The following is a 267,586-nucleotide window of genomic DNA, read 5'->3' on the forward strand; positions in this document are numbered from 1 at the left end:
ATTCTAAGAACTAGTGAAATTACGCTATTTTGATTTTCAAAGCTAAATGTTATGGGATTCATCTTCCCTGTATGGGCTCCTGTGCCTGGGGTGCCTGGTGCGAGGGTCTGTTTCTTGTCCCTCTCCATATCTGGGGCATCCCTCCCTCGCATGAATGGTCTTGTGGTCCATTTAGCTTCCAACCAGGTCTCTACCTTTCCTGTCCTCTTCGGTGTGGACTCTAATCTACATTTAGCTGTGGAGAGTCTCTTCTGCCCTGTTCTATTTTTAAAGCATTTATAAACAGTGTTTTTAATTTATCTTCTTGCTAGGTCATTATTAGTTTATAGAAAGGCAGCAGATTTCTGTATATTGATTTTGTATCCTTCAGCTTTTACTGAATTCATTTATTAGAATGGTATTTTTGCTCTTTAGAATTTTCTATATAGAATAGTATGTCGTCTACAAATACTGACGGTTCTACCTCTTGCTTACCAATTTGGATGTCTTTTATTTACTATATGATCATTATGGCTCAGATTTCTGTACTGTGTTGAGTAAACACGGTGAGAGCAGATGTCCTTGTCCTGTTCCTGATCTTAGAGGAAAAGCCTTCAGCTTTTCATTATTGGGTATGAGGTTAGCTGTGGGTTTGGGCTTTTATTATGTTGAAGCATATATACCCACTTTGTTGAGAGTTGTTACCATGAACATGTGTTGAGTTTTGTCATATGTTTTTTCCTGTATTTATTGAGACCATGATTTTGAATCCTTCATTTTGTTAATGTGTATCATCACATTGATTTGCAGATACTGAACTATCCTTGTATCCCTGGAATAAATCTTTTGATCTTGGTGAGTAATCCTATTAGTGTTTTGTTCAATTTGGTTTGCTAATATTTTGTTGAGGATTTTTGCATTCGTGTTAATTAGGGATAATTTTGGCCTATAATTATCTTTTTTTTTTTTTTTCCTGTAGTGTCTTCATCTGGTTTTGGTATCAGTAATGCTGGCCTCATAAAAAGAATTTGGCAGTTCCTCTTTAATTTTTTACAGTAATTGAAAAGGATAGGTATTAACTCTTTATATGTTTAGCTTCACCTGTGAGGCCATTAGATCCTGGACTTTTATTTGTTGGGAGGTTTGGTTTTGTTTTTGTTTTTTTGAGAGAGTGAGAGAGCACAAGTGAGGGAGGGGCAGAGAGGGGGAGAGAGAGAATCCCAGACAGGCTCTGTGCTGTCAGTATGCTTAACCAGCTGAGCCACCCAGGAGCTTTTTGATTACTCAATTTTATAACTAGTAATTATTTTGTTCAGATTGTCTATTCTTGATTTAGTTTTAGAAGACTGTACATTCCTAATATTTTGTCCATTTCTTCTAGCTTGTCCAGTTGGCATATAATTTTTTGTAGTAGTCTCATATATAATAATCCTTTGTATTTCTGTGGTGTCAATTGTAACTTCTCTTTCATGTCTGATTTTATGTTTGAGTCCTCTTTTTCTCTTGATGTGACTATAAAGGTTTATCAATTTTTTCAAGAACCAGCACTTGATTTCATTGTTTGTTTCTTTGTTTTGTGGTCTCTATTTCATTTGTTTCCACTCTGATCTTCATTATTTCATTCCTTCTAGTTAACTTTGGGATTGTTTGTTCTTTTTCTGGTTCCTTTAGGTCTAAGATTAGATTGTGTCAGATTTTTCTTGTTTCTTGAGGTAGACCCTCGATCACTATAAATTTCCCTGTTAGAACTCCTTTTTCTGTGTCTCAAAGATTTTGGAACATTGTATTGTTATTTTTATTTGTCTCAAGGTATTTTTCAATTTCCTCTTTGGTATCTTCATTGACCCATTTGTTGTTTAGTACCATGTTGTTTAGCGTCTGTGTATTTGTGGTTTTCTAATTTTTTCTTTTGATTGCTACCTGTTGTGATCTGAAGGGAGTGTTGTGGCCTGAAGTGAGTCTCTTGGCATCATATGGAGGGATTTTTTTTTTTTAAATCATTATTTCAGTTACCCTATGTCTTTTGATTGGAGCATTTAGTCCATTGACATTTTTTTATTTTTTAGGGAGAGAGAGAGAGCTAGAGAGAGTGAGAATCTTAGGCTCCACGCTCAATGCAGAGCCTGACATAGGGCTCAATCCCACAACCCTGGGGTCATGACTGAACTGAAATCAAGAGTCAGACACTCAGCCAACTGAGCCACCCAGGCACCCCTAGTCCACTTACATTTAAAGTAATTACAGGGGCGCCTGGGTGGCTCAGTCGGTTAAGCGTCCGACCTTCAGCTCAGGTCAGGATCTTGTGGTCTGTGAGTTCAAGCCCCGCGTCGGGCTCTGGGCTGATGGCTCAGAGCCTGGAGCCTGCTTCCGATTCTGTGTCTCCCTCTCTCTCTGCCCCTCCCCTGTTCATGCTCTCTTTCTGTCTCAAAAATAAATAAACGTTAAAAAAAAAATAATAATAATTACAGTGGGGTGCCTGGGTGGCTCAGTGGGTCGAGCTACTAGCAGACTTCGACTCACGTCATGATCTCACGGTTCATGGGTTTGAGCCCCACATCAGGCTCTGCCAACAGCTCGGAGCCTGGAGCCTGCTTCAGATTTTGTGTCTTCCTCTCTCTTTCTGCCCCTCCCCAACTCACTCTCAAAAAGAAACATTAAAAAAAAATTAATTACTGGTAAGTACCTACATTTGCCCTTGAACAAGGTCCTGTTCTGACATGCAGTTGCTGACCCCCATGCAGTTGAAAATCCACATACAACTGCCCCCAAAATTAATAGCTGACTGTTGACCAGAAGCCTTGCTAGGGAACATAAACAGTTGATTAACACGTATTTTGTATATGTATTACATACTGTATTGTTTAAGTTCGGGAAAAGAAAATACTAAGATCATAAGGAACAGAAAATATTTACAGTATTGTGTTTATTGAAAACCATGAACAGTTCAAACCCATGTTGTTTAAGGTCAGATGTACTTACTGCCTTTTTAATTGTTTTCTGGTTGTTCCTTTTCTCTTGCTCTCTTGTGTTTGATAATTTTTAGTATTATGCTTAGATTCCTTTGTATTTTTTGTGTGTCTGTTACAGATTTATGGTGAGTATCATGAGGTTCTTACATAACAATGTATTATAGTACTCTAAGTTGATGGTCACTTAAGTTTGAACACATTCTAAAACATTACATTTTTACTGCCCTCCCCTTCCACATTTGATATATTTGGTTTCATATTTTACATTTTTTTATTTTGTGTATCCCTTAACTAATAATTATAGATATAATAGATTTTACTACTTTTGTCTTTTAACCCTATAAGTGATTGGTTTACTATATTTACTGTGTGTTTACTTTGACCAGGGAAATATTTTCTTTACTAGTTTTCTTCTAGTTATGTCCTTTTATTTAAAAAAAAATTTTTTGGGGGGGCGCCTGGGTGGCGCAGTCGGTTAAGCGTCCGACTTCAGCCAGGTCACGATCTCGCGGTCCTTGAGTTCGAGCCCCGCGTCAGGCTCTGGGCTAATGGCTCAGAGCCTGGAGCCTGTTTCCGATTCTGTGTCTCCCTCTCTCTGTGCCCCTTCCCCGTTCATGCTCTGTCTCTCTCTGTCCCAAAAATAAATAAACTTTGAAAAAAAAAAATTAAAAAAAAAATTAAAAAAAAATTTTTTTTAACGTTTGTTATTGAGAGGGAAACAGAGCATAAGCAGGGGAGGGGCAGAGAGAGGGAGACATAGAATCCGAAGGAGGCTCCAGGCTCAGCTGTCAGCACAGAGCCTGACTTGGGGCTGGAACTCACAGACTGAGAGATCGTGACCTGAGCCGAAGTCAGTTGCCTAACTGACACAGAGCCACTCAGGCGCCCCTAGTTATGTCCTTTTAAACAAGTCCCTTTAACATAATCTTTTAAGGCTGATTTAGTGGTGATCAGCTCTAAGTTTTGTTTAGGAAACTCTTTATGTCTCTATGATAGTCTTGATAGGTATTCTCAGCTGTAGGTTTTTTACTTTCAGTACTGTAAATAGATCATGCCATTCTTTTCTAGCCCACAGTTTCTGCTGAAAACTCAGTTGATAGCATTGTGCGGGTTTCCTTTGTATGTTATTAGTTGCTTTTCTCTTGCAGCTTTTAAGGTTTTTTTTTTTTGTTTTGTTTTTTTAATATTTCTTCATTTTTGAGATAGGGAGGGCAAGTGGGGGAGGGGCAGAGAGAGTAAATAATCCCAAGCAGTCTCCACACTGTCAGCATGGAGCCTGACATGGGGCTCGAATCCACAAACTGTGAGATCATGGCCTGAACTGAAATCAAGAGTTGGATGCCTAATCAACTCTATGCCCTGGTTTTCTTTAATTTTTGACATTGTAATTACAGTTGACCCTTGAACAATGCAGGGGTTAAGGGCACCAATTCCCTGTGCAGTTGAAAATCTGCATATAACTTTTGACTCCCCCAAAACTGAACTACTAATAGCCTACTGTTGACCAGATGCCTTACAACAAGGAGCTGAACACATTTTCTAGGTTACATATATTACACACTGTATTCTTACAGTAAAGCTAGAGAAAAAATTAATAAAATCAGAAAATACAGTACTGTATTATAAAGAATAAAAATACACATATAAGTAGATTTGTGTTGTACAGGAGCCATCTGTATGTGTCTTAGTGTGGATCTCTTTGGATTCATCTTGTTTAGGCCTCTCTGTGCTTCCTGGTCCTGGATGTCTTTTTCCTTCCCTAGTTTGTCAAAGTTATCACCTATTCTTCAGATAAGTTTTCTGTCCCTTTTTCTCTTCTCTTCTGTCCTAGGATGCTTGTAATGCAAATATTGTATGCTTGATGTTGTCCCAGAGGTCCTTTAATCTGTCATTTAAAGAAGATTTTTTGGGGGGCACCTGGGTGGCTCAGTTGGTTAAGCATCTGACTCTTCGGCTCAGGTCAGGATCTCACAGTTTGTGAGTTTGAGCCCCACATGGGGCTCTGTGCTGACAGTGTGGAGCCTGCTTAGGATTCTGTCTCCCTCTCCTTCTGCCCCTCTGCTGCTCATACTCTCTCAAATTGAAATTTTTTTTTTTTTTTTTTTTTTTTTTTGCCGTTCAGCTTGATTTCTAATACCCTGTGCTCCAGATTCATTTTTCTGTATCTTCTAATTCTGTATTTCTAATTCTGTAATTCTAATTCTAATTTCATTTGTTATTGTATTCTTCAGGTCTGATTGGTTTTTTTTTTTTTATCTTCTCTTTGTTGAAGTACTCCCTGAACTCAAGTCCAGTAGGGGCACCTGGGTGGCTCAGTCAGTTCAGCGTCCAACTTTGGCTCAGGTGATGATCTCATGGTTTGTGGGTTTGAGCCCCATATCGGGCTCTGTGCTTACAGCTCACAGCCTGGAGCCTGCTTCAGATTTCTGTCTCTCCGTCTCTGCCCTTCCCCTGCTCACATTCTGTCTCTCAAAAATAAATAAATGTAGGGGCGCCTGGGTGGCGCAGTCGGTTAAGCGTCTGACTTCAGCCAGGTCACGATCTCGCGGTCCGTGAGTTTGAGCCCCGCGTTGGGCTCTGGGCTGATGGCTCAGAGCCTGGAGCCTGTTTCCGATTCTGTGTCTCCCTCTCTCTCTGCCCCTCCCCTGTTCATGCTCTGTCTCTCTCTGTCCCAAAAATAAATAAACGTTGAAAAAAAAATCTTTTAAAAATAAATAAATAAATGTAAAAATGAATTCAAGTCCAGTGAACATCTTTATGACTATTACTCTGAACCCTTTTATTAGGTAGATGGCTTATCTCTGGTTCTTTTGTTTGGAACATACTCCTCTCATTTTGTCTGACTCTGTATGAGGTCAGCTGCGGCAGGTCTGGAAGGTAGCGGCCTTATGTAGGAGGCGTCCTATGGGGGCAGCAGTGCTGTCTCCCCTGGTCACCAGAATCAGGTGCCCTAGCTGTGTCCCCTGTGTGGGCTGTGTGTGCTGGGGAGTGGGGCTAGCCTCTGGTGAGACTGGCTGTGAGGTTTGGCCACAGCTGCAGTGAATACTGTGGTGGGCATGGCTCCACCCTGTGCCGTGGTACAGGGGTTGTTGTGCCCGTTGGGAAGGTGGGTCCGAAGGGTAATGTCTAGGCCATGCTGGTGGTGCCAGCAAAGTAGATGAAAAGTGTCACATCTGCCACCCACCAGCCTCGGTCCAAGTAGGCTAAAAGATGGGAGTCTTCCATTCCCAGAAAAAATTCTTACAGATTGTTGCCCCTCCAGCACATGCCCTAAACTGAGTAAATAACCCAGGCACTTTCAATCTGCTGCCTCTTGAGTGGGCTCTTTTGAGAGTAGAGCCTCGGTTTCCTATAACCTTCTGGAGTGAAGCTCCATAGATTTTCACAGCTAGATATCATGGGAGCGCATCTTCCTCGTGCATATGCCAAGGTAGGGGGTACTCAGGGAGGGGACTGACCCTCCACACTTATGGGTGATATCCCCTCCCTCTTCTGGGTCACTGCACCAGGGATTTGCCTCCTGGCCACATCTCTGCCTCCTGTCCTTCTCAGCGCAGTTTTTTCTTTGTACCTTTGGCTGTGTAAGAGCTGTTCGGCTAGTCTTTGGGTCGTTCTCAGAGGGAGTTGCACTTGGTATAGCTGCACCATTGGTGTGTTTTTGCGAGCAGCTGAGCTCAGAACCTCCTTACTCTGCCATCTTCCTGGGAGTCCCAGTGGATGCACTGAGGGTCCCTGCGCACACCATGTGCCTCCTCCTCACCTGTGCCGTCCTGCTGTGCGCCTGTGCCACCACACCTGCATCTGTGGTGTTGGCTACAGCTAGGTGTATACCTATATATCCTGAGTCCAGTTGAGCTGCTTGTGATAGATAAAGGTTGAGCCATCTACCTTTCATAAATTATGACAGGGTAGGCAACATTCAATTCCAGACTTGAGGGAAAGTGGCTCTTTAAAAGTAGACTCCTTTTCAAGGTTTCTTCTATTTGAAAAAAACAAAAGCAAAAACAAAAAAAAACCCAGACACACAGAGATGTTACTTGGATTCTTCTGTTTCTCCATAAATGCCAATCTGAAGGCCACTTCTGCAAAGAAACACTAGAACAGTGCTCTACTCTGAACAAGATTGGATTTTGCTCTGACACTTCCCAGTTCTTCAATGTCACAATCATCTGGGTAGAGGCCAAAGCTTAAACCAATTTGTGTGCGTAAAAATAAAAAAAGCAAAGCAGGTCTTTCTGAACTTGGCTTCACAGTCCCAGAGTTAGGTCCTTGTTTGCAGAGGGAGCCTGAGGGCCAGCTCAGTCAGATGACCCATATCTGGGTGTTTGCTTCGTTTCTTGATGTATTCCAGAGTTTTCACCTAGGAGGAAAAAGATCAGTATCCTTTTGGTTCAGCTAGGCACCAACAAATCAACCATATTGTGAGCTGATGCTGTCTTACAGCTAAAGTCTTTTGAAGCATAAAGGAGGGGAAGAAACCAAAAAAGTGTTAAAGTAAAACTTCTTAGTTTACAATTTGCTTATAAAATCAGATTTTGGGGGGCGCCTGGGTGGCGCAGTCGGTTAAGCGTCCGACTTCAGCCAGGTCACGATCTCGCGGTCCGTGAGTTCGAGCCCCGCGTCAGGGTCTGGGCTGATGGCTCGGAGCCTGGAGCCTGTTTCCGATTCTGTGTCTCCCTCTCTCTCTGCCCCTCCCCTGTTCATGCTCTGTCTCTCTCTGTCCCAAAAATAAATAAAAAACGTTGAAAAAAAAAAATTAAAAAAAAAAAATAAATAAAATCAGATTTTGGTATGACCAGGAATAGCTGCTATTTCTATATAGGTCTTTTTGTTTTCATTTTGAGAGGGCACAAACAGGGGAGAGGTGGAGAGAGAGAGAGGGGGACAGAGGATCCAAAGGGGCTCTGCGCTGAGAGCAGAGAGCGTGACGCGAGGCTCAAAGTCACAAACCATGAGATTATGACCTGAGCTGAAACTTAACGCTTAACTGAGCCACCAGGCACCCTGTTATTCAGAGGGAATAAAAGGAAGATGAGCACTGATGTGGTATTGAAGCCAGCTGTGCTTTGGCCAGTGGGTTTGTGTCGCTCACCAGGACCCCCATGCTCCCAGAGCCTCACCATGGTCCTGGTGTCTGCACAGCCGTGCCTCTGTGCCAGGTGCCACAGGTTGACAGAGAGTTGGTTGAGTCTGTTGTTGCGCAGGTCCCCGTGGGCCAAGATGCTATTAAAGAAGGAAAGGCCCAACGAGCTCTGGCGCTTCAGGGCCTGAAATAGAAGAGAGAGATCAGGATCAGGCAGTGGGGCACAGGCGGGGGCCCCGCGTGGACATCAGCTCTACCTTGGATCTTCTGGAGGGGCTGCTTAATCTCTGAGTCCCGCCTTCATCTGTAGGACAGGAAGGTAATGCCAGCTCACAGGGTGAGGACCGAATGAGATGATGCATATAAAGCCCTTTGCCCTGTGCCTCCATGGGCATTTATTACTCAAGTACAGATGAAAATGAAAAGTCTAAAATAAGTCTTTCAGTTGTGTCCTCAAGCCACCCAAAGTGCAGTCACTACCCAGTAACCAAAGGGCAGAAACAAAGGCCAAATGACAACAGCTCCCCAAGAGCAACAGCCAGGCCCAGCTTTTATAAGAACCATTCTATACTTTGATTCCAAATCTAGCCTCTCTTAATCTGATTACAAGTACCTAAATAAGAAAAAGTCTAACCCAAATGTTAAAGGAGACCAGACCTGAATCCCAGCTTTGCATGGTACAAGACAAAAAGAGAAAGTCAATCTCCAAAATGCAACAACAGTCCTAGGAGAAAAGATACAAGTTCTGAAAGGTAAACAGAGGCATATGGAAAGCCAAATAAATAGGGGGTGCTGACAGGAGCCAAGTTCACTCATGTATCCATGTGGACCCTGGACGGTTGATGACCTGGGCCCTTGCTGAATGCCCTTGGCTCACACTGCAGAACATCACTGGGCCCAGAGCCTCATTCATCTGCTTTGCTCCCTGGCGGCTAATGGGAATGGAGCCCTTACAGGGGACCAGGTATTCTGCTCTGTGCTTTACAGAGCTCATCAGAGTTACCTACACAGCGGATCTTTGTGGGAGGCATACTTCTAACCAGCTGCATGAAGCACATGTTTAGCACTGTCTCTCAGGAATCCCAACCCCTGGTTATTTAAGCATCATGCTAGGTGCTGGGGTGAAGGGACTTAGCAGGTGTAAAGTTATGGACTGACTTTACAGAGTCCTGGATTACCTGGGTGGGCCCAATTGAATCACTTGAGCCCTAAAGAGAGAAATTTCTGAGAGACAAGTCGGCAGAAGGAGGGAGACTGGAGATCAGAAGCATTTGACCACCATTAATGGGTCTCAAGAGGGAAGAAGAGGGGCCAAAAGCCAAAAAAACAGCTTCTAGAAGCTAAGAACCTCTAGCCAAGAGCCAGCAAAGAAACAGGACTTCAGTCCTACAACTGCATGGAACTCAAGTCTGCCAACACCCTAAAATAAGCTGGTCAGTCAACATCTTGATTTTGACCTTGTAAAATCCAGCCAGCGCCAACTCAAACTATGAAATAATGAGTGTTTTAAGCTGTTGAGTTTGTGCCAATTTTCTTAAGGCTGCAGTAGGAACCCAGTCCACTCCCATTGTTGTAGAGGCCTCCAAGTTCAGAAAGCTTTGGGGAATTTGCTCACAGATGACAGTGCAGAGGTCCAGTTGTCCCACTCCAGCTGATAAGATATTCCCATAGACTCAGTGCTGGCATCACATTAGGAATCCAGACTCTGAAGAGGCTAAGAGTTGCCTCTGTCGACTACTCTAGGTGGACAAAACCAACCTACTAATCATGCATCTGTCCATCATTTCACAAATATTCATGGGGCCTGGACTCTGCTAACTGCTGAACCAACTTAACCCCTCCTGCCATCCTCTCCCAAGTGAGAATTTAAAATATCTTGGTGGAGGAAAAAAATAATGACCAAGGAGCAGCACAGCTGGGTGACAGTGGCTGAATGGCAAGGAAGAGACACCCCCCACCCCCCATTGAGTCTGCTTTGGCAACAGCCTGGACCAGGTGACAGTCCTAGAAGCTGAGCTGACTCAACATCACAGTCAAAGAGTGGGGTCATCCTGTGCAGGGCCCAAGCCTGCAGGCACAGGGAACTCCTGACTGCCTGCTTTGGGGTCTTTAATCTAATGAGACAATACAGTTCTACCCCAACCGGGAACCTGGGCAGAGATAACCATTCATTGAGTTCCAGCCCAACCTTCTTGCCTTTTAAAACTGGCCCTGGTCTGATGCTGGGACTACAAGAGTACACCCTTTCTGCTTACAAGAGGAAGCTAAAAGAAAATTCTATTTCAAATACAACTAAAAGAGTCATCCCTGAGAGAGGCCCTTGAACCACATTTCATTGAAGTGGGAGAGGTTTTTTTTAAACAAGAGAGACCATATCTAACAAGTGGCTATTTTTCCATTCTGGATCTTCCCAGTAAACATTTTACCCTAAAAAGCTCAATCGACATGTGGTTTAAGTGCATAGCCCCTTAAAAGTGAAATTATTAGAGACAGATCTGAGGGACGAGAAGTCATGCCAGCCAACAAGCAAAGACCCAGAAAACCACAAACACATTATGAGAGGACCAAATCAGGCCTTGAGCCCCCCTCCTCTTCTCCACGGTTTTAAATAGAAAAGAGCTTTTCATTCTTTGCCTATGAGAAATGTCATTTCCAGGAAGCTCCATGGGTCTGGCATGATTCCCAGCTTCACCACACCCAAATAAACAACTTCATACTCAGGAGTAAAATGGCCAACTCCATGTGGATTAAGGGGACAATTTTGGAAGTAGGTCTGCTACCAGCAACGAGAGATGGGATACTCAGGACTGGCATCAATCAGCATTGGGGTTTTTCAACAGCATGAAGCTTCACTCTCCACTAGGTAGAAGAATCTGACCCCTTTTTCCCAGAGACCAGACTCAAGAGGATCCCATCTCCAGGGATCCTGCCATGACACGGTTGTCTGTGCTGAATTTTACACTGCACTGTTAAAAGGATGATCTGTTCCATTTTAGCTCGATCCACCCATACTTTTCTAATAAACGTGCATATATAGAAGGACATTTTCATTTAATGTCCCTGGTATTTATGGGGAGTTAAAACGTTCTTTTGAAAAATTCCAACTTTGCTGTTTTCTCAGAACCCTGATTCAGAGTCATTATCACCATCAATGCTCCCTCCTTCAAGAGAAAAAGAGACATAAACATTAAATTACAGCACTGTCCCCTCCCACTCCCTTAGCTGCGAGTATACATTCTAAGACACCCTAGTAAATGTCTGGAACCACAGACAGTACCGAGCTTTATATATACTGCTTTTTCCTATACATACATACCTATGGCAGTTTATAAATTAGGCACAGTAAGAAATTAACAAAGTAGAATTCTATAATAAAAGTTATGTTAATGTGGTCTTCAAAATATTGTACCGTACTCGCTCTTCTTAGGATGTAAGGTGATAAAATGCCTACATGAGATGAGGTGAATGATGTAGTGTTAGGCTACTACCAGCATTCTAATGAGATGCCAGGAGGAGGATAATTTGCTTGTGGATCGTAGTTGAAACCAGGTACCAGCAACTGCATGATGGGGCAGGGAGGTGGGAGGACGATGACCAGACATAACTACATATTTATATATATATAGTTCTCAGGTTTATTTTTATTGTGAGCTTGGGGTTTTTCTAGGCTATAGTCGTTTATGCTGTTGGTGGCCACCTGTGATTAAACCCAGCCTGTTGCATCAAGTTGAAGAAATGTATTTATTTTCAAGCCATGTGGCAAATTTTTCTTGAGTGTAAGCTGTTAAACACATACCATTGCTGTGAGGGCCCTGGGTTTTAAAAATCAGGAAAAGGTACTAAGAAGAATTTTTCACGGCAGAGGAGCAGAGGGGGACCTGACTAGTGAAGCAAGTGGAAGCTGAAGGTGAAGGACTCCACTCTGTGGGGTAGAAAGAGCTCTCGCCTGAAAACCACCTATTTGTGCAAAGGAAAGCTGGGTCTTTAACCCTAAGAGTGTTTGAAAAAGGCCTCTTCTAATACTCACTGGTTTGATAAACCAGTTTCTCTGAAGAAACTGGGGTTCTGATTCTGCCCCTTGCCCAGACAGCCAGGCGCCCTCAATGTGTTAACTTCTCCAGAGTTCCGTAGCCCTGTGTCCAGAAGGGTCCCCAGGTTGGCGGGACACCCCCAAAGTACACTCCCTCCCTAGAGAAGGCACTGTGACCAACTCTGGACCCAGGGCAGCAGTTCTGTATTTTCCTTCTGCCTCTTGGACTGCTAACCCTAAGGCTGGCCCTGAACTTGGCAGGGGCTGCTGGAGAATGGAGTCCAGAAAAAATACCTCTCTCTCTAGCACCTGCTTGAACACCCTGGGGATGATGGGAACCCAGAACACAGATGTATGTCACACATGCGTACACCCACAGCTGTGTAATATTCTGGTGGTCTTCTGGTGGGGCAGGGGGTAAGGGCAATGGTGGTGTTTTATATAGCCCTGGAAATGAGTAATAATTTAACTTGAAATCCAGTTTGATCTTACCCTGTATTCAAAGGATTTGATGGGGTGGGGATGCAGCAGCAAAAACTAGGAACCAGAGAATCTGATGAAGGGAAGGAAGGGGAAGGCTTGGAAAGCTACTGGGAAGCAGGCAGTCCAAAATCTGCCTTAGGTTTGGGAAAGGGAATTGAGCAGGACACAGGCAAGAACAGGGCCTGCCATGATGAAATCCGGAACGAGCCGTCAGGTTGTCTCTTGACAGTTGGGAATAAAAAAACCCAAAATGCTCAGAGCTTCAAGCTGACAGCTTGGAGTAGTAAAGAGCAAGACCCCGGGGAGCATGTGGAGGCAGAAACAAATTCAAGTGCCAGCTGACCCACAGAATGCAGAGAAAGGTCAGGCGTCAGCTCTGACTCCTCAAGTACTGCCGGCCTCCACCCCCTAACGCAGTAACAGAGATGAGCCTCGGTCTGAACAACTAACTGCCTCGGCCAAACCTGAGACGGGCTTCTGGGATCCATCTGTCACCCACATGTTTGGGTTGAAGCTGCAAAAAAGGAAGTCATGATTGGTCTAACAGGGGAAGGGAACCAGGTAGTTCTGTAGATTGGACTAAGTGAAAATTAACATTAAAATCAGTTAAGCATCTAACTTTATGGAGAACATGGAAAAACTCTAAAAATGTAAAAGATCTAGCATCTGATACATTGGTGTATTCTGTGGGTAAGAACATGGGTTCCAGAAGACTGCCTTGACCACATATCGTGTGGCTGCCACTCCAGGATTTTGTCCTTGCCTGTAAAGTTTAAAGGCACACCTGTTCCCACCTCACCCGACTGTCCTGAGGTTTAGGTGAGACAATGCATGCAGAGTCGTCAACACCACACTTAAGTAGAACAAAGGCTGGAAAAACAGAACCTACCATCATAGGAGGACAATAACCACATGCCACTTCTTACAGGATAAGCAGAAAGGCCTTGGTTGAGGAGGGCAATGCAGTCGTTAAAAAACTACTACTGTAAGCTGGGAGGTCTGTAGGTGGGGACCCTGGTGTTCATTCACCAGAGGAAACCCAGGGCTGTGGAGAAACCTCTCTGAGCCTCCATCTCCTTTTCTGTACAGTAAGAACAAACACAGCACTTGTACCTTGGCATGAAAAAAACACAGGCAAAGCACAGGCTGTTTATTCAGTATGTAGTGGTCAAGGATTTGCTGTATGCCAGCCTCAGGGTGTGGGGATGCTGTGGTGAGTGACAGACCCTAGAGACTTAACCTCAGGCACAAGGAGGTCTCCAAAACTCATGGCGCAAGGTCCCTGTCCCCATGGAGCTTAAATTCTGGTGGGAGAGGCAAACAACTGAAATAAGCAGAACATTTCAGAGAGTGACCAAGTAAAGTAGGAGCAAAAGCCCTGGATGGAGCACTCATCATGTCTGCACATAAGCACACTATTCACGTGAATGAGTTTCCTTTCCAGAATGAACCAACGTTTGCCCTAGAAACTTGTGCACTCAGAGCAAGCAACAGCAGGGGGACAGGCAGAGGGCACCTACCTCATCCTTGGCCAAGGTTTTCAGATGCTCCAGGATCTGAGCCATCACCGTTTCACACAGCTTGTTGTTTTCAGCCAGAAATTTGGTGTCTCCCCCATAGAGGCTGTCGTTGGAGTCAACTGATGGAACAGACCAGAGCAGTGAGCAAAATGTGGTATGCCCATTCAAAGGAGTATCATTTAATCATAAAAAGGAATGAAATTCTGACACGTTAAAACATGGATGAATCCTAAAATCTTTGTAAGTGAAATGTGCCAGACACAAAAGGGCAAATACTGCATGATTCCTCTTTTATGAGCTACTAGAATAGGTAAATCCATAGAAGGAAGTAGAATGGAGGTCAGCACAGGCTGGGGAGACAGGGAGGGAACAGGAAGTCACTGTGTATTGGGTACAGAGTGCTGGGATGATGAAAAAATTCTGGAAATGGACGGTGGTAATGGCTTCACAACATTGAATATACTTGATAAAACTGAATTGTACACTTAATGATAGTTAAAATGGTAACCTTTATTACTATGTGTATTTTAACAATTTTTTTTAATGTAAAGTCTTAGTACAAAAAAGTCGAGATCTCTGATTACAGAGACCACTCCAAAGGATTTATTTATTTTAAGAAAATAATCAAGGGGTGCCTGGGTGGCTCAGTCAGTTAAGCATCCAACTTCGGCTCAGGTGATAATATCATAGTTCGTGAGTTCGAGCCCCACGTCGGGCTCTGTGCTGACAGCTCAGAGCCTGGAGCCTGCTTCGGATTCTGTGTCTCCCTCTCTTTCTGCCCGTCCCCTGCTCATGCTCATGCTCTGTCTCTCTCTCTCTCTCTCAAGAATAAATATTGAAAAAAAAAATTTTTTTTAAAGAAAATAATCCAGCAGGTGCCCAAAGATGCACATATGTGATGTTTGTTGTTTTTCTGTAAACAGCAGCATTCGTTATATGTTCATTGTACGTTCACTGTAAACTTGTTTAAAAAGGTGAAATGAGAAGTAATGTAAATGTCGATCAACAGAGTTTTAACTAAATGCTCTGTTACAATATTAAATACTAGGAGGATAATAAACAATGTGATCTATAGTTGCTAATTACCATATACTATGTTATACTATTAGTAACAGTTACAAGATACTATCAATTTTAATTTTTTTTTTTAAGTTTATTTATTTTGAAAAGAGAGTGCATGAGTGGAGGAGGGGCAGAGAGAGGGAGAGAGAGAATACCAAGGAAGCTCTGTACTGTCAGTGCAGAGCTGGACGTGGAGCTTGAACCTGTGAACCATGAGATCACAACCTAGCCGAAGCAAGAGCTGGACATTCAATGGAATGAGCCAATCAGATGCCCCAAGCTACTATTAATTTTTAAAAAGTGACAGAACAGTATCCATAGTAGAGCCTTTATATAAATATAGCACACAGATATACATATATCCATGTATATTTCCTAATTTATAGTTGCTTAAGAACCAATTTTTAATTATTTCCTTTCAATTTGTCTGAATCTTTTAGAGAATGGGACAGAGGCGCCTGGGTGGCTCAGTTGGTTGGGTGTCTGACTTCGGCTCAGGTCATGATCTCCAGGTCCATGGGTTCGAGCCCTGCATTGGGCTCTGTGCTGACAGCTCGGAGCCTGGAACCTGCATTGGATTCTGTGTCTCCCTTTCTCCCTGCCCCTCCTCTGCTCGTGCTCTATCTCTCTCTCTCTCAAAAATAAATAAAAAAAGAGAACGGGACAGATAATAAGCATGTAGTAATTAATTGATAAAATAATTTCAGACATGTCTTATGTACATTTCTAGTTGCTGTTTCAAAGCAGTACATTGAATACCTGCCTGTCTCCCCTCGAAACACCAGCTGACACCATTTTGCTCCTTGTGTGCAAGCTCTCTCACTTGCTCTCTCCACACACACACACACACACACACACACACACACACACACTCACACATAATGGGTTTTTCTAGCCAAACCATTTGTGAGCAGATTGCAGACCTGTTGTCTAAGAATAATGAACAACTGCTCCCCAGCAGTCTGCTTGTGCCCCGGCTTCTCTGTCCAAATGCAATCTCTCATCCAATTCTGCCTGTTTATGGGTCTATGTCTCAACTACTATCCACCATTCAGAGGATGACAGCTATTCTCTTAAAAGAATGTAACAGACTGTGATTCTTGTAAAAGAATTTGATTCAGCCAGTCACCACCACCTGATTTTGCAGGGCAGCAAAACTGCAGCTGGTGAAGGAATTTCTCACATCCACTGCTGAGGACCAGAATAGTTCTTGGCATAAATTCTCAGTCTTACTCCGGGTTGGAACCTACTCTTTCTGATTAGCTCAGCACTGGAAAAGAGAGAAGGTCTAAGACTGCCCATGGCCAACACTCCCCAGGCGGGCCAGGCATGCGTTCAGAGCAGGCTGCTCGCATGCACACACACACACTGCATCTCCTGGGTAAAGGTCTGCTCTGCACCAGATTCCACGCTAGGAGCTGGGGACCCAGTGGGGGCCAAGGCTGATTTGGTTCTTGCCTCAGAGAGCTCACAGACCATTAGCAGATGCAGACCAGCAAACTGAAAAGCCTGTACTGAATGTCAGAAGGGGGCAGTACAAGGGGTTATGGGATCCTGAAATCTAGGCTTGGGATGGAACTCTGGAATTAACAAGAACAGGCTAAGCTCCACAACTTGAATTCACTGGACAAATGGAAAAAGGGGCTAGGGGGCAGGATGAGTTTTCCATACTTGATAATGATGGAGGGAGCAAAGGGCCAAGTTGAGAATTAAAAGGAAGTTGGTCAGACAAGTGTGTATAGTGGCCCCCGAGAGTCCCCTGAGGGAGACATGATATCCCTGGCAGGTGGCCACTAAGAATAGCCCACAATCCCTGCATCTGTCTTGCCCTGCGATCACGACCCTGAACGCTTCAAGGGCCTGGCAGGTGACATGGAGGAGCAAAGGGGCTACACTGGCTTCACAGGGGCATCCTGGATTGTGGTCTTCCAACTAGCTGGATACACACTATCTGCATATTAAATAAACATGCAGGGGCACCTGGGTGGTTCAGCTGGTTGAGTGTCTGACTCTTGATTTCAGCTCAGGTCATGATTCCAGGGTCGTGGGATTGAGCCCCGTGTCAGGCACCGCGGTGAGCGTAGAGCCTGCTTGAGATTCTCCCTCTGTCCTTCTACCTGACTTGCATGCGCTCTCTCAAATAAAAGAATATAATAAAAAGTAAATAAAAAAGGAACACTCCATACACAGGAAACTTTCCCTCACACATCAAACACATCTACTCTCTCACATTTGTAGGAGAGCACTGGAGTTCTTGCTCCAGGAAATCTCAGAATGTCATCGGATTAATCTAGAAAGAAAGTAGCAAAGGAATTCTTTGTAAATGCAAAAAAATTTGACCATAGTTCTTGAGAAGTTCTAACCTGTTTCAACACTGTAAAAGGCTGCCTAGAGTAAGAAAGGGGTGGGGAAACGAAGCGCCTCCCTTGGCCCCCTGGGCCTCTCTCCTCCTAAGACAATTGTCAGGTCACAATTGCACATCCAGAGTAAACACAGCTGGGCCAAGAAAGAAGGAGAACAACCCACCCAGCCTTCCATTTTCTTCTCTAAAAGCCAGAAATCCAGACTCCTGTCTATTGCACATAGCCACACTCCCTTTGCTTGCACTCTGGCTCCCAGTCTGCCAGCTGTATAGTTTAGACAGAGGGTTAAACGAATCTGCTCAAATAGGAGGATGAGGAGAGGACAGGAGCCAGGAAAGGGCTTACCCCTCTAACGGCCCCAAAGTTTGCAGACCCAATTCCAGGTCAGTGCTTGGTCCTCAGAAGTGTCTCTACTGTTACACGTGCACTTGGCAAAAAAGGAAATAAAAATGCCAACCAATAGGAGAGCCGGAGTGGCTCAGTCAGTGAAGTGTCCGACTTCAGCTCAGGTCATGATCTTGCGGTTTGTGGGTTTGAGGCCTGCATCAGGCTCTGTGCTGACAGCTCAGAGCCTGGAGCCTGCTTTGGATTCTGTGTCTCCCTCTCTCTGCCCCTCCCCCACTCATTCTCTCTCTCTCTCTCTCTCTCTCTCTCTCAAAAATAAAAAAAGGCAACAAATATAGGAAAAGGTGCTCAATCTCATTGCTGAGAAATGCAAATTACATTCACTAAAACAGCCAAAATGAAAAAGACTGACCACACGGAGGGAACAAAGGGAACACTCATTCATGCCTAGTGGGAGTGTCAATTGGTACAACCATTTTGGAAAACTGTGAGACAGTATCTACCAAAGCCGAACATAAGCAAATCCAATGAGCCATCAATTCCACCCATAGACATATCGCCAGTGGAAATGTACACCAAGAGCACGTATAAATGTGTTCACAGCAGCACTACCCTCAACAGCCAGAACCAGGACCGTTGGAAACATGCAAATGTTCATCCCGGAGGGAATGAATAAATTCTGGTATGGTCACCGGGTGGAATACTACACGGCAATGCAAAAGGATGCACTCCAGCTATGCACGGCACAGGTGAATCTCACACACACAGAGTATCGAGTGGAAGAGGCCCGACACCAAAGAATGCTTGCTAAACGATTTCACTGACATCAAAAGTCGAAAACGTACAAACTAATCTGTGATGCTGGAAGCAGAGTGGTGTGCCCTGGAGAGGAAAGTGGGGGCATGATCTGGGTGGGGGTTACCTGGGTGTGTTCACTTTGTGATGATTCATTGAGCTTTCCAGCTGGCTGTATGTCTGACATATGTTATGATTTAATTAAAACACTGTTATTTTATAAAAGGAGGCAGCATGAGGCATGCTCCACGGTTCAGGGTGTGACTTGCACTTCCACCAATAACCAGCCACAGGCCGTGGAGTAAACCATGGCGTCTCTCGGAGTCTCCCCTTGCTCGCACATAAAATGGGGATGTAAATGCCTGTCTTACACGCTTCAGGGCCGTAAGGAGTACAGAAGAAAGATCCGTGGAGTCTGGGGTGGGCCTTGGCACGCAGTAGGAGCTCAAGTCTCAGGTGCTGTCATCATCCACATCAACCTGCCTCCCTAAGTTACATCTTAACTATTAGCCCCCAAATGCCAGCTAGAGGAAGCCTGAGAGTTGTAGTAGAAGGCCCTCCCTTAGCACTGCAAATGTGTTTCCAGAAATTTCCAAGTGGAGAGACCGTTGCTTAAACCCTAAAGTATGCAATTACTGGCCAACGCGCTTTTCACAACAATAGGGCCATCTTGGGAAAACCGATAATTAGAACGGAGGGTCTGACAAGCAGATGGGTGCTTGGGCTCAGTGGGCAGATGTCGGGAATTGGGACTGTCCTGTGTTACATCCAGGATGTGAGAAGTCTGCTTTCAAATTCCTGGCAGCAGATGCAGAATGGCTGGTAGCACGTGGGGGAGGCAAGGCCACCTCCTTCCTCCTGAGCATCTGAAATAGGGGGTCCCTGAGCCTCAGCATCACCTGAAGAACTAGGTAAAAACACCCAGGGTCCCACCTGAGTCTGTGGTTAGGGGCAGGCCTGGGAGAAGCTCATGCCTGTGGACATCAAACCACCTTTCTAGGTTATTCTGTAGCACACCAGAGAGAGCACGGAGTGAGTGACTGGAGTGCTCCCCTAAACTTGTCAGGTCGTCAAAATGATTTTGGATATTTGTTATAGACAAAATTCTCCGGCCTCTTCTTGGGGTTCCCAATTGAGAAGGGGCAGGATGGGGCTCAGGGATCTGCTCAGGTTCTTACTTGGGCACATGTAGTGAGACCCTGGACTAGAAGTTTCTGGTGTGTAAAACCCTAAGGGATTTAAAAACAAAAACATTTTACTGGACTTTCATGAAATTCCAGCTCGGTGTAGTCCAGTGGGAGGGGCCCCCGCTACCTTTGTCTATGTGGTAGAGATAGGTCTCCTGGCTCATGGCGGACAGGAGGTGCAGGACACAGGTGTAGATGCGGATTTTGTCGTCACTGTTGTCCTCCCAGGTGTAGTCCTGGATCACGTTGAGAAGCTCTCGGACAAGGAACAGGACCCCATGTTCTGGATGATCCTAGCGGAAAGCCAAAAAAGGATAAATAATGCTAGATAGGAAGCAGGAGGAGAAACCAAAAAACAAAAAATCCACCAGGACAGAAGCCCGGGTCCCTCCCTTTAGCAGCTCTCGGGGAATGGAAGTGCCAGCTACTTTGCAGGCGAGCCCACTCACAAGCCTGCTCAAACCCCACTGAGAAAACGGACAGGATAACGTTCACCCCGCCGACGAGCATGCCCCAGTCTGGGGAGATGAGCTTGGAGAGCCTCTCTGGGTCCAAGGAATGAGGGAGCTAAGTTACCTGTCAGCTTAATGGCCTGTTTCCAAAATTACACACTGGTCCTATGTGTAGAGCAGTAAAAAGTCCTGCTCCTCCGACTCCAAAAGCAAGATTGTGGGTGTTGTAGCAGATCCAACATCGGAAGCCACCTGCTTTGCGTAAGCCCCCAGTGATCACTGTCACCAGCAAGGGCACCAGCGTTAAATATAGCCTTGCTCTTCAGGGCGTTCAGTGACATTAACAGCTAAAGTGAGGACGCTCCCTTGGGAGAGGAAAAAACCCAAGAGGCAGAGCGCAGAATGGTGTTCCTCAGATGCTGAAATGAATCGGAAGAGAGTGCCGGATGCCACGAAGCCAGCAGCTTAGTTCACTTCCAACAAGCTGCCTGCATTTCTGTGGCTCCCCTTCTGAACATGCTCCATGGAGGCCTACCGCCAAGAGTCAGTGCCCAGCTCTGCCGCCATCGTCTTGCTCACCCAGTGGCCACACCTTGCCCCTCATTCACTCCAGCCAGCACCTTTATGTCTCCTGGGCCCAGCTGGACCACTCAGAATCCTGCCAGGACACAGTGGGCATGCTCAAAATGGTTCCGTGAGGACGAGTTCAAGAAGGATTATTTATCGAGACAGGGGCAGCGTGAAGGGAGCTGGAGAGGAAGGACAGGCGAGGCACCCGGGGCCTCACGACAGCAGGAAGCCCTTACCGACCCTGGACTGAAAGCACAAGGGGGGGGAGGGGCGTGACCGGAAGTGCAAATCCGCAGCTGGAGACAGCACCTAGCAGGAGCCGCAGCCTCGGGTAGAAGAACAAGGCCGCTGCCAACCCACGGCCGCATCAGGGGACGGATGCCCCAAACTCGCTCTCCTCTCGGCTTCCAGTCTGCTGTTGGTCCTGCCGCTGGCTGAGCGACTCGGAGACCAGAAGGGAGCCCAGGTGAGGCGGTCCCCAGGGGCCGGTCTCCCACACACATCTCCACGGAAGCGCAGAGGATGCTGCGGCCGGCAGCTCGCGTGACAAGGATGCCTGGCTTCCCGGCCCTACCGCACCCCCCGACTGGAATCTTCATCTGCAAGACTTGGCCACACTGGCTCCTCGACAGCCTCCAGATCCCATCGTATACACCAGCTCCTCAGTGAGGCCTTCTCCGATCAGCCAGCCAGAGCCTTGCTCACCGCCGGCCCCCAGTCTCCATCACAGACCATCCTTTCTGTAATTCTGCAGTGCAGTTCTCAAGTGACTTCCTCACTCCCGCAGTGAACTGCCCCACAATATCTCTTGTTTACGCTTATCTTTCATCGTCGTCTGTAACCCAGCACAACAGACACTTCATCTGCCGTATTTGCCGATACACAGCCAGGACTGCTCTGGGAACACAGTGTGAACGGTGTCCCGCCCTGTCCCTGGTTCTAGGACAGTGCTGGGCACAGGCAAGCACCCAGTAAGTCATGGTGGTTGGATTACAGTTTGAGCACCTTCTGTGTGCCAGGCGCTGAGGTGGCTACAAAGACGAATAACAGTAGCTAAGTTTTATGGTGGCTATCGTAGCTTTTCTGTGTTCCAGTTAGATATGATCATGACCACCCCCCCCCACCCCCAATTTCACAGATGGCAGATGAGCCACAGAATGGTTAAGTGGCACTGCTGGTAGGTGGAGGAACCAGGGCTTGAGCTCTGACAGTCTGGCTCCAGAGCAGAGATTCCTAACTGTTAATACTGTATTTTTCTTGCCCCTCTCTGACTTTATGGAGCTGGCTAACTAGGGGAAGCCTTACATGTAAGCCAGCTATTTTGTGACTATTGTTTTTTTAACCTTTGCTTTTTTTGAGCAAGAAAGAGCATGAGCAGGGGAGGGGCACAGAGAGAGGGAGACACAGAATCCAAAGCAGGCTCCAGGCCCTGAGCTGTCAGCACAGAGCCTGAAGGGGGCTCCAACTCAAAAACCACGAGATCATGACCTGAGCTGAAGTCGGGTACTTAACTGACTGAGCCACCCAGGAGCTCCTCCATTGCCTACAATTTTTAACTGAATCAAAATTAGGCCTCTGAAGTGGTAACACTGAACCTGTTCAATCAAGTCTGTATGTCCTACCAAATGTTATAGAGAAGTCTGTCCTCCAAGAGGCTGACCGCTGCTAACACCATAGCAGATTACTTCAAAATGCTCCGAAAGTGACACCGTTTGCCGAAGAGAGGCTGGCCTGGGGAAATGTTTATTTCTGCATTTAAAATGACTTTAAATTTTTTTTCTAAACAAATAAAATGAAGTCTTTTAAAAGCCTTGTACACGTTTGGTAGGAACGCAAAATGGTACAGCCACTATGGAAAACAGCATGGAGGTTCCTTGAAAAATTAAGAGGAGGACTACCAGGGGTGCCAGGATGGCTCAGTCAATTAAGCGTCTGACTCTTGATTTTGGCTCAAGTCATGATCTCACAATTGGGAGATCAAGCCCTACAGTGGGCTCCAGGCTGGATGTGAAGCCTGTTTTAAGATTCTTTCTCTCATGGGGCACCTGGGTGGCGCAGTCGGTTAAGCATCTGACTTCAGCCAGGTCACGATCTCGCGGTCCGTGAGTTTGAGCCCCGCGTCGGGCTCTGGGCTGATGGCTCAGAGCCTGGAGCCTGTTTCCGATTCTGTGTCTCCCTCTCTCTGCCCCTCCCCCGTTCATGCTCTGTCTCTCTCTGTCCCAAAAATAAATAAACGTTGGAAAAAAAAAATTTTTAAGATTCTTTCTCTCCCTCTCACTCTGCCCCTCTTTCCTACTCACGCCGTCTCTCTCAAAAGAAAAAAAAAAAGAACAGAACTATCATATGATTTAGCAGTCCAGCAATCCCACCTCCGGGTATTTGTCCAAAGAGTTGAAATCAGGATCTGAAAGAGGTATCAGTATTCTCATGTTCGCTGTGGCACTATTCACAGTAGCCAAGATGTGGAAACAACCTAAACACCCACTAGTGGATGCATGGATAATGAAAATGTGATATACATACACAATGGATTAATATTCAGCCTTAAAAAAAACGGAAATTCTGTCAAATATGACAAGCATGGATGAACCCTGGAAGCCAATAAGTGAAGGAAGCCAATCACAGAGAAATACTCATGATTCCACTTACATAAGGCATCTAAAACAGTTATGTTCACAGAATTAAGAATAGATGGTGGCTGCCAGGGGCTAGGAGGAGGAGGAAATGGAGAGTTACTCATCGATGGGCTTATGAGGCACCTGGGTGGCTCAGTCGGTTAAGTGTCCAACTCTTGATTTTGACTCGGGTCATGATCTTACGGTTCATGGGATCGAGCCCTGCATCAGGCTCTGTGCTGAGAGCAAAGAGCCTGCTTGGGATTCTGTCTCTGCACGCTCTGTCTCTGTCTCTGCATGCTCTCGCTCTCTCTCTCTCTCTCTCAAAATAAACAGTTTTTAAAAATGGGCTTAGAGTTTCAATTAAGCAAGACGAAGACACTCTAGAGAGCTGCTGTACAACACGGTGCCTGTAGTTAACAATACCGTATCACACACTTAAAAATGTGTTAAGATGGTAGATCTCTTGTTAAATGCTCTTACAATAATAAAATTAAATTTAAAAAATTAAATAAAAGCTGTGACATGAAAGGATATGATCTGAACCAGGTAAAAGTGGGATGCGGGAGTTGCCTTCATACTAAACCTACTCACAAGAGACGTGCCTCACGTGAGGCCCATCCTGGGGCCCCGGAGCCCCCAGCCTCGGCTATTCAGGCTGAACATCTTCCATATTTATTACTAATGCTGTATCCCACAGGACGGATGGAGGGTTGCTAAGGCTCAGCCTTGAGCTGATAAAGTGCCCTGTCAACGTTTCAGGCTCAGATGGTGCTGAACAGACCCTGGAGCAGCACAGACCTGCTGCTCTGCTGCTCACTAGCTGTGCAACCTCAAGCTGCACGGGCTCCCCAGCATGGGCGCCTCACGTGGAAAAGGCACAGTGATTCCTACTTTGCAGGGCTTGGAGGAGGAGTCCCAGAGACTGAAGGCTGCTGAAGGTCTGCAGTACAGCACAGGACATGGGGCAGGCAGTCACACAGGCTACTCATCTCCTGATCTTTACTAAACCCCCACAGCAGCGTGTACACTGATACCAGGAACGAGACAATCCGCTGAGGCCAGGGGGACGTTCTGGTGAATGCCAATGGACCAGGCAGGTGACAGAAATGGGTCCAGAGGCACCCATGGGAGTTGGAGAGAGTGCACATGCCTCTTCCTCCCTCCACAGCATGGGCCAGCTGCCGCGGGTAGGAGAATGTGGGCCCCACATGGCAGGATCTGATTCCTCAAGAGGAACTAAAAAGCTGGGTTTTTCTGTGATCTACCAATTTTCAAACGTGGGTAATTCATACCAAATGTTTTCCATCATTGTGTGGCCAAAAACTGTGTCTCTGGGCTGGATGCCACCCACTGGTCATCAGCATGCAACCCCAGGGACAGAGCTTCTGGGTCAAAAGTACTTTCAGATCAACTGTTTCATTCAACCTCATAGCAGCCCCGCCAGGCAGGCATTTGGGTGACATTTTAGAAAGGTGACAATTATCTGAGGCTCTGAAGAGTTACAAAACGTTCCCAATGCCATAAGGCTGCTGAGTCACTGGATCAGACGGCACTCAAGTTTCTGACTCCAAGCACAAGGCTTTCGTCCAGTCTCTGATTTTTAACATGAAGAAAATCTCATGTCTAGAAGGAAAATGCATCCCAATTAACCAACAAACAATGACACTGATCAGCTTAGATTACTCCTTAGAAATGCTGCGGGTTTTTTCTTCTTTTTTTTTTTTGGTCCCCTCACTTGACAACTAGACTCTCCAAAATACAGAGAAACTGTTTATACAAAGGACTAAGAAGGAGATTTGAAAACACTGAGGTCAGGCGTTGAGCACTGCCTCCTGACCAAGCCATCTTGTCTCCCCAGAACCTGGGATTTCAACCTGGACACTTGGAAGCTAAGTCACTCTTTGTCTCCTCGGCTCCACTGAGAATTCACACGCCATTCCAAATGCACACTTCAGTGGTTAGGATGCTCCCAGAGCTGTGCAACTGTCACCACAATCAATTTGAGAACATTTCTGTCCCCCAAAAAGGAACTGTGTACTCATGAGAGAGAGTTGCTTCCTGGCCTGAGTGCAGAGGGATGTTTTTTCAAGTGCGGTGCTGGACCATCCACACCTGAACTACTCAGGAGGCTTTCAAAAGTGCCGATTCAGGGCCCCATCCTAACCTACTGAGTCAACCTCTCTGGGAGGGGGCCCCAAGAATCTGTATTTTAGCACGGATCCCGGATTCCTGTACACATTTGGCTCAACCATGTTTTGTGCCTGGACCCTGTCACAGCCCGGTGAAGGCTATGGGCTCCTCAGGATATGACTTGTAATACAGAAAATACAATAAATAAAAACAAAAAAATAAAATAAATGCAGAAAATAAAATATGCAAGACCACAAAAGAAATATAAAACATACTCATCAAAATATTTTTTTCAATATATTTGTTATATAATGTATTCTATTAGTTCTTGATGAGTATGTTTGATTAGCAATTATGCTAAAATATACTTGTCAAAATATTTTTTCAATGTATTTGTTATACCGTATTCTATTACTTCTTGGTGAGTATGTTTAATTAAGTTTTCTGAAGTATCTGTCACCTTAAATGTGATATGAACAAACGGTTGATTTGTTTGGTGACAAATTCCTAGCCCTGTGACTACCTGCTACTGTGGCTCGTTGCCTATATAACTCACGATGGAAAAAAACCAAAAAACTCACAAGGGAGCAAAGGGCCAATTTCAGTTTCACAGAGATTTGTAAAAATTGAGATTTTTTTTTCTCACCTAAATTCATGGTTGCCCTGCCAGACTCTCAGGAAGCAAGCAGGGAGACCGTGGGTTAAGAACCTCTGCTAGGGTGAGGGTCCTGGTGCTGGGTCTGGAGAGACAGAAGCCTGATTCCTGCCAGCCCAAGCCTGACTGCACATCAGAATGTTCCAGAAAAAACCCAGCATCCTTCCAACAATGTCTTCTTTGATCTCCACTATCTCATTTTGGTTTCTAGTACTTGCCATCAAAAGAACATCACCATCACCTTTTACAGGGTTGGACTATTCTAACCACATGTGTATACTCACTCACTTAATCCTCACAATGACCTGGAGATGAAGACACTATTATTACTCCCATTTTATAGATTAGGAAACTGCAGCCCAGACATGTTATATAATTGCCTGAGCCTACAGGGCTAGGAAGAGGGGGAGGGGAGATTCCACCCTAAGCATCTTGGTCTGAGGCCTCAGTCCTTAACCCCTAAGTGGCACCCACTTGACTATGTACAGAACCACAACTAATACACCCAGGATACAAAATGAATGGAAAAGACATTGAGTAACTTAGGGATGCCTGGCTGGCTCAGTTGGTAGAGCATGTGACTCTCGATCTCAGGGTCTTAAGATTGAGCCCCGTGTTGAGGGAGGAGATTATTTACTAAATAAAAGTAAACAAAACACTGAGCAATGTAAACCTCTGACTAGAAAAGCAGCACATAGACACAGATAGAATGTCCCTGCACTTTTAGGGCTAAAGATGTACATGAGGCAGATCAAAGAAGGACATCACCTATGGCTCTTCTGGCGAAACGTACCGGAACTATTAATAAAGTAGAAAAGAAATTGCAGAGGAATTCCAGAAGGAATGATTCTGACGGCCGCATCTTTCCATCGATATTAATCGTCTTTGGAACTTCCGGAATGAGGCTTATAGCGGCTTTGAAGAAGGCATCGGCTGCAAGACAGAAGAAAAGTCTGTGTATGAGAACTCTGAAAAATTCAGGGTCTGCTTTCTTCTTCACCTGGCTGCCAGGCCTGTCCTGCGAGTTACATGGAAGGCAGGCCATGCTGAGGGCCAGATACAGTGGGCAGGTCCGACTGGAGGGCTTCTGCAATCTTAACCGACTGGTAGAACATTCCGTGGAGAGGGTACTGCTGTTGCCTCACATCTCCACCTCTCTCCCTCCTTCCTTCACTGAGCAATTCAGCTCAAAGAACCTCCATCAGGGTGGCTTTGATAATTAAGTGAAATAAACAAGTGGCCAATTTTTACAGAAAGCCAAGAAATTGTAGCTGCCGGGGCAGACAGCTCAACCCAGACTGGTTCACCAAACCCTCCCGTTCACCTTGGGAGGACGGCCACATGCCTGCTCCTTCAGCAGTGTCCTGGGTATGCTCGAGGTGCCAGCACGGGACGTGGAGTGGGGTGCAAACTCTGGTCTGCCTGGGTCTTCTCCAGCACCATATTTGTTACACCATATTTGTTATAGTAACTGAACCCTCTGAAGGAATCCACACATGCACGCTCATGCACATGCACACACAAGCTTCTAAGGCTTCTGACTAGGTAAATAGTTCTGAGAATCACTTGGGAGATAAAGATATATATATATATATTTTAAGTTTATTTATTTACTTTGAGAGCCAGAGTGCGCAGGGGAAGGGCAGAAAAGAGAGCAAATCCCAGTCAGCACCGAGCACAACTCAGGGCTTGAAATCACGACCTGAGCCTAAACCAAGAATCCGGCACTTGACCGACTGAGCCACCCTGGAGCCCCAAATATTTTTTAAATCACAAAATTGTCTATAAAACAAGAAGACCTCAAAGGGTGAGAGAAAGCAAGGGAAGGGGCGAGCAGAGGAAGAGAGGGATGGAAGAGGAGACGGGAGGGAGGCAGCAATAGGAGGACAGAGACAGGGAGGAACGGACGGGGAGACAAGCAAGGACTGGAGGTGGGGGTGGAGAGGGAGAGAGTTCTTAAGAGAACTGCCAAAGTATTCCACATGAGAAAAAGCCTCAAGGTCGAAACAGACAAAACACTGACCTGACAAGTGAAATTTTAAACTACCCAACAAGATCAAACGTTTACATGGTCCACATAAATATACTTCCACTCCGAAACGACTTCCAGCGATGCGGAGAGAACAGTGCGCTGGCACACAGCATCCTGAACCCAAGCGGGAGCCCCACCCAGCAGCCCAGAGGGGCAAACCCAACAACAAACGCCTGCCCTCTGGGAACAAAGCCCTGCACTTAATGAGAAGAGTATGTGTCTGCAGCTCGATGTGGGCTTTTTTTTTTTTTTTTTTTTGGGTCTTCCCTCCCTTCCTTCTTCAAAGAAAAAAAAACAAAAAAACAAAAAACAAACATGTTAAGGAAAGACCATTCTCTCAGAGTTTTCTCTATAAAGTTACCTCTGGTCCTGAATACTCCCTTCCCAGGCTCTCTCCCACACTGAACTCACACCCTTACGTTCACCTCAGCAAATTTATTAAGCACCAACGGTGACCGGGCACTGTGGACACACAAGGAGAAAAGGGGGTGAAAGCTGACAACATCAGTAGGGTGATGAGACTGACCTGATCACACTATTTCACACCTACCTATGGGGAACCTGTTGTGTCCTTTGGTCTGGGGGTGGAGGGGCGACGGGGAGGACACAAAGCAGCTGATGTCGATCTTGTTATATAGAAAGAGATTAAATACAGGGGCGCTGGGAAAAGACACTTGATATCTCCGCCTACAGATAGTAGTAAATGACACTACTAAAGGGACCACAGACACTCCTAAGCCCTGTTTTAGGTAGTTTGTATTCTTAGTCCCCAGCAGTCTTATGGGAAAGGCACAATGATTTCAATGCCCACATGAGGAAATAAGCTCAAAAAGGGGGTGGCCAAATCAGAGTAGCCCAGGGATGGTCAAAGACTGAGCTGAGCAGAGTTTAAAGGCCATTACCCGCACTGAGCAATACAATAAAATTTGCATTTTTAAAAAAAAAATGTTTTATTTATGGGGCGCCTGGGTGGCTCAGTCGGTTAAGCGTCCGACTTCAGCTCAGGTCACGATCTCGCGGTCCGTGAGTTCGAGCCCCGCGTCGGGCTCTGGGCTGATGGCTCAGAGCCTGGAGCCTGCTTCCGATTCTGTGTCTCCCTCTCTCTCTGCCCCTCCCCCATTCATGCTCTGTCTCTCTCTGTCTCAAAAATAAACATTAAAAATGTTTTATTTATTTTGAGTGAGATAGAGAGCACACATGCGCGTGTGTAAGTGGAAGAGGTGCAGAGAGAGCGGAGAGAGAATCCCCAGCAGGTTCTGTACTGTCAGCCTGGAGCCCGATTCAGGGGCTCGATCTCAAGATTTGTGAGATCATGACCTGAGCCAAAATCAAGAGTGGGATGCTTAACTGACCAAAACATCCAGGTGCCCCAAATTCATGTTTTTTAAAAAACACAAGCCTATGAATCATAGATCTGATAAGGAGTTTATAGAATATATAAAGAAATTCTCCAATAACACCAAAACAAGTAACCTGATTAACAATGGGCAAAGGACCTGAACAGTTTTCCAAATACACAAATGGTCAACAAGCACATGAAAAGATGCTCAACATCAATAACCATTGAGAAAATGCAAATCAGTGCAATCCCCCAGAGATCTCATCACTGGGAGAAAACTTCAGGATGGGCACCATAAAAAAACAAAGAACAAAAACAAAAACCAGTAAGTAACAAGTGCTGGCAAAGATGTAGAGAAGCTGCTGGTGGGAAAGTAGAACAGTGCAGCTGCCGTGGGAAACTCTTTGGTGGTCCCTCAAAAAGTGAAACATAGAATTATGCTCTCAGCCTGCAATCCTACTTCTAGGTTCACATTCAAAAGAAATGAAAGCAGGGACTCAAACAGATACTTGTACATGAATGTTCACGGCAGCATTATTCACATTAGCCAAAAGGTGGAAACAACCCTAGCGTCCATCAACAGGTGAACGGATAGGAAAACGTAGAACATATATACAACAGGATTATTATGCAGCCTTAAAGAGGAAGCAGATTCTGATACATGCTACAACATGGATGCACCCTGAAAACATTACCCCAAGTGAAACAGGTCCGACACAAGGACATATGCTGTAGGATTTCGCTTTTATGAGGCAGAGGTATTGACTGCATGGAGACAGAAAGTAGAATATTCCCCTCTCCCCAGTTACTGTGTAAAGGGTACAGGTTGCATTGGGTTTGGAGGGATGAAAAGGTCTGGAAATGGATGGTGGTGAGGGTCGCATGACATTGTGAATGTACCTAAAACCAATGAATTGTACGCTGAAAAATGCTTACAATGATACATTTTATGTTCCTCATTCGTAACCACACCACACAAGAAACAGAGCTGAATCGAGCGCTGAGGTTCAGCTCTCTGGGAACAGGCAGGCCTGGACGCCGGCTCTGGCTGTCTTCCTTCTGCGGGAAAAGCTCTCTGTCCCCATGGCTCTACAGGAACTGCTTTCTGGTGAAAACATTAAGTCCGTAATGAACAAGGTGAAGAGCTTCTCTCAGCGGAAATGAAAATTCTGCTCAGAACAACGCCAAAGACCATTTATTTATTCTATTTATGTGCTTGTTACCAAGTGGCCACGAGAAAAGTGCCCATTATTATGCCTCATTAAAGAGGGCGCAGCTTTGTGCAGGGCACCCTGTTCCTCACAAACGCCCCCCACTCAGTTCCCATTCCAAAGGAGAGGGCTAAAATAAACAGTTATTTAGGGGTTGGGGCAATGTTCCAGAGTGTTCCAAAGCAGATTTTTATTTCTATCCTTAGAAGACTTACTCCATATATAAAATCTTATCTAGGAGACTTCTCAATTTTGATCTCATAATTAGAGCTCAAATCCTATTTTATATGAAAAGTTTTTCCTCCTAGAGTTCAGAATAATGACGTCAATACCATAGAACACTTTTGTGGCTATTAAAAGCCCTGGAAGACAATCCAAGATAAAATGGGCTACATGTGTTTTGTTTTGTTTTGTAAAAGACCTACAGAGAAAGGAGAAATCCGATTCCAATCCATAAACACTATTATTCCTGTTTCACCGGTGGGGGGGGGGGGGCGGGTGCGGAGTAAGGGGCGGTGGGGAGGGAAAAGCAAGCATATGTACCAGCCTCCCTATGCTTTATCTTTTTCCACTGGATCTTCTGAGGTTTCACTGGACAACCGGGCTTCTTTTCCACATCTTACTTTAAAAAAGGAATTAAAAATGAAAACCAAAACTACCACTCAGGGTTGCCTGGCCGGACCCACATCCATTCTGTTGCGAGATCCTTCTTCGTGGGGTGTCCACTCCTCTGCAGAGCAGCATTCTGTTGTTTTCAGTGCCAGAGCCAACATGTCCCTCAGCACTGCCGGGTTCTGGGTGAAGGACAAGCAGAGCCACCGTCCTTGCTCTCAATACGAGGGGCTGAGCTGCTCGTGAAGCCAGTTTTCCAAAATTGCTTTAGCAGAAGCATCAGAAGCTTTGCTAAAAATACAGGTTCCCAGGCCTAATATGGCCGATGGGAACGTACTCTGCAGGACCCGGCAGTTCCTCCAACTTTAAGTGTACATGGATGCTGTGTACACATGTTACATACAGGCTACAATGCAGCCGAACCTTAAAATCATATCCTAAATGAAAGGAATCAATCTTAAGAGACCTGTATTGTAAGCCTGCACTTATATAAAGTAATAAGAACAGGCAAATCCATAGAAACAAAAAGTAGACAGGCAGCTGCCTGGAGCTTGAAGGAGGAGCAAAAAGGAATGACTACTCAGTGGGTCCAGGGTTCCTTTTGGGGTGATAAAAATGTGCTGGAATTAGTGATGATAGTTGCACAACTCTGTGAGTGTCCTAAAAACCAGTGAATTGTACACTTAGTAGAAGGATGGATTTTATGATACATGAACCTATCAGGTCTCACTCAGCTGTTACTTAAAAAATATATACGAATTCCAAGGTCCTGCCTTAAATGTACTGAACCACATTACCCAAGATGAAGAATGGGGTCAGGGGAGGCACCTGGGTGGCTCAGTCAGTTAAGCATCTGACTTCAGCTCAGATCATGATCTTGTGGTTCACGAGCTCGAGCCCCGTGTCAGACTCTGTGCTGGCAGCTCAGAGCCTGAAGCCTGCTTCAGATTCTTTGTCTCCCTCTCTCTGTGTCCCTCCCCTACTCATGCTGTCTCTCTCAAAAATAAAAATAAAATGTTAAAAAAATAAAAAACAAACTGTTGCATTTTCATATCCTGGAAATGATGTGGCTAACAGAACATGGTACATCTATGTAAAGATGCCTATGATATATTAAGCACAAACCGTTATATACCTGTGTACAGCAGGATCCTATCTTTGTAAGAAAAACGGGTATATCCTTATGTAGATGCATAAAAATAAGTGAGGCACTAGATGCCAAAGTATTAACTGTGATATAGGAATTGTGGCTGAGGGTGAAAGAAACCGGGATCTTTCACTCACCGCTAAGTTACTGCTTGGAATTTTAATTTACATTTCTAAAAATAATTTTTCTTTAGCATACATACAAAGGCAATGTAATGTTTTAAACTTTTCAATCACAGAAATGTGCAAAAGAACAAGTGAGGCTGTAAGGTAGACAAGGCAGATGATCAAAGGGGGTATCTGAATAGTAACCACTTCCTTCTCAACCAGGGGTGGGCGCCCACCCACAGCCCAGGGACTCCAGACTCCTGCTGCTCCAAGGGACATCCACCCTCCTCGTGTGCATCAAGCAAGGCACTAAGGGTGGCACACACCTTCCAGAGGCCCAGGTACTGGCCTGCTCCCCACAGCCAATGCGCCAGGAAGATTCCTCTCTGATTAGTTGCTTGATGAAGTGAGGCATAATTCAGGGTTCAAGCTCTCTAGACAGCTCCACTTGAATGGATTCTTCTGGAGGCTTTAGAAGGTCTCAGCCTGTGCTCTGAAGCCTTTGCCAGATCCCTGAAGGCAACTCAAGAGCTAGTGGCCTCCCACAGGCATACTCGCCTGAATAGACCATTCCTATCTGTTTTGTGCACCAAGGCTCTACATAGGACTCTATCTGAACGACAGATAGGGTTCCACATTCTCAGAGACTAAAATATCCACCAATTCGACAACTACTGAAAACCTTCAAATGTTCAAAATTAAGACGCCAGTTGCTCATTGTTGGCAAGAGCAAAAAAACTGGAAAGGGTCCAAATATTTTTCAATAGGAGTTTAGGAGAAAAATGGAGGGGGGCTGGGGAAATAATTTATAGCACTTCCAAAAAGAAAAGGAAATGACATAGAACACTGGACAGCCATTATAAAGAATGGGGTGGATCTTTATGTACTGACATGGGTTAAGTGGGAAGGGGCAGGGGGAGAAAAGACCAATATTTACTGCTAAGTGAAAAAAGCAAATTGAAGGGGCACCTGGGTGGCTCAGTCGGTTAAGCGGCCGACTTCGGCTCAGGTCATGATCTCACAGTCCGTGAGTTCGAGCCCCATGTCGGGCTCTGTGCTGACAGCTCAAAGCCTGGAGCAGGCTTTGGATTCTGTGTCTCCCTCTCTCTCTGCCCCTGCCCCTGCCCCGCTCTCTACCCATCCCCCTCTCAAAAATAACATTAAAAATTTTTTAATTTTTTTTTTCAACGTTTATTTATTTTTGGGACAGAGAGAGACAGAGCATGAACGGGGGAGGGGCAGAGAGAGAGGGAGACACAGAATCGGAAACAGGCTCCAGGCTCTGAGCCATCAGCCCAGAGCCCGACGCGGGGCTCGAACTCACGGACCGCGAGATCGTGACCTGGCTGAAGTCGGACGCTTAACCGACTGCGCCACCCAGGCGCCCCTAAAAATTTTTTAAAGAAAAAATAAAAACATTGCAGAAGACACAATCCCATTCCTAAGGGTGGTGGGGACTGCATGTATATATAAGAATATAGATAGAAGTGGAGGGAAGGAGAGCAGAAAAGAGGTAAAGCATGAGAATGAAGGAGTATTTCTTTTTTTTTAATTTTTTTTTTTCAACGTTTTTTTATTTATTTTTGGGACAGAGAGAGACAGAGCATGAACGGGGGAGGGGCAGAGAGAGAGGGAGACACAGAATCGGAAACAGGCTCCAGGCTCTGAGCCATCAGCCCAGAGCCCGATGCGGGGCTCGAACTCACAGACCGCGAGATCGTGACCTGGCTGAAGTCGGACGCTTAACCGACTGCGCCACCCAGGCGCCCCTGAAGGAGTATTTCTAAATGAACCTATAGAAAAAAAAAAATTAAGAAAACTATCCCAGATGTTAACAATGGCTGTTTTTTCGAAGGGAGGAAACAGAGCAGATTACTGATGACTTTTATTTTGAGGCCTTTTATGTTTGTTAAGTTCTACACTTCTTTATTTGTGGGAATTTTTTCAAATAGCGTGAAATAAATTTTTTTAGTAAAAATCATTAAGATTTAAAGTAACGTACAAGCTGTCTATTATTCAGTGGGAAACAAGTCGGTACCCCCAAACACCCTCCATACATGGTAACATAAACTCAAGACTTGTGACCTCTGAGAGTCAGGTGATCCTTTTGTGTCCCCAGCATTGTCAACACAGACTAGGATTCAGCACATGAATCTAAATACACAGTCAAGAAGCCATGACCCACCTTCAGAGGTGGCGTTTGGTTTTTTAAATAACAGATTAGGTCACTGCTAATGGAAGTCTATACTACTTGTCAGAGCCCTAATATCCCAGGGCTAAACAAGAGCTCAGAAGCCACTCCACTCCCAAACACACCTTCAAAATCACATGCCCTCCTGGACACGTGAAACAGACAGCCTTGGGTCCAGCTCTCTAAGAAAGGGGGCATCGTGATTTCTTGGGACAAAACATCACAAGAAGGTGAAAGACTCCTTCCTGTCCCTTGAATATACTTGATCAAAGCGGGATTCTGGCTACACTCCACACGTTCTAACAACCCTGTTGCTAAACATCTTTACCAGTCTTCAACATTTTCCGTCTCTTGATGAGTGTAGGTTTGGAAAGACAACATCAATATAATGGAAACTACTGTACAGATGTAATGTCAGGACGCAGCTTACCGCCTCAAACTTTATATTTTGGACTGTTAATGTCCTTCCACCCTACCCCCAAATCCGTATGCTGGAATCCTACCCCCAAAGATGGTACTGGTGGGAACACTGAGGTGTGAAATCATGAGGTGGAGCCCTCACAAATGGGATCAGTGCCCTTATACGAGAGGCCCCAGAGAAAACTCTCACTCTTTCCACATGTGAGCACACAGTGAGAAGATGGCGGTCTATGAGCCACGAAGTCTTCGCCAGACACTGATCTGCTGGTAGCTTGGTCTTGGGCTTCCCTGAGCGACAAATGTTTGTTACTGAAGTCACTCAGTCCATGGGATTTTTGTTTCAGCAGGCTGAACTTTGGTCTGCACTGAAGATGCACTGTCACCAAGTGACAGGGCTGCCTTTGGGTAAAGCCTCAGAGTCCAAATGGCCAACTGATCGTCCACAGGTGAGTTATCCATAGAGATTTAACACTATTTATGACTACACTGTGTTTTTGTAATAGAATTTGTTATTACAGCAGTTAAGTTTGAGGACTGAAGGAGCCACTAATTTGATAATATGTAATGTATACAGAGTAAGATTTAAAGAAATATGAATGCCCAGAAACAATTAAATACTTTATTCATTAATGCTTAATTGTTATCAATAACAGCTTAATCTAACCTTGATTTTGCCATGTGGTTTATGCAGAATGCCTTTTCAATTCACCGATTATCAACACACTGTGAAAGTCCACTGGGGTCATAGAAATGACTTCTCAGTCCAATGTGCTACCCATGTCACCGGACTCCTGTCTTTGGGGCTAATGCACAATCAACACACCTTCCTACCATCTCTGCAATGGCTCACAGGAGGCTGTGAAGATGTCTCTGCGGATATTAGGTTTGGATTTCCCGAAGCAGAAAAGATTAACTCTCATCTTAATTCTGGTTGTTTTCTACATAAACTTATCTAATGTTCAATCTGTAACAACTGGTCTCCAGCAACCACATACACCTAGGGTTAGAAATAATATTTTGTATTAGGGTTTAGAGGAACTAACCCACTTCAGGGAAGCTCAGGGGTGGAAAGAGCACTTGAAGTCAGATCAGGCCACTTATTAGCTGGACGGTCCTGGGCAAGTCATGTCACACTTCTGAGCCACAGTATCCTCATCTGTAAAATGAACATAAACCACCGAGCAAATACTACATACTGAATACGACTAGATTGCTTTGCAGGAATTTTCAGTTCTCATCAGGCCCCAAACTATCTTCCTAACTTGATCTCTTACCCATTCCTTCCAGATGCATTGTTTCCAGCCTGTAGGCCTTTGTACCTGGCTGCTGTCTCAGCCTAGAATGCCCTCTGCCTCATTTAAGCATATAAAGATCCTGCTTTCCCTCCAGGCTCCTCAATGCCACCTGTTTTAAAAAGCTTTCTTTTTTTTTTTTTTTCCTCTTCTAAGCCAAAGGGTCAGCTTTCTCTCCCTTAAAATTCTGTTGCACGTTTTATGAAATCTTGCACAACATTTATCACAAGCTGTCTTGTTTAACTGTAAACAGATTCACTCTCCCCTATTAGCACACAGTCTCAAAGTGCATTCCTTTTCTGGCACAATGCTTGGCACAGTGGCTTGTGTGTAAAAAATGGCCAAGAAATGCTGGCAGGAGCAAGAAAATCGTTGATATTTACTAATATAAACAGCTAAGTGAACTTACGGGGAGACTCTTGCCCTGCTCCTTTCCTGTGGGTTGCCCTCCATCCCAGGCCCTTGTATTCTGTAAGGTGGATGGACCATGTGAACGTGGATGACGAGTTTCATGCCACGTGCCCACGTAAATTGTTCTGGCAAAAATAACCTGCTTTGTCCATGATCACCAGAGGGTTTGTGAGAACAGTCACATCAAACACATTCTTCAGAGGATGGCCTGTCAACAGAGCTAGTAAATGTGACCTTAAGCATAAACCCCAGTGACTTGGTAAGTGGATAGAGGATACTTTTCTCCATCACAAGCCACCCATCATTCTCCAGGAGGATAAAAAACGCTTTCTCTCCTCCACCCTGCCATCCAGGCCACCTCCATTAGCCGTGATGGTTCACAGTGGTCAGTGGGCCTCCTAGTAGCAGGCCACAGCCTCTCCTCTGCTTTTTTGGGTTCCTCACGGATCAAACCAGCAAAATAGCTTCATTCAACAGGTCTATACAGCTTGGCATATGTTTGAGCCTAACTTGTTTTCTTTCACCTAAAACTATGAAAAGAAGTTATGTAAAACCTACTAGAAGGCTCTGATGGGACTCTCTTCTCAACAGCAGGGTTACTTAGTAGTTATTTCCGTACCATGAAAAGCTTGGGTACCATTTTACATGTATTGATATTATTAAGAATTATCAACCATTATTATCATAGGATTGCCACTCATTCATTCAGCACCTCTTGAGCACCCGTGTGGTAGGCAACGTGCCAGGAGCCAGGGACGCAACGTCCAGCAAGACACGTCAGATTTCATGGAGCGGATACTCTTGCAAGGGAGAAAAGTGGACATTTACTTATTAACTTGCTAAATAAAACAGCAGTAAGTCCAGTGAGGGAAAAGTGCCAAGATAACACATCTAGAATAACCTGATCTCACTCTTAGTTTGTTTAGGGGTGGAGAGGCCAAGGCTGGTTTTCCCTAAGAACTGGCTTGTGAGTAAGCTCTGAAGGATAAAGATGCAAAAAATAAATAAAAATGTACAATTTAAAAGGAGGGGGAGACAATTCTATAGGAGTGGAAAGCATTATTATTAATAAAAGAACAAAACCATTTTGCTTGTTTTCTCTACTGTTTTGTCTTTGGAGGAACTGCATACCCGTTTTGATTTTTTCCCCCAGGGTAATTCAGCAGGTTAATCTTCAAAGAATGATCATCTTTCCTGTGGATTTCTCAAGGTTTTGCCTCGGACAAGTTTGCTTTCAGAAGCCTGAAACCACAGAGGTGGCAGTGTATGGAGAACTCCACAGCATACTTTTGTCTTTTGAGAGACAATTCTATGAGGTTAATATTTACTGAGCAGCTACTGTGTGCCAGTGAGTCAAGTTCTCTGAGTACGTTTTCTCATTTAATCTGTGACAGGTACCATAGCCATCACCTCCACCTGACAGATGAGGAAACTGAGGCACAAAAAGGCCAATTTGGCTAAGGGCACCCTGCTGGTGAGTGGCAGAGTCCAGATTGGGAGACCAGCAGTGAGGGACTCATCTTGACATCCTGCTGCTGGCCAAATACACCACGGGCTTCCCCACCTCCCATGCCTTTGCTCAAGCCCTTTGCCCCACGTGGAACGCCAACTGTTCCTTCTCTCCTCCCCATCTCCACCTGATAAGTTCTCCTTCTAAGCCCCATCTGAAACATGACTTCCATTGTAAAACCACCCTCCTTTCTCAGATTAGAAACTGTAAAGATAAAGGTACCAAGACAAAAATAAAGGGCAAAAGAATTTGTTCCTGCTGTGGCCTGGTAATAATCTTCTGGGAAGAACCACTCACGAACAAGAGCAAGCACTTATCTAATGAAGTGGCTGAAAGCAAAGATAAACAGGCATCTCCAGGTGAGGGGCACAGGCCCCATTTCTCCTCACTACTGGGACAATGGGTGGCTTTGAAACAAATCCCCCCCACATCCCACTCTATGTACTACCTCAGTACGTCCAAGGGACCAGAACTGGGCCTCCCCTGTAAAAAGCCTCCATCAGCATCCCACACAGCGCTGGCTGAGAGTTCAATGGGAGTTTAAAGTCAGGCTGGACCCAGTGCTGGCAAAGCCACCGTCCGATAAACAAGATACATACCACTGAAGCTGGATCAAGGGAGGCCAGAAAGTGGACTGGGGGGAGAGAATTGTTTTCTAACCAGCTGAGAGGGAGGGTGTTTAAGGTGGGGGTGGGGGTGGGGGGTGAACAACAGTGGCCCAATTCCACAAGCTTCATTTAATTTATATTTAGCCTTCCCATGCTCAGTAATTGAATGTATTATTTATTTTGGCCACAACCGCTGCATGTGGCTTTCGGAACAACAATCATAGGCTTTTAAGGTTTAGTGCCATAGCATTTAGAGACTAGAGTAAAAATCATCAGATAAATTATTAAACATGAAGTGGACGCCACATTCCTGCTCCTCCTGCAGTGGCTTGAAGTGTGGGATGAGGCAGATGAGGAGGTCCAGAACTCTAACACCGAGGGCACTAATCACCCACACAGCGGGTACCAGGCTGTTCCGATGCTGCTTATCTCCTGGTGTGGACCGAGGTCATTACAGGGCAGCACAGGAGAGCAAAAGCCACCCAGGGCTCTTGAAGAACAGTTCTTAGAGCAGCAAATCTTTGATGATAGGGGAGACTTTATTTGGCTTAAGAATTTTTGCCTTAAAAAAAAAAATTGCATGAAGCCCCATATGGAGTCCAATCATAATAAGCTTGCCTGGAATCTACAATATTTTAGATCATGGTCTTAGTCTGTAAGTTGGGAGGAGAAAGATCGAGGCTTCTAGAGCCCCCACTTACAGTTCTCTGCTCTGGTACCTGCAGTTCACAATCTGTTCCCAATGTTTCAAGTTAGGCCAAACTCGAGCGTTCCTACATGAACTGTACTGTTCCTGAACTTTTTAAGAGGGAGCCAGTTTATAGTAAGATGTTAAGTTTCATACATCAACCTAAGCACCTAAGCTAATTAATCCACTCTACTCTTCATTTTGCATGGCATCAGGTTTTTGGTGGTGCCTGTTCATTTTTGTTTTAACTTGTTTCTTGCTAATCCATCATCCTTACCAAAGCAGGCACTAGGAGAAGTGTTTACACACACACGACAAGGGCAGGTGGGTATACTGGATGTCCAGACAATAAGCAACATATGCAATAAGAAAACACAGATCAACAGCATAATGACGATCACGGGGATGTACAGAGCATGAGACTAGGAAGCTGCATTCAGCCAGACCGGTGTTTTGTTTTGTTTTGTTTTTTAATTTACGTCCAACTTAGTTAGCATATAGTGCAATGATTTCAGGAGCAGAATCCAGTGATTCAGCCCCTACATATAACACCCAGTGCTCATCCCAACAAGTGTTCTCCCTGATGCCCCTTGCCCATTTAGCCCATCCCCTCAACCACAACCCCTCCAGCAACCCTCAGTTTGTTCTCTATATTTAAGAGTCTCTTGGGGCGCCTGGGTGTCTCAGTCGGTTAAGTGTCCGACCTCGGCTCAGGTCATGATCTCGCGGTCCGTGAGTTCGAGCCCCGCGCTGGGCTCTGTGCTGACAGCTCGGAGCCTGGAGCCTGTTTCAGATTCTGTGTCTCCCTCTCTCTGACCCTCCCCCGTTCATGCTCTGTCTCTCTCTGTCTCAAAAATAAACGTTAAAAAAAAAAAAAAAGAGTCTCTTATGTTTTGCCTCCCTCCCTGTTTTTATATTATTTTTGCTTCCCTTCCCTTATGTTTATCTGTTTTGTAGAGAGAACCTTAAGCAGACTCCACACCCAGCACGAGGGGCTTGGTCCCACCACTGAGATCATGACCTGAGCCAAAACCAAGAGTCAGACATTCAACCAACTGAGCCACCCAGGAGCCCCCGGGGGAAGATCATTTTAGAAAGAGGGAACAGCAAGCACAAAGACTCTGAACTGGAATACAGCTTAGCATGTTCAAAGAACAGAAGAAGGCCAGTGTGGCTTAAGTGTGGTGGAAGATGAGGACAAAAGGCAGGCAGGCACCAGAACACACGAGGACTCACAGGCAGGGTGTTGGATGCAATTCCAAATGTGGTGGGAGGCTACTGGAGTCCTGAGGAGTCAGAAGCAAAACTAAGCGGAGTTTGAAAAGGCTCATGGGTAGCGATCATGTTTGGAGACCTCAGTGCCCAGAACTGCCCCAGGTGAATGAAGATACAGATCAACATACCAGAACTGCCATGCCGAGGACGACTCTCCAACCCACCCAGGGAGCCCATCCAAACCAAAGGCACCACGTGGTGGATCACGAAACGTGGCTTTATCCTGTGAGGTCAGGTGGGAGATGGGAGTGGAGGGCAGACCATGACTGAAAACATCAACCCACCGGTGTCAAAGAAGCCCTCAAGTTAGTCACTGAAGCTTCCCAATTGTGGGCACTGCAAATGCTCTGTCAGCAGTGAGAGGCACGGCCTTGAGTCAGACAGATGAGGGGCTGAGTGCTGGCCACGGAGCCCTGGGGGCTCACTTGGGAAAGCAGGCACCAGCCCCAGGCCTGCCTCATGTGGCCGTCAGGAGGTTGAAATGAGAGTGTGTGCCAAGAGCTCGCCACATAAAAATGCTCCATAAATGGAGCTCTTATACTCTTTGTGTTTCGGCCTGATGGATGGATACCTCCTGTCCCGGACGGTGACAAGCGCATCCTGTAGCAAATATGTGCGACCTCCAACACTCCGCCTGAGGGCTTTCTTTTGGGTCAAGTGGAGAACAGGGCAGGGTGCAGCTGATGACCCAGAAGCAGCCCTCAGTCAATGGCCGAATAAAGAGTAAATAACCCAATTCTCCTGGCAAGGCAGTGCCGAGGCCGTTCGACACCCATCCCACAGGTCCCCAGGGGGAACGTACCTCAGCCGCCCAGAGCAGCAACCTGCCCAGAAGCACACCTTTTGTTGGCTTCCTTCCCTTCCTTGTCTCAGTGCCCCCATCACTCTACGGACACTCTCGGGGAACGCCTCCCAAATAAACCAGTTGGCTCCTATACCTAGTACAGGAATGGGTCTTGAGCACAATTTTTATCACTAAAAGTAACCTGTGGAGAGTATTCTTTCCATACTTATTAGATTCTATGTGTAGGTCTCTGGGGTTTCAAAAAAACAAACATCAACAAAAAATAAACAGGAATCTACTGTGAGGAAGTAGTTCTAACTTGTAACATTCTCTACGTGCACTTATCCTGAGCTGCCTGACCTGGTCTGTGTGAGACAGATTTCAGAAGGTCCTTACAGGCAAATAGCTTCCCTCTGTAATCTGTCTGATTCTATAAAGGTGTGTATGTCCCATGTGCTTCCTGCTAAAGAAACAGATTTAAAACTCATCAGGTATTGATCAGTTATTTTTTTCTTTCCTTAAAAGAATCTCTCTCTTTACACACACACATACACACACACACACATGCACGCACGCACACACACGCACGCACGCATACACAGAGCTGAGCCAGCTTTCCTAAGCAGCCAGGAAATGCTCAGAGGTGAGAATGACAGGCTTACCTTGGGAAAGGCACTGGTTGGCCAAGGCAACCTGACCAGAATGCAGGTAGAGGTTGAGGCGCGTGAAGATGCCCACCAGGGAGGGAATGGTAATGAAGCAGTAGGCAACACAGGCCTAGAAGGAGGGGAAGAAACACCACAGGTTACATCAGCAGTACCATCACGGCAGACTGGTCCTCCTGTTCTCATCCGTCACATATTTTCAAGCAAAAACACTTAATTAGTCTCCTCATCCTGAACCCCAACTTTCCCCTCTTGAGTCTGCGACATACACTCCAGATGTGTCTGTGGGAGGAGGGGGAGGGGCAAGTGAGGAGAGTAAGGGTGTAAGAAAAATAAATCCTCATCCATCATCGAAGGAAATAGATAACACCCGATGTTGAATAAGAAGCAGAATCTGAAACCAATTACTTAAAAATATGGAGGTAATTACAAGAAGAAATTGCTCAAAGAGGGTTTGAGGTGGTTGTCTCTGAGGAAAGAGGTATGAGGTCAGGGTGGGATGGTATACTTTTTTTCTTGCTGCCTTCTTTTTGGTCCAACTCCATTTTTTTTAAAAACACAGATATGTATTACTTTGATAAAAATTTTGAGCAGCACACTCAAGAAGGTGGATTTTTTTTTTCACAGTTGAGAACTTTTCAAGGGGGATGAAGGTAGTAGACCTTCCAGTTACAGGCATAAGCAGGAGATAATTCGGCTGGCACAAAACTGCAATCCGTCGTTCAACCACTCCTCCATAACACATATCCAAGGTGAGACATCTTTGATCATTTCTTTTGAAAATAGTAAGAAAATTGGTGAGTCAGTAGATACTCAAGGAAAAGTTCATCTGGAAAATCAATACTGAACCACCCTTAGGACACACTTGTCTTCTGAGAAGAGCAATTTAGAAACTTACAAATCAAACAACTCATTAGGGTTCAAAGTCTGAGTCTTCTCTCTAGAACATACCCGCACAAATGCAGCCGTCTTTCTGGAATGATTTCCTTTCATTACTTTTCTTGTTTCCATTGCCAACCGGTTTACACTCTGGGTTTATTAATTAAAAAACAAAACAGAAATGGTTATGAAATGATAGCTGGCTCAGATTCATGTCTCCCATAGAGATCTGGATATTAACTGCATACAAGTCAGTAAGAACATGCTATCTGGGGCCCAGACTGGCTAATGCTGAACCCTGAAATGCCAGAGGGGCCATCAGGCCTGATTCCCCCTCAGCTTGAGCAAACATCTCCAAGACGGTAAGAACAAAAGGCACTCCTGCCTATCAGTCGGCACTGGGAATGGCCATTTTCTGGTTTAATGAATAGCCAGGGTTCACTTCATTTCCAGAAATCCCACACACGAAGCTTGAGATCTTAGAGATCCTAAAAGAAATCTCCAAATCTGCGAGCAAACACACAAGTCAGCGATGCAACAGTAACATGAACTGTAAGAACAGAAGTAATAGCTCCCACATTGAACTTAGAGGACACAGGTGCTGGGTGCTGTTCTAAGAGCCGTACCCTCATTAGGTCACTTAACCCCCCAACCCTACAAGGTGAGCACTATTACCTCCCACTAAATTCCAGATGAGGTCTCTACCTTTAGAACTTAAGTTCACATACCCTGATAACCAGCAACCAAATAAAAAGGTTGCTCTCCTTGAGTTTATGTGAAGCAATTAAAGAGCCTTGAGGAATCTTTCCACAAATTGAGAAGTTCGGTCCTATGGTTCCCAAACTGTGTGGTGTGACATCCTCGAGGGCTGTAGCAAACTCACGGGGGTAGTGCGATTATTTTAGGGCAACAGAGCAATGTTCAATTTTTGAACACTGTGTCAAGAACGGGTTATGAGGTGGCCCACAGATTCAACACTGGACCGCACTGTTGCATACAGTGACATTCTATCTTTGTGAAATGGGTTTTCAGCAGCTGCTCTGATCAAAAGCAAGTAGTGTGCAAAAATCAATGTGGAAAAAAAAATCAATGTGGAACAAGAAACAAGGGTAGTGATGCCAACCCAATTCTAAGGTCTGAGAAGCTGTGCAGTGCCCAGTAGACACACACACTTAAGTAATTGTGATTATTTAAGAATAAAGATATGTTTTTTCTCTTTCAATTTACATATGGTGTTATTTCAAAGAGCTATCCAGTTGTTAGGGTATAAATACTCAAACTGTTTGAGTCTAACTGTCTAATAAACAGAACCATTATTTCTCTCTTTTGGCCTGGGGGCCCCATGAAAAGCTACCATGATCTAACAATGTTGGGACTCTGGTTAAGCTACAAGGACCACAGGTTAGTTATTTCTATAAGTAACTAATCATGTAACTCACTTTGCCACTGGCATATGGGAATGAGAATATGCTAATTTCAGAGCAAAAGAGGTCAGTAAAAACCATCCAAAGACTTAAGCAAAATTGCAGACTGGATTAATCTTTGAAAAACCACCTTTTATGCCCTAAAGAACAGGAGTGTTATGGGGCCACAAGAATCCCAGGTTAAACTCCAGGCCTGGCATATAAACAATAAATATTGATTGAGAAAACAAACGAATACATGAAAACCCTTACGTGAATCAACTGCACAAGAACAGGTTCCAGGTTGCAAAACATTGACCTAGCCTCAACGTAAAAACTTAGTTGCTGTTCAAAATCACGGCCAAAGGACACCTAGAAGCAAGGAAAACGATGCTGAGAGTGTTATCTGTAGGCAACTGTAAGCACATAGCATGGAAAAGAGTTTACCTGAGGGGCGCCTGGGTGGCTCAGTCTGTTAAGCATTTGACTGCAGCTCAGGTCACGATCCTGCCGTTCTTGAGTTCAAGCCCAGCATTAAGCTCAGAGCCTGGAGCCTGCTTCAGATTCTGTGTCTACCTCTTTCCTCCCCTCCCCTGCTCACGCTCTGTCTCTCTCAAAAATAAATCAATGTTAAAAAAAATTTTTTTAATAATAATAATAAAAAAAGAGTTTTCCCTGAGCGTTGTGTGGGAGGCAAAGTGCTGAGATGAGAAGTCATCAAAATTCCCGCCAACAGCAATGAATAGGTGGAAACGTCAGGGGTACACAAACACACACGAGCACGCTGGAATCTACTCCAATTAGACTTTACATTACTTTGCCCAGTGTGTAACTGAAATATTACCATTACCACCTCATCTTTATGACATGAGCACTGGACTAGAAAATAAAAAGACCAAAGGGTTCAGAGCAGAATCTCAGAATGTAAATAGAGTTTCCCAGGCTAGATGGAAACCACTGGAAAGGAAATAATGGAATTGTGTTTGTTGGCTATGGCCTTTTCACGGAACATCAATTTGGTTACTGAGCACCATTTGTCAGAGGGTTTTCCCTAATAAGAGCCACACCTTTCTGCCTCCTGATAGGGAATCCAACCTCAGCAACTTACTGGTGGCTGCTGGAGCCATAGATGGAAGTTTCTCCATCAATAAAAATCCCCTTTCCCCCCATTTCTTCCAATTTATGAACAGCTGGTTAGTAGGATAAACTTTACTGTTACAGCAATCATTTTTGTCCAGAGGGGGTTTAACATTGCTATTTCCATTATAGCTATCAGGTTTCACATCTTATTTCCTCATATTCTCCACTATAACTTGGTGGCTTTCAGACAAAGCCATAAAAGGCTAAAATGCCACCTGATCAGTGTATAAGTCAAGGGCAAGGAGAGTCACCTGGTAAAAGGTGCATTTCCTAACATGGGAATTGAAAGGCTGATTCTGATTTTGCATCGAAATGGATTTTATCTACAGAGTCAGTTGAACAATTAGCACTGACCCTCTTGTTGAACCAGTCACATGTTCAAGGTTATTTTCACAGGGATCTGGTGATTTTCATCTTGGTCAGCTTTTGTCTTGACATTCGTATGAGAAGAGGATACTGGCAGCAGTTGGTATTTTAGCTTTGCACACCCAGGATTAAAGCAAAGGTGGTTCTGGCTAGGGTGGTGTGGTGGGTCATTCCCAAAGAAGGCTGAACAATCGCTCCCACACGGCTTGTGGTTTTGCAGGGTCCCCGTGGTCTCTTCCCTCCCCTCCAAGGCGATAACCCTATGACCCCTCTGACCAAGAGAACAAAGCAGGAGGCAGCACTGGTCACAGTGCAATTTCTTAACTTTGGTCTTAAAAGGCCTGAGGCTTCCCTCTGTGCCTGCACCACGTAAGAGAGCTCAGCGGAGACAGCTGGACAATAGCAGAAGAGCAGAGAGTAAGAGGCCACACGGATGAGAAATGAGTCCCCAACGGCAAGACCCTATACAAGTGAGCAAGGCCGTGTGGATCCTCCGTGGCCCCAATCCTGCTACACAGAGCAGCCTGGCCACACATTCAACCCACAGGATCGTTACGAATGAACAAAACACCAATATTTAAAGCTGCTAAGTTTTGGGGTGAGTTGTTATGCACCAACAGGTAACTAAAACAATGGGAGAGCAGGTGCTTGGCATTGTGTCCACACCCATCCCCCGCCCAAACCGTTTTTTACCATCACCTGATGAGCAGCACATCGGGGGCTTCAGGGAGCCCCTTGTCCCCACTCCCGGTCCACGTGATTTGGGCTGCCCAGGCGTATGCATGTCTCCCGGGCCTGACCAGTCCGTGTGCTCATTCCCCCTCACCGCAGCAATTCGTGCAGGGATGAGCCAGTGACCCAAATCAATCTAGAGACTCAGTCCCAGGACTTCTGCTGGAACCCTTCCTGCTGGGCTGCAGCGCTGGAAGGAATGGAAACCTAGAGCCCCTGAGGGGAGTGAGGCTGCCTGGGAGGACATCCCGAGAGCAGAACCATGGGCCAAAGACACACAGACGGCAGGTTCTGACGACACCACAGAGACACCCGTGTCCAGCTGCTCCATTCCTGGACTTTGTGTCACATGAGCCAATAAGTCCCCCACCCCACCCTCCCCTTTATTTTTTCCTTAAGCCAGTTTGTCTTGGCTCTCTTTGCCCCCAGGGGAGTGCTGGCTAATGTAAGATGTTTTCTAATTTCATCTTATCTTAATAAAAATGAAAAGCACCAGGGAACATAATGTTAACTGCTTTCCCCGGAGTAAGAGTAAACAATTACATCACATTCCAAGCACACTGCAACTTTTTCCCCAAGACTTACCATTTTTATAAATCCATTAATCAAATATGCCAGCATTCTTTTCTCATCCTCAAGAGTGAGTGCACTAAAATCAATAATTGTACATAATTAACATCGAGGTAATAAATGCAAGTTTCTAAAGGATACAGAAGAAGCAAACAATTTAACAGGTAAGAACATTGTGCATTTTTTAGATTTAAAAAACTCCCAACAGGCTGTGTTTCTTTTGGTGAAAATATATAATCTAAATGAAGATAATTTAAATGTGTGTTTCTCATCTGTCTCAAAGACGGTGTTTCCAAGAAAGGTTCACTTTCTTTCCCTTGGAATTTGGATAGCAAGGTCCAACTTCAAACTTTATATTTCAGAGGAGTTTAGTTCAACAGTTTGTCGTAAAAAATTTCAAACATGCAGCAAAGTCAAAAGACATTTACAGCAAACATCCATACATCCAGCACCCAGATCCCACAATTATCCTTTTACAGTATCTGCTCTATCACATAACTATCCCCTTCCCTCTCCATCCATCAATCTAGCTCACTCTGGGGAGGAATCTTAAAGTACATTACAGATGGCAACTACCTCTATTTAATAGCAATATTAATACTAATATAAATAAGAAAATGCTATGTCCTTAGTTTTCATTACACATGTGAAGGCCTCTTAACAGTTCCCCAAGTTTATTTTTAAAGAAAACTTAAGAGCCTACAGCAAACAGGAGCCAAGTTTCTTGTGTATTGGTTCGTTCTAGGGGAAAGTACTGGCAAAGACTGCTTACCACCCGCTAACAAAGCAATGTCCCTTTCATTCTTTGAGATTCCCATTTCCCAGCCTCCTTTGTAGCTGGGTGTGACCATATGACAGTTCTGGCCAATGGGATGGAAGCACAAGTGGTGGTGAGCCTTCCAAGTTTCCTCCCAGAAAGAAAACTACTGTCCATCAATGCCCATGGGCTATACATGCCCATGGTGGAGGTAAGCCAGCTGCCCCCGGGAAGACAAGGACAACATCCCCGAGGGATAGCAGAGCAACGAGACAGCAGGGACCTGGCTGGTGCTCTAAAGCAGACCTACCTACCCCAACCTTCTGGTCTCACACCTTTAGCAAGAGAGAAATAAACCTGCCATGTTACTGAAGCTAAAACCCAGGATCCTACCAATAAGAGTGCCTTTCTGGATGTGTTTTGTGCCTTTATTTCTATTTTTGCTCAACTAAAAAGTTCATTGGTTCTATTTATTATGAAAAGTCTTGATATTTTTACTTTTATAACTCTTCCTGAGGTTGCAAACACAAAGCCATGAAAACAAAGATTCCAAAATTCAGAAGAAAAAAAAAGAAATACAATTCATCTTGTTGATGGTTAAGTTCCAAAACCATTTTCTCAATTCTTAGAACATTTTCCACTGAATCAAGCTGCTGTGCTTTAAAAATTCTTTGGGGACTAAAATTTAAGCCACAAATAAGCAGGAACTGCTTCAAACACAACCAAGTGGAAACACGTAAGGAAAAAAACAACTAGAAAGCAAAGGAGTCATAATTTGGCCTTTGACCCAAAAGGTAAGGCCAATGGATGGACAGGACTGGGCCTCAAGTCTGCCAAACAACTAGAGCCCTTCATGTAAGGAATACATGCCATTTCATTTGAATTTCAAATAGCTGGCTAATAATGAGAGAAATCTGAAGCTTAGGTTACTGGATGAGTGAACTCATTACTCCCCTATCTGCTGCTCTCAAGTCTCCAGGAGACATGGAGTTTGAGTTCACTTGGATGAAACCAGTCTTTTTCTCTCAACAGAAATCCCTTTGTAAAAACATCTGCCATCTCATGTTTGCAGGAAGGTTACCCTCACTCTCTCTTCTCCTTGGCTGGAATGTCCTCATTAGCAAGAATTTTAATAGACACCACAAAATGATATTATTCACAGTGGCAGCTTAAAGCAGTAATTCCCCAATGTACTATTTACATGGTATTAAGACCCAATCCATGTTATGTTTCAGCCTTTAGCGTGGCTTACTTCACAGAGTCATGCATGGTCTTGCAAACGTGCAAAAGGGCGTTCAGAATGACGGGGTCCTTTGTGGGCTCCTGCTGATGCCTACAAGACATTTAAAGACAATGGTAAAAGCGATGTCCACCCACAGCAATGAAAATATGGATGAGTTTCTCATCTGCACATATCTGAGAAACAGCAAATTACCCAGCTGGCACTGAACATGTAATGGGCAATATTCTGTTTTTCTCTTAACTCTTCTTTCAATAACAAGTTTGCTTTTCTACACATATTCTAACTTCTCCTAAAATTATGGTAAATCCTACAAAACTGCTGCAATTCCTAAGCCAGGCAAAGGGCAAACCTGTTTGTTTTTTTACTACATTTCTTGAACCCTCTAAAGCAGTCTACAACCTGTCTATAACTGTGTTGAGTGCCAGGCAAAATTATTAATTTGGCTTTTCAAATAATATAGAAGGACAAGGTCTTATAACAAGTCCTTATGTGGGGAAAGTAGGTATATTTGTTCCAAGCATATGGAATTAATCTTTTAGGAAGACAACGTAAGGAAAGCTTAAAACATACATTATTCAAGCAACATCTAACTCTGTTTTCCAAACTGAGGTTCTTTAGGTACCATCTTAATACATTTTATTTTGCCATATCTATATATTAATCTTTAGAGCAACTTTAACTTTTTAAATTTAACCTTGTCCTAACAGAATACATGAAAACACCAATTAAACTAATTATATTATCTAATATACCTTAAATTAAATATACAATCTTTATGTATTTTTTTAAGTTTATTTATTTTGAGAGAGAAAGGGAGAGAGGGAGAGGGAGAGGGAGAGGGACAGAATGAGCAGGGGACAGGGCAAAGAGAGGGAGAGAGCGAGAAAATCCCAAGCAGTCAGTGTGGCACCTGATGAGGGGCTCAAACTCACAAACTCCGAGATTATGACCTGAGTTCAAGTCAAGAGTCGGATGCTTAACCAAAACTGAGACACCCAGGGACCCCTAAATTTACAACTTTTAAAATCAAAACCAAACTCTCTCCTCCATGTGCCACCTAAAATAATTTTATGTTCCACCAGCAATATGACAGTTTGGGGAAACACAGATTTAGTCAACAAAAGGAAAGCAACTAAATAGGAAAACTGATCACAAATCTAAACATTGAAGATGGAAAGCTCTCTAGTCCTGAGACCTTGACGAGTATGACTTTATTTTTATCTTTTAAAATGTTACTCCGTAAGGAGTTCATTAACAGAATGCTCCATCCAATTGCATATCAGAGTACAACGTAGGTGATGGCCGGGCTCCAGCTAATACTTACTACTCTGTCTTCTTAAGCACTAATTACAAACTTCTATCATGACTGTTCCTTTTATGTGGTTGTCCCTTCAATGTTATTTTGGATGTTAAATACATCCATATCATTAGGCTTCAAAAGTACACAAACCAATTTCTTATCAACAGGTTTCACAAGGTCATCGGGAATCCCAGCTCCTGGTTATGCCGTGTTACACTTACTTGATAAAAACTTCCATGATGCATTTGCAAACCTCCACCCGCACACTCTCTTTTTGGAACATGTCCAGAAATGGCAAAAATTTTTCCTAAAAATAAAAAAAAAGCACTCTACATGCAATTTACGCAAGTTACTGGAAGGAATTTGCGGGTCATATTTTCCTCGAAGGTCAAAGCCGAGAAAGAGTTGTTCATCTCTCTAAGGCAGCTCAGAAGAGGACTCCCCTGAAAGCAGGGAGAGGGCCTACTACTATTAAAACCACTTACATGCTCCCAGGGGTCAGGGCTGGGACAGTTAACATTTTGGGAACCATCTGGCAATCCTTAGAGGACCATGAACTTTTCCAGAAAACACAAGGTGGGCTTCAGTCTTTTTTACAATTGTACTGACCAGAGAAAGAAGAGTCAGTTGTTCAGAGTGACCTCCACATCCCGACTGTGCATTCACTAACTGTGCAACCTCACTCACATTACCCCACCTCCTCCAGCATCCGTTTTCCCATCTGTAAAGTGGGAATCCTAAGCGCTCCTACTTCCAGCAGTGCTGTGAAAACGGTACGAGACAATGCATGCCAAGGTCCGGCACGGTGCTTGAAGAATATGGCAAATGTCCAAAAAATAACAAGTTCTATTTTTAATTAAAAAACACACACACTCCTGTGAGTGCACATGAATGGAGCCAGAAGAGGGGGGAGTGGAAGGGAAGCGGATCCCCTAGGTTTGTACTCGCCCAGGGCACCAGAGCCAACTTGAAGGGGCATCATAGGATATTTGAAAGTTTGAAGGAAACAGAAAAATCTCAATTCTGTCAGACACTGAGACAACTATTATTTCAACACCATTTCATAGTTTCGATGTTAGACTGCACGTGTGACATAAGGTCACCTATGAAAATCAATGTGGAAGAGGAGAGGAGGAAGAGAATGTCCAGTCTGACTCCAATGTTTGAGAGGCTGTGTGGTGCTCAAGACAGGCACACATCCCATTAGTGAGTCATGAAAGAAATACAGATGATATTTTTCTTTCAGTCTGTGTACTAATTTTTCAGACGCTGATTAGGTTGTTATGCCATAAATAATACTGAGGTTGTTTAGACCTAACTACTTTATAAAAGGAACCATTAAGTATTTCTTTTGGCCCGGGACACCAAGCGAACCTCTGACTCAGAAACAGATTTCCAAAGGTAATTAAGGCACGTTACTTACCACTGAGAAGAGAACGGAGAAATCATGGAAGTGGGCGATCACTTTCTTAATTATCGACTGAAGCTGCAAAATCACACAGAAAACACATTGTATTTAATAGAACTTGGGTATTTTTAGTTTTCTTTTTAATTTTTAAGTGTTTATTTATTTGTGAGAGAGAGAGAGATAGAGTGTGAGCAGGGGAGGGGCAGAGAGAGAGGGAGACACAGAATCCGAAGCAGATTCCAGGCTCTGAGCTGTCAGCACACAGCCCGACGTGGGGGCTCGAACTCACGAACCGTGAGATCATGACCTGACCCAAAGTCAGACGCTTAACCGACTGAGCCACCCAGGCACCCCAGAACTTAGATATTTTTAAAAGGCAACCTTCTTTCATTATTTGAAATTACAAGCACAGTAAGGGAAACCTGGATCACTCAGGAAAGGGGAATTATTAGGGTGGGTTAGGCCCTGTATTAGTCTGCAGTCTTGCGGAAGCCACTGCTCAGACTCATCATCGTCTTCTGTAAGATGGAGAGCAAAGCAGTGTCTTGCTCACCGTCAGGATTAATGGGACAGTTCATGTAAGAGCCTTAGAGCAGTGTCATGTGTATCCTCGGGAAGCTCTCCATTCAACGCAGCTATGAATATGCAAGGGGTGGGCAAACTTCTTCAAAGGGCCACAGAGTCATCACAACTGCTCAGCTCAGCTATGGAAGCTCAAATGCAGCCCCAGAGAACATGTGAACGAGTGGGTGTGGCTGGTTCCAATAAAACTTTATTCACAAAAACAACTGATGGGCTACATGTGGCCGATGGGTCAGTTTACAGACCCCTGTTCTAGCCCATCATGACCTTGTATTTACTGACTACTTCTGTGGAGAGGCAATGAACTGAGTTTGCCGGTGGAGTCAAAGGCCATGTCACTCACTACCCCGGGATGGTGCACAGTCCATAAGGTCGGATCCAAATACCCAGGTACCGATGTCCACCAGCCCTCACCCTGAGATGTACCCAGTCCTGCTGACAGGGAGAACCACAGAGGTGCTTTTTCTAAGGAAAATGTAAATCCTTGCCCCTGGCTACTGACAAGTACTTGTGTTTATACTCAAAATACCGCTGTTTAAATCATTTCTTTAAATCACTTAAGACAAGGGGCTCACAACTCATATGGGCGGCTGTCCCGAATGCAGGCTGATCCTTGGGGTACCTTTTACACGTTGCTTCTAGATATGACAGAGTTGTACGGTGTAATTATTCCTCTCTCTTAGGAATGGACTATAGTAAAATTACTGTGTTAAAGTCTTCAATTAAATGGGTCCCTAGGATCAAAGTCTTACCAAATGCTCCTCAACAAAAATTCTAATGCAACTCAGTCTTCATCTGCGCCCAAGATCCTGATGACCCACAAGGGATACGAACTTTGCCCTCACATGCTTTATTCACTCAACAATGCTTACCAAGAGCCTGTTGTGCACAACTATATATTTTCATCACACCTAGAAAAATGTCAGGTAGTCAGTGCCTACTCAGTAAATTCTAATGATGAACTATTTTAATCTGCAAATGGTGAAAACATTCTTACCAAAATGTTAGAGAGAATTCTAAACTTCTCACAAGAACATGTAATTAATTTTCTTGTATTAAGTTAAGCTAGAAATTGATCACAGGCAATAAATGCCAGAACATCACATTATTAAATACAAAATCAATTATTAATTAGGTCAAAAGTTACTTTAAATGAAGCTTCACTGGACTCTGTATTGGAGGGGGGAAAATACCTGATATCAAGGACTTTATTGAGTCCACTGACAAAACTACAGTATGGACTGTGGAGTAGCCAATAGGAAAATGTAAGTGTCAAATTCCCTGAAGTCGATTCCCAAACTGTGGTTACACAGAGAATGTCCTTCTTCTTAGGAAATACTCACTGAATTCTTCAGAGGCAAAGTCACATGATGTATGCAACATAACCTCAAAGGAGTCGGAAAAAATGTAAACACATATTGATGTGCGTGCGTGTGTACACAAGATAATGATAAAGCAAACACGGAAAATGTTCACAGCTGGTGAATCTTAGTAAAGAGTAATGGGAGTTCTCGAGCTATTCTTCCAATTTTCCAAGAAGCTGGACCTTATTTCCAAATAAAAAGTTAGTTTAACTGGAAAACACAGGCCCTTTATTTACTGGCGCCAAGCAAATGTGCTAGAGGATCCCATATGACATCTCACCTAATCCTCACAACCATTCTGAGTGTAGGACTATTATTCCCATTTTATAGGTGAGGAAACTGAGCACAAGGTTAAGTAACTGAGTAAAGTGAGCATGGCGAGGATGCGGCGGAGCTAGGATTCGAACGAAAGATTATCTGACTTTATAGCCTGACCCATGCAACATGCCTATTTGATTCAACAGAATAAAATTTCTAACAGTGTGGAAATGAGAGAAGCAAATCCGTTACCTGAGGGTAGGAGTCTTCAAATGCACGATCTGGAGTCATGTGCTTGATGACATCAGCCAAAACGGTATTCACCTCTCGTTTCTAAGAGGGGAAAATAAACCTGTGTTAGACACTGAAAGGCAGTCGCTGTTTTTCTGGTGGCAAGGACAAATAACTTCAGAATATATCACATACCTTCCAGGAAATAGTTTCAAATATTCTGCAGGAAATAGTATAAGGGGAGAAATTCCACCTATATCACAGCCCTGAAGGGAACTACTTCTGCACCAGGTCAGGACTAAAACGTTGTTCTCAAAGGTTCTGGGGTGTTACAGCTTTCCCTGGATGCTGGTAAAAATCAGCCGTGCCACTTTCTGCCTGCCTGTCCAGGCTGTTCCCCAGGCACTGGCAGGAGCACCGAGGCATTGTGGGAAGTGCACAGAGTCAGCCCCTCCGAGCTGAGCGACCTTGATGCTCACTTCACTCTTGTCGTCTCTATCAGGGGTCGGCCAACCACAGCCCAAATTCAGCCCTGTGCCTATTTTTGTACAGCCCACGAACTGAAAGTGATTTTTACATTCAAACAAAAGAATATTTCATGACCCAAATTATGAGACTCAAATTTCAGTGTGCACAAAGTTTATTGGAACACGGCTGTGCTCACTCTTATTGTCTGTGGCTGCTTTCACATACAATGACAGAGTTGGATACTTGTGACAGAGATTGTATGAGCTACAAAGCAACAAATATTTACTATCTGCTTCTCCACAGAAAAGGTACACTGACCCGTGGAAGAGTGAAGCCTCCTGGCAAGGTCTCTATGAGGCTGCACAGCTCACAGGTAAAGTGCTTGGTATTTGTTACTTAAGGTATTTGTATCACACATATCTGTCATCTAAAGAGCTGCCATTGTATTTACTCTCTCACTTAATGCTCATTCATCTCCTTGGCATGAACGGGATTATCCCCATTTCACAGATGAGGAAGTGGAGGCTCAGACAAGTTAAGTGATTTAGCTTAGTGGTGATTCTGAAACTGGGATTAGAAATATGCCAGGGCAGCTGGAACATCTTATAACAGAAAGCGAGGAGGGCATCAAAGACTATGGAGAGCATGTCAGAAGGACTCGGGAGCCACTTGATGACACACCAACTGGACAAAGGGGACAAATGAGCATCAGCAAGAATAATGTAACTCAAGTATATTTAAATCCATGAAAGATACCAACAACTACTCACTGATCGCCTTTGGGGATGCCGAGGAATCAAATCCTTATCCTACAACTAGCAGAGGAGAAAAAGCAGCATCAATCCTGCCTTTTTCTGTACAAACTTGCACTTCAGGGTAACCAAATACCTGACATGAGGAGGTCGTCTTTCTACAAGTATCCCAGCTAATAAACAAAGAAAAGCTGCTAATAATTCCAAGGATCACCAATTTGCAGCCCCTAAGAAACTATGAGATGCAACAAGCTTCAGCAGCTGCCCACGATACAGGGAGGCAACCAGCCACCATGAGCCTCCCAGGAGAAGTAGCAAACCATCACCCGCAGGGCCAAAAAAAAATCGAATCTGAGGCTGATTAAGTTTCTAGAACTAACTGCCCACTGACAGGAAATAGACAGCAGAAGAACACAGTGGACACCACCACAAGACACAACTAGCCAGACCAGATGGGGAAACTCTACGGGACAAAAGACCCAAATTCTTCCACAAATAAATCACAGACGGAGGATAAAAGGGGAAGGGAAGGAGGAGGGGAAAAGAGAGAGAATTTGTAATTTAAAAGAACTCTTAGGAGTCTATTGCCATGTATGGGCCTTATTTTAATCCTGACTGAACAATTTTAAAAAAATACAAGACAACTGGGGAAATCTGAACATTGAATGATTTTAATTTTTTATTAATTACTAATTTTTTTTTGTTGGGATAAGATTAAGGGAATCCTATATTTAACACACATGTGCTGAAAACACAATGTTTGAGATTTTCTTCAGAATAATCCAGGGGTAAGGATATAAATGAAACAAGATTTGTCACGAGTTGGTCATTTCTGGGTGAGGATTATAAGGGAAATCATATGTTTGAAATTTCCAAAATAAGAATAAAACAAAAATTGGACAAAATAAACAAAATCAACAGACCAGCCTTATATAATGTTTAAAACGAGGCCAAAACCAATTTATCAAGTTAGAGGGCACGATGGTGGCCCCCAAAGGCTGGGGGCTGTGACTAGGAGCAGAGTCCAGGGAGCTTGGGGGCTTATTCCTTACTTCGTGATATGGACCATGATCACGCGGATATACTTTCCTTAGGTAGCAAATTCATAATACATGCATTTTTCGGCATGAATGCCTGAATTCAGTTTTTAACAGCGGATAAAAATAAGCATTTTGGCAATAGGATGTGAACCCAGTCCTGCCTGCTTCTAAGGTCTGCTCTCTGACACACACAGTATTTCCCAGACTGAGGTTCTGGTCTGGGCACAGGGAAAGAAGTCTCTCTGCTTAGAAAAAAATTACCCGTAAGTCAAATATGTTTGAGAAATGCTACTTCCTGGAACTCCAGGAAGAGTCCCAATGCACTTTAGAATGTACGCATCTAAGGGATCCTATGGGGGAAAAACTGCTTCCCTTGGTAATGGAGCATTTCCCCAATTTGCACGTGAGCATGACACTTTTGTGACCGTACGCATATCAACCCTCCACCACACTATAGTATAAAAGGATGCCATTTTTATAAATTAAGGACGATTACCACTGTAAAATGCCTAAATGCCTATTCTAGCCTTATTCATTATTATAAACACGAATAAAAACATAATTCTTCCAAGGGCGCTTGGGTGGCTCCGCTGGTTAAGCATCAGACCTCAGCTCAGGTTATGATCTCACAGTTGGTGAGTTTGAGCCCCACATCGGGCTCTGTGCTGACAGCTCAGAGCCTGGAGCCTGCTTCGGATTCTGCGTCTCCCTCTCTCTCTGCCCCTCCCCCTGCTCACACTCTGTCTCTCTCAAAAACAAACCAACATTAAAAGATATCAAAAAAACAAAAAAACCCATAATTCTTCCCAAAACGATCCCACAGCCGCACATACCGTGAAATGCTTGCAGGTGTACTCCACCCATACCTCGGCACAGTTAACGTAGTCCTACAGAGAAAAAGTAAAGATGTGTCTACAACAGGAACACCATGGCTAACCCTAGAGTGAAAGCTCATCACATGCAGATCCCTTCAAGGGTTCTGATCATCACTAGAGATGACAAGTGATAGGAATTCCAAGACTTGTTGGCTCATCTACAGAAAAGTCTAGTCCACTGATCTACCTTACCCTAAGAAGCAAAAGTTATATAGAAACACAGGAGTTGCTGGAAACTAACTAGACTTCCAATTCTGAATAACTACTTGGGCCATAATAGAAATCTGGGAAAAACTGAAGGGCAGCGGAGATCAAAGTCAGGAGTCCTGGCCACACCTCAACAGAGACACTGACTGTGGATCTGGTTGAAGAGCTTTGCTTAAATGTGATTTTTGCAGGTTCTGAGAAAAAAAACCCCAGACATCCTGCCTTTAAAACATAAATTCTGGGGCGCCTGGGTGGCTCAGTCAGTTAAGCGTCCGACTTCAGCTCAGGTCACGATCTCGCGGTCCATGAGTTCGAGCCCCGCGTCGCGCTCTGGGCTGATGGCTCAGAGCCTGGAGCCTGCTTCACATTCTGTGTCTCCCTCTCTCTCTGCCCCTCCCCCGTTCATGCTGTGTTTCTCTCTGTCTCAAAAATAAATAAATGTTTAAAAAAAATAAAAAAAAAAAAAACATAAACTCTTTTTCTGATAGAGAGGTGATGTACAGGTCGTAAAAAGGTTAAGAAAGCACTGAAGATTTTAGGTAGGAAATTCTGTTAGATTCAAGTGGGGGTGGGGGACCCACGGAGAGACACCGGGATGGTCATGGAAATGGCAGTTAACAGTTAAATAGAGCTGCCTTCCCTGGAAAACACTCATGTGAAAAAAAAAAATGCTCGAGGAAAAATACAGTCTGCAAGTGTATCTCTTCTGCTCTGACACTTTAAGGAGAAGAAAAAAAAAGAGAAAATGGAAGGGAAGAAAACACTTATGTCATTCACACAAGAAAAGCCAGCTGAGAAGGTGAACTTAATGAGGCCATGTGAAGTTATAGACTGAAGGAAACCATTAACATGGGCTTTTGATGCAAGGGTGCTTTGAAGCACTCAGGGACAGACCCCACAGGCCCAGAGACTTTGGACTTCCGCATCCTAAAGAAGCTTTTTAGTTAGCCACTCGGGTTAAACAGAATTTCAACAGCTGAAGTTTAGTGAGGGTTTTGTTCAACTTAACATAGGTATGTGATTTTGTAAACAAGCTTCTAATTTTTCTAAGTTAGATCAGTATTCTCAACACACTACTGTCAATGCGGTGACTGGCAAGGAGGTTATAACTGAACTCTAATATTTCCTTCTTGGTAAATGACTGTCAAATGCTACACACCCACATTCAATTATTTGCTGTGTTTCAGTCTACATGTTTGTGTCCAAAACGCATATGTTGAGAATCGTAGCCCCGCAATGTGACAGCATTAGGAGTGGGGCCTTTGGGAGGTGATGAGGTCATGAGGGTTGAACCCTGATGAATAGGATTAATGTCCTGATAAAAGGGACCCCAGAACACCCTTTCCCCTTCACTCCCTCTCCACCTAGGGAGGAGGAGAAGCTGGCAGTCGGCAATCCGGAAGAGGGCCTTCACCGGAATCCGACCATGGTGTCCCCCCGATTCCAGACTTGTAGACTCCAGAAGGGCAAGAAATCAATTTCTGTTGTTTGCAAGCCACCTGGTCTGTGGTGCCATTAAAGCAGCCAAGCTGAGATATGCTGCTGGCAGGAGAGGAATGGTTTGAAGGGTGGTGAAGTCTGCCCAGCTGGTCCTTCAGCAGAAGACAGGCAGGGCCATTCACCCAGTGGCGGCCACATAACTTGCTGATGTGTCGCCCACGAGGACGGTGAGACGTGAAACCCAAACTCTACAAGACTGTGGCCATCGCTGCATACTGTTCCAGCACCTAACAGCAGTGGATCCATCTTTCCACACCTCCGTCCAAGGGGCAACAATTAGAATTCCCTTTTGCTAATTATACGTTTGACTGCTGAGCTTCCATTTAAGAATATCCTACTCAGTTGATATTTTCAAATCCAAATACTATAGACAGCTGCATTTGGATGCTGTTTGCTAAGTCAGAGCAGAGGTCTTTCAAAGTTTCAAATATTTTTTCTCACTTTACACTTTTACTACATCTTGAAGCCTAAAGAATTAGACATAATTAGGATAGAAAAATCAAAGAAATGTATCTTTAGAGTTATCAATTCTCCACTATAGGTTAACGAAAATAATTTAAAATAGTGTCATTTCTTGGGGCACCTGTGTGGTTCAGTCGGTCAAGGGTCTGACTCTGGCTCAGGTCATGATCTCATGGTTCGTCGGTTCAAGCCCCATGTCAGGCTCTGTGATGACAGCTCAGAGCCTGGAACCTGCTTCAGATTCTGTGTCTCCCTCTCTCTCTGCCCCCTCCCCTCTACCCCCTCAGCTCACGGTCTGTCTCTCTCCAAGTAAATAAACATTAAAAAAATTTTTTTTTAAATAGTATTATTTCTTAAAACAAAATAAAAACCCAGATGTAGGATTAGGGAAAATATCTTTTTTTTTTTTTTTTTAAACCAAGAATTTACTGCCAGACTTGGACAAAAGGCAGTCTATCTGAGGTCTGAATGGTCACCCACCTGTGGATTCTTCAACTTAGTGATAACTTTCCAAGCTTCATTGAGAATCTGGAGTCGATCACCCTCAGGAGGGTCAGCCAAGGCTAAGTTTAACCCCAGTGAGCGAAAAAGAAGATGCTTAAAAAAAAAAAAAAAAAAAAAAAAGAATAGCAAACCATTGCAATACTGGAGATTTTAAATCAGAGCACCTTGAGGCTTAGAGGAAAAGGCTGTAACCCTTAGCTCGTCTCATGGCTAATCTTCCAACATCTTCCTGAAGTTCTACCACAGCCCTACATGCAAGTTAGAGACACTCAAAACAAAGAGCTGGCTCTGTGCACTGCTCTGATTCATGAGACACAACATTCTTGTGGACAGAGCTTTTTATAAATCATGAGTGAAAATACATTTTTAAAAGATGGAAGCCCAAGCCTTTCCTAAATACTTCACAGCGAGCTAATTCAATAGACTTAGTTCAATAGACACTGGCAGCAACTTACATGTGTCTAACAATCCCAATCACTAACTCACCTTCCAGCATGTTCTTCAGAAACAATGCCTGTTTTCTCTGTTGGCCCAAGAACCCCCACACAGGACCCTCTCCCTCGAGAGCTGTTGGGTAAACAGTGCCTATCTGTTCTCCCACTGAGCATCTGGTCAAGAGCCTACCTTGGGGAAACCCGACTCATCACACTCTTTAATCATGCCAATGAAATCCATGGACCTCGTGGCGATGAACTCGGCCCGGAAAGCGGACATCACGGAATTCAACAGCAAGGCGCTGCAAGACCCAAGTGCCCCATGTCAAAAGAACTTCCTCTTAATGAAAGGTGCTTTAATTTTAAGCACATATGTTGCTGGGAAGGATGAATGAAAGCTCTTTAAAGGTAAGGCTGGAAAAGAATTTTAAAAGGCTGGAGTAAAAAGGCAACCTCTAGAGACTAACACAGTGTTCTGTACTTATTTGGAACTCAATAAATGTTGAATTGGCTAGCTGGATTGACGGACAGCAAGCAATCACATCCATTTAAACAGATGCAAAATGAGCATGGGGCACTAATAAAACTAAACATCAAGTAATAATATTAATCCACGCTGCAAATATATACCCCCATCTCTTACAAAAAGCACTGTTCTGGGACCTAGGGATATGTGACTTAGGGACATCTACCACAGAAGGGAAAAGAGAGGAGAAACCTCTTGTGCCTGGAAGACAGGAAGATGGAATTTATCTCAACCCTTCCACTTACCACAGCCCCATGGGGAAAGGACTATTATGAAACCCATTTTACAGATGAGGAGACTGAGGCAGAGAACTCAAGTAAGTGACCCAAGTTCACAAAGCTGAGAAAGAGTAGAGCCAGGCACAGGAAGACGATCAGACTCCAGTTTCCTGACCTCTGTGCCATCCTGGCGCTCTGCTGACCCTCTTGCCCACGCGAGCATGCCAAGCTCAAAAACCAAACCAAAACAAAACACAACAAAAACAAATGACTTCCATTTCCAAACCATGCTTTATGAATTTAAAAATACTTACTTGTTTCCTAGTTTCTTGCATCTCTCCATCATCTCAGTTAGCAGGACCTAAAAATAATAATGAAAGTCATGAACTTGGAGAATCTGAAATGACATTTCTCACAAAGATATCTCCAAAGTAATACTCTAAAACAGATGTAGCCACATGCCCATTTCCAGAACTCTGAGTCTGGCGAAGATAGGGAGTCAGGGGCAGGGAGGAGTTCAACTGTATGGCACTAAACATCATGGGTAAGACCTCAGGCCCTGATGCCCTAGGGCATCAGGCACACTTGGGCTCAAATCCAGTCTCACCAACTACCAATAATGGGGCCTTGGACCAGTCACCTGACTTGGTGAAGCCTGGGTCTCCTCCCCCTTTGCCAGAGGACCCAAGTGCTACCATCACACGTGCAAGATTACCCCAGGATGGTGAGGGGTCTCCTGAACCCTAGACACCAATGAGAATGGAAGTTTCTTGACTCCCCACCTCTCCTGTGATGCACCGTCCCCCTCCAGGTCCTCCCCATTTCACTGAGAATTTGCTAGCGCCCACTGTCCATGGTGAGATGCACTCCGCATTCATGATCCCCCCTCTCACAACCAGCCAGGAGGCAGGCTCTCTATTCTGCCACTGCACAGGTGAGAGACCGAGCTATGTAACAGTGAGTGGCCTGCTTGGACCAAGGTGACACACGGAGCTACCGCGGGCCAGACGTGACCCAGGCAGCCTGGCACCAAAGGCTAACCTCATCACTTTTCCTCCCAACGAATTTTGAGGCATATATTTCCTCCAAAAGGAAGTAAATGTTTTACTCACTGGAATACTGTTAATGGCTTTAGAGCTATCTTAAGACAATTACGTACTTCTAATCAAAGAGCTCTTGTTCTTTAAAAAAAAAAAAAAATCAATGGAAGAGGTATCCTTTAGGTCAGTGGTTTGGGTAAGGTTTTGAATGGCACAGACAAGGTCAACAGTAGAACTAAGGAGAAAGAGTGCTCACCAGGCTCCCAGCTAAGCACCACTGCTGCCTTTTCTTGTTTATGCTTCACAGTATCCTTGGGAGACCCACCTAAGTCATTCCCACTTCACAGAAGAGAAAGTCCAAGCTCAGATACTTTGACTTTAAGTCACTTTCTAGTAAGTGGTGGAAATGAGATTTGTAGGATTCTGGCCCCCAGTTTTCTTTAGTGCAACTGCACCCCTTCCAGATGTGTCCCTTTGTGTCCTAGTGTTGCCTGAATAATTAAGGTAAAAGCTGATGATGGAGATACTGGCTGTACCCCAGAACCCTGATTTCATTCAGGTTTCTGTCTCTGCACCACAAATATCAGGCTGGGTGCTGTTATGGACTGAATTAGGTCCCCTGCAAATTCTTATGTTGAAGCCTTAAAGCCCAACGTGGTTGCATTTAGAGGTAGGGCTTTTAAAGATGTAATAATGAGAAATAAGGTCCAAAGTGTGGGGCCCTAATCCAATAGGACTGGTGTCTCTTTAAGAGGAAGAGACACCAGGAACACACATGCACAGAAAAACAACCATGTGAGGACACAGTGAGAAGGCAGTGCAAGCCTCATGAAAAACCAACACTGCCAGAACTTTGATCTTGGACTTCTAGCCTCCAGAACTGTGAGAAAATAAATTTTCCACACATTAACAAAATTTTTTTTTAATGTTTATTTATTTGAGAGAGAGAGAGAGAGAGAGAGAGAGCAACAGAGAGGCAGAGAGAGAGGGAGACACAGAATCTGAAGCAGGCTCCGGGTTCTGAGCTGTCAGCACGGAGCCCAAAGTGGGGCTCGAACCCACCAACCAGAGATCATGACCTGAGCCAAAGCTGTATGCTCAACCAACAGAGCCACCCAGGTGCCCCGAGAAAATATTTTTTTTTGTTTAAGCCATCCAGTCTGTTAGGGCAACGTACTATGGTCTGAATGACCACCCAACTCCCAAGGCGAGGATATTAAGAGGTGATCAGGTCATGAGGGTGGAGCTCTTACAAATGGGATTAATTCCCTTATAAAAGTGGCTCAAGAAAGCTCCCTTGTGCCACATGAAGGCATAGCAAAGGCAGCCATCTACGAACCAGGAAGCAGACCTTCACCAGACACCAAATCTGTTGGTATCTTGATCTTGCACTTCCCAGCTTTAGAACCGTGGGAAATACCTGTTACTTATCAGTCACTCAGTTGTGGTATTTTGTTATAACAGTCAGAAGGGATTAAAACGTAGCCTGAGCAAATTAACACAGATCCAAACCTATCACAGTGGTCTCATTCCCTTTGCTAATGGGGGATTTATACAATTGACGCATGAGAAAAGGTTTCCTTGTTCTTAAACAGGAACCCAAGGAACTGAAGGCCCCTCATCTTTCTGCCTCTGGATGCTGCCATGTCTGGATGTGATGACTGTAACAGCTGCAGCCACTTTGCTATCTGAGGATGATGGACGGAACCTGCCTCGCCCACGGCCTTTACCTGTTGTGTCAGAGAACACACTGAATTATTTTTGTAGGGCCAGTTAGGTGTTTGTTTCTTATAGTCAGAAGCATCTTAGCTGATGATAAAGTTGCCAATGTCACAAGTGGCTTCCCTAACCCTCTCATGGGATATTTATACTTGAAAAGTCATTCCTGGAGACCAATATCAAAGTGGTTTCTGGAAAAGATTGAGAAAGAGAGATTCTACAGGTTTATCAGACTGATACTGCCCAACACACACAAATAATCACACATTCAATACCTACTTATGGAGAAACTTTAAGACACTAAGTAGTATTCTAGGCACTGGGGACAAGGCAGTGAGGAAATCAGAAAACCATGCCCTCATGTGGCTTATTCTCTTACACACCCATGTGCACGCACGCGAGCTCTTGGCCCACTACCTTTGACAAGATGAATTAGGGCAAATGCCAACATATGGACAAAACATCCTGGCCATTAAGACAAGTGCGTCAAAAGTTCTCTTTTTCACAGGATACAAATGCATTAAAAATGTATCCAAAAATGTAACTTAAAAATTTTTAAAAGCTCTGTGATAATATAGGAATATAGAAAATGCCCACAAGTGCCCACGGAGCCAAATGATATAGATCTCAGGCAGGTCTGTTAGAGGTTATACATTTCTTCTGAGAAGTGACAGGATTGATTATCTTTGGCAAGAACAAGAGGAACAATAGCTCAAACCAGACTGAGATCGAAACAAGCCTATTGGCTGGGATAAACCATGAAAATGTGCAGGTCAGCATATTAGCTCGCACACACACATCAGAACTTAGAGGACACAGGAGACTCAGAAGGCCCCTACATTTATTTGTATATTTGTTTTTTCATAAAAACTATAAAAATTGGGGCCACCTGGGTGGCTCAGTCGGTTAAGCGTCCAACTATGGATTTCGGCTCAGGTCATGATCTCACAGTCGTGAGATTCAGCCCCGGGTCGGGCTCCACACTGAGAGTATGGAGTCTGCTTGGGATTCTCTCTCCCTGTCTCTTTCTGCTCCTTCCCTGCTCCCACTCTCTCTCTCCAAATAAACTTAAAAAAACACAAAAAACACTATAATAAGAAATGATTATGGAAAAAAAAGTTTAAACCATACCACCTTATAGTAAGTAAAATGTGAATGCTTTCCTTCCCAACTCCTGCTTCCTAGGAAATCACCAGTGTCAACAGTGTGGTGTTTATCTTTCTAGACCCTTGTCTATACCCTGTGAATATATAGCTTTTTTTGTAAAAGCCCAGCTTGGGATTTTTTGTTTTATAAAAACGAATAATCTTGTACACATGGGGGTCACAAGTTGCTTTTTTTACTCAAGAATCTAGCATGGGCCTCCCTCTTCCCATGTCAGTACACACACATCTACCTTATTCTTAATGGCTGAGGAATCCCTACCACACATAGAACATTATTGTTCTGATTGTTGCTGATACACTTTAAAAGTTTTTTTATTTTGAACCAATTACAGACTCATAAGAAATTGTAAGAATAACAGAGGTCCTGGGTAACTGTCCCCCAGCTCTCCGCAATGGTGACATCTTACTTAACTACAATTGCATTATCAAAGCCAGGAAATTGACGTTGGTAGAATACCATTAACTAGACTATTCTACCAGGTTTTCTGTTCACGCTTTATTGTGGGGAAAGGGGAGATCTTTGTGACAATTCATTAATATATATGAGTTTATATAACCACCATCTTATTTAACTATTGGATTTTTAATGTCATCTCCAGATGAGGGTTATTTACCTACTTCAAAAGTACAAGAAACGCAAAAGAAGTTGGACCAATACCGTGTTTCTAAAAGCTTTCTAAATTGAGAGCAACTCTTATGCAGCTAAGAGTGCTCCCAGATTTGTATTTCTGCTTTTGCTACATAACCTTCCAATCAGTGTTTACAAGTACTGCTTCATTAAAAAATATATATAGATTGGATATATACGTACCCTATTTTCCTTATTTCTCTGAATGAAGCAAACGTAATGGGCGGGCAAAATCATAAACTGATCTTATGTGCCTTCCCCCGCCAGTCCAAGTCTCAAAGAAAGTATTTCAAAGTGAATAAAAAGAAATCCTATACCCCACACATTACAAGGAGAAAATTTTAATTTCTCATATTATTTCTCTTTCACTGGCAATTTTTTCCTAATTCAAAAGAATGAAAGTGATACGCCTATACGCTTCGGCAGAAGTCAGCAATGGCCAAGGCTAGTGCTACATGTGCACCGCCAGCCGCATCACATGTTAGAGAATTTACAGGGCAACTCGTAGTATGCCCATTAGGTAACAGTCCCATGAGTCAGTTTGTTAGGGCCTTTAAATCCCTCCTCAGGTATAGCCATTAACAGCAGTTTCTAGAAAGAGTTTAGGAGTTGAGAGATCTCCTGGCTTCAGAGTTACCGATAAAATGGCTACATGGCTTTGACTCTTTCTAGTGGTGTGACCTTAGCAAGTCGTAAGCCTCGGGGGCCTCATCTGTATCACAGGGATAACAACAAAACCTAGCCTCGGGAAGCCGAGCGTGAGGAAGGCAGACCAGGCAATGGAACTAACGCAGGGCCTGGCACCCAGAGAGCCTCAGGAAGAGGTGATTATGTGAAGGGCTCCAGGGCTTAGCATCTCTGACTCACTTCCCACCTCCACTCCTCACATCCAACAAATTCGACTCTGAACACCTCCTGACATGACTGAGGGTCACAGAACTTAACAACAGGTATTTGTTCTGATATGAAGTGAAGGAAAAGCACCACAAAATTATGCACACAAAATCCTTACCTCTAAAACAAAAATACAGAGCAACAACCAGAGTGGACAGAGAAATACGAATACGGAAACATATCAAAATGTTAACACGGCAGGATTTTAGGTGGCTCTTTTTCTCCTTTTCACCTGTCTTTCCCAAATTCTTTCCAGTATATGTATTTTTATTAAGGTTTTCTGATTACAGAAATCTCCTTCCTGTTCCGCGGATTACCAACCCTTCTTCTTTCTCTCATCCACCTGGTCTGCACCTGCCAGTCTGAGGTTCGAGTGTTGCTTGTTTCCCATCGTCCTCCTGATGGAAGTTCTTCAAGCTCTGCCTGATCTCCACCACACCATGTTCGCCGACTCTGTAACCCGGTCCACATCCAGCCAGCCCAGTTTCTCCCTGTTCTCCAGTAATGCTGGTCTCCTTAATATGCCTCTTACCTGCCTCTACGTGTACAGTTCCTTCCCTGGGCCCTTCCTTTACTCCCTGAACCCGCCCCCTACTTGTTTCCTGACTTGCAGGTCAGCCCAGACCCCCATCTGCCTCAGTGAGTCCCGCAGAGACCAAACATAAGGATGGCAGCCGCTTGGTTTGCCTGGTGTCCCTATCTCTTGGCCACGCACTGATGTGTATTATCACGGTCACTTCATGACAGCCCTTCAGGGAAGGTTCTAGCCCCATTTTACAGCTCGTAAAACTGAGGCACAAAGAGATCAAGGAGCCCAAGGCAACACAGCCATAATCTGAACCCAGGTCTGCCCAACAGCCTGTCCAGCCTCTAAAGATGCACTTTCCTCTTCATTCATCCAACATTTACAAACCGCACTGCACAGCTTAGCAAGGGACCACATGGATTCCCCGTCAGACAAGACCCACCACTCATGTCAGGGACCAGAACTTTCTCCTTCTACACCTCCCATACCACCTCTGGCAAACGAAAAGCTACTGAAAATGATGAAAAGCTTACCAAGAGATTTGTTTTCACTGTCCAAAAACAGATCTTAAGAGATGGTTACTTTTTTCCATGCAGAATGTGCCTGAAATTGAGGGCATAAGTCCATTTTTTTACTTACTATATTATTATTTCAGTTGTATGGGGGGCAGGGATCCTGTCTTCAAACAACAAAAAAGTCTAAATAATGACTGATTTTTTTTTTTTTTTTTTTTGGATTTCAATGTCAATCTGAAATTTCATATGGTAGATATTCATGGCTGAAGCCATTTCTCCTGTCCCCTATCTTACTGCCTGCCCTGTATATTTTCGGCCAAACTGACAACCCCCTGTTTGGGAGGCATGGCCTAATGTCCCAAATGACACATCCCAGCCACTCAGAGTTTTTAGGCATGAGACACAGCCATTTTCGACACCACCTTCCACAATGACATGGATTCTTCTGCATTTTGAAAATGATTAACATTTTTTTTTTAATTTTTTTTTTTCAACGTTTATTTATTTTTGGGACAGAGAGAGACAGAGCATGAACGGGGGAGGGGCAGAGAGAGAGGGAGACACAGACTCCCAAGCAGGCTCCAGGCTCCGAGCCATCAGCCCAGAGCGCGACGCGGGGCTCGAACTCACAGACCGCGAGATTGTGACCTGGCTGAAATCGGACGCTCAACCGACTGCGCCACCCAGGCGCCCCAATGATTAACATTTTTTTAACGTGATGCTGCAAGTCCCGTATTTAAGTGCCCAAAGAATCAGAGTTTATTATTATTCGGGTGACCTAATTTTTTTAATCACTTCTTCTGGCACAGTAATGATTTCCTAGAGTTTTACTCCCTGGGAAAGCTGTGTTCCCAGCTTCCGCCATCCTTTGAGATTACTGGTGCTTAAAATAAAAGGAAGAATGCCTTATGACATGTACCTTTTGTTTTAATCCGATTTGTCCTTTTCGTTAAAATAAGGAGGAAAAAAAAAAAAACAACAGTGTTCCCATTTTCAAATTTTCAAACCCATCAAGCCTGCTCACAGGCTTTAGTCATTCAACTGAACAGGTGGGGGCGCCTCTCTTTCTAGTCAGGCTTGCGGTACCTCTTCCCAGGAGCCTGGGCCACCATGTGGCTGCTGAGACTCCCGAAGATCACAGAGATCGACCAGCAAATTTTCAATCTTCCATACATATTGACTTGATTTAAAGATCAACTTTTTTTTTTTTTTTTAATTTTTTTTTCAACGTTTATTTACTTTTGGGACAGAGAGAGACAGAGCATGAACGGGGGAGGGGCAGAGAGAGAGAGGGAGACACAGAATCGGAAACAGGCTCCAGGCTCCGAGCCATCAGCCCAGAGCCCGACACGGGGCTCGAACTCACGGACCGCGAGATCGTGACCTGGCTGAAGTCGGTCGCTTAACCGACTGCGCCACCCAGGCGCCCCGATTTAAAGATCAACTTAATGGGAAAAAAGTCACCTGAAATTTAAGATGCCCCTTTTTTTCTCCTCATACTTCAGGATTCAGGAAAATTGAAATGGAAGTAATGCATTATATTTGGTTGAAAAAGTTAGAAAACACAGATAGGCCAAGAAAAGGAAGTTAAGACGATACAAAATCTCACCTTCCGGTGCTATTTTGACATCCCCCCTCCCCAGTTCTCTCATACAGATATAAAAATCATGTCCACAGTCCTGAAAACACAACAAACACTCCAGTGCTACGAGTGGGGGACTCCACCAAGCAACGCAAATCGATTGTCCTATTCGATTTGTGCAAAAAACCCCCAAAAACAGGAATTAACGCTTCCGTTTCAAAGATGAAAAAAAAAAGACTCAGCGGTTAGGTAGGGACGAGTGACTTGACTGTTCTGTCCCGACAGCTGGAAGCAATGGAGCTGAGATTCGGACCCAGGCACCCCGACTCCAGGGCCCAACGTGAACACCGGGCCATGCTACCACTTAGAATACACACAGCAAGGCATGTAGCCTCCTTGCTGGACACACCGGTTATTGCGAACACCCTTACATCATTATGTACAGATCTTCATCATGGTCTTCCATCGTTTTAAATGGGCCCTGCAACATCCCACTGAACCTACATGGATCCCCAAATCTAACCAATCCCTTGTGATGACAGCTTCCAATGCTGTGCCAGCACGAACCCATACACCTGGACGTACGTGTGCATGCCTGTGCCTTTACACACTTGTCCAATTATTTCTACATGCTATTCTTTTTTTTAAGTTTACTGTTTGAGAGAGACAGAGACAGTATGAGTGGGGGAGGGGCAAAGAGGGGGGGTGGAGAGAGAGAGAGAGAGAGAGAGAGAGAGAGAGAGAATCCCAAGCAGATTCCAAGTTCAGCACGGAGCCTAATGCAGGGCTTGAACCCACAAAACCATGAGATCGTGACCTGAGCCGAAATCAAGAGTCAGAAACTTAACCGACTGAGCCACCCAAGCACCCCTTACATTTAATTTTACCGTTGTAAGACCATTAACGTGAGATCTACCTCTTAACACATTTTTTAAGTGTGTGATACAGTATCGTTAACTACAGGTACAGTGTTGTACAGATCTCTAGAGCTTATTCATCTTGCTTAATTGAAACTTTAAGCCCATTTTTAAAAAACTGATTATTTTGAGAGAGAGAGAGAAAGAGATAGAGTGCCAGCAGGGGAGGGGCAGAGAGAGAGGGAGAGAGAGAATCCCAAGCAGGCTCCATGCTCGGATCCACGAAACCGTGAAATCATGACCTCAGCCGAAACCAAGAGACCAAGCCACCACCCAGGCTCCCCTACATGATAACCTCCCCCTTTTTGTAATGTTTTTATTTATTTTTTAGAGAGAAAAACAGAGCATGAGCAGGGGACGGGCAGAGAGAGAGGGAGACCTAGAATCTGAAGTAGGCTCCAGCTGAGCTGTCAGCACAGAGCCTGATGTGGGCTTGAACCCACAAACTGTGAGATCATGACCTGAGCCGAAGTGGGACGCTTATTAACTGAATGTGCCACCCAGGCACCCCCACTCTGCAATATTCTTTAAGAGGGATTATTTAGTCAAAGTCATGTCCTTTTATCTCTTTCTTTATGGTTGTCAAGGTATTTGCAGTTTCCAGGAAAAGGGAGGTATACTTGAATTTTGCTCTCCACTATGTATCAAGTGCTCTCCACTACGTAGCAAGATCCCTTCTTCCTTCTCCCCACAGACTAAATTCTGAACCATCTGCTGAAGTAGCTTCATCTACCACAGTTACCAGGCCAAGTAGAACTGGTGTTCTACTTCTCAGTCTCGGATAAGAAAAAGAATATTTCTGCTAGTATTCTGATTGTACTTGAATTCCTAACGCTACTTCGATTAGACCAAAAAAAAGAAGGAACAGGAAAAAAATCTTATAAATGCAATTACCTGAGTTTCACTTTCCCTCTGTAAAACGGGGCAACTGTTACCTGTTCTACCAACTTCTTAGATTACTGTAAACATGAAAGGGGGGCATGAAGTTTGGTGAAGAAGCAATGAAACCCACTGGCCCCGTAGCCACATTCTACGGGTTGGTGTCCAGTCACCGTGACCTGAGGTATGTGACCTTTCAGAGGTATTTGGCCTCTCTGAGCCTCCCTCCCAGAGTTGTTAGATGAGACAACCAAGGAAAAGTGCTGAGCACAGAACCAGCCACCATGGTGAGCCCTACCCTTTGAGACGGCTGGCTAGCACTGGGGTTGCTATGGCCACTTTCAACGGGCCCTGTTTACATCCCCGAGCACCATGGTGTAGAGGGTGTGACAACACAATGGAAGGGAGGGGAGCCCCAGCATTCCTCCTGTGTGAACTTCACACCAAAGCCACCTGGCAGTTACCTCGGGGGCATGGTAGGAGATGCACTGGAAGATCCAATCCATGGCAGGTGAGTACAAGGGCAGGTAGGATGGGAGCTCCACTCCCTGGACCACCAGCTGGTTCTGGACTGTATCGCCATGAATCTATAGGAGACCAAATAAACACTCAGAAAACGAGGGGAATAATAATCAACGAAGAGCAAGTAACTCACAGACTGTGCATACTTGTAAACATTTGGGTGGCCTCAAGAGAAATAGCCTGGTTTCTCAGGTTTTTTTTTTTTGTTTTTTTTTAAACTAGAAAAAACACAGAAAGTTTCCCATGTCGCCAAGCTGAGCTGTTTTGGGAACACGCGCCGCGCAGAGAAGTAACCTGACAAAAATGGACCCAGCAGATGTGAGGAAGAAAGGCTGATCAACTAGAGACATTTCCTGTTAACACATGCATATTAATTCTCCCCACTTCCTCAGTACAATCAACACATTTTAATTATCTGTAACAAACGCGAGTACAATTTTGTGGGGTTTACACATTTAAAGAGCTTTAAGGCAATCTCAACTTGGAAATCCAACTGGGTTTTGTGAATTCGTGATCATATAACTGTTATATCAATTAGCTGTTCCGACAGTGTTCTCTTACCTGTTTGAATGTGAGGAGGAAGTCAAAGAAGTTCTTATTCAGGCTTTCTTTCAGATGTGGAGCCACCTCCATCCCCACCTGTGGCCAACCAAAAGAAAACTACCTTGACTCTGGACGAACAGGTTGCAAATAATATATACGGTGGGATCCCATTTTTGTAAATTAAAAATAGACACAGGAATAAATGTAGGCATTGAGTCCAGAAAGTTAATTTTTCTTCTTTTTGCTTATCTGTTTTCTTATTCAATAAGCATGCATGCTTTTATAAGAAAAACCACAGAAGCTATTTTTAATGAAAAAGAGGCAACATTTGCAGTAATCATCTTTGCTATTTCCCAGAGGTAATGAATGTATTTCTGAACAGATGACCAAGAGAACAAATCAATACAGTGCAAAGGAAGAAAGTACCCTCAGGATTGTGTATACAATATTCTCTTCCTCTCAAAAGAAAAAAAAAAAAAAAAAAAGAAACACACATGTGGCTGCACTTACTAGATGAAGCAAAAAAGACTTTGGTATAAGAGAGTCAGCTGGGATTTCACCGGTGCATTGTGAAAACCTACAGATTCATTCTTTGCTGGGCAGTCATGGAAGCAGACAAGCTTTTTTCAACGTATTTTAAGCAATTTTATACAAGACCAGCATGTGGTGGAACAATGCTATAACCCATTGGCTCCTGCATTCGTTGTTTAAAAAAGAGTGGAACATTCCAGCTGAAAAATTTTGCTAATCATAGAGAAGGCAGCCAGAGCCCTGGGATTGGATGGAAAAGTGAAGGTATGAGCTACGGAGGGGAGTTCATGGGTTTAAAACAAAAGCATAGTGGGGCCCCTGGGTGGCTCAGTTAGTTCGTCGTCCGACTTCAGCACAGGTCATGATCTCACAGTTGGTGGGTTCGAGCCCCGCATCGGACTCTGTGCTGACAGCTCAGAGCCTGGAGCCTGCTTCTGATTCTGTGTCTCCCTCTCTCTCTGCCCCACCCCCACTCACACTCTGTCTCTCTCTGTCTCTTAAAAATAAATAAATTTTTAAAAAATAAAAAAAATAAAACAAAAGCATCGTAATGTTTCTTGAACTGAGCTTCTCGGATACATCTCAATTCCAATTGCTACTTAAGTACAAAACAACTTTGTACGAGAAGGTGCTTTTCTGGGACCCGGTTTCCTCAAACGGGGACAGATTTCCGCCCGCTCACCTCCCCCTACTCAAGGTCATGAAGATGAACAATAATGCTATTTTTTAGAGACCATGAAGAGTCCCTTTGAGAAGAATCATGCGCGATCTATGGGGCGCTGACTTCCAAGGGCAGCTCCGTGGCTGTTGAGGTTTTCAAGGACAAGCAGCAGATAAAAAAAAATACTAACAAACATCAGATCCAGTTCTACTGTGTTCTACTGTCTTCCCTTCCACTTAATCATACCGTAGAAAAGGCAGTAATTATCTGTTAGGCAACAGTTACGGAAGGCCCAGTGAACAAGCAACAGCAATGAGCTGAAGGGGCCGTGACTTAGCAGAGGAGTTAATCATACTTTCCTTTAATAAACAGCTTTGAGCTCCGCCCACGCCCTACCCACTCACTGCTTTTCTGTGTTTTGTTTCTCTTTCCATCGAGACAAATGAGCAGCTTGGAAATCTGCTTGGGTCTAAAAGATTTCTACCCAGAGTAGCAAGGGTAGTAGCTCATGATTTCCACCTGCTGTTTCCGCCTGCCTGGTGTGCATTCCCTATTTCTGGCATCAGCAAATTGGATTTATCTTTGGGGAAGCAAACCTCCCTCTTACAGCATTAGGTTTGAGGAGAAGTTGGACCCATCCTACCCTGAGTTCCAGGGGTAGGCACAAGATCCGGGCTTACTCAGGTGGCAGATCTCATCCCATGGCCACAATGACTGGTCTACTGAGGGACAAGTGACCCAAGATGGTCCACTGAGAGTCAGCCATGAGGCTCTGGCCCACACTTCTGAGGAAAAGGCATTCTCTTTCCACTGGGAGGATGGAAGCCTGGAGCTGCTGAGTAAGGCACAGAATGAAGTCAACCCAGATGAAGGCAGAGCTGAGTGATGAAGGAGAGGACAGTTCTCGATGACACTCTGAAGGCCCTTGGAACTAGCCATGCCTGCACTGCCCCGAGATCCTTCAGACACATGAGCCAACAAACCCTCCTTTTTGCTTAAAATAGAATGAACTGGGTTTTTGCCGCTTGCGACTGCAAGAATCCTTAGGGATGCACAGGCTGTCCCTTTTATGTCAAAAGACTTAGTAACTACCCAACGTGGGCAACTGATGCAAAACCTGGGTTAACAAACATCATTTCAACAGATCAACTGCATTCTGTCACCGGTCTTCCCGGGTTAGGTCTGCAGTCTCTCTTCACTGTCACTAAGTTTTAAAGTTGCATCTGCCGTTGTAAATGCCAGAAACAGGTATCTCTTCCCTAACCTTGCCAACTTTAAACCTCAAGCTTTACAACTGAATGGATTTGCAAAGAACGCGTAGTTCCACCTTTTTGATTTCTCTTTAACGACCAGAATCATCTTCATTAATAAGCACAGTGACTAGATCTTTATTACTCTATTATTCAACAGATGTCAAGGGAAGTCTGAATAATGTGCTGTGTTCAAAAAGGGAAAGGCAGTGGAGTGCAGATATGCAAATGACGATAAGCCAGCATTTCCCCCATAGGACCCAACACTGTTCTGCACACGATAGGCCCTCAACAAACCCTGACTCAGAAGGAGTATTCAAGCTTCAATACATTCCAAAGCTGAAGCTCTAGGAAACATACCTGATATTCCTGTAAGAAAAATTCCAACCCAAGTTTCAAGCAGATGGCAATGCATCAATGCTTTAGCCTCTGTTACCAACGGGGAGTATGCTGCCCTTAAATGAAAAGTGTTTTCTTTCCTTCTTAGGTATTAGGGAGCAGACCTATAAAAAGTGTCCTTCATAATGATGTTTGCTATTTATTCCAAGGGCATCGACTGTTTGATTTCTTTGTGACACTTGAGACCACAGGGCTTCTGTCATTTGCTAGATGTCCTGGAAAGGAAGTCGGTCCAAGACTACCGGTTCTCACCATTCTGATTTAAAAATATGAATGATTGGGGCGCCTGGGTGGCTCAGTTGGTTGAGCATCTGACTTTGGCTCAGGTCATGATCTTGCAGTTCGTGAGTTCGAGCCTCACATCGGGCTCTGTGCTGACAGCTCAGAGCCTGGAGCCTGCTGCAGATTCTGTGTCCCCCTATCTCTCTGCCCCACCCCTGCTTGTGCTCTCTTTCAAAAATGAATAAACATAAAAAAATTTTTTTTTAAATATGAACGATCACCAGCAAGAGCTGGGGGAGGCCCCGTAGCTTTGTCCTCCAGGAAGTCTGCAGTTCATGAGGGCCCTAGAAAACAGGGGCAATAAGCCCTCCTTCAAGGCAAATAATGCTGATGGGACTAACAAGGACTCCCTGGGCAAGCTGACAGCAGCTCAGCCTCCCTAGGAGCTGACGAAATATAACTGTAAACTCTCCACGGGTTGCACTTTTCTAAAGGAAAAGAGTTTCAAGTAGAAGCTTCATGGTGCTTTAAGAGAGAAAAAGGCTGGCGTGCCTGGATGGCTCAGTTGGTAAAGCGTCCGACTTTAGCCCAGGTCATGATCTCCTGGTTTGTGAGTTCGAGCCCTGCATCGGGTTCTGTGCTGACAGCACAGAGCCTGGAGCCTGCTTTGGATTCTGTGTCTTCCTCTCTCTCTGCCCTTGCCCTACGTGTGTCCTGTCTCTCAAAAATAAATAAACATTAAAAAAAATTTTTTTTTTAATTTAAGAGAGGAAAAAGTTAAGTGATTTACAATCGGGACCACCTCCTCCATCAGAGCAGCTCCAAGAAGAGGCTCTCGTAGCCTGTAGCCTTCCGTAGCTGACGACACTTATCAGCACCTCGCCCTGCCGGGCTGCCCCCACCACTCTCACCCTGCACCAACTCTTTAATGTAGGAAGGGAGAAACCAATAACACAATCCAATCCAAGACAAAAGGAAAGCAGACTTCAATTCAATGAAAAGCAACCTACCTACAGCCGAAATGCCTTGGGAGCCTCCTTCCCAGCAAAAACGGGAGAAATAATTAATTCTGAAAACCAGTTCATTTGTAAGAAGATAACCTTAAACGCCCCCTAATTAGAGTTATTAAGTGGATCTACTTTAAAATCAATTTTTGAGAGAAATCCTACAGCTGTGCTTTCTGTGGAAGAGCCGTGTTCTAAATTTAGCAGCTAACGAAGTCCTTCTTGTGGTGGCTCGTGAGATGCCGGGGAAGGAGAAGCCTACGTGAGTGTGTGAGCAGCCCGTGTGAGCGCCCAGTGACCCAGCGCGGCCTACCCGGCACAGATAGGCCCTCGCGTACACAGACACCAGCGGGTCTCCAATCCCTCGAATCATACACGTCAGTCGGGGCAGACATTCTGAAATCCCCCTGTTAGAAACAAAAAGAGGGCAGCATTATACCCCTTGGGAAAACTCTGTATCTTTTAAAATATAGATAAAGGTACATATGCTTCCTAAACGTAGTGGGGGGGGGGGGGGAACAATCCAATTTCAGAGACAAACCAAGGCCAAACTTTGCATTTTCCAAGGCAACCTAACAATAGTCTTTCTCTCTTGACACAATTCACTCACTGCTAAAGTCTTTACCATTTGCTCAGTGCTGGAGTCTAACCTTTACTTTTTTGCCTGTTTGAGGTCACATTTATTTTATTAACTTAACAGGTTTTGTCCCCCAGTTATTTTCCATCCACTGGCTACTCCTTGACCTTCTTGACATTCTCGCCATAGCTATTATTCCTCTGGCACTGACTTCCTATTCTGTGCCCCACTCCGTCCTGGCACCCAGTTCCTGGCACCTCAGGCTGCCATCAATGATCCCCATCACTGTGAACTGTGATTTACTTCTTTCTCCTGCAACATGGCACTTCCCTCTGCCTTGGGCATCATCCTCCCTGAACGGTGAGGCAAAACAACTATTTCTTTAGCACCAAGGTTATCCCCAACAACTATACCCAGGTGCCCTTAGATCCAAAAGAAACACCTTTGGTACATATTCCAAACTCAAACGACATCACTACCGAGCACCAACAGTCAGCCTCTGGCTTCAGGGAGTTTATTATCTGCATCAAACAACGCCTTAGGTAACCCAGAGCAACATGCAGCTCAGGGGCAAAGACTTTTGCTTCTGACATCAGCTTCATCACTGTCATCTGCAGCGCCAGCAAATACTGAGCTGAGCATGAGCCCGCTGTGGGCCAGTCATGCTCTCAACAAACCCTCCTAGACCTCTTCTTACAGACTTGTTCGCAGAGATGGAGGGCCAGAGATGCTAAATAACTTGCCAAGACCACACAGAGTCAGGATTCTCCCATGAGGTACTCAGCCAACTTCTCCTAGCTGGAGTCTTCTCTTCCATAAAACAGCAACAAAAATGCTCTCTTTGGGGCACCCGTGTGGCTCAGTCCATTTAGCATCCGACTTCGGCTCAGGTCATGGTCTCACGTTCATGAGTTCCAGCCCCACATCGGGCCCCTGCTGCTGTCCACACAGAGCCCGCTTGAGAATCTCTGTTCCCTTCTCTCTGCCCCTCCCCCATGTTGTGCTCTCACACACACGCTCTCTCAAAAATAAATTTTTAAAAGTATGAATAAATAAAATGTTCTACCTCAACAAGTTTCCATTTAGATGAGATGGGAAAATGTACAGAAGGTGCTTAGCACTAGATCTATTACATGCTAATTAACTACATGCTAAGGACTCGGCGAATGATAGCTATCATATTGCCATTAGTGTAAGTATGAGATTTCTTGGAAATGTTATGATTCTAGACATATCAGAAAAGCCTTACGTTTTGGAGAGGAACTTGTTACATTTCAGGATGGATGCTTCCACATAACTACAAAAACATTCCATTAAGGAAGACATTTTCCAGATGGCTTGTTCCCTATGGCAAAAAGACTGGACTACTCATGAACAGAACAGAGGCAGGACTTCAGGACAGGGAGGCACAATGGCTCTCACTAGTCCAGAGAACTAAGCTAACAGCTTGTGGCTTCCCTACTTGGTTTTCAAAGTTTCATACTTATTTAAAATAAATTTTGGAAAATGTTACAGGCTGATTCACAGTGGTGTGCTGAAGTTTAAGCTGCCTTTTGAGCATTTCCAATCAAGGCTTTATGGGGAAAGAGTGGACTTTAGCTAACCAAGATTCGTTTGTGTATAAGGTGAATTCTGTTCTTCAAAACTTGCATTTGTGCAGGGACCCTGACCCTGTTCCTTTCAAGTTTTTGAAACCAGGGAAAACACATAAAGATGAAACACTTTAATTGAGAGAATTAATGTGGGAATGTTCCTCTAGGAAACAAAAGCCTGGAACATGGCATCATATTCAAAGTAAGAAAACAGAACACCATTTGGGGAGAGAGGAGTCCAAAGGCTTCGACGATGTGGCTGGCCCTGGATTTTCAGGCTGGTAACTGTAACGGGACCAAATTTTCCACAGGAATTTCAGGGCGCCCCATCACATGGCTTCTATTAGTGGTGCAACTCTTTCAGCCTATCTTTAAAACCATCAGACAAAAAAAAAAGGATACAATCTCGGAATGAGTTCCCTGATGGAAGCAATCTTGAAAAACCAATTTAAGCATGTTTCTTTGGCCGTGTCATTGACATTCTCTGGAGAGAAGTGATCTGGAATGCAAAAACAATACCCATCAGCCCTGCTGTTTCTTCGGATCCGTTACAGCAGCAGGAGTCCTGAGATAGGAGAACGTTACAATGGAGCAGAAAGCGTGTCCTACCCAGTTCTCCTGGGTCTTTCCTTCCACTTATTAATACACAATCTGTGACAGTGAGAGCTTACACACGAGACTTTCTAAATGATGCTCAGAGTGCTTTACACATATCAGGTCACCTCATCGCCCCAATAGCCCTCCACGATACATACTTCCATTTTACTCTTTGATAGATGTGGAGACCAAGGCCCAGAGATGGTAAGGGCACACCGCAGGCCAAATGTGAGAGCTGCAGTTCGACTCAGGCTGTCTGGCTCCACAGCCTACATTCTTAGCCACCGCCTCTAACACAAGCCAGAGATTCTTGGTATACCCGCCAGTAACTATGACGATATGGTTGGGAATTCCAGATGATTTAGAAGCCTACAACTGTAATGTGGCATGTGATCCAAGTTTGTGCTCTGCGTATCACCTGGGCCAGACCTGCAGGTACACCAAGCGGCAAGGTGAGAAACCTGCCAGTTAGACTGACAGCTCAATACTCCCTCCAAGACTTGAGTCGTCTTGTGGCAAAACTGCCAGTTTCCCCCATTATCTGTGCTGTTCCTCTTCAGTAAGAGGCCTGGCCCTTTCCTGCTGGGCACACAGCCATCCCCACAGCTAGGTATGGCCACGCAACCAGCTTCTGGTCCCAGGATAGGAACAGTAGTGCAACTTCTAGGAAATGTCTTGAAGGGAACACCTCCACTCCTTCTTTCCTTCTGTCCGTCCTGCTGGATGGAATGCCACTGCGATGCCACAACCTGCATCACGACCTCGAGCCATGAGAGCGACAGGACACAAGTCAAGATCCTTGGCACCAGGCTGGCTGCCCCACCAGCCCTGACCTTGTTATTATTATTTTGAGTTTTCTGGAACTGGCACCCAAGCCTAGTCTTGACATGCATCTTAGTAAGGAATGGAAGAGAGTAGGGAACAAGGAAAACAATCAAAAACAACCTCTCCCCCCCCACACACACCACCCACCCCACAAACTCATCATGTGGCACTGGTTTCTTCTAGGGGCAGAAATTATTTCTTTTAGGGGCACCTGGGTGGTTCAGTTGGTTGAAAATCTGACTTCTGATTTTGGCTCAGATGATGATCTCAAGGTTCATGAGTTTGAGTCCCACGTTGGGCTCTGTGCTGACAGCACAGAACCTGCTTGGGATTCTCCCTCTCCCCACCTCCCCTCTTCTCTCTCTCAAAAGAAATAAACTTAAAATATATGATTTCTTCAAAATGATTTCCACATATTAGATCCCTATCCCACTGCTGGATATGCTTTATACTTTTAATATTTAATCAAAAGGGGGGCCGCATGGCTGGCTCAGTCGGTAGAGTGTGTAACCCTTGATTGGGAGGTGGGGAGCTGGACCCCCATGAGTGGTGTAAAGTTTACTAAATAAATAAATAAATAAGATTCAATCAAAAAGGGAGAAGTTAATCACTTTAGAATATAGCAAACGAACCCTAGCTTGCTGCCCTAATGCGCGCTGGGCACAGAATCACTTTCTGTCCCTGATTCTGCTTTCTGCAACTGAGTGGCACACGATTAGGGTGATCAAAATTCTGACAGAATCAGCAAAAAGATAAACCTCTAGGTACTTCGCCAGCAGAGAACAGTCACAACTCACAACTGCAGATATTCTGAAACTGCAATCTCAAGTATTTATCTATTTTTGGACATCATGGAATGCTTCATTCATTCAAGAACTATTCTCAGTGCCATTTCCAGAGGGAAAGGAAATTACCATTTTCCCTTTCCTGCCCTGAACTCGTGCACTTCAAGTAACTTTTCAAGTTCCAAGAGATCCAGACAGGAAAAGATAAGGGATATTCCTAAATTCATTTGTCAATCAGGCTCTGTGGAAAAAGGAGGGGTGGGATTCATTTCCCTTCATATGACCGACTGAATCATGGGACCTGAAACCCAAAAACAAAAATAAGTCTCTGCAGTCAACTAATAAAAACCCCTTACTCTACAGTTGAGGGAAAGGAGATCCAGAAAAGAGCTTCACCATAAGCCATTACCTACCAGCCCTGGCAAGAGCTTTCTCTGGTGAAGCCCAGGGCTGGACACTGGAGACCTCAGAGGCACAGAAAGGCAAGCTGTCCTGCATGTCCACATTGACTGCAAGCTAGACAATCGTCTGCAAATGCCAGTACAAAGAAATTAAGAAAAAACTATGTTATGCAGAACTTTAAAATCCTATAGTGAAGTGTGGCCCTGGCAGGCTCAGTCAGTAGAGCATGTGACTCTTGACCTTGGGTCCAAGCCCCACACTAAGTATAGTGTTGACTTACTTAATAAATAAAACCTTGTAGCAAAGTAGATCTTGCATTCCTAGACTTCATTTGCTCAACACAAATGTTTTAAGAACTAACTCAAAGCAGGAGTCTAGCCTCTAAGGAGGTAACAATACACAAGACAGACCCTGTCCTCATGAAACTTAGATTCCAGTGGTGGCAAAAACATAATGGGAAAAAAAAAATAAGCAAGCAAGCAAACATATCAGGTAATAGTCAATACCATGAAAGATATAAAACTAAGTATTAGAGAGTGACTTAGGGGTGCAGACTCATTAGGGTGGTCAGAGAAGGTTCTGCCAGAGTGGCATTTGAGCTGAGCCCTGAATTACATAAAAAGGAGCCAGCCATGTTTAAATGTGGATGGAATATATTCCAGAAAGAGGAAACACCAAGGGCAAAGGCCCTGAGGTAGATATGGTGTCTGGGAGGTCAAAGAAGAAAAAAAGCATGCCAATGTGGCGAGCAGGAAGAGGAGAAGCAGGCATTACAAGCCAGGTCACACTGGTTACAGCCTTGGTGAGCAGTCAGTTTTGTTTTTGTTTTTTTTCCTCTTTTTTTTTCTTTCTTTCTCTCTTTATTTAGAGAGAGAGATGGCATGAGCCAGGGGAGAGGGGGAAGGAGAGAGGGAGGGAGAAGGAGAAAGAGAAAGAGGGATGGAGAAAGGGGGGGGAGGGGGAGAGAGGGAGAGAGAGAGAGAGAGAGAGAGAAAGAGAGAGAGAGAGAAAGAGAGAGAGAGAGACAGAACCCCAAGTAGGTTCTGCACTGTCAGAGCAGAGCCCGATGCAGGGCTCAAGCTCACGAAACTGTGAGATCAGGACCTGAGCCGAAATCAAGAGTCATACCAACTTAACCAACTGAGCCACCCAGGTGCCCCAGGAGTCAGAGTTTTTCAAGGTGCAATGGAAAGTCCATGAAGGAGGTCTAAGCAGAGGAATAGCTTAACGGGGCACCATTTATACTTTAGCACTTGAGCTGAGACACGGAGAATGAATTCAGAATTTGGAAATCAATTCAGAGACTTCAATGTAACAAAGAGCAGAGAGTCTCCCTTCTGGTTCCCACTTATTTTTCTTTTATGGTGCTTCTTCCTTCAACCCTGAACTTCTGTGGATATTTCAGGAGGAGGGAGAAGTCTAGTTCTCTTTAATTTGCCAAGTCTCTACCCTAGCAGCAAGAGGTCCTTTTACATAACAGTGTTTATAGGGATGTCATCTTGGTACCCGCCTCCAAGGCCAGGTCAGTTAAGGACTCTGCTTACCCAGATGCAGCCTTCGGGGAAAAACCGAAGATGGGGATGCCCACAGCTGACGAGAACCACAACGCAATAAACCCAAGTTATTTCTCCCAAGATGGAAATAAAGTTCCTTTATCACTTCGAGTAGATGGTCTCTCCGTGAATGTGCTGGATTAAGAAATGTTGGGGGGAAAACCACCCCATCTAGTAGTACATACTTTCCATGACCCCAAAGGACACCGGCATCCTCCTCAACTCCTAAGAGGTACGCCTTAGTTAAAATTCCTGAAGGTGAAGGGCTCAAAAGTGAAATTCACCAGTCAGAACTTGATTCAAATGGAAAGAATGAGTACACATGCCACCAGATTTCTCTCTGCACATAATCTCTTTGGGCAGAATTCTGCACAGTAGATTTGAAAAGCTTTCTGCATAATTATTGTTAAAAGACATCCCCAAGATCACTGACATTTTTGAGAGAGATTTGCCCTTCTCTTTCAGGTTCTTGGAACCACAGAACACTACATGCAGATGAAGATTTTAACTGAAAGAAAAAATAAATAAATGAAGAAATTACTTGCATAAAGCAAAAACCTGGTTTGCATTGCTAAAGGTAAAAAAAAAACCAAAAAGGCATTGAGGAAGGAAGAGTTTTTAGTGATGTAAGTGCTAATTAATAAATTTAGACAAGGACTGGAAAAGAATAGGACAATAGCCTTTCATCTTGAACTTCTACGGTTTAGGGAGGGAGGAAGTTGTTAATAACTTTTCACGAATTGGCTCTAAAATGTTATTTGTATACTTAGTGAAAATTGGGAAGAAGGAAAATTACTGTAGTAGATGCAAACTCAAATACCTCTAGGGATTAGACAAGTAACATCTATGTTCTTAAAGGGTTAGGTGTACCATACAGGGTAGCAGAACATGTACCAAAAAGCATTTTCTTTTTCTTTTTATTTTTTTTACTGTATACTTGTTTTTGAGAGAGAGTGCGAGTGGGGTAGGGGCAGAGAGAGAGGGAGACAGAGGATCCAAAGCAGGCTCTGTGCTGAGGGCAGAGAGCCCGATGCGGGGCTGGAACTCACAAACTGTGAGATCATGACCTAAGCCAAAGTGGGACGCTTAACCGACTGAGCCACCCCAGTGCCCCTACCAAAAATTATTTTTAAAAATACTGTTGTGGGGGCGCCTGGCTGGCTCAGTCAGCAGAGCGTGTGACTCTTCATCTCAGGGTTCTGAGTTTGAGCCCGACATTGAGTGGAGAGATTACTTAAAAATAAAATCTTAAGGGGTGCGTGGGGGGCTCAGTTGGTGAAACATCCCACTTTGCCTCAGGTTGTGATCCTGCAGTTCCTGTGTTCGAGCTCCGTATTGCGGTCTGTGCTGACAGCTCAGAGCCTGGAGCCTGCTTCAGATTCTGTGTCTCCCTCTCTCTGCCCCTCCCCTACACGTACTCAGTCTCTCTCTCAAAAATAAACATTTGAAGCAGTTTTTTTAGGAAAAAAATAAAATCTTAAAAAGAATTGTTTTTAATGTTCATTTTTGACAGGGGTAGGGGAAGAGAGGGAGGGAGACAGAATCCAAAGCAAGAGCCAGGCTCTGAGCTGTCAGCACAGAGCCTGATGTGGGGCTCGAACTCACCAATGGTGAGATCATGACCTGAGCGGAAGTCAGACGCTTAAGTGACTGAGCCACCCAGGCGCCCCAAAAATAAAATAAAGTCTTAAAAAAAAAATACTACTGTCGCCAAACAACACGTCTATTTGGGTTTAATTCTGCCTACAAGCATGCATCTGTCGCTGCTGGTATAGTGTATAAGTTGGCAAGTATCAATTAAGTAAGTGCACCCACATTTCCCAAATCCTTAAAGTTGACAGAGAAGAGAAGGCCTTTGCACTCTGGCTGGCCCCTGCCTACCTCTCCAGGCTCACCACCTCCCAATCTTGAGACGCCCTAGAATATGGGAGGAGCTGATAAAAACATACAGCTGTGATGTGGTGAAGGGGAGGGTCTAAAACGGCACCTTGCAATGGAAATATCATGTAAGCCATGTTCCAAGAGATAAAACAAGTGAAATTTAAAAAAAAAAATTTTTTTTTAATGTTTATTTATTTTTGAGAGAGAGAGAGAGTGCGCGCGCGCATGAGCAGGGGGAGGGGCAAAGAGAGAGGGAGACACAGAATTGGAAACAGACTCCAGGCTCTGAGCTGTCAGCATAGAGCCAGATGCGGGGCTCAAACTCACAAACCATTAGATATGACCTGAGCTGAAGTCGGACGCTTAACCGACTGAGCCACCCAGGTGCCCCAAAACAAGTGAAATTTTAATACAATACTTCATTTAACCCAATTCATCCAAAATGTCATTTCAACATGTCATCAATTTAAAAAAATCATTAGTGAGATACTTCCTGGTCTTTTGTTTGTATTAAGTCTCTGAAATCCAGTGTATTTTTCTGTTAATGCTTAGCTATTTATTTTCAGAGAAAGAGAAGCAGAGTGATTCCCATGCAGGCTCCAAGCTGTCTGCACAGAGCCCGACGCAGGGCTCAATCTCACAAACTGCGATATCATGACCTGAGCCAAAATCCAGAGTCAGTTGCTTAACCAAGACTGAGCCATCCAGGCGCCCCCAAGTGTATTGTTAATATACACGGCATGCCTCAGTTTGGACTGGCCAGGTCTCAAGTGCCCCATGTGACCCGTGGCCACCATCTTGGACAGTGCAGATTCAGTATAAGAGCAAGGCTCCCACTAGCTGGTGGCAGGGCCGCATGCAAGTCCCTGGCTCTTCCCCGTGGGTTTGATCATCTGACACAAGATGACTCTTAGAACCCCACAGGTCTCTTCTTCCTGAGAAATAACTGCATTAAATCATTTTAAAATAACAGATAACACAGACGGATGAAAGAAAGGATAAGTGAACAGGTCAATTATGGGTTGCTGTCACTAATGCCATCATCTGGCCGAGACCAGGCAGAGTTGGAGCAGGCTCATTATCTTAATTTGTATGGATGAGAAGGTTTCCTTACAGCAGCTCTAAAAACATTTATGTGATAAAAGAGGTTCCTAATCAAGTTGTCCCATTATAACCTCCTGAGAATGTAAAATGGATTGGCAATAAATTTAATGCAAACATCACTTAAGCACCAATTGTAAATTCAAAGCATCTGTAATTATTGATTTATTTGTCATTGTTCTTTAATATATATAAACTTGGTTTCTGCAACTTGCTTCTTGGGAACATTATGTAGGAAAAAATGCCAAGCAGCAAAGGAATTCAAATTGCTATAAAAGTTCAGCTGGGTGGCTCAGTAGCGCCTAACTCTTGACTTCAGCTCAGGTTGTAGTCTCACAGTTCATGGGATCAAGCCCTCTGACTCTGTGCTGACAACGCAGAGCCTGCTTGGGATTCTCCCTCTCCTCTCTCTCTGCTCCTACCCCACATGCATGTGCTAGCACACTCTTTCTCTCTCTCTCAAAATAAATAAACACTAAAAAAAAAAAAAAAAAAAAAAAAAAAAAAAAAATTCACTTAAATCTAGATGTAATACCTTTTCGGTCTCCTAGATTCAAATTACTTGCCCAAAATTCTTAGTTGGGCCATTTGAAAACCTTCTAGTGTTTTTAGGAAACGGAGATGGTCAGAAATCTGTAGAGGTGTTTTTTCTACTTTTAACACATCAAACACAAAAGAAATCTTATACTGAGTTCAATAAATCCTGACTTGATGTAAGCCTTCTAATCACAACTCCAGGGCAGAATGACAGAAGCAGAAAAGCTTCAACATCACCTGGTAAGACGCTGCGGTTATCCACACACATGGAGAAGATGCGCTCGTACACGAGCTTTCCTGGGGAGAGAAGGACATAAGGGGTTAGCATCGCACTCCTCAGGAGCAAACACGAAATAAACATTTGTTAATTAGGGGCACAGAGATGGCATCGCTCAGAGTGCTTCAATTCGTGATAATATGCTGCCACCTAGTGGGACAAACGTTGAGCCCCATTTCTTTTTGTTTTTAATAAAATGAGGGAAGCTTTTTACTTTCTGAGATCCAGGAAAGTAATCCTTCTCCCCTTAGAGAGGGAAATGTAGGGCCAAAGGGACCTTAGGCACCTCCATTCACTCGATAAATAGGCAACAGTCCACGTTTTATTTCTAAGGCAGAGGCTGCAAATGGGCAGCCAGGGATCCATTCCATTTGGCCCACAACACAAAGTGCTTTAACATTTTTTAATTAGTTGCCAACAGGTAAAAACTTTCATTTACATGAAAAACCCGATTTCCTGCCTCTTCGCAAATGATCTACCAAAAATGGCCCACATCCCTATAGGATAAAAATGAGCTAAAACAGATTAGCAGCTGCCCCTTCAAATGGTGTATACACTACCCAGTTTGCCCCAGTCTCCACCACTCTGTGCCTCTCAGCAACTGCCTGCTTCACTCATTTGTGTGATCTGCCCGTTTGACATTCAACTACCGAGTGCTACGAGAGTAGAAATCTGTGTCTGTTTTGTTCATGGGTATATCCCCAGGACTAGATGAGTGCCTGGCATACTGTCGAGGCTCCATTTTTCTTAGATGCATAAATGAATGTATTTCAGGTGATGTGGGTCACAGGTCCGCTGCGACTATTCAAATCTGTTGTCCCTCAAAAGCGATCACAGACAATGTGCCAACAGCTGTGGTTGTGTTTCAATAATAATAAAACTTTACTCACAAAAACAAGTGGGCAGGGTAGACTTAGTCTACAAGCCACCCCCTAATCTAGCACTAAAAGCTTTATTTATTCTGTGTATTTTGGAAAATGCTATCCATATCCAAGGGATAAAAATTACACTTCTATTCATTTCCCAGAGACTCCCAAACCACCTTTAATGTTCAAAGTATTTCCCTGAGTTCATGTGTTTGTTTTTTTACACACCCCCCCATAACCCTGTTGTTCAGGGCACCAAAGAACCACACATCCTGTCCATACACGGAAAAAGAGACAGGAAATTCTAAGAACATGAAATCCAATGACTTCACCAAGAAATGACACAAGGCTAAGATGAAGGGCAGGAAGCCAACCAAACGGAGAGGAGCCATCTAGGTGGCTCTCCCAGTGTGGACTACTTACGATATAATCACATAAAGACACCTGTTGAAAATCACATTCCTGGGGCTCACCTCAGAGCTAGTGAAAAATAGTATTTTAGGGGGTGAAGACTAGCAATATGAATCTTGAATAACCTTGCTAGGGAATTCTTGTATACACCACATGTAAAAACCATGGATTTAGGCAAGCACGAGTCTACGAGCTATAACTTGTCTTGCGTATGGGAATCTCTAAAAACAGTGGCAAGCCTCCATCATCCCTCTAAACCAGGGGTCTCCAACCTTGGCTAAACATTCAAGCCACCTGGCACGTCTGAAAATAAGCTGATGTCTGTGTCTGTCCTCAGAGATTCTGATAAAAATGGTCTCTTGGGGCGCCTGAGTGGCTCTGTCAGTTAAGGGTCTGACTGCGGATCAGGTCATGATCTCCCCGTTCATGAAGTTCGAGCCCCGTGTTGGGTTCTATGCTGACAGTTCAGGGCCTGGAGCCTGCTTCAGATTCTGGGTCTCCCTCTCTCTCTGCACCTCCCCCATTCATGCTCTGTGTCTCTCTCAAAGATAAATAAACCTTAAAAAAGAAAAAAAAAAAAGGTCTGAGGTGGGGCTTGAACATTGGGCAAGTTTTTAAAGTTCCCCATCTTTGGTGTGTGTACCATCAGTTCAACTGAGAAGGTCCCCGGAAACCTAGGGAATAAACCTTAGTTCTCAAAGCCGCCTTTTGCCTTCTGGCAGGAAGTGCTTTCCTTATGTGCGGCCCTGGGCTCCCATGGCAGCCATACCTGGCACCAGGATGGGCTCCGCTGTGATGACCACAGAGCACGGCACTAAGGACTTCATATAATTTTACCCTGGGCCATCACACAGCAGGCCATGCTGGACAGCTGTGTAACTTCTCACCTCCTACGGTGCATGGACCAGATTTACGAGCACACAACACCTTTACTTTCTTCACAAAAAGCTTGCCACCCCTCCGAAACCACAAGTAATTGTTACGTTTCACATTCATATGCTAAGGGGCCTTTTAACTACTAAATCATTTTTGGCCAAGCGAGTTTGGTGAATTATTTTTTTCCTTTGTCTTGAGAAATAATACCCAATCCTAGATTGATTTCCCTTCTTGACTCACAATGTTCTCAGTCAGTAACACTAAAATGAATACAGTGAGAGCTGCTAATGTTTTCTGAGCACTTACTCTGTACCAAGTACCATTCAAAGTTGTCTACGCTGATCCTGCCAGGCAAGTTCTTAGAAGAGGAAAAACATTATATGCTTCCTATGCATTCTCTTAATTCTGTCCCAAACCCCCCCAGAGACAGGGTCTATTATGCCATTTTACAGATGAAGAAAACAAGGCTCAGGTACACATGACTCTGGAAGAGGAGACGCAGGCATGGGACATGGGCAGATAGACTCCAGGGCCCGGCTCCGTGCTTGGTGCCTCCAGTGAAATCCCACTGGAAGGCCAGCATGCGCCTTCTCGCTGCAGATGCTCAGGGCTGTGTCCCATATCCCTGCCCAGCAAGATGCTCCAACCTACAGCCGTCCAGGTCAACCACCAAGCACCTGCCCCCATACTGTCACGCACCTCCCTAAGGAGCAGTGTTAGGACGATGCTTCCAAGTGGATCTCAGCACTCCGATCTCCCACCTCTTTTGTAAAAGGCGAAAACTGTCCATTATGTTGTGCCCACAGCACAACAGAGTCTCCTTCAGCACCTGCAGACACAGGCTGCCTCATAGTCCTGAGGAATATCATCCGTAACAGATCCTGACAAGGGCACCACTGGGAGCACGGTTCGGAAGCGGAGGAGGGAGAATAGTGTTCAAAGTCGGTACCTCATCTGAATGTTTGGTTTTTAACAGGAAAAAAACATTCCCCTGATTCAAAATTCAAAAGAGGCTGTGGAAGGTACTGAGGGAAGGTTGTCTCTGGCCCATCCCTGTCCAACCTCACTGCCCCCGCCACCCTCTGAGGGCTCCCACTTTACTTAGTTTCTTGGACATCCTTCTAACGTTTCTTCAGGCAAATACAAGTCAATGTCAACAAGGTTTCCAGCGTCTCCTTCTTTCTTACACAAAAGAGAACATACTCTATTCTGCATCTTGACTTTCTCTCGTGATGACACATATACCCTGGAGATCCCTCCACAGCGGAAAACGGAGCACACCCTCCCTCTTTCTTATGGGTTTCCTACACTCCAGCGTACAGATGGACCGTCATTTATTTAACTGGTCCCCTACCGATGGCCACCTGGGTTGTTGCTGGGCTTTGCTATCATAAATGGGATGAATTCCCAGCGGTGAGGTTGCTGGGCCAAACATATACCCATTTGTAACTTTCACAGAGAGTAAAATCTCCCCTGTGAGCCACACACAAGAGAAATAAAACAGGACTTCGACTGCAAAGAGAACTCACAGTCCCAGCTCTGCCGCTCACTCCCCTTGTGACCTTTGGCAAGCTGTGGCTCACGCCCCTCATCTGTAAAATGGGGTTAATTACAGAACCCGCCTCACATGCTGTGATGACGAGGACGTGATTTATTATCTCTAAAGCACCCAGAATGGAGTCAGGACCAAGGACATTATTTGTTGAGGGTTGATCACTGCTATTATCAACTCTCGGCCCAGCTAATTTCTGGGATGCGGCAAGGACAGGCACCTGCACTGTATCCCGAGCTTGCCAAGGCAGGAGACTGGGGTGCCACCATTGGAGGCTGGCAAAATGGTTGTGCAAAATTTTCACGAAGTTAATGTCCACATCCAGCTAGGCTTGTAGGTTAGAAACTGGTCCACTGGTGTCCCCGAGCTAGTGTCACTCAGGATGCTGACTCATGCAAAAGAAACTTGCAAGAGGCAGGTGAGGGAAACCAGAGGCCAGCATGTTAACTCACTGTGAGAACCATACACAACCACCGACCCCTCTCCCTGACTGAAGTCCTCGCTCCTGAAAGCAGGCTGTGTAAGAGGACAAGGCAAGGCCCAAAAGTTGTATGACTTGGTATCTCTTCTGAGAGCCTAACTCACCCGTCCATTCTGAAAATCCATTCATTCTCTCCATCCCCACTGCCTCCTCGGCCTCATACCTCAAGTGCAACAATGGCCTCCTAACCAGGCTCCCGGCCCTACCTCCGCCCTGCAGTCTAGTCTCAACAAGCAGCCACTAAAACAAATCCCGTCACAGGGCATCTGGGTGGCTCAGTCGGTTAAGTGTCCAACTTCGGCTCAGGTCAGGAGTCTCACGGCTCTGGAGTTCGAGCCCGGTGTCGGGCTCTCTGCTGTCAGCATGGAGCCCGCTTCAGATCCTCTGTCTCCCTCTCTCTCTGCCCCTCCCCCTTCTGTCTTAAAAATTAACAAGCATTAACAAACAAATCACATCACATTGCTTCTCTGCTTAACACCCCCCAGTGGTTCCTCAGAGTCAAAGCCCAAGCCCTTCCAATGACCTACAAGGCCCACCATGATCTCTGACCCATTCAGCTCCCATGCCACCACCCTGTACACCCCATTCCCAGCTACCCTGGCCTCTCCGTTCTCCAAACCTGTCAGTCACACTCCCACCCCAAGGCCTTTGCACCAGCGGTCCCTTGGCCTAATGTGGCCGAATCCCTTCCATACCCAGAGAGAATGTGGCTCATCTCTGCTCTCCTTCAAGCACTTGCTCAAATAGCAACTTCTAGCAGGGCCTCCTGTGACCACCCTATTTAAAACTGCAGTCTCCATCACCCCTCACCGATCTTCCTTCAATTCCCCTCACCTTGCTCTATTTTTTTGTTTTGTTTTCTCCAGAGAGCTGATCATCATGTAACACATAATTGGGTTTACTTCTTTTGCAAATACCCTTTCACTGAACATAAGCCCACAAAGGTGAGGACTTTTGTCTCTTATTACTGACACATCCTTTGTACTCAGCAGAGCTCCTGGGCCGACAGGTCGTTGCCCAACCAGGCCATCTCTTCTTGTAGTCCAGTTAGCTCCCACTCCCCTTTCTTCTGCGAACAGCATCACCTTTCTGCTTTTCGGTGCCCTGGATAATCTGCATACTCATCCTGCAGATACCATGAATAACTCCGAAACTAACCTGTGAACGAACCAGGCCAAGGAAATGGAATTCTGGAACTTTTTGTTTAATGACGGGATGAATCTCTTTCCTCATGCTGGGACTACTAGCAAAAGAACTGATACCACCTTGCAGAGTGAGAATGAAGTGAATCCTAGGCAAATTACTAGAAAATGCCAACACAACTGTTTGAGTTCCTGAATCCAGAAACCACCCCTGGGCTTTTCAGCATACAACAATAATAAATAACCCCCTATATAATAAATAACTAGTAGGAGTTAGATTCTCTATCATTTATTCCAGCCAATACATGTAGTCCCCGGTCTCCTGTGAAGACGACGGGGATCTCTGCTTGATATTTTGTTTTCTGACACATTAGATCGTTCTATGGGTTACAGATGAGACTTGTTGCTTGGGAGTCCACGGGTCCCTCCTTGGTAAAACAGCCAATGTCTCTGTTCTGGTCCACAAGGGGTTCAGTTCTCAGAAGGCAATTCCATGTGCTAGCTCTCCCAGGGCACCTCACTGCTGAACATCAAACATAGCCTTGAGAGCTGCATGGTTTGATGTCCTGGCCACTGACAACCACCGAGGAGCACAAATGCGTCCTACTTCTCCAGAGGAGCTCCAGGTTATTCTCTTCAGTCTAGATCATTCTGCCTGAGGTGAGGAGCACGGGATGAGGGGCAGCCGTGATGCTACAGTAAAGCTCACAAGAGCTGCAGTAGTCATTTGGGCAGGAGAGCACTGTGGCTTGGACTAAGGTGATCATAGTGAAGACAGATAAAAATGGATGAACTCAAGAGGGACTCAGGATACTGAAGAACCTCATATTGGATGAGACATAGGGCACAGGTTAAAAGACTCTCAGATCTCCAGCTTGGGCAATGGGACAGAGGATGCTGCCATATTCCCCAGGAGAGAAACCCACTGGGAGTCCTGGGCAGAGAAGCCATGCTCAGTTCTGACAAAGGGAGTTCCAGACGCCATAATAGGGCAACAGACAGGAGCTGGTTCACATAGGAAGTGTGCTTCCCAGTTCCCCCTGGCTTCACTCACTTGCTCTTCCAGCCTATCAGAAGGTTAGAAAACATGAAATTTAAGATTCTTTCAAAAATAGCATCCTTGTTAATGAGCAGAGGTGGGGAGTGGTCTGGTCTCCCTCATGTTCTACCCAACTACTTAAACCTCAAAAGAAATTAAAGCACTGCTACCATCCAGTCTTCCAACAAAACAGATGTCTTTTCTAGATCTAAGATGAACAGAACTAGAACTTACCAAATGTGTCAAGTATGTCGGTGATAAGGACAAATTTGCTTGGGTAGAATTGAATAACGCTTGTGTCCGAAAGCAGCTTTGAACACTAAAAAAAGAGAAGAGAAAAGGAAATTCACTCCATCGTGTCTGACTTGGTTGGAATGCTCCAGGACTGGAAAATTAATTTCTATAAACAACTGCAGATGCTTACCATGTGCCAAGCCCCATGCTAGACACTGGAGATATAATGATAAACAAAACCACTGTCCTTTTGACAAAGGAGGCCAGACTCTGCTCTCTACAGAGCCTCTTATGGAAAGACACCGTCACTTCCCTCCAAGAAAGCCACAGGACTGAGGAATCTCATCCAGAAGGATCTTTGCTCGTACAGCGAACTAGGGCCAGCATCAAAGTCACCAAGAGAAGTCAAGGACACCTCTCCCATCAGTGTCCTCACAGATGACTCCATCTTTGTTCCAACGGCTTTTCAGCACAGCCTCCTGTGGTTTATTTCACAATGGTCTTGATTCGTTAACATTCTCTTCTATGAAATGTTCCCATCAGTACATCTCCAGGGCTTCTAAAACTAGCATCTATTTTTTTTCCTTAATTGAAGTACAGTTGACACACAACGTACGTTAGTTTCAAGTGTACACTATATAAAAACATTGTGCTAAGCTCACTGAGAGTGTAGCCACCATCTGTCACCATAAAACAGTACCACTGACTACATTCCCTGTGCTGTACGTTTTATCCCCGTAACATCTATGATTTATCCTCACTTCCAAACTTCCCTCTAAAAGCACAGATGACAAGCTTCAGAGAGCACATGTTTGTCTGCAACTGTGATACTCAACACGGGGAACATTCCAGCTTTGCAGGGAATCACTCAGTCCCCATGTGATATCACTCATACCAAAGGGCCATCGGTACATACGGAACTCTTAATGGAAGACTGCAGCCACACAACGTGGCCCCAAGCACCCCAGATTAAGTCATCTTTTATGATCAAAAGCAAAATATCTATTTCTTCTTGGGAGAGTTGGGTGGCTCAATTGGTAGGTGTCCGACTTTGGCTCAGGTCATGATCTCACAGTTCATGGGTTCGGGCCCTGCATTGGGCTCAGTGCCAGCAGTGTAGAGTCTATTTAGGATTCTCTCTCTCTCCCTCCCTCTATGTCCTTTCCTCTCTCTTTCTCTCTCAAAAAACAAAAACCCACAACTATTTCTTCTTTGAAGAACTAAATGTAATGCCCTGAAATCTTTTCCAATTCACAAGTCCATGCAAACAACTAAACGCTTGACCTTCAGATACAAATACGTCACTTAAAAACAAAAGATATTTGAAGTGCCTGGGTGGCTCAGTCGGTTAAGTGTCTGACTTTGACTCAGATCATGATCTCGCAGTTCATGAGTTTGTGAACTCAGACTCTGTGCCGACAGTTTGGAGCCTGGAGCCTGCTTCAGATTCTCTGTCTCCCTCTCTTTCTGCCCCTCTCTTGCTCGCGCGGTATCTCTCTCTCAAAATAAATAAAGAAACATTATAAAGAAAAGACACTTGACATTTGGAATGAGTCCTTTAATATGCATTTCCAACATGCAGAGAATGGAAATAATGTGCAATCTATCAAAAGGTAGGCTGGCATGGGTTTTCAGGTTGGCGTGGTCACCCAATTTCTAAATTGTTAAATTCACCAAGTTTCTCCACAGCATTTGAGCCTAAAAATAAACACAGTGTCTAATGTGCAAAACAACCTCTTACAGCCCAAGTATTATGGGGGGGGGGGGGTGGGGGGGGGAGGGGCAGGAGGGCAGAAGGGTGAGGGGAATGTAAGGCGTTAAAACAATGGTGTTGACACCAAATGTGGCATTTGGATGTTCATAGAAATCCACTTCCTGAGGCCTCGCTTGCTGTTCGTCGCCCGCCCTTCAGGAAAGCTCCAGCTTAAACAACAGCCCCGCGAGATTTCAGGGCTTGCTTGGAAAAAGCAAACAACTCTGAATCCTAGAGACTGTTTATGATACACAGCCCTTGGTTCCTACGGGTGTGACATCTCCAGAGTTCCCACCCAGGGCTCCTCAGAGAGGAGTTGCGCCCAGCAGTGAGGTGAGAAGACACGATTCAAACAGAAGATTTCAAAGTAAACACAGCTGGGACTTCCCAACATCTGTGTGTGTGGAGTGCTCTCCCAGGCTGGTATCACAGAACAGACATTTTCCACAAGGGAACAGGAAGCAGAATTTCTTCAATCCACAGTTCAAGTCATAATGATGTCATAAATTGAAGTCCCCCCCTACCGCCTTTAAATCACTGTTTTGAAGATTCCAGTTTTGTTTAAAGCTTTGGTGCAGTTTCCTAAATAAAAATGAGGCAGCCCAAGGTGTTAAAAATACAGAGTCCCTGATCCATGTGAAACCTACTGGTCAAAACCTCCAGCTGAGGTGCCAGGTCATCGGCATTTTTGACAAAGGCTCCAGGTGACCGTTGCCGCAGAACCCAAAACGCACTGGGTGCATGAGATCCATAATCAGCAGCTAACTCTGCTAACTAAGCATTCTACAGCCTGTATGTTCTCAGCTTTGGAATCATCTGGGAGCTTTTAAAAATAATGGCACCTGGGTCCCAATCCCAGAGATTCTAATTAAGCTGGTCTGGGGGGCAGCTCAGACTCAGGACCTTTTTGAAGCCCCCAAGCGATTCTGACGTGCAGCTGAGGTAGAGAACCACCGAGGCAGACATTTCCTGAACAACTGACTGATAAATTACTCTGCCTGAAATACTTGCTATGGAACTTATCAGCACTGCTGGAAAAGTACTAAAATGGTGTTTTTCATTTGTTTCCAATTAGTAACATTCTACAAGGCCACTAGCAGTTTCTAGAATTCAGTTAGGAATTAGGCATATAAATACACACACACACACACACACACACCCCCAAATAACCAAAAACAAAAGGATAAAGATAACCGATAGCCGAATACTAAGAAAGGAAGACAGATCAAAGGAAGCAAGCAAACAAACTAATCAATCAGAGGACAATTACCACTGAGAATACGTGGGGAAAAAATCCAAACAATATAATGGAAAAATGAACAAGAGGAATCAATGAAAGCTACTTTCCAGGGAAGGAAACCCACATGGCCGATAAACAAGTAAAAAGATGCCTGATCTTATTATAATCAGGGAATTGCAAATTAAAACCACAATACAATGATTTTATTATCTCTTAAATTGGAAAAATTAAAATAGAAAGTCTGCTCACACCAAATGTTGGTAGGATGCTCAACAACACAGACTCCCACAATCCCACCGCTGCTACCAGTGCGTGCTGGCACAGCTATGCTGGAAAGTAATTCAGCGTTGTCTGATAAAGCTGAAGAGGCACACACACCCCACACCCACTCTCAGGTAAGGGCCCTCATCCCCAGAGAGGCCAGCAGGCATGTCCAAGACTGATCACAGCAGCATCGTTCATAACAACGAGAAAAGGGAAAAACCAGATACCCACCAATAGAAAGAGTGATACGTATTTTATGCATCAGTGGACTCATTACTGTTAGGTTGGCAAATCTCTCTCATCTACAAGGTCAACACAATCCCTACCAAAATCCCACAAGGTCTTTTTTTGGGGGGGGGCGGGGGGAGGGTGGGTAGAAATTGACAGGTTGATCCTCTAAATCACATGGAAATGCAAAGGACCCAGGATAGCCAAAACACATTTTTGGGGAAAAAAAAAAAAAAGGAAGAAGAAAAACCAATGTAAAAGACTTACACTGACCAGTTTCCAAAATTACCATAAAGCTACAGTAATCGAGACAGTGTGGTAATGGCATAAGGAGAGACTTACACAGATTTAAGGAATTAATTCAAGAACCCAGAAATAAACCCTTGCATTTACAGTCAGGTGACTTTTGATAAAGATGCCAAAATAATTCAATAGGGAAAAGACAGCCTTTTCAACAAATGTTGGCGAGAAAACCAGACATCTGCATGCAAAACAAATGAATCTAAGGGAGCCTGGGTGGCTCAGTCAGCGGAGCGTCAGACTTGATCATGCTGCTTAGCTCATTAGCTCAGGTCATGATCTCATGGTTCTTGAGTTCAAGCCCCACGCTGGGCTTTGCACTGAGTGGAGCCTGCTTTGAATTCTCTGTCCCCCGCCCCTCCTCCACTCACTCCCCCTCTCCAAAAAGAAACACTAAAATTAAAAAAAAAACAAAACAAAAAAACAAGTCTAGACCTTTATACTACACACAAAAATCACTTCAAAATGGGCCATAAACCTAGATGTAGGAGCTAAAACTATGAAGCTTCTAGAACAAAACATAGGAAAAAATTCTCACCACCTTGATTTAGACCAAGAGTTATTAGCTATTTACTCCAAAAGCATAAGTCAAAAGAGAGACTATTGATAAATTTGATTTTGTTAAAATTATAAACTCCTCCCCTTCAAAAGACACCACTGTGAAAATGAAGACAGGCCACAGACCAGGAGACACTTGATAAGGAACTTGTATCAAGGATACATAAAGAATTGTTACAACTCAACTAGAACATAACCTGATTTTTAAAATAGGCCAGTCTTATTAAGTACATTTTTCACTAACAGAGAGAAAAATGGCCAATGGGCATAGGAAAAGAGGCTTAACATCATCAGTCCACAGGGATTTCAAATTAATGCCACAAATGAGGTATCACTTTAGACCCACTGGGGTGGCTACAATCAAAATAACAGTAACACGGGTGCTGGACAAGATATAGAGGACCTGGAACCCACACACCAAGCTGGTAGGGATGCAAACAGAACAGCCGTTTGGAAAGCAGGTTGGCCATTTCTCAAAAAGTTAAACATACCCTTATCATAGGACTCAGCAATTGTACCCCTAGGAATCTACTCAAGAGAGATCAAAGCATAGGTCCATGCAAAGACTTCTATGCAAATGTTCACAGTAGCATCATTCATAATAGCCAGAGTAGAAATGACCTGTGTCCATCAACTTGTTAATGGTTAAGTAAAAATGTGGTCATTCAAGGGGCGCCTGGGTGGCTCAGTCAGTTGAGCGTCCGACTTCGGCTCAGGTCACGATCTCACGCTTTGTGGATTCGAGCCCCACGTCGGGCTCTGTGCTGACAACTCAGAGCTTGGAGCCTGCTTCAGATTCTGTGTCTCCCTCTCTCTGCCTTTCCTCTGCTCACACTCTGTCTCTGTGTCTCCCCAAAATAAATAAATGTTAAAAGAAAAAATTAAAAAAAAAAAAATGTGGTCATCCATACAATGGACTACTACTTAGCAACAAAAAGGTACAGGGTATCAATACAACAGCACGGACAAACCTCAAAAAACATTATGCTAAGTGGAAGAATCCAGAGGCGAAAGATTACACAAAGAATGATCCTGATACATGAAAGGTCTCCAAAAGGCAGTTTTATAGTCAGAAAGCAGACCAGTAGTTTTCTGGGGCTGGAAGTGACAGGGTCTGAGTGCAAACAGGCTTGAGAGAATTTGGGGGAGGGGGTATAAAAATGCTCTAAAACTGAGTTGTGTAAATACCTAAGTAACTGTTACTAAAAATCACTGAACTATATTCCAGTAAGACTACCACACAACACAATACTTTACTGCAGAGCAAATAAGGTGAACTGGGCTCATTTCTCTCTACCTGCCCCTTGACTCTCTTTTTTGGTTAAAAAAGTACTCTTTAAAGTATGCAAAGTAAAAGAGTTACTATTAACCAGATGTGGAGTTAATGAAACACTTTCATGGTTATTTTCTTTGAGAAGACATGAATTAAATCTTCTCCAGATGTCAAACTCTTGGAAGTCAAGTTCTCTATACTCCAGTCCTCTTGGGGAGATGTGGCCAATGAAAATATTTTGAAGAAGCGCTTATTAGTTTAGATATTTTCTTACTTGAGCCACTCAGCAAGCAACCCCCATCATGTGCATCCAGGATGAGAGGACTCTTCTTTGGGAGTATTTACTTTGTAAACTAACAACAGCGACTGCAGGGAAACGAGCCCAGGTTTGCAGGTCTTGAAACGCGCACACACACAAAACCACCTGCCACACAAAGTGTCATCTTTAAAGATTTCAAGCACTCAGTGTAAAGACTCCAGAGGAGAAAACAAAGGTCACATAGCCAAGATATGTTTTTTCCTTTTCTTTTTTTTTTTTTTTTATATTGCCATGATGTTGACCAAGAACAGGATTATCCTTTTGAACTAAAATGGCTGTTCAGAAATTCTTTGTGAACTCTGCTCTGAAACATAATGCACACATTAGTCCTTTTACAGTGTATTTCTCAGCATGTCTTGCCACGACAAGATGATCTGAAGGGTCAAGAAACAGAATAAGCTATTTTCCTTACAGAATCTGATCTTGTGACCCAAGAGTTGTCATGAATCAACAAATTCATCAACAAAGGGTTCAACAAATGTACGTCTCCTAACACTGTGAACATGTTTTGTCACGTGATTATGTAGAATGAGCCAGAAATGCATGTATCAGCGACACACAACCATTAATCCCAAAGATACAAAGGAAATTTGATCAAGGAAACCCAAGATAGTTGGTCAATCTTTAGTCTGTACAAATTGTGATTTGTGTCAGATGTACCAAGGCCACTGAACTGCACAATCCAGAGGGAATCATTAATTCTGTAATCCAAGCTGAATGTCCTGGAATGGTGCTCTATACAACCCGTGCAGCTGTACATGGTGGCCCTCAATAAAACATTCATAATCATGGCCTTTCACGGTAAGTATGTGAAAATGGAACAGGTTAAAAAAAGTAGGGTAACACCCTGAAGGCGGGCCTCTGAAAAACCCTAATTATCTACAAAAGAAGTTTTACATAGGAAATTCTGGGGGAAAAAGAAAAAAAAAAATCACTAGACCTGACCTGGATGACTATTTTTAGAGCCTTCACTTTCTGGTCCGAGGCCCATGCGTCCTTCAGAGACTGGTTGAGCTCCTCAATGCGGTTCACATAATCCTGTTGAGTCAAGTTCAACAGTTCTTTCTGGGATCCCTGTGGGCAGAAAGTAGGAAGGTGTCGACACAAAAGGAAAAACATTATTTGGTCACCAACCCCATGAATAATACTGAGTACTGACTGAGCTTCAGTATCTAAGTTTTCCTCACAACCCCCCCAGGACTGATAGTATTGTCCTGTGACGGAAGAGGTCCTCTGAGTTTTCTGCAAAGACGGACAGAGTGCAGGCAATGAGTTGGGCCTTGGAGCAAGTCAGACCTAAGTCAACCCCCTTGTTCACCCACTCACCATGTGATTCTGGGTGAGCAGCTCTCTTCCCAGAGCCTCATCTACACCAGGACAACAGGATCCACCACCTTATTTAATACTCATTGGGACCTACCGTGGACCAGGCATGGGCCACCATATGCTCGAGATACAAAGGTGAACAAAAAGACATTATTTCTGTGCTAACAGAGTTTAATGTACAAAGGATGAGATGGGTATTAATGAAAACTGAGGTAAAGGCTCCAGAGGAAACAATTCTATGCAGACCTATAGCATAGTTCACTGAATCTGAGGTGCCAATTATAAGAAGCACAATTCTTGGTGTACCACCAAGGAAGAAAAAAATACCCGTCACGGACATGCATCAATAAGAAACACAGCTCAATTTCAAGGATAGTCAAATGTGGGGGAAAGGCTTTCTCTCAGAAAGGAAGAAATATGGTAACAAAGGAATGGCCTCTAGACAGGTGGTCAAGAATGGTTTCCTGGAGGAAGTGATACTTGGGACAAATGCTCCATGGTGTGCGGGTGTTATCGGACAACGTGGAAAGTGGAGGGCAGGGGCTTTACCTAGACCAGGGAGAGTGCCTTCAGGGCAGAAAGGAGACCATATCAAAAAGCTGTGGTGAGGTCACCTGGGTACCTCAGTCAGTCAGCTGAATGTCTAACTCTTGATTTTGACTCAGGTCATGATACCAGGGTCGTGGGATCAAGCCCCTCATCAGGTTCTGTGCTGACATGGTGGAGCCTGCTTGGATTGTCTCCCCCTCTCTCTGTGCTCCTCCCCAAGTTGTGCACCCACACATTAAATAAGCATTAAAAAAAAAAATACTGGCATTCATTAAAAAAAAAAAAAAAAAAAAGCTCTGGCAGAAGAAAGGTAGACCATCCCAAGGATGAATTAAAAATAAACTTGAGGGGCGCCTGGGTGGCGCAGTCGGTTAAGCGTCCGACTTCAGCTCAGGTCACGATCTCGCGGTCCGTGAGTTCGAGCCCCGCGTCGGGCTCTGGGCTGATGGCTTGGAGCCTGGAGCCTGTTTCCGATTCTGTGTTTCCCTCTCTCTCTGCCCCGCCCCTGTTCATGCTCTGTCTCTCTCTGTCTCAAAAAATAAATAAAACGTTAAAAAAAATTAAAAAAAAAAAAAAAAAAAACTTGACACAGCCTTTGGCACGTGGTACCTGCTCATTAATCCTCGGCTACTGTTAAGATGCTATTTACAAAGTTCACAGGAGTGAGGGTCATGCTAACCCACATGAGACCAGGAACCAAATCTCCTTTCTATCAATCTTCCCTGGAATCCCAAGAACTCTTTACTAAGGAAATACATGTAGGATGTTCAGGAAATTTGGATTGATCCCAACTGGTCACTTGAACTACGAGACAGGGTCCTCCTTATCCCTTGGCAGTAGGAGGAGCCCCGTGACTAACTTGGGCGAATGGGCCATGAGCACAGCTGCCTGTGTCCCTTCTGGGCTGAGGCAGTGAAAAGTGACCCTTTTTCAGCTCCTACTGTGATGAACCTGGGAACCATCTGTTGAGATGGCAGCATTACATGATGATGGCGAGTCTGTTGCCTTCACAGGATGAGTAATATGAGGAAGAAATAAACTTGTGTTACATTAGGCCACTGAGATATGGAGGTTCACTTGTTACTGCAGTATCACCTAGCCTTGCCCTGACTAATACACCATGTTTGCTTGGAAGCCATGGGGCAGCCATCTGCTGCTATGAGCACGCAGAAGCAAGAAAATCCATCTGCAGGGGGAAAAATAAGATAGAGAACCAGAGAGGCAGTGACAAGAGGCTCCGCGGAAAAGAGAGAGGCAGAGGACAGTTGGTAGCCGTCTGGGTGATTCTTTAGCTCTTGGTTCCAGGCTGCTGTGCCCTTGGGTTCAGGGTAGTGCCCCCGTATCCTGCAACAGAGTCCCCATTTGCAACTTAAGCCAGCTCAAGTGACATTCAGATGGAAGAGCTTTGGTGAAAATGCTGAGCAAGTCCATTCGTACCAGCCAAGGTTGGCTGAGGATATGCAGACCAAGGCCCCCGGTCGCCCTAATTCAAAACGTGTCCTTTCCGAACTGAGGAATAGATGTGGACTAATAGACTTTGCTGGGCACCGAACTCTGGTCTCAGAGCCAGAAGGACCCTGAACCAAGGGCCAAGAGGCAGGACACCGCAGTGGCAACTGCCATCACACAGCCCTCTGAGGATTTCAAAACATCAGCACTGGGTCCACACACCTATGTTCTTTATCCCCATGTTACAGTCAGGGAAGCGGATATAGGAAGGGGGAAAGCCCAAGGGCACTCTACTAATAAGTGGTTGAGCTACAGCCTCTAGACTCAGGTTGAGCTGGTGAGGACACCAAGTAACTCGTGCAGAGCACATCCCACAGGTGCTGGCTGTTGGGTCTAGGCACTTCAGATACATTAAGTTACAACTCTAAGAAGCAGGTACTATGCAGCATCCTCATTCTACAGATAAGTAAACTCAGGCACAGAGCTGTTAAGCACCTTGCCCCAAATCACAGAACTGCCACATGGTAGAGCTGAGATTCAAACTCAGGCAGTCTGGCTCCAGAGTCTGTCTTACTCGCAATGTTATGCTGCCTCTCTAAACGCCATCCCAGAAGACGCAAACCCACCTGCCTCCGGGGGCCAGGCTAGTAGTGTTTATGAGTCAATCGGGAAAGGGAGGACTGTGTACCCTGGATGGCGCGTGCCCTGGTTAACTGCCAAAAGCTTCGAAGGTGGACTCACAATTATCAGGTGGAATTAAAAACAAAAAAAAATCTGACTTATATGTGAAACTTACCCATTTTTAAGAGTTGGCAAGTGAGTCACGTTTTTTGAAAGCGTGTTTTTTGAATGAGTCCTGGGGGCCACAGCAAGCCAGCAGAGCAGCGGTGTGCAGCTTCTGCACAAGGTAGGACCCTTATCTATGCAAGGCGGCTTCCCTAGGAGATGGCTCCCGCTGCATTTTACGTCAAATCCTGTCCCCCCACACGATCTGGGTTTGCTCAGGCATCACAGTGAGAAGACGCCTTCAGAAAACCAGCCCACGGCAACTCCTGTGAGCTCGGCCAACTGCACGGCTGGCACCTTTCCCTGATCAGCTGGGGCCTCAGGAGGAATGAGCACAATGTGCGGCTTGGGAATTAATCAAAGAGCAGCCACCAAGACGAATCTCACTTGGAAGAAGGAACGAAAGCATGATCCTCCCTGTGCTCAGCAAATGACTTGCTCACCTCCTCAAAGTCATCCAGCTCCTCCAGCCTGGTCCGAACCTTCTCTGACATGGCGGACGTGGCGGTCGCTTTGCCTAAACAGAATAGATTCATGTCACACAGAATGGATTTCTCAGACACCAACTCCCCCCCCAGGGAAAGGCATCTTTCACTCTACGCTTTGTTGTGAATAAAGAGGCCAGGGAACAATTTCATTACAGACAGCTCCACGATTTTGAAAACAACGTCCTTACATAACCAAAGTTCCACCAGAAACATTTTTGTTTAAAAGCTGCCCCCCTAGCTCGGTGGGGCCAGCCTCCATGGTTCCACTCCATTCGGTATTACAAACTTTTCCCTGCATCACTCGCTGGCTAAAGAAAGGCAGTCCAGAGGGGATGCCAAAAATCCATCATGTGATTGTTTTCTACCAACAAAAGGCCCTCTCAGGCTCGCACTCAGTGCAGGACCGAAGCACTCTGATACCACTACAACCACATCACTGTGTGCCCAGCACGAGGGCTTCAAAGGCCTCTCTTCAAGAAAACAGGGCTGGACACGCCTCCTTCCATCACCTGTCAGAGATGAAGGGACACCCTCTGGGCTGTGGGCCAACCACAGGGCGAGGCTATCTGTCCAGCTGGCTCTCCAGTGACTCTTATCTCAGAACCCTGTCCCCATCTGAAAGGGGCTTCTGTTCTAGCTCTGAGGTCCCCCTGCTCCCACCCACCAAACTCAGGAATGAAAGTTCATTCTTTTAAGGCACTAGCGTCTTAGATCTGTTGCGAACTCACCGATTTGTCTGGAATCAGCTGAGAGCAAGGCACAGTTATTTATTTGCTAAAAAAACAACTATTTAAGTTTCCCAGTACTGGTTTCTGTTTTTGTTTTTTTACCTCATTTCCACTTTTCCTCTTATTTTGAAATATGTACAGAAAGTGCACATATGTACATTTTAACAGATAATCATAACCTTTGTAACCACCACCTTGCTCATATACCGTCTTACTTCTTTTGTTAACCATTATCTTTAGTTCATGAATTTTACCCTGGTTGTTGCACAGAGCTGTTTCCCTGTTTATTATTTTCCACTGTGTTAATACAGCACAATGTACTTCTTATTCTGTTGACGGATGTCTGGGTTGTTTCCTGTTTGGGGCTACAGTAAATAACGCTGCTGTGAACATTTGTGTTTTCTGGTTTGTATACACATACATTTCTTCAGGGCAGCGGGCAGCGCTTCTCAAACTTTCAGAGGAGTCACTTACAGATGAATTAACACACACAGACTGATTTTTAGTAGGCCTGGCAGGGCCTGGGACTCTGCCTTACTAATGCAGCTGGCCCTTGGACCACACTTTAAGAAAAACAAGGGGACGCCTGGGTGGTTCAGTCAGTTGGGCATCCGACTTCAGCTCAGGTCATGATCTCACAGCTTGTGAGTTTGAGCCCCGCCTCGGGCTCTGTGCTGACAGCTCAGAGCCTGGAGCCTGCTTCAGATTCTGTGTCTCCCTCTCTTTCTGGCCCTCCCCCACCCACATTCTATCTCAAAACAAACAAACAAACAAAAAAACATGGATTTGGGTAGAGTTGGAAAAACACTCTCCCTAAAGGGTCAGATAGAAATATTTTACATTTATGGGGTGCCTGGGTGGCTCAGTTGGTTAAGCATCAGACTCTGGATATCGGCTCAGGTCATGATCTCACAATTCACGAGACTGAGCCCCGTGACCGGCTCTGTGCTGACAGCACAGAACTTGCTCGGGATTCTCTCTCTCCCTCTCTCTGCCCCTCCCCCACTTATTCATACCCATGCTCGCTCTCAAAATAAACTTCATAAATATTTTAGGTTTTGTGAGTCATGTGGTTTCTCTCACACCTACTCAACTCTGCCATTACAGCACAAAAGCAACCACAAACAATATGTAAGCAAACTGGCCTGGCTGTGTTCTAATAAAACTTTACTTCCAAACTTAAACAGGGGGCCAGATCTTGCCCTGCAGGATGTAGTTTGCTAATTTCTGATCTAGAGTATATCCTAGTAGAATTGTCGGGTCCAAGGGTTGGCCCAACTTCAATTTTAACAGATAACGCGAAAGTGCTCTTTACACGGTGGTTTTATCGTTTTAACCTCCTACTGGCAACATAAGCCTTCCTGCTGCTCTACGTTCCCACCAGCAAGCGATCTCATCCATCTTTCTGATCTCTCCAAACTGGTGGCTATGCAACAGTAGGATTTACTTTTTCACGGTTTGGGGTCAAAGTTATGGCCCTCACAAGGTGCTCCCACTCTCTTGATTACTCAGGTGCTGCCCCCACCTGCAGACAACGGGGGAGAGTCGCAGCTGCCATACTCGTGATTTGCACGTAAACCACAGCTATGCTCATCTGTACCCCGTGGGTACCTGAGCTGTGTCCATTGCCTCAGAATCGCTTAGGAGCCTCAAAACAAAACAAAACAAAAAAAACACCAATTCCTGGGTCCCATTCCTCAAGATACATTCAACAAGTAGAACAGGGCCCCATGGTCTTTATGTCTATAAAGGTTGCACAGCTAGTCTGAGGCACGCTGGTCAGAGCTTCTGACCGTGTATCCAGGCTGAAGAAACAGCACTGCCATGTTGCCGTGTCCAGGGACCCGTGGCCGGTAAGACTGTGGCTCCCATCCCTAGCGTGTCTGCCTTCTCACAAGGGATAAAGACTTAAAGCAAAGTAAACGATCTCTAAAAAGGAGAATTTTAACCATTCTACAGCTGCTGAGGAGGGGACGGGGAGCAGATGCTACTGCTCTGTCTAAATTCAAACAGTGAGCTCATGTTGTACTTTTAATAACTTTTGTCTTTTTCCCCCCATTCATCACATGAGTATGTATTTCAGTTCTGCTAAGTCTGTACACAATCTAGGAAGTAACAGCTTTAATGGAATTAAACACCAGTCTGGATACTGCAAACTTTTTTATACTAAAGGTAATGAGCCAATTCCCCATCAAGAGTAACAACAACCCAAACTCACCTTTCTCAGATCCCATAAACAGATTCTGCAGAGGCAAGTAACAATTTGTTAGTATTTTTTAAAACTTAATACCGTTTCTATGACAAAAAAAAACTTGTAAGATACTTAAATATTCAAGTTACACTAAGGCCACATGATCTGTTATTTTCCAGCAAAGCTACTTACTTATCCAAATGCAAAACAATGATTTCATCTAAGGAGGAAAACACAGCTCACCAAAAACTACCGAAGATTCAAATTTCCACTCAGCTCAGGACACTCAAAGTGAGCCAACAAAGAGCAAAATTTTGAGGACAACGGCGTCAGGAGGTAGCAGTTAGCTTACTCTACGTCAGGGCTTCACAATCTGGGCGCTACTGATGTTACGCGCAGGGAAACCCGGTTGTGTGGGGGCGGTCCTGTACATGGAGGGTGTTAGCAGCGCCTGCTCTCTACCCACTAGATTGCCAGCAACGCCTCCACAGTGCAACAACCAACACTGCCTCCAGACATTGCCATGTGTCCGCTGGGGGGTAAAATTACTCCTGGCTGCAAAATCACTGCTCTAAATTAACTCCGTGCATTCAGAAAATCAGAACCAAACTACCGGTCCAGCAACTCTGCCTGCACACTGCTCACCTAGCGCAAACCCTGAGAGGAAGTGGGGAGGAGAGGCGTCGTCACAGAGCCTTCCTGGTTGCCCCCCGAGTTCACCCCTTCCTCCATACTCACAGCCCTGATTTCTGATGGGCACATTTGTCGCATTTCCCAGCATCCCCTCCATCTGCATACGGCCCATGACGACCTTCAAGACAAATGCGGGTGTGTGGGTGGGGACACTGGGAGGACAAATGCGGCTGGGTGTATGGATGGGGACACTGGGAGGGGTCCTCATATGAGCGAGGGTGCATCCTACTTTCCCTTTTCCTCCTCCAACAACTTGGACGTGAGGTGACACTGAACACAGCAGGGCAGCAGGGCAGCAGGACAGGAAGAGTCAGACCCCTGATGACTCTGGAGCCGCCACACCAGCCTGAACTACCCACTTCTCAACTTCCTTTCAGTGCCAAGAGAGGAATGTCACTGTGGCATATGTCATCACGTTATCACGTCATCAGGGAGGGCTTGGGTCAGAAGCTCCCAGCTCTCGTCCTCAGTACCCCAGGCATTCCCCTGTTCTCCCTGGCCGGCTCAGCTCAGAGCCTTTCATCACGTGAGCAACCTGCCCCCACACATTGTCGGCCTCATCTCCCTCACATCCCCAGGCACAAGCCAACGACTTGGTCCAGAGGCCACCCGGTGAACTTGAGGCCATGGAAGAAAACTGGAGCCACAGGAAGAAGTAAACCTTCTTTGGGGCCTCAGTCTCCTCACTTCCCAACTCAAACCTCCCCAGAGATGGGCTCCAATTCTTTCTCTGAATGGTGCCAGATCCTGGATTCTTAACACATTTTTTTGAGAAACCAACCAGCACATTTGCTCCCAACTAACATGGACATAATGAGCCAAACTCACAGAGCCCAGGAGTTGGGCAACATTAGCTGTGATATTGTGATTTATAAGAAATATATATTGCGTCTTGATTCTGTTCCTGGCCCAGAAGCTCCTACTACCCTTGGAATGTCTTAAGCCCTCAGAGTGGTCAAGGAGACTTTGTTAAGTTAATCAAGTGACTTCTGGACACACCTAAGGATGGGGACTGGTTTCCAGGGGAAACAAACATTTGATTGCAGGGCTGGAACCCTCAGTGCCACTCCTGACCTCCAGGGAGGGGAGAGGGGGGCGGAAGATTGAATCAATCACGTCTATTTATTAAGGCCTCCCTAAGAACCTAAAAGGACTGGGTTCAGAGAGCTTCCTGACTGGTGAGACAGAATGTCCATGCCATCCAGCAGGACCCCAAACTCCAAGGGGACAGAAGGTCTTCTATTTAGAACCTCGCTCTCTGTCTCTCTTCAAGTGGATGTTGATTTGCAGCCTTTAATATCCTTGTAATCTTGTGAGTAAACGGATTTCCTGAGTTCTGTGAGCCACTTAGCAAATTGACCGAACCCAAGGAGGGGGTCATGGGAGTCTGACGCACAGCCAGACGGTCAGAAGCACAGGTGACAACATGGACTCACAGCGGACATGTGAAGTGGGAGAGAAGGTTGAGGGACTAGGCGCCTGACTTGCAGGAATGGACATGAGCTCCAGGGATCTGGGTGTCAGAACTGCGTTGAGCTGCAGGACACCCAGCCGGTGTCAGAGAATTGTTTGGCGTGGGGGGTGGGGAGATCCTGTACAGGCACCTGGGGGCAGAATCCTAACAAAAAGAAATCCCTACCAGATGGGAAGCAGGCCCTGGGAGAAGAGTGCGCTGGTACTCACGATAGACAGCTTCTCTGTGGTCGTGTACCGGGCAAGGATTTCTCCTCGTTTGCTGGCCCAGGGCTCAAAGTCTGATCCTACGATGGAGTTCTCATCTCGGTCTCGTCTCTTTCTAGAGCTGTCCTATGGAAAGGCAAGACAAGCTCTCAGCAGCAGTATCCTTTTCATCTTTAAAAAGAAAGTATAGGGACACCAGGGTGGCTCAGTTAAGCGTCTGACTTCAGCTCAGGTCATGATCTCATGGTTCGAGAGTCTGAGCCCCGCGTTGGGCTCTGTACTGACAGCTCAGAGCCTGGAGCTGCTTCAGATTCTGTCTCCCTCTCTCTCTATGCCCCTCCCTCACTCTCTCTCTTTCTCTCTCTCAAAAATAAATAAAATGCTAAAAAATTTTTTTGAAAACCACAAAGTATAGGGGCGCCTGGGTGGCTCAGTTAAGGTCTGACTCTTCATCTCAGTTCAGGTCATGATCTCCTGGTTCGTGAGTTTGAGCCCCCACATCAGGCTCTGTGCTGACAGTGCAGAGCCTGCTTGGGATTCTGTCTCTCCTTCTCTCCTGACCCTCTCCTGCTCACTCTCTCCCTCTCAAAATAAAAACAAACAAAAACTATAAGCAAACGCAACAGTTGATAACATGGCAGGGTAAAATTGATTATGTGCTAGGAAAGCAGAACTTAAATGTTCTCATCAAATTAAAAAAACGTAAATACGTGAGGCGATGGGTGTACTAACTCGATGAGGGAATGGTTTCACAGGTGCATACAAATACCAGGTCATTACGTTGACACTCTAAAAGTCTCACAATTTCCTCTGTCAATTTTATCTCATAAAGCTAAAGAAAAGGGGCGCCTGGGTGGCTCAGTTGGTTAAGCGTCTGACTCTTGGTTTCGGCTCAGGTCATGACCCCAGAGTTCTGGGTTCAGGTCCCACATCAGGCTCCGCGTTTATGGTGCAGAGCCAGCCTCGCATTCTATCTCCCTCTCTCTCTCCTTCTCTCCCTCAAAATAAATGGATAAACTTAAAGAAAAGCTAAAGAAAAGGAAGTATAAGCAAAGGCAGACAGTCCCCCAGTGCAGAATAAAATAGGTCTAAAGGTTTACTAGATAACATTTTTTCAGGCCAATTCACCCCAAAGGGCCAATAAACAGATCAAAAGACACTCAGGCTCACTGAGAATCAAGGAAAGGCAAACGATCATCTTTCAACCACCAAAATGGCAAAGTTACAATGACTGGTAATGTCCCAGCTGGCAAGGAGGCAGGACAACAGACACTCTGAAGTTCTGCTGGGGGTGGTATAAATGGTGAAGCCTTTTTGGAGAATGATTTGGGAGTAGCCATCAAAACCTTAAACACACATTGCCTAGCCCAGCGTTTAACTCTTCTACGTGAGAAATCAGCAGTTTGCTTACAGAATTACATAAAAATAAATGAAAAAAAAAAAAAGAATAATAAAGGGTGAAATTAAAATCAAGAATGAATTTTAAAATGCTTTAATAAAGAAAAGAAAAAGCTTCCAGGATCTGCACTAGCCTCTCACAAAGGGGGTGGGGGGGTGGGGAGAGGAGGGCTCCGTAAGGGGGACCCTGTGGGTGTCTGGATCCTGAAAACTGTCGCAACGACAATGTGGGATCTGTGCCATTTGGAAACAGAAAGGTGGGGGCACCCTGGGAGGCTCAGTCAGTTAAGCAACCGACTTAGGCTCAGGCCATGATCTCACAGCTCTTGAGTTCAAGCCCCGCATCCAGCTCTGTGGTGACAGCTTGGAGCCTGGAGCCTGCTTCAGATTCTGTGTCTCCCTCTCTCTCTGCCCCACCCGCACTTGTGCTCTTTCTCTCAAAATGAACAGATGTTAAAAAAAAAAAAAGAATTTTTTTTTTTTTTTTTTTTTTTAAACAAAAAGAAAAGCCGCCAGCTCTGCCCCCACAGGACTGACCACAAGCAGGGAGTGTTACCGGGGCTGCAGGGTCAGCCGTGGCCGCGAACATGGAGAGGGGGTCTGTCCCATCCAGCACGCTGCTCAGTGGGTCCACCACGGAGCTGGAAGACGAGGAGGACGTGGAGGAAGTGCTGCCTTTCCGGCTCACTTTCTTGGTCTTGGACTCTGTGACCTGTGGGGAAAACCCGAGCAGGTAAAGCGGGAATCTCCTATGACCTTCCCCCAACACTGTGTCTTCCCTCATTCCCTTAGTTGAAGTGACCATTGCTTTGTGGCAGGGACACTTACATTTTGTGACAAACCGAGAGGACTCGGAATCCCAGCTATGGAGGAAGGGAATAGAAGGTGGGATCGAACTGCACCCTGGTAGGGCCCTCTTACACAAAGCAGGTCCCCAGACAAGCAGCAGCCACATCACATGGAGCTCGTCAAAAAACACGGACTCTGGACCTCCACCTTGGATCTACTGCATCGGAAGCTGCGACTTAACACGATCTCCTTCCTTTTCGAAGAACTTCGAATGCTACATCCTGCTGAGCACTGAGGGACAGGTGGGGTGTCAGGGTGTGAAGCCATGTTTTTGTTCCACTGGCCCCCAACACTTTCTGACTTCAGATGACCAGATCAGGGGTGAACCCCTGAGCCAAGAAGATCCAACCAGTGTTTCTGCTGAAAATGCAGCACAAAATCCAGAAGGGCTGGCTGGGCTCCACTCTCCTCCTTAAACAAGGAAGCTCTGAAAACCCAGGGGCTGAGGGAAGTAATGGACACTCTGGGCATATCCACAGGAAGGCAGAGAAAACCCGTCTTCAGAGAGGACGGGATGTGATAGAATGAAAGAAAGGGCTGGATAAAAGAGAACTTGACCAGCCTTTGTCCTGGTTCTGGGAAAGGAGGGTCCGGCCCTTGGAGTGTCTGTCATTCACACGCCCCGCAGCCACACATGACTTGATGGTAACAAGACCAGCATGGGGGCTGGTCGTGAGAAAGACCACTCCTGTGAGCACAGTCAGGGGGTATCAGCCTGACCTTAGGGGAGGGAGGCTGGAGATGAGGTCCAGTCATGTAGCCAAGGAATCACTGCATCACGCTGTGTAATGAAACCCCAACACAAAGTGTGGACACACCAAAGCTCAGTGGAGCTTCCTGGCTGGTGGCTGCACCATGTGCCGGGAGGTGATACACTGTTCCATAGGCAGAGGGCAGAGAGCTCTGTCTTCAGGACGTTCCCGGGCCTCACCTACCTGTCTCTCATTTGGCTGCTCACTTGTATCCCTCATATAAAACTGTAAACACAGGGCTTCTGAGTTGTCTGAGCTCTCCTAGCACATTATCAAGCCTGAGGGGAAGTCTGGATTTGCAGACAGTTGATCAGCGGGTGGCCCGGGGTCCCCCAAATCTGCAGTGGGTGTCTGAAGCAAGGACTGCCTTTTTGAAGAGCTTGCCCTAAACCTGTAGGGTCTGACACCAACCCCGGATGATCTGGCAAAGGGCCTCCTATTGGTACACAATTGTCATTTTGTCTGCCTGGCATCTGACTCCCCTTCTCCCAGGCTTGGCAGTTGTTTTCTTTGGGAAAGCGGCCCTCCCCGACTCTCGGCTCCTACAGGCCTGGTTGGGGTGGAGGGGTTCTACCCCAACCCAGTCAGTCAGCACATTCCCTTCCCCGGGGCACCAGCCTGGGTCAGGGAGGGACACAGAACCAGAAAAGAGAAACTCCCTGCTCTCGTGTCACGAAAGCTGCAGGATGGAAGCCTGGAGCTGATGTGGCTGGTCTGTGTCCATGGGAGTGAGTTCTCAGATTGGAAACGACCCACTGGTGTCTCAGTTGTGACTCTACAAGCCCATAGGGCCTGGGGGGGAGGGGGAGGGCAGACACTCCAGCTGTGACCTCCTGCTTTATGCAATGGCCTCTGGGCATTCTAAGGTATGTGTCTGTCACCCTCACCCCCACCCGTGATGAGAGCCACACAGCTTCTATTATCTGCTGGTGAAACAGTGCTAACCCAGAAGAGAGGGACCATCTGTATCACTGGCCTGCTTTTCACTTTGCTTTTTAAATAACTCACACAGATGAAGACGCCATTCAGAACAGCATCTTCAGGACAGGCAAACTTAAGAAGGGGTTTCGTTTATATGCCCACATCAGGAGCAAAGGCATCACCCGCTCGTGACAACCTCGCAAATGTGAGAAAGGGCACAAGGAACATGACGGTGGGTGAGGTCAACGTCACAAAAACCAGGGCCTGGGAACAAAGTGGCCGATAGAAATGTGCAAAAGCAGCTCCGGCCGGCAAGTGGGAAAGACCCAGGAACCCAGCTTGTCATTTTGAGGAGTGAGAGGTTAGAGAGGTTAGAGAGGTTAGAGAGGGCCTCGTGACAAAACTTACGGTTATGGGCTTCAGTGGGTGATAGTCCCCAAACTCCAGTGGCACAGCCTCCAGCCGGCAGGACGCAAACTCTGCCTTGTAGTTCCTCCCCCGGGAGTGCCTGGCGGACAAATCCCAGACCGCCACCATCAGTTGAAGGGGATACAGAACACATTCAAATCATCTGCTCAGACCTTCTCAGGGCTACAGCGGCTCACGGCGCAACAGTATTTCTACCGAGCCCAAGAAACGCTGCAGAGAATTTTAACACTCAGTTTGTAGGTGCACAATGCCACCCAGGGATCCGGGACCCATGAGGCCAGACGCCAGAACCAAGGGCACTGGATGAAGTGAGGTCAACTCTCCCCCACACACTGTTCTCCCCCCGACAGCCAGCGCCCAAGGAGGAGCTGAAGAGAGGGGCGTGCAGGGGGAGGGAGAAAGCCGGCCCTGCTCTCCCCACCAAGTTCACGAACGCTGTGGAGCCAGAGAAATTAGCTGAGCAGGAAGTAGACAAAGAGCACCCAATTTCACGGGTCTTGTGAAGGGATCACGAGATAGACAAGGGGACAAAGTATCCACACTGAGGCACGAGAGGAAAACACATAGGAAGAAGAGCAGTGTGAAAGGCCTCGGGGCGGAAGGGAAGGTCTCAGAACAGGCAGAGAAAAACAGGAAGAGGAATGGGCAGCAGCAGTATTTGAAGGGATGGCAGCTAAGATTCTTCCAAACTAGGGGCGCCTGGGGGGCTTAGTCGGTTGAGCTTCTGACACCTGGTTTTGGCTCAGGTCATGATCTCTCAGTTTGTGGGTTCGAGCACCACGTCAGGCTCTGAGCTAACAGTGTGGAGCCTGCTTGGGATTCTCTCTCTCTACCCACCCCCCTCCCGACACTCCCTTGCTTGTACACACGCCTTCTAAGTAAATAAACTTTAAAAAAAAAAAAAAAAAGAGGGGCGCCTGGGTGGCGCAGTCGGTTAAGCGTCCGACTTCAGCCAGGTCACAATCTCGTGGTCTGTGAGTTCGAGCCCTGCGTCAGGCTCTGGGCTGATGGCTCAGAGCCTGGAGCCTGTTTCCGATTCTGTGTCTCCCTCTCTCTCTGCCCCTCCCCCGTTCATGCTCTGTCTCTCTCTGGCACAAAAATAAATAAACGTTGAAAAAAAAATTTTTTTTTTTTAAAAAAATAAAAAAAAATTTTTTAAACCAAAATAGAATTTTTCCAAACTAAAGACCTCAAGCTATAGATTCAAGAAACACGCATGCCCCAAGCAGGACCCACACAAAAAAGAAACAAAAACCATACTTAGGGCCTTCATAATAAAATGGCTAAAAAATAGAGGGTTTTTTAGAACGAATAAAGACACCTTATTTTCAAAGGGTGACGATTATATTACTGTCTCAGCAGAGAGGAGAGCCAGCAGACAAAGGGATCGTACCGGTGAAGTACCAAAGAAATTAACTGCCAGACAAAAACCCTGCACCTAGTGAAACGGTCCTTCAGTCATGAAGGAAAGAGTTTCCTGTTAAAGAAAAACCAACAACAGCATGTACAGAACTACACTTTAAAAAAAAGCTACACGGATTGGAAGAATAAATATTGTCAAAATGTCAATACTACCCAAAGCTATCTACACATTCAATGCAATCCCAATCAAAATTGCACCAGCATTCTTCTCGAAACTAGAACAAGCAATCCTAAAATTCATATGGAACCACAAAAGGCCCCGAATAGCCAAAGTAATTTTGAAGAAGAAGACCAAAGCAGGAGGCATCACAATCCCAGACTTTAGCCTCTACTACAAAGCTGTAATCATCAAAACAGCATGGTTTTGGCACAAAAACAGACACATAGACCAATGGAATAGAATAGAAACCCCAGAACTAGACCCACAAACGTATGGCCAACTCATCTTTGACAAAGCAGGAAAGAATATCCAATGGAAAAAAGACAGTCTCTTTAACAAATGGTGCTGGGAGAACTGGACAGCAACATGCAGAAGGTTGAAACTAGACCACTTTCTCACACTATTCACAAAAATAAACTCAAAATGGATAAAGGACCTGAATGTGAGACAGGAAACCATCAAAGCCCTAGAGGAGAAAGCAGGAAAAGACCTCTCTGACCTCAGCCGTAGCAATTTCTTATTGACACATCCCCAAAGGCAAGAGAATTAAAAGCAAAAATGAACTACTGGGACCTTATGAAGATAAAAAGCTTCTGCACAGCAAAGGAAACAACCAACAAAACTAAAAGGCAACCAACGGAATGGGAAAAGATATCTGCAAATGACATATCAGACAAAGGGCTAGTATCCAAACCTATAAAGAGCTCACCAAACTCCACACCCGAAAAACAAATAACCCAGTGAAAAAATGGGCAGAAAACATAGACACTTCTCTAAAGAAGACATCCAGATGGCCAACAGGCACATGAAAAGATGCTCAACGTTGCTCCTCATCAGGGAAATACAAATCAAAACCACACTCAGATATCACCTCACCCCAGTCAGAGTGGCAAAATGAACAAATCAGGAGACTATAGATGCTGGAGAGGATGTGGAGAAATGGGAACCCTCTTGCACTGTTGGTGGGAATGCAAACTGGTGCAGCCGCTCTGGAAAACAGTGTGGAGGTTCCTCAAAAAATTAAAAATAGACCTACCCTATGACCCAGCAATAGCACTGCTAGGAATTTACCCAAGGGATACAGGAGTACAGATGCATAGGGGCACTTGTACCCCAATGTTTATAGCAGCACTCTCAACAATAGCCAAATTATGGAAAGAGCCTAAACGTCCATCAACTGATGAATGGATAAAAAAATTGTGGTTCATATACACAATGGAATATTACGTGGCAATGAGAAAGAATGAAATATGGCCCTTTGTAGCAATATGGATGGAACTGGAGAGTGTGATGCTAAGTGAAATAAGCCATACAGAGAAAGACAGATACCATATGGTTTCACTCTTATGTGGATCCTGAGAAACTTAACAGAAACCCATGGGGGAGGGGAAGGAAAAAAAGAGGTTAGAGTGGGAGAGAGCCAAAGCATAAGAGACTCAAAAACTGAGAACAAACTGAGGGTTGATGGGGGGTGGGAGGGAGAGGAGGGTGGGTGATGGGTATCGAGGAGGGCACCTTTGGGGACGAGCACTGGGTGTAGCATGGAAACCAATTTGACAATAAACTTCATATATTGAAAAAATTAAAAAATAAATAGAAGCACATTTAATTGTAGTGTGATTTAATTGTAGTGTAGTAAAAAAAAAAATAAATAAAAATAAAAAAATAAAAAATAAAAAAAGCTACACAGAGAAACAAAATGATCCCAGCTGAAAACAAAAAACTATATACATAGTATATATGTGCATACACACTGTGTATACACATATGTACATATGTATAGGCTATGCATACATATCGAAGAGTAAAAAAAAAAGGTAAAGGTGTGGATAAAAAGAGATTAGTGACCACAAAAAACAGTAACTTATAGTATTTAAAATATGTGTAGGGGGCACCTGGGTGGCTCAGGGGGTTAAGTGTCTGCATCTAACTCTTGACTTCTGCTCAGGTCATGATCCCTGGGTTGTGGGATTGAGCCCCAAGTCAAGCCCCATGCTGAGCCTGCTTCAGATTCTCTCTCTCTCTCCCTCTGCCCCTCTCCCCTGCTCTCTAAAATAAAAAAAATAAATAAAACAGAGGTAGAATTAAAACTCAGGTCAATCAGCACAGAAGAGGCACTATGGTATGAATGTTTGTCCCCACCCCCCCAACCCCCCAAATTCACTGACTGAAATCCTAACCTCGCCTTTGGAAGGTGATGAGGTCTCAAGGGAGGAGCCTCATGATAACCGGGACCCCAGAGAGCCCCGGCCCCGTGAAGACACGCAGTGCAGGCACTGGGTGAAAAGCAGGAGGCGCCTCGCCTCACCGGGCTGGCCAGACGTCCAGCCTCCAGGAGAAACAAACATTTTTTGTTGTAAGTTGCCACATCTGTGTTTTTTTTCTTTTTCTTTTCTTTTTTTTTTTTTTTTTTTACAGCAGCAGCTCGAACGGACTAAGCCTCGGACTGAGAAGTGGGGCTGCTGCCTTAACAAATACCTAAAAACGAGGAAGTGAGTCTGGAACCGTAACGGGCACAGGCTGGAAGAGTTTTCCAAGACCGGCGAGAAAAGCCACCGCCCCGAGTGGACGTTCAGGGGCGATGACGGTGAGGGCTCGGAGACCGCACAGGAGAGCTGCAGAGAAAGCCTCAGCCCTCCTGGAGAAGACCAGCGAGGCCGCAGACGGAAACGGGGACTGTGCTACTGGACACGGAGAGGCGATCCCGGTCAGGACCCGGCGTCCCGGACTGTGCTCATGCCCTGGTGTCCTGTGGACGGCAGAACTTGTATGCGACGGAACAGGGTATTTGCAGGAGGACGTTTCTGGGCACAGTGTTGCAGGGAGCAGCTTGGCTGTTTTCCGATTACTTACAGTAAAAACCGACCAGAGAGAAATGACTGAAAGCTGGCTTGGCTCATCAAAAGGGAAACAATTTAAAAACATGGAGAATTGGGGCGCCTGGGTGGCTCAGTCAGTTGAGTGTCCAACTTCGGCCCAGGTCATGATCTCGGGGTTCGTGGGTTCGAGTCCCACATCAGGCTCTGTGCTGACAGCTTGGAGCCTGGAGCCTGCTTCCCATTCTGTGTCTCCCTCCCTCTCTCTGCCTCTCCCCCACTCACATGTGCGCGCTCTCTCTCTCTCAAAAATAAATATTAAAAAAAGCCTTAAAAACCCCGTGGAGAATTAGGTCTCAAAGAGCGTAAAGCTGGTTCCCTTTGTTCATCGGCCTAAGCGTCCCCTGAATTCACCCTCTGCCCCACTCACAGCTGTGTGCCTTCACTAGTACTTAAGGAACCCCAAATCCAACTACACCCTGCAGTCAGCCTTATGGGTGAGCCCACCCACCCAGAAACCTACTCAGTATGAGAGAACAGAGATCCCAGGTCATTTGACTTCTATCCCTTTCTAAATAAATGTGGCTTTGTGAGCACGAAAGGAGGAAGGCCAGTCAACAATACAAATTCATCTCTACCTTTTATGTTTTATTTATTTTTTTAAAGAACTACTGCTTTAACCTCTTTTGGTGGGGGAGGGGGCAGAGAATCTCGAGCAGGCTTGACATTCAGCATGGAACCCAAAATGGGGCTCGATCCCACAACCCTGGGATCATGACCTGAGCTGAAATCAAGAGTTGAATGCTCAACCAAATGAGCCACCCAGGCACCCCACTACTTTTTATTTTTTGGAAAGGAAAATCCCTATCACGATAAATTGCCTGGTCTCTCTGGGTCACATTTACCAAGCATACCCAGTCCTCCCCTTCCAAAAATATGAAATATTCTTCCTGACTCCCTTTAATTTTTTTTAAGGTTTATTGTTTTTTTTGAGAGACAGAGAGCAACTGAGCATGAGCAGGGGAGGAGGAGAGAGGGAGAGAGAGAATCCCAAACAGGCTTCACCCTGTCAGTGCAGAGCCTGATGCAGGGCTTGAACTCACAATCTGTGAGATCATGACCTGAGCTGAAATAAAGAGTTGGACGCTTAACCAACTCAGTTCCCCCCAAGTACCTCCCGACTCCCTTTAATATGCTGCCAGCCAATCCCTGATTTATAAAATAAAGACCCCCCCCCCCAAGAATAAGGAAACTGGAATAACAGTCATCAGTGGCCATAACGGAGTTTAAAAATCAAATTATGCTTTTTCTCTCTTCAGATCATTCTTAACTTTATCAATAGAACTTTGAAAGGTTAATTTAGTGGAATGAGTCGAAATGTAACCGGACCTGAAATTCAGTTGCAAATGTTTTTCATCCCTGTAATAATCATTAACAAATCAATCCACAGCTGAGCAAGACTGTATCCCAAGAACAGGGTGACTGGATACACAGAACCAAATAATAGTTCTCGTTTACAATGGACTTGCTGTACAGCAGGACCCAGGCCAAGCCCTTTCCCTGCACTTCCTCATTTAACCAACTGCCTAATGCTAAGATGCTATCATTACGCCCATTTTTCAAAGAAGCTGAGGCTTACAGTTGAGGGGACAGCAGCACGTGACAGGGACACAAAAACCAAGGCAGCCTGACTCTCATGCAGGAAGGAGCCCTGGAGACCATCCATGGATCATCTTAAGAACCTTAAGCAATTGTCTACCTTTGTCTTTTCTTTTAAAGAACCAAGCTTTGAAATAATTTATTTGTTTATTTGGATGAGGGAGGAGGGGCAGAGAGAGACAATCCCAAGCAAGCTCCACGTTCAGTGCTGAGCCCAACACGGGGTTCGATCCCATAACCACAAGATCATGGCCTGAGCATAAGCCAAGGGTCAGACACCTACCCTACTGAGCCACCCAGGCACCCCGAAATAGTTTTTTGTTTTTTGTTTGTTTGTTTACAAGTTTGAAGGGAAGGAATTCCTTGGGGAAAAAAATAAATACTGTTTCTGGAGAAATGTAAAAAAAAAAAAAAAAAAAAAGGAAACATTTACCCCTTTCGAAATTCCACATCAAACAGCTATATTTTGATCTTTCTATCGCTTCTTCCATTATTCCCTCAAATTCCCGGTCAGGCTCAGCCGTTTACCCAATGTTTTTAAGCTTGGTTGTCAATGCCTGGGTCTTTGCTAATGCCAACAGCGCCCCCCAGCGGGCATTTTCTAGAAATCCCTACCTTGCTTTTTTTTCCCCCCAGAACACAGCAGCCGGTAAAAATCCCCCATCATCCCAGCTTCCAAAGGCTCGTGTGCATCCTTGGCAGCTGCCACAGAAAAAAAGGCCAACATTTCCCACCTCCACTCCTGGCCTGGCCGCTGGCTACTCAAAGTGCGGCTCACAGATCACTGTGCAAGGGCATCACCAGGGGAGTGTGGAAATACCACAGATCAGGGTCTGCACATTAGCAAATTCCCTCGGGTGATTTATACCCACGTTAAAGGTTGACAACTCCCTATTTTTAAGTTGTTTACATCTGGTAACATGGATGCATAGAAATTGCGTTACCAGTTATCAAGTTAATCTCCTTATACTGGAAATACCGAAATCCACCAAATGCTTTTTGTTGGCTATTTTCATTCTCAAGTGATTTTTTTTTTAATTTTTTTACATTTTTTTTTTACATTTATTTATTTTTGAGAGACAGAGAGAGACAACATGAGCAGGGGAGGAGCAGAGAGAGAGGGAGACACAGAATCCCAAGCAGGCTCCAGGCTCTGAGCTGTCAGCACAGAGCCCGATGCGGGGCTCGAAATCACGAACTGCGAGATCATGACCTGAGCTGAAGTCGGATGCTTACCGACTGAGCCGTTCAGGTGCCCCAAAGGCTGGTAGTTTTAAGGGCGCCATTGTCACAGGGATTAGACAGAAAAGGTGATCTGAGGGGGGACTGCTGGACATCACTTGTTAGCCCAGGACACAATCTATCAGAGATATCAAAATGTGTGGGTGCAAAGAGGCATTCTGGGGAGACCCACAACCACGCAGTGGGGTTTGGGGAGCCCTGCAACCCAGACCCCGCAGCCCAGGGCATGGGTGGGAGGTCCCGCTGCTGGTAACGGTTAGGATCACAGCCTCTGGACTCCACACCTCACTGCTCCTCGAAGGCTGTACCACTTTAAGGAAACTAACTGCTTCACCTGTCTGCCTCCATGACCTCATCTGAAAAATGGGTTTTGAGGATTAAATGGGATGCTGCACATTCAATACTTAACACCGTGCCTGGCGTGCGCACACACACATCTCTGTAAATGTCAAATTTAGCGACAGAAACACATTTCTCCTCTGTAGACCTTCTCTGTTTCCTCATTCATCCCACAGACTACTACTGCCCCTCCTTTCTGCCAAACCCCATGCCAGGCACGACCAGGGTTAAAACGCAGTTCTTTTAATTTGAACAACAACAAGTCTTGGGAGACTTTAGGGTGAACACGGGCTGCCACAGGAATGTCCAGAGCACAGTCAGCTTAGGAACTCTGGAAACCCTACAAGTTAAAAGGCGTATGGCACCTCTGTTTGTGATTTAAAGTAAAACTGTCACAGGTAAAAATGTTCTGGGAAGCAGAGATTAAAAGACTATCTCCCTGGATTTTCTAATCAGAAAATTGCAGACAAGTTAATTGAAGCCAGATGTTTTTCATTGTTCTTGGTGTTTAAACCTTAATGATTCCCTAAAAGGTGCTTCGAATCACTAGATCCAAGGAAACTCAGTGGCATTCAATCCAGATTTAGTGTATCAAGACTTTGGAAAGGGGCGCCTGGCTGGCTCAGTGGGTTAAGTGTCTGACTTCAGCTCAGGTCATAATCTCACGGTTCGTGGGTTCAGCCCTGCGTCACGCTCTGTGCTGACAGTTCAGAGCCCGGAGCCTGCTTCGGATTCTATGTCTCCCTCTCGCTCTGCCCTCCCCCACTCTGGCCCTCCCCTGCTCACAAGCGCGCTCGCTCTCTCTCAAAAATAAACCAACATTAAAAAAAAGCCTAACTGCTTCACCTGTCTGCCTTCATGACCTCATCTGAAAAATGGGTTCTGAGGATTAAAAAATGGATTTTGAGGAAAAATGGGTTTTGAGGATTCCTTCCTTTGGAAGGAAGCTGCTTAACTGTCAGTATTTCAAGAGTCTAGAGCTGTATATTCTTTCATTTGCTCACTTACTCATTCACGGGAAACCACATTTGGAAACAAAGATCAGAAAGTGATTTCCCTACCACCTCACACCTGTCAGAATGGCTAAAATGAACAACTCAGGAGACAATGGACGTAGGCGAGGATGCAGAGAAAGGGGAACACTTTTGCACAGTTGGTGGGAATGCAAACTGGTGCAACCACTCTGGAAAACAGTGTGGAGGTTCTTCAAAAAATTAAAAATAGAGGGGCACCTGGGTGGCTCAGTCAGTTAAGTGTCCGACTTCGGATCTGGTCGTATCTTGCGGTTTGTGAGTTCGAGTCCTGCATCGGGCTCTGTGCTGACAGCTGGGAGACAGAAGCCTGCTTTGGATTCTGTGTCTCCCCCTCTCTCTGTCCCTCCCATGCGCATGGTCTATCTCCGTCTCTCAATAACAAATAAACGTTAAAAGAAAAATTTTTTAAATTAAAAATAGAGCTACCCTACGACCCAGCAATTGCACTGCTATTTATCCAAAGGATACAAAAATGCTGATTCGAAGGGGCACATGCACCCCAATGTTTATAGCAGTTCTATCAACAAGAGCCAAATCATGGAAAGTGCCCACACGTCCATCGACTGATGAATGGATAAAGAAGATGTGGGGTGTGTGTGGACTATTACCCAAAGATCAAAAAGAATGCAATCTTGCCATTTGCAACAACATGGATGGAACTAGAATGTATTATGCCAATCAAAATAAGTCAGAGAAAGACAAATATCATATGATTTCACTCATATGTGGAATTTAAGAAACAAAACAGGGGAAGATGAACACAGGGGAAGGAAAGCAAAAGTAAGATAAAAACAGAGAGGGAGGCAAACCAGAAAAGACTCAAACTCAGAACAAACTGAGGGTTATTGGAGGGGTGTTGGGGGGGGTGGTGAGCTAACTGGCTGATGGGCATTAGGAGGGCACTTGCTGTGATCACTAAATTCTACTCCTGAAACTATTACTACGCTGTATGTTAATTAGCTTCGATTTAAATTAAAAAAAAAAAAAAAAAAAAGCCCTCCTCTCCCTTTCTGAGATGCAGGGTAGAGTTCCCATCTATTTCCCAAATAAACCCACTAGAACCATCACAGCTTGTTGACTTCTTCCCGCACACACAGCACGGCTGGACCCTCAACACGAGCCACTCCCAGCTACTCCAACCACAAGAGCCCTGCCTGGCCGGTCAGCCAGGGCACACGCTGTCCCCGCCTGTTCCGAGCTCCTATTCACTCTCCGAAACCCAATGTAAGGGTCTGCCTTTCTCAAGCCTTCCCCAAGCCCCAGGTGAAATTACATCTCATGACCCTTCTACTCGGTGTGTCTGCTCCACTAAACTAACTCCTTAAGGCCAAGGGGTACGTCCGCAGACTGTGCATCCCCAGTGCCCAGCGGGAAGCCCTGCACACAGTGGGACGAAGGGCAGCCATTTCACAGAGAAGCAATCGAGTGTCGTCCAGGTGAGCCGAGTAACACTGGAAACAGCTAGGTGTCCCCTATCATCCAGACCGAGCTGAGTCCACCACTCTTTGCACGCAGCGCCCCCAGAACCTGGGACACAGGAAGCCGGGGAACTTGAGTTTTCTTTAAGGAGTGAATGGAGAGGGGAGCGTGAAAGGTGCAAGGAACGGGTAGCCGGGAGGGAACCACCCGTGGGGCCTCAGGGACCTCTTGTGGACCAGGGTAACGGCCGGGGATTCTGCGGTCAAAACAACCGGGTACGGAATGGGAGGCTCCACCAGCGCCTCACCAAGAGAGCAATTCCCGTTGACTCACACAAGCTCACACTCGCAGAGACAGCAGCTATAGTCCCTCTCCCAAACCAACCACCACTTCTTCCTTACCAGGGAAAGACGGCCATCTTCCCAGTCACATGAGCAGTTGCACCAGGACCGCCAGCCCGTTTTTCCCTCCCCGACCCCGCCCCGCCCCGCCCCGCCCCGCCCTGCTCCGCTCTGGCCGCCATGATTGAAAGGGGCAGATACTCAGCAGCTGAGCCTTGGGAGCGCCATGATTGTGAGGGGCTGACGGACCCGCTGAGCAGTTCGTCGGCGCCATAATCATGAGGGGCAACGCACGTCTGCTAGCCTCTCGTCGGCGCCATGATCGTGCGTAGCAAACGCACTTCCGTTGTGCTGTGACGCCATGATTGTGAAGGGTAGATGCCCTCACTCAAAAACGGTTTTATGGGGACGGGAACCAGCATCGAAGAGCCAACGCTGTGGGCACCGTGATCCTAAGGGGCAGGCAAACTTGCGCTGAGTGGTCCGCGACGCCATGATTGTGAAGGTCAGGCATACGTCTCCCCACCCCCATCCCGTCCACCACTTCCGGAGGGTACGTACACTTCTAGAGTGCCTCCCCAGATGCCATGATTGTGAAGGGCAGGTAAACTTCCGGGGCACTATCCTAGAGGCCGTAATTGTGCCACCATGATTGTGAGGACAAACGTCCTCCCTCAGTGCCCAGATAACGCCGTCAGCCAGCACTTAGTTGTGGGGGCGGGCGCCAGTGTCGAAAAACCGATGCTTATGCCGTTTGCCAGCACCGTTGTCGCAATGGGCAGACACACTGCCGCTGCACTGCGACGCCATGATTATGAGGGGCGAACATACTTTCGGAGCGCTGTCCGCGGCGCCATGATTACGAGGGGTGGGCGTGCTTTCGCTGAGGGCCTCTATGGCGCCATGATTGTGATGGGCACGCGCCCTTCCTGGTGGGCTACTGTGGTGCCATGATAGTAAGGGGCGAACGCATTTCCCCTGCGTCGTGCGCGATGCCATGATTGTGAGGGGCAAGGCGCCTGTGTCGTCCGCCAGTTGCCATGATTGTAAAGGGCGGACATAGCTCCCCCCCACCCCCCCCCGGGAGGCGTGTCCGCAACACTAATGTACAGCGTGTTTGAGAAGGGGCAGCAGGCTGCCTAACCCACCTTCGCCTTCTGGGTGCTAACAAGAATCCGGAGACAGGCGGAGCGAAGACGCTAACCGTGGCTGGGTGTGGGGAAAGGGTCTGTGGGGTTCGTGCGGTTTTACAGCTAATTCGCTATTTGGCTGGGGTAAACCATGCCGACGCTTTCCCCTCCCCGCGTCTCTAAGGGTTGCCCTGGATCCGAATAGACCGCCTTCATCTGGAGCAAAATCACATGAGGAAGTTGGGGCTAGCTTCTCACCCAGCTTGACAAAGCTGTACGTTTCTGTAAAGGTGGACACCGGCTTCAACCCCAGAACTTATGTTGTCGTGTTTTCTCGGGTTACTATGTATACACACACACACACACACACACATACATACATACATATATACATACGTACGTATATATGTACACACATACGTACTCGGGTTACTATATATATAATATATATATAATTTCCTAGCAACTACCACATACTGAACGCCTGCTGTGCCAGGCGCCCTGCGGGCATCTCACGTGCCCCTCACCGCAAACCTGAGGTCACTACCACGGCCACCTGTTCGGGAGCCACTGCAGGTGCACTGCTTGAAGCCAGGAAGTGCCCTTAGCGGGAGCGACTGCGGGTTAACCGACCTGATGGGAGGACGTGCTCAATCTCGAGGCGGCATCTCATCCCCCTTTTCTTTGCAAGAGCCTGGTCTGACAACACATAAACCACTTTCCCAGGAAACAACGGAATAATATACTCCCGGCGCTCTGACGGCACATGGAGTTTCGCACCCCGGGTCCTGGTGTCTTCACCTGGGAAATTAGTCTAGCACTCATTCTAGAACTAGTTCAAGACTCAGGTGTGGGGAGATTCTGAAATGCCTGGCACGCGGTCAGCACGCCCCTGGCTGGAGCTGAGCTTGCAGGCAGGCAAAGGAGCCCGTTGCGCCTTCAGAGCTTTTCTCTCCGGGGTAACCTGCCGTCGCCTGCGCGTGCGGACCGGCGCGGGCTCGCGTTAACACGCCCGCTGGGTGCCGGGGCCGGGGGCGGCCCGGCTGGTGCAGCGCCCACGGCGCCAGGTGCACCGCTGCACCGCGCGCTTCCGGAGCGGGCTGTTAGCACCCACGGGGGCCAAGAAGCAAACCACCTCAAGAAATTGAAGAATTGGGAGTCACAGGGAAACTGGGCCAATAAAGGAAGACAAGTGAAAAGGTAGTATTTTATTGTCCAGGATAATTTTGGTTAGACACGATTTTTGCCCTCAGAGCTGATGGAGAATGGGACTCCACTACCCCATAGTCCAGTTGGTTCGCTGTATTCAGCAATGCCCCAGGTTTGTTTCTAGGTTGGGTTTAAATGTTTACGTAAATTCCAGTTAACATACAGCGTGATATTAGTTTCAGGGGTACAGTGCAGTGATTCTCCCTTATTTTTAATGATTTTTATGACATTTACCTACGCCCGCTCCGGTTCCTCAGAGATAAAGCAATCCACCTCCCATTTGCTTGCGTGTAACTGTTACTTTTCATTGGGGTGATTGTTCATGGGCCGGTGGCCCCTGACAAAAAAGATCTTCCTCTCCCAAACGGGTCCTTGTTTTCAGCTCAGAATGAATAAGAAGGATTCCCAGTCATACCCTCACGTCCACCTCTCCCCGCGCACGAAACGAACCAGAGTTCAAGGGTGGCCACAGGGAAAGGGAGGGGCTCTTTCCACCCCGCCTTGCGGACTGGGCGGTGCAGCCTCTCCTCTATGGGAGTAAAAACGAGGAGCACGCGCTGCGCTCAGCGGGGACCAGGGCGCAGGAACAAGAGCCGGATCTCGAAGCTGTGCACCTGAGCGGCTTTGATGGGAGCGGCAAGCTGAGCACCCCTCCCCTTTGGCCCCGCGCAGGCGGCCGGCTCCTAAAAAGCCAAGCCCCTTAGCGCCCCGGTGACCTTTTCACCGCCTGCAAAGTACGGTTTGTGCAAAACTCGGATGCTGGACGAAGCACTGGTATAGGTTACACCCTAAATGGTGGGATATACCTTTCGTGGGGCTTTTAATGATTAAAAAAAAGATCATGTTACGGATTGTTTTGGCCAGATACTTTTCAGCATCCATCAACGGTCCTTCCATTGGTAAATAAAGAAGATCAAACTACATTTCTTTTAAGATGAAAAGTTTATTTTGCCTTCTGCCTAGAAGCAAAACTAGTGAAAATTAAAGTATAAAAATAAATACAATTTACATTAATGAGCATTCCACTCAAAGTAAAAGTAACAAAAATAATGTATATAAATTAAAAATCCATCAAAAGCACAAAACGATGTCTGGCACTTTTATGAGGAAAAGCTGTGAACATTAAAATATGTGTAAAACACACAGGCTTTTATCTTTAAAAAAAACAACACTCAAGTTTGTCAACCTTAATCTAAAGCTAGTTTTAACTTTCTCCAAAACAAACTATTTTTTTTTTAGCTAATTTGCATTAGTGCACACAAAATTTGGAAGTATCTGTCTTTCTGGAAAGACCCACAATAATATGAGTAAGCTGTATCCTGAGTTTTCAGAATGATAAAGCACAATTTATCATATTAAGATATTTTGCTATACTTTATAAAGAATATATCAGTAACTCAGACATTTTTGACCGCCTTCTGATTTCCTGGCTCACTCACTCAACAAATGATACATCTCAATAAAGAAAATCAAGTTTACACCCTGGGTAGATTATTACGGTCTACAGCTGGATGTAATAGCTAACTTTTAAATAGGGCCGAAAACTGGAGAAAACAATCTTTATCTCCACCTTCTTCAAAGGATATTAAGAATATATACAGTCTGCATTTTCAAAATACCAGTATCATTTTAAAATTCAAGTTAGAAAGAGTAAATGTACACAGTCCCGATTTTATGTGAGAAGCACAAAGCCCTTTTTGGAAATGGTATGATAAATTAACAGTGGCATTCACTTTCATAAAATCATGTTCCCTTGGTAACATTTTTTGGTTTATATTTTAAATGAATATGTCAGTGATGAAAACCTTAAACGACAGTGCCTCCTCAGTAATGCATAACTTCAGCTTGACAATATTCCTGTTCCATCTGCAAATCTGAACTTGTTGTTATATAGCCCTTTAGTCTCTCCTAAATCAAGCAAGCTACAAAGAGCAGACCATGAAGAAAGACAAGACGCAGACCACCAAGAAAACAGAAGCGCATGCAGCGTTACTCTATTTTACAGAAATGGATGCACTGATTCACTCCTAGGTGCTACTACATTCCAGAAGATTGTGCTATCTCCCCTAATTTTTTACCCTCCATAGAAAGATTTTATGATTTAGGAGAAGTGTTTCCAAGAGTACTGGGGTAACATACATTAAACCTAACATATCTGCACAAGACAACTAGCTGTTAAGAGGAATGTACTTTGATCAAAGCAGTGGCCCCCAACCACTTCTATGGTAAAGTTGGGGTGGACCACAATCAGCAGGCGAGTGTTTTCTCCTATGTGGTTATCCCGTAAATCCAAGAATATGAAGAGAGAGAGATTAATCAGTTTTTAAAGTTACATAAACCAGGAGAAAAACATCCTTCTGCAGTAATTTCCCCTCAAATACAACAGTATCTAACTTATCAAATTTAGCAATCAGTATGCAGAGATGAATGAAATTTATATTTGAGAACTTAATTTGTAATTTATCACACCTTTTTGACATTTTATAGAAATAAATCCAAATGCCCTTTAAGTTTACAAAAACATTCTCTGCAGACATCTGGCTACAGAAAACAAACTTAGGTTTGTACAGGTTAAGCAAAGAGATGGTCAATTACTAAATACTAATGTGCCTTCACCCAAACCTAAAATTAAGAGGAAAATGACGGTGTAGGGAAGGAATTAACCAGACTGATCAAGTTGCCCAGATAATTGCTCAGCCCTTTGATGTCACTTTGCCTGTGTAAACAGTCCAGGCTTAAATAAAAAGTCCTGGGCAGGGAAAACTGTATGCATGAAACCTCCCATCCACCCCTTGGTTATCCTAACGAATGTTGTCTTCTTAAATTGTCGCAACATTTGGCCGCTTTCTTTGGGTTTTTCCTGCATATGCTCCTAAAAATAGAGCAAAACTAATATTATTTCTCAATGTCAGTTTTTTTATAATACCGTTTAATGAGTGTTTACTATATAATGCCAAGCACTGAGCTAGGCAATGTACATTATTATATTTAATCCTTACATAACATAATCCCAAGGTAGAAACTTACTACTATTTTAAGAATACAGCCGAGACATGGGAGAGGAAGTCACTTGCCTAAGTAACAGATACTCTGAGAACCCAGTTACACCTGATTTGCTGTTTGACCCAATAACCACTGTGCCATACTGCTTCCGACTCTGCTTTAATTAGTGGTTTCTGAATTTCACTATAAACTCCTGAGTCAAGCACCAGACATCAAATGAGCCAAACAGGTCTTAAAACATACGATCAGTGATTGCAATTGAGTTTGTAAGAACTATAAACTTTAAGTGCTCTGCAGCAAGCTGTAAGCCCTTGGCATTCTACTCCAATCTTAGAGTATGAAAGTCTGTCATCACAAAAAAAACTAGCTTTCTATCAATTGCTTAATAAACATTCATTCTCCATGTGGATCAAACTAAAGCATAAGTTTCAAGTTTGTTTGTAACACAATCCAAGCCACTAAGAATCTAAGCAGGAAAGAAAAATCTTTTCAACTGCAACTATGGGTCCCTGGGTTGAGATTCATACTTAGAATCTTAATCAGTCATACCATAATTTTTCAATTTACATACAATGATAAAATCGTTAGTCTTTTTCAATTGTCTAGGCACTCAGGTATAAATAAATCTTTAGAAAAATAGGAAAGAAATTTTGTACTTGTTTGGATACATAGTAATTGTACATGTTCATTTAAGAGTTAAGTTCATTTGTATTTATAATTATGTTGCAATGCAATTAAACCACAATAGTTCTAAACATCGAACTTGAGGACATGACTGACTGCTCTACTCCATTCCTAATGTGACTTCCTATTCATCCTTCATACTGTTGAGTATTACTTGGCTCTTTTTCTTACAAATTCACAAGGGACAAACAGTGGAGATGAAATGCATGAGACAAGAACATGGAGAGTAGTCACTGTGGCAATAAATAATATCACGCAAAACAGTACTAACTCCTCAATCAACTGCCAGCTGGCCAGAATTTATCACAATATGTGACTCTAATATGGGAAAAAATTGAAAATGTCTTGAAATCCCACATAACTTCACAAGCCGCAGATCTGGTGTTTGCTTGGACTTCTCCTAGTTACCTTTCAAACCAGGTGATTCTGACCACCTCTGGAGGAAGCAGAATCCTCAACTACATAACCCCCTTTAAAACACCTCCATTGACTGTCACTCACAGTGGCTTCCAAAAGATGACCTTTTACATTATCCTCTACAAGTGCAACATTATAAATTAAATTCACTACATACATGCAAAAAGTCAGCAATCATTTCAAAGCTATGTTCAGTATCTTGTTCCCTCTTTGAACTTATGTGAACAAATGGCAATAACAAAAAAAATTTCTTATGTTGTTCATTCCCTCCTAATTTGGAGGAAATCAGTTAGTAATAAAAGCTCTAAATATGCCTAATTGTATATTAATGGGAAGATTAGAATTGATTAAATAACTCATTGCCTAGTAATTAATTGTATATTAATGGGAAGATTAAAATGATTAACTCATTGCCTAGTGATTAATTTTTGGTTTCTTTTAAATGTTTAGAAAGAAGTGTAGTTAAAGCAAAGCATTTTGAAAGTATGTTTAATGGATCACATAATTTTTGGTGAGCTTATCAAAGTATCTTAACAAAGACACCTACCAAATATTAAAACATTAGCTTAAAAGTTTGGCATGAGTTTCATATTAAATTTGTCTTCTTGCCACCATAAACAGAATTTAAAATCCACAAAATAACAGAAACAAAACTTACCCCCTCCCGCCTGGCATATTCACATGTGATCTTGTGGCCAGAGGGAGAAATTTTTCATCACTTTATGTGCAGATACAAATATTCCTGGGTGATACACTGCCCCAAAGCTCAACAAACATGCACAGATTTAGGCATCAGATTATTATACTTTACTCGTTTATAAAAAGGTTTTCTCAATTAGGCACATACAATTCTACAGATTTTTCAGATTAAAAAAATGTATAGCGTTTCCACGGGATTATTACAGAAGCCAAGATTGGACACACAGTTTTACCAAGGTCTCCTGACCGCCACAAAATACTAACACGGTGGTCATTAGCAGGAATGACTGTGAATATGCCCAAATTATGGTGGCAAGGAAAGACAAGACATTGCACTCGTATGGCCTGCATCGTGGGGCAGCTCGTGCACGTCCTTCTATTGAATGGGCTTGAAGAACTCATTTGCTACACACCTGAAACAGGCGCTCTGTTAGGCACTCTGCTCTGTGAAGACTTCTGTCTATTTTGCACAACCCCCTTCACTGATGTCTTAGGGGTTCTAATTGAATATAAAAGAATTAATAAGTCACTTGCATCAAGATCTAAATGTTCAACATTCAAAGAAAGCAACCATACTGCAACAGTTCAAAGTGCAAATATGCTTGGAAAGAACTTAAGTCTCACGAATGCGCACAGCAAGGAAGCTACGCTTTCCTTCATCGGGAGACTAGAACCAAGGCTTATACTTTGTTGGAAGGATCACTTTGGTGATGCTGAACTTACTATATGGATGCTTACAATACTTAATGAGCAAAATGGTATGAAATGAAAAGTAAAAGCATGCCAACATAAGATGGTAATTAAGATATAATACACAACAGTACACCAAAGGATTATCTTGGAGCACAAAACTTAAAAGATCTTCGCAATGCTATAAAACAAATCACTCTTGTAAAATAGATATCCTTTATGTAAAGATACTAAATTATTTTTCCCTCTCAAAGCTCATCTTGCTTTAGATGTTTTTAAATACTCAGGGGTGGCATTCTTACCCTTGTCTACTAAGTAGCCTATGAACTGGTGCATTCTGTCCTTGGTTTGGCTGAAGGACTCTGTTAACAAAGTAAGTAAAAAATTAATTCAGAAGAGACTGACATAAATTCAGTTATCCCCGCCCCCCCCCCCCCATTTTTTAAATAGGTGAAAGATGATTAACAGTGAGGTGACACTGGTCATCTATGCAGATATAACAATGTAATACCACGGAGCAAATCACAATGACTGAAGCATATTAATAGGGTACTTATATTTTTTTCACCAAGAGCCCAAATCTTAGGTTTTTGTCTGGATGTCTCAAGTGTTTAATTCTTGTGTGTTAGATAGTTTATTTATATGCTTCACAAAAACCAACTTTTCCTTTCAAACATCCAAGGGAAGTAACATCACTCTTGTAAAAGTAGAAAACAGGTCTGAAATATTAAGCTAGATTTCTAAGGTTTTTAAATAATTATCCTAAGTAAGTCCTAGACTGTGAGCTGAACTCAGGACATCGGGGGCTCAAATTTCTACCCAAGACAGCATGTCCTATAGAAAGGTCCTGAGACGTGTGGTCTGTCATATAGCCAGCTACATGACCTAGTGTTAATATGGATCTTGGCCATTCTTCAGTCCTCCAATCAGCTGGGAGTGTTCTGCTGATGTCAAGTTAGAAATAACTCAACAAAGAGCAAGCTTGGCATTTACAAAGAAAATCTTTTTTTTAAATAAATAAATAGCTTCTCACAGAGATGAAGTAATTTTTCTCACCTTGTTTCAGAAAGATTTTGTTTAACCAGAAATTTCTTATTTGGCATTCCCATTTCAGCAGCTCTAACACAACATAAAAATAAGGACACACAATGTATTTAGAAAGGGAGAGAAAACCCTTACAGATGTGATACACGATGACAGAAACAAATCATTTACAAGTTTTGTACTACTCAGCTGTACTAGCACACCAGAGACTACTTTCCAGAAAGAAGCAGCTTGCAATGATAGTCACTTTGCATTAGGTTTCCCTCCCGTGAAGTCTTTCACATATTAGAAAAAGACTACAGGGTTGCCTGGGTGGCTCAGTCAGTTGAGCATCCGACTTGGGCTCAGGTCACGATCTCACAATTTGTGAGTTCAAGACCCGCATCAGGCTCACTGCTGTCAGCATGGAGCCTGCTTGGGATCCTGCTTCACATCCTCTGTCCCCCTCTCTCTCTGCCCCTCCTCTGCTGGCACTATCTCAAAAATAAATATTAAAAAAAAAAAGAATATATCCAAAAGAAGTAAAATTGACAGTGAATATAAAGATTAACTATTTTTAAGGCTGAATGGCTATCGATTACACAAGTTGAACACTGTCAAATTTAGTAGTTTATATGTTTTACCTAAAGATTAAATCAGATTTTATCACCTGAGTAATAAAACTATTTATATAAAAAGAGATTTCTCAGCTCAGTGAACTGTTCTTTTTTCTAATTTGAATACACAAAGAGACCAATAGATGACTAAAATTAATTGGTTTGGCAATAACTGGATTAATGTGATGTGACAGGAAGTACACTTACTTCATGTACTTCTTCCTATCGAGAGACTTCTGTGTTGCAGCTGACAGGGCCACTCGTGGGCTTTTCATTCTGTCCTTTAAAATACAAAACAAAAAGCTTTAATGGTACCAGTAATACCACTAAAATAATGTAGGATGATCTCAAACTGCACAGAAAATCTTCTCTTACTAGCATTCTGAATTTTAGTCTGTCTTTAGAACTGAAACAGTCCAATTTGTTAATAATTACAATGATTTTTCCCAATGAAGTAATAAACTTGGCTTTTCTTTTGGCTACCACATGAAGACCAATGACTCAAACCACATTCCTCCAACACCCTGATATATTTCAAATAACTCTGGTTTCCAAAAAAGGCAAAATCTACATGATAGTTTCAAGGAAATTCAATGCGGAGCCAGTGATAGTTTTTTATAAGCCATCCAAACAACAGTCAAAGCTTCAACTCCAAAATCCAATCACAAAACAATATGCAATTCTTTTAAATCTGTCATCAGAGTTGCATGTTGCTGGTAATCCTGGGGATTGTCTGTGCTTAAGAATTGCAGGGAAGCTGCTGAAGTCAAAATAGGGAATGAGGGGCACCTGGGTGGCTCAGTCGGTTAGGTTAAGTGTCAGACTCTGGATTTTGGCTCAGGTCACGATATCATGGTTCGTGGAATTGAGGCCTGCGTAGGGCTCTGCACTGACAGCCCAGAGCCTGCTTGGGATTCTCTCTCTCTCTCCTTCTCTCTCTGCCCCTCCCCACTCTTTCTCTCAAAATAAACTTAAAAAAAAAAAAAAGAGAGAATGAGATTTAGTATCAATTACCCCAAACCCAGAAGAACCTCATTGTGAAATAAGAAATATATTGGTCTCTGCCCCTAGTTCCTGCTAATATTTGATCTTTGACACCTGTTCCTAACACAGAGCTCCCAAAACCCTTGCAAATCTGAGTGAAAGAGTAGAAACATTTTTTTTTAAATAAGTTTACTTACTTATTTTGGGAGAGAAAGAGGAGAAAGAAAGAGTCCCAAGGAGGCTACACTCTGTCAGTGCAGAGCCCAATGCAGGGCTCAACCCCATGAACCTTGAGATCAAGGCCAGAGCTAAAATCAACAGACAGTCAGTTAACTGACTGAGCCACCCAGGTGCCCTGGTAGAAGCATCTTTTGTTCTAATATTTGGTTTTTTACCTTAGTTCCTGACACACAGCTCCAATCCCTTGTCATTTTCTGGGTGACAGGAGCATCTTTTGTTCTAATCGAACAACTTTTTGGGGGGCCCCCAGGTGCAGACTATTCATCAGAAAGACCAAGCCTGAGTAGAAGCTTGGAACATTCAGCCTTAGCTTCTTATCTTGCAGAGACAAGAGAAGGGCTGGAGATTGAGTTAATCATTGATCATGCCTGTATGAGAAAGCCTCCATAAAAACACCTAAAATACAGCGTTCAGAGAGCTTCCAGGCAGTGAACACATCCATGTGCCAGGAAGATGTCCTCTATGCAGACAGAAGCTCATGCCCTCAAGACCCTTCCAGTCCTTGCCCTATCTATCTCTTCATCTGGTGGTTCATCTATATCCTTAATTATGTCCTTTATTATATAATAAACCAGTAAATTCCCTGAGTATTGTAGGCCACTCTAGAAAATTATCAAACCCAAAGACAGGGTTGTGGGAACCCTGTTTTAAAGCTGGTCGGTCAGAAGTATAAGTGACAACCTGAGACTTTGGATGGGGGAATCTTAACTGCCTCCTTACCTTGTAGTATCTGACTCTTAACTCCAAGTAGAAAGAATCAGAATTGAATTGTAGGACACCCTGCTGGAGTGGGGGAAAACCTCACACATTTGGTATCAGAAGTGTCTTGCGAGCATAGAAGAAATAGAGTTTTTCTTTTTCACTCATTCATTAAAAAATCAGATAACATACCATTTGCCTGAGCATTTTCTCTTTGCGAACTTCTCGGTCATGATGGAGAATAGACATTCTCTCAGCTGCATCCATTACAAAGAATATGTCATGAATACCATACAGGGCAGCTCGCAACTAGGTTCAAAAGAAGAAAATATTGTGCCCATTTAAAAAGATGAGATTAGAATTTAGTAATAGTCTATGCACTTTCACTTAGAGAAAAAGGTTAAAGTTTTAATGGAAACCTATTTTCAGTGGTGAAATGAAGGGAGAGAGATAAATGTCCATTCCCTAAAAGCCTACAGGATGTGGGCATTTACCTGAGCTAACACTCTTTCCTGAAGAGAAGCATCTTGTGCTGAGACAACTCCTCTCTTTAATGGTGCCTCTGACTGAAAGCTTCTTATGAATTCCATAGTGTCCTGGAAGAAGAAATGCTCCTTCAAAAACCACTCTTCTAGAAAGATTGATGATCACTGGAATTTTCTTTTGATTTTTTCTCAGCCAATTCAAAATCAGTGAGAACATAAAACTATTACTTATCAGAAGGCAAACATAATCTCTAAAGCAAGACAAAAATACCCAAACTACTTCATTTAAATATTTAAAAAAATTATCAGACTGAGATTAATCAGATTTCTGTAACTGCCTCTATTGCAGTGACTAAAAAAATGTTGGATCTGCCTAAGTTCTGAACGAACTGGTCAACTCCAGCTAGTGACTAGCTATCACTGAACTAGGAGACTGAGACAGAAGTGAAATACAAACAATGGACAAGCTTCTTACTTTTACGGTTTGGCGAAGTTGTTTTAGCTTATCTGTCTGCATAAGCCTACGAGTTAGAAATCCTTTTGCCACTGCAGTTACTTTGTTAAATTTTGTTTGTACTTCTGGACTGAAAACCTGGAAGAAATAAGACAGATACAATTATTTGAGGATCTGAGCATTATACTCAAGATGTTTTCCCAATCTATTACAATAAGCTAAATTCTTCTACATATGTGTGCTCTGTGTAGTTTCATTTCTGACAAAAGCTAAGCTATTTGATGTATGGCAAAAATATCTGTCCCCATTTGTACAACCTAAGATAATGTACCTCTTTTTTTTTTTTTTTTAATTTTTTTTTTTTCAACGTTTATTTATTTTTGGGACAGAGAGAGACAGAGCATGAATGGGGGAGGGACAGAGAGAGAGGGAGACACAGAATCGGAAGCAGGCTCCAGGCTCTGAGCCATCAGCCCAGAGCCCGACGCGGGGCTTGAACTCACGGACCGCGAGATCGTGACCTGGCTGAAGTCGGACGCTTAACCGACTGCGCCACCCAGGCGCCCCGATAATGTACCTCTTTAAAAAATATAACTAGACAGACGGATACACAAATATCATGAAGTATGCCCACCTGAGACCATTTAGTTTTGGCCCTTCCAAAAGCCCTTGTTACTGAGAGTTTGGTGAAGCCACTAGTTGATGATCCCCAGAGGTAGAAGGGTGCTTCATTTGCAGAACCAAAGCTATGCTGTAGGGCAGAGTTCGTGAAACCTGGAAAAATAAATATACATAGAGTATTATACTTGATATTATATAATCAGAATATGCAGAATGTCCAAATAAACACTTATGACTCACTAAGAAGAACAACCGCCTCTGAAACTAATCCATGTGCAGACTTAAAATATTTATGGACTTTAAGCTTATGCACCAGATGGAGCTTCTCAACACAAACAGCATCTCTGGATAATTGAAGATGTGAAGATATGCTCTTGCTGGGTCTGAAGAATTAGATGTAATTCAAGATCACTCAGGAGATGGCAAACTGTTTTCAGTTAAAGCACATCACCTGCTGCATGAATAAACAAAGCCTGGGCTCTGAGTCAAATTTCCTAGTATTTTCCTCACTGAGGTGGCTTTTCTCATGAACACCTGCTCACTAGTCTTTGATCTGCCATCATTTCATTTTTCACTAGTTACTGGTAAATAAAATTACTTGAAGAGCTACAGTTTGGGGGCACCTGGGTGCCTCAGTCAGTTAAGTGTCTGACTTTGGCTCAAGTCACGATTTCATGGTTCAGGAGTTTGAGCCCCACATCAGGCTCTCTGCTGTCAGCACAAAGCTGGCTTCAGCTACTCTGTCTCCTCTGTCTGCCCCTCCCCTGCTTGCATATGCATGCATTCTCTCTCTCGCAAAAATGAACATTAAAAAAAAAAAAGAACAGAGCTATAGCCTTAAAGTGTGCCAAATAAAATACCTTGCTGTGGGATAACTTTCCCAAATGGAAGAGAATTCTAAAAACATTTACCAGAACTATTTGAATTTGAAGTATGGAGTGAGTCCACTTGAGACAGCATTGTTTCCAGCAAACCAGAGTCACTCACTTTTCTCCATTCTAAGTCCACTGCACTGTGAATGCCCAATTCAGAGGCTTCAGCTGCCTTCTTCTCTTTTAACATTTTCTCCTGTTCTTCTATTTCCTGTAGATTAACCATGTATTATAACCTGCTATATCTTTTAATTATATCCCAAAATACCACCATTTTAGGTTTAGCTAAAAGTAATGGGGTATTATCAGCAAATGATTAATTTCAAGTTTTCCTACCTCACGTGAAATCTTAAAACAAGTATTCTTCCCCTTCAATACACTCATGCAGAATGCATATTTCAGCATCTATGTATAAAATACCTTTGAAAAATATTAAACGTTTTGAGTCAAGGAATCGGAAGTCTCCTTTTGATAAATTATGCATTTATTTTTAGATAAGCTAAATATCAAACCTCACAATTCGGCAATATCCATGTATCAAAATCAATCACCCCCTTAGATTAAGATATACAGGGGGAAAAACTACAAGTATCCTATACATAACGTGTGACCAAAACTCACACATATCCTGGGCTAACTTCCACTTACCAGCCCCATGTCCTTACATTTTAATTCCTCACCTTTTGCAATCTTTCCTGTTCCCTTTCCTGCTCAGCTATGAGTAGTGATAACTGCTGGGCATGCTGTTCTTCTAGTCTCTTCCGCATTTCTTCAAAAGCTAACATCTTGCTTTTTAATATCTCCTCGCCTTCTGAAAAGAAACACATACCCTCAAATTTAGAAAATTTACTAATATCTGATACACAATTTAAATTATGCTTCTGACCAAAGAGCATTCCGACATCTGACATGACACAATCAAGGCACAGCCAGGTCCCCACTGTGAACCACATCCTCTGCCCCTCCCCTCACTGCATGCTACCAAATAAAGGCCTGTGTGTCACCACCATCCACGCTCAACAGATCGCATCACGATCTGAACTGATGGAGCCAAGACCATGTGTTCAGTCTGGATTCTCCTCACTCAAATTAACCTCAAGATGTGATTCTCATCTGTTTATTCTTCTGACTCTTGTTCTTCCCCAGGATCTCTGGTATTGTGGCTTGTAGTTTTGTTTTGGTTTGGTTTTTTAAATAAATGTTCCTTTGATAGTGCAAAGCTTCTCAGCTTCAGGTTCCAAAACACATCGGAAATTAAAATTACATATATCAGAATTACTAACTAAAAAATGTATTAAATCATTACAACTATACAACTTACTGAATAGAAAGGGGTAAGCCACTCTGAAATGTTGAAATACCAAGTATTACACAGACATAGCACATATTCATGGATCCATCACGATTCAACAAAATTCAAAGAATTATTCTTTCCGAATATACAGTCAATGATTGTCACTGAAGATAAGCATACTGTCTATCTTCTATGGTACCCCCATAATTTGTTCCTAAATACATTGTATTCATTTACAACAGTTTGCATTTGTTCATGTGCAATTTTTCATAGGCAAAAGGGACTAGAAAAGCAGGGCTAGAATTACAACTTTTAGCAAAAAAGGAAAAAGCTCCTTAGCCCAACCACACAACCAATAGTGAGAGATCATTCAGCTCTACCTTAAGAATTTCATAAATGAGCACTGTCCAGGGGCTCATCTGACAGCAAGCCGGCTACCTCCATGACTGGCCTCACCCCTATTAAAGCACTGCCAGAACTGCACCATGGTTGGCTTTGTGGGTGTCTGCTACTCATGGGGACAGCCTCCAGCCATGCTGTACTGTCTGTCTGGATTATCCAGGTTGGCTCCCCAGATATCGACTGACGTTTATTTATTAAAGTTCTTATAAAGTTACACAGGCCTTAAAACCCTATTTGTCCTATAAACCCTGTCATAGTGTGCAACTTTACAGAATGTGAAGGTTTTTTTAGGAAGATATTTATCACATTAGAACTGAAATGTTTATGTCCAAGAACTTCATTTACTTGACTCAGATCTTCCGTATCAGTAATGAAGAATGATGAACCATGACAACAAAATAAGGATTAATGAAGAAGGCATGTTTTAACAAGTTGCTGTTAATATAACACTAGATGAGGAAGAAATTTGAAATATTTTTTATCAATAAAGATGCCATTCTTGAAACGCTACTCACAGGGACTTGTGATTTTTCTCTAATAATTTGATGTTCAGGTGTTCCCTGAAGGACCAATTACATGAGGAGCTCATTACAAATGAAAGGACTGATGAAAATATTAGAAACCACAGTCCAAAAAGAAAATATCATAGTAATACACTAGATTAAAACCGTGAGTGATGTTTCATGCAAGAACTTTTTCCTCCAGTCATTAACAATACTCTCTGTGATACAAAGTGAACTGTGAAAGATTCACATTTTAAATAAGAAAATCCTTGAAGAGGGGTGCCTGCGTGGCTCAGTCCATTAAGCTTCTGACTCTTAATTTCAGCTCAGGTCATGATCTCAGTCATGGGATCGAGCCCTGTGTCAGCCAGAGCTGGGTATGGAGGCTGCTTAAGATTCTCTCTCCCTCCTCTGACCCTCCCCTGCTTGTGTGCTTGCTTGCTCTCTCTCTCTCTCTCTCTCTCTCAAAAAAAGAAAATCCTTTAAGAAAGCCTATCAAATGGCAATAAACTATAGCTAATGATATGTTATCAGACAAGAGAAATGAAATTAAATATCCTGATGAACAAATGAAGACAATTATTGTTTTTCAAAATGTCAATTAAAAGTATTAAATACAGGGGCCATCTGCTGGGAGGGTATCAAACACTTCAGAGTTTCCTTACCTTTGGAACTACTTTCTAACATTTTATTCTTGTTGATGTAGACAGATCCCTTAGGGTATCTTTTTTCTGGCAAATGTTGCCTTTCCTGTTCAGTTATTCCGGTTGTTAAGACAAAAGGGCAGTTTTCTTTTTGCAAACTATCAATATCTAAATCAAGTCTCCGTTTAACTTTCTCAAAACTGTTATCCAAAAATTGTTCATTTCCACAGGACACTGTAGGGGTGTCCATCTGCTGTCTGGTATTCTGGTTTTGCATCAGTAAAGGAGATGGGTTTTTTACATCATAAGACTTATTCAGTTCCATCTGTAAATTGCAGGAGTTTTTCTCTAACACATTGGCTGACTTGAGTGCATTCATGGGTCCAAAGTTTTGACTCACTACACACTGACCGGTGGCATACGGCTCATGCGATCTTGGCATCGCAGTACATGTACTATCCATTTTGTGTGGTCCTCTCCCATCACATGGTAAGTGACCTTCCATGACATCAAGTCCATGAATAACCTTATTTTCTAGGTGATTTCCTGAAGACTGACATACCTGATTTGATTTACCTAAAACCACTTCCTGTATGGCTTCAGATGTATTTTTGGTGACATAAACCTTGCTTGAACAAACTCCTAAATCAACTGGTAACTTTGGCACAGTTTCAGGTATTTGTGTTTTTTCCTCAGTATCTTGAACAACTAAGTCTATCGTCTGTTCTTTTCCTTTAGGACTTAACTCACAGGCGTTTATTGGGTTATTTATAAGTATATGACATGCTGATGATGGTCTAGAATGCCTTCGATGCATTTTAGGACTCAGGCTTGGCTCTGGAGTAGGTAATTTGGCATATGAACCAGTAAGACTTTTGATAACATTATTTTCGGTAACAAAAGTGGGAATGACTTTAAAATCAGAATCAGGATCTAAAATAGTGTGATGGCCAGTTCGTACAGGTATGTCCACTTTAGAAAAGCTACCTAAAACTGATGTATTCATGCTGCTTGCTTGAGCGGAAGCACCTTGGAGAAGAACATTTGATTTATTAAGGCTTGGTTTGTCAGGAATAACTGAACCACAGTGTTTGCCAGTCAACTGTGCCTTTTCCTTTCCATAGTCAGTCACTTTACCAGCATCATTCTCTTTATCTGAATGACTCTCGTTAACACTCCTCTTTGCACTACTTCTCAGACTGCGTCTAGACTGTTCTCTTTCTATATATTCCTTTGACTTTTTCATCAGGTTCTGAAGACTCATTATGTAGGGATCTGGAGTAACTTCCGAAAGTGATGGATCCGGTTCTTCATGTGTTGGCAAGAGACCATCAGATGTAAGAGTCTCCTGTGGAGTTGCTGAGGGGGTTTTTACAGAAGCTTCGTTTTCCGCAGGGCTAATATCTGAAATATCACACTGCTTCAGAGAATTAAATTCTTCTGAGTCCCTAGCTAAGTCTATCCCATTGAATTTAAATCGGTCCTCATTATTCAGTGGCAAAATTCCAGTTATCTTTTCAGACTTTCCTAAAGTAGAGTGTTCAGTAGGGCTTGGCAAGATATTTGGAAACATAGCAGGGACATTCAGATTTCTCTCTTCTGAATTAGAGTAAACCGTTTCAGTCTCCCATGGATCAAAATCACTAGCATTAGGTGCTTTTCTAACCTGAAAAAGGAAATTTAAAAATTAATATTCCCTTACTACACAAAAAAAGCCTTTGTTTTCTAAAATAAAATTGAAATAGAAAATTCAGAGTTCTAATATTTGAAAACACAAACAAACAAAAACTAAGATAACCTTTTTCTATTGTGTCCTATATCACAGGGAGCACAAATTACTATAAAAAATATCCATTGGTCATTCTGGCCTGTTTATTTAAAGATTAAAAGAAAAAAAAGGAGATTATCTAATCTGATACAATATGTATGTATGTATGTGTATGGGTATACACGTATATTCATATATCCATGTGCAATTTAATCTTGGAATAGAAGGAGTCTCATTAACTTTCTTTTGGCTTACATGTTATTAATGTCACCAGCTGTTCCTCCTATGAAAGCTGTCATCGAAGCATACCAAGGTATGAGTTAAAATAGCAAATAAATTTCTTACATAGATGACTCCTTCTTTAACAAAGACTAACATATTTTGTAGTAACTAAAACTAAACATTGTAACTAAAATCCTTCTATATGATGAGGCAAATTTGTAGTAAATGAAAGCTCAGCCATGTGGCTTAAGTTACTTAGAAATAAAATTTTCAATTTAAAATCCAAATCATTAAAGCAAACTTCAATTTGATTAACCGATGGCCATTTTCAAACAGCAACCTGTTAATGAGTTTTGCAACAAGCAAAAGTAAAAAAAATTCTGAATTAAGGGGCACCTGGGTGGCTCAGTCAGTCAAGTGTCCAACTTGAGCTCAGGTCATGATCTTGCAGTTTGTGAGTTCAAGCCCCACATCGGGCTCTCTGGTGTCAGATGGTAGCCTTGCTTTGGATCCTCTACCTTCCCCCGCCCCTCCCCTGCTCACACGTACTCTCTCTCTCTCTCAAAAATAAATAAACATTTAAAATTTTTTTCCAGGGGCACCTGGGTGGCTCAGTTGGTTAAGTGTCTGACTTCAGCTCAGGTCATGATCTCATGGTTTGTGGGTTTGAGCCCCAGGTTGGGCTCTGTGCTGACAGAGCCTGCAGCCTGTTGCAGATTCTGTCTCTGGCTCTCGCTGCCCCTCCCCCACTTGTGCTCTGTCTCCAAAATAAATAAACATTAAAAAAAAAAAAAAATCCAAATTAAGAGAACAATTGATACACAAGAGATCCAACAGAAAAAATTAAAATTACACTTTCTATCTAAATCATTTGACTTTGCAAAAGAATAAAAAGTGAACTAGGGGGTGCCCGACTCTGGATTTCAGTTCAGGTCATGATCTCACAATTTGTGAGTTTGAACCCTGCATCAGGTTCTGCACTGAAAGTGCAAAGCCTGCTTGGGATTCTCTATCTCTGTCCCTCTCTCTCTATCCCTTCCCCATGCACACAGCTCACCAACCCCCCAAAATAAATAAATAAACGTTAAAAAAAAGAATAAAAAGTGAACTAGGATGGTTTTTAAAGATTATACAAGTATATGTTAAGCTGACAGAAATTATCATATTATCAATACAGACTCCAGAATCCTGAATATTAAAAGATTTTTAGGGGTGCCTGGGTAGCTCAGTCGGTTAAGCGTCCGACTTCGGCTCAGGTCATGATCTCATGGTCTGTGAGTTCGAGCCCTGCATCAGGCTCTGTGCTGACACCTCAGAGCCTGGAGGCTGCTTCGGATTCTGTGTTTCCCTCTCTCTCTCTGACTCTCCCCCGTTTATGCTCTGTCTCTCTCTGTCTCAAAAATAAATAAACATTAAAAAAAAAATTTTTTTTTAAGATTTTTAGGTCGTTGTGTATGTGTTTTTTCCCTAGACCATATGGCACTCCTGTTTTACCTTACAAATCCCAAGACATATAATGGTTTCCAGGTACTAATGCAATAAACAGTACAACAAAGTATACTTAGTCACAACCTCAGGATCAAAATAAAACAAAAGTGATACATACTCACCAAACCCAGGAACATATTCATAGGTTTAAGTAAAATAAAATGTTTTCTTAAAATACCTCACGTTTCACATTTGTGTATACAGCAACTATGATTTTGTACACTACTAAAATGAGCCTTAAACTTAATATGGACAGTAATTATAATCTGCAAATTAAATTACTACCCACGGAGAAATGAAGGTAGCAGTTGGTGGGAAATAGTCTCAGGTTCATTATACATGTGTCATCTAGTATGAATTATACAGACTGCAAACCCTTAAGATTATGAAGAAAATTTTAAATGTAGCCTGCAGAACAGTGCTATGTATGGTAGACATAATTTGTTCAACATAATTCATTTGGGTTTTTTTTAGTATGATCCAGACCTTAAATTGTTTATACAAATTTAAATTCAGCTAAATAAAAATAATTGCAAACAGCATGAATGTATTGTTTAAATGGTTTCTATTTGGATCTAAGATGAATGTAGACAATTCTACTTATCTAATCTAAATTGCATTTGTGTATTTAAGAGGGTAATTTTCACCAAAAAAAATTGGGGGCAGTTATTTACTTTAGCAGAGAATGAGAATAAGGTCATTGAGTCAATAGTCTGATTAGTTCAGAGGTAAACCACAATGGTCGATTCTATCATTTTGTCACTGAGAACTCCATGTTTTTAGAGTCATAAGACACAGACAATAAGCAATTATATTCAGGGTAGGGCTCCATTGTCTAAGTACCCTCTGATTCAAGTACTAGGCATCACTAACAAGCAAGTGAGTGTTCTTTGGAGTAGCTGAAATGGAATATTACAAACTACAAAGCTTCTCAAACATTATAGTAAAATATATTGATAACTAACTAGTAAGTGCAAACATATTTCTGAAAAATTATCATCAATGCTTACCTCATGATTTCTTAATTATAATTTTTAAAAGCCTACATTACACACCTGAACATTTTCAAGAATCTCCTGGACACGAGCCAGTAAATCTTTCTTCTTATTTACATGCTTTCTTGTTTCTACATCAAGTGCTTTCTGCTTTTCTTGTTGCATTTCCTTCCTTCTCTCAATGGTAAGCTGCAAAACATCATAAATATATAATTATTTCTCATAAATATGAAAATATCATAAAATCAGAAGGCTTTGAATCAGAATGATTAAAACATGGAACAGATAAAACCACAGGGAAAGATATCTGAGCAGTAGTGAGGGGTAATGAGGAGGATGGGGCATGGGAGATCTTTCTGTGGGTACAAGAATGTTCTGTGTAGGTGTGAGTTATACAGATGTACGCCATATATGAAAACTCATGGAACTCATGAAAACTCATGGAACTCAAGTTCTAATGAACTTGAGATCTGTGCATTCTACTGCATGTAAATTATTCTCGACTGAATAAAAAAGTTAAAAAGAAAGAAAAAAACCTGTTCACTTACCCAATGCTCTAAAATGAGAAATAAAATAAGCCCTTTTGGGGGCTCCTGGGTAACTCAGTTAAGGGTCTGACTCTTGATTTTGGCTCAGGTCACGATCTCACAATTCATGAGATCGAGCCCCAGGTTGGGCTCTGTGATGACAGTGCAGAGCCTGCTTGGGATTCTCTCTCTCTCTCCTCTCTCTCACTCTCTCAAAATAAATAAATCAACTTAAAAAAAAAAAAAAAACCACAATAAGCAAATGGTATTTTTGAACTCTGACTGGACCCAGATTAGGAAAAAAAATAGTATAACAGACATTTTGAACACAAATGGAGAAATCTAAATATGAACAAAATATTAGATGCTATTAAAATTATTACTAATCTTCTTAGTATGTGATGATGGTATTGGGGATTTTATGTAGGAGAATATCTTATTTTTAGAATATTTATACCAAAACATTTAAGAGAAAATTGTTATACGGCTTCAATTTTCAAATGGCTCCGCAAAAAAAAAAAAAAGTATGTATGTATATATACACATCTACATATATATAAAATCACAAACACCATAAAGCAAAGATGGCAAAAGTGTTAAAAATTATTAAATCTAGATGATATACACGTGAGGAGTCACTGCACTACCCTTTCTATTTTTCTGTATGTTTGAAAATGTCATTACAAAAAGTTGGCAGAAAATATTGATCTTTTACCTCCTGTTATATAAAAAAATTTTTTTCATGCAATTTCTTTCAATTATATTAATTTTCTGGTTTGAAATAAAGTCACACACATTTTAAAAACATTCAATCAGTATGAAAGAGTTTACAATGAAAAGTGTGTCTTCCTTCTCATCCTGTATTCCTTTATCATTCCTAAGAAAAAGAATCTTATATAAAAACCCAAATAGTTAACATATATTGAACCTCCTGTTATATAACATATATTGAGTACCTCCTATGATCCAAGTAGTGTTCTAAGCATTTTACATGTATTAGATCATTTAATTCTCCAAAGAGTCCTATTAAAGTAGACACTATTTTTATTCTCATTTCAAAAATAAAGAAAATGCGGGTGGCCTGAGTGGTTCAGTCAGTTAAGAATCTGACTCTTGATTCAGGCTCAGGTCATGATCTCATGGTTCAAGTCCTATATGGGGCTCCGCACTAACATTGCAGAGCGTGCTTGGGATTATCCCTCTCTTCTGCTCTCTCTGCCCTCCCATGCTCATGCTCTCTCTTTCAAAATAACTAAATAAACAGGGAAGGGGAGGGCAGAGAGGGAGGGAGAGAGGGAAGGAGAGAGGGGGAGAGAGACAAAGAGAAAGAGAGCAAGGGAGCGAGAGAAAGAGAGAGAGGGAGAAAGAAAGAAAAAAGAAAAGAAGTACAAGAAAAGAAAATGGACCTGCAAGTTCACACAGCAGGTAGGTGGCAGAGCAGTGATTTAAACCAAGGACAGCAGGCTCCAGAGCCAGGCTTGTAAGCACTATTCTACCCTGCTCCAGAGAGCACGATGTGTGCAGTGATTTACAATAGACTGTGGAGATCCTTCCATGCCTGCACATGTAGGTCTATTGTACTCATTTCAATGGCATGTATGAGATTTCTATAAAATGGACCACAGTCTTTAAACTAGTCCACTACTGGACATTTACGTTGTTTGTTAATCTTTTGATATTTCAAACAATGCTACCATAACCTGTATGTATTTCTTCGGGCACAAAGAGCAGTATAAGTGTAAGATATTCCCAAAAATGGAATTGCTAAATCAAAGGTTACATATACTTTCAAATTCTGATAAACACTACCAAAATGATCTCCAAAAAATAAAATCAGCTGATTCTCTCAGAAAAAATGTAGGATAAGACGGTAGGTCTTAGCAGATTTTTGCCAATCTAGTAGATGAAAAAACGCTAACTCTTTTATATTTAATTATGAATACGAAGCATTTTTTCAATGTTTATAACCCTTTTTTTGCTTTTCTGTAAACTTACCTTAGTGACTCAGTATAGAAAAAAAGATTATTTAAAAATCATAGAATGTTTACCAGTGGAGAAAGCACAGCCACTCCATGGAAGCGGATAAGTGAGATGCTTTCAGATGGGACAGGTAGAAAGCTCTCCGTGGACAGTGATGCCTGCTGGACTCTGGCGAGACTATTCTCACAGAACTTCTCATACTCCTCCATCTTCCCACAATTACACTGTCAGAGAGAAAAATGTCACTTGCAATGTGCTGAGAAAAACAGATCTTCATGATTTGGCAAATTTTATAGAGCACTTAAATATTTCTAGCATTCACAATTCCTAGAACTGGCCCCCAGAATTTTTTTTTTCACTGATGAACAGCGAATTCTTAAGTAGAGGTAAGCACCTCAAGATCCTACCCAGTGAAGCCTTGCTTCCTATACTAAATATTCCCAAACATATGTATATAAATCAATCTTTAAATATGATTTGTTTAGAAAAGTGCTAAGAACTCACCAGGGAAAAATTCTTAAAAGGAACAAAAGTTCTACACCACTTTACTCACTTCAGATTATAAACTAGAATATTGTATTTTCCTCAGCAGGACTTATCTACACAAGAAAAACTAAATCATACAAAGGTAAAAATGCCAAAAGAAAAAAAAAGACAAAAAGGCTATTTACATAAAAGAGGATATTTACCTTTTAAAATTCTTCTGTTATCATGAAGTTCAAAGTCTATTAGTACTTTCACATCTTGAAAATATATCTGGTCTCCACAGTCACCAGACAAATCAGTCACAGGTGGAAACCAGAGTATCTACTGGCTCTCTTAATAATACTATCTTATTGTTGAAAATTCTAAGCACCACCAAACTACTTAAAACAATCAGCCCAGTAATTTCACAACTTCTGGAAAAGTGTGATGATGGCTATGAAAATGCAAGGTAAACAGGAAGGATTAGCCACCATGTTCATTCATTTAGCTAATGTTAAATATTTGATTGCCTGTTTCCACAGCTTTATGTCTGGCATCGTTTCCTTTAAATAAGAGAAAATGAAAAGAGAGACATCAGACTCATAACCAGCAAGGGTATGAACTGTGAAAACAGAAAAATACAATAATGTTCCCTTAGGTGTTCACTTTAAAACAATTAACCAAAAAAGGTGGGGGGTGGAAAATTTAATTGACGATATGGGATACGCAGCAATGAAATAAGATAGAATATGATACTGTCTTAAGCATTAAGGTACTTAAAAATGTAGTACACTAAAATGTCAGGGACACATTATAGCATAATTAGAAATGAAGAAAAAGCATATTATGATTTGATTATGAAAAATAAGATATATTGCTAATTTTGACCAACTGGTAGTCTTCTTATTAATAAAACTTCTTCCTACCATCCCATCAATTCTAATTATTTCTATATTCAACTTATGAAAAGTGTGAGTTTAATTTCAAAGAAAATTATACTGGAGTGTGAATGAGATTATTTTTCAAGCTTTTATTCATAAAACAAGCAAAAGTAAAAAAAACAAAACAAACAACAACAACAAAAAAACCACACCACCTTTCTGCATGACATACCAAGGCCTCATTTTTTAGTCTGGATTTCAACCCTCATTATGTTATCTTAACAACCAAAATATGCAGAAGCTAAAATGTAAGAGAAATTCAAACAACTCCATTTCTACTAAAATACTTAAAAATATTTTTTAACACAACCCACGCATTCAGCATTATAGGGCATGTAAACAGATGACTATACAATTATAAGAAATATTTATTTTCTATGTATACACAAGCAAAGTATGAAATTCTATTTTAAAGTTCTGGGGAATGTAAAGAATGAATAAAATGTTTTTGTGGCAAGTTTTATTTTTCTTTCAACAACCTCATACAGATATGCCAATTGCTTTGGAAAGTTAAATTCAAATCTCTTAAACAGCACACGTTTGTCATGCATATTGCAGATGTACCGTGTTAGATTTTTTATTACAGCATAACTAGGGCATATGATAGGGCTTTTAATACCCAAATACAAGTGCTAAATATGGTTGATTATGGAAATTACCAAATGATCCTAAAGCATGAAAGAATTTTCCTATCCTTCAGCCTCAATGTGAATTTCCCTGACCTCAAAGAGGCCATCCCTGATTATCCCATCTAAATTAATCCTGCGTTTACTCACTATCACATTACCCTGCTATTTCCCAATTTTCATAGCACTTACCACTATCTGAAATTATCTTGTTTATCTCCTTGGGTTTTGTCTGTCTTCCTCCACCAAAATGTAAGCTCCATAAGCACAGGTACCTTTTCAGTCTTGCTCACCACTGAATCCCCATTACATAGAACAGTGTCAGCACACAGTAGGCACTTGATAAAAGTAATGAATAAATGAATTAGGGTAATTGGTTCAAACAATAATGCAAACCAGGAGAGAAGAAAAAAAGGAGAGAGTGGACTAGATAAAAAAGAAGCTAGCGAGGAAGAATGGAATTTAAAGACTGGTAGTTTCATGGATGATCCTATTCTCCAAAGAAACTGGTACCTCTCAACTGCAAAGGCAATCATTTCAAAAATGAGCATTGTATCCTATATGATTAGCAAGAAGGCACTTCATTTCTCACACAATTACCTGTCAGCAAAGTTTTTTTTTTTTTTGAACAGAGCCTTGACTACAATGCCACTCCAACCACAAATCTACCCACAGTTTACCAGCAGGCATTACCAGTCCACTTGAATTAACAATTTTCAGCTGCATCAAGTTCAGACAGGCCTTGTCTTCTCCATTTACACCATGACCCTTCTCCAAATGAGTCTCTTTGCAAACCCCATAGACGGGTGCTCCTCACCAGTGTTCTACCAGAAATGTCACTAAAGGGGATAGTGCAAGTAACAGAACAGATCTTGCTGTGTTTTCGGATGCTAGCTGCTCGTTTACCCCCTAGTCCTCCCAAAGACAAACTTTTTGTATAGGCAATAAAGAGGAAAGTTTCTTATTCGGGGACATATTAGCTGTGTGTTCTTGGCAATTTACTTACCATCTCTATGCCTCAATTTCCTCATCTGTAACGCAGGGATAATCAGAGTATCTGTCTCAATAATTCAATGAACTAAAACGTGTGTGGCAATTAGCATAATGCAGGACACGCTGAAAGGACCAGTATAGGGGACTGCTTTTATTATTAAGAGGATGGATGATTATTATGATTTTTGTCACTAGGTTATGAATATCGGGAGGGTAGCGACGGTGCTTTGTTCCTCGTAGGATCCAAATGTAACTTTAAAACACAGAAAGGGGGACAACACCGTCCTCATTTCGTTGTTTCCAGACCCCTGTCCATCAAATCAATCTCTGGGAGCCTGTCACTTGCCTAAACTGGGGGTAGGGAACCGGGATTATAACGCTGCAGAATAGGAATCACCTAGCAGTATCAGGGGCAATCAAGAGAATTTGCTTTATTAGCCTCAAGCTTATTCCCCGGGGTCGCAAAGGCAGAGTAAACAGCACTCCTAGGGCCTTTGATTGTGGTAACCGGCTTTCAGAATGTCCAGTGCACACCCTGAGGACGCTCCCTCGCCAGTATCTTGGGAGAGAAAAACGGTCCAGTTTTATCAACGTGAGGCGATTATGGCTCTGTCTCGAGTTTATTTGCTAGGGACCCTCTGCCTTGCCCCCAGCGCCCCACGCCCACCTCCCCCAGCTCCTTTGATGGGGCTCCATCCCGAGGGCCCAGGCAGCACCAGCATCCGAGCATCACCTCCGCGCCGAGTGTCGCTGGTCCCCGGGCACCTGTCTCCTCACACTCGGCGCTTTTCTAGAGACTCGAAGCTCAGGGGTCCACCACCTGCATGCGGGTTCGGCACAGAGTTCACCCTCAGCTCTCAGGGCGCCAATTCCGCCTCCCCCGGTGACCTAAAAGCCGGGACCCGCTGAGGATCTAGTTCCCTCCTTAAGCACACACCTGATCTCCCACGGCCTCGTCAGCTTTTTTTTTCCCCCTCGCCACGGGCCTTGTCAGGAAGCAAACGGCTCAATTGGTACTGACAGAGCGCAGCTCGGTCCGCCGCCGCCTTCTCCTTCTCCTCCCCGCCATATTACTGGTCTCAGGCGGCAACGCGGGATCCTGGCAACCGCCACTGCCGCCGCCACCGCCCGGACTCCACCTCTTTGGGCCGGCACTTCCGGGGGCTGCTTCCGGGGCCGTTGGAACGGTTGGGCCTGCAAAAAACTACAATCCCCAAAGTGCATTGCGCTCCGCGGTACGCGCCCTGCCCTAGTGATGGAAGGCGTAGTACTTGCAGGCGGCGCAGTGCACGCTGGGAAACGTAGTCTTCACTGCAAGCTAGGGCCTGTAAAATTTTAATGTATTACTGTAAGAACGCCCCTCAGGTCTGAACCCCCTGAAGTGTTCCTTGTAATTGCTACTTTTTACTTATCTGTAAAGAGATAACCTCTTTATTTGTGGTCGTTGGAAAACATACAACACTTACCAAAAAATTTTTCCCCGTAAATAAAAAATTGCTGAATCCCAGATATCAACTCTAAGCCTCAAGACATCCCTACACTTTTGCAAATCAGTGGGAAAACACGTCCAAGAACAAAAAGTAACAGGTTCAAGATGGCCCAAAAAGCCCTGAATGTTTTACCAAAATCTTCTATCTAAACATATTACCAGCTTTCCCCAAAATATGAGGTAGTTAGTTGCCCCTTTCCATTTCCTAACTCTGTTTTACCTTCTGTCTTTCTTGCTGAAAATTCTTCCCGTGCCTATTTTTGCACATGTAAAATGAGTTTTAAGAGTGCCTATCACACACACACATACACACACACACCGCCTATCACAAGGGTAGTTGTGAAGAACAAATGAGATCTATTTCTTACACAGTGCCTGGTACAAAAGTCTCACTATTAGCCCTTAGTAGAAGAAGTAAGATCAGGAGGAGGAGGAGTGGAAGGGCCACAGGATTAAAACTGGGATGGCTTGATGTCAGTCTTGACTGTCATTAATTGCGCAATTCACTTCACTGCTCCTGGCCTCGGTTTCCTCATCTCTAAAATGAAAGAATCATTAAAATCCTCTCCACCTTTATAATTCGATTGTGCGTCTTTTGCTATGCTCTTTCATTCCCTCAGAATCTGAAAAATCCTTCTAAAGTCGATTGAATTCAATCTCTTGAGATAATACTTCTCGACGAAAACTGTTGTGAGAATAAATGAGATAATGCATAAGACAAACGTTTGCTGGCACAGAACCTGGAACATGGTAAGCGCTCTACAAATGTGAGCTGTACTCCCTAAGCACTATTATCCACCCCCGCCCGTCCCCCCACGAGAATGTAAGCCCCAGGAGAGCAGAGACCCTGTTGGTCCTGTTCATTCCTGTATCCTGAGCGCCTGGACTGTTGTTTGCACACCCTGACTTGAATAAATAAGTAGTCTAAGTGTCCTCCCCCTGCAAGGCTTCCTGGGCAGTTTCCTCAAGGGCAGAATGAAGAGTCACTAAGATCCCTTCCAGCTGTACAACCATGAGACCGCTTTTGTATCCCACCCGCTTCTGGAGTCTGAAAACCTTGGTTGAGGTCTCAACCCCAGAATAATCCAAAGCTATTTTGGAACGCGAGCCTAGCGCCTGGGTCCACCTTCGTTGCCATGGCAGCGGTTCCGCCCCCGAGCTCTGCAGATCCCCCACCCTGATTGGCTGAACAGCTGCCTCCCTCTCCGGATGGGGCCGCCGCCGCCATTGTGCGGCGCTGGTCCCCTAAGAGGGTTCCCTCTGCGGCGAGTGTCTTGGGCTTTCGCCCTCGCTTCTCGCTTTTATCCGGGAGCCCGGCGGGTCCGGGACTCCCGTCCGTGCCGGTGCGGGCGCCGGCATGTGGCTGTGGGAGGAACAGGGGGGCCTCCTGGGCCCCTTCTCCTTCCTGCTACTGCTGCTCCTGCTGGTAACGCGTAGTCCCTTCAATGCCTGCCTCTTCACCGGCAGCCTCTACCTCTTGCTGCGCCTGTTCAGCTTTGAGCCTGTGCCCTCCCGCAGAGCCCTGCAGGTGCTCAAGCCGCGGGACCGCGTTTCCGCCATCGCTCACCGCGGCGGCAGCCACGACGCGCCCGAGAACACGCTGGCGGCCATTCGGCTGGTGAGTCCCCCACGCTTCGCGCCCCCCACCCCCGTCCCTCCTGGGAGGTTGTACTTCTGCTTGACCTTCCGAAGGTTCTCCAGTATTCTCATGATACCTTTCGTGCACAGGGAATATATCCCAGTGGCCGTCTATCCCTCTGAAGTCAGAACTCCCAACTTATTTATATCACACAGCAAATACCTACATATTTGCTATATGCCAGGCACTGAGGACACACTCCTAAACAAGACAGAAAGGGCCTCGGCTTTCACAGAGCTTGCGCTGGGATGGGGAAAATCCGCCTTAAACAACACACAAGTGAGATACTTTAAGAGAGTGAAAAGTGTAATGAAGAAAGAGGGTAACGGGATAAGGAATGACTAGGAAGAGGACTTGGGCTATTTTGGATAGAGTAATCAGAAAAATCCTCTCAGAAGACCTGTCTTGAGCTGCAGCTGGGATTGTGAGAAGGAGCCAGCCTTAGATCTAGGAGAAATGTGTTCCAGGAAAGGAGAACATTGAGTGCAAAAGCCGGGAGGTGGGGACGATGTTGGAACGTTCAGGTAAGAGACTATACACTATGTGATCTGACTTCAAGGAACAAGAACAAAGACTGGCAAATGAAGCAGGACATGTGGCCAGATTAAGTACAGTCTCTGGCAGTAGTTGAGTTTATTCTAAATGGATCATATTCACAGGAGCTGTGTTTGCTTGTCCTCCAAATTATCTCTCTCCTTATCACCTTTTTCTCCAAACACACAGTTTATGCCAGACAGCCCCGGCAGCTGGACTCCTGATCCAATTTCTGCCTCTTGTTCACAAGCTCTCCTGAGACTCTTGCTCCCTCCAAGCTCCTGGCAGTCTCCCTCCTGACTTCATAATGATAGTTTGCATAGTAAGAGAGATTTACACTTATACAGGCGCTTTTGCATCTGTGGAAGTACATCTCTTCCTCACATTTCTTTGAGAGATTATTTTAACACTGAATGGGTAGGAAAACTGACTCAAACACATGCAGCTCCTTCTAGAATTCAGCCTTCTGGTTCCAAGACCCAGTGCTTTTCTTTGTCAGAGATTAGACCGTGTTCCGGGATGTAAAAACTTAGACTCGCTATCTAGCTAGGGACAGACAGTATTACATAACGAGCAAGTTACTTAAGCTTTTGTGTCCCAATCGGAGTCCCCAGTAGGGTGTGGAAACAAGACACGATCAGGGCACCTTTCTTCACTCTACCCTCCCCGCCTGACTTCAGTTTCCCTATCTGTAAAATGGGAGTGATATTGGTATCCACCTAATAGGCTATATAATTCAGTGAGGTAGTCCACAGAAAGTGCTTGGCCCATGATAACCTCCACAAATGTAAGCTCTTTCGGCCAATAGTCTAAAGATGGCCTTCATTTTCAAAATCAGCTCAGTGGGGCGCCTGGGTGGCTCAGTCGGTTAAATGTCCGACTTCGGCTCAGGTCATGATCTCGCAGTCCTTTGAGTTCAAGCCCCGCTTCAGGCTCTGTGCTGACAGCTCAGAGCCTGGAGCCTGCTTCAGATTCTGTGTCTCCCTCTCTCTCTGACCCTCCCCCATTCATGCTCTGTCTCTCTCTGTCTCAAAAATAAATAAATATTAAGAAAAAAATTTAAAAAAATCAGCTCAGTGTAAATGTAAAAAATTTTAAGTTTGAAGAAGGAAGGGGGTCAGGAAGGCAGCTTTTAATTTAGTGGAGGACACCTGACTCTGTATTAGTAAACCAAGTTAGACTTCTCTTATGCTTCTTTCCCCTTGGTTCTTTGTGGGGCTTTTGTTTGTTTTTGTTTTTTTTGGTAATCTCTACACCCAACGTGGGGCTCAAGCTCACAACCCCGAGATCAAGTAGCATGCTCTACCGACAGAGTCATTCAGGTGATTTAATATCTTTCTATTTATTTTTAAATAGAAACCTAGAAAAGGTGCTCTGTCTCCCTTCCATCACAAAGAACCAAGGGAAGGGGCGCTTGACTGGCTCATTTGGAAGCATGCGACTCTTGATCTCAAGGTTGTGAGTTCCAGCCCCATGCTGGATGTAGAGATTACTTAAAAATAAAATTGGGATGCCTGGGTGGCTCAGTTAGTTAAGCATCCGACTTTGGCTCAGGTCATGATCTCACAGTTGGTGAGTTTGAGCCCCGCATCGGGCTCTGTGCTGACACCTCAGAGTCTAGAGCCTGGAGCCTACTTCAAATTCTGTGTCTCCCTCTCACTTTGCCCCCTCCCCTTCTCATGCTCTTTCTCTCTCCCTCAAAAATAAATAAACATTAAAATAAATAAATAAATAAAATCCTTAAAAATAAATAAAAATAAATAAATATAAAGATATTGAAGAATGTATTTTACATTCTGTCTTACACTCAAATAGGTCAGGTGAAGTAACATAGTTATACAGGAGAATTGTCATGAAAAGAAAGATAATTATAAGGAAAAAAGTACATAATTGCCATTGGCTTCCATTTCAACTAACCTTTATGTAAGTTGCCTTAAAGTATAACTCAGTGTTAATTGAACATAGAAGGCATTCCTAAGTATTTATCAATGATGTAGTGGTTTGGCCAGGAACACATTTGACTGAATATTAATCATATTAAACGAGGAAGTATGTATGTGAAATACACATACACATATAGTGTTTCATATCCTGTTGTGTTCTAAGGGAATTATAGTAATTTCCATTCATGTTTGGGTTGTGCATATCTTTAATATGTGTAATAAACATTGTGCCAAGTTGATTCCTGGTCTTAAGAGGAAATGAATTGTGTTAGTTCAACTTGTTTGAATATCGATGAACTTTTTATCTATAACAAAATTTAGCTGCTGAATACAGACTGCAGAAGATAAAGTCGAATCCTCTCTTAGCTTCGAAAGGAACATGTAGTTTATTTCCATCAAAGTTTGTTTTTTGTCCTGTTCTTCCTCCCTTTGTATGTTTGCAGCTCATAATTTATATTCTCAAGCATCTTACTATGTAAAAAATCAGGAAAGACATTCTGAGAATGGTAGAATTTCTGGTAGATTACAAAATTGATATAGAAGGAAAAACTCGAGAGAAGTTAAATAAGTGTATTCCAAAAACAGATACATGATTATAAACAGTGACTGAGGAATTTAATTATACCCACAGTCCATTCTCTGCACAAGAGCCAGAGTGCAGCTTTAAAAGTATAAATCAGATTATGTCCAGCTCTTATTTACAATCCTCCAGTGGTCCTCTACTGGAATTAAATAAAATTTGAACACCTTCTATCTTATATCTTTTTCAAAGCCCCTGTTCTCTGTTCCAGCCACCCTGGGTGCTTATTAGGATGCTTTTGGCTTCATGTAATAGAGACTCTAACTTCAAACATCTCATACAATAAGAGGACTTAGTATCTCACATAACAAGAATATGTGGGAGAGGTGACTTCTAGGATGGTTTGTTCAGCTGTTCAATTTATGTTTTTTGAAAAAAACTTTTTAATGTTTATTTATTTTGAGAGAGACAGAGTGAGAGTGGTGGAGGGGCAGAAAGAGGAGACACAGAATCTGAAGCAGCTGTCGGCACAGCAGCGGGGCTCAAACTCACAAACTGCTAGATCATGACCTGAACCGAAGTCAGACACTCAACCAACTGAGCCACCCAGATGCCCCTCAGCTGTTCAATTTGTAATCATGGGACTCAGGTTGTGTTGATCTGTCTGCTCTGCCATCTGCAGCATATTTACTAGTCTTCCTCATTGCAGTCCCATTCTTACACATTACACCATCCACTCTCAATCCCTCTTTCCCAGAAGCCTCCATTCTACACACACACACACACACACACACACACACACACACACACACACAGGGTTTGGAATTAGTTCACTTACTCCACAAACACAAGAGAAAGCTGAAAAATGGGGCAAGAATAGGTCTCTACGAGCAGGGAAGAAGGGGAATAGATTTGGGTACACAGTCAACACTTTGTGACTCCATCCTACATTGTGGTCTTACTATTATATTTGCTATTTCTTTTACTTGGAAACTCTTTGTATGGTTTTTCTCCCTTTGATCATTAAGGCCTCAGCTCAGATGTTATATTCTTTTTTTTTTTAATGTTTATTTTTGACAGAGAGACAGCACGAGTAGGGGAGGGGCCGAAAGAGAGGGAGACACAGAATCCGAAGCAGGCTCCAGGCTCTGAGCTGTCAGCACAGAGCCCGACGCGGGGCTTGAACTCACAGACCGTGAGATCATGACCCTAAGCCAAAGTCAGACGCTCAACCGACTGAGCCACCCAGGCGCCCCTCAGATGTCATATTCTTAGGCCTTCCTTGGCGGCCTTGTCTAGTGACCCTCACCTGCCTTAACCTTCACATTACTCTCTGTTTTCTTTTTCAAAACATTTGTCACCATCATTATTTACATGTAACATGTTTGTAATCTGTTTCTCCCTACTGAAATATAAGATCCATAATCCTTTTCTTTTGTTCACCACTGTCTCCTCACTTCTTAAAACAGTACCTCCTATCTCATAGCACTCAGTAAGTATTTGTTGGTAGGATTGTGATGTATTAATACCCAATAAATCCATAAGAATAGATACTCAACATTATCAGCCATCAGGAAAATAGAAATCAAAGCCACAATGAAATACCTATTAGGGTGGCTATAACAGACAGACAATAACAAGTTTCAACAATGTTGTGGAGAAATTGGAACCTTCATACACTGCCAGTGGGGCAAACAGTCTGGCAGTTCCTTAAAAGGTTAAACATAGAGTTATCATCTTAAAACATACATCATGCAAAAACTTGTTCGTAGATTATTCAAACAACAGAAATATCCATCAGCTGGTGAATGGATAAATAAAATGTGATATGTCCATACAATGGAATAGTATTTGGCAAGAAAAAAGAATGATGTCCTGATACATATTACAACATGAATGAACCTTAGAAACATACTAAGTGAGGGGTGCTTGGGTGGCTCAGTCAGTTAAGCATCTGACTTCGTCCGACTTCGGCTCAGGTCATGATCTCCCGATTTGTCAGTTCAAGCCCCACATCCAGCCCTGTGCTGACAGCTCGGAGCCTGGAACCTGCTTTAGGTTCTGTCTCCCTCTCTCTCTCTCTTCCCTTCCCCTGCTGGTGGTGCTCTCTCTCTCTCTCAAAAATAAACATTAAAAAGAAAAGAAACATGCTAAGTGAAAAAAGCCAGTCACAGAAGACTGCATATTATATAATTCTATTAAATAAAATGTTTAGGGGTACCTGGGTGGCTCATCCTGTTTAGCATTTGACCCTTGATTTGGGCCCATGGTTTGTGAGATCGAGTCCTGCATCAGGCTTTGTGCTGACAGAACATGGAACCTGCTTGGGATTCTCTCTCCCTCTTTCTCTACCCCTCCCCTGCTCATGTGCTCACTGTCTCTCTCTCTCTCTCACCCTCTGTCTCTCTTTCTATCCCAAAATAAATAAGTAAACCTTTAAAAAATAATAAAAATAAATAAATAAAGTGTCTAGAATGGGCAAATCCATAGAGATAGAGGGACTTAGAGGGGTCGGGAATGTGGATTGCTAATGGACACACGGTTTCTTTTTGAGGTAATGAAAATGTTCTAAAATTGTGGTGATGGTTGCACAGCTCTGTGAATATAATAAAAACCACTGAATTGTACATGGATGAATTATACACCAAAAAACACTCTGCCGTTCCGTGTTTTAGTAGTGGAATCTGTGGTTTTCATTATGAGTCAACACAAATGAAGTTCTTTAAGTGAAGTTACAGTATAGTGATGGATATTTAAAACGTACTTTTCAATGAAACAGTTAAAAAGTCATGTAAGTATAATGAATTTGTTAAAGCAAATAGTTTTAAATCCAACTTTATCAAAGTATAATTTACATTAATAAAAGAGACATTTTCATTGTACAGTTTGATTAGTTTTGATAAATACATACACCTGGGTAACCACTATCTTAATCTATATCCATCACCCCTCTGCCCCAAGGCAACTATTGATCTGATTGCTATTACTATACTACACTGTGCTATTCTATTACTTAAACTATTAGTATAATTTTAAAATAAATTATTTCTTTTTTTTTTTTTAAGATTTTTTTTTTTTAATGTCTATTCATTTTTGAGAGAGAGACAGGGCGAGAGAGAGCATGAGCAGGGGAGGGCAGAGAGAGAGGGGGACACAGAATCCAAAGCGGACTCAGGCTCTGAGCTGTCAGCACAGAGCCCGACGCGGGGCTCAAATTCATGGACCCTGAGATCATGATCTGAGCCGAAGTCGGACGCTCAACCGACTGAGCCACCCAGGCGCCCCTAAATTATGTCATTTTAGATAAAATAAATTTTATTTTTAATTTTTTAAAATAAATACATTTAACATAAAATAAAGTTTTAATAAAATTGCAATGTTTTTATAAACTTGTTTATGTGAAATTTAATGTCTTTGTGTGAAATTTTATGTGAATGTTTTATGTGAAATTTTGTATGTATAGAAGAAAAGATGCTATTATAAAGAATTGTTATAAATGAAAAGATGAGTACGAATTATATACTGATACATGAATTAGAATCAGGAGCTTACCTTTTTGCCTCTGTATCTGGAATAACATAAAAGTCCTGGTAAAGAAAGTTGAATGCAGCCATTAGAAGATCTGGTCTGAGAAACTCTAATATGGTGATTCTTTTATAAAGCTTTTGTTTGGGCCTTCATAAACTATTTAGAAAAGACAAATAAATGAACTCATTAGTTCTAGTAATCTTGCTAAGATACAATGTCTCCCCATTGTTATTTCTTGTATTGCAACTAAATAAAGATGGCCCTAATGAATACAGATATAATTGAACCTAATTATAGTGCCCGCCTCAAGGACTAAGGAGAACATTTGTGTCACAGTGAGACAGTTGCACTGTGAATACTGAAAATGTCATCTTGTTTTATGTCATAAATGATATAATCCATATTGATTTCCCAATGTACTATTGTCTTTAATTTAGAAAAGATATCTTTTAATCTTATAAAACGATAAACTTTTTAACCAGTATAAGATGTAATCATTATTGTAATGGCTTTTTCTCTGAGATGTGTTTTCTGAATCAAAACTTATGTTGAGAGCCAACCTCGAGCCAGGCACCAAGCTTGGTAATTTACATGCATTCTTTCTAAATCTTCACAACTCTTAGGATCATTAGAAAAGTATCATCTTAAAAAGGATGAAACTGGGGCGCCTGGGTGGCGCAGTCGGTTAAGCGTCCGACTTCAGCCAGGTCACGATCTCACGGTCCGTGAGTTCGAGCCCCGCGTCAGGCTCTGGGCTGATGGCTCGGAGCCTGGAGCCTGTTTCCGAGTCTGTGTCTCCCTCTCTCTCTGCCCCTCCCCCGTTCATGCTCTGTCTCTCTCTGTCCCAAAAATAAATAAAAACGTTGAAAAAAAAAAATTAAAAAAAAAAAAAAAAAAAAGGATGAAACTGAGCTTAGAGTATGATAAGTAACTAGATGACACAGCCAGTGAGTGATAGAATTGGGATTTTTAGATGGGGAAAATCTTGGTCATAATGTGGACGTCAAACTTGAAGCTTAGAAGAAAATATAGTTGTGTTATATCTTTATAAATGTAGGAAAGGATTTAAATAAGGTAGAATAATCTATGCCCATAAAGGACATGACTGATAAATTCAACCATGTTACAATTAAAAATGTGTTAAAAAGAACACAATAAATAGCAACGGCTAACATTTATTAAATGTCTACTGTGCACTGGTACAGAGTTGTACACCATTTCCAGGTACTTAATTGTAATTATGTATGTAGCAAATACATAAAGACCTATAAGGGAATGGCACAGGAATGATGCACATCAACTTGAAGATGGAGAAGAAGGGGGAGAAATTTCACTCTATCTGTAGGGTCAGTAGTAAACATCTAGTGGTTAAGAGTACAGCCTCTACTGTGTCCTAGTTTGTACAACCCAGAGCAAGTTTCTTAATCTCTGTTTCCTCATCTGAAAATGAGAATATCAGTAGTACCTACCCAAATATGGCAAGAATCAAATGAGTTAATACATTTAAAGCACTTAGAATAGTGCCTGACTATATAGAAAAGGCTTATTAAATAGTAACTATTACTGTGTTTTAGGGCAGCAAGAGTTAGAAGGAAATACAGCAAAATACTAACATCTGTGAAGTCTTTTTTGCTGTATACTGCTCTGGGTGTTTGTATAATTAATTTTTTTTTTTAATTTAAAATCTTGATCGTGGTGAGCATTTCATGTCTTCATTGTGACAAGCCAAGGAAGCAAATGTGGGCTAGCGTGTCTCAGAGGAGCGTGCTCAGGTTCTCTTTTTATATATTCTAATGTTCACGTTCTCTTTGTAGATAAATTCTAGTGTACCTTATCGTGCTTACCAGCTTGTTGGCCAACAGCCAGCTGCTCACATAAACAAATGTAATGTCCCCTAGAAGCAGGCCTGGTGTTTCTGATACAGAAGGTAGAGTTAAACCAACAAAACCCTGGTTCATCCTGTTTATGCCGAAGTAGTGCAATATACAGCTAATCAACAAACACAGGGTAATCAGAGATGCTGTACCAAACAGAGTGTAGGTAAACATGGAATTTGTCTAAATATTTGTAATTGTGAGCCATTAATGGCCCAAAGAGTTAAAGCAACCAAAGAAAACTTAGTTCCAGAAACCTCTCCATCTACTACCATGGGTGGGGAATTTGAAGCGTTTGAGGAATCCCTAAGTGTGCAGGTTGAAGGAAGGTTATATCATCTGGAAAAGTAGAAACTGGGACTGGATGGGTTGCTATTTGTTACAGGAAGGGGAAGGAATCGGTAAGAGAAGCTGTCTCCTTAGCTAGCCCTGTTGGTTGTCTGGAGCATTTAGATTGTAAAGTGACCTTGGCCACTTGCCATTAATATTGTTGATGTTTTTGTTAAGGCAGCTAAGAATGGAGCAACAGGTGTGGAGTTGGACATTGAGTTTACTTCCGACGGGATTCCTGTCTTAATGCATGATAACACAGTTGATAGGACGACCGATGGTACTGGTCGATTGTGTGACTTGACGTTTGAACAAATTAGGAAGCTTAATCCTGCAGCAAATCACAGGTTAAGGTAAGTGGTTCATTGTCACTTAAATGTACCTTTCAGCTTTGTTGGAGATCACAGAAAGACACTGGCACCTTCTAATCACATCTTCTCCAGGAAAATTGTTTTGTTGTGTTTTTTTTTGAACTGTATACAGGTTTCCCAAGTAATGAGCATGGTGCCAGAAACAACAGAAATAAGGCATGGATGTTTTTCATCTTTTCCCACTGAGGCCAAATTTGGCTTTGGAATTATTCTCAAGACAATATCTAGTCACTAACATTACTAACATTAGACAATTACTCTGTACTGTCATATGAATTTTATATATATAAAATATACATATATATACAAAAAATTATAAATATATATACTTATATATATATATGTGTGTGTATATATCAGAACTAGTCCTGTAAGATATTCCACAAGAAAAAAGTTCTGTGATTAACTCAGATCAAGCACTATACTCTAGATGTTCCCCTTGGGGACAAACAGTCCACATCAACAATTCTTACCTTCACTTTAATGTTTCCCAAAAGTGAACGATCACAGAACCCACACCATTCCCACCATTAACAGCTATAAACACATTGGAATTAGTATACTGGGTAATAAACTTTGGAATGTGGTTATTTAAATCCCTCCCAAAATGTGTGCTCATTGTTACTCATCTTGTATCAGTTCTCTGGACAATGATCAATACTCCTTGAGTATTCAACCCAGTGATTATGTTATAGTCCTCTATAAAAGATTTAGACTTTATTTTCCTAGGATCTGAAAGAAATTACAAATAGGGGCACCAGAGTGGCTCAGTCGGTTGAGCATCCAACTTCGGCTCAGGTTATGATCTCACAGTTTGTGAGTTCGAACCTCACATCAGGCTCTGTGCTAACAGCTAGGAGCCTGAAACCTGTTTCTGATTCTGTGTCTCCCTCTCTTTCTGCCCCTCCCCTGTCTGCACTCTGTCTCTCTGTCTCTCTGTCTCTCTCTCTCTCTCTCTCTCTCTCTCTCTCTCTCAAAAATAAATAAACATTAAAAAAAAAAAAAAAAAGAAAAGTCAAACAAAGGAAATTATACCTTAATCAAGAAAGAATAATTGTTAATGGTTGAAAGTTCTAAGTGCAAGCTCTGGAATTGCTCTTTATTTCATCGTTCTGCTATATGCAAGAGAAAGGCAGGTTTTAATACTGCAGTGACATTGCAGCTAATAAGATGTTGGCTTCAAAGTCAACAATTAAAGGAAAAAATGCTTAGGGTCATCATCACCTTTAAAATCCTTTAAGGAGGTATGATATTGTGGATAGATCATCCAGGCAGAAAATCAACAAGGAAACAGTCTTTGAACAACACGTTAGGTCAGATGGATATAACAGATACATGCAGAACATAACATCCAAAACAACAGAATATACATTCTTTCAAGTGCCCAGAGCCTTCTCTAGGATAGATCACGCGTTAGACCACAAAACAAGCCTCGGTAAATTTAAGAAGATCATATCATGCATTTAAGAATTCATATCATGCATCTTTTCTGACCATAATGGTATAAAACTAGAAATCAGTCACAAGAAAAAATTAGGAAGTACACAGACATGTAGAGGCTAAATGACATGCTACTGAACAACTCATGAGTCAACAAAGAAATCAAGGAAGAAATTTAAAAATATATGGAGACAGATGAAAACACAACAGTCCAAAATCTTTGGGACACAACAAAAGCAGTTCTAAGAGGGAAATTTATAGCGATACAGGTCTATCTCAAGAAAAAGAAAAATATCAAACAATCAAGCCTTACACTTAAAGGAACTAGCAGAGAAGAACAAACAAAGCTCAAGGTGAGTAGAAGGAAGGAAATAATAAACATCAGAGCAGAAACAAATGAACTAGAGACCAAAAAAACAAATAGAAAAGATCAATGAAACCAAAAGAGGATTCTTTGAAAAGATAAACAAAATTGATAAACTTTCAGCCAGAGTCATCAAAAATTACCTGTAATGATTCTGGAAATCCATAGAGGAGAGAAACCACTGTTTGAAAATGTTGGAGTCTATCATGTAAGCTGCTACCCTTAAATAAAATCCAAATTCTGGATTCTAGAGAATGTCTATAATTACAAGGGGCTAAATGTAGGGCGACAAGTTTAGTAAAAAAAAAAAAAAAAAAAAGACCAATGGCTAAATTCTTCATGATCATATTCCATAATTCTGTAAACTTTCCAAGTTAGAGAAGTTGAATGATTTGGCAGAGGGGGAGGGGAAGGCAGGGAGGAACCTTAGAAAAGTTTTACAATCCCCTTTAAGGCATTGCTCTAAGTCTTGATTTGCTAATTGACTTTATGTTAATAGGCTTGACTGTATTAATATACACATTAAATAATATATTAATTTGTTTTAGTGCTTTCATTTAATGGAACTACAACAGAACATGTGTAGAAAACTATTCATTCGTTAACATGCCTAAAAAACGTTCACTTTTCCTTATACTCCAGTGCGTTCTAAAGAAAGGAATATGTGAAAAAAAATTTTTTTTTTAATTTTTTTTTTTTTCAACGTTTATTTATTTTTGGGACAGAGAGAGACAGAGCATGAACGGGGGAGGGGCAGAGAGAGAGGGAGACACAGAACCGGAAACAGGCTCCAGGCTCTGAGCCATCAGCCCAGAGCCCGACGCGGGGCTCGAACTCCCGGACCGCGAGATCGTGCCCTGGCTGAAGTCGGACGCTTAACCGACTGCGCCACCCAGGCGCCCCGAAAAATTTTTAACTCACAAAAAACCTCTAGACAGAGAAGGAAAATCAAATGAGAAATATCCTCTGGGTAACCATCCCCCATTACTGTATTACACTACATCACTGTACATAGTTGTTTTTTGTTTGTTTTTTGGGGTGTTTTTTTTTAATCTGTGATGAAAAACAGACACTAAGAACTAATGAAACACCTTTCTAACTTCAGGGGGAAAAAGGTACGCGCTTGGAGTCAGTATACCATCTCAATGTCTTTAACTCAGCCAGTCTATCCTACAGTTGGAACTTGTTGCATTTTCTTTGTTTGAACACCAAATGAAGTAATAGGCTTGTGTTTAGGGACCATGTTGTAGGAAAAATAGGTATTTTCTCTAGAACTATCCTCAATGCTGTGAGAGGCTCATCGTGAGAAGGGGCGTGGAAACTAAGACTGGCCAAAGGAATAGCAAATTCATGTCTCTTCTCTCACTCCCATGGAATAGGCATTGAGTAGAATGGCTGGCAGAATGGCCTATACTCTTTAAATTATCTTTTTTTTTTTTTTAGCCAAGATACTACAGTTGAAATGATACGGTCAAATAAACATAAGTTAAATCGTGCAGAATGAAATTTCATTATCTGAGAAAAGCAGATTTCTTACATATCAGGCACTTTCTTTTATCAGAAAATTATGTATAGAAGATTATTTTAAACAGTTGCTCATAAGTGTACAATACAGTGAACAGATTTATATATTTGTGGGAATTTCTCCTGCATAAGGTTCTTTTAGGGCAATTACAGTCTTTAAGTTTCAAGTTCTCCAGAGGTGGCATTATATTCTGCCCTTCGGTGAGTAGAGTTACTAATTCTATCATAAACTAGTAATTTCATAAAAATTAAATGATTTTTGTTCTTGTTGCTGTTCTTTGGTCAAGAATATCTAATCTGGTTTAAGGACTTAAAGCCAAGTATCCTTAGACTTCGGTATGGTTAAAGAAAGGAAGTCAGGGAAAACACACTGTCCTGTTGGTTGGGACACATTTGTCAAATGTCTGTTTCACTAAACTTTTATCTTTGTCTTTTTCCTGCAATACACTATTCCTTTTCCCTCTCTTATAGGAATGATTTCCCTGATGAAAAGATACCTACCCTGAGAGAAGCCGTTGCAGAGTGCCTAAACTATAACCTCACAATCTTCTTTGATGTCAAGGGCCATGCAAATATGGTACAGTTTATACCATAGACTTCACAATTTAATCGCTAGTCACTTCCAAAATTAACTATATATTTTGTTACTTATCCTTCTTACGTTATTTTTATAAATTATATTTGCTTATTGGAAGTTTGCAATGCACAGCTCCACATCTTTAGGGAAATAGTAAATTATGGAACTTTTAACCTTTGATGGAACCTTTTAACAACTCCGATATTCTACAACTAACACAAAATAGGTTTCTCTTCCTTGCATAAAGCATTTACAAAAGATAAACCATAAAGAGGCACTTCGTGAACAAACTATTCGGCTAACCTCGTAAGAAAGAATTCAGGAGTTAGACACAAGACCAGTTGCATCTGGCTGATAAGTTAATGGTTTTAGATGGATAACTATCAACTGAATTTCAAGAGAACTCCTGTACATAAAGTTTCTGATAGCTAATAGGATATTTATCTTAGAGTTATCCTTCTTGTATGATTTCTGTTCTTATGTATAGTTTTGTTATTGTATGATTTGAGTAGATGAACTTTTATGATAAAATTATTATAATTTCTTCAAATATGTATGACATTCCTAAGTAAATTTTGCTTATATTATATAACATATACTTTTATTCATAAAAATATATTATTGCAATGGAAAATCAATGGGAAAATATGATTTAGATTACATTTGTTCACTTACAACCAGCTTTTCAAATACAAATGCTTTTTTTCTGCATTTGGACAACTTACAGGTATTTTCCTCCCTTGAAAGCTATAATCAGTAATGGCCACCATTCTGATGATGTCATTTTTTTTTTTTTTTTAATTTCAGCCTATAGTTGAAACATTGAAACCAGAAATAAGAGCCCAAGTATATATCCTTACTGTAGCACAGTAGACTCTGATTTTTGAAGAAAGGAAAATGGTGCTCTGGCTCATTTATTATTATGTTACTGGTAGTTGTATGCATGTAAGTGTCCCAGTCAGCCCACATCTGAATCACCAAGAATACCTATTAAAAATACTGATTGCTGGGCCATATCACCTAGAGAAGAAATTCTGAAAATGTCTGGGGTCGTGGGTCAAGGAACATGTATTTTTAATGAGCACCTCAGGTTTTGTTGATGATATTGCCCACATTGGGATCCCTGATAGGTCCTACATTTCACCCACGGTGTACTGACCTTCATGTTTATTCTCTTAAAATAAGGGGGGGGGGAGGAGAAGAAAATATATATTTTTTAAATTCAGCTATTTGAGATTTGGTGCTCACAGGTGGTTTGGCAACAATGGATAGAACATAGTGATCTAATTCACAAAATGGGAGTGTAAAGGAACAGGTGTAGTAAATTAGAGATAGTAGAGCCCAGGAGCCAAGATTATGGGCTTTGGAGTCCAATAGACCGTGATTCAACTCTGTCACTTACTAAAATGTAACCTTAACCTTGATATGCTTCAGTTTCCTCATGGATAAAATGGGAATAATAAAAGAAACAACTACATAGGGTTGTTATGAGAATTAAATAAATGTTGGTGAAGCATCACACATAAAGCATACATTAGTTCAGACAACAAGAAAACTTTGAATAACTCACACTGTGTCACATTAGTGAAGGGGAAACATGACATGAATAGTTTCTATGTTCTTTTTTCTTTTCTGGAAAGCATTTTATTACTTATATTTAGTTATAGGTATGTGTGACTTTCCAGAACTTAGTGGTATTTCAAGAATTATGATATAGCAACATTACACTCCACCTAGTCACCTCTGTTGTTAGTTGCTATTGATGCCAGTGGCCAAATCTATTAATTCACTAGAGGTTACAAAGTATGAGTGTTTTAGCTCCATCATTTCTTCTTCATTTACTCATCTGGCAACTACAAAAAGAAACTTCTGCTCATCTTGGGAAGAATTGGAAGACTTTCAGCTCTTCCCAGTTCCTTCCTTGTCCCATTGTTTCTGCCTCCATGTTGGTGATGAATGCCATTTCCTCTCAGTCCCCTGGACTGAGCAAATGTACTCTTAGTAGTTCCCAGGCTGGTTGGCTCATGCTTAGGCTAGGAAAGGCAGAGGATGATAGAGTTACGGGTATAAAAGGACTCTTCCTAGTGCCTAAACCAGGTTATAAGGGAAAGGTTTAAAATTTTGCTTTCAGCATCCACTGCCATACCTTCCAAAAGCATGACCAAAGGGGTGAGCTTCTCAACAAATAGTAAAGCAGCAGTACCTCAGTTTCCCCTCTGTCTGCTATAGGTGTGAGTTTAAGATGTTTCCCAATGGTAATGGAATCTACCCATACTCCTTTCAACATCCCCATATATTAGTAAAGTTCTAATTTATTCAGTAGGGTTGTACTTCATAGGTAATAGTTATTAGCTGAGACTGTTGCATTTAAGTAAATTTAAAATACATGAATTTCTCTGCTTTACAGGCTACTGATGCTCTAAAGAAAATATATATGGAGTTTCCTCAACTGTACAATAATAGTATCGTCTGCTCTTTCTTGCCAGAAGTCATCTATAAGGTAAATTCAGAATTTTTATTGTACATAATACTATGTTAGTTGATGGTGATCATAGAAGTGCCCCAAGTAAGCATAAGCTAGATGCCTGTGAAATTGAACTGAATTTCAGTTAAGAAACTCCTCTTTTAACAAGAGAAATTCAGAAAGGGGAACGAACTCCTACCCTATTTTAAGACACCATGATTCCTCTTTAAGTTCCTTCTTTTATGTTGTTCATAGGCTCAATCAGATTACTTTAGTAAGCGCTCTCAGAACAAGGAGTTATGTACCTCTTCATCTCGCTAAGTAACAGCAGAATAAACTTTTAAAAAAACTCTTAATGATGGAGAATTTAAAATATCCACAAAAGTAGATGGTAGTATAACAAGTCCCCCTTTAACCTTGACCCAGCTTGTTTCATCCATACCCCCGTTTATGTACCCCAGCATTATTTCGAAGTAAATTCCACACATCATTTCACCCATAAAAATTGCATTAAATATCTTTAAAAAGTTATTCCCCTTTTTAGGGGCGCCTGGGTGGCACAGTCGGTTAAGCGTCTGACTTCAGCCAGGTCACGATCTCGCGGTCTGGGAGTTCGAGCCCCGCGTCGGGCTCTGGGCTGATGACTCAGAGCCTGGAGCCTGTTTCCGATTCTGTGTCTCCCTCTCTCTCTGCCCCTCCCCCGTTCATGCTCTGTCTCTCTCTGTCCCAAAAATAAATAAACGTTGAAAAAAAAAAAAGATAAAAAAAAAAGTTATTCCCCTTTTTAAAAAATACAGCCACAATACAACCATTATCCTATCTAAAACCATTTAGCCCTTAAGATCAGGAAATATCTAGTGAATATATCATTTTTCATTTGTCTTAAAAAATATTATAAATGGCTTTTGTTGTTTATAATTGTTAATTTGAATCAGGACCCAAATAAAGACTACATTCTGTAATATAAAATCTTAGAACCTGTAAGTTCTCCTTTTCCCTGCATGTATTTATTGAAGAATCCAGGTGGTTTTGTAGAGTTTACCCAAGTCCAGATTTTGCTCCTTACACCATGATACAGTTTAACACATTCCCCCCCTGTATATATTTCCTATAAATTGGTAGAGCAAAAGACTTGATCAGTGGAGGTTCAATTATTCTTGGCAAGATAATCTCAAAGCTGAGGGTAGTTTTTTCATCAGGAGGCACAAAATAATCTGATTGACTCTTTTGTTGTTGTTTACAGCTGCTATTGATGCCAGCAGCCAGCTCTCAATTTACTGGCAAAATCTTATTATTTTAGTCTATCACTTCTTCACATATTAGCTAGAATACTTCTATAAAAATTCTCGTCTACTATTTAGTTATGCAATTGGCAATTAAATGCTTAATCCTTAACTTCACTTACCAGTTTCCAAGATATTGAGTTGGTTCTGTAGCCTTGTTCACAGTGACCAACAGAGCATGCATTTAAAGTTTTACAGGAAGAGTGGAACCTATCCAGATACAAACTATCATTGAGATGAATAGCGTCATGGGGCTTTCAGACATTTGGGTCAGTGTTTACCAATCTTACTTGACCACAGAGGACTTCACAATGTAAGCTACATTGTCCAGAGGAGCACAGAACACAGACAGAAAGAATTACATCCGCATCTCCCCATTTCTCCTTGTCCATCCCCAACCCCCACCCCTACTTCTCTCTCTGTTCTCCCTTCTCACTTCCTTCCCACCCCACTTCCCCACCCCCACAACTCTCTCAGCCATTTTCTCTAGAAAGAATCAAAAGCTAACCAACTCATCTGGAAATGATCATGGTTCTATCCTCACTAAGTTCTAATTACTTATCTCTGGCCAGAATTTAAATTGATAACCAACGGAAAGTTAATTCTTGTGACATGAAAATTTGACCCTGAGATTGTAATTTACTCATTTTAAAGGTAGAGATTGTGAAGGAAGTGTTCTTATTTATACTGTATAGTAAATGCTTTACATCCCTTACATTATTTACTCAAAAGGTTTATATCTATTTAGTAGACATGGGGGCCGTTATGGCCACCTCATCAGAAAGAGTAGATTGGCTAAATCCAAAGAAAAATGAGAGGTATTAGATTTTAGATATGATACTTATTTTAATTTCCAAAATTCCTTTTCAGATGAGACAAACAGATCAGAATGTAGTGACAGCTTTAACTCATAGACCTTGGAGCCTTAGCCATACAGGAGATGGGAAACCACGCTATGATACTTACTGGAAACAGTCCATGTTTGTGGTAATGGACATTTTGCTCGATTGGAGCATGCATAATATCTTGTGGTACCTGTGTGGAATTTCAGCTTTCCTCATACAAAAGGATTTTGTATCCCCGTAAGTTGAAAGGTTTTTTTTTTTTTTAATCTTCTTCTGACAGATTTCCTGGAATGCTCTTCTTGGAAAGGAAGGATTAACGGTGGACAGCCTGAATTGGGTTTCACCTGCAAAGCCCGCCATGCCTTTATATTTATTTTTTTATTTTATTTTTTTAGAGAGAGGGGGTGAGCAGGGTGGAGGGGCAGAGGAAGGGAGGGAGGGAGGGAGAGAGGGGGAGAGAGAGAGAGAGAGAGAGAGAGAGAGAGAGAGAGAGAGGAGAGGAGAGGAGAGATCTTAAGCAGGTTCCACACAGTGCAGAGCCTTATTCAGGGCTCGATCCCATGACCCTGGGATCATGACCTGAGCCTAAATCAAGAGTTGGACACTTAACCCCCTGAGCCACCCAGGCTCCCGCCCACCATAGCTTTATTAAGTTGGAATGCCACTGGCTTCTTAGGTGGGAAGAGTTCAGACATACTTCACTGTTGCCAAAATAAGTTGATGAAATATTCTCAGTTTTTAGTTTTAAAGAAAAACCTAATAAAAAATAAACCTGCCAAACTATGATGAGAGATAGATTGTAAGTCCTTGTGATTGGCTCCCTTTGAAAAGCAACACAGATGCAGGGCAGAGCCCCAGTGAAGACATCCTGTGAGCACCTACCTTACCCCTCCCACTTTTCTTCCTGCTCTGTTCTACATTATAGGCTCTGCTCCATTGCTTCCCAGAAAACTTTCCATTCCTTAACCTACTAGCAGTCTCTGACCTTTATTGTGGTAATTTTATAGCTGTGTATTTCAGCTGATTAGAGTTGTTAGTTTTGGGTTATTTCAGGTATGTGTGCATTCAAGTCAGTCAATATTTGATGTAGGCCTACAGATTTGCAAGGTATTACTAAGAAGCTGAAGATGCTGTGGTAAAGAAAGCCATGGTGTGCCTTCATGGAGTTTATAGTCAAGTAAAAGAGAAGTTGCTAATCAAATCAAATACAATAAATATAAAATTACAATTAAGATAAACGCTATGTAGGAGAGAACAGTGTCCATTTACTGTGTAATCTGACCTAATCATGGGAAAACTTCCCCCAGGGAGGTGACAACTAAGCTAAGATCAGAAGGGTGAGTAGGGGGCGCCTGGGTGGCTCAGTCCATGAAGTGTCCGACCCTTGGTTTTCGCTCAGGTCACGCCCTCACAGTCTACGAAATCAAGCCCCACATCGGGCTCTGCACCGACAGCACGGAGCCTGCTTGGGATTCTCTCTCCCTCTCTCTCTGCCCCCCTCTCTCTCTTCAAATAAATAAATACACATTTTAAAAACAAAAAGGGTGAGTAGGAATGGGAGTGTGGAGATCCAAGTCACAGGGGAAAACACATGCAAAAATGTGCTACAGCAGGAAGGAGCCTAGTTCTTTCAAGGACTTGAAAGAAAATCCATATTCTGCGACACCAAAAGGAAAGGGGGAGCATGATGTAAGATGAGGCCAAGGAGATGGGTTGGGGCAAGCCAGTATGGCCTCCAGTATGACTTCTATTTTGGTGTAGGGTGTCTTTAGTAAGTCACTGAAGTGTAAGCTGGAACAACGTGGAGGAGGTTCTGGTGCTGGGTTTTGAAACACTCCCTCTGATTGCACACAGAGACCAGTTACGAGGCTCTTTTTGGGCACTGTTAGTACTCAGTGAATACCAGGAACAGTTGGTCCTTGTTCTGACAGGATTGGTTTGTCCTCTTTCTCCAGGGACTACCTGAAGAAGTGGTCAGCTAAAGGCATTCAGGTTGTTGCTTGGACTGTTAATACCTTTGATGAAAAAAGTTACTACGAATCGCATCTTGGTTCCAGTTATATCACTGACAGCATGTTGGAAGACTGTGCATCTCAGTTCTAGAATTTTCCCCCAGGGAGGAAATCCGGGTACAGAAACTGCCTGCTGGCCTGAAGCAGGGATATCAAAATACCCTTTGTGCTAGCCCAAGCCCTGGGGGATCAGGTGGCTCATACAAGCAATAGTCGGTATTTGCATTTTTACCTGAACCAAAGCAAAACCTGGTTTTGCCACCTTGTTCCATGGAATGCCTGAGTTCAACACTGTTGCTCTTGAAAATCTGGGTCTGCAAAAAAGGGACAACAGTTCCTGCCCTAGCTGATGGGTACACCGAAACCCAGTGAGGATAAGCACAGATTGAGTTGTGCAGTTTGGGGTTGCAGATGCAAATGCATGGGAAATGCATGATCACTCAAAAGTTGACATTTTAAAACTTGACACACTTATGTAATTTACTTATTTAAAATATTTGTATTCAGCTACATTATCAATGTACTATAGACAGCAAACTTGTGACCATACTAATAAAATAATTAAAAGGAGCACTAAGGGAAAACTGTGTACCAAGCATAATGTCCTAAGACATTAGGAATTCAGGGAAGCCGCTCTCTGCAATCCAGTGACCAGAGGCAACAGCCCCTGGTGAGCCTTAATTGCAAAGCAAAGAAAACCGTAGGTAAGTCTTGATACCAGTCCGAGGGATTGTTTATGGTATCTTGAAATAAGAGCTATGAGCCACTAGGGGGCTGAGTTACACTCGTTCGGGCTGTTGTACAACATGACACTAGAACTGCAAGAACCATCTAAGAACATCTAGACTTACCCTCATTTGGCAAATGAGAAAACTCAAACCTGTAGAAGGAAAAGGTCTTCCTCAGAAATGACCCAGCTGGTGACATAGCAGAGCCTGATCTCCTAAAACTAAAATTTCTTAACTATTTGCCACAAACTTTTTAATGGTTTAATATGCCTATCTCAAAACCCAGAAGAATCGTACAGGGGTATTTTCCTTTTATGGATGAGGAAACCAAGGCAATGCAAACTTAAAGTCACCTACCCAAGCTGTCCAAGTCTTCAGTGCAGTTGAGATTCAAATCCAAGTGAATCTAACTCCAGAGGCCCTGCTCTTAACCATTTGCCCTGTCTGCCTTTACAATGTAGAGCCCTTCATTCCCAGCTCTGTGCTCCTCCACGTAAGCTTCTAGTGGTCTTAACTGTGAACTTAAGTGACAGTATTTAAGACGATATGGAGTCTTTAAAAAATTGCAAAGTCATCTGTCTCCCATAGCTGCGTATTCCCACCTTCCAGCCCCATCTGCAGTCTTGACCACAGGCCCTGAGCTTAGTCATGACTTCCTCCTGAGCCCCAGTGGGTCACCAGCCTCACACTCACAGCAGCCAGACCACCAGTCCGCACAGCTAGATGGCAGAGAGAAGCACACTGAGTTTTGCTATGGTTGGTGTTGGCAAGAGCATGATAGATGGGGCTGGGGACGTTTTCATCAATATTTACAAAGACATTTTCTCGAATCTAAAGATCAACAACAGGACAAAGATTTATCCAATGAATGGAACAAATAACTGCATGTCCTTTCATGTCACATCATGACATGTGACATGAGGATGTCAAGAGGAGGAGGTGACCAAAGAAAACGTCTGCAGACTGAATCCCCACTTTGGCAAACAGACTGCACAGCAACCAACAAGGGAGGAATTCTCTTGGAGGCAGCACAGCATTAACCTCCTTTCTGTTGTGGGAAGACTTCTTGAGAGCCTCTTGACCTTTGTCCCAAATCCATTTTGCCCTTGACTCGGGCCCAATTAAGGATTTAGATCCAGTGCTAAGGTCCTTGAAGATTGGAGAATTTGGATGAAGAAAGAAAGTGTTAGTACTACTCTTAAGCACTTGGATGGCTTAGTATAGGGCTTAAAAACATAGTATTTGGGATCAGAGAAAACTAAATCCAATTTTATGTTTAGCAACCTAATACATGGCCTTGGGCAAGTTATTGATTCATTTGTACAATAGGGGCAGTATTGGTACCACCCTAGGGAGTGGCTGATTAAATGACAGGGTGCATGTAAAAGGTTTGTTAAATAACTAACATTTACGGACTCCCTAACGTACACTAGACACTGTTTGAAATGCTTTCCATGTGTTTGCTCTGCAACACCACCATAAGGTTGCTACCATCACAATCCCACATTATAGCGAAGGAGACCAAAGCACAGGGAAGTTAAGTAACTTGCCCAAAGTCACACAACAGTAATAGTGTAAGGATTTGGTCCCGGTGATATAGTTCCAGAGCTCACACTTCATACCTCTGCCTATCCTCACATCCAGCCCGTAGCAAGGACTCCCTAATGAGGAACAATCATTCCCAACCCTATAATGGTGCCTGTCACATAATGGATGCTCAATAAGTGTTTGCTGGAGGAATGAATTATGGGATAGCCAAGTGGAAACTTCTTGAGGAAACTGGAGGTGCAGACCTAGTGTGCAGTGGGAGTTGTAGATAAATGATTCAGAATTCAGCAGATCGGGGGTCATCTAAAGTCAAGATAGATGGCATTCTTTCCAAGAAAGTCAATACAAATGAAAATTACATCCTCCGCTGTTCATTCAACTGCCCCTCTGTCCTCAGGCTGCCCCAGACAGGTAATATAGAAAGACTACCTCCAAAGACCTAAGAAATCCACTGCTGATTTACCAATGCTCGTTTTCTTATTTGGAGATCAGTGTCTGCAATCCTGTTTTGATAAGAATTTCACCAAAACAAATACTCTATTAGATTCAAATTTCTAAATAAAATTATACCTACCATTTCCTACAGTGGGAATAGTCCTTCAATGGGACAATAAACCACAGCTCTCAGGACAAATGAGGGTATGAATTAAGTTGCAAACACGCAGGCAAACCTTTAGCATGGAGTGATGGTTACCACAGTACAAGGTTATTTGGTTTCTTTAATCAAAACTACTAAGGGCTGATAACCTTGTATGTTCTCTTATCAAGCTAAATTATGCCTAAAATCTCACAATCTGATCAGCAGAGTATTACCGTATTACCAAGTATTACAACGAGGTCAGATATCAGCTAAGCACAATGGTCCTCAAAGGACGCTGTCCTTTGAGACCTGTATTTAGTATCAGCCTAAGGAGGACCTTGTTAGAAATGCACATCTCAAAGCCCATCCCAGAACTACTGAAGCTGAAACTCTGGGCTGGCTCTGTTTCAGCAAGTCCTCCAGGTGGTTCTGTTACTTGCTCAAGTCTGAGAACACCTGAGCCAGAGAAAAATCCTTAAGTCCTCAATCCTACCACTAACTAGCTATGAGACAGACAAATCATTTAACCTAGGTGTGCCCAACTTTTCATCTGTCAAATGGAGACCATATTTGCACCAATTGTCTCATAGCAATAGTGTTATGAGGTTCAAATGAAGGGGAAAATATGGAAGTGATTTGAAAAATGTGTGAACAGTGTAGCATATAAAAAAATGTGGAGGCACTCGAACACCAAACTACTCAGGGTGTGGTGCTCAGACCCAGGAGCTCTAGACAGAAATGCAGAGTCTCAGCCCCGATCCCTGAACTCACAAATTAGAAACTGCTTTGTATCAAGAGCCCAGGTGGTTAAGGTGAAGAACGATTACACAGGTGTAAGGCATTCCTTGTATGGGACAGGTGCAGTAATGAGCCAAGCAGAGGGGCCCCCTTGCTCCACACCTGAGCTCCTCCATCTCATGCTATCTCATGGTGGATCAGATATGTAAATGTTCTGAAAAGTTCCAACTTTGAGAATTTAGGAAGGTATTTGTGAAGTGCTACCATACTGAGACAATCCATATTATTAATGAGCTGACTTCTTGCCACTTGACCTCAATTCAAAGATTATAAAAACGTATTATCAGTCATGTGCTATTTTAGTCACTCCTTTTGTAATTGAACTTCACACAAAATCATCTCATTGCCTCAAAAATGAACTGAGCCATTCACCGCAGCCACATAAAGGATCCGATCCTGCAGAAATTTCAGAGCGGCTACCTATTTTTTATACTTAAAACTATAGGGGTTATCCGGCTTTTAAGTAACTGTTGGAAAGCATATGTTCCTTTTATCATTTTGGACTAATTAAAATTAGAGTTGAAGAGGAGGATGGGGAATATTCCCTGAATATTCTGATGCTCCCCATTGGCACGCTCTGATGCCTTTTATGGTCAGGCAAGTTTGGGAAGAACTACAGCAGTGGTCCCTTATCCCCAGGCAGACACCTGAAACCATGAATAGTACTGAACCTTATACAGACCATGTTTTTCCTATCACACACACCTGTGACAAAGCTTACTTTAGAAGTCAAGCACAGTAAGAGATTCACAACAATAATATACTGTAATACACGTTATGGGAATGTAATCTCTCTCAAAATATTGTCCCATACTCACCTTCTTGTGACGACGTGAGACGATAAAATGCCTACGTGACAAGATGAAGTGGGACGAGTGATGTAGGCGCTGTGACCTAGCGCTAGGCTGCTTCTGACCTCCTGACAAGGTCACAAGGAGGGTCATCTGCTTCCTGACTGCAGTTGACTGTGGGTCACTGAAACTTCGAAAAGTGAAACCATGGATAAGGTTCTCTAGATTCTGGCTCGGATCTCAGCCTGGCTTTCCACCGAGACCATTTGGGGAGCTCTAAAGAAAAAGTGCAGGAGCCTGATTTAGTTGGTCTAGACTGGGGCCTGAGCCTGGCTGTTGTCGATCAGCTCCCCCCGGTGATTCTGAGCATAGCCAGCATTGACCCGGAAGCCTAACGGGAGGCCCTGAGAGGACTGGAGGAGAGTTGGCCTCTATTATAGGGCTGAACTGTATTGACCCAAAATTCATATGCTGGAAATCTGAACCCCTGAAACCTCATAATGTAACCATATTTGGATATATGGCCTTTAATTAGGTGAGTTATATTACAGCCATTAGGGTGGGGCCTAATCAAATCTGCCCGGTGTCCTTATCAAGTAGAGGAAATTTGGACACGTAAAGGTACATACAGAGCAAAGACCAAGTGAGGACACAGTGAGAAGGTGACCATCTGCAAGCCAAGGAGGCATCAGAATGAAACCAAAACTGTGAACCCTGACAAGGACCATGACCTTGGACTTCCAGCCTCCAGAACTGTGGAAAAATACATTTGTGTTGTTTAAGCTAGCCAGTCCGTGGTATTTGGTTATGGCAACACTTGGCAGGCCAATACATCCCCTATCTCAAGCCCAAGTTTTTTGTTTTGGGGGCGTTTTAGTTTATTTATTTATTTTGAGGGGCGCCTGGGTGGCGCAGTCAGTTAAGCGTCCGACTTCAGCCAGGTCACGATCTCGCGGTCCGGGAGTTCGAGCCCCGCGTCAGGCTCTGGGCTGATGGCTCAGAGCCTGGAGCCAGTTTCCGATTCTGTGTCTCCCTCTCTCTCTGCCCCTCCCCCGTTCATGCTCTGTCTCTCGCTGTCCCAAAAATAAATCAACGTTGAAAAAAAAATATTTATTTATTTTGAGAGACAGTTGAGTGGGGGAGTGGCAGAGGGAGAGAGAGGAACAGAGAGAGAGAATCCCAAGCAGGCTCTGTGCTGTCAGCACATATGGGGCTTGAACTCATGAAAACATGAGATCATGACCGGAGCTAAAGTCAGATGCTTAACTGACTGAACCACCCAGGCCCAAGCCCAAGTTTTAAAAGCATCCTCATATCCGAATGCATGTGAAACCTACAGAGTAGATCTTTCTCCTTTGTTTATACCTCCAGTAGAAACAGGAGTTAACACAAGCAATGGAGGTTCATGGAAAGGCATTCCAGATAGAGGCTCTTAGCATATGGTAAGTGAGCAAAAATGTTGCTCTGGGAGCGAGTCCATATTTCAGTGCAGAAGCCAAAGAAGCACAAAACAGCTTTAACATGACACTGAGAGGGAAAAAAAATTACTTCAAACATCAGTTCAATGGACTGCCTTCACTAACCCCACAGATAAGTCTCCCATAGTGTCCTGGGCTTCTCCTTCACAGCACCTGTCACAATTACATTTAATTACTGTTCAATAGTAATTAAATTACTGTCTAAATTAATCTGCTAGAAATGAAGCACATGAGGGCAGAGTCTGTCTTGACTTGCTCAACATCTTATTTATAACCACTTCGCACATATTTGTTGAATGAATGAATGAATGAATGAATGAATGAATGAATGAATACTGCCACCAACTGCTAGCAGGGATGATACCAAAAAATTTTAACTCAGTTGATGAAATTTTGTTGATGAAATGAATTAACGAAAAAATAGGTGAATGAAAAAGTGAATCAGTGACTGAGCACTGATTGGATGCTTATGTTTCAAATGTATGTTAAATGTTTGCAAAATTCAGTTCCAATTAGATTTCACAGTAGTGATTACTCAAGAGGGGATGTCTCCCCTGAGTAATTTGGTAAATTGCACCTTTCTGCTGGATGCTTCAGTTCTAAGTAACGTCACATGCCTTGTGAATCATTTGGCAAATCTGCAAAAAAATGCCATATATTGGGGCATCTTGCTGGCTCAGTCAGAAGAACATGCCATTCTTGATCTTGGAGTTGTGGTGAGTTCAAGCCCCACATGGAGTGTAGAGATTACTTAAATAAAATAATTAAAAAAAAAAAAAAGACTGCTAGGGATGCCTGGGTTGCTCAGTCAAGTTAAGCATCTGACTCTTGATTTCAGCTCAGGTCATAATTTTGCAGTTTGTAACATCGAGCCCCGAGCTGGGCTCTGCACTGACAATACAATACAGAACCCACTTGGGATTCTCTCTCTCTCTCTCTCTCTCTCTCTCTCTCTCTCTCTCTCTCTCTCTGCCCTTCCTCTGCTCATGCACTCCCTTTCTCAACATAAACATTTTTTAAAAAAGAATGCTATATATACTGCGTGTGTGTGTGTATATATACACACACACACACACACACACACATATGTGCACACATGTACATTACACACACACACATATGTTCCACACATCACTGCTGGATTCATGTTTGATTCAACAAGACTTAGATGTTGACTTATGTGTCATCCTCACAGGGGCTAAGTCCCAGTCCACACCCACCCCCACCCCAGTCCAACCGCAAAGACTTGTACTTGATACGCAATAAAGTTTGTAGACAAGGCCTCTCGTTGTATTTTACCTTTGGGTAACATGGGATGTTTTTGTTCAAAACCATGAACAAATGTAGGTTCCCCAATTCAGAAACTTCACATTTCTGTTTGAGGATCCCATTTTTATTCAGGCTGGACTATTTGAGCACCAGTTTCCAAACTTTTGTCAGGTCTGGGAGCAGAGATTTCTAAGAACCAATAATTCATATGCACATCTCTTGAAGACTAAATGCATAATTCCCAGGCTATCTCTCCCAGGTTTTTGTGAACCAGTTTAAATGTTACAATAGTCTTTATTTTAAAATCCCAAATATTTTATCTTGGGAAATCAGCAATCCAGGTATAAAAAACCAGCAGGAAATAGCCAAATTTACTTCAGCATTTACACTGTGGTCAGTTTCTGCTCCTGGCTAATGATTTAAATTCCCTTCTGGGAAGCTCCAAAAGGCCCAGGGGTCATGGAAGAAGTTGTTCCATCTTGGTATTTTCATTTGACGGGTGCGTGGCTGCCGCAATAAACATTACACCTTTGGATTCTCTTCTTGAACTGATCGCCTAAATCGCAGGTCTGGGTTCGACACAGAAAAGAGTCGTTAGCACAGATATACGCCCTGCCTCACATCTCCAAGGTTAGACAAAATTCAAAATCACACAGCTTCTCATGCCTCCTGCCTTCTCATGCTAAGTTTCTTCAATTCTCCCCTGGAACGTCCATCATTTGGATGCCATCAGTAAATGTGATCCCAAAACGATGAATGGGTTTGTTTGGTTCCTCCCCAGTATTCATTCCCCCCTGGCCTCAGCTCCAGGTTTTCTTTGGGAAGCCCCTCTTCCCCATTCTCAGTCCTCGTGGTCTGTTAGGTTGTACCACCTCTATTTACAGATCTCTGATCTGGCAAATGAAATCATCACATTTTCATGGCCACAGCAACTGGTTCATGGTGCACATGTCACCCAGTTGGATCCAATGAAACACAGTGAGAATTCTGGGTGTCTCATTCCTTCCCACTAGACTTGAACCTGAGAAGGTACAAGAGGCTGACAAAAGGGTCTTGCAATTGTTAGGAAGAACCTATTTGAGAAAGGAGTTAACGTGGAAAAGAATGGAACAGAAAGAAACCAGGTTCTGGTAACATATTGCATCCCAGCTTCTGGCCGCACCTAAAGCAAGAATTATTCTTGGATTTTTGCTGAAGCCAGCTTGGGTGGGTTCTTTTCATTGAACGAGTAACTGATATATGAGCAGTTCTGACCCTCTACCTTGAGATACATCATTTGGTTAAATGAGGTCTTCAGTGCCAACGCCCTTACTCACCATGAGCAGCGTTGTGTTCCCTGACATGCAAAGGGCTTGTTTGCTGAAAGAGAAGAAAAGCAGGGGCCTCATCACTGGGAAAGAATACAGGCCCACCTCCTGTTGCCTCGTTGGTGGGATTTGCGAGCCCCCACCATTTTAAAATTAAGATATGGCAGATGAAGACCAAGGCTCAGCCACAGACACAGCAAAAAGGTTTGGTTTGGTCTTTTAGGGACAGTAATTCCATTAGTTTATCCGTTCATTTACAGACATTTACTGAGCATCGACAATATGCCAGGTAATATATTAGGACCTGGGGCTGTCAAGGTACAGATCAAGACTCTGCCTGCGTAAGATTTGCAATAGGGCCTGTAGATCCCATAACTACCTCGTGCTGACAATATCAATGTGCACAGATAGTGAATGGCCTGGCAGTCTCTTCCAACAAGGTCCTAACTTCTTAAATCAGTGGCATTTGAATTAAGATGGGTTTATGGTTGGGGTGCCTGGGTGGCTCAGTCGGTTGAGCATCTGGCTCTTGATTTCAGCTCAGATCATAATCCTGGGGTCATGGGATCGAGCCCCACATCAGGTTCCATGCTGAGTGTGGAGCCTGCTTACGATTTTTCTCTCTCTCTTTCCCTCTGCCCCCTCCCATGCTCATGTGCTCTCTCTCTCTCTCCCTCTCAAATAAATATTTTTAAAAATTTTTTTTAATGCTTCTTTATTTTTGAAGGAGAGAGAGACAGAGTGTGAGTGGGGGGAAAGCAGAGACAGAGGGAGACACAGAATCTGAAGCAGGCTCCAGGCTCTGAGCTGTCAGCACAGAGCCCGACGCGGGACTTGAACTCACGAACCACGAGATCATGACCTGAGCCGAAGTCGGACGCTTAACCAACTGAGCCACCCAGGTGCTCCTCAAATAAATATTTTTAAAAAGATGGGTTTACTGTTTATTCATATTTTCCAGAACACCAAGGATGCCATCAAGGGCTTTGGAATTAGAACAGGAATGAAACTGGTAAAATCTTTTTAAGAGCATGATATGGCAATTATCTATTAACATCATTATGTGCACGCCCTTTGGCAAAAATACTCACATAAAAATAATTGAAACAAAAATATTTCACTACACAGTTTTTAGTATTTTAAAAAAACTGAAAACAACCCAAATGTCCATATATGTACAGACCGAAACAATGTCTGAAATACAGTACTAAGTGATGAGGGACGGGATTATGATACTATGTGTATAGTAAAGCCCCAGTTTTCTAATAAACAAAAAATGTTAGTAGATGCATGTATATTTGTGGATGCCCAGGGGAAAAGATCTGGAAGAATGTACACTGAATCATTCACACGGTGGGGTGAGGGCATTTTCCTTCTCGGTGGGATATACTTCTGTATGATTGGATTATAGAAAAGATGCGTGCAAACTCCAGGAGGGCCTTCACCATGACAGGTTGAACGAATGAGTATTATTTGTTAAATAAAAAATAGAGAAATGTTTAAACATAAAAAGTGAAGTGCCCCATGTCATTCTAGTTTCCTGATGCACTTTTCCCAAGGAGGCAAGTCTGTGTCACAGGGATCCGAAGGTGACCTTCACTCTCACCTCTGCATCCCTCCTTTCCATGGTGAACGAGCTGGTGTTTGCTCTCTTCTCCATATCCTGCAGCTTGGCCAACTTTTCTATCAGGAACATTTTATCTTTGCCCTCCTGCCAAGAAGGAAAGCAAAAACAAGAACAAAAACATGGAGGTTGGTGTGAGCAAACGATGGAAAGAAGGTTGATTTTTTTTTTTTTTTAGGCAGGTAGGGTTCCAGACACAGGATAGAGACTGCCACCATGTTTTCTCTTGATGAAAGAGTAGGAACATTTCACAGCAAAGCCAAATTAACCCATACCTTCCTGAATTGGCACATTCTCCACTAAAGCAATTCCAGCAGGCTCAAGTAGCAGCCTTCTCTATCCCGCAGCTAGAAGTAACTTACACGCCCAGGACTGTCTGAAGGCCCAGGACAAATGGTGTATAGCAGCCCCTTCTCAGCATGCCCTCCATCTCAGAATGCTGTCTGGGCACCCAGCACTGCCTGGGCTGGCCCTGTCTTCCCATTGAGAATGTCAAAGCTTATATAGCTCTGCATCGAGGGACATCAAACATATTTCACCTGGCAAAGTTATCAGTGTTAATGGAGTAGACCAGATAAACATCTCCCAAACTGGGAAGAGGAACAAAGGAAAGGGCTATGTCCTCCCCAGGAGCATGACTCACTTCCCTGTGAATCTGTTGCAGATGAGAGGGCGGTATAATCCACCAGTGTTGAAGTGGGCTAGCAAGCACCATTGATGGGCTGTCCGGTCTAGATCAATCCCATTTCTCACGCCCTTGTTTCTCCTTCAACTTTCAATCACTGATTTTAGCAATTAGCTATTATTATTATTTAGCATCCAACAATTATTGCTGTGGTATTTGCTTCATAATAATTTTCTATTTCCCTCATTCTTTCTACTTTTATTCACTGGAATTCTGCAAAGGAGAGCTGTCCTTGGGAAATGGCATTTTAAACAACTCCGCAAGGGGCGCCTGGGTGGCTCACGTTGGTTAAGCGTCTAACTTCACCTCAGGTCACGATCTCACAGTTTGTGGGTTTGAGCTCTGTGTCAGGCTCTGTGCTGACAGCTCAGAGCCTGGAGCCCGCTTCAGATTCTGTCTGTCTCTCTCTCTCTCTCTCTCTCTCTCTCTCTCTCTCTCTCTCTCTCTCTCCCCCTTCCCTGCTTGTGCTCTCTCTCTCTCAAAAATAAAATAAACTTTTTTTTTTAAAGCAAGTCTGCTAGCAGTCTTGGATATAGCCAACATGTTTGTAAATTGCTGGTCTGTAACAGCTGTTTCCATACTTTTGTGCCAATTAGAATTACCTGGAGAGCCTGCAAAAATGCAAACTCAGGATTTATCCAACTCATCTTGACTCAGGGAGATAAACCTGCATTTTAGTTAAAAGCACCATTCAAATCCCACCATTTACTAGCCCTATGACTTTGGGCAGCTCACTTCGCTCTGTAAACCTTAGAATCCTTAATTTTAAAATAGGAATTAAAGATGTATATGTCCCAGTGCGAGTAATAAAAAATCAGAATTTTTGTTCATTATTTAGCACATTTCAGGCATCATGTAAGTACTCAACAAATGTTACCTGTTGCCACTACTGGTTAGAGGAGATCAGGGTAATTGGAATTTGCATTTTTAATAAGCATCCAAGAGTTACTGATGTAGGTGATCACACTTTGAGAAGGACTGTTATTAGCCTATTCCCAGCCCCTTAGGCTGGGTTCCTCTGGAGACAATGTCCCTGTCTTTGTGGCGCATCCTCTGGACAAGATTCCCAAGCATGCAGGCCTGCAGTGATGCTTCTGGTGCCTCCCTGAAATGATGCCATCTAAATTCCTCCCCAGTTTACCTGGTACTGCCCTTACAATAGAAGGCTTTAGAAACAAATCTCTCCCCTGGTAAGATATCCGTAAGACTTGCCCAAAACAATTCAAAGTGCTACATCAGAAAAATACAGGTGATGCTTCTGGAGACGAGCAGGGGAGATCATAAGTAAACCATGCCCTTTCTTTACACCATCTAAAAAACCAACTCAAATGATCTGAAACCCAAAGGTTCAAGCAGCTAGAACCGTGAGGAATCTTGGGCACCTGGGTGGCTCAGTTGGTTAAGCGTTGGACTCTTTATTTTGGCTCAGGTCATGACCTCATGGTCATGAGACTGAGCCCCAAATCAGGCTCCGTCTGCATTGGGCATGGAGCCTGTGTGGGATTCTCTCTCTCCCTCTCTCTGTCTGTCCCTCTCCTGCTCACTCACATATGCACTTGGCGCAGTCTCTTTCACTCCTTCAAAATAAATAAATAAACATTAAAAAAACAAAAGAACCCTGAGGAATCCTGCTTCTTCCCCAAGTTCTTAGATGTAAGTGTTCATGTCACAATTACGTTGCTATTTAGAAGAAAAGAGAACGAGTCCAGTATCAATGAGCATCCATATTCCCAGACTGTGGTCTCTAAATACCATCTCACCAGGACTCCTTGAATAAATGTCTGACTGGTGTTCTGGGACAGATAATAAACAAGAAGAGCCTGGAACATCTTGTCCTTTCAGAGAGCAAGAAAACTATCGAAGACTTTCTGGGGTCATGTCAAAAGAACCCGGGAACTAATTCAAAAGGAATTTGATTAGCAACGAATCAATGAGGGTATTTAAGCATAAAAAAATTATTATAATTGAAAGAAGCAAAGTATACTTAAATCTATGAATTCATAATGATAATTTAAAAATCCTCACTGGCCACATTTTGGGGTTGCTAGGAGTAGTTGGTTGAATAGTGTCTCCTTTGTAAAAATATTTGTCCAAGTTAAACCAACCCCAGTACCTGCGAATATGGCCTTGTTGGAAATAAGGTCTTTGCAGACATAATTAAAGATTGTCGGATGAGATCATTCTGAATGAGGATGAACCCTAAACTCAATGACAAGTCCTTAGAAGAGAAGGAGAAACAGGCACACAGAGAAAAAGAATTTGTGAAGATGGAGGTAGGAATGGGAGTTATGAAGCCCTAAGCCAAGAAACAGCCAGGTTAGCCAGTGGCCACCAGAATAAGCTAGGAGAGGCATGGAACAGATTCTCAGAGCTCCAGAAGGTACCAACTTCCTGACACCTTGATTTTGGACTTTGGCCTCCAGAACTATGGGGTAACAATGTTCTGTTATTTTAAGCCACCAAGTTCGGGGTTATTTGCCATGGCAGGCCTTAGGAAATGAATACCCTAGGGTATCAACTCAGCATTTCAAAAACTGGTCAATGAAGGGGGAAAAAATCATGCATTTCTCTTTCCTCTATAAACTTTATTTCAAAGTAATAAAATAGTTGATGAGCAAAAATTCTTTTTTTCATAGAAAAATTCTAGCTAATAAATGCAAAAGAAATTGTAGGATTAGAGTACTACTGTTCTGTCATTTCTAACAAAATCAGTGGGTCTTCTAGGCAATACTCCTCAAAGGCTGCAAAATCCATCAGGTGAAAGGAGAGTGGGGAGCTTTCTGATGGATGGGTCAGGCTAACAAAGCATGGACCCACTGATCACTTTTCACATCACACAAAAAGAGACATGTAGACATTTTATGTCTCAAGGGGATACCATAAGAAGTGCATAGCATCATCTATGAAGTGTTCTAGCTAAAACACTGAAATGGATTTAGTCGGGTTTTTAAATCTCATTGCCAGGGTACAGGAAATAAAAAGAAGCATACTAAATACCACCACAAGGCTGCAAATCAGATATATCCAGAATGTGAGAACTACTACAAGACAAAGGACCTGTTTTCTTCAACGGTAAATGGCAAAGAAGAAGGGAGGGGTGAACAATTATAGATTCAAGGAAACAACAGACATATGGACCAAATGCAACATGTGGCACTTTCCCAGACCCTGATTCGAACAACTCGACTGTAAAAAGACACTTCATGGGACCAATGGGGCAATTTCACCTTTGATGGCATGTGAGACGATAATAAGGAATTATCAAGTTTTCTTTTAGGTATGATGAGGGTATTATGGTTGTTTTTTTTTTAATCTCTCTCAGACACATAGAAATTTTTACAGATAAAATGATATAAAGTCTAGGATTTGCTTTAAAACAATCCAGATATTTGCAGTGAAGGGTTAGTGTAGATAAAATAAGAATATACAAAAAAAAATTTAAACTTATTTACTTATTTTTGAGAGAGAGAGAGAGTGTGTGCATGAGCAGGAGGGGGACAGAGAGAGGGAGAGAGAGACAGAGAGACTCCTAAGCAGGCTCTGTGCTGTCAGTGCAAAGCCCAACGTGGGGCTCAATCTCTCAAACTGTGAAATCATGAACTGAACTGAAATCAAAAGTCAGACTCTCAACCAACTGAGCCACCCAGGCGCCCCCAAGAGTATACAAATGTTGACGGTAGTTGGTGCTGGGTGGGGGGGCAGATGTAAGTTCATTGTACTATTCTCTTTTGGAGTATAACTGCAAGTTTGCATTATAAAATGTTTACAGAAAAGTGGGAGGATGGGGCGCCCGGGTGGCTCAGTCGGTTGAGCGTCCAACTTCGGCTCAGGTCACGATCTCACGGTTTGTGAGTTCGAGCCCCGCGTCAGGCTCTGTACTGATGGCTCAGAGCCTGGAGCCTGCTTCGGATTCTGTGTCTCCCTCTCTCTCTCTCTGCCCCTTCCCTGCTCACAGCTTTGTCTCTCTCTGTCTCTGAAAACTGAATAAACCTTAAAAATATATATATATAAAAAAAAAAAGAAAAGTGGGAGGAGGATACCAGAGGAGCTAACTGAACTTACATTAATAATCTGTTCATGGAGCAATCTGATCATAATCTTCCTTCCCTCTGTGATCTGCCAGTAAAGATAGGTGATGATTCTGGAGAAGAAAAGAAAGAATGACAGACACTTGTGCCAATATTTTGCAGGCCCCAAATTCCAACTGGTCTCAAAGGAACTGAGATATTCTCTTGCAAGTGGATTTTGTCCCAACAGTTTTCCTGAAAAGTTGTGTCTGGATGAATTACAGGTTCAATACATCCGAGCAACCTGGCTGCACGTGGAATCACATGAAAGATGGAAAAAAGACTCATTCCATGGCCTGTCCCCAGATTAATTAACTAGCATCTCTGGGCATAGGGCCAGACAATAGTATTTTTTTTTTTATGTTTATGTTTTTATTTTGAGAGAGAGAGAACACTTGGAGGAGGGGCAGAGAGAGAGAATCCCAAGCAGGCTCCACATGTCCGTGCCGAGCCCAATGCCGGCCCCATCCCACGACCCTGGGATCATGACCTGAGCTGAAATCAAAAGCCAGACGTTCAACCGACTGAGCCATCCACGCACCCCTATTTTCTTTCTATTTAATATGGAGCACTCCATTGGTAATATAACCACATCCAGACCTGTCTTCAAAAATTAAATTCCAGGGGCGCCTGGGTGACCCAGTTGGTTAAACGTCCGACTTCGGCTCAGGTCATGATCTTGCAGTTTGTGAGTTCGAGCCCTGTGTCGGGCTTTGTGCTGACAGCTCAGAGCCTGGAGGCTGCCTTGGATTCTGTGTCTCTCCATCTCTTGGCCCTTCCCCTGCTCATGCTCTGTGTCTCTCTGTCTCTCAATAATAAATAAACCTTAACAAAAAAATTTTTTAATAAAAAAACACAAAAATTAAATTCCAGGAACAGATGATGATTAAGAATCATTCAAGTATTGCCCAATACAAATGTAAAATAAAACTTGGCTGTAATATAACTATCTCACAGACTTCTAAATCAATCTCCCATGTATTTTAGGTTTACAAAATAAATTCCCACAAGAATACAGAATGAACATAGCATAAATTCTCATATGGAATATACTTACCTCCAAAAACTATATCAGTTAAATTGGATAATAAAGGCTTGGAATCAAAAATTTCATAAAAGGAAAAAAAGATGTGCCCAGTGGGTAATATGAAACTCAAAGTATCTTCTTAAAATAGGATCATTTAGGGGTGCCTGGGTGGCTCAGTCAGTTAAGCATCTGACTTCAACTCAGGTCATGATCTCGCGACTCCTGAGTTTGAGCCCCGCGTTGGGCCCTGTGCTGACAGCTCAGAGCCTGGAGCCTGCTTCAGATTCTGTCTCCCTCTCTGCCCCTCCCTGACTCATACTCTGTTTCTCTCCCAAAAATAAACATTAAAAAAAAAAAAAGGAAAAAAGAAAAGTGAACGGTAATTTCAATTCCTGTTCCAGTATATCCAGCACATCTACCTTTAACTCCAGCTTGCTGAGAACCACATCTCCACCCCATACTGAAACCTGTAGATCTGATGGCTTTAAATTCTTGATGTAGCAATTCACATAGCTCATCAAAATTAGAGTCACATGTATGACTCCGGCATCTTTTCAGGTGCAGAGGAGTAAAATACAGAAAGCCAAAGAGTACCGTGGAGTCCCCTCCACCTCAGGCATCTGGCACCCACCCCTGGCAGTGGGGCCAGAAATAATTGTTTTTATTTGAAAACAAAAGAACGCTATCACACATATGAACAATGCCCAACCCATTTGAACATAATGCCAATCTTAGAAAGCATCACACATATAATTTTCCTAAGCATTCTCAAATCCAAATTTTCATTTTGTTTTCATGCTATTTCTTAAAAGGGGACACAGCAGGTATTGCTTTCTTCATAAAACAGGCAAAAAAAAAAAAAAGCTCACAAAAAACAAAAAATGAAAACACCTGGGACAAGATGATAGTAAGCAACTCTTAAAAATTCAAGAGCATGGGGCACCTGGGTGGCTCAGTCAGTTGAGCGTCCGACTTCGGCTCAGGTCATGATCTTGCGGTCCGTGAGTTCAAGCCCCGCGTCAGGCTCTGTGCTGACAGCTCAGAGCCTGGAGCCTGTTTCGGAATCTGTGTCTCCCTCTCTCTCTGACCCTCCCCCGTTCATGCTCTTGTCTCTCTCTGTCTCAAAAATAAAAACGTTAAAAAAAATTAAAAAAAAAATTCAAGGGCAAAGTCAGGAGCATCCAGAACACTGAGCTACACTGTAGCCGTTTGCTCTCCTGGGAAACATTCCCCAGACTATCCACATGTCTTGTTAATGACACGTTTTCTCCACCAGTTTCCCAAAGCACTCCACTTACAACACAATGAGGGTGAGGATGAAAAAGAAGTGCACACTTCCGATGAGGTTCTGGTAGATCCAAACAACCCACAGGTAGCCGGGCCTTTTACTCAGGGTATCGATCCAGCTATAGATGGAGTGAATGAAGAAGGGCAGACCTCGAAATGGGCCACAATCAGCTGAAGGTTTCAATCTGGTAAAATGGGAGACAGGAAAACATCTGTAGCGTGAGACTCTGGTATAGCTTGTTCTAAAACCAAACTGTCCTTTCTGGGTTCTGGACCAGCAATGCCTGCCTGATGTACCCATACCCTCCCTCCCAAGGAAGCTCTCTTCCTCACGGCCTCAACAGGTATGTTTTGTCCGTGTGACCCCACTGAGGCTCAGCTCCCAGACAGGGTTATATCATCTGATCTAATGGTAGCCGATCCCAAGAGTGGCAGTGAACTTTGTGGTATCCTGGCTTGAATAAATGAACTGGGTGATCAGATTCTTTTTCTTGGGAACTTGAACTAAGACATATGAAGAAGGGACCCTGCAATCTATGGAAGGTGAGGTTGTGGCAATGAGGGCCACATGCAGTCAGTTGTTATGAATTAGCAGAAACTAGCAGGAAACTAAGAACTGGTTAGGAAGAGAGAGAAAAGAGAGAAGCAAAGACATCATAAAACAGAGTAGACTGCCCTGAAGCCACTTGAGTTCCTGATGGTTCCAGTTCCATCTGTATCCTAAAAATCAACTCCTGGGGCACCTGCGTGGTTCAGTCGGTTAAGTGTCCAACTTTGGCTCATGTCATGATCTCGCGGTTCGTGAGTTCAAACCCCACATCCAGCTCTGCACTGACAGTCTGCCTGGGAGTCTCTCTCTCTCTCTCTCTGTCTCTCTCTGACCTTTCCCCCACTCGCTCTCTCTCAAAATAAATAAACTTAAAAAAAATCAACTCTTTTGTTTGTTTGCTTCATTCATTCATTCATTCTATAAAAGCTTATTTCACCTGTTCCAAGTGCTGTGCTAGATACTAAGCCCTTGGGGATTCCATAGCAACAAGACAGACATGGTCTCTGTCCTCCCAGGTTTACATTTTAGTAAGAAAAATGGACAACTAATGAGCTAATGATTAAACAAAGATTCAAGTGAAGGCATTTCTGACTGTGAACGGTGGAGTGAAGAAAAGAAAGTGCCCCTAGAGGGAGAAGAGGTGGGAAAGACAGTAGGCAAGCATGGTCATGAAGGTTAGATCTCGAGGATGACTTCTGAGCTGAGACCCAGAGTGGGGGACAGAAGGCCGCCAGGCAGAGGGAGTGGGGAGAACACACACAGGACTCCACCTTGTGTTGGGAGAGGCTCACAGGGTCCCAGGAATGGAGCAAGAGTCATGAGGATGAAGGAAGGGTGGAGCCAACGTGGGGTGAGGTTGGAGAGCAAGGAGGGAACCAGCTCAGACAGGGCATTTAGGTTCATTTAGTGGAAGTTTAGTCCCCATTCTGGGAAACTGCAGGCCTCTAGGAAGTGAGGAAGTCCTGCCATCACCTGGTGGGTGATGACCAAACTAAGACACATTTGCTCCTTTGGCTGTTGTGTCTGCTGGTTACCAAGGGGACTTGGGTTCAATACTGTATTAAGCACATCTTCTTACTCTGATGTTTTGACATCTGGGGCCTTACAGACCCTGGAGAGATAGCCCCTCCTGGGAGCTCCCCTACATGGTATGTCTTTTCCATGCAAAACAACCAACCCAGAGCCCACACCCCACCCTCCACCTCCTCCATCAGGCTCTCACACTCAGGGTCACTCTCCCCCTGCCCTGATCCCCACAGGGCCAGGTAACCAGATAAATCCAGACAGCCCCCAAAGCCACTGAAATTGTTCAAACGAGCCAATCCTAAACCTTCCTATCCTCCTTCGCCCTTTCCTTCCCAGGGAAACCACAATAAAGGTTCTTTTTTTTTTTTTAATTATTTTTTAGTGTTTATTTATTATTGAGAGACAGAGCATGAACATGGGAGGGGCAGAGAGAGGAGGAGTCACAGAATCCAAAGAAGGTTCCAGGCTCTGAACTGTCAGCACAGAGCCCCACGCGGGGCTCAAACTCACAAACTGAGAGATCATGACCTGAGCTGAAGTCAGACGCTTAACCGAAGGAGCCATCCAGGTGCCCCAACCACAATAAAGGTTCTTGCCCACACTTTCTCCTCACTCCCGCTGTGTCCTGACCAACCCTGGGATTCCCTCATGTGGCCCCCTGTGGTGTGGCATCCCCACCCCCACTACCACTTCTACTGGGATCTGAGCAAAATAAATCATCTTTCCAATGACATTCATCTCCTGATCTGCTGGCCTCACCAAACCTTAATAATAATAAAACCTACATTTTACTTATTTATTTTAAAGTAGGCTACACACCCAATGTGGGGCTTGAACTCATGACCCTGAGATCAAGAGTCTGATGTTCTACCGACTGAGCCACCCAGGTGTCCCAAAACCTACATTTTAAAACACTCACTCACCCCATCTCTAAGACCTCTCCACAAGCCACGGTTTCCTACCTCCAGATGGTGATGGCCAGGGTGCACAGGACCCCGGTGAAGGATGGGAAAAAGAGCAAGAAGATGAAGAAAGTCATCATCTGTGAGGCTCGCCAGGCTTTGCTCGGCGGCTGGAAATTCATCATCAGGCTGATCTGAAGAGAGAGAAGCAGACACCTCCTATCTGTGGCCAGAGGGACAGGCCAGAGGGACCCCAGCCAGGCAATGCCTTCCCAATAACCCTTCCCAGCGCCCCTCCCCACTGCCCCCCGACTCAGTTCCAACCACGGGGCCACATGGGACTGGGAGAAGCTAATTCGTTCCACCTTCAGGCTGACTCACGTTTTTGACATAAAACATGATGAAAAGAGTAATCATTTGGATAAAGGGCAGCAGAGGGCAGAAGAAGGTTCCAATCCTATGAGGGAAAAAGGGTGAGTGTCAAAAGTCAGGGGAAACATGAAGACAGGGAATGTGGTGGGGGGAGGGCAGGTACAGGGGATGTGGAGGGAAGGGAAAGAGGGTGTTACAGGCTGAACTGTGCTTCTCCAAAACGCGTATGTTGGAGTCCTAGTACCCCTCGTACCGCAGAATGTGACTATTTGGAGAAGGGGCCTTTAAAGAGGTAATTAAAGTAAAAGGAGGTCCCTGGGGTGGGCCCTAATGCAATATAACTGGTGTCCTTAAAAGAAGAGATTAGGACCCAGATACACACAGAGGGACCATGTGAAGACTGTGGAAGCAGGTGCCATCCCACAGGCCGAGGACAGAGGTCTCAGAAGGAACCAACTATGAACACCTTGATCTTGGACCTCTAGCCGCCAGAACTGTGAGAAAATAAATTTCTGTCGTTTCAGCCACCCAGTCTCTGGTATTTGTTATGGACGCTCTAGCAGACTAATACAGAGGGAGCGTGCTCTATGGCTGTAGACCAGGAGCGTTCCCACCACACCCAGTATACCCGGCTGCTCCCTTCCCAGCTTTGGAAAAGAGAGTTTGCAGAAAGCACCACCCACACACCACCAAATGGTCTTCAGCAAGCCCTAACCTAGGTGTCCCGAATGCGGGACATGTCCTCCTGCTTCCTCCATGGCATTCAAGAAGGTCTGAGGTCCCGCAGGGAGAGGCATTAAACTGCACTGAGTTACAGATGGGAAGGGCATTCTCTCTCAATTCTCCCCAATGCTCCTGAGTGCCGAGAGAAGAAAATCTCACTTTGGTGGTCCTAACACTTGCCAACCTCCCTTTGTTCCCAAAAGAAAGGTGGGAGGGGGGAGGTAAAGCTTTAAACTGAGAGCCTTGGCAGATGGGAGCATCCAGCTAGAATTTAATGACTGTTGGTGATTGGCTTGGTTTTATTTTATTTTATTTTTCTTATTTTTTTAAAGTTTATTTATTTATTTTGAGAGAGACAGAGACAGCTTGAGTGGGGAAGGGACAGAGAGAGAGAGAGAATCCCCAGCAGGCTCCATGATGCTGCCAGAGCAAAGCCCCATGCAGGACTGAACCCTTGGAACCATGAGATCATGACCTGAGCTGAAACCAAGAGTCAGAGACTCAACCAACTGAGCCACCCAGGCGCCCCTTATTTTATTTTTCTAAAGTGACTGACATTTTTCTTTTTTTTTTTAACAATTTTTTTTAATGTTTTTTATTTATTTTTGAGACAGAGAGAGAGCATGAACAGGGGAAGGGTAGAGAGAGAGGGAGACACAGAATCCGAAGTGGCTCCAGGCTCTGAGCTGTCAGCACAGAGCCTGATGCAGGGCTCGAACTCACGAACCGCAAGACCATGACCTGAGCCGAAGTCGGACGCGTAACCAACTGAGCCACCTAGGCGCCCCGACATTTTTCTTTAAGTAATCTCTACACCCAAGATGGGCCTCAAACTCACGACCCCAAGATCAAGAGAGATCAAGAGTCAGATGTTCTACCAACTGAGCCACCCAGGTGCCCTGGGTTTTATTTTTTAAGTTACTTGCAGTTTCTCTCAAATGACTCTGATTTTCCATTCTGGTGGTAAAATAAAGACTCCTTTAAAAATGTATTTAGGGGCACCTGGGTGGCTCGGTCAGTTAAGCATCTAACTCTTAATTTCAGCTCAGGTTATGATCGCACGGTTTATAGGTTCGAGCCCCACACCAGGCTCTGTGCCGACAGCATGGAGCCTGCTTGGGATTCTTCCTCTCTCTCCACTCCTCCCCTGTGTGCTCTCTACCTCTCTCCCTCAAAAATAAATAAATAACCATTAAAAAAAATAAAAATAAAAAATAAAACATTTTTAAAAAGGCAAACTATATAAAAGATAATACTAAGTAAAAACCAGTACCGGTGATATGTAGATAAGCCAAAAAGTAGGCAGGCTGGTGTGCAAAAGGCTGAAGTTTGGGACACACTTACCTCACCTCATCTCTACCATTGTCCCTAACATACATTGCCTGTCACCCTGTTATCTTCTTTTATTTTTTAAAATTTTTTTAACGTTTTATTTATTTTTGAGACAGGGAGAGACAGAGCATGAACAGGGGAGGGTCAGAGAGAGGGAGACACAGAATCCGAAACAGACTCCAAGCTCTGAGCTGTCAGCACAGAGCCGACGTGGGGCTCAAACTCACAGACCGAGAGATCATGACCTGAGCAGAAGTCGGCCGCCCAACCGACTGAGACACCCAGGAGCCCCTGTTATCTTCTTTTAAAGCTCATCATCAAAGGCAACATTCTCCTAAAACCCACAGAAGTTAAATCTATAATTTCCATGGAGAAAAGAAAAGACACATGTGTTTTCAATTGTGCTTATTTGCAATTTATTAACACAAACCATAAAGACCCAGAAGTAATAATGGCCATCTCTGATTGCAACTTTTTCCCTCTTGCTGCTAACATTTCCCTTTGGAACCTTCATTAATGGTCAATAGTATGAGGGCTTGGTTTCTAGGGCTCAAAAACCTGGCCAAAGTAAGCACTCAATAAATGGAGCCATATTGTTATTACCACATCAGCTGATTTATGCACATCATTTATTAAAAAACAAAAAACTTAAGAGTGCTCATAAGTACAGTATAATCCAGCAATTCTACTTCTGGGTATATATCCAAAAGAACTGAGGGGCGCCTGGCTGGCTCAGTCAGTTAAGCATCTGACTTTGGCTTAGGTCATGATCTTGTGGTTTATGAGTTCGAGCCCCACGTTGGGATCTGTGCTGACAGCTCACAGCCTGGAGCCTGCTTTGGATTCTGTGTCTCCCTCACTCTCTGCCCCTTCCCCACTGGCACTCTGTCTCTGTCTCTAAAAAATAAGCATAAAAAAAAAAAAGAATTGAAAGCAGGGTCTCAGAGAGATATTTGCACACCCATAATCATAGCTGCATTATTCACAATAACCAAGAGGTAGAAGCAACCCAAATGTCCACCCATGGGTGAATGGATAAACATGAGGTATATCCATACAGCAGAATATTATTCAGCCTTACAAAGGAAGGAAGTGCTGACACATGCTACAATATGTATGAACCTGAAGAACATTATGCTAAATGAAATAAGCCAATCACAAAAAGATAAATTGTGTGTGATTCCACTCACATAAAGTATCTAGAGTAGTCAAACTCCAAAAGACAGAAAATGGAATGCTGGTTGCTAGCGGGTTAGGGGAAGGAGGAAATGGGGAGTTCTTGTTTAATGGGTATGGAGTTTCAGTTTTGCAAGATGAAAAGAGTTCTGGAGATCTGTGGCACAGCTATGTGAATGTATTCAACACTACTGAACCATACATTTAAAAATAGTTAAGATGATAAATATTATATTATGTATATTCCTACCACAATTTTTAAAAGGTGCTCATAAGGGTGACAAACAGCCACAATATCCCCACTTAGAAAATATTTCTGAGTCAGTCTGAAGATTCTCAAAACTTACCACACCAGAGTTTGTGCATAGATCAGTTCCAGGACGTTCCTCGCGATGTCAAACTCCTGTAAACCAAGGCTCGTGGGAAACTGCATTCCAATGAGTCTGTGAAAACATTGCTGAGTTTAGCGCCCCAACCATCAACCCTCTCCTTCAGAAGATTCCCCACAATCAACAAAGTAGAGCATCACCAGTTTGGAATAAAGTCATAAGTTCTTTTGCAAATTTTTGGAAAGTTCCAAGTGTAAGTGTATTTTTGAAGAAATAATTGAAGGAATTGAGGGAAAATGGAACTATCACAATGCATTCGAGCAGAGGTACTGCTGAAGTGGTTTACAAAATTCTAGGGCTGCCTGGGTGGCTCAGTTGGTTGAATGTTTGACTCTTGATTTCGGCTCACATCATGATCTCACAGTTTGTGAGTAAGAGCCTGGTGTCGGGGTCTATGTTGACAGTGCAGAGCCTGTTTGGGATTCTCATTTTCTCTCTCTCTCTCTCTCTCTCTCTCTCTCTCTCTCCCTGCCCCTTCCCTGCTTGCGTGTGGGCTCTCTCTCTCTCTTTCCCAAAATAAATAAAGATTTTTAAAAAAATTCTAGAGACCATTAAGTTATCCCATATATTATTTAAATAGATAGTTAACTATAACTTAACAATAGATATTATATAAATGAGATCATTATTAAAGTTATCCTACCTATTATCACTCTTTGCTTGTTAAACCTGTTTTTTCAGGACCAGGTAACTCAGCATTTCCTAACCTCCCTAAATGGAAAAGTTTTCCATGTTTGGTTACTGCTATCAGATTAATAGGGTTTCCCCATTTTCTAAATCCACAAGAGGAAACCAAGATCTCCATTTATCCTGAGGAAACTTGAGACAGAGAGGATGCTAATAATAAAAAGAAAAAAATGCCATCAAAGATACAAAAACAAAACAAAAAACCTCCTAACCTTTACATCTAGACCTTGGACAGAGGCTGTAATAAAAGTGAGTTTGGGCAGACTGAGTGTAGAAATAGGGCATGCAACCTACCCCCTGAGGAAAGAATCATTATTGTGTTATGCCATCTTATCACTGGGGCAGCTTACAGAAATATGTACATGTCTATAAAGAATGAGATGCTCATCATATTATTAACACATAAATGAACATATCAATAGAAGAGGACTATACATGGGCCAATGACAACACTGCCTCAGTTCTGTACACCTGGTGTCTAAAATCACAATTAGCACATGAATCAAAGTCAATTAAATGGATCATGAGATAAATCTATAGGTGTTGTCATAGAAAGATGCCACAGCATAATGTTAAAAAGAATAAGGGCAGAGTCCACAATGATTTTCAGCATGACCCAATTTTTATCTTTGAAACTATATAATACAGTCACATACACAAAGTAATATGTGCACAGAACAATCTGGAAGAATATACACTACAATTAAAATCATCTGTGGTGGAAAGTTCTCAAAGACTTTCACTTTCTATGTTTTGCATCCAGTAATGTCTTTATCTCAAGAGAAGTTTGTAAAGGGTTAGCTGAATGAACTTGGACAACAGGACTGTCAGGTCAAAGTGAAATTTTGGTTAATTTCAGAAGCAAGCAACGTCCCAAAGAACAACAGGCAGACTTGTCACAGTGCATACTTGAAATAAATAAGGGACGCCTATGTGCTAACTACAGTAAGCGTAAGGGATATCCATACTTCCGGCTCAGCCAAGACTCTGGCTCTGGTTCCAACATCAGGTACTAATGACTCAAGGCTGATAAATATTTACCTCCTCAGGAATTCCCCCAGTAAGGAATCAGCTAAAGAGAACACAAAATCCATCAGAAGGAGCCGGTAGATTTCCTGGCCAATGAGAGTTTCCCAACACTGTAAGGTAAACAAGAGTCAGGATGTGGGAAGGGGCTGTTGGTTCTGCCCAGTGCCCTTCTGGCACCCTACACTCATTAGGACATGGTTGCTGGCCAATGTGACTGGGTCCTTGTACATCCAGAAAAGCAGACCCACTCTGGGCAGGGACGCACCATTAATTTGTTGAGTTTGTTTTCAAGGGTGTTTATTCCCTTTCTGTGTTGCTTTTCCCCCATTAAAGCTTGCCCTCCACATGCACCCCAAACTTTCCCTTCTCACTATCTCTCCTCTTAAAACTTTTCATCCCGGTCCTATGCCCTCTGGATCCCATTTCTCAGCCAGGGCTAGCAGAAGGCATCAATGGCAACAATGCCTTTACTCTTTGTTTATTAACCTTATGAAAATCCGTTAATACTTATTTGACTAAGAAAGTGGCTTAGAGGTTTAGCAGGCTGGCACAAATTGGAAGGCTGACTTAGTTCATGAAACTGGTGATCTATTACCTCTGCAGGAAGTCAGTGCTATGAACTGATGGACCGGGAGCTTTTAGATTTGGTTGAACGAGGAGAGGGATGTTTTGAGTGCACAGCCCAAGGATGGATGGATGGATGGATGGATGGATGGATGGATGGATGGAAGGAAGAATATTATATCAACTCTAAGATCATGAGTAGAAATTCTGAGAAACCAGAGAAATTCACTTCCTCCCTGTATTCAAAGGTTAAGAAAAAAACTCAAGGCAGAATAGCACAGAAATCTCACCTCTTCACCAGCCTGGGCCACAATGTTGAGCCAATAGTAACAAAGAATTCCAATGATTGATATTTTCAGAAAGATGTTTCTAAATAACAGAAGAGAAAACAACTATTGTTACCTTCCATGACAGTCATTAGTACTGTTTGCTAATAATTCCTTTTGGTCACATGGTAGGACTGAAATTCCCGCTCCCGTGTGGTTTGACTGGGGCCAATATGGCTAGTTCTGGCAAGTAATTTGTGAGCAGAAGTGATGTGTGTCACTTTGCACCCTTCTAGGCTGGAGCACTGAAATGCCAGCGAGGCTCTCCAGAACTCACTGTCTTCCGTCTGGAATGGCCATCAGCAATATTTGAGACAGTTGCTGCTGTCAGCCTGGATCCCTGCACGAATGACATGACCAAAACCACCTGCTATCCACAATGGACACATAATATGAGCAAGAACTAAATCTTTGTGTTCGAAGCCACTGAGATTAGGGAGATAGGGGATGTTTGTTACTGCAACATAACCTAACTTATTTCAACTGATATACCCTCTTTCAGTGCATTCCAAACTATCTGATTTCGCTTCTCATTGTAATAATAATAAATGTACTTACTTTTAATTGGATGCTGAGCATGGGCAGTACATTGTGCTAAGAACCTCACTGAATCACCTTAATCTTCACAGCTTAATGTTTACAATTTTGCTGCCATTCTTACTTTCTACAACTCTGTCATCAGGTAGATTGAATTTTTATGTCTATCTTACTGATGAGGACACTGAAGTTCAGAGATGACACAACGTGTCCAAAGGCACACAGCTTGTGAGGGCCATGACAAAGACTGAAACTGAGGACCATCTCTTAAACCTAGTCACTTTGCCAAAGTCAATAGCTGCTGGTTTTAATAGGGCTTCAGCCCTGGTGTGCCAAGAACTGTGTACCACTAGACCAGGGGTTCTCAAAGTGTGTCCTCTGAACCAACAGCATCAGCCTCGTCTGCAAACCTGCTAGAAAGGCAAATTTTCAGGCCCCACCCTAGACCTACTGAATCAGAAACCCTGGAGACAGGACCAAGAAATCCCTTCAGGTAATTCTGATGTATGCTGAAGGTTGAGAACCTTTGTGTTAGACTCTGAAGTTCCAAGAAGGAAGGGCACTAGATCTTTCTCAGTGCCAGATCCCCAATCTCTTGCCTAGTGCCTAGCCTGTGATACACCCTCACTGTCTACTGGATTAAGGCATCAGGAGACCTTTATTGCAGTGTAGCTTCAAGTTAAACTTGAAAACACACTCTTCTACGCTGAGAAAAATCTCATCTCAGATCAAAAAGAACCGTGTATTTCTGAGAGTTCCCATTTTCTCTTCATGCAAAGATTTTGAATATTTTGTTGAAGCTGTACAAAGGGCTGATGTATATTAAAAGACAACTAAACTCTTAAATGATCAGAAAAACACAAAGAGCAAACTTATTGGTTCAAAATGGCCCACTGAGCATACATGTCTAACCACCTCTTCATCCAAATTCTCCAGATGAGGTTGGAGAGCTGGCCAGGAGCCAGATCTCCCAGGCCATAGAAGGCAAGGGCTCTGGAACTGATCAGTAAAAAAACTCAGTCTACATTGTACTGACCTGTTGTCATAAACACCATAAACAGGAACTGGTCAGGGAACTAGCCAGGAAGGAGCAAGGACAAAATTTGGGTTGTTTTATGCTTTGTTTATCGAAACCTTGGGGTCACCTCTACAACAAAAAGGCACCCCCTCCCAGCCAACTAATTGCCAGAAGCACCCCCTCTGCCTCCATTTGGGTGTCTGAATTACAAAAATGCACCTCTTGGGGCTCCTGGGTGGCTCAGTCGGTTAAGCGTCCAACTTCGACTCAGGTCATGATCTCGTGGTTCACGAGTTCAAGCCCCATGTTGGGCTCTGTGCTGACAGCTCAGAGCCTGGAGGCTACTTCAGATTCAGTGTCTCCCTCTCCCTCTGCCCCTCCCTACTTGTGCTCTCTCTCTCTCTACCTCAAAAATAAGTAAACATTAAAAAAATTTTTTTTTCATGCACCTCTTTCTCCCAGCTGAGGCAGTGGCTACCAAGGCTCACAGCTTGACTAATGCAAACGCTAGATGAATTTCAGTCCCTACACAACTCATCAGCCAGGCACCCTTCTGCAGTATACAACATGAACATCTGTACATCTCATAACTGAGAAAAACTATGAAAATCCTCAGGCCGGTAGCAATTTGGAAAGGTAAGCTATTACTCTGAGCAAAAGACTGATGTACTTAATTGTATACCTGAGAGCGTTTTGGATTTTATGGCTATTAACCCACCCCATACAAACACACTTTATTCTTGAAATCCTTTCTGGAAAACAGAACTCTGGTACTCGAGCATAACCCTCTGTAGCTCCCACCTCACTTCCCTCCCTGTTAATACAGGCTGGTGGTGGGCATGGCAGACACACCTACCGGATGAGGAGGATGTAGACTTCGAGTCTCGGCGTCTCATACCTCTCCACCAGCCTGAACAGGGAGTAGAGGCGTGGTGTTGCCAGGTTGATGCAGGACACGAGGAAAGGCAGTAACAGCACTGCTCCAGGGTTCTGGTGGTTCTTCAGGAACTGCAGGGGATGCAGGGAGAGAATCGAGATGCCAAACGTGCACGGAACTCCTCTCTGCCTCACGCAGAAGACCCCACACAATGGGGAAACCCCAGTGGTAGCTCCTCCGAGGTTAGCTCTTACGCTACCGGTTATTGAGCACTTACCCAGCGCCCAGCATTACCCACGTGATCACGTGATCACGTTTGATTCTCACTACAGCCCAGCAGGTGTGTATTAATAGACTGACTGGCAAATGGAGGCTCAGAGAGGTAAAAATGCTTGCCTGGGGTCACCGAGGCAGATTTGAACTGGGTCCATCTGACTCAGGGGCCTGAACTCAAAACAGCCATTCTGTGACTTTACTGTCCTTAGCAAGAGGTCTGCAGCAATGAGAACGTGTTTCCTGGCTGTTGGAGCAAAAGCTTGAATCCACGGAAGCTATAGCACAAGGGTATTGAGCACTACAGACTTTCTCTGCCTGTCTCCTGCATGGCCCTGTTCATTTTCACCAGGCTTTTCTTGGGTGCTGAATCAGGGGAAAGGGAGCCTCTGTTAGCCCATGGCACACCTTCGTATGAGGTCCAAAGAGGCACCCCCTTCCTTCATGTGGATGCAACACCCTGGCACTTGGTTTGGAGTGGGGTGAAGGCTGCCCTCAGCCAGGAATCCTTGGAGTCAGGGATTCCAGTGGATTTATCTTCTGTCTCACACTACCTCCTTCCCACCCCTAGGCCTGACCCTGCCTCCCTTTATCTCTGGGTGGTTTCGAAAGCCCCACTTGCACTTTTGGAAGTATTTTTGTAGCCAGGGTAACCTGGGTTCAAATGTTGTCCCCTCTCCCATGCTTATGAGCTATAAGGTCTGAAGTCAGATGCATAGCTTCCCTGGGCCTCTTTTCCTGTCTGTGTAATGGGGAGATTATCATGTGACCCACAGAGTCATTGCAAGAATTAAATGAGGGGCGCCTGGGTAGCTCGGTCGATTAAGCTTCTGACTCGATTTTGGCTCAGGTCATCATCTCATGGTTCATGAGAATGAGATCAAGCTCAGAGTCGGGCTCTGCCCTGACAGCGTGAAGCCTGCCTGGGATTCTCTCTCTCCCTCTCTTTCTTCCCCTCCCCTATTCATGCACACATAAGTGCATGTTCTCTCTCTCTCTTTCTCTGTTTCTCTCTCAGTTGATGCCCTAATTAAAAACAATAAAAGAATTGGGGCGCCTGGGTGGCTCAGTCAGTTGAGCGGCAGACTTCAGCTCAGGTCATGATCTCCTGTTTGCGAGTTCGAGCCCCACGTCGGGCTTGCTCCCGTCAGCCTGTCAGCGCAGAGCCCGCTTCAGATCCTCTGTCCCCCTCTCTCTGCCCCTCCCCCGCTTGCGCTTTCTCAAAAATAAATGAACATTAAAGTAAATAAATAAAAATAAAAGAATTGAATGAAACCAAATAAGGCCAGGTCTGGCCCCTCAACAACATAGGTGAGACATCATTCACAGAAGAGTGTAGCTGCCCATGAATGTGACCCCTAGAGTTGTACAAAGGGTTGCTCCTGCCAGGCATACAGCAGATGTTCAAACAATAGGCTCCACTTCTGCCTCCTCACCTCCTTAGCTGCCCTCCTTCACTTCAGGTGGGTGTGGAGAAAACCTTCCAGGTGAAGAAGAAACTCAGAAGGCTTCTTTATGCCTACAGCTGCCTGGTCACAATTTCTACCCTGGGTAGGCATTGCCAGGCCCTTAAGCACTGAGACTTAATTTCCCCTATTTGAGGGCACATCTCAACATGGTTAATGGCAAACTCTTAGTGTTATATAATCCCACACCCATTTTCTTGCTGGCTTCTCCTTCACTTGTTCATCCATTTGGTTGTGCACCTACTATGTGTCAAATATTGGGCCTGGAGCCCAGCTACTATCTTTTGAAGATACATAAAGATACCTGCATAAACAGGTATTTTCAATACTACACATGACAAGAGCACAGGGAAAGCTTGCAGAGTTAGGAGCGCCCAACACAGTCTAGTGAGGGTGGTGGGGGTGAGAGAAAATTTGCCGAGGAAACGGCACCATGCTGAGGTCTGGAGGAGGAGGAGGAGGAGGAGGAGGAGGAGGAGGAGGAGGAGGAGGAATTTGCCCAATGAGGGAATTAGGGCAGGTTGGGTAGAGAATGAAGTGCATGTTTTCCTACCGAGAGAAAAGGAAAAACATGGTGTGCTCAGGGAACTGTGGACACACCATTTAGTGTTGCTAGTGTAGGATATGGGTAGTTGTGGGGTGTTGAAGCTAGAGATGTGGGCAGGGATCAGATCATACAAGATCTGTCGATCATGCCATGGAGGATAAATTTATATCGAGGGTAAAAATAGGAAGTCATTAAAGAAAGTGAAATAATCCGACCAACCTGTACCACAATTCTAGAGGTCGGCAAACTGGCTATAATTAGTTCCATTTCCAGGGGAAAAGCTGAAACCTACAGAAAAACAGTACTTTGCCCAGACCATCCAGCTAATTAGTCTCAGAGTTTATATCATTTGCAAAAAAAAAAAAAAAAAAAAGGTAATATTCCTTTATTAGTCACAATACTGGGCATGGAGTAGACTCTTCACATAACTTTTTTCTAGTCCTGACCACACACCTACAAAGCCAGGTACGATCATTCCTGGTTTGCAAGTGAGGAATCCAGAGCTCAGAAAGGTTAAATGGCTCACCAGAGTCCATCAGATCACAACACTTAGAGTGTCTGCTCAGTGCCAGGGACAGTGGGAGGTGTTAGGAATATAATAATAAAGGAAGAAACCAAAACTTATTCCCACGTCTGCTGCCCAAATTTCCCATCTCTCCACGGACCCAGAGCTTCTTACTCTGAAGCGTGCATACACATCACCAGGGGGCATTGTCAGGATACAGATTCTGAGGCTGTGAGCCCAGGCAGGGACACAAGATTCTGCATTTTTTCACAAGCTTCCGGCTGATGCCAGTGCTGCCCGCCACAGAGTCTGAGTTCAGTAGCAGCTCCATACTGCCTCCCTCCAGTATCTCATCCCTTCACCTGGTTTTGTGCTTGGGCCCCCAGTGTCCCTGCCCTTCTGGTTACCTCTGAGTTGTTCTCAGCCAGGTAATAAACAGCTACGCAGCAGGCAATGGCCATTCCAGTAGAGACGACCCAGGCTGCCAGGTGGGCCGACACGTGGATCAGCTGCTGATTGAGCGTTAACTTGACATTCTCCTGACGGATTTCGGACAGGTTTTCCTATACACACAAGGAAGTCAGGTCGGCCTACAGTACCCTATCACCTGTTAGCAAAGACTCAGCAGGTGAATCTCGGCCACTCTGAGACACAACCCACCCCAGATCCACAGGAGAGAGAAAGGGGGAAGTTCATGATGGACGTGGACTATGAGAGACTCATGGGGAAATCTCAAATGGACCAAGAACCTCTATCACTGTGCCAAACACCTTTTCCATCTTAGATAAACAGGCCCAACAGAGTGGGACTGTGCTCTTAAGGAAAGCACTTTGAGGTGTCAAGAAACTCTTTTTTGAAGAATAAGGCTGGGTATCTACACCAACGAATTTAACATCTTCAAACCTCTTGTCAAAGTCTCTTTGCTTACAAATTATTCTCCCTCTCTTTTTTTTTTTTTTCCTATTATGTATCCCTCCACCCACGTCCCCTCTATCAACATCCAGTTTGTCCTCTGTATTTAAGAGTCTGGGGTTGGGTATATTTGTTTCTGATTTTCTCTCTCTCTTTTTCTTTCTTTTTAGTTAAGTTTTTTTCTATAGACCAGGGTTTCTCACCCTCGGCATTATTAACATTTTCAGCCAGTAATTCTGTATTGTGACAACTCTCCTGTGCACAGCAGGATGTTTAGCAACATCCAGTAGCACCCTCCCCCTAACTGTGACAATCGAAAAAGTCTCTAGATATGGGGTGCCTGGGTGGCTCCGTCAGTTAGGCGTCTGACTTCAGCTCAGGTCATGATCTTGTAGTGTGTGGGTTCAAGCCTCACATCAAGCTCTGTGCTAACAGCTCAGAGCCTGGAGCCTGCTGCAGATTCCGTGTCTCCCTCTCTCTCTGCCTCTCCCCTGCTCATGGTCTGTGTGTCTCTCTCTCAAAAATAAATAAATATAAAAAAAAATAAAAAGTCTCCAGATATTACTATATGTCCCCTGAGGGGCAAAAACTGTTGTGAGTTGAAAAGCACTGTAGGGGTGCCTGGGTGGCTCAGCTGGTTAAGCATCCAACTTCGGCTCAGGTCATGATCACATGGTTCATGGGTTCAAGTCCCGCATCAGGTTCTCTGCTGTCTGTACACAGCCCATTTCAGATCCTCTGTCGCTCTCGCTCTCTCTCTCTCTCTCTGTCCTTCCCCAGCTCGCATGTGTGCTCTCTCTTTCATAAATTACATTTTTTAATTAAAAAAAAAAAAAAGAAAAGTTACAGACATAGTAAAGGAACTTAGCTGTGGGAAGGTGTTGTATAAAGCAAGCCTGCCTTACCCTTATCTCCGTGCTAAGATTCTTCTGTTTCAACTTGACAGCTCTTTCATGAGTGACGGTGAAGTCCCAGCAGAAAATAAGTTTAGTGATCCCTCTGGAGTAGATGTGAGGGTTAATGAAGTTGTTCCGGAAATACCTGGCCATGCTAGGGAAGGCAGAAACCAAAATACTCAAGTGTTATTGAAACAGGCATTGGGGAGTGCAGGAATTAAACAAAGGGGAGTCCTACCATTAACAGGGACAGGCAACATGGAACAGTCAACCTCAGGTTCTACTGGAACAGTGCGATCACAAACATAATGGTTAAGAGCACTGGCTTCAAGATCTCATAGGTCTGTCTTATAATCCTGGATTGCCAGCTGGGAGATCTTTGTTATTTTAACTGCAATGAGCCTCAGTTTCCACATCTATATAATGGGGATAATAATAGTACCCACCCACAGAACTTATATGAGAGTTGTATTAGTTTCCTCTAGCTGCTGTACCAAACTGTCCCAAACTTAAGTGGCTTAAAACAACACATGTCTACTTACTCTCTTACTGGAAATCGAAAACGGAAAATGTTTCTAAAATCAAGGTGTCGCAGAGCTGCGTTCCTTCCTATCCTTCAGCAGGAAGTGTGTTTCTCTGCCTCTTCAAGCTTCTAGAGGCTGCCTGCATTCCTTGGCTGATGGTCCCTCCTGTCTTCAAAGCCAGGAGAGCTGCCGCTTCCATTCTGTCTGACCTTGACCTTCCTGCCTCCCACTTACAAGGAACCTTATGATTAACTGGCCCACTTTAAGATCCTTAACTCAGTCTCATCTACAAAGTCCCTTTTGCCAGGTAAAGTAAGATATTCATGGGTTCTGGGGATTAGGACTTGGACATCTTTGGGAGGCGGGGGGAATTGTTCAGCCAACCACAAGAATCAATGTAGTGGTTAGAACAGTAAGCACTTGATAAAGGCAGATGCTAATATCATGGAGACGTCAGCAGGACTCAGTGAAATCAGCCGGGGAAGCACTCAGCACTGAGCCTGGCGTGTAAAAAGTGCTGAGTCAATACCTTTCCAAAATCTGCCACCACTAACAGTAGCTTTAGGAACTTTTCCTGGTTTGATAGGACAAAACGAAATCTAATTTTACTCTGAATTGTGTGCTGGCAGTGAGGTTGTTATAGGCTGAACTATACACCCTAAAAACTCCTATGCTGAGAGCCTAACCCCTAACCCCCTAACCTTCAGAAAGCAACAGTATTTGCAGATAGGATCTTTATAGAGGCAATTACATTAAAATGAGGTCATGAAGGCGGGCCCTCATCCAATATGACTGGTGTCTTTATAAGAAGAGAAGATTAGGACTCAGACATGCACTGAGAAAGACCCTGTTAGGTCACGGTGAGAAGGCAGCCATCTATAAGCCACAGGGAGGCCTCGGAAGAAACCAACCCTGCCAGGACCTTGATCTTACACTTCTAGCCTCCAGAACTTGAAAAGATATATTTCTGTTGTTTAAGCAACCCCGTCTGTGGTACATTGTTATGGAAGACCGAGGAAAGGTCCTAGGAAGACCTAGGAAAACGAATACAAAGGTTGAATATCTGTACCTCCTCTTTGACAGTTGTCAAGGGACAATTGCCTATCCATGCCCTTCCTTCCATATAACTAGTGGGGTCACTGCATCCCTATTTTCAGACTGACCAATTTCCTTGAAAGCACACAAAACCTCTCTTCTTTATCCAAACTTACAGTTTGTGTTGTAAAACGGGAATGCTCAGACAGCAATAGAAAGTCAAAATTGCAGAGAAACTGTTTCCTGGGGAACTTTTCAGTCTCTGGAATTTTACCTAAATCCAAAATGAGCTTAGGATCGAGAAATGCAGATACTCCATACCTAAATAGCAAACTGAAAAAACAGACGATCAAACACGCTCCGATTGTGAAGATGTAGGCGAGCTGCATGTTGTAGGGTGCCCCACTGCTCCCGTGTTGGATCGTAGAGTTGGTGTAAAAGCCATAGTACATCACCGTGTCCTGAAAATAACCCTGAAAGAGGCAAGAAGCCAGAGGTCAGGTGGGTCTCTTGAGAAAACAATGACAATGGTCAGCACCCTTCACCTTTTCCATCTGCAAGAAACTTGCATCAGTCAGTTTCGACATTTTGTTGGCAGGGCACCCAAGGTCACTGAGAACATAGACGTTTGGGGGCACCTGGGTAGCTCAGTCAGTTACGAGTCTAACATCAGCTCCGGTCATGATCTCACAGCTCATGGGTTCGAGCCTGGCATCGGGCTCTGTGCTGACAGCTCAGAGCCTGGAGCCTGTTTCGGATTCTGGGTCTCCCTCTCTCTCTGCCCCTCCCCCATTCGTGCTCTATCTCCCTCTGTCTCAAAAATAAATAAACATTAAAAAAAAAAACATAGTTGTTTTATCACTAGGCTCTTTGAGTTGGGAAAGGACTCTCAAACCCTCCTTACAGTGGAGGGACCCAGCTGTCACCACCTGAACCCAGTGACCAAGCAAAGCATGACTAAAACCAGGACAGCCAACCATGATGGGCCTCTGTCATCTTAACATGACCATGTTAAGTATTATAGTCAAACATGTTTGATATGAAACAAATCAAGCTGTTAGGTCTAAATTGCAATTTATAGGAAATACGGGCCAGAGGAACAAGTCAGAGAGACTATAAGGAAACAATTGATTCCACAAGGTAGAATGTTGGAGTTTGTATGACAACTGGCCTGGTTTCTGCAACAAGCCAATGTCAAGAAAAGAGAAGGCTGTGTCTGGAGAGATCATTCTTTTTTTCTTATTTTTTATTTAAAAAAATTTTTTTAATGTTTTTATTTATTTTTGAGACAGAGAGAGACAGAGCATGAGCAGGGGAGGGGCAGAGACAGAGGGAGACACAGAATCTGAAGCAGGCTCCAGGCTCCGAGCTGTCAGCACAGAGCCTGATGCGGGGCTCAAACTCATGGACTGTAAGATCATGACCTGAGCTGAAGTTGGCTGCTTAACTGACTGAGCCACCCAGGCGCCCCTGGAGAGATCTTTCTAGATTAATTGAAAATTCAGAGAAAAAGCAACTGAATGCAAACTGGGGCTTTAATTGGATCCTGGTCTGAACAAACAAGCTATGAAAGAGATTTTGGGGACCACTGGGAAGATTTGAATATAGTCTGGATTTTTAATGATATTTTTAATTTTGCTAGGTGTGATAACTGCAGAAAGTGTCCTTATTTTGCAAAGATGCATGTTGAAGAAATCTGGAGTAAAATGTCCTAATGTCTTTAATTTACTGTGAAATACTTCCAAAAAATAGTAAGATAAAACAATGTGGCTAAACGTTAACAATTTAGAAACCTGCATAGTAGGCATATGAGTGTTCATTTACTACTCTTTATTTCCTGTATGTTTGAAATTTTTCATAATAAAACGTTACATATATACAAATATAAAAAATATAGATCAGGGTGCCTGGGGGGCTCAGTTAAACGTCCAACTCTTGATCTCAGCTCAGGTCATGATCTCACGGTTCATGGGTTCGAGCCCTGCATCCAGCTCTGTGTTGACAGCATGGAGCCTTGCTTGGGATTCTCTCTCTCTGCCCCTCACCTGCTTGTGCTTTATCTCAAAATAAGTAAATAAACTTTAAAAAATAAAGCCCTAGGGGCACCTGGATGGCTCAGTCGGTTAAGCGTCTGATTTCGGCTCAGGTCATGATCTCACAGTTTTTGAGTTCAAGCCCCGCATCAGGTTTTGTGCTGACAGCTCAGAGCCTGGAGCCTGCTTCAGATTCTGTGTCTCGCTCTCTCTCTCTGCCCCTCCCCTGCTCATGCTCTGTGTCTCTCTGTCTCTCAATTATAAGTAAATGTTAAAAAAAATTTTTTTAAATAAAAATAAAAATAAAAACAAAGCCCTAAAAAATAAGTTAATTAAATTAAAAATATACATCACAACAAGGAGAATGAAAGTAAATGAGGAAGAAATTTACATAATAATAATTCTCACTTAATGCACTTAACACAAGGGAGAATTTTTAACAGAAAAAGAAATTTAAAACGATAAATGGAAGAACTTGATTTTGAACATTCTACTTCAAGAGTCGGCAAATTTCTTCTGTGAAGAGCTAGATAATAAATATCTGGCTTGGTAGCTATAGCAACAACTCCACTTGGCCACCGTAGCAGGAAGGCATCACAGACACCTAAACAAATGGATGTGACCGAGTTCCAGAAGGACTTTATTATGGACACAAATCTGAATTTCACGTATAATTTTCATGTTTCACAAAATGTCATCCCTGTTTTGATTTTTTTTCAACCATTTAAAAATGTAGAAACCAATCTTAGTTCATTGGCTGTACAAAACTAGGTGGCAGGCCAGATTTGGCCCCAGCTATAGTTTGTCAGTCCCTGGTCTATAGAATGCTAGTGGCAGAAATCTCTTCTAGAAGCTAAACTCACAAGGCAGGGGCTATAAGTGTCAATAGGGAGATGGGTAAACAAATTATAGCTGCTGTTAAAAAGAATACTATGGGCTGGGACGCCTGGGAGGCTCAGTCGGTTAAGTGTCCGACTTTCGCTCAGGTCATGATCTCACAACTAGTGAGTTCGAGCCCTGAGTCCAGCTCTGCGCTGACAGCTCAGAGCCTGGAGCCTGCTCCAGATTCTGTGTCTCGCTCTCTTCTACCCCTCTCCCACTCACGCTCTCTCTTTCAAAAATAAATAAATATTTAAAAATTAAAAAAAAAAAGAGTACTGTGGATCTATATAGATGCTCAAGATACATAGTAAAACAAAAAAAAGTTGCAAAAACCTGTAGTATCCTGTTTTCTTTAGGAAAGAAGAAGGAAGAGAAACAGTGGACAAAGATAGGCTCTAAGCTAGGCCATTAGACAAGGGAAGAAGACTAATGTGGACCTTCACCTAATTTTCTCTCTTTTATAGTAGCAACTTTCCCCCCCTCTGTCTCTGCCCCTCCCCTGCTCTCTCTGTCTCTCAAAAATAAATAAACATTTTTCAAAAAATTTACAGTAGGAACTTTTCAAAAGGTGCATTGTATTTTGTACAAAGAAAAAGAAAAAAGAAAAAAAAGGTAGCTCTATGAACACCAATATGACATATCCACCACAGAGCAGATGAAAGAAAGTGAGTCATAGGTGGTATATGTAAATGATTCATCTTTTGTTAAAAAACAAAAGAAAGTGGGGCGCCTGGGTGGCGCAGTCGGTTAAGCGTCCGACTTCAGCCAGGTCACGATCTCGCGGTTCGTGAGTTCGAGCCCCGCGTCAGGCTCTGGGCTGATGGCTCAGAGCCTGGAGCCTGTTTCTGATTCTGTGTCTCCCTCTCTCTCTGCCCCTCCCCTGTTCATGCTCTGTCTCTCTCTGTCCCAAAAATAAATAAACGTTGAAAAAAAAAACAAAAAAAACAAAAGAAAGTGGAAAACAGAAGAAAGGGATGTATACATACATGTATACACGTGTCCGTGTGTGCACAGAAAAGGAGACGGTGAACAACACAAACTATTAATATGATTACCTCTAGAGACAGAAAGTCTCCTGTGTTGTGTATATGTTACTTTTAGGGGAAAAAAGAAACACATTTCAAAGTCCCACTTTCCCTATCAGTTGACTCCCAGGCAAAACGAGGGGTCTGGAAGGTACGTCTGGGGGTTTCTGAGGTGGTGGATTTCCAGGTGGGGGGGAAACGGAGAACTTACCGCCCCGGTGAAAAATTCCAATCCGGTGAATTGGAGGGTGTTCTTTTCAGGCACAGTAAACTGAGGAATGATGATGAAGCTGAAGGTCACGATGAACGAGAAAATGTTGAACTTCAAAAGCCACCTCAGAAAGTTAAAATAGGAGAGGACGCTCGTTCCAAACTTGCCTCCAATGACCTTGAACGTCTTCTGCCATAGGCTGATGTAACTGAGCAGTTCTGACAGGCTGTTCTTAGATCTACGGTAAGCCTGGGGTAGGGGCACAAAGCATGTGGTAGACAGTCACTCAACAAACACCTATGAGCAGGTCCCATCCTAGCAAAAACGGCCACTATTTCCAGAGCGTTATAATGTGCCAGGCATGCGCTCAGCATGTTTGCAAATGTTATCTTATTTAATCTGACAGGCCACTCTTCCTGGTGAGTGCTATTATTCTCCTATATTATTCTCCTATATCCCAGGTTTGCTGTTGAAGGTGACGTTCACAATAGCTATGCTCAATATGCACAAATAACTCAGCAACCTCTTATACACCTTTGCATGCCCACCTGGTTTCTCTGCACCTAGACCAACCCAATTTCTATGGCTTTCAATGAAACAGCCCTGAATTTTGGTTCCTCTTCCCCTTGGGTACCTTTCATCCCACTCTGCAAGGGGTACCTTTTTACCCCTTATCATGCCCATTTTGTTGACTGCAATAAAGGCCTCTTACCTGTGAAACGGAGTTCAGACACTGAGCACAGCAGTTGAACTCAAGGATACGGTGGGATTGCTTACTTTTCTCTTTGTCAACCATTTTCCTGTGGGGAATGCCAGAAGAAAGGGAGAGATACCAATGCCGTAATCACTGCATTCCCCAAATATTTACTGAGTGTCTATGGTGTACTAGGCACAACCCAGGTAGTGAGACAAAGAGAATGATTTCCCTGCCTCATGGAAAAGATATCCTAGTTGGAAGGGAAAGACAATAAAGAAACGGTGATTTATACTATGGAAAGAAAAAGGGAAATAGAACAGGATAAGGCGATGGGAAATACTGGGATGGGGACTGTGTTATAATTTGAAATAGCATGATATTTGAGCAAAATCTTGAAGGAGGGGAGGGGTTAGTTGTATGGATAAGGGACTGCTCCGTGGCAGAGGGAACAGCCAACATGAGACCCCCAAGGAGGCCAGGATGGCTGGAATGGAAACAGCAGGGGGAAGGGCAGAGGGTACGAGTGATAACTGTTGCAGGGGGAGGCGGAAGGGTCCTATAAGTCATCACCCTTGAGTGGTTCTCAACCTAGGGGATTTTGCCCCCAAGGAACAATTTGGCAAAGTCTGGAGACATTTTTGATTGTCAAAAATCTAGGGGAGAGAGATTTGCTATGACCTCTAGTGGGTAGAGACCAGAGATGTGCTAAACCCCCTACAATAAACTGGACAGTCCCCCACAACAGAGAATGATCCATCCTCCAATATCAGGCATACTGGGGTTGAAAAATCCTGCTGTAAAGTCTTTGGGGCCCTCACAAGGCCCTTATTCCATGACAGAGGCAGGCATGCAGAGTTTGAAATGGAAGACTGTAGAGGTGCCTGGGTGGCTCAGTCAGTTAAGTATCTGACTTCGGCTCAGGTCATGACCTCAAGGTTGGTGAGTTCAAGCCCCGTGCTAGGCTCTCTGCTGTCAGTGCAGAGCCTCCTTTGGATCCTCGGTCTCCCTCTCTCTCTGCCCCTCCCCTGCTTGTGTGTGCACACATGCACACTCTCTCTCTCAAAAATAAAATAAAAACATTAGAAATGGAAGAGGGTTTTTAAAAGATCCAGCCACAGTTGGCATCTTTACCTTTCCATGAATTCATCGCAGCTACTTTGCTCTGGTCCTTTCCTGGTTTTCTTTATACACCCAAATGCCCATCCCCACACCATCATCTCCACAGCCTGGTCCACATGGCCTCCTGCTTTGCCCAGGCAGCCTGTATCACTCCAGCTAGTCCTGTCACTGCATTCTCCTCTACCTTGACTTGGCCTGATTTCCTCTTTCTCATGTGTACGTTTCTTGTTGACAAATTCATCTCCACTGTCAGACTTTGCAAGTTATCTTTGCAACCCCAGAACAAATGCATTATTGACTTATTTATTAGCAATTGTTGTATCCACTCTCCTAGTTTCTGCCAAGATGACAAGTTGCAAAAGAAAAAGTCTATGGGGCACCTGGGTGGCTCAGTCCGTTAAGCAGGCGACATCAGCTCAGGTCACAAACCTGAGTTTGAGCCCCACAATGGGCTCTGTGCTGACAGCGCAGAGCCTGCTTCCGATCCTCTGTCTCCCTCTCTCTCTCTCTCTGCCCCTCGCCAGCTCACATACTCTTTCTCTCTCTTAAAAATAAACATAAAAAAAAGAAAAAGGCTGAAGAACAGTAAATGTGAAGTAGTCTGAAGCCTAAAACAGCCCTCACTCTTTCATTCTTGTTTTTTTTTTAATTCTTAGCCTTAGGAAGCTTTTGAGGTCTCCTCCTCCTCCTCCTCCTCCTTCTTTTTGTAAACTTTGAATTTTAGAGTAATTCAAGATTTGTAGAAAAGTTGAAAAAACTACAGAAAATTCCTATACGCTACTCACCATTTTCTCCTATTAACATCTTACATTTCCGTCATAGTTTGTCAAAATTAGAAACCAATGTTAGCATACTACAATTACCTAAACTTCACACGATTCTGATTTCACTCATTCTTCCATGAATGCTGTGTTCTATTCCAGGATCCCATGCCACATTGCATTTAGTTGTCAGGTCTCTTTAGGATCCTCTAGTCTGCTTGATTTGGCTCAGGTCATGATCCCAGGATCGTGGGATCAAACCCCAAGTCAGGCTCCATGTTGAGCGTGGAGCCTGCTGAAGATTCTCTCTTTCTGCCCCTCCCCCACTCATGCTCACTCTCTCTAAAATAAAAAAAATTAAAAATTTTTGAAATTAAAAAAAAGAATCCTCTAGTCTCTGACAATTTTTCAGACTTTTTTTTTTTTTAAGTTTACTTATTTACTTTGAGAGACAAAGAGAGATGGGGAAGGGCAGAGAGAGAGAGAATTCCAAGCAGACTCCACACAGTGTAGAGCCCGATGCAGGGGCTCAGACTCATGAACCATGAGATCATGACCTGAGTCAAAATGTAGAGTCAAATGCTTAATTGACTGAGCCACCGGGGTGCCCCAGACTTCCCTTATTTTTAATGACCTTGACAATTTTGAGGCATACTGGTCAGGTATTTTGCAGAATGTTCCTCTATTAGGGGTTGCCTGATTTTTTCCTCTGGTGACACTGGGGTTACAGTCTTTAGGAGAGAATACCACACAGGGAATGCGCTCTTCTGACCACATATCTCTGGCAATGCTAACCTTGATCGCCTGGCTGAAGGGGAGTGTAAACTAGACCTCATCACTGGAACGCTTCTCTCCCTTGCTCTTCATACTCCACCCTTTCAAAGCACATCACTAAGCATAGCCTGCTCTCCTGCCGAGAGGACAGAGGAGTATCTATACAGATTATTTGGAATTCTTCTGTAGCAAGACTGTCCTTTCTCTTGAATTTATTTCTTATCTTTCTGAGATGGGGCAAAAGTAGAAGACTAAGGTTCACATGAAATCTGGGAAAGAAGAAAAGCTTTGGGTCCATACTTAAGGTTCCTTTTCTCTTCCATGGTTCTTGGCTGACTCCTGATGGCTTTAATTCTGTCTCTAGAGGTCATTGGTATCAAAGATGCGATTAACTTTTGTCCTGTGGAGGAAAATAAATGGAGTTTCAGTCTGTTTCTTTCACAGAATATCAGCATTTCAAAAGATAGCACTGAACTTAGAGCATGTTTTTATAAGGGCATAAGGAAAGAATATATGGACTCAATGATCTCAAAAGCCGAAAATGAAAACAAAATGGCAACATGGCGTATTTCTCAAAGTCAAAGCAAATGATAATGTTTGCATCCAACATTTGATATTTTCCTTTTTTTCAATGACAAGAAATATCCAATGAAGCCAACAAGCCCCTGCACATCTGGTCAGGCTCACTGTCCTCCCTCACTTGATTGCCTGCACCATTTTCTCTTGACCCCTGTACTCTAGGCCCAGGCATCTTATTTACATTAAAAAAATTTTTTTTAATGTTTATTCATTTTTTGAGAGAGAGAGAGCACAAGAGCAGGGAGAGGGGCAGGGAGAGAGGGGTGGGGAGGGAGACACAGAATGTGAAGCAGGCTCCAGGCTCCGAGCTGTCAGCACAGAGCCCGATGCGGGGCCCAGGCTCATGGACCTAGAGATCATGACCTGAGCCGGAGTCAGACGCTTAATGGACTGAGCATTATCTTCTTTACATTTCTTGACTGTTGTCATATATGCTCTTCTGCCTCCTGGAACGAGTCCCCCATCTTCTCAGTATCATCAGATACTGCTGGCCATCTACCCAAGTTATCTCTCCTTTTTAAAAGAATACTGATTTTGTTTGGGCATCTACCCCCTCTTTCCCAAGGCCCTGAGCTTCTGCAGGGTGGGACCCATCTTCAGGCACAGGTCATGAGTCCCATGAGTCCAAACTGATTGTTGCAGGTGACTGATTTAGGCATGAGCATGTAACAAGATGTTGGCCAATGTTCTGCGATGCATGGTCTGCTGAAGAGTTTCTTGGAAAAGGCTTCTTCCTTCTCAAAAAAGAAAAAACAAGAAAAAGACCGATTCTTCTTCCTCTGGATGTTGTTGTGGCCACATGTGAAGCCTGGAACTGCTGTCGCCATCTTGTAACAATGAGGAAGCCAGTTGGGGAACTACCACTGGGGTAACAACAGAATGGTCTGGCTCCCTGGTTGAGTTATGGAGCTGGAACTCCACAATTGACCTAGTTGGGGTGAAAAGGAAATCCCCAAAAGAAGACCACCAACTCACTCTGCTGAAGACAAGGAATTTGTGTCTCTCCTGAGAGGGATGGGGGGCTAGACAGAGAGGAAGAAAGGACTAGGAGGAGGAGGAGGAAAGAAGATAGTGATGTGGGGAGACAGCAGCATGAGAGGAGACACCCCAGTCTTCAATAAAGGGGCTAAACCCACAAAATGCTTTAGTGAGAATGGATTTTTTCCCCTCTTAGAAATCACTGACAATGCCTGGACTTCATGACTGGAGCATTATGAGATGAAACAGACACAAGCAGCTGAGAAACCACTGTTTGGCCTCAGGAGCAGAAAGGCAGGGAGACAGTATCAGCTAAGACCTGGTGTCATGGCGGACTTGGCAATAAGGGCCATCCTATGTTGCCAAATCCAGGGTGGGGAGGAAATGGACTAAAGCAGGACAGCAGTTAAGGCATCAGGCCAGACAGACCTGTATTTGGGCCCTGGTTCTGCCAGGTCATTTAATTCCTCATCAAGCAAATGGAAGCGACAAATGTGCCAGCCTCAAAGTGTGGGGAATAAGTAAAACTAAATTCGATGGAAAAAAAAGGAAGTGCTTGGCAGACTGCCAGGCACAGAAAGTGAGCTTGGGGCCGGAGGGAGGGGGCTGCCTGAGTGGCTCAGTCAGTTGAGCGTCTGACTTCAGCTTATGCCATGGTCTTGCAGTTCTTGAGTTCGAGTCCCACATTGGGCTTGTTGCTGTCTGCACAGAGCCAGCTTCGGATCCTCTGTTCCCCTCTCTCTGCTTCTCCCCCACTTATGCTCTCTCAAAAATAAGTAAACTTTAAAAAAAATAAGAAGAAATAAAATGAGCTTGGTCATGGTAAACTCCTTTTTAGGTGTTAGGTGCTCCCAAAGTGACCCCTTCCTGGGTCCATCCGTAGCGTGCTTAGATCATCCACCAAACTTCAACCTATTTCATGTCTTAAAAGTAAAAAACCTTGTGGACAGCTTGGAGGCCTTCCTCATGCCCTTGCTAACTCCTTTCCCCCAGTGTCTCACCACCTTGAATGTTTTCATGTGAAGTGTCTATGCCCACACTTCCTGGGCTACGATGAAGGGTCTGAAGAAATGATTCATTCAAAGATGTGGAAAACCTCAACAACTGCTTGCTCTTTTTGTCATCTGGGTTGCCAAAACTCTGAGAGTCTGTCACATCGATGTCAGAAATGGATGAGACCATGCTGAAGCTCGAGTTCACTGGTGTCTTTTCTGGAACAACCCGAGATGGAACATTCTCTGCCTCGACGATGATTTCATTCAGTTGGTCATCAGAAAACATCTCTTGCCTCCTCCAAGGCTTGTTCTCCCCTGGAGTGGCCTTCCAGAGACCTCATAGAGCAGTCACACTGACATCGTCAGGAGCCACCAGGAAAAATGATGATCACAGAGGGATGCCCCATTCACACTTTTTAAAAGACAAGGATGAGATTGCCAAAGCCAGTCCTACACAAATCATAACATAACTCCCTACATCTGCACAGAGGGGTCTCCTCATAAAGAGGTGTGTTTTCCTGTAGGACTTCTGTCTTGGTAACTAGGTAAGAAATTGGAAACAGAATCCTTCATTAAAGACAATAGGGTTCTAGAAACAGAAGGCAAAGATTCTTCTAAGTGACTCATAACCAAAGGGCAAGATTTTCCTTTTTTAATTTGGTGCCCCGGCCTAAAACTTATATTTTATATGTATATAATTTTACCTGCCTATATAAATCCAGACAGGTTTACAGTAACACAATTAATGGGGTACCTGGGTGGCTCAGTCATTTGAGTGTCTGACTCTTGATTTCTGCTCAGGTTGTGGAATTGAGCCCTGTGTGGGGCTCTGTGCTGAGCATGGAACCTGCTTGGGATTCTCTCTTTCTCTCTCTCTGCCCATCTCCCCTGCTCATGCATGCACTCTCTCTCAAAAAAAAAATTTATAGTAATATAATTATTATCTCCTGACTGCCTTGGGTAGCCAACCCTGCCATTTGTCTACCTCCTCATATCCGCCCTCCATTTTTCCCATACCCCCAGAAGCCAGCTTTCCTGTGTAGGCACTGTGCTCAGTTAAAATTCTCCTGGCTTCCTTTGTGGTTAAAGATGGACTTGTAGCCCCATTCTGGCCAGTGAGTCATAGAGCTCCAGGAATGCTTTTCAAAAGGTGACAGTCTGCCTAGTTTCACCTTTTACCTTTCATCATTTTTCCTTCTTCCTCACCAGAGGCCACCATTTTGAAAACAAGAGGACAAATGCTCACCTGAGAAGGATGGTGGAGAAAGAAGGTATAGAAAGAGCTCAGTCCTTGAGAGCATCCTGACAGAGCTGCCACACAAACTGTGAACCCCTCCCCTCCACACTTCTTGTTACATGAAAAAAAAAAAAATTGCTAAGCCGTGGTATGTCAGAACAAGGAACTTGAACACGATTTCTACCCAATAAACCTGATTTGGAAATCACCTCGGCCAAGTTGTTTATTTAATAGTTGGGGAAACTGAGGTGCACAGAAATGAGTTGACCCCCACCCTGACTGCCGTCTTCATCACACTTTCATTAAATGACAGAATTGGACCAGAACTCTATTCCTCCTCCCCATCAATGATAATTAACAGTAAGAATACCTGCCATTACTGTAGGCCCAGTACTTAAAATAGAGTATATAATTTAATTTTCATAATCACCCTATGCAGTATATACAACGATAAACCCCTTTTATAGCTAAGAAAACTGAAGCCCAAAGATGTAATTTGCCTCAGGTTACAAAACAAGCAAGTAGTAGAACTGAAGGTCAAACCCAGGTCCATCTAGACCCAAAGCAGGGCGTCTTAATCACTTCGCCCTGGCCCCTTCCTGTAACAAGATGCTGATGTATCATTTATTCGTTTATAAATAAATGAGCATTTGTGAGTACCTACCACATGCTGGGTGCTTCCTGGGTGCAAAGCATAACCCATCAAAGTGATGTTTTATCAGGAGGCTGTCCACCAACTAATTGTATGTGGTTTGAGAATCCAAACCAATGCAAAGCAAAATGATGAAGAAAACCAGATTCATCTTTGGGTCCTCTATTTCTTTAATTCTCTCTGCCTTCTGGGACTCTTCTTTTACCAGAGGCCCCAACCTCAGGCTGGCTAGAAAGAGCAGGCCAGTGAAGTTAGAAGCTATTCCTTTTCCCCAGTAGTTAAAGTCATTTTCTGCTCTAGTGGGAACCAAATGAAGAGTGTGATTGTCTATACCTCCATGGTTTTCCTCCCAAGTAGCCATACTCAATCCTTGAAGATATACCCCTCCTTGAGAAGGCTCCTAAAGAATGACACTAAATGCTGCCATATAGGGTAGGGTGCCAGAAGGTGAGACATGGTTTTAGGTCATGAGGTCCCTGAATTCACATTATTGTACAGAGGATCCCATTGGTCTGTTTACTCCTTGTTGTTCATAGATTTGCCTCTTAGCATTCCCTGGCCTCTCTCTTCTTTTGTTTCCTTTTAGTTTCTCAGTCTCTGCCTCTGATCAGACCTTCATCACTGCACACAGTGATCCTTACAGAGCTTCCTAACCGATTTCATAGCATTCTGTCTTTCCCCAGTCCTACTGCTCCTACACTCTAGCATCATATATAATTATATGATTATTCAGAAAAATTTTGATCAATGCAGACTCAGAGGCCCTTGTTCCTGTAACTCATTCACCAATTAACTCGACAAATAGCTCTGAGCATTTACTATACGCCAAGCTCTATACTAGGTCCTGGAAGGTAATTCTACCTTCAATTCTTTGTTTCTTCCCTGTCCTTCCCACCACACAAGCCGGTACATACACTTTGGGCCCATGTGAGTTGGGTTTCTGTCACATGAAACCAGAAGAGTCCTGATGAAGGTACCTTGATATCCAGGAGAGAAAAAAGTCTGCATATCTAAAAGGAAACCCTGTTATAGTAAATTAAGCAAATACTGCATCAGTTGCCACACCAGTGGCCAAAAGGAAATGGCAATGTCTGTATTGCCTTGAACACACTCCTCTCTAAGGTTGATTTTTTTGGTTACTATTCACTTAAGCCTTACCTTGGGGTGACTTGTGCCAGTCACATCCAGACAATGGTGGGTTTCCATAAACTGGGCGGGGGTTACTTTCACCCACAGAAGCAGGGTTCACTGGAATGAAGGGGCAGGAGACATCACCAATTAATCCCACCACACTAGATATTACTGAGTAGGATGGTCAGTAAGACCTCAACCTTGACCTCGAGATCCTGACAGACTAACGATTGAGTGCTTGGGTGGAAAAGACGACATAAATATGGAATCGATGCTGTTAAGTACAAACAGCTTTGATCAGTGGTTCTCATTTAAGTACAAGCCATGGTTAAAAATACTTGTTACAATGGAATATTACTCAGCCATAAAAATGAATGAAATCTTGCTATTTGCAACAACATGGATGGATCTAGAGGGTATAAAGCTAAGCAAAATAAGTCAGGCAGAGAAAGACAAATACTGTATGGTTCTACTCACATGCAGAATGAATTTAAGAAAGAAACAAACAAGTAAAGGAAAATAAGAGAGGGAGAGAGACAAACGAAAAAAGAGACTCTTAACTTTACAGAACAAACTGATGGTTACCAGGGGCGGGGGGCAGGGGGCAGGTGAAACAGGTGATGGGGATTAAGAGTACAACTATCACAATGAGCACTGAGTCATGTATAGAATTGCTGAATCACTATATTATACACCTGAAACTAATAATAACACTATATGTTAACTATAGTGGAATTAAAATTTTAAACTTGATAAAACTTTTAAAAATTATTACACTAAGATCCAAGACATACCTACACATATATGACCGAAAAATAAGTTTCACTAAACAATACTTTGCTGGACTACATAAAAGGCTCTCCAGTCCATTCTCATTCCAGTCCATTCTTTTTCATTTCATTTTTCAGGATTAACTTCACAACTTGTTAATGGGTTACAACTCAAGAGTTTGAAAAGTACTTGTCTACGGGGTTGGGACAAACGGACAGAGCAGACGGTGTTTAGGGCACTGAAATTATTCTATATGATACTGTAATGGTGACATGTGTCATTATACTTTTGTCCAAACTCAGAATTTACAGTGCCAAGAGTGAACTCTGATATAAACTGTGGACTCGAGGAGATAATGATGTGTCGTAGGTTCATCAGTTTTAAGACATGTACCACTCTGGTGGCAGATGTTGATAATGGGTGAAGTCTATGCACGTCAGGGAAAGCAGTTGTATGGGAAATCTCTGTACCTTACCCTCAATCTTACTGTGAACCTAAAACTGCTCTAAGAAAAATTAAGACACAAAAATGAAACAAACTTGTCCAGATAATCACAGAAGTTCTTTCTATTTCTAGCATTTTATGATGAGGCATGAACAGATTTGAAATATGACATGATTTTCTTTTTATTTTTTTTAATGTTTATTTACTTATTTTGAGAGAGAGACTAAGCAGGAGGAGGGGCAGAGAGAGAGGAAGAGAGAGATAATCCAAGCAGGCTCTGTGCTGTCAGCACAGAGCCCAATGCGGGGCTCGAACCCACAAATCATGAGACCATGACCTGAGACAAAATCAAGAGTTAGATGCTTAACCGACTGAGCCACCCAGGCATCCCTATGGCATGATTTTCTTAGGGACCAAGTCTACTCTCAGCATCTACACGACAGTGTCATATTTCAGGATATTTTTGTTCAACCCACAGTAAACATTACAAGATAAACTCAACAGAGAAAATGGAACACATTTTGATGTGAACAATGCACAAAATTACATTTCAGGAAGTTCTGAACTTCCTCCTGGGGATCAATGCCCAGCTTTGTTTCCAGTTGATGCCCTCAGGCATGTTACCTAACCTCTCTGAGCTTCAATATCATGGTCTTTAAAACAGGAATAATGATGGGCCCTTCACATAGCATTGTTGAGGGAATTGAATCAGTTAACACATGTAATGTGCTTAAAGTAATCCTGAGACATACCAAACTATATGTGTGTGTGTATGCATGTATATATATAGTAACTGTTGTAGTAGATCAACTGTTGTTCAGCAAATATTACACCACCACCACCCCTGGACAACACCATTGAAGTCGGGCTTGGTCATGTGAATTTTATCTATGGAACAGGGTAGAAATGAAGGTGTGCCAGTTCCAACTGAAAACCTTGGAGATGTTGTGTTTGTTGTCTTTGCTCACCACTTTGAGCACTTCCAGCTTGTGCCATGGGACAACAGTGCCCCCAGGTGGCTCCCTGGTCCAAGAAGGGCACTAGGTTGTAGATACAGAATCCATGACCTGGAGTCAAGCACAGCCTAGTTCAATCAAACTCGAAGCAAACCCGCAGATGTGTGAGCAAGAAATATATGTTTCTTTATTGTACAACACTGGTTTTTTTTTTCAGGTGTTTGTTATGCAGCATTACTGTGGCAATAGCTAACTGATACATCCCTTACCATTACTGCTACTATTAATTCAGTTTGCACTGCTTAAGCACCTACTATGACCAGGCAACGTGACACTAGGAAAATCACCTAGAGCCTTAAAGAATACATAGATGAAGATCCTGAGTCTATCAGGATGGCACAGTACAGGGCAGGTGATTGCCAAGGGCTACAATCTTGGTCCTACAAAGGAGTTCAGAAAAAGAAGTCACACTTGACTACTTTTAAAATTTTTTTTTACACATGAGTGGTCAGGAATCTTTTCGCATTTGCCTTGATCCTAACCAGTAGTAATATAGGATAAGTAAGAGTCAGGTTTTGGGTTAGAGAGACTGGCTCTTTCAATTTAGCAGCTGGGTGATCTTGCATTGAGCCTCTGAACCTCAGTTTTCCCTCTTCGCTTAGTTTTCCCATCTATAAACAGGGAGATCAGTAGTGGCTATGTGAAATTTGATTGTTCAGATTTAAACAAGACAATGAAAGTAAAGTGCTTCGCAGAGTCTTCAGGACATAGAAAACATTCAAAATCTCCTTGTCGTTATTAACTCCACTTGCTTTGGGGTAGGGCTGTGTTTCTAAATCTTTTTCATTACTGGCCCCCTAAGACTCCCTAAGGAGTCTATTTGGACATCTCTTCCCCCATTGCCCTGTCCCATGAAATTTTAATACTACAGATATACTGTGTATCTGCTTATATATGTGTATCGGTGCTTCATACATAAAAAGAGGAAGACTTTTCTGGCCTTTCAAGAATAAATTTTACCCCCCTGGGATTTATATTGTCTTCCTCCACCCCATTGAGAATGCATGGCATTCTGCATGGCATAAAGGTTTGGAATAGCCCAAATGAATGTTTTCTATGCAAACGTGTAACAGTCCAAGTTTCTCACCAATGCATGACAATGCATCCCATCCCCTCCTCTCTGCCAGCTTCAAACTCTTCCCCATCCACCCTCTCAGGTGTAATCAATTCTCCATCTGTGCCAACCAGCACTTGGGCCCCTCATTCTGTTCTTGGCTGAACACTCCTTCCCTTTTCAGGCCCCCATAGGCTCTAGATTTCTATAACATTGACTCTCGTGTAATGACTTTGCTTCCTTCACAAGACAGCAAGTCCCTATTCCTCCTGGAAGATAAGAAATTTAGAGTTTCCTTTGCTTCCCAGAGCTATACCTTTACACGTAGCAGATTCTGAGGGTTTGCATAGTCTGCTTGCTAATTTTGTGTGTGTGTAGTCTTGACAGGATGGTGTCACCCACCCACTTATGCTTTAAGTAACTTGAGGACAGAGCTGTCTCTTCGTCCCTTTGCCCCCCCCAGTAGGTTCTGAATACCCAAGTGATGACTGTCTGAATAGTTTAGGATGTGCTAAACTAAAGCTGGCCAGTGACAGCCACATAAACTAAATCTAGCCCACAAGTGACTTTGTTTGCCCAGTTCAGTGCTTTAAATTTTTTTTTTAATTTTTTGGAGCATGTAAAAATTGGGAGGTTTCACATAAAAATGCAGATTTCTTGGTGTGCTTGGGTAGCTCAGCTGGTTAAGTGTCTGACTCTTGGTGTTCATGTCATGATCTCATGATTCGTGAGATCAAGCCCCATGTTGGGCTCTGTGCTGACAGCACGGAGACTGCTTAGGATTCTTTCTCCATCTCTCTCTCTGCCCCTCCCCTGCTTGCACTATCTCTATCTCTCTCAAAATAAGTAAATAAACATTTTTTTAAAAAACAGATTTCAGGGGCGCCTGGGTGGCGCAGTCGGTTGAGCGTCTGACTTCAGCCAGGTCACGATCTCGCGGTCCGGGAGTTCGAGCCCCGCGTCAGGCTCTGGGCTGATGGCTCAGAGCCTGGAGCCTGTTTCCGATTCTGTGTCTCCCTCTCTCTCTGCCCCTCCCCCGTTCATGCTCTGTCTCTCTCTGTCCCAAAAATAAATAAACGTTGAAAAAAAAAAAAAATTTTAAAAAACAGATTTCTTCCCTCTTTAGAAATATCTGAGGATTGGGGCGCCTGGGCGGCTCAGTCAGTTGAGTATGTGACTTCGGCTCAGGTCATGATCTCATGGTTCGTTAGTTTGAGGCCCGCATCGGGCTCTGTGCTGACAGCTCACAGCCTGGAGCCTGCTTCAGATGGTGCCTCCCTCTCTCTCAGCCCCTCCTCCACTTGTGCTGTCTCTGTCTCTGTCTCTCAAAAACAAACATTAAAAAATTTTTAAAAAGAAAAATCAATAATTATAAAAAAAAAAAAAGAAACATCTGAGGATTTAGCCATACTGAGCCTGCATTCCTGCATAACCCCAATGGACCAAATCTGAACATCAGTCACCTCATGTAGGCACAGGGTGTACACACCCCCATTTTTCATAACCCCTAACCAGCCTGCTTTGACAAGTGATGATACTGCTTGTCTTCTCTAGACCCTTAGTGTTCAAACTTTGTATGGTGGGTGTTTGAAGGCAGGGGAGGGAGAAACCAATTCTTCTCTTCCTGGAACTCTTTAATGACTGCTCCCTTAAGTCCACCAATTTCTTATCAGGACATGATCTTCATCTCAACAAATGCTTACCACAGCCACTGCCAGGAGCCCCGGGCACAGAGTCATATGGATTTGCCGTCTCCATGGATTTCATTGCAATGCTTTCAGGGTAATCATCATTCTTTCTCCCAAGGATGCCCGAGGGGCTATCACCCCTACGACGAAATGAGGGCTGGATTGAAGATGTTCTGCTGAACACCCTGAAATCCCAAAATGATGGATCAATATTCATCTAGTAGCATAGTAAGGATAGTCCTCCATTCATCATCCGTCCACCCATTCATTCATTCCACAAATGCTTACTGAATGTCAACCATGTGTTAGGCATGGTCTAGGGGGTGAGAACACAAAGATAAAAACATGGGCTGTCTACCCTCAAGGAACTCTCAATCCAATCTGGTAGAGCTTCTTAGAGACAGCTAAGCAATTATAATACAAGTAGTAACTGGTGAGTACCAGAAGACAGGCCCAGGGAGTTCAGAGGAAAGAGAAAAGAACTCTGGCTGGCAGTTCAGAGGGATAGCTACAAGGAAAGAAACATCCCAGGTAGGACTAGAAGGATAAATTCATACATAAAGAGTTAGAAGGAGGGAATTCCAAGGATGAAGAACAGCATAGATAAAAGTGGGAGACGATAAACAAAAGTGTTGAATATATACAGGGAACACTACAAAAATTCATTAATCTGGAGCAATGTTCTCAATGTTATGCACATGCCACTTCCCAGGCCCCAGCCCAGACAATGACATCAGAAGGTCTGAAGGTTGGACCCAGGCATCTGTATTATTTTTAAAGTTCCCCAGGTAATAGGGTGATTCTAAGGTTCAGTCCAGGTCAAGAACCACTGTACTAGAGGTAGGGAGGGGTTAGGGGAGGTGGGGAGATGGGAGGAACTCAGTCAGGCAGGTCTTTGGCTGGCACATTAGACCAGTGCATCCTCCTTCTTAAAAGTTTGCATAAGCAAAGCAATGTGGCCTTTCTCCCAAAGCTTATGGAGAACATGGAAGAACAGAAACAAAGGAGTCAAAAGTATCAGAGGTATATTTTGGAATGATGAATCAGGCAGTGGCGGGGATAAGACCAAGGAGGCCATTTTGGGTTTTGTTTTTTAAATGTTTTATTTATTTGTGAGTGAGACAGCATGAGCGGGGGAGGGGCAGAGAGAGGGGGACAGAGATCGGAAGCCGGCTCTGCGCTAACACCAGTGAGCTGGATGTGGGGCGCAAATTACTTCACTAGCCGAGAGATCATGACCCGAGCTGAAGTCGGAAGCTCAACCGACTGAGCCTCCCAGGTGCTACCAAGAAGCCCCTTTTGATCTGGTTCTAGTAATCGTCCTATTTACATCTTGAAGACATTGTGACCCTGCTGAGCACCCAAATCTTATATCCTTATTCCTCAAGATAAATACAAGCATTAGTTTTTGTTGTATTTATAAACATTACTAGTAGAACTAGTACATGCCAGATTAGACTCCTAAGGGTTAAATTTTCACAGGGTAAAAATTTGTATAGAGTAAAAATAACCTGACTATACAATCACATCTTGTTGGCAACAGGAACTTAACCCAGAAAAAAAAGTCAGATTTGGTAGAACTAAGTCATCCAAACTAACACTGTCAATGTCCAGAGCTGAACCTAATAAAATTTGTCAATGACCAAAAATTGCTAGGAGATTAAAACGATTTTTGACAAAATTTAAATCTACAGAACCTGAGCCAGGAAAAATGGGACTTAGTGTTTTAGAACGAGCTTAAAGAAATACCAACAATGGGGAGAAACTATGATTGATAAAATCTGATGAAAACAACACCAATGCAGAAGATCAATATGCCAAATCTGCCATAAACATAAAAAATGATCAAACAATAATTTTAGAGTAAAATAAAAATGAAAGTAGAAAAAAATCAGGAGTGGCCGAACCAACTTGAATTAAAAAAAAAAACAAAACAAAAAACACAATTGAGGAAGTAAATTGACTTTGTGGAGTTAGATCTTCAAAAGATTTTCTTGGTTAAAATGCATTCCTATGCATATAATTCTGGTTAAAATGTTTGGGTTCATAACTATCAAGTCTTAACCCTAACTTTATTGGCAAAGTAGCAGAGTCAAAACAGTGAGAATCTAAATATCCTGTAGGGATTAGATGGGAAGAGGGAGAAGACTGGAGAGGGTGTTATCCAAGCAAGAGGTGATGAAAGATTATGTTCAGGTGAGGGGTTGAAACCTCAGGCTGAAAGTCCATGCCCTGGTGAAAGCCCATGGCCCTGGTGAAAGTTCATGGCCCTATCTACAGACAGATATGAAAATTTCACCACAACTTCTGGTCAAAGAAACCATCTTAATTGTCCCTAACCCAAACAATAGCAACCAGGTTCCATTGGCCTGATGGTCTAGCATGCAGCTCCGACCCCAATGGAGGGAGATGCTTATACTTACTCTCTAGTTGTTTCTGAAGTCTCAGAAGAGCCATAATCATGACCATCCTCAGCAGCTGGGTAATCAGGCTTCCCCCAAAAGTTTGGAGAGTTCTTCTGATAATCCTCAGTCCTGGGATAGTCTGGTTCCCCAAAAAAGTTTGGAGAATTAGGTTGATTCTCAGCACCTGGATAATCAGGCTCTTCTAGAGTGTCTATGTATGGATTGATTCTGGAACCAGCAAATTCTGGATTCCTTCTAGAGCCTGGATGGTTGGACATGGCTCTGGAGCCAGGGTAGTCAGAGTTTCCCTGAGCTCCAGGGTAGTCTGGTTCTCCCAAAGAGTCCAGATAATCAGGATTTGTTCTGGAGCCTGCATAGTTTCTACTGCTTCTGGAACCTGCAAAGTCAGAATTTTGTTGGGATTTAGAGTACTCTGGCTCTCTGAATGAGACTGGATGGTATGGTTCACTCAAAGGTCCAATGTAATCTGGCTCTGCCAGAAATTTGGGATAGTCTGAACTTCTTCTGGAGCCTGCAGAGTATGGATTGTTCTGGGTGCCAGGGTAGCCTGGATTACTCTGAGATCCAGGATAATCTGGCTCTGCCAGAGACCCAGGATACTCTGAACTTCGTCTGGAACCAGCAGAGAATGGAGTGCTTCTGGTGCCAGGCTGATCTGGATTACTCCAAGATCTAGGATAATCTGGGTCTGCTAGAGACCTGGGATAGTCTGAAGTTGTTCTGGAGTCTTCAGAGTATGGGTTGTTCCTGATGCCAGGGTAGTCTGAGTTGTTCAGAACACCTGGAGAATCTGGAGAATCCTGAGTTTTCAAATCCCCCCATGTCCAGTTCTGAGATCCTGAATATTCAGGGTAATCTGGATCTTCCTCATAGCCATAGTTCCTGTAGTAGGCAGACATGCTGGTAAAGCTTCTTTACCGTGGAATGTTAAAATGTTCCTGCATTTGTAGTTACTCAGGGATCTTTTTTTTTTTTTCACCTGAAAAACAAGCAAAAAAAAAGAAGGTCAGATTTTTTTTTCTTCCCTGTAGAGATTGCTGGTTATCTTCCATTATTATCTATTCTCCTTTCTTTCATGGTTGGGTACACAGCTGCCCAGAATCAGAACTATGTATCCCAGCCTCCTGTGCCCCAACATGTGACCATGACAGTGGTCAGTGGGATGTGAACAGAAGCAATATATATAACTCCCAGGGTTGTGCTGTTTAAGGCAAGGGGCACTCCTCCCTTTGTCAGTCTTCTTACCTCCCATAGGCTGGAAGGTGGAAATGATGGTGTGCCATCTTGGTCCATGTACACGAAGATGGCACCCACCCCAGGCATAGCAGCACGAAAGATGGAAGAAGCCTGGGTTGCTGATGACACCACAGATTAGTGCCAGCATATCAGCGAGGGCTTTTATATAAAAGAAATAAGCCTTTGTCTCCTGTAAACCACGGTTTTTGGGGGGGGTCTCTGACACATGTGGCCAAACTTCCATCCTAACCACTATATTCCCTTGGTTGTGGGGGGAGCAGAACAATAAACCAAAAGACTGGAAGAAACAAGGACCTTGTGAACATTTCTATTGCACTTGTGGTTGTAGGGTTTAAAGCATAAATTAGTATTAGTGCACAAGAAAAGAACACTTAATGGTAACTAGAGGACTTGGGTAGGAAGACAATTGCTACCATCCCTTCCAGTTTGAAATTGTGTTTTTGTGAGTTCTCTGAGCTCTAATCTATAGACAGGGTATACTTTCAAATCAGAAATAATGGGATTTTAATTTCTGAGTGTGCTGGGTATCTGTTGTGTTTACTTGCCTATTACTCCTTTTCCCTTCTTTTGGCACCAGTGCCCTGGTTTTCATCTGGGCACCTGCCCCTCCCCATTCCTGACTCCAAGGACGGTCACACGACCTAGGCTTAGCCAATCAGGAATGGGTATATAACCCAGGATTTGGTTCAGGAATGGGTATATAACCCAGATCCGTCCTCCAGGAGCTTGACTGGACTAACTGGGAAAGATGACCTCTTATTTCACTAAGTTGCCAAGGTGATGGAATGTAAGCCCAGAACCAATGGTGTCGTGTCTATAGGAACAGAAAAGAAAATAAGTACAGGAGAAAATTTAAAGGAAAAATCAGTAGGATTTGTGGACTAACCAGATACGGGAATGGTGAAGGGTAAGGAAATGAAATGACAAAAACAGCTCCATGGTTTCAAGCCACCGTCATTAGATAAGTAGTGATGTCTTTGAAAGAAGGAAGTAAGACCATTTTTAAAGTTCAGCCAATGTTTACAAGTTTATCTCTATACAAACGAAAAAGGTTAGACTCTGTTGAGTAATCAGAGCTGAAGAATTAATCTTCTGCCATTACCTGTAGTCTTAGAATATGCACTCACCAACTCAATTCCATATCCCTCAGCATAGTGGAAGTCAATTATTCATTATTTTGTCCCTGCCTAGCACCCATTTCTCTCTTTTATGATAACATTTTCCCTTGAGTAATACCTCTTCCCCCTCTTAGTCCATGTGGGCCAGGTGTGGACTTATGACCCAGTCAGAATTCTCTTCTTTCTGGCCACAGACATTGGGTCAGGGAACATAATCCCATCAAAGTCAATGAGATTCAATTCTGGGAGTTTTGTCAGAAATGCTGGGAAGAGAGAGGCTCTCTATTTTGGCTGGATATGGAGTTAGGAAGCTATAAGACTGAGACTGCCAGGGGTCATCAGTGGAGGAGGCCTGTCTGAGAGTGATGTCGACAGGGAAGAGTGAAGAGCCAAGAGATAAACAAAAGAAAGATCAAATGTGGATGACAGTGTTTCAGCACCTGAATCCAGCCATGCCTGCTTCATAGTGGGTACTTGAATAATTACATTCCCTTTATTTTTTTTTTAGTTTATTTATTTTGAGAGAGAGCACGTGCACGTGCATGTGCACAAGCAGGGGAGGGGCAGAGAGGGAGAGAGAGAATCCCAAGCAGGCTCCGTGCTATCAGAGCAGAGCCCAAGGCTGGGTTCAATCTCACAAACTGTGAGATCATGATGTGAGCTGAAATCAAGGGTGAGATGCTTAACCGACTGAGCCACCCCGGTGCCCCTCATTACATTCCCTTTAGACTTAAGTTAGTCTAAGTTGGGTTTCTGTAATTTGCAAATGAAAGAGAAAAGTTTTGACTAATATGTCTAGTTTTGCAAACAGAAACATCTACACTTGTGAGGGCAATTAAAACTAAACGCTATATGATAATGCAAATTATTTCTCATAACATGGAAAATGAACCCATTCATTTGCTTATATGTAAGAGCACAAGGAAATATATTTATGATCTAGGATTTCCACAGCCTACCAAAACCCCAGCTGTTACATCTAACACGGTAACTGATGCCTTCTAAATTCAAGAAAATGAAAACTGATACAATGCCACCTGAAGAGAAATGAGTGTGTCTGCCAAAAGTCAGAGTGTTCACAGCTGCTTCTTGTCCATAAATGCCAGAAATCGAAACAACCAAACATCATTCAACAGCAAGAGAAGTCAATAAACTGGAGCATATTCATACAATGAAATACGACACAGAAGTAACAGGACTGAACTTCTCTACTACAAAGACATAGTTGTAGCTCACAAACATAAGGATGACTAGAAGGCTCAAACACAAAAAAAGGACAGACTGTGTGACACTTATCCAAAGCCCAGGAACAGGCAAACTAGTAAATGATGACAGAAGTCAGAATACTGATTACCCTGGGGAAGGGAGGAGATGGGAAATGACATGAGGGGGCCTCTGGGTGCTGGAATGTTCCATATGTTGATCTGGGTGATGGTTACATGTGTGTGATGGTGTGATGTGTGTGTGTGTGTATGTGTGTGAAAATTCATCAAAGACACTTAAGAATTGTGCACATCTTGGGGCCCTGGGTGGCTCAGTCGGTTAAGTGTCCAACTCTGGATTTCAGCTCAGGTCACGATGTCACGGTTTGTGAGTTTGAGCCCCGTGTCCGGCTCCAGGCCAATAGTGTGAAACCTGCTTGGGATTCTCTCTCTCTTTCTCTCTCTGCCCCTCCCCCACTCACACTTGCACTCTCTCTCAAAATAAGTAAATAAATAAATAAACATTAAAAAAAGGAACTGTGCACATCTCTGTAAATGTATTTGTCCTTAATTTTAAAAAGGAAAATGAAAAAGACCTAAACCAGAAGCCATAACACAAAACCCTCTGTTTTCCCACAGGGTTATAAAGCAGTTGGGGGAAAGGAAAAAAATAAAAAAAGAATAATATGGCTCACAAACATTTCCAATTTTCTTATATGTATATACCACAGAAAATCTGAATTAATGAAAATGAAAGCTAGGTAAGGACAGGACACACTATCTGGATTGAATCATCTATCTACGTACTGCTGTGAAATAAAAGTGGTCAGGAACCCAGCCCTTGACATCAGATATAACTGTATTTAGTTGCCATCTGCTGGCTGTGCAGAATTGGGCAAGCCATTCAACCTCTCTGAGTCTGTATACTCAGCCACCCAATCCTGACAAGAATATCTCATAAGGCTATTATAAAGAATGAACGAGATAAGTCACATAAAGCCGTTGGCACCAAGGAACCATGCACTGAAAAGAAGCTATTATCTACCATTATTTGTATTTATGTGTAATATAAACCTTGGCAACTTCCAACAGAGAGGGGTGTTGGTGGACAAAGTCACACACTCAACCAGGACCTGACTAAAAAAATAGACCATGTTTTATAACAAAGTACAGGGAGGAGAACTCTGTGTAATTCCTGGGCTGATGTAGTGACTCTAATGAACTAGATTTTGCTGTGAGCTTCTTATTAGCCCAGACTGAAAGGGAATCATGACAGGTTATCTAATATTTACTACTTGTGAAAAAGAGGAAATATACCAGTTTTTCAAGAGGGCCACACTTCTCTCCCAGGATGAATTTCTGAAAAGAATGTGTCATAAGAATGTTTCCAAAGGGATCAGATAACCACATAATAAGCCAGGGTTCACGGTCACCAGCAAAGAGCTCAGAGGCTCTAGCGAATACACGCTGAGTTGCAGGGGGGTGGAGGGAGGTCACCGTGAGGTGATCAGTGGCCCCTTGCAGAAAGGCAGCAGCACACAGCTATTTTTAGGCAATAGGTTGTGAACAAAAGTGACTGTGCCACTTCCAAGCCAAGGCATTTAATAACCAAAACACAGCTTTCTAGCTCCATTTTTCCTGCAATGGCACTATCATTTCACATGGGGACCCCATTCATCAGCCTGCGTTCCTGCATGACTACGCAGGGCACCGCCCACGTCCACCAACCCACAATAGCTCTTATGGAAGCTTTTTTTTTTTAAGTTCATTTATTTATGAGAGAGACAGAGACAGAGAGACAGAGCATGAGCAGGGGAGGGGCTGAGAGAGAGGGAGACACAGAATCCGAAGCAGGCTCCTGGCTCTGAGCTGTCAGCACAGAGCCTGCCGCGGGGCTCAAACCCACAAACTGCGAGATCATGACCTGAGCTGAAGTCAGATGTTTAACCAACTGAGCCACCCAAGCGCCTCCCCCCACAACGGTTCTTCATGAGCAAGAAATAAATTTTATGAGTTAAACAACATATTATATGTTCATATAAGATAGATAGGTAGGTAGGTAGGTAGATGACAGGTAGGTAGATACATAGATTTTATATGTGATCAGCCACCAATTAGTTCCAAGTTTGTTGGTACAGTTCTATGTTCCACTAATATCACCTGACAAGAGCTTACTTACTCCACATGTTTTTCACAGCCCGGGCACAAATGGTGCTCTAACCACTACCACCTGTACCCAGACAAATTCCTAAACAAAAGGCTAAGCCCACAGATAAGGACTGGAAAGGAGGTGGGAGGAAGAAATAACCACAAGGAAATAGTCTTGTATTGACTGTCAAATGAAGTGGGAGTTAATCTTCTGAGAACCTTACTTATGGTTTCCTGTTACCTCTTAGAGAAACAACGATCCTGTCCTTTCAAAAGAATAATTTTGCTTTGTGCCTTGGGACAGCACTAAGATACTTTTCCCCCCTCCAAATTGTATTGCTCTCCTAACTTTCCAATAAAGGCTATTGAACTATCTGTTCTGAGTCCTCCTTTTGACATCCCATTGACATCCATTTCATCCTTGACATCATCCCATGGGGTTTCCCACTTTACTGTTCCAACGGTTTTCAATCACATCCCCGAGCAAAGCAGATGCCTTCTAAATCTGTTAGGCACTGGACTCCCTGTTTGATCTTGCAAGGCTCCTGGTTTGAACGGGAGACCCTAACAATCCTGCATTTGTCATTCAGCTAGTCCACGAATGTTGGGGGATGAATTACGTCCTACAGTCTTGATGAAGTCTCATTCAGGCTGTTTATCTGCATCTCGGCTGCCTCTTGGCCTTTCTATACTTAGGACACTATAAGCCAAGGCAAGCCACCCACAAGCTTGGTTCTGCAGCCACCACGTGGCCCTCAAATCATAGGGACATGGAGCCATTAGTATTGTCAGGCCAAATTTGGAGTGTGATGACAAAAAAACTGGAAACAATCCAGAAACCATGAAGAGAGGATGGGCCAAGTCAGTAACAGCGCATCTGCACAATGGAATATCATGGAGCTATAGAAAAGAATGTTGAGATCTACACGAAGGATCAGAAGATAGCTTGGTATGTAGGGCTCCTCTCTCTAATCTCCTTTTTCTGTGTCCTGCCCCAGGCTAGAATCATAGCCATGCAGAAGTGAATCACTGTGCAAAGATTAATTTTGCTAATTGAGGTCAGTTATTACCTGAAAGAAAAGGAAAGAGAAGCCAGGGCCTTGTAAAACAGCAGATCTGACCACCACCAAATGCAGAACATCACCCCATAAGAGGCAAAGCCAGACCAAGAATTCTAATTTCAGCTGTACATTTTACCTTTTATTTATTTATTTATTTATTTATTTATTTATTTATTTATTAGCTTGGCATCACACCCAGTGCCAGGCCCAATGCCCCCAATGCGGAGGGTAAACTGTGACCGTGAGATCAAGACTTGAGCTGAGGTCAAGAGTCAGATGCTTAACCAACAGAGTCAGCAAGGTGTTCCACAGCTGTATGTTTTATCTTTTTTTAAAAAATATTTTTAAGTTTATTTGTTTTGAGAGAGGGAGAGCGAGCAGGCAGGGGAGGGGCAGAGAGAGAGGAAGAGAGAGAATCCCAAACTGCCTCTGCACTATCAGCACAGAACCTGATGCAGGGCTTAAACTCATGAGCTGTGGAATCATACGCTGAGCCAAAATTGAGTTGGGTGCTCAATTGAACAAGCCATCCAGGTGCCCCACATTTTATCTTTTTAAAGAGATGAACTTTGTCATGCCAACAAGTGACAGGGTAAACCTTTCAACCTAAATGAAATCAATATTGCCTATGTTAGCTACATTCCAATAAATGATATAAGATACATGTATATTAAGAGCCACAGTCAAAATTACCAAAGTAATCCTTTAGAAGTTCTTTCTTTTATTTTTTTTATTTTATATTTAAAAAAATTTCTTTAACGTTTATTCAGATTTGAAAGACAGACAGCATGAGTGGGGGTGGGGGCAGAGAGAGGGGAAACACAGAATCTGAAGCAGACTCCAGGCTCTGAGCTGTTGGCACAGAGCCCAATGCGGGGCTTGAACCCACAGACCGCGAGATCATGACCTGAGCTGAAGTCAGACGCTGAACCACCCAGGTGCACCAATCCTGTGGAAATTCTTAAATAGTTCTAAAGAGCCACCAACCATTTGGCTTGAGTGTTTTGAATTTCACTGGTGACAGTCCCCAAATAGTTGCACTAATTTCCAACAACTGTGGGTAGGTAGCCTTTTCACCTGCACACTGTCACCCGAGATGGACCACTGGGAATATTCCCCAAATTGACCTTTCTTCCTTTTCCCTGTATTACACCCAGTCTGACCATATGCAGCTTGCAAAAAGTCAAGTGCAAGATGTGAAGATAGAAAAACAAGAACGGTAGGATTAGCCTCAGTTAAACTAGGTTTTTTCAATCTTTGCACTATTCCTACCGGAGGCTAGAAAATTCTTCGTTGTTGGGCACCTGTCCTGTGCATCCTAAGGTGTTCAGCAGGATCCCTGACCTCTACCCACTAGATGCCAGTAGCACCTCCCCCAGCTGTGACAACCAGAAGTGTCTCAGGCATTGCCAAATCTCCTCTGGGGGCAAATCACTACTCCCACCACCCCACCTCTGCATTTGAGAATGACTGGGTTAAACTGATATTAATGTGGGAATATCTAAAAAGGCTTTTCCACTTCTTTAAATCACTGATGTGAAGAAAAGATTATAGGGGGGGAAAAAGGATGCAAAACAAAGAGAGACTTTGTCATTCAAGAGAAAGAAGTGGGGGCACCTGGGTGGCTCAGTCAGTTAAGTGTCTGACTTCAGCTCAGTTCATGATCTCACAGTTCATGGGTTCAAGCCCCATGTCAGGTGCTGATAGCTCAGAGCCTAGAGCCTGCATCAGATTCTGTGTCTCCCTCTCTGTCTGCCCCTCCCCCACCTCACTCTGTCTCTCAAAAATAAATAAACATTAGCAAAACCTTTAATCTTCATTCAATTCAGCATGGGGACTCTCCCTGTTCCTATTTAAAGATGAGGAAATTGAGGCTCAGAAGGACTTGGTAACTTCTGAGTTTTCACAGATAGTAAGTGGGGACGGGGATTTGAATACATGTTCCTTTACTACACTTGACCACTTCCTACATACATGGGCTTTGTCACTTTTTAATTTACTTATTTAACTGTTTACATATTTGGAGGGGCGTCTGGACGGCTCAGTCAGTTAAGCACCTGACTCTTGATTTTGGCTCAGGTCATGATCTCACAGTTTGTGAAATTAAGCCCCACATCGGGCTCTGCACTAATGGCACAGAGCCTATTTGGGATTCGCTCTCTCCTCTCTCTGCTTCTCTCCCACTCGTGTTCTCTCTGTCTCTCCCAAAATAAATAAATACACTTAAAAAAATTACTTACATATTTGCAACAATCAAGGAAGATTGCTGAAGCAGAAAGGGAAATAGAGGCACAGTTTCTCCCCCTATTAAAGATAGAAAATAAAAACAACTCGATTCCGATCCAGGTGAAAAGAAGCCTTCTTTGCAGAAAGGAAAATAGTAAACAAGTTCAATAAAAGGAGGCAAGAATTGGCATAAAGTCAGACATACAGACCAATGGAACAGAATGGAAAGCAGAGGAAATATATAAGGTCATATGCATATAAGGTCAAATTATTTTTGACCAGGGTACCAAAATCACTCAATGAGGAAAGGACACTCTTTTCAAAAAAATGGTGTTATTTTAAGTAGGCTTCAAGCCCAGTGCAGAGCCCAATATGGGGCTTGAACTCATGACTCTAAGATCATGACCTGAGCTGAGATCCAGAGTTGGATGCTTAACCAACTGTGCCACCCAAATGCCCCATCAACAAGTGGTGTTTGAGAAACTGGATAGCCACCTACAAAAGAATAAAGTTGAACCCTTACCTTATACCATACAAAAATTAGCTCAGAATGTATCAATGACCCAAAAGTAGGACCTAAGACTATAAGACTCTTAGAAGAAAGCATAGGAGAAAAGCTTCATGTCATGGGACTTGGCAAGGATTTCTTGGATGTGATACCAAAAGCACAGGCAACAAAAATTAAAATAGATCAACTGGCCTACATCAAAACAAAAAACTTCTGTGCATCCAAAGGCACAACCCAAAGAGTGAAAAGGCACCCACGGAACAGGAGAGAATATTTACAAATCATATCTCTGACAAAGGGTTAATGGCCAGAATATATAAAAAAACTACCACAATTCAACAACAAAACAAAGAACTAGACTTTACAAATAAGCAAAGGGCTTAAGCAGACATCTCTCCAAAAAATATCTACAAAATAGCCCATGAGCACATGAAAAGATGTTCACCATCAGTAGTCACAGGAGAAATGAAAATCAAAACCACAGGGCGACGTCACCTCTTTTCCATTAGGATGGCCACTATTAAAAAACAAACAAACAAACAAAAGCCCAGAAAATAGCAAGTGGTGATGAGAATGTGAAGAAACTGCAACCCTTGTGCACTGCTGGTGGGAATGTAAAATGATGCAGCCATTATAGAAGACAGTATGGCAGGGGCACCTGGGGGGCTCAGTCAGTTAAGCGTCTGACTCTTGATTTCGGCTTGATTTCGACTCTTACTATCAGATTGAGGTCATGATCTCACAGTTCGTGAGTTTGAGCCCCATATCAGGTTAAGCACTGACAGTGTGGAGCCTACTTGGGATGCCCTCCTTCTCTCCTCTGCCCCCCCCCCTCTCTCTCTGAGTAAATAAATAAACTTAAAAAAAAAGAATTTAAAGAAGACAGTATGGCAGTTCCTTACAAAATTAAAAACAAAATTACCATCTGATCCAGTAATTCTACTGCTGGGCATATATCCAAAAGAATTGAAAGCAGGGTCTCAAAAATAGACAGATAGATAGATACACCCATATTCACAGCAGCATTATTCACAAAAGTGAAAAGGTGGAAGCAATCTGTATCCAGCAATGGATGAAGGGATAAACAAAATTTTATGTATCCATGCACTGGAATTGGAATATTATTCTGCTGTAAAAAGCAAGGAAATTCTGACACATGCTATAACATGGATGGACCTTGGGGCGCCTGGGTGGCTCAGTCGGTTAAGTGTCTCTTTTTGTTTTTAATGTTTATTTATTGTTGAGAGAGAGAGTACATGAGCAGGGGAGGGGCAGAGAGAGAGGGGGACAGAGGATCTAAAGCAGGCTGTGTGATGACAGCAGAGAGCCCAATGTGAGGTTTGAACTCACAAACTGTGAGACCATGACCTGAGCCAAAGTCGGGTGTTTAACGGACTGAGTACCCCAGGCACCCCAGCATTCAATTCTTGATTTCGGCTCAGGTCATAAAATCCAGCCCTGCATCAGGCTCCATGCTGAGTATGGACCCTTCTTGGGAGTCTCTCTCTCTCTCTCTCTCTCTCTCTCTCTCTCTCTCTGCCCTCCTGTCCCTCCCCGCCCCCCACCTCTCTCCCTCAAAATAAGTTAAAAAAAAACCCACAAAACATTAAAAAAACAAACATGGATGGGGCCGCCTGGGTGGCTCAGTTGGTTAAGCGTCGGACTCTTGGTTTTGGCTCAGGTCATGATCTCATGGTTCATGGGTTCCAGCCCCGTGTTGGGCTCTGCTCTGACAGTGTGCAGCCTGCTTGGGATTCTCCCTCTCTCTCTCTCTCTCTCTCTCTCTCTCTCTCTCTCTCTATCTCTCTCTCTCTCTCTCTCTGCCTTTCCCCTGCTCGTTCTCTCTCTCTCTCTCTCAAAATAAATAAATAATATTTTAAAAAATGGATGGGACTTGAGGACATCATGCTAAGTAAACCAGGCCAGTCACAAAAAGACAAATATTGTATGTGACTCCAGTTATGAGAGTATCTAGAATAGTCAAACTCACAGAAACAGAAATAGGCAGCAGAATAGTGGTTGCCAGGGGCTGGGAGAAGAAGGAAAGGGGGGATTATAATTTGCTGTGTTATGGGTATGGAGTTTCAGTCTTGCAAGATGAAAAGTTCTGGATGGGGTGCACAGCAATGTGAATGCATTTAGCACTACTGACCTGGATACTTTAAAAATGGTTAAGATGATACGGGGCGCCTGGGTGGCTCAGTCGGTTAAGTGTCTGACTTCAGCTCAGGTCATGATCTCACAGTCCGTGGGTTCGAGCCCTGTGCCGGGCTCTGTGCTGATAGCTCAGAGCCTGGAGCCTGTTTTGGATTCTGTGTCTCCCTCTCTCTCTGCCCCTCCCCTGTTCATGCTCTCTGTCTCTCTCACTGTCAAAAATGAATAAATGTTAATAAATAAATAAATAAATAAATAAATAAATAAATAAAGGTTAAGATGATAAATTTAATATTGTATGTATTTTGTCATAATTTAAGAAAAAGAATAATAAAGACCAAAAAAAAAAAAGGAAGCAAGAATTTCTCCAAATCGGTCATTTCAAAACAAAAATCCATTTTTAAAAAAAAGTAAAACACTAAAGCACTGTGTCCAAGAGAAAACAGGAGAGAAATTACTGGAATAAGCTGACTGCGTGAAGACTCTTTCCCCCAGTTTCCAATTTCCGATTTTCAAAATCGGGGTGCCTGGGTGGCTCAGTCGGTTAAGCATCCGACTTCAGCTCAGGTCACGATCTCGCAGTCTGTGAGTTCAAGCCCCGCGTCGGGCTCGGGGCTGATGGCTCAGAGCCTGGAGCCTGCTTCAGGTTCTGTGTCTCCCTCTCTCTCTGCCCCTCCCCCGTTCATGCTCTGTCTCTCTCTGTCTCAAAAATAAATAAACGTTAAAAATTTTTTTTTAAATAAATTAAAAAATAAAATAAATCAAAATCAGCTACAATCAATGCATATTGAGGTTTTGATCTGGGCCACTGACTTCAAGCCTCAAAATAAGCACAATAAAATCATCACTGAAGGGTTGAACACAGCATTCATCACAGCAATACAAGGAAATTGAAAAGCCAACAATCCTGAACACATTTGCAGTCCCACCTGCACTTGACAGCTGACAAACGTGACACTCTCAGGAGCAAAGGAGAAGAAAAGCCTGGGGGTGCCCAGAACAGTGGGGGGATTCCCTCACTTATATAGAGGAAGGCGCTTTCCCGGGGCTCCAGAAAAACTAGACCACAAGACAAAGTTAATACAACACAGAAAGAGAGGGGAGCCTGCGTGGATCAGTTAGTTAAGCTTCTGACTCTCAGTTTCGGCTCAGGTCATGAGCTCCTGGTTCATGGAGCTCCAAGCTGGACTCTGCACTGAGGGTGCAGAGCCCGCTTGGGATTCTCTCTTTCTCTTTCTCTTTCTCTTTCTGCCCCACCCGTGCAAACGATCTCTCTTTCTCTTTCTCAAAAACGAATAAATAAACTAAAAGAGAGAGAGAGAGAGAGAGAGAGAGAGACTCTCAATATTTCCCCCACCTCCATGCCAACCCTGCTCAATAGCTTTTCACTGAATGGAGAATAACATCTAAACTCCTTACTATGGCGTGAAAAGTATCCATGAGCTGGCCCCTGCCCACCTCTCCCCTGTTTTTCATTGTCTAAATCAAGGGTTGACACACTTCCTCTGTAGAGAGCCAGATAGGAAATATTTTAAGTTTTGTGGATCATAAAAACTCTGTAGCAACTGCTCAACTCTGTCACAAAGTCAGCCCTAGACAATATATAATTGAAGAGGTGTGCCTGTGTTCCAATTTATGGACACCAAAATTTGAATGTCATATAATTTTTATATGCCATGAATAATTCTTTTGATTTTTTTCAGCAATTTGAAAATATAAAAACCATCCTTAGTTGGCAGGCCATATCTGAACTGAGGGGCATAGTTTGCCAAGCACTGGACTAAACACACTGGCCCGTTTTTCTGGGTTATGGTCTTTGCACATGCTGTTCCTTCTGCCTAGAATGCTTGTCCCTCTACTCTTGGCCAGGCTAACCCTTCATCCTTAAGGTATCAGCTGAAATGCTGCTTTCGCAGAGAGGTCTCCTTTATTCCTCCACATGCAAATAGTTCCCCATGAGCCTCTATCACAGCATGCCACCTTTCTGCCCATGGGACTTACCAGTTTGCAATTATGTATTAATTTTGTGTCTTATATTGTTCAATATTTGTCTTCCACTGGACTGAAACTCTATGATGGCAGAGGTTATACTATTTTGCTCACTATATCCCCAGCATCTAGCACCATGCCTGGAACTCAATTAGTATTTGTTGACTGGGTGCACCAGTGGGGCTCAGTAGGTTGAGCATCTGACCCTTGATTTCAGCTCAGGTCATGATCCCAGGGTCATGGGATCAAACCCCGTGTCAGGCTCTGCACTGAGCATGGTGCCTGCTTAAGATTCTCTCTCCTTCTCCCCTCTCCCTTGCTTGTGTGCCCTCTCTCTCATATAAAAAAAAAAAGATATTGAATAAATGAATATTGTCCTACAAAGTTCTCATTCATCTCATCTGTCACCTGGAGTCCATCATGGTGATGACCACCCTCAACCAGTGGGAGGTAAAACAAACAAACCTATATTGGTAAAACAAACCTATATTGGGATCAACCAGACTACTCTGGGGCCGGGGAGGGGAGGGTCCATACAGACTAGCATTTCTCATGCCTGGGTCCATTTTTGGCACAAATATATCCCATTTATAAATTTAGAGTTTTGGAGCAGTTCAGGGATTCTTGAAAGGATCACCTCCCCTGTGGAAAATAATAAGGAATCTCCTGGCGACCATTCCTTCCTTCTTAATTCCCATTCAATATTTCTAACTAACAACTAGGTAAAGTCTCCATTGATGCTAATAAGTCTTTAACACCTGTCTGAATTTACCATAGTCTCTTTTTCAACAAAGACAGAGCAAAGCTCTAAGCTCACAACCTTCATGATTAGACTTTACTTTTGCAGTTAGCATACAATAAAATATCTTTGGTGTATAGGTCAGTTTGAACACATGCATAACCACCACCACCATCAGGATACAGACCAGTTCCGCCACCCCAAACTCCCTTGTGCCACCCCTCTGTAATCAACCCCTCCTACCTCCCTCTGCCCACCACTGGCCTATTCTCTGTCCCTCTAGCTTTGCCCTTCCCAAAATGTCATATAAATAGAATCACACAGAATGCAGCCCTTTGAGATGGACTGCTTTTACTCAGCATAATCTAGCTAGCAATAACACGATTTGGTTTTGTATATGTATATACATACGTATGTATGCACATATATAAATATATAGTCATCTATAGTTACAAGCAAGTGATAGAAATTTTCCATTTACAATAATGACATGTTTCCTTCTAAAATAAATCTGTTAAGTAAAAAGGATAGGTAAATATTTGTATGCGTGGTAAGAAAAGGGGAAAAATCATGAAGGTGGGACACAAATGCCTAAATTCTGGGATATAACAGACATTAGATATATAATGATATAATTGCATCCTACCCTCTTACCCCCTACTCACACACCCAAAATACCAGTCTGTAATTCTACGAATTCCTGAAAGGGAAGGAAAAAGAATTAAAAAAATTTTTTTTTCAACGTTTATTTATTTTTGGGACAGAGAGAGACAGAGCATGAACGGGGGAGGGGCAGAGAGAGAGGGAGACACAGAATCGGAAACAGGCTCCAGGCTCTGAGCCATCAGCCCAGAGCCTGACGCGGGGCTCGAACTCATGGACGGCGAGATCGTGACCTGGCTGAAGTCAGATGCTTAACCGACTGCGCCACCCAGGCGCCCCCAGAAAAAGAATTTTAAAAGAAGAAACGGTCTATTCCCAGGCATCTCATTCCAACCAGGCTTTCCTGAGTGCAGTTCTAGAAGCTTTGATTCCTTCCTCAGGCACCTGATCGTGGAAAGACAATTCCAGCACAAAGAGCAAGGGCCACAAGAGGTAGATTTCTTTTGTTTGCAAGCTCTTCTTTGTTGCCATGTTAGTTTAATGATTACTGTGGCTGTCATCATCCACACTACTACAAACAAATGCCTTAGAATCTTTTATCTGTGGTGTGTAACGTTCAGAACATGGAAACAAAGGCAACTTAAATAGTGTGTTATAAGCGTGTGAGGGTAAAACCTTCAATCACCCATTTAACAAAAAGCCTCCTCCTGTCACTAGGCATGTTAGTTCATGCCCTACAGGACTTTTCAGAGACTGTTTCCGCCTTTGACCCAGGTGCAGTCGTAGCCAAACATTTGGATCCTTCACAAAATAAGGTCTGTGCTTGCAAAAGAGCAATATCGAAGCTATGAACAGGAGGGGAAAATTTAAATAGAACTAAGTGGGTACATCTTTCTGTTCTTTATGTTTCCTCTCCAAAAAATTTGCTTCATTTTTAAGACATTTATTTAGTTCCTAAAGAAAGGTAATTATATTTTATGAATGGAAAAAGAATATAAGGTTTCTAGCTTGCTGAATATATAAGAAAGAGTTAGAGGCTGGAAAATGAACATGAACTTTAATCTCACGAAGGAAAATCACCTAGAAAAATCCATCCAGAGAATGGTCTAACGTGCTACACTTACCATTGAGATAGTAAATGCTTTTTAAAATGCCAAATTAAGATGATGCTAACATATTTTTTTTAAATACTTTGGGAAACTTGGGATGATAGAGCTGGCAAATGTCACCAATTAGTCTTCAGAGGAAAATTCAAGAAAAAGCAAGGATGGGATAAATCTTTTATTTACATGGATGTTTTGAAACCCCTCAAATTTCATTACACTGGCTAAAATACTTCCTTTTTTACCACAATCCATTAAAAAATTTTTTTAATGTTTATTTATTTTTCAGAGACAGACAGACAGAGAGACAGAACATGAGCAGCTGAGGGGCAGAGAGAGAGGGAGACACAGAATCCAAAGTAGGCTCCAGGCTCTGAGCTGTCAGCACAGAGCCCGACACGGGGCTCAAACCCAAGAACTGCAAGATCATGATCTGAGCCGAAGTTGGACATTCAACCGACTGAGCCACCCAGAAGCCCCCCCCCCCAAAATTTTTTAATGTTTATTTGTTTTTGAAAGAGAGAGAGAGACAGAGAGCAGGAGCAGGGGAGGGACAGAGAGAGAAAGAGACAGAGAATCTAAAGCAGACTGTATGCTGACTGCAAAGACCCCAATGCGGGCTAGAACCCAGGAACATGAGATCATGACCTGAGCTGAAGTTGGACATTTAACCAACTGAGCCACCTAGGTGCCCCCTATAGTCCATTCTTGATGAGCAGTCTCTAGACTTTCCCAGAACCCTGCAAATTCTTTCCAAGAGTCTCACTCTAACTATATCCAGAACCCCTCTCCATGTACGTGACATTCTGTAACAAGACTTTCACGTATGTAAGACTGTTACCGAAGTAGATGAAGCCCATAGGCTTTAGATGAAAAGCAGACCCATGCAAGGGCAAGGGCAAGATGGCGCATGCATTCAGGTGCCAGTGCTCTGTTTGAAGTACAGGGTGTATGGTTGGATTTTCTTCTTTTAGAAAGACATGGGTGGAAGGACACATAGATGGTTCAGTCAGTTAAGCATCTTTTTTTTTTAATATTTATTAATTCATTTTGAGAGAGAGAGAGAGACAGAGCGCGCATACAAGTAGGGGAGGGGCAGAGAAAGAGGAAGAGAATCCCAAACAGGGTTCATGCTCACAGCACAGAGCCCAATTCAGGGTTTGATCTCACAAAGTGTGAGATCATGACCTGAGCCGAAATCAAGAGTTGGTTGCTTAACCGACTGAGCCATCCAGGCATCCCAAGCATCTGACGCTTGATTTCGGGTTTCAGGCCCGTGTCAGGCTCTGCTCTGCCTCTCTCTACCCCTCCCCCACTTGTGCTCTTGCTCTCTCAAAAATAAATAAACTTACAAAAAAGAAAAGAAAAAGAAAGTGATTGGTGGAAGCCATACGTCTAGGGCAGTGATTCTCCATCAGTGTAATTTTGCCCCCAGATAACACATTTCACAGCATCTGGAAGCCTTTTTTGTTGTCACAAGTTGGGGTCTGATAATGGCATCTAGTAGGTAGAGACCAGAGAACTGCTGAACATCAGTCTCCAAAAACAGAGAATTATCTGACCCAAAATGTTAATAGTGGTGAAGTTGAGAAGCCCCATTCTAAATTTTTTTTTAACGTTTATTCATTTTTGAGAGACAGAGACAGAGACAGCGGGGGAGGGGCAGAGAGAGAGACACACACACACAGAATTCAAAGGAGGGTCCTGGCTCTGAGCTGTCAGCAGCCCGACTCGGGGCTCAAACTCACAAATCTTGAGATCATGACCTGAGCTGAAGTCAGACAGTTAATTGACTGAGCCACCCAGGTGCCCTGAGAAACTCCATTCTAGAGGAGATCGTCTAGGGCAATACTGTCCAACAGAACTTTCTCTGATGATGATGGAATCATTCTATACTATGCTGTCCAATACAGCAGCCACTAGCCACATGTATATACTGAGTACTTAAAATGTGGCTAGTGCAAGTGAGGAACTGAATTTTTAATTTTGTTTGCTTTTAATTAATTTTAATGTAAATAGCTGTAAGTGGCTATGGGGCTGCCATATTTGCAGGGCAAGTCTAGAGAAGAATAAAGCCTAAAGGAAATTCCAATATTTAAAGTTTTGCTGATCACAGCACATCAAAGAGGATCAAACTGGGGGAGCCCATGAGACTCACTTGGGAGCTTGCTGGAGATGGATGCCTGTGGATCATTAGGTGGCCAACTAGTCCCAGTTTGCCCAGAGCTTTCTTTTTTTTAAGAAATTTTATTTTTTAATGTTTATTCATTTTCGAGAGACAGAGACAGAACACGAGCACGGGAGGCAGAGACAGGGGGACACAGAATCTGAAACAGGCTCCAGGCTCTAGGCTCTGAGCTGTCAGCACAGAGCCCTACACGGGGCTCAAACTCACCAACTGTGAGATCATGACCTGAGTGGAAGTCGGATGCTCAACCGACTGAGCCACCCAGGCGCCCCGCCCAGAACTTTCTTGGTTTTAGCACTGGAAGTTCCATATCCTGGGAGACCTCCAGTCCTGGGAAAACTACTTTAGCTTGGGTCCCACTCCCAGAAGTTTTCATTCAGTGGATCTGGGGTGGGACCTGGTAATTGGCCGTTTTATCAGATTTCCCAGGAGATTCTTCTGTGTAGCAAGGTTCAAGAATCAATGGCAGAGTGGCCAGTTAATGGAGGCTGTCAAGAGCAGGCAGAGGGAGGCGGGAGGGGAAGGGTGCTGGGTTGTTTGTGCCTTGGCAACTCAGTGATTTCTTGCATGGCTGAACTACTCCCAGAAGAACAAGGGCCCCTCTCTCGGAGAGCCAGAGACAATGCGAGACACATATAACAGCTCACGCACCCACTGACACCTGCTAGAAGGAGTAGCCTCCTCTGTGACCCAACGAAGATCTCACTTCCTGGAGACCTATAGGCTATGGAAGCCCCTCCTCATCCCCTTTGCCACCATATGTGTTGCTCAGAATCCTAGCAGGAGCAGTGGAACATGATAGACCTTAATGTCCCCTGTGGCTAGTACCCTCTAACGCTTTCTAGACCACTGAAGCTCAGAAAGGCAGGAGACAGTAAAGCCAGGTTAGGCTTTATCCATACCCTGTGATTCTAGGTCTGTGGCAAGCCTCTCTCTTTGAGAGGAAAATAAACCCCCTTCGGGTTCCGTCTCTGGGACTAGAAGTTTAGTTCTTTTTATTTTTTATTTTTTTTAAGTTTACATATATGTTCATTTAATGTTCATTTATTTTTTTTAATTTAAAATTTTTATTTATTTATTTATTTTACATTTATTTATTTTTGAGAGACAGAGCACAAGTGGGGGAGGGGCAGAGAGCAAAGGAGACACAGACTCTGAAGCAGGCTCCAGGCTCTGAGCTGTCAACACAGAGCCCGATGCGGGGCTTGAACTCACGATCTATGAGATCATGACCTGAGCCAAAGTCAGATGCTTAACCAACCGAGCCACCCAGGCGCCCCAATGTTCATTTATTTTTGAGAGAGAAAGAGAGAGAGCACGCGCGTGAGGCAGGGAGAGGCAGAGGGGGAGGGAGACAACAGAATCTGAAGCAGGCTCCAGGCTCTGAGCTGTCAGCACAGGGCTCGAACCCACTGACCACAAGATGATGACCTGAGCTGAAGTCAGACGCTTAACTGACTGAGACACCCGGGTGCCCCTATATATTTATTTTGACAGCGAGAGAGAGAGACACCAGGGGACAGACAGACAGAGAGAGGGAGAGAGAGAGAGGGAGAGAGACAATCACAAACAGGCTCCACGCTGTCAGCGCAGAGCCCCATGCGGAGCTCGAACTCATGAACTGTTGAGATCATGACCTGAGCTGAAATCAAGAGTCAGATGCTTAACTGACGAGCCACCCAAGCACCCCTAGAAGCTTAGTTCTTAACCAGACTAATTCAGATCCTTATAATAATCCTTATAATGCCTATTTAAACAAACATTATATAATAGAACATAAGTATCATGGTTCCAGATCTGCATAAAGAAAAACAGAAGCAGAAACCAATAACAAGACAATGAATATGTACGTGCCAGACACTGTTATGAGAACTTGACAGGTGTTAACTCAGTAGATTCCTACCACAGTCTTATCGATGGGTGCTGTTATTATCTTCATTTTACTTAGGGAGATACTGAGGCACAGAGAGGTTCAGTAACCTGGCCAGGGAACACAGCCAGGAAGGAGTGGAATACAGCATCATAAATGCCCTTTCCTTTCCAGGAAGCAAATTTTCCCTTTTTCAACTCATTTGCTTAACATTCACATCTTGAGATCAGCCATATTTTTGCCCATGCTGGGTAGGCATGATGTTAAGCTTGGGAAGTTTCTAGATTCAGTGCTGTTTGTAGCATGGCCAAGAGCAGGGAGAAGTGAAGAGTTTGCCTGGACACAGATTTAAGGGAGAGTACCCAAAATCCCAGTAACCTAGATAAATAATATCTTAGTGTAATATTTTTAAAAACAGTAAATACATGCTGAACAAAATATCAACATTTTCAATAAAGACAGGCTCAGGATTACTGATTTGTATCTTTTGTTCCAATTTGACTTGGCTCCACAGAGATTGGCAGGCAGGACCCTGCAATGCAGGCATTTCATGAACCACCCCAGGAATGACAGTTCTGGGGGCAACTTAAACCATCTTCCTGGGATTTCCATCTACCTCCTCATGTTAAGGGCTTCCCTCTGATTGTACAATTTATAAGTCAAGTGTCTGCCACAGGAAAAACGTCCACTTCTCATTTGGAGAGCCATGATTTTTCATTTATTGGCGGGGGGGAGGGGGGTGCTAACAGATGAAAGATTAGGAACCGCAACTCTGGACCTCCAATTTTTCTTGTTTCTCCTATTTTCAGAAATAGGGCTTTCTGCTCTTCTATTTAACGGATACCCACCCTGAATCAAATGCCATAGAATATGGAACTTGTTTGTCTGGCATTTGTAAAAATACAGAAATCGTACCCAGCCCTTACTCCTTTTCCTATGAATAAGGAGTGTTCTTTCTAGAAATGACCCTATTAATGACTAGCATTGCATCAGCCTGGGTTTATCTCTGGGGACATTGAACCTGAGGTGGCTAGAAATAACCTTAAGCAGCAATATAATCCAATCTCCTGACACTCCATTCTGGGAACTCTTGGCAAATACAAACCACGGAGTGATTCATAGAACTTGTAGAAAAAAGTCTGCACCTTCAACCTGACCCTTCCTCCTGGGAAAAGGACCCTTCCTGGAAAAGCATGATTATAAACCCCATTTCCTTGTCATCCAGATCCACGGAGCTCCTTTTTGCCTCTCCAGTATAGAAGGAGCCTTGTCAGACAACAATATCGGCAAGCATGACGACAACACCATTTACTGAGCACCTACTTCAGCGCCAGGCACTATGCTACGCCCCTCACTGCATCAGCAACTGTATCCTCCAACAACTTTATGGAGAGGTATTATTATCCCCAGTTTACGATGATTACACTGAGGCCCAGAGAGAGTTAAGTAACTTGCCCAAGGTCACACAGCTGAACAGAGGCAGATGGGATTCTAAGCTGTGCCTCTCTGACTGAACTTGGATCACATTTATCATCGTTATCAGAGGAAGAAGAGAAGGGCAAAGAGGAAGAGAGGGAGTTGGAGATAATATTTATGGAGTGGCTTCCAGTGCACCATATTTTCTTTTTTGTTTAATTTTTAAAAAATGTTTGCTTATTTACTTTTGAGAGAGAGAGAGAGAGAGCACAAGTGGGAGAGGGACATAGAGATAGAGGGAGACACAGAATCCAAAGCTGGCTCCAGGCTCTGAGCTGTCAGCACAGAGCCTGACGTGGGGCTTGAACCTCAAAACCATGAGATCTTGACCTGAGCCGAAACCTAACCGACTGAGCCACCCAGGCGCCCCACCATATTTTCTTATTAGCCCTGATATCCACCGGGGGAGGTGGGAGCTCTTAGCATACTACCCATTCTATAGACAAGCAAACTGAGCCTTGAAAGGTACAATAACTCACCCACAGTGGCACGGTAGACCGGTAGACCGGGAGAAGCCAGATTTTGATTCAGGCAGACAGCTTTAGAGCTTCCTGAGCTGATGTGCTCCCTGACTTCCCCATAGTCTCTCTTTCCTCTAACAAGTACTTATCGTGCACTTATTCTGTGCCTGGCATCTGGCAAGAAGCAACAGGACAGCCCGTTTCTACCTCCTCCCATGATACATTCTCCAGGGTTCCCTACCATTTATGTGACCCCCGCACCACCTTTAAAACACACTTTCTTACCTGCCCTCCGTCCTGACGTTTCCTCTCCACCCTGCGGAGACAGCGGGTCCTCTCTCTCGCTCTCTCTTCTTTTTTTTTAAACACTAACCCATAAGGCCCTTCGTCTTCTGCCTTAGACACAGCCCTGCTTGCTCTGTTAGTCACACTGCTGGGCCTGGCCACCCAGCTTCCAGACAGCAGCTATCTACCAGCCTATGGCAGAAGAAGCCCCAACTCGGAGCCCAAACTGTGTATTTCTTTCTTCCTGAACCCCAACCCTGCCCTCTCAACAATACTCTTGGCATCAGTGCACTAAAAAGACCAAAGTCCTTTCTAGAGGTTATTTTATCTCTTGGACACAATAAGGAAGTAACAAGGTTGATTTTTTTTTTTTTAATCCCAGAGAGGGAGGTGCAATGGAAAGAGACTATCTTTTTATTCAACAAAGCATTCTCCCACACATCATGCTCCACTAGATACCCTCAGGCGCTGGCCACTTTGTTTTGCAGGTGTAGCCCCTGAAGCAACAGGCAGACAATACAAGTTAACTCCGTAATTACGATGGCATGTCCCTTCCAGAGATAAAGGACAGGCCTCGTTTCATGGCCAGCTAACTTGAATCAAACCCTGGCTCCAGCGCTCTACCCCTCTGAGGCTCCACGACTCTATCCTTTTGAACCTCAACTTTCCCCACCCTCATCTGCAAAACGGGGACAATATACTCTCCTCCAATGGGTTTCTTAGCCCTCAGAACTGTCATCTCTGGGGTGACTCATGAGACACCTGGATTGCAGGATCCTGCTTGCCAGTTAGTATGGAGCTGAGCCAAACTGGAATTGAAAGCAAAAGGACAAATTAGTAACTTTCTTGTAGGTGTAAGTCAGGGTTTCTCGACCTCAGCACTTCTGGCATCTGGAGTCAGATGTTCTCGGTCGTGGGGGCTGTCTTAAGTATTAGACGATGTTGAGCCACATCCCCAGCTTCCATCCATTAGATGCCAGTAGGACACTCCCCATCACCAACCCCACAACCTGTGGACAACTGGAAATATCTCCAGGAATGGACAAGTATCTTCTGGGAGGCAAAAGCACCCCCAGTCAAGAGCCACTGCTATGAATGACAGAATGTTCCACAATCTTGGGATAGTATCTCCCCATTCCCTTTGATAAGGCAAGGACATTAGCACCTCAGCATTTTCCTCTAGGAAAGTTTTTCTTCCCCCCATTTCCCCACTTTTAGAAACTATACCGGGGCGCCTGGGTGGCGCAGTCGGTTAAGCGTCCGACTTCAGCCAGGTCACGATCTCGCAGTCCGGGAGTTCGAGCCCCGCGTCGGGCTCTGGGCTGATGGCTCAGAGCCTGGAGCCTGTTTCCGATTCTGTGTCTCCCTCTCTCTCTGCCCCTCCCCCGTTCATGCTCTGTCTCTCTCTGTCCCAAAAATAAATTAAAAATGTTGAAAAAAACAAAAAACAAAAAACAAAAAAAAAAACGTGTTTAAAAAAAAGAAACTATACCATATTTTACATGTTGTGCCCATTCTGCAGATCAGGGAACTGAAGCTCAGAAAGCAACTTGTTGAAGTCCCAGAGCTGGAAATTACTCAAAGACAATATTTGAACCCAGGTCTAGCAGGAAAAACTACTATGTAACTGCCCTTGCCACCTGAAATCCTCTTCCCAAAGCCTCATCAGCTGCATTGGGTAATGCACCAAAGCAGAGGAACTCAGACCCTCTTTGCGATAACAAAAGGCTCCTGGTGACAGCCTCCTTGTACACTAGATGGGGAGACTAGGATACAATGGGGACACACCTCCCTCTGCACTGAAAATAGGGGGCTTCTTAGGAATGTTCCAGATAGCAAACAGTGGCCTGGCTCTGTGGACAGAAAGCAAGAAATCTCCTCAGGCACCTCCTCCCCTCCCCTCCCACCTCCTGCCTCCCCTAAATAAACATTCTTTCTGTACCATCCTCTCCACTCTGTAGTAGAAACGCATAGCATTCACTGTAGCCAAAGTGTCGGCTAAGTGCCAGGCACAGTTCAGAGTACTTTATGTTTATGTAAACCAGAAGAACACCATATGGGGTAGTTACCATCATTGTCCCCATTTTACAGATAAGGAAACTGAGACCCAGAAGGGCGATAACCTGCCACATTCTCCTTACTAGGAGGATGTCAAGAACATGCAGACTTTATGACCAACAGACCTGGTTCAAATGTCGATTCCTCTACCAGCCACCTGTGTAACATCCGGCAAGTTAGCCAAACTCCCTGAACCTCAGTCTCATCAGTAGCATGGGACTAGCAGGGATTGTAAGAATAAAAATTAACATTCTTATCCATTCAACAAGTGTTTACTGAGCATCTACAGGGTCCAAGCACTGGGGATGTATCTGCAAACAGAACAGCAAAAGGATCCTACGCTAGCGGCATGCACACTCTAGTAGGGACGCGCTTTTATGTGTTAGGTCGGTTAATCCTTGTGATAACCCATAGACTATTTACTATTACATTATTGTACCCATTTCACAGATGGGGAGAAGGGGCCTCAGAAGCAGTTTTTCCCCATCTCCCTTCAACCTTCTAGGAAATAGTGGGACCTGGATTAGACATTAATGCCCAGTCTCCAGAGCTCGACTTCTTGGATTCAAATCCTGCTGTTTCCATCTAATTGCTGCGGGCAAGTTACCGAACCTGAGCCCAAATCTCTTCGTGGGGCAAAATGGAACGAGGAGGCCCTATCTCAACAGAGTGTCAAACGTCTAACATTTAGGAAGTACTTCTTGGGTCCCCAGCATACACGAGGCTCACAGAAACCCTAGGAGAGATGTCTTATTTGGGGTCCCTTTTCACGGAGGTGGACACAGGGGCCCAATGGCGCAGTAACTTGCCCAATGGCGCAGAGCGCTTAAACAGAGCAATTGCAAAGTCGGAGCTCTGAATCACAACAGCACAGAGGCACGCAGAGACAGACTCAGGGGGTCGAGTACCCCTGGAGAGAGTGCCAGCAACTGGGTGCGATTATTCTATCCCTTCTGCAGCTGTGCAGTGGGCGAGTCAAGGTGGCCAGGCCGGCGGATTATGCTGGCTCTTCAGAGGCTTTCCTAACTCCAAGGCTCAGCGGGCTGCCGCCCGGAGCTGGAGCCACCGCCTGGATCTTTCCCTTCCGCGATGTTTGCCCACCCGGGGTGCTTCTTTCCCTGTGTCTCGTACCCTGTCCCTGCTCGCTCCTCTCTCCCTCGCCAAAGCTCATCCCTGGCCATCCCGCAGCTGCCCCTCGTTGGGGACACGCCCCCGACAGGGCGCCCGATTCTTCCCATCGATCCCGTCTGGCAACCAGGGAGGGGGCTCCGCCAAAGCCGCTGAGTCTCAGAGGCTACCTGGGAAGACAGTCCCCGAGCTGGCCCCGAGACTGGAGTATCCGCCTCACCTCCCTTAGGCTTTTGCGTCTCCTGCGCCTGGCGCTCCGGCCGCTGCCGCGTCTGCTCGGCCGCGTGGCACACAGGCGACCCTGGTCCCGGGCAGCGGGTTGCGAGGCTGCGCGCGTCTTGGCACCGGAGCCGGACTTCCTGCCCGGAGGGATGATCGCTTTCTTGGAATCCAGCCAAGTTCCTGCAAGTGCTGGATTAGTACACCTGTTGGCGTCAGAGACCTCTATTCACTGTCCCGGGAGGGTCTGCATTCATTGTTTCTTTCCATCTGGCAAACCTTACAAGTGCCCACCGGCTGCGGGGCGCCGGGACCCAGAAGAGCCAGAGGGCGCACAGGCTAGGGTTGTGATCTCCAAAACGTTGGCCACTAGCCACATGTCGTCGTTATGCAGCATTTTAAATTGTAGCTCCAATGAACTGAGATGTTTCTAAGACAAAGGATTAACACACACACACACACACACGCACGCACACACCAAAAAACCCACACACACATTTTTTAAATGTTTATTTATTTTTGAGAGAGACAGAGCAGGAGCAGAAGAGAGACACAGAGAGGGAGATACAGAATCGGAGGCAGGCTCCAGGCTCTGAGCTGTCAGCACAGAGCCCCGGGTGGGGATCCAACTCACAAACTGTGAGATCATGACCTGAGAACAAGTCAGAGGCTTAACCGACAGAACCAACCAGGTGCCCTTACATACACATTTTTTAAACTCATTAAGAAGTTTTAAATTGATTGCATGTTAAAATGATAACATTTAACAGACTGTTAAATAAAATATATCATTAAAATTATTTTCTCCTGTTTCTCCCTTTCTGAAATGCAGCTATTAGACACTTTAAAATTATAGGTCTCCTATTATCCTTCTATTGGATAGTGCTTGCCTTGGGCAGGAACCCACAGGATGTTCCCCAAATACCTCTCCAGTTCTCCATCCTACAATTTATTCAGCCCTTCCTTATTTCCTTCAGGAAACATTTGAGTAAGACCTGTCATGAACCAGGCATGAATCTGAGCGTCAGATGTAATCTGAAACTGGCCCTGTATGCAGAGGGCAAAGCAAGACCCAAGAAAAAGGCAGATCACTCCAGACTGATAGGTGACAGGTTTAATAATCAAAGGAACTTACATACAAGACTTGTCTTGGGCAGCTGCAACACAAATAGATCTCTGCACCCCTCTTCCAGAACCTTAAAAGGTTATACAGAGGACTTCATGGGGTTCAGTCATGTATCAAGTCCAGATATTTTCAACAGCACCTTACTCTTTCAAGTTTTCATTCTCGAAACCAGTTCCTACTGTGGGAAAGGTGGGCAGAATGTCATATCAAGGACAGGGGAGGGGGTGAGGAGCCTGTGATTGCCCAGGGCCAGCTCCAGGGCCAAATAGTGGTCACATCTCCCCATGACATCCTCCAACAGCTAGACGCTGGGGGAACAGAGTGGTAAGCCAAACTCAGAGCTGGCAGTCAGGTCAGGTGAGAGAGGTCTATTTTTTTTTAAATTTTTTTTTTTTCCAACGTTTTTTTTATTTATTTTTGGGACAGAGAGAGACAGAGCATGAACGGGGGAGGGGCAGAGAGAGAGGGAGACACAGAATCGGAAACAGGCTCCAGGCTCCGAGCCATCAGCCCAGAGCCTGACGCGGGGCTCGAACTCACGGACCGCGAGATCATGACCTGGCTGAAGTCGGACGCTTAACCGACTGCGCCACCCAGGCGCCCCGAGAGAGGTCTATTTTAAAAATGCGCAGGGTGCCTGGGTGGCTCAGTCGGTTGAGCATCCAACTTCGGCTCAGGTCACGATCTCGCGGTCCGTGATGGCTCAGAGCCTGGAGCCTACTTCCGATTCTGCGTCTCCCTCTCTCTCTGCCCCTCCCCCATTCATGCTCTGTCTCTGTCTCAAAAATAAATAAATGTTAAAAAAAAAAAAATGTGCAATGATGGGGTGCCTGGGTGGCTCAGTCAGTTGGGTGTCCGACTGGCTCAGGTCATGTTCTCACGGTTCATGGTTCGAGCCCCGCGTGGGGCTCTGTGCTCACAACTCAGGGCCTGGAGCCTGCTTCCGATTCTGTGTCTCCCTCTCTCTGGCCCTCCCCTGCTCATGCTCTGTCTCACTCTCTCTCTCAAAAATAAAGAAACATTAAAAAAATTTTTTTAAATGTGCAATGAGTAGAAAAGGCAACTTAAGGAATGGGGGAAATATTTGCAAACTATATATCTGATGAAGAGTTAATATCCACAATATATAAAGAATTTCTACAACTCAACAATAACAAACAACAAAAATAACTAGATTTATTTTTCACATACTAAGAATACCAAAATTTGGGGTGCCTGGGTGGCTCAGTCAGTGAAGCATCTGACTTCGGCTCAGGTCACAATCTCACAGCTTGAGAGTTTGAGCCCCATGAGATCGAGCCCCATGTCGGGCTCTGTGCTGACAGCTCAGAGCCATGGGCCTCCTTCAGATTCCATCTCTGTCTCTCTGCCCTTCCCCCTGCTCGCTCACTGTCTCTCTCTCTCTCTCCCTCTCAAATATAAATAAACATTAAAATAATTTAAATATAAATAAACAAAAAATAAATAAAATGGGCAAAGGACTTGAATGTCCTTCTCCAAAGAAGACATACAGATAGATGGCCAACAAGTACATGAAAGGCTGCTCAACATCAATCATATGAGAAATGCAAATCAAAACCATAACGAGATAACACCTCATATCCATTAAGATTGCTACAATGAAAACCACAGAAAATAGCAAGTGTTCATCAGAATTTAGAGGAACTGAAACCTTTGTGCACTGTTACTGGGGATGTAAAATGGTGTAACTATTATGGAAAACAGTGTGGAAGCTCCTTAAATAATTCAAAACAGAACTACTATCGGATCCAGCAAATCCACTTCTGGGTATACATTCAAAGGAACTCAAAGCATCTATCTCTATCTCAAAGAGATATTGCACACCCATGTTCATTGCACCATTATTCACTATAGCCAAGAGGTAGAAGCAACCCAAATGTCCATCAACAAATGAATGGATACAGTAAGGGCCCAGTGGAGTGCTATGCAACCTTAAGAAAGAAGGAAATTTGACACGCTACAACAAGCATGAACCTCGAGGACCCTACGCTAACTGAAATAAGCCAGTCACAAAAGGGCAAACAGTGTATCATTCCACTCATATGAAATATCTAAAGTAGGCAAAATCATAGAAACAGAAAGCAGAAAGGGTAGACGGAGGGAGAGCAGGAATTAATGTTTTATTGGTATAGAGTTTCAATTTTGCAAGATGAAAAAGTTTAGAGATCTGTTGCACAATGTGGATATACTTAATACTACTGAACTGTACACTTAAAAATCACTACGATGGGGGGCATCTGGGTGGCTCGGTTGGTTTGGGCGTCTGACTCTCGATTTCCGCTCAGATCTCACAGTATGTGAGTTCAAGCCCCATGTTGGGCTCTGCACCAGCTTGGAGCCTGCTTGGGATTCTGTCTCCTCTTTCTGCTCTTCCTCAACTAATGCACATGCACACGCTCTCACTGTCTCTTTCAAAATAAATAAATGGGGGCACCTGGGTGGCTCAGTTGGTTAAGCGTCCAACTGAGGCTCAGGTCATGATCTCACAGTCCAAGGGTTCGATCCCCACATCGGGTTCTGTGCTAATAGCTCAGAGCCTGGAGTCTGTTTCGGATTCTATGTCTCCCCCTCTCTCTCTGCCCCTTCCTCTCTTGTGTTCTGTCTCTCAAAAATATATAAATAAACTTAAAAAATAAACTTAAAGGGGCGCCTGGGTGGCGCAGTCAGTTAAGCGTCCGACTTCAGCCAGGTCACGATCTCGCGGTCCGGGAGTTCGAGCCCCGCGTCGGGCTCTGGGCTGATGGCTCGGAGCCTGGAGCCTGTTTCCGATTCTGTGTCTCCTTCTCTCTCTGCCCCTCCCCCGTTCATGCTCTGTCTCTCTCTGTCCCAAAAATAAAATAAAACGTTGAAAAAAAAAAATTTTTTTTTTAAATAAATAAACAAAAAAAAGATTAAGGTGGTAAATTTAATGTTATGGTTTTTTTTTTTACCACAATTCAAAAAACCATTCAGTAATGTAAATACAGTCGTGATTATTACAACCAAGGGGGGTACAAGATGCTCTCAGAATTTATAACTAATTGGGGGGTTTACTGGGTGCAAGGCAAGGCTTCCATTAGGAAGTAATGCTTCAGCTAACTTCGGAATCACACAGGAGAGAAGCAAGGGCCGCAGATGCTGAGGCAGCGGCCCAGCACAGACCCCAGGACAACAGGTCACGTAACGAGTCTGAATTTATTTTATATACCACAGTTGTCTCCAACCTTCCTGCTTCAGGAGTAGAATCAATGACAATAATGACAGTAACAGCCAACATGGGCCGGAAATTAATTCGCTTAGTTAATTATGTACTTAAAGTAAATATCAAGTGCAGGGATTCTGAACCAGGGTACTTGGGGTTACATTCCAGCTCCACCATATCTTTACTAGCTTCATAATCTTGGGCAAGTTACTGAATCTCTGTGCCTTGGTTTCCCTTATCTGGAAAATGAAGACAGTAACGGGGCCTACACACAGGGTTGTTCTGAGGACAAATAAGGTAGCTTACACTGAGTTATATCACGTATACAGTGCCTGCCACATAGCAGGGGCTGTTAGTACTTAGTAAATAAAATTTAATTACATGGAAGCCATTGTGCTTCCAACTTCACATGCTGTGATATGTTGCACACTGGGCACAAATTCCTCCCATCCCCAGGAAGAAGCATGACCTTTCGCGATGTGACCGGCAGAACCAGGATCCATCTTCCCACATAAAAGTAGGCTGCATCCCAAACCAAACCCAGCAAGGCTATGCTTGATCCCTGAGGGCCCTTCTTCCACCCCGTCTCTCCCACCGTCTCGGAACATGACAGCTCCGTTTTTGCAAATGGTTGTTCGGCAACCCCAGAAACTTTACAGCAACTATGGCTGGCTTTCCTATTTTTACTCCTCACATCTGCCAGCAGATCAGTGAGGTCCTGGTGCTCCGATCTCTATGTCCAGAATCCAACTACCTCTCACTGATTCCACGCTGCCACCTGCTGGTCCAGCCCATCATCTCTTGATGACTGCACGGGCCTCTTCACAGCCTCCCTGCTCCTGTCCTTGTGCCTCCGCAGTGTATCCTCAAGCCTGCAGTCAGAGCCATCCTGCAGAGGCACCTCGGATCCCCCGCCCAAATCCCTCTAGTGGCTCCTGCCTGACCCAGGGTAAAAGCCCAAATCCCTATGGTGGCCTGTGAGGCCCTCCGTGTTCCGTCCCATTACCCTGTGCTCTGACCTCATCCACCACAGATCCCCCACCTGGCTCACTCAGCTCCACCACTCTGGCCTTTCTAGTTCCAGAACACTAGCACTCCACCTGCTGCCCCAGGGCACTAGCACTGTTCCATCTGCCTGAACCAACATTCCCTCGGAAATGCACGTAACCCACTTCCTCATCCCTTTCACACGGACTCCTGTAGTGATCTTCCTCAACACTCCAGTTCCCTCTGCACCTTGTCCCCAGCCCAGGTTTTCTCCTTACCCTTTCCTGCATGTTTTTTTTCCCAAAGCACTCACCCCGACACATTACAGGTGCGTGTGTGTATTGTCTGTCTCCCTCCACTAGAATGGGAGCTTTCTGAGGGCAGAGACTTGTGCCTGCACTGTTGTCTGATTGTTGAATCCCCAGTGCCCACGACAGAGCATAGCATATAGCAGGCACTCAGTATTTGTTAAAGGAATACAGTCATGGGACTAAGTAAGACAGGAGAAGAAAGTAGGGGTACCTGGGTGGCTCAGTTGGTTAAGCGTCCGACTCTTGGTTTCGGCTCAGGTCATGATCTCACAGTTCATGAGTTTAAGCCCCGCATTGGGTTCTGTGCTGACAGCATGGAGTCTGCTCGGGATCCTCTGTTGCCCTCTCTCTCTGCCCCTCCCCTCCACACACATGCGCGTGCACTCTCTCTCTCAAAATGAATAAACTTTTAAAAAAAGTAAACCAATCCACAAATGCAGTGAGGACCCTGCCGCCCTGATTGCTTCTTCCTATCATCAGCATCTGTGTGTGTACCTCGCTTTACAGTTTGCAAAGCACATTCACACCCGTGTCACATTTGACACCTACACAACCCCAAGAGAGAGGGACGTTAGTGGAGTGAAGTCATAACTCTTCCCAGACCCAAAGTTTTCATGGAGAAACAGAAAAAAACTGTTGAGACTTGCCTATGACTCGGCAAATTGACTTGCAAATTGACTCAGCAGTGAAAGAACTGTGATTCACCCATGACTTCTGACCCTGAGTCCAGGAGTCTTCACCTCAAGCAAAAAGGCTGTGTGTGCAGTGGTTAGACCCACCAGCTGTGGAGTTTGAACAAACAAGACCATGAAACTTACCTCCACTACTCCCTAGCTGTGTGACATTGGGAAAGTTGCTAGCCCTCTCTGTGACTCCCATTTTCTCAATCATCAAGCAGGGATAACAATATCCTCCTCATACGTTGTCCTGAGGGTTGAACGAGATAAGATTAGGTCTGTCATGATTAGCCAGTTAAAAAAAAATACTTTGAAAAAATATGAGCATGTTCATGGTCATTCACTTTTTTCAGTGGCCCCGGCTCTGCCCAAGTTGCTCCAGCTAACCTGATGGGGAGAGACTGGAAAGTATGATGCCATCTATTTTAAAGGTGGTGAAACTAAGGCTTTTTGTCCCAAAAGGGATTTGACTCGGTGCTTTTGGGAAGAGAACGGCTGTGAAAATTCCATAGCAACCAGAAGGCAGGCTCCCCAGAGGCAGAGCAGAGCTGTTGCCACCCCCCGGGGCACTCATTATATTCACGACACAATCTCATTCAGCCACCTCAGGAGAGGACAGGACCGGGTTTACACACACTCCAGGGATGTTTGCAATGTTGTGGCCGCTGAACCGCCGTAGCCCCCACGGCGGCGCGCAAAGGGCTGCAAGGCACTCACGCCCGCTCACTTGCGCCCTCTTGTGGGCAGTTCCGCAGTCCGTCCAAAGGGTGCGGTGACAGGAAACCAACTAACCTACACTGAGTAATTCAGGCTAGGAGTCCGCCTGACACTTGACATCACGGATGACCTCACTTAATATCTCCATGAGGTGGCTTTACAAATATGGAGGCTGAAGGTGAGAGACTGATACAAAGAGAAGCAAACCTTGCCCAGAGTCACCCTGCTAGTAAGCATCAGAGCCAATATTCAAATCCAGACTTGCCTTGACTCCAAAGCTCACAGACTTTCCCAACATTTGCATTACAGATTTGAAATAGAATCAAGCCTACCGACCTATTTGGGGATCAAACTTTGTCATGACTCCATTATTCCATTCCACGTCGTGGAATGGTAAATTATGAAAATATGCCCCTACCCCCTAGGAAAAAAAAAATCTCTCAATGGTCAGTCCCTGGGGAATAGGGTGGGACTGGAGACTGTCACACAAATGCACAGACATAACATACATGATTCCCAAGATAAACCATTCAACCAATTTCTAAGTCACCCACCCATACATACACTAGAATCCCATTTATTTAACACTAGTATAATATATCTATAAATTAGGATAAAGTGGTCAGAAGAATATAAACTTAAAAGTAGTTACTCCCAGGGAGGGAAACAAGCATATATTATACATACTTCTGTAAGGTTGAACAAGCATTGTTATTTTCATAAATTTAAAAACCACTTAAAATTGTTTTTAAAAGTGTGTATTTTTTAAAGTTTATTTATTTACTTATTTATTTAGTGGGAGAGAGAGAGTGAGCACATGCTCATGTGAGCAGAAATGGAACAGAGAAGCAGAGAGGGAGAGAGAAAATCCCAAGCAGCCTCCATGCTCAACTCAGAGCTTGATCCCACGAACCCGTGAGTTCACAGCCAGAACTGAAATCAAGAGACCAAGGCTTAACTGACTCAGCCACCCAGGCACCCATATTTATTTATTTTGAGAGATGGAGGGGGAGGGGCAAGGGGGGAATCCCAAGCAAGCTCCGAGCTGTCAGTGCAGAGCCCAACAGGGGCTCCACCTCAGGAACCATGAGTTCATAACCTGAGCCGAAATCAAGAGTCAGACTCCCAGAGCACCTGGGTGGCTCAGCCAGTTAAGCGACCGACTTCCACTCAGGTCATGATCTCATGATTTGTAAGTTCGAGCCCCATGTCAGGCTCTGTGCTGATAGCTCAGAGCCTGGAGCCTGCTTTAGATTCTGTGTCTCCCTCTCTCTGCCTCTCCCCCATTCACACTCTCTCTCTCAAAATCAAAATTAAAAAAAAAAAAAAAACATAAAGAAATAAAAGAGAGTCAGATTCCCAACCAACTGAGCTACCCAGGTACTCCTAAAAAGTAGTATTAAACTGAAAAATCCCACAGGTGATTTTGAGGAGTGTCCTAGGTTAAGATAGGTTAAGATTGAAAGATTATTGCCTTAAAATTTGTGACAGTGATATATAGTTAAAAAAAAAGCAAACTGCTACCCTGTGGGCCAATAATACCAAAAGCTAACATTGATAAGAACCTACTGTATGCAGAGCATTGGTCTGGAATCCTTTCCATTTATTAATCCATTTCATTCCTTCCACAACCCCATGAGGTAGGTGCTTGTGGTAGGCAGCCTGTAATATGGCAGTCAGGGACCCTCATCCTATGGTGTTCACACCCCTGTGTACTCTCTTCCCGCACTAAATAGTACTGACCTGTGTAACCAATAGGATAATGTGGAAATGATAGTATGTGACTTCCAGGACCAGGTCATAAAAGATACTAGTGCTTCTGCCTTTCACTCTCTTGAATCACTGGCTCTGGGAGAAAACAGCCGCCATGTTGTGAGGATGCTCAAGCTAGCTGCCCTGGGGAGAGGCCCGAAGGATCATGAATGGCATTTAGCTTCATGCCTCTTTATCCTTCTTTAATCTCCTTTTCCTTGAATTTTAATTTGTCTCATCTTTTTTTTTTTTTTTTTTTTTCCTCGTAAGACATTGGCATTGCTGAAACACCCTGGCCAGTTGCTTCTCAGGAGCATCCCACAATTTGCATTTGCCTCTTTCTTCCTGAATAGCTCCAGTTAACAGGTGAGGTTGTGTCAGAGGAAGAGGTTCATCCCACCGGTGTGGTTGACCTGATATCTTCTTTAATCAGGTGCTTACAAGTTTCTCTAATGCACAGACATTGTTTGTTTCTTGCTGATGATCACAAATCACTCTGGTATTTGACTTTTTTAATTGCAAAGATGTGATTGACCCAAATCTTGACCCTGAGAAAGGACCCTAAAGAAAAATTATAAATGTTAACAAAAGGAATATAATTTACAGATATAACTATAAGCAGAAAGAGTTGGGGGGATCCCTAGAAAAAGAAAGATGAGATATAACTTTTGTGGCACAGCAGAAGTCATTTTAGACCCCCAGCTATCTCCTGTGATCTACAGTTCACCAGCACTGCTTGCCCTGGCAACACTTCTTACAGAACTCTTCCTAAGGGGTGTAAGAACTAAGAAACACAAAAACCTCAGTAGTTAAAGATCTTAAGGGAACAAAAGGGAATGCAAAACCCAATGGTCTCTACCAAGCCAGAAAATAGCCTAAACATATCAGACACAATAAATCAATTGTAAAACTCCCAGCACTGTTCAAAAATAAAGATTGACCTACTGCAGGATTGAAACTGTGCCCCACAGGATTAATGAGGTTAAAACTGTCACCAGCAAGTCCCCTACTCATCCCCCTTCTTGACAGAAACATTAACCTTATCTTTTTTTTTTAATTTTTTAACATTATTTTTGAGAGAGAGAGAGAAAAACAGAGCGTGAGCAGGGGAGAAGACAGAGAGGGAGACACAGAATCAGAAGAGCTATCAGCACAAAGCCAGATGCAAGGCTCAAACCCATGAACCACGAGATAATGACCTGAGCTGAAGTCTGATGCTTAACTGACTGAGCCACCCAGGCACCCCAACCTTGTCTTTTAGAGGCAAACAAGAGCTCCCGCCAGCCTAGACCAGTTTGAGCTCAAACACCGACTCACACCTGCTGACAGTGAGCTCTATCTCATTCTAATGTTAAAATCTCCATCCAAGGGGCACCTGGATGGCTTCCTTGGTTGAGTATCTGACTCTTGATTTCAGTTCAGGTCATGATCTCAGGTTCATGAGTTCCAGCCCCATATCAGGCTCTGTGATGACAGCACAGAGCCTGCTTGAGATGCTCTGTCTGTCCCTCCCCTGCTCACGTGTTCTCTCTCTCTCTCTCTTTCAAAATAAATAAATAAACATGAAAAAAATTAAATCCCCGCCCACGGAGGAACACAGGTTTATTAACACAACATGGGATACATGCATAGGCATGTTTTCTAAGTATGCCTGGGCAACCTTACGCCCAACTTTACATGCAGTGACAAGATTCCCTTTTCTGAATATTCATTATAACCCTAAAGAACAGCGACCCACTCACCTCCACTTGAAGAGTTACCACTTTGCAAGTTATTCCTCCTGATCTCCTTATTTGCTACAAATAAAGTTTCCCGTGTGACACAACTCCGCCTAGAGTGGTCTCTGCCAGTAACTCACCAAAGAGCAAACGTGTCACCAGCTAGACCCCAGGACCTGACCTTTACCGCCCACCTGCATGTACTCACTAGCCTTTGTCTTACGTTTTTCCTTAAGCGCTTTTTTCCGGCTTTCCTCTTAACTCTGGCAAATGAAACCCAAAACTACCTCAGGGGTGGGATGGCGACTGCCCTGACCACACCCACAAGCCAGACCCTTTGGCCCTGAGCAGATGGACTGTGGAGTGACCCCTAGAACGACCCAACATAACCTTTACCTCATTATACTACTAAAATCCCCTCCCCAGGAGGAGCACAAGCCTCATTTACATAACATACAACGTTGTCTAGGCACGTTTCCTTATGGCGCATGCGCAGTTTTATGCCCGCCTCTCGTCCAATGACAGAGATCCCCTATCTAAATATTCATCCTAATCCTAAAGATATCCATTCACCCTCTCTGGGGAGTCTGGGCTTTGGAAGCCATTCCCGTGACCTCACTTATTTGCTGCAAATAAAATTTTCCTCGTGCCACAACCCACCTGGCACAGTTTCTGTGACTGGTCGAGGATCGCACTCACGTTGGTTTGGTTACATACCTGGAATGTTTGCAAGTCAAAGTGGTCCAAACTTGGCGCTTTAAAATTCCCAAAATGCGAGAACTTAAGAAAACAGTTCCATCTGCAATTGCCCCTAAAATAATAAAATGCCGAGGAATAAGCTTAACCAAGGAAGTAAAATTTCCAAACCTAACATCTCAACAAAGCCAACATCCATCATCAATCAGTGTCAGTGGGACAATCTGACATCATAAGCCTCCTGGTGTGGTGACTGAAATATACAAAACAGTAACATTTCTCGAATAAACTTTGGGAGCAAACCCAGGGTCACCAGTCTTTTTTTCCACATGACCAACACCGGGCAAAATTATATAAAAAGAAGAGAAAACGAGGGGCACCTGGGTCGGTCAGTCGGTTAAGGGGCACCTGGGTCGGTCAGTCCTTTAAGCGTCGGACTTCAACTCAGGTCATGATCTCACGGTTTGTGGGTTTGAGCTCCCCGTGGTGCTCCCTGTGCTGAGGGCTCAGAGCCTGGAGCCTGCTTCAGATTCTCTGTCTCCCTCTCTCTCTGCCCCTCCCTGACTCACACTCTGTCTCTCAAAAATGAATAAACATTAAAAACAATTAAAAGAAGGAAAAAGGGGCGCCTGGGTGGCTCAGTCGGTTGAGTGTCCGACTTCGGCTCAGGTCATGATCTCACAGTTTTTGAGTTCAAGCCCTGCGTGGGGCTCTGCACTGACAGCTCCGAACCTGGAGCCTGCTTCTGATTCTGTGTCTCCCTCTCTCTCTGCCCCTCCCCCACGCTTGCTCTGTCTCTCTCTGTCTCTCTCAAAAATAAATAAATGTAAAAAAAATTTTTAATAAAAAATAAATTTAAAAAAGAAGAAAAAACAACATTAGCATTTAGTAATATAAACCTTTAATAAAAAATGTTTAGTGCATTTAACCAACATTTATATAGCAATTATTCTGGACCAGGCACTGTTCTAAGTGCCTTAGAGAACTGATCTCCTTATGTCATTCTGATGTGGAGAACAAAGGCAAAAGAAACGTAGATAAATTAAATTTCCTTATAACCTGCAGCCCCTTGACAAATACTGGAGATAGGCAGAATATGACATTCCTCCAGCAACTTCTGTCTTAAAGTCAGTGCTTTGCTAGAGGGGAAAACAATGTTAGCTAGGCCTCCAGGATCCTGTAAATCTTATTTAACATAAGAGAATCCTTTTTGAAGCTTCTGTTGCCTTTACCTCCCTCAACTCCAAAGTATATAACCAGTCACTCCTCACAACCTCAGTGCAGCTCTTTCTGCCCACAGTTCCTGTCCCTGTGCTTTATTTAATAAAGCCACCTTTTTGCACCAAAAACATCTAAGAATTCTTTCTTGGCCTTTGGCTCTCAGACTCTACTTTAAGCCACATCAATTCCAAGAATCTTAAGAGCTCGGCTGGGACTAGGGTTGGGGGAAGAAGAAGAGGGTGGAGGAGGGAGATACTCTCAGGTGCTAACCCTGCACTTGCAAAACGCTGGGTGTCTCTATAAATGTTGCCCCCAGGACCCCTGCCTGCCTTACAGCCCTGTGTTGGTGGTAGATGATGTTGATGGGGTTTTGAGGTGGTGGGGGTCCGGAGCTGCCCAAGAAAGAATTCTTGAGACGTCTTTGGTGCAAAAAAGGTAATTTTATTGGAGCAAAAAAAAAAAAAAAAAAAAAAAGGTGATTTTATTAAAACACGGGGACAGGACCCGTGGGCAGAAGAGCTTCCCGGGGGGTTGTGGAGAATGACTGGTTATATACTATGGA

General features: G+C 43.7%; 4 protein-coding genes and 1 long non-coding RNA gene across 13 annotated transcripts; 2 read left to right on the forward strand and 3 right to left on the reverse strand.

Annotated features, from left to right (window-relative positions):
- Positions 1-6,977: 6,977 nt before the first annotated feature.
- VPS35L (VPS35 endosomal protein sorting factor like) lies at positions 6,978-124,850 on the reverse strand. Of its 3 annotated transcripts, none has more exons than XM_047838329.1 (31): positions 124,646-124,850; positions 113,632-113,731; positions 111,258-111,413; positions 109,307-109,424; positions 106,958-106,982; positions 103,967-104,040; positions 100,359-100,487; positions 93,479-93,563; positions 86,838-86,897; positions 79,322-79,418; positions 78,577-78,624; positions 77,064-77,157; positions 72,702-72,779; positions 72,083-72,205; positions 62,067-62,113; positions 61,199-61,310; positions 60,551-60,667; positions 57,860-57,913; positions 54,788-54,868; positions 52,347-52,409; positions 51,145-51,230; positions 49,633-49,713; positions 47,639-47,702; positions 45,089-45,187; positions 43,485-43,562; positions 42,531-42,645; positions 27,035-27,174; positions 19,944-20,109; positions 14,065-14,183; positions 8,069-8,215; positions 6,978-7,308 (listed from the first exon to the last, which is right to left on the reverse strand). In XM_047838329.1, the coding sequence occupies exons 3-31, from the start codon at positions 111,308-111,310 to the stop codon at positions 7,210-7,212; spliced, it is 2,652 nt and encodes an 883-aa protein (XP_047694285.1). In that variant the 5' UTR covers positions 111,311-111,413; positions 113,632-113,731; positions 124,646-124,850; the 3' UTR covers positions 6,978-7,209. The 3 variants fall into 3 exon arrangements, with proteins under 3 accessions (XP_047694285.1, XP_047694283.1, XP_047694284.1); XM_047838327.1 differs by lacking the exon at positions 124,646-124,850 and adding an exon at positions 124,145-124,204 and having other exon boundaries at positions 109,307-109,429; XM_047838328.1 differs by lacking the exons at positions 45,089-45,187; positions 124,646-124,850 and adding an exon at positions 124,145-124,204 and having other exon boundaries at positions 109,307-109,429.
- Positions 72,042-72,620, forward strand: LOC125154284 (uncharacterized). The gene is made up of 2 exons (XR_007147745.1): positions 72,042-72,129; positions 72,363-72,620. It is a non-coding gene; the product is annotated as an uncharacterized LOC125154284 (long non-coding RNA).
- Positions 124,851-128,103: 3,253 nt separating the features above from the next.
- Positions 128,104-151,890, reverse strand: CCP110 (centriolar coiled-coil protein 110). 4 transcript variants are annotated; one of them, XM_047838953.1, is made up of 16 exons: positions 151,697-151,890; positions 149,959-150,104; positions 147,803-147,958; positions 145,288-145,416; positions 140,776-142,420; positions 138,592-138,719; positions 137,951-138,122; positions 137,053-137,192; positions 136,440-136,556; positions 135,974-136,075; positions 135,672-135,788; positions 133,764-133,837; positions 132,973-133,035; positions 132,219-132,278; positions 131,640-131,725; positions 128,104-129,295 (listed from the first exon to the last, which is right to left on the reverse strand). In XM_047838953.1, exons 3-16 carry the CDS (start codon positions 147,941-147,943, stop codon positions 129,243-129,245), a joined length of 3,027 nt encoding a protein of 1,008 aa, XP_047694909.1. In that variant the 5' UTR covers positions 147,944-147,958; positions 149,959-150,104; positions 151,697-151,890; the 3' UTR covers positions 128,104-129,242. The 4 variants fall into 4 exon arrangements, with proteins under 4 accessions (XP_047694909.1, XP_047694907.1, XP_047694908.1 ...); XM_047838951.1 differs by having other exon boundaries at positions 138,592-138,722; XM_047838952.1 differs by lacking the exon at positions 149,959-150,104 and having other exon boundaries at positions 138,592-138,722.
- A 1,566-nt stretch (positions 151,891-153,456) lies between these two features.
- GDE1 (glycerophosphodiester phosphodiesterase 1) lies at positions 153,457-174,080 on the forward strand. 2 transcript variants are annotated; one of them, XM_047838937.1, is made up of 6 exons: positions 153,457-153,866; positions 162,794-162,969; positions 166,787-166,892; positions 169,300-169,392; positions 171,510-171,721; positions 173,440-174,080. In XM_047838937.1, the coding sequence occupies exons 1-6, from the start codon at positions 153,606-153,608 to the stop codon at positions 173,585-173,587; spliced, it is 996 nt and encodes a 331-aa protein (XP_047694893.1). In that variant the 5' UTR covers positions 153,457-153,605; the 3' UTR covers positions 173,588-174,080. The 2 variants fall into 2 exon arrangements, with proteins under 2 accessions (XP_047694893.1, XP_047694894.1); XM_047838938.1 differs by having other exon boundaries at positions 153,727-153,866; positions 162,798-162,969.
- Positions 174,081-180,742: 6,662 nt separating this feature from the next.
- Positions 180,743-260,508, reverse strand: TMC5 (transmembrane channel like 5). 3 transcript variants are annotated; one of them, XM_047839545.1, is made up of 21 exons: positions 260,455-260,508; positions 228,822-229,803; positions 226,414-226,583; positions 221,453-221,542; positions 216,154-216,253; positions 213,215-213,302; positions 212,503-212,751; positions 208,673-208,824; positions 206,802-206,946; positions 205,392-205,547; positions 202,173-202,324; positions 199,726-199,804; positions 198,884-198,981; positions 197,114-197,209; positions 193,545-193,620; positions 193,224-193,357; positions 190,697-190,870; positions 188,367-188,445; positions 183,602-183,706; positions 182,005-182,047; positions 180,743-181,257 (listed from the first exon to the last, which is right to left on the reverse strand). In XM_047839545.1, exons 2-21 carry the CDS (start codon positions 229,721-229,723, stop codon positions 181,211-181,213), a joined length of 3,135 nt encoding a protein of 1,044 aa, XP_047695501.1. In that variant the 5' UTR covers positions 229,724-229,803; positions 260,455-260,508; the 3' UTR covers positions 180,743-181,210. The 3 variants fall into 3 exon arrangements, with proteins under 3 accessions (XP_047695501.1, XP_047695500.1, XP_047695502.1); XM_047839544.1 differs by lacking the exon at positions 260,455-260,508 and adding an exon at positions 254,619-254,733; XM_047839546.1 differs by lacking the exons at positions 221,453-221,542; positions 226,414-226,583; positions 228,822-229,803; positions 260,455-260,508 and adding an exon at positions 218,415-218,931.
- Between the last annotated feature and the right edge of the window lie 7,078 nt (positions 260,509-267,586).

Source organism: Prionailurus viverrinus, chromosome E3 (assembly GCF_022837055.1).
Source record: "Prionailurus viverrinus isolate Anna chromosome E3, UM_Priviv_1.0, whole genome shotgun sequence".
NCBI lineage: Eukaryota > Metazoa > Chordata > Mammalia > Carnivora > Felidae > Prionailurus > Prionailurus viverrinus.

What these genes read in the sequence shown, in the direction of transcription:
- TMC5 (XM_047839545.1), bottom strand. Translation starts at nt 229,723, where the DNA reads ATGTCTGCCTACTACAGGAACTATGGCTATGAGGAAGATCCAGATTAC. An exon ending in GTCTACATCCTCCTCATCCG is followed by an intron (nt 199,805 to 202,172) that starts GTAGGTGTGTCT and finishes TCTGTTATTTAG; the next exon opens with AAACATCTTTCTGAAAATAT. An exon ending in TGGCCCAGGCTGGTGAAGAG is followed by an intron (nt 198,982 to 199,725) that starts GTGAGATTTCTG and finishes TTTACCTTACAG; the next exon opens with TGTTGGGAAACTCTCATTGG.
- CCP110 (XM_047838952.1), bottom strand. Translation starts at nt 147,943, where the DNA reads ATGGAGGAGTATGAGAAGTTCTGTGAGAATAGTCTCGCCAGAGTCCAG. An exon ending in AGGAAAGAGTGTTAGCTCAG is followed by an intron (nt 135,789 to 135,973) that starts GTAAATGCCCAC and finishes TTTTGAACCTAG; the next exon opens with TTGCGAGCTGCCCTGTATGG. An exon ending in AGGCTACTTAGTAGACAAGG is followed by an intron (nt 131,726 to 132,218) that starts GTAAGAATGCCA and finishes ATATTCAATTAG; the next exon opens with AACCCCTAAGACATCAGTGA.
- VPS35L (XM_047838327.1), bottom strand. An exon ending in CGGCTGACCCTGCAGCCCCG is followed by an intron (nt 109,430 to 111,257) that starts GTAACACTCCCT and finishes GCCTTTCCATAG; the next exon opens with GACAGCTCTAGAAAGAGACG. An exon ending in TTCTTGTGCAGTTGATTCAC is followed by an intron (nt 43,563 to 45,088) that starts GTAAGGGTTTTC and finishes TAATAAACCCAG; the next exon opens with AGTGTAAACCGGTTGGCAAT.
- GDE1 (XM_047838937.1), top strand. Translation starts at nt 153,606, where the DNA reads ATGTGGCTGTGGGAGGAACAGGGGGGCCTCCTGGGCCCCTTCTCCTTC. An exon ending in GCAGCAAATCACAGGTTAAG is followed by an intron (nt 162,970 to 166,786) that starts GTAAGTGGTTCA and finishes CCTCTCTTATAG; the next exon opens with GAATGATTTCCCTGATGAAA. An exon ending in TGCCAGAAGTCATCTATAAG is followed by an intron (nt 169,393 to 171,509) that starts GTAAATTCAGAA and finishes ATTCCTTTTCAG; the next exon opens with ATGAGACAAACAGATCAGAA.